This window comes from Hypoxylon trugodes, assembly GCF_022578975.1.
Source record: "Hypoxylon trugodes strain CBS 135444 unplaced genomic scaffold F4822scaffold_4, whole genome shotgun sequence".
NCBI classification, from domain to species: Eukaryota; Fungi; Ascomycota; class Sordariomycetes; order Xylariales; family Hypoxylaceae; genus Hypoxylon; species Hypoxylon trugodes.
Window position 1 is genome coordinate 2,035,935 of NW_026250019.1, and position 243,793 is coordinate 2,279,727.

Genomic DNA, 243,793 nt, shown 5'->3' on the forward strand with positions numbered 1-243,793 from the left:
AGGAAGGTAAGAGAAATTCTGATCATGTTTTAATTGCTTTTTTTCTCCGCGTTAAGCTGAAGGGTCCCTAACAATACGTCTTTCGTAGGCCACATGGTTGCTGAGTGCACTAGCGCTCGTAAGATTGACCGTTCCAATGTCCGTGATGTGGATGCCGAAGTCGCGTGGTCGAAGATCATGGCCGGCGCTCAGGCGAAGAGCTTGGAAACGGTCAAGGAAGGTATCCAAGAGTATGCCAAAGCTGAGCAGGGCATCAACTTTGACAACCTCGAAGAGGCATTCCGCGTCCAGCGTGTTGGTGTGTACTTAATTGCGCTGGAGAATCCGTCAATTCTCCCGACGCACACCAACATGGACCTCCAGGGAAATCTGGATAAAAAATACCGTGTCCAGTATCGTTGGTCCGACAAGCCCCTTCGTCCTCGAGAGGCACAGGGTTGGCCCCAATCGCCCGAGGAGAATATGGAGCGCCTCAAGGACGCTGGTGACACTGTTGATCGTGGTTTGCCCAGATGCAGCAACTGCGGTGAACTGGGTCATATTTCGAAGAAGTGCCACCAGGATAAGGTAGAGAGAGAGCGTCTCGTGATCATGTGTTTCAACTGTGATCAACCCGGCCACCGTATCCGCGATTGTAAGTTAGATAAAACCACCTAAGTAGTATTCATTGCTGACAAAGCTTAGGTCCCGAGCCACGCAAGAACAGGTATGCTTGCAAGAACTGCGGGTAAGCTCATACACCACCGAACTTTTTAAGAACCATATATGACTAACTGTATTATCAACTATAGCCAAGGCGGCCACATTGCTGCTGATTGTAAGGACATTGGATCACCGCGTTTGAGAATAACTATTAATGATTTTATAGGCACCGAGCCTCGTCGTGCCCCAGATGACCTAGAGTGTCGTAAGTGCGGTGGTAGTAAGTGATATCCTTTACTTGGAAGCGTCTGTCAGTGTGACTGACTATTCTTTAGCTGGCCATTTTGCCAAAGATTGCCCTGAGGGAGGCAACCGCAGCCGCGCATGCTTCAACTGCGGTGAGGAGGGTCACAGCTCCAAGGACTGCACGAACCCGAAGAAGCTCCAGTGTCGTAACTGCGATGAATTCGGACACGTTTCCAAGGAGTGCCCGAAACCTCGTGACTGTAAGTATTACTGAGATGTCTACCTCCTTATGCGTCGTTATCGTGTGACTGACATCATAAAAGACAGCCGTGTGAAGTGCTCCAACTGCGGAGAGATGGGCCACACTAAGGTCAGATGCAAGATGGAGCCGGCCCCTCTTGACGAGGCTACTTTCAACGAACCCCCTCCTGTTACGACCAGTGGTGCTAACGAGGGAAACGAGGGTAAGGAAGGTCCGTTCTCGTCCAGCTGGAGTGGAAATGCTACCGCATCCACTGGAGCGGCTGGCAATGGTGGCTGGGGCGAGCAAGCTACTGGCGCTTGGGGAGCACCTTCTGGCGCTAGTGCTGGTGATGGTAACACTGAGTGGTAAATTTCTGGTCTACCTATCTTAGGTATGACAGTCTGGCCCCCATGAACGTTAAGATCGCGATTTCGGATGGTTTAGTTCTTTCTTTACTGCTTTTCGCCGCCTGGTTTTCTGAGGATATTTGTTGATGTTGAGGATATGGAGAGGGCTATCTCACATCATGGTTAATAAGGGGAAATTATTCGCTGTTGCGAAGGCTAGTTCAGGGAGATAGAACATGCAGATACTGCCCTAATGATGATTTGTGTTCGCGATTTTGTGTGGCCTTCTGTGATAGCTACCTAGGTATGGATTGCATCATGGTTTCGTGGCGCAAGAATTGTCCTATACTTAATAAGCTTCGTTTCCCGGCGGCTTCTTGTCATACTAATATTTCTTTACTCCTATTCCCTCCCTTCGTTGTCTTCTTCGTCTTAGCTATGCTGTAGCGTATTCGGAATCCTCTGCCCAGCTCCTCCAAACTACCTGGGTACATGCACCTACCTAGGCAGCCAACAATCAGGTTGTTTTCAAATATCAGTTGATAGAATTTAACGTTCCTGTATGCCAACAGAGGCTGGTCCCCTTTTTGGGTCCTGGGCTTACTAGTGTTCTAAGTACAGGTAGCTGTAAAATTGAGTGGCTAGTAATATTCGGCTTTCGCTTGACGGACAATTTTCTTCATAGAGGTAGAAGAAGAAGATGGTGGCCGACGAGTTTTTCTTTTTCTAAGACACTCAGCCTAGGTAGCGTCATATAGCTGCGGGGGAGATGGACTTTGTAATACTCCGAGCAGAGCGAACCAGACCAGGTCTATCCAATCCAAGTAAATCATCTCAATAGAGTATCTACTTACGAGGTTACTTGGATAAGACAAGCTGCGAGTGTCAAAAGCTTCTACCTAATTATGATAAGGAAAAGTTGAGAGTTGAGTTGAAGTTTACGAATCGGAGCGAAGTGACGTAAAGTGAAAGGGGCTTGGGTTCCGGAGTTTATCTACCAGTGTATTAGGTAGGTGCGACAGTGGGGGTTTAGCGACAAGGGGGTCACTGCCTAACATAATATAAGGGGCCTGACGAAATCTTGGCAGGTGATCCAGGGATGTCTCAGGCTGCCCCGCAACAAGTTCCATCCAACGCTAACTAGTCAACTACCCCTCCAAAAACAAAGCGCATTCACAAGCTCCTAGGCACCAAACATAATAATAATAATACCCCAAACGGCTAACACTTGGACATTTCCAAACCATACGAACTTTGGGCGAATACCATACTCTGTATGTCTTTGTCTTAAAAAAGGAACGAGGTAGTGATACCACAAAACGCCGAAATGTCGATCACAATCGAGAAGATACTTGCTGCAGCGCCGGTCACAGCTCGAGGGCAACCGACCCAGCTGTCAACTGATGCTAAGGGGGAAAGAATAACTTATGCTGTATGTTGCCTGAAGCTATGTTGGCCAAAAAAAGGAGTAAACGCAACCTCTAATACTATACCATTAGTCCGGAAAATCAATTTTCGTTCGATCCATCGATGACCCTTCTTCCAGTAAACAATACACAGGCCACACAGCCCAAACGACAGTAGCCAAGTTTTCCCCCAGCGGTTTCTACATTGCCAGTGGTGATGTATCGGGCTCAGTTCGCGTATGGGATTCTATAGAAGCCGAGAACACTAAAGGTATTGGCGGGTAAATCAGAAATTCAATAAAGATTCGGTGAAACCAACTAATATGGCGCTCTATTCTAGGCGAATATCATATCATCTCGGGCCGCATAAACGATATAGCATGGGATGGCGACTCCCAACGTATTATCGCCGTCGGTGATGGCCGTGAACGATTCGGACACTGCATCACTGCGGATAGTGGAAATAGCGTGGGAGAGGTATCCGGACACTCCAAAGCCATCAATTCAGTCGCCGTAAGACCGCTTAGGCCCCTACGAGCCGCAACCGTTAGCGATGATCTAGCCATGTGCTTTCTGCACGGTGCACCGTTCAAGTTCAACTCGAAGTCTACTGGCCTTCATAAGGGATTCGTGCTGGGTACCGCTTTTTCGCCAGATGGAAATACCCTTGTTACCGTGGGCGCAGACAAGCGAATCCAACTATACGATGGCAAGACTGGAGAACCTACGAAGTCCATCGGCGAGGGTGAGCATACCGGTAGTATCTTCGCCGTTAGTTGGGCCAAAGACTCGAAGAGATTCGTCACCGCTAGCGCCGACCAGACCGTCAAATTATGGGACGTGGAAGCAGGGACAGTAGTACAAACGTGGAGGTTCGGGGAAGAAGGTGGTGTTAGCATCCCAGACCAGCAGGTCGGTGTCGTATGGCCGCACGGCCGCAGCGACGGTTTGATTATTAGTCTTAGTCTCGGTGGTGATCTAAATTACCTAGTAGAAGGCAATCCGAAATCTACTAAAGTCGTCCAGGGACATAACAAGAGTATCACAGCTTTAGGGGAGGGATCAGACGGTAAAGGCAACACTTTATGGACCGGAAGCTTTGATGGTCGGGTGTGCAGCTGGGACGTCTCCTCTGGAGTAGGCACTGTTGTAGACGGCCAGAGCCACACGAACCAGGTGACAGAATTTACTTCAAGCGCTGGACGGGCATATAGCGTTGGATGGGACGACACCCTACGCATAGTGGACGAGTCTGCCAATACATTCGCCGGTGAGAGTTTGAAGCTATCAGCACAGCCCAAAGGCGTCGCTTCTGCAGACGGAAAGGTGTACGTCGCAACAGTCACTGGCGTTGAGATTTACGTCAAGGATCAGCTAGCAGGAACATTTGATATCGCCGATTCCCAACCCACCGCCATTGCCGCCCAAGGTTCCCTAGTAGCTGTCGGCCTAAGCAATAATGCAGTCCGCCTGTACAAAGCGGACTCGAGCAACAAGCTGACGCAATCACACGAAGCTAAGAACTCTACCGCGCAGATATCGGCTCTAGCCTTCTCGAAGGACGGTTCCTTGCTAGCGGCGGGTAACACTGCCGGCAAAATCTACGCGTATAAGACGGGTGCCCTTGAGGTGGCGACGGATCGGTGGTCGGCGCATACGGGCCGTGTGACGAGCATCGCGTGGAACGAGGCGGGCACGCACGCCGTTAGTGGCGCACTTGATACTAATGTGTTTGTATGGAGCTTGGCGAAGCCCGGAAGCCGCGTCAAGACCCTTAATGCGCATAAAGATGGTGTCAACGGTGTCGCTTGGGTGGATGGGGGCAAGAAGGTGGCTACTACGGGTGGAGATGCTGCGGTCAAGATTTGGAACGTGTCGGGTTTGCAATGAGCGAGGGTGCGATTCGGTGTGATCGGATAGGTGAATGCGGTCGAGGTATCGTGTTATAAGCCTTGCGATGGATTGGCGATGATAGGAATGAATATTTACGAGAAAAATAGAGCTGTTCGGGCAATCCTAAAATGGCTTGCGTGATGCTTGTAGAATCTCACATCAAATTAGTTTATGGATCTATATGCGCTTTTGAAATGCTCACCTCGTAGATGTTCATACGATACCATCGCATAATATTCGCACCATAACAGATCAGAATGTCTAGTTGCTCTTATGCATCCCCTCGTTGTACCTGACTCGTACGAAGCCAATTGAGGGTGACTAGTTCGAGTCCAATCAATCAGCTTCGAAATAGCAAAAAGAGGCCAACACGACAAAGAGACAGCCAATTGTGTGCAAAAATAAAAGCAATATTTATTCGGATGCCCCTGTCTATCTAGCAGAGATGGATATTTTCGCAACTGGGGTATCTACCTTGCTTATCCGTGAACGCCGAAATTCATGAAACCTAATGACCCGGACGACGCCGTAGTTTCGCTCGCCTCTCGATGTAGGCAACGACTCGGCAGGACATACGAATTAAAACCACCAAGAGTCGCGGAGTTCACGCGTAGGCATCAAGCTGTCGATGACCTCCCAGAGGCCACCTGGGTAAGTCGAGCGTGGATCGGGCTCGGGAGGCCACTGCTTCCGAGGGGCGTTGAGGATATCTTCGGTGACAAGATCGGCTAGAGAGCTATGGTGCTATAGTATTAGTATGCGAGTGTTGCTGCGGAAGCATGGGCTATTTCATATAAATGAGGTCAGACGTACCCGATCTTGCCCTGGATTAAGAAGCCTTGCGCCTCCATCTCCTCGGCGATCTCTACTTGATGGTTGTCCATGAGCGAAGTGTTAGGCACTGCAATTATGTTCGTGTTGAAGTCGAGTGCATCGAGGATGCTTCCAGAGCCTATCATAAGATTATCAGCACAATATCTAAAAACGAGTTGTCTCAATTGAGAATAAAGTCCGAAGTATAATCGCACCGACAACATACCAGCATGAGTAATAATGAGGCCTTTCTCGCACTCATTATCTCCATCCGGACCACACTCGGCAGCAAAGCTCATCCAACGCTGCAGATCCTTGTCATACGCGAAGCCCTCAATTTTCAGACCGTCGGAGTCGCGGGGCTTGGCGGACTCAAAGTAATCGTAATCAGGCCCGCATTGTACCACGAGGTGAGAGAAGTGGAGTGACTTGAGCTTGGCGATAAAAGGTTCTGAAATAATCTCCTCGATAAGCGGCTTGAAGCTGGCGCTGGCGCCGACCGTGACGAAGGCAAACTTCTTCTTGCGAGGCTTCTCCTCGCGGACGCTTCCCGCGGCCATCGTGTACGGTAAAGTACCTAGGTAGGTAGCAGCTGGCTCTCTTCTTGATAGATCTTCTGCGGGGAACGTTAGTGAAAGTTGGGGGTTGGGGATTGACGGGACTAACGCAGATTTCAATAGGTACTCGGATTAAGAAAATGTCGGGGATAGGTGTGGTTGTAAAACGTAAATAACGAACAAAATAAGACAGGCGTATTGAGTTTGAGAGTTAAATACAGTGGCGGCGCTAAATAATAATTAAGTCCGAATTTAGATTAGGTTGGGTGTGTATCTAGCTGATCTGGGGGAGGGGTGTTTGTAGAGATGGAGAAGCACGGGAAGACCCGAGATTAATGAGCTGCATAAAGCTCAGACGTGATTTGATTAGCTCGAAAAGAGAGCCGAGACTATATCAACTTAGCGTGATCTAGATCTACTTGTATATTCTTACGATCACTTTAATTAGAGCAAAACAGCAATTGTGGTGTAAAGACAGCTACGGAAATCAAGTCATGTATTCCTTCTGGGTATGCAACCCAACCAGCAGCGCAGCATGCAGCCGCGGATTCTCTCCGTACATCATCGCCGCCGTGTATAGCGCGTACAGGAAACGCCCAATCTACTCAACAGCATCGAACTCCCCCTACGATTCCTTATAGAGACTCTCCAAGACATCAACCTCCTCCTGTAGGGTATCAATTAGCCTCGACCGGGCTTTACAGTTCTTCCAAAGTCGATCCTGGTCCTTCTTTGCCTCCTCCTTGGTGTTGGCAAGCTCCTTCTCCATGTCGTGAATCTGTTGCTTCAACTGTTTATTCTCGTCCTCTATCTGAGCGTTATTCCTCTTGTGTGCTGCAACATCGCCCTCGAGTGACTTGATTCGCTTTAGAAAGCTTCTGGCCTCTGCGGCCTTCTCAGATCTGAGGTGCTTAGATCTTTTGTCGCGTTTAGGGGCGCGGGGGTGATCGGAATTGCCATTAGTATCGGCCATGGCGACAGATAATAGACGGTAGATGGAGTACAACTATTCGTATCTGTCAAATTGGGTTGCAAACGGTTAGCAAAAAAAAAAAAAAAAAAAAGCAACTTACTTGATGAATTCAGGGGAGTGAATTGGGTATGAGGCCTGCACCAAGGCAATTGGAGATGCCGTGGAGCTCAGACTGTGGGTTGGTTGGAGATAAAGTTCGAAAGGCGGAAGAATAAATTATTTAGAAGGGTGTGGGAGGAGGAATCTGTGTCAGAGTAAAGAGGGGTGGTAAAACTGAGAGTTGGGTAGGCGCGAAGGGAGCACCGATGCAGTAAGGAAGGTGGGTGAAAAAAAAAATATTCATGAATATATTTAAGGCAGTTGCGCTCATAAGGTGAGAAACTGGCCCTTTGCACCTGAACTCTATAATTGTAAACCATATATATCGGTTTATGATGTAGTTCTGTCAACAAGCTTCATGGTGCAGCGGTCTGAATGTAAGTCGTGTGGGTTCAGGGGATAGACTTCATTCGAGGTTTCCGGTTCGATTCCTCAACCGAGAATTAAACAGACCGATCCCTTTGGGCAGCTAAGACTGTTACTCGGACGCGGGTTCCACCTTGGTAGTAAGGACGCCAAAGGGTATTCCATCAGCAGCTGGTTCGGTCGTTCCCTAACGGTTGCGATTTCATGTACCAGAGAGTATCTAGAGCCTTGAGGATGCGCAGTCACCATGGCTCATTCATTGGGTATTCGGCTCGGCCTTCGGGTCGCAGTTTCATGGCCTTTGGGTACTAGAGTACAGGTGAATGAGGAGACTTACATACTTGCTCGTTTTTCTCTCTCTTTTTCTTTTTTTTTCCTCCTTTCCTTTCACCTTTATCTCTTTTAATCCCCCGCTTCCTCCTTCTCTATACATGACAATAATTGTATCTTAGCATCACTTGTTGTATATGTATCACAAATGGTTGCACTTGACCCCCGAAAACGCGGCGACGTTGCTGTGTTAGGCGCTGTAGATGCTATAGTGTTCTATGGGACGCGTTACGAAATGTGGAGGAAAAAAAGTATTGGGAATAGCAAGAGAAGGACGGGTTTATCCAAGGTTGATGGGAGAAAAACTGATAGTTGGTAGGTGTGTAAACAAACACATATTTCGGGCAGTTGCACTCATTGGCACAGTGTCAAAGTGATCGATTGGAAGAAATAGGTAGTTGCAATCAAACCGGCTCTCCACACCTGACATCTGTAATGTAGACCATATATATTAGTTTAAAGTGTGGTCCTTCCAACAAGCCTCATGGTGCAGTGGTCTGAATGTAAGTCATGTGGGTTCAGGGGAACAGGCTTCATTAGAGAGTCGAGCCGGTGGGGGGGTTCGATTGCTCGACTGAGCATTAAACGGACTTATCCCTTTAGGTACCCAACGCCCTAAAGGTTTCTATTCCTTGTTTGAATTCTACCTCCCGTTGGGGGATGTAGTGCAACTAAGGATAGCAGACATCATGACCTCCCTATTCACCCGGGTATTCGGCTTCGGTTTCAAGGCCTTCGGGCACTAGAGTATAGCGTGATTAGGTTGGACTTGATCGCTGGGTATTCGGCTACAGCATCACGGCCTTTAGACAGGTACTAGAGTATAAGTGGTTGAGTAGACTTACATACTTGCTCAGAGTTAAAATTATTATTTTTTCTTCACCCACCAACTTCTTCCCCTTTTATTTTATTTTTCTACCTCTCTTTACCGTTGCGAATTCCGCGAGCAAATCAAACCAAATGAGAATAAAGATACGCCCATGGGCGCGATAAATTTACTTACTAGCTATTCCAAGTAAGCGACTAATCAACTGAGCCATATTCATATCTAAAGCGAGTGTAAGCTTCGATAGAGAGGAAAACACCTTATTAAGCAATTTGATATTTCAGTATTCGTGGAATATATGACTAGGTATTCTAGGTATGGAGTATCTATAGACATGTTTTTGGGCTTTGTATTATTGAGTGTCGCCATGTAGTGTTTTAATAATTTATGAGGGAAGTGATGGATGAAGAGACGTTGTTTAGGAGGTCACATGGGATTTTGGTACAGTTTAAATCCATTCTACGTACCCTGAAGTTCTGCCAAGCCCCACTACCTAATACGGCTAGCGTCTTGAAACTTCTTGGCATATTTTTTCTTCTTTTTTTAACGAGTGCATTCCTGTTGCTTGGCCTGTGCATGGTATATCTATATATGTAGTGTGGGGTACGTGCTTACGTTAGAGGATATATCCACCAATAAATCCACATCCTTTCTCCGGAGTTTCTCCGACTTGGTTTAGCAGAATGTATAGATCTAGAATCAGTGGGGCATCAGAGTGGAGACATTCGGGTTAACTCAATATCCGCTAAATTTATCTTTTTTTATCTTTGTTACCCATTACATACAGCTCAGCGACTTTTGCAATTCGAACAGATGCTGGGTCGTAACTCATAATCGCCATGGCCTCTGGTGTCCAAGCAATGCGGTTATGCCTGCGGGCTTTTCGGCATCACCCGGCCCCCCGAAAAGTCGGCGCGCGGATATGCGTCCCAAACCGAACATTCTCCTCGACACCCATACAATGGCGCCCTGCAGCCAAGAAAGGCGAATTAGATAAACTAGAGGAAGATGGCGAAGACGACGGCGATTTCGATATAGTTGCAATAGAGAAATCCCTTCGCGAAGCCCTCGACGATCCGACAGTTGACCTAGAGAATACGACCCAAACCCAAGAGAAAATTTTAGGAAGCATTTCTAACACAATAGCGGAAGTGCAGAGGACGCCCATATTAAACCGCAAAAAATCATTTTGGCATGAGGAAGAGGAAGATCCCGACTTGATTACAGATGAGCAGAACGAAGACGCGTTCGACGAGGATGATATCATGAGCATGGCACATGGCAAGCTGGAGGAATTCCGCGAGTATAGAGAGTACGCTCGCATAGCTGCTTGGGAGATGCCCTTATTATCCAGTCAGTAGCCTCGCAAATTGTCTCATTTCGAAATAGCCAGCTGACTGTTTAAGCTAGAGCTAGCTAGACCTTTTGAGCCCCCTACCGCCCAGGAACCGTTACGATTTCGATATACAAGTTACATGGGCGAGTTCCATCCGGCGGAATCTAAAGTCGTTGTTGAATTCTCACCGGGAGATCTACCATTGAACGATGCGCAACAACTCAAAATGAAGAAGTTGTTGGGTCCTCGATACAATCCAGAAACAGACATTGCCAAGATAAGCTGCGAACAATTCGAGCATCAGGTACAAAATAAACGGTATCTCGGCGATTTAGTCGAGAGCTTAGTCGCGCAAGCAAAGGTACGTTCCAATCATATTGAGCTCAATTTACACGAATCAGTTTTTGCTGACCACGGCGGTCAAGGATCCCTCCGACATGTTCGAAGATATCCCGCTCGATACGAGGCACCACACGTTCAAGGTCAAACCTAAGTTCCCACGGGAATGGCGAATGAGTGAGGAGCGACGGAAGTTCATCGACGATACAAGACAGAAGTCACTCCTACTTGATCACGCGAAAGAAGAAGCTGGCGCCTTAATTAATGGCAAGGAGAAGATTGATCTGTTTTTCAGCGCACCTCCTCCCGAATCCAAAGTCCCCGAGTTTATTAAAGCACGATCTAATCGGCCGTTACCGAGAGGCAAGCAACACCAATTACATAAACGGGCCTGATTTGTATACTACCATGTAGATAACCAGAATAGGGGAGAAGGTCCCCCAAGAAGCCTGTATAACTATGAATATACAAGTACAAAGTACCAAACGTCCCCATGAGGGTATCCCTCCTACGAAGACGGCACTCGTGAATGAGGCTGTTCGAAGAAGTGTTGATGATGGGAATTTCAAATTTGAAAATGCAGTGTCTCGCTGCTTGATTCCCGAAAACTGATATTCTATTTTCTATGAAAGAGATTGGATAGGAGTCTGACACGGTTCTTGCCTCTTTTTTTTTTTTTTCAACGACGGACGGCATTTCCGTTGCAGAATGGAATTCGACTACCTCCTGCGTAGGAATCATTTGTGCAACCATCTAGATACGCGAAGTAGCATGTCTTTCAGTATGATTTTGATCAATGCCGTGGTGTGCACTTGTTCTATTGGTTTTAGGCTGTCTAGATGGGTAGTAAATGAGGATCTTACATCTCAAGATCCTGTTACCAAAGGAACTAGACGGCTACACTGCACCCATTCTATCGGTCAGTTCTGAAAATGGTGAAAAGGTCTAAGGATGTTCCTAACAGGTCGTTGCAACTCCTCTATATCAACCTAGGGAACATTGAAAGCTAATCTTTCAGCCAGGGATAAAATTATTATTACGCGACTTTGTATTAATGTTGCGGGTTCATACGTCGGGCAGTTGCATGTGCGAGACCTCTAATTTTGGTTATACGAGGGCATTAGATATAGCTAACACTGGTTATAGAAGCTGATAATTTGACAGCTGCCCCTTTATAATTATAATAGGCGAATTCATAACGTTGTAGCGAAATCCCTTGGATGACATGTTGCTCATGCCAACTGCGAGGTCGTTCGAGGCCGCATCTCGACCTCGATTTGTGGTCACTAAGGCTAGTCGGTAACCCCACAGAGTGCATGAGAAAGCTTTGCCAAGGCGGCATTCGGCAACAATACGACAGGCATTAATGTATTTGAATTCTATGGTTGTGAATCCGGCGCGGAAGATCGGCTTCGAATATACTACTTATATCCTATCATAATGCCCAGCTATGCGACAAGTATGGAGTTGCCTCGAATAATTCCACCATTGGCCATTGTCGGACACAAAGATGAGTATTTAAAGATTTGATTCGTCAAGCTCGGGATTTGACCTTACTAACTTCGTATCGGAGGCTGGCGGATATTGCAGGTTCAGCAGGACCATGACGGCTATGCCAAAGAATCTACATAGTCATCAATTGAATCTTGATCATGCGCCACAATACTATGAAGTCGGGGAAGAGTTGAAGAAGAATTGAATCAAAGACTGCGTTCTAAGACTCTGCAAGTTGGCAAAATAGGTTCCAAATCGGGAAATAAAAAAACACTAGCGCATCAAGCCACAGTTATGGGCGGGACCTCCGAGACATCAATGCATGTGCGCCACATAGCCTGACGTCACGTTGCCCCAAGCTTTTTATCCCGGCTCATGACGGCGGGTAGATCATGGACGAAAGCAAATACATGATTCGGTATTCTATTTATCGTGTTCTATGAGTTCCTGTTTAGTGGCTTCGGGCGATATTTACATACATAATATATGTACATCATTTTTAGAATACGTATACGTTAAGTAATATTTACCACTCTCTACCTAGTCAATGGGCATTGAGAAAAGCCGAAAGCTTCAATCGTTAGGTACCTACGTACATATACCCAGGGGTGGAAGCAAGGAAAGAGGCATCCAAGTACCTACGTACTCACATATACAGGAGCATACCATGTATGTAAATAAGTACTTGCTTGTCATACTAGTGCATGTTTGGCGGGTCTAGAATGTATGACGCAGCCGTCTAAAGCGAAATTAGATCCTTGTTTCGTTGCAAATGCATCATAGTTCCAAAGACCCGCTGCCAAAGAATTCAAGGAACGGCACCGTTTTCCGTGCACAAAGGCAATCCAAACTTATACATTACCTACAGATGGTACATTCGTCCCAAATACCCTTGTGACAACGACTCGATTCTTCATTCGTGACTTCTTACCAAAATTTTAGGTGGATATTTAAACTACATCCCCCCCCTCTACCATCTCGAGACAACACTTTTTGTTTCACCTCACACAATACTACTGCCATTACAACCATATTTCTAATCCAAACCGAAAAAAAAAGATCGATTGACAAAGCCAGTCCAAACCTAAAAAGTTATCGACTTCTCGACACCACCAAACATTTTACAACACCCAACTGCTTGAACCCATCGAGGAAATTCTTCTACAACATTCACAATGCCTTTCACCGCGAGGTAAGGACAATTTCTCACCCGGCTTGTCCGTGATGTCAGACCACTTGCTGACCCAATATGACATCTAGCGATATCTGCAAGATTATTCTTGCCATCATCCTACCTCCTCTAGGTGTCTTCTTAGAACGTGGATGCGGTGCCGACTTTTGCATCAACGTCCTGCTCACCATTCTGGGTTACATTCCGGGTATCATTCACGCGCTGTATGTGTTTAATTACTTATCTTCCATAACCTTCCTCGATTTCTACATAAGGAGATGGTGGTGGTTGGTAGTACAAGTACATAATGGAGGTAGACTGACATCGGCCCTGCAGGTACATTATTCTCAAATACTAAAGGCGCCCCGAATCACCCGCGATTCCCTTCCGCATTTTTCGGCATGCAGCGACAGCATAGCAGGATTCAACCATAGACGATCGGGGAAAGGTTGGACCAATCGTGTGGCGGTACAAGGGTACGTGGTGCTTGGAGGGGCAATCTATACATGGGTCCAGCTATGACCCGTGGACCTTTTTCTCTTCGGTGCTAAAGTGGAAATGGAATTTATTGCTGTTCGTCGGGTCTGACCGACGTCACCCAATCTTCCTTTCTACGCCTTAGTCCACTTTACTCTTTAATTCTCGACGATGCGACGCGATGCGATGTTTCTCTTTCAATTAATCGACTATCACGACGATATAATGTTGTGGCGGTTCGTCTGGGGGGGCTGGAATTAGTTGAGGAATGATTGCTACGTGTAATTCGCGACGCTTTTAGATTTGCTGTTGACATTAATGATTACGAACTCCGATACCCCTTGCAAGACGTCTCCATCGCATAGTGCTATCATTTGACTGAACATATATATATTAATGCAATCGAATTTGAGTTTGCATGTGACATCACAACGTTTGCGAAACTATAACTAGCTACCAACATTCGTTATACGCTTCCCAATTCGAAATAGGACAAATTTTAGTTGTCGATCGTTATATATGGCTCTGCGGTGAGGATTGGAATAGATTTATAGCGAGCGGTCAAGAAACCGGAATTGATCGAAGTTAGTATTTTGGAATGGAACAACCACCATGTGAGATCCCACCTAAGTTGTTGCACGATCTTGGTTTATGCGGTATCATGCATCAGAAGCACTACATCATTGATCAAGTCTTATATTTGCTATGCTCGACCGATTTTAAATGATAAAACCTATTCAATGGTAAGCAACATCTTCAAGAAACATATCTATGTAGATACTCACATCATTCTTGCCTACCGATACAACGGCGTCCTCCGATACTCGTACGCTCCCGACGCCTTCCACATAGGCGATTGGCGCATCGCCCATCACTTTCCTTGCGACATCACCAACAGTTGTATTCTTTTTCACAAGAACACAATCTCTGAATGCGACCTTCGTGTCTGAGCCGGAACTGAAGGTCGATATGTTTCGTACGGGGAAAACTGGTACGAGCCCTAATATCTCAGCCGCCTTTGAGAGGACCTGGACTACACCGGTAGATCCATAACGGAATAGGATCATATCCCTGTACTCCTCAATGGTATTCTTGTTCTTCTCGTCTAGTTCCTTTAACCCCCCTCCTTCTGGGTCACCGTCTGCGATTAAGTCCTCACGCGTATCCACGAACTCCGTCCCCTCTGTATATCGTATGTAACCTTGTTTGGCCATCTTCCGTAGGAACAATTCAGCTTTTGCTGAACACGCCACAACCATATTGGGATCCCGCATCTTGGTAATCTTCATGAGGTTCGTATAAGCGTCGGAATCGTCAATCTTATTCAGCGCAATCACAGTAGGGAATTTTTCGTCTGTAAACGCGCTGACTACACGATCTACAGTTTCCTCGCTCCAGCTCTCGAGCGGCTCCTTCAGGCCAAGGCGATCCAATGTCCGGGCTACCACAGAAGCTGTACTTCCGTAACCAGAGAATTGTCCCTGTAGGGTTTCGACAGCGGTGGCTTTGGTAGCGACGTGGCGCCGCTTTATGGAACCCCATTTCTCCCATAGGTTCCCCTTGATCCAAGCAACAATCTCGCTGCGCAACCAAGCTATATCTTGGGAAGGATCATAGCCTCGTGTATTTTCGCCCTCAGCATTTGTCCTTCCACTCGCATCCACGACATGTATCAATGCATCGGCGTGGCGAAGATCGTCTAAAAACTTGTTGCCGAGTCCTTTGCCTTCGTGCGCACCGGGAACGAGTCCAGCTACGTCGAGAAGCTCGATGGGTACAGAACGGCGGCCGTCGACACATGATCCATAGTTAGGCTTGCATTTATCTTGGACGCCAAATCGCTCGCAGGCGCATGTTATTTGGAGATACCCGATGGCTCGTTGGGGATCGATCGTGGTGAAACTTGGGAAATGCGTGTCGTTAGTTAAAGACCAAATATAGCATACCATCTGTCTCTTTGTCGGGGGTTAGGCATACGGATAGTTTCCTATGTCGCAATTTATATAATCAGCGGCGCAGTTCGGGTCGATGATGCTGGACTCGACCCACCAACTTTGGATGTTGCATCGGTCAAACTGTTCAGCGTTGTGCTTTTCCCGGCGGAGGGCTTGCCCACAAGGCCGATTAAGGGATCCCGAGGCATTTCCCCTTAAATGAAGAACTCGGGCGCATGAATTGCAACTGGTCGCAATGTGAAATTGTGTCAAGTTTCTAGGAAATCTTGAGGTCCGAAGGTGGGGTGATAGATGATAAGCGATTTGCGATTTGCGACCGTCCCCCGAGTTCGCTACCCACCTAGGTAGGAAAATTCAGACAAGGTTTTTGGAGGCTGAAACCCGCTGCACTGGCACTGTAACTTCCAAGGTTCTCACTGGAAGTCGCCGTGATTGCTACCCACCTAGGTACCCACCTGCCTTGCTTAGCAGCCCTGGAGCCCTCTAGTGAAGCTACAGAGCGATCCTTGTACTGTACCTACCACTAAATTACAGGGGACTAATTTCTATCATCACATCGCCGATTCTCATTCTTCGTTCATCAATCCGCACGATATACGTACAATTGATATTATTCACAATAAATCTTTGAACGGTACGCTTACATCCCACAATGCGGAGAGGTCATTTTTCACCCGATGACCTACCCGCTTGGTCGGTCCTGAATGACGTTGCATTCGTCAATGTTAAAGTCGCCGACATCAAAGGTCGAGGTTATGGCTTAGTAGCAGAGAGGGATCTAGTTGCCAAAGACGACGACACCGAGTCACCAACTCTTCTAACTATCCCCAAAGATATCATCCTCTCTGTTAAGCATGTAGAACAATACGCCAAGGAAAATAAGAGTTTCCGACAGCTTTTGGATGCGGTCGGTCACCAAGTAGGTATATGTCTAGTCTGCTGCAGACATTGTGCTTGATACTAAACATGGGTTCGTTCTAGTCAACAAGAGGCAGCATTCTACTCTTTCTTTTAACACAGCAGGTGTTAGCTTCCCCTGATTATGAGGGTGGCCTGGGCCCATCCACGCCTTGGACTCAATATTTTAGCATTTTACCAACACAGGTCCCAATCCCTACAATGTGGACGGAGCTGGAACTCTCCCGCTTAAAGAATACTTCATTGGAGGTGAGATGTTTTTTGATTTGATTATTGACGTATGGGTCTCTATCTGGAACAAACTGACGTGTTCGAATAGTCGGCGGTATCTGCTAAATTGACTGTTCTGACGAGAGAATTCGATGACCTTCGTGCAAGTCTGAGTGAATTGGCATACTGGAACGATCTCCTTACAATTGACGAGGCCATAACTATTCGGGACTGGATCCTCCTTGACGCTCTATTCAGATCGCGCTCATTAGAGTTACCTAAGTCTGGAGAGTCGATGGTCCCTGGTCTCGACTTAGTCAATCATTCTAGTAAGGCCACGGCTTATTACGACGAAAATGACAAAGGAAAAGCAGTGCTTCACCTACGAGAAGGTTGTTCGGTGGCCCGCGGCGATGAAATCACCATCGATTACGGACGGGACAAGTCGCCGGCAGAAATGCTGTTCAGTTATGGTTTTATCGATATAGATTCGACTACCAGAAGTCTTACCCTACCTCTAGAACCTTTGGACGACGACCCTCTTGCGAAACCGAAACTTGCTGTTTTCGGAAAGCCACCAAAATTGCAGATAACAGAAGGCGAAAGTGGCGTTGCACGCTGGAATGGCGATTTTGTGTATCTTATGTGCCTTAATGAGGAAGGTAAGCACCTCAAGAGCCCCCATCTCTAAGATATACTTGTATAGGCCCTCTGACCTATTTATTTCCAATATCCTACTCGACAGGGAAGTACTAACGCTCTGAAAACCCAGACGGTTTGGATTTCAAGGTAGTTCAGGAAACCAACGGATCCAATCATCTCAAGATGTTCTGGCAGGATTCCGATATCACCAATCCGTCAGATACATTCAAAAGCATTATCCAAGGGCATGAATTATACCCCATATTTGAACTACGGGCCCTAACAGTTGTTCTAATTATTACTTCACATCAACTTGAAGAGCTTGTCGCCGGCCAGGAGAATAACGTAACACCTGGATCAGTCAGACCAGAGATATGGCAAGCCGCTACACAACTGAGGTTAATCGAGACTAGCATCCTTGAAAGAAGCATAAAAGCTTTCGAAGATCAGGTGAGTCCGAATCCTGGAGTTTTGGGGGTATTGGGTATCCACAATACCATCAATCCAGTATTACAACAATCCACTATCACCCTTTACGAATTTTTTTCGTCAATGGAGTGTTACTAATACATAGATCCCAGAGAGACGGGCTGCTACAAAATGATACCGTATTGAAATACCTGACTTCGAGGTCGTCTGACCAGAACGACGTTCCCGCGGAAGACGCTAACGACGACGAGGATTTCAGCTAAAAAGAAATTATCTCAATAGACCGTTCCTGTCTCAGCCACCGCAAGGATTTTATGCCAATCAACGGAGTATCCTCGCGCTCAGGATTTGGCCTGCATCCCCGCAGTGCATTTAATGTATTTCTACTATTGAATCAGCATACGGTTATTGCTATGGGCATAGGCACATCCCTATGAGTGTGCCATGACATCACTGTCAGGTTCGTACTCTCGGCGAGCTAATTCGTTTATTAGTGAATCAGGCGTGAGAGAATTGACGCGATTACCTAGGGCGATATTGAAGAGCCGTTGGGCATTACGAGAAATTCAGAGTTGAACTTACATACCGTTGGTCGATAAGAAGTAATCTATGAAGATGTGACTAGCGGTCGTAGAGGGTCCTTTGGGCTTATAATTCGGACCGAGAACCCTGAACCAATCCTGGATTGCACATGTTCGGCACTGGTTTTATACAAGCAATTCAACCCACGTATGGGGCTCGTTCCTTACATGACATGGCCCGGCGTTCTGTGCCATGATCTCCCTCGCCGATTTATCCACGACGTGGGCTTTTTTAACCGGTAGCAACTCTCCCAAAGCCACACGAGAGGTACCCCCATGTGGCATCCCGATGTGGAAAGAAGTGATCGCTCCAAGGTGAACCCTTAAAACGGGCCGCGAATTTTGATAATTGTTCTGAGCGAAAATTTACCGCCTGACCCTCCCACGCTTTCTCACTGCATTCAAGCCAGGCATGTGCCCGAAGCCAAAAAGCCCCCATGGTACCTAGAACAGCAAGGTTCGGGTTCTATACACCATCGGAGTAACCACAGATCGGCAGCGTACATGGTGGCTTGCAGAGGGAGCAGATGGCTTTTTGATTGTTTTCGCTACCCTGTTAAATGAATTTGAAGAAGGATCAAGGTTGAGGGGCCCGCTTCCGCTGACTGTCCCTAGGAAGTTCATTATAGGCTCAGTAGTATACAGCTTAGAGAGGTGGATTTAATATAACAAATCTGCATTGGCTTTGCTACGGTAGTACCAAGGGATCGTAGCTAACAGGCAGCAAGCTGTCTTCTCGATTGATTAATACCTGCGTACTTCTACTTTGTAGGTCGAGCCCTGTCATAGTGTTGATCGACTACTCTAGTTGGAATACTAGGTTAAACAGGCATCAGTCTGAGGCTTGGGATACGGCATCGCGGAACTGCCGTAGACATTATTTTATGTACTTGATGTCTCAACGAGTAATATTTTGTACCCATTTTTGCGTTACAGCCAAGCTAGTTTGTTGTTGAGGAGTATTACTCAGGTATAGCTAACTAACCAGGTTCTTCGGATTGGTAGCATAGCTAGAGTACCTTTTTTTTCTGCTTCAAGTGTTGCACTGCATATGGTTACCTATAGGAATTCGCCGGCCGACATTCAGAAGGTGGCTTGGCGGCGGTCACGACGATTCCGAGTGCTGCAGCAATCGAGTAGTGCGACGAGGATGGCGTGGTGGACTTTGGAGATGTCGGTGCACACCTACAATGCTAACCTCTCTTAGATTATGTACCTAGATAGTAGTATGTAGTCTGGATAGTCCGGATAGGTATATGTACATGTACTTGCGGAAATATGCGGGTTTTCTAGACGCCGCAGCATCCTTTTTTCTCACGGCCCGTACGGGAATCCATTGCTTATATCCTTGAAATCCCTAGATCCCTTGGCTTTGGACGGCTAGGATAGGGAGTACCTAATGATTATATACTTGGGTATCTTTGGTCCATCTTTTGGATTATGGATTCGCTCTCTTACCGCGCATGCGATCATACGATATGCGACGAACTCTTGACGCTCGGAAATAAGATAAGCTAGGGATAACCATGTGTGAGAACGGCTTTTACTCGCGTATCTAAAGAAACCTGGGGTAAATCCCTTGCTAAGAGGATTCGAGATCTCTTGATTTTTTAAAAACGTGACCAACTGTTCTTGTAGAAGGCTCAGTAAGCTAAACCGCAATTGTGGGATGAGTGGTGCCATTCTTTTTTGGTAATGCCGGTGATGACATGCCAAGTCCTAGGTTCGAGAAGAAATATCGGACATTGCCTGGGGCATTAACTATATAGGGCTACTTTTGAGATCGAAAGTTCGTGTGTTAAACATCCAACCGTTTCAACCATTGATAACCTGCATCCTTACATATGTATGCAGGTAGACACGATTGCTTTCTCTTAACCAACCAACCGCCACCTTATTATTTTATGTTTTCACCTTATGTGCGTGATAACTCCCTCATGCATAACTAGTGTACCACGCTTGAATAGGTAAGGCGTGTGGAGTATAGTATGATGCAGGTTTATGAGTTAGCAAGTTAAGGTCTACCACACTTTTGAATTTATCAATACTCGAGTATCTTCATTATTGATGTATATATGTGTATCGTATTGTTTGAACATCTATTGGTATCTGAGTCGATTATTGGAATAGACTACTTAGAGTTGACTTATACAAATGGTGTTGTTAGTATTCTTATTTCGATTTCTTAATTGATACTCTAGCTTTCTAATCTTTGTAACTTCAAGTAAGTAATACGCTGTAAATAATTGAGTCTTAATGGAAAGCTGATGTAATAACTTCCGGCTATTCGATGCGAGATGCATATACTTAGTTATACTTTACCTCCTTGTACTTCTCTGGCTCTTTCCCTTCCACTGAAGGTTGTGTGTTCGCCCCCCCCTACCTAGCCCACCCCGGATTCGTTAGTGCACTCCATTAGTATAATACCCCGCTGATCTCAGAAGTCCATCTGGAGTAGCGGGCATTGGTGCTTCCGTTTCTCGCCATTTCTCTCCACTAATCTTTTTGTCTCCACGCATCCTCAATCTCTCTTAACTTCTTGTTTTTTCCTTCTTCCTTAATGTCCCTCAGCCTACTCCCGCCACGTTGAACTTAGTAGCCCTGCGCGCGCCACCATTTCCTACTGACGAATCCTAGCCTTAAATAACATATTGCTTGATTGATCCCTTCGCAGTACGAACCTCCAATTCTTTCGACCACGCGTGCGACTCCCGAGCGAGACATGAGTAATTTTCATAACCCTTAGTGACGTGCTGATACCCGCAACCGCAACCGACGCTTACCCGAAACTTGCGGATACCAACCCCTATGGAATGGGGGACTCGGTATTGGGTTTGACATAAATTCGATCACTCAACCGGATAGTTCTTGGTTTTGGATTAGATACAAATACCGCCGATATGCCTGGAATTCTGCCTATGAAAGTCATCAAGGTGGGCACCAGCTCGCAGAGCCGCATCGCCCAGGCTTGTGATAGGTATGTGTCATGCGATACGGAGACAAATTACCTCCCTACAGTTTTACTAAGAGTCTTTGGTCAGATGTCGAAGCAAGAAAATTCGTTGCGATGGCATCCGCCCCTGTTGCTCGCAGTGCGCCAATGTCGGATTCGAGTGTCGCACTAGCGACAAACTAAGCCGGCGCGCATTTCCTCGAGGCTACACCGAATCGCTGGAAGAGAGGGTGAGGCAATTAGAATCTGAAGTTAGGGAATTGAAGGATTTGTTAGACGAAAAGGACGAGAAGATCGATATGCTGTCGAGGATGCATGACCACCGCCAACCATCTATCGGATCTGTCGGGAGCCCAAGATCGGTAGAACCGAGGAGAGATGCCACTTCACCGGCCAAGGAAGACGTTTTTCGTGTGCAGGCCTCACCGTTGTTACTCGGCGTGGAAAATTCGGACTCTTATTTCATGGGACCTTCAAGTGGACGCTCTTTCATTGGTAAGTTCACTATGCTTTTGATGATAATATCTAAAATTTATATCTAATCCTCTCTTCAGAGTCCTTTAAACGGAAACTCCAGGAAAACGGGAAGCCGTGTTCCGACTTCAATCCAGAGGCTTTTCTTCATATTCAAGGGTGCTACCCCCTAGTCACCAAACCACCTTCTCAATCAATGAGAATACCACCACGCCTGTTCTCGGACAGATGCGTAAACGTTTATTTCCAGGAATGGGCACCGCTATTTCCCGTCCTTCACAAACCGACATTTCTCCGCCTATACGAGGAGTTCGTTGCCGATTCGGAGAAGGTGAAAAATAACCATAAGCTCGCACAACTTTATCTAGTTTTCAGCATTGCCGCTCTCTCGAGTGATTTGCCCGATATGGAGCAGATTGCCGCCTGCGAGGCCCAGTGGCAAATGGCCCTCGATGCAATTCTTATGGACAACACAATGATCACACTGCAGTGCTTAGTCCTTGCATTGATGTATTGCACGATTAGAGCTGATTACAAGCGATTGCAACATTATAAAGGCGTCGCAGTCGGGTTATCCCACAGATTGGGGTTACATCAAAGCCAGAAAAGATTCTCATTCGGTGCCCTGACAATCGAGACCCGAAAGAAAGTGTTCTGGACTCTCTACACCCTTGACTGGTAAGTTGCTACGTACTTGATATGCATCGCTTTACAATATGCTAATCAAAACAGTTTCTCTGCTGCTATGCTTGGACTTCCCAAGTTATTAAAGGAGGACGACATCCACGCCGAATATCCGTCAGATACCGACGATGAATATGTTACAGAGAAGGGTTTCCAGCCCACCCTACCAGGGGAGTATACTAGGCTGTCAAGCGCGTTAGCATTATTCAGAGTATCTCGCATTCTTGCCAATGTGCTTGAGAAAATTTATCCAGCCGCCACATCTTACGAATTATCGCTTCAACAGATTGCAACGTTAGATGCGGAGCTCTCCGATTGGTACGAAAATTTGCCTACTCACCTTCGGCTGAACTTTGCGCAAGACAAGCCATCAACGGATATCACTGGAAGTAGATCCCCGATTCTGGTAAGATTCTATTTAATATGAGGCTTATTAATGGATTTGATGCTAACTTTGATAGGCCTTGGCATACTACTATGTCCGGGGACTCATCCACCGCCCTGCCGTAGGCTCAACTTTAGGAGTCAAAGCTGCGCCGGCTCTTATTGCTGTTGGAGAGTCCAGTAAGCATATTGTGCAGATTATCCAGCTCCTAGAAGAGAGAAGCATGTCTTTCTCGTTCTGCCTCAACAAGACAGATGTACTTGTTCTTTGTGGAACGAGTCTACTCTATCAAAGTTTGGATCTCAAGCACGAGAGTAAACTTATGAAGGATATTGAACGGCTCGTCAATGCTGTAGTGAAGATATTACTTAGGACGAAAGCCCCTGGTACGTACGACCTTAAGCGGGTTGCGTCATTGCTCATCACTATCGACGTGCCATCTCAAATCACGTCGATGCGAACTAGCCCGGATACCGCCATGGCTGCTCCCCCAGCAAGGACGTCACCACTATTGAGTCTCTCAAGAAAGAAGTCACCTTACAACGCTGGTCGAAATACCGGCGCAAGTATGAGTGAAACAGATTTGCTGTCCCAACAAGAGAAATTACGTCGTATGACCCTGCCGAATGGTCAGGGCGCCCGGCCAGAAATGCATCGCACACAGTCCCGCGCTTCACTTGATGTGAACGGGGAACAAGTGATGCCACGGCGAGACCATCGTTTCTCGATATCCCAAATCCAGCAAACTATGATGCGTATGTCGCCTACACATAAATCCAAACAACGAAATCTCGATTATCTTTCGCTTAATGAAGCGCAAAACAATTCCCAGGCTTCACAGTCACAGAATCGAAACCCGTCGCAACCGATGGCTCATGATCAGCAACAACCACAAACGCAGGTATATCCTTCGAACCAGGTAGTGAATAAAGGTGGTTCCAGCGGAGGTGTATCGATATCTGAATGGGAGGCGTTACTTGGTGCGATGGATGGGGGCCAAATCAACGTGTACGACGCAATATACGGAGGGCCATCCCTATCTCTTGCGGAGACTCCCACCAGTACGGCTACAGCTCTTGGTGAATGGTCTCCGGATTCGTGGGACCTTTCCAGTTTTAATATCGGCGAATTAACAACCAATCCGGGCGCACCACAGAGTGTGCTTAGTATCAGTGACGATAGCCTTAGCTCCGGGGACGATCTCACCTCGAGTGATATGTATCTAAGGATGGGAAGCGAGGATTATCAAAACGGAATGATGCCACCACCACGAACGAGTCACGATGGTAACTTGGTATTAGAAGGTCTCGAACTAAACCTAGGGGGGATCTGAGCTTTTTATTTGCTATTTTTGGATATTCGAATGCGGGTTCGCAACGATCATTTTATCATTTACAACTACAATCTACAATAACCTTTCCTTGGGTACGCGGCGTCGATATATAGAGAAGGACTGTACTTGTGCGGCAATATTCGGATACGAATTGCGTGATCTCTAGGAACTGTGTATGGGTGGGACACTGGCTCTAGGTGTTACGGGGGCTGATTACGAAGCCTTTGGTGTGGCATTCTGTGCGGATTTTCTTGGGCAATTTGCGTTCAGGCCTATATCTATATGGTCTGCTTCTCGTCGACTCGGCTATCTTTTTACATATGTTAATTTTCTATGTATCTTTCAGTGCTTTTTATAAAAAGCTATTATATAGAAGTATGAGTCGTGTCTATACGAGAGTTGGGTTGAATAGGAGAAGAGGGAGAAAAAAATACTTTTGAAATATTCTGATATATTTGTCGGTACATGCGAAGGTACATAGCTAAGAGGTATATGTAGTATGCAGCATAACATCCCGGGTATGCTCAATGACGACGCCTACGAAGATAATCGTGCAAGCCACGTGTTGAGCAATATGTGATATTCGTGGGATTAGTTCAGGCTGAATTACGAAGAAGGTGCCTCGAATAGATTGAAGCCTTAGCCTTATTTACCACGGAGTTGGAGACTAAGAGTTAGACTGCTTGAGATACATGTGGTTTATGATATACATACCTGGGTACATGATGTAGGGATACTTACACGTAATGTAGTAGTACCATTGAATGTCCGTAGTTGTAACACTGCATAATACTACGGTATGTATCGCGGCTTTCTACGGATGGTAAAACGATATCCCTGATCTAACCGTAATAATAAGTACCTCGGTAGTATTTAATCATTAACAGTGAATTAACAGTGAATCAGTAATACGATAACGGTGAAAAGCGGGGTGGAGTCACACGGGTGGGTCTCAAACAGGTAAAACATTTAAATCTCCTAATTCTGCATAGCACGAGCGGCCTGTGAGAAGATAATCACCGACTAACTCCGGGTGCGGCATGTACTGCACAGTAACAGTAGCAGTAACAATAGCAGATCCCCGAGTTCGACAAAGGGGAGAAGAATTATGATGTTGTCCGTACGTTCCGGCCTCGATAGGTCGGATTTACGATGATACCTACTTTTTAAGTCTTTACCTCTCCCGTACTCCCAATTAGTCTTCTATACTAGAGTAGAGAAGAACCGATCATGCCCTTAGACTCAGAACCCGCCATCTCGAGCCATTCTGCTCCGGAGCAGCCGCTGGCGGACAGACTCCCTCCCGACATCATTGTCTCCGACGAACAGACCCCGCTGCTGAAACGCGATAGCGCGGTCATGGCGAATAGGACGTCAGGTGAGTTCTTGTTTTGTTTTCGAAAGTACCTGTTTGCCTACTTTGGCCATATCTTGAGCGAGGGAGTCTTTGTTCGACAATGCAATTGCTAATACATCTCCGACTCGACACGTAGCTGGTATTCCGACGCCTATCAACCCCTCCTCGTCTTCGTTACACAATGCCGTTCCCGCACCCAATGCTTCCGAATCGCGACGCCGTCGTGTACCACAGGCTATCGCCCATCGCGGCTTCAAGGCCGTGGCCCCCGAGAACACGATGTTGGCATTTCGCACGGCTGTTGAGGCTGGTGCTCATGCTATAGAAACGGATTTACACCTTTCGCGGGACGGAGTGGTTGTACTCTCGCATGATCCTATGCTGAAGCGGTGCTTTGGCCAGGACTCGAGGGTTCGCGATCATGATTGGAGTTATTTGAGTACGCTGCGGACGGTGAGAGAGCCCCCGCAGCCGATGCCTAGGTTGTTGGATCTCCTGGAGTATTTGAATGAGCCTGGGTTGGAAGATATTTGGGTTATGTTGGATATTAAGGTAAGGGATATGTATAAGTGTTGTGTTGGGGGCGAAGGGCGTGAATGTTGGCTGACAGATGCATAGACGGACGATGATGCTACGGAGCTCATGCGGCGGATAGCGGATACAATCGTTTTGGTACCAGCGAGACGAGCGTGGCACGAAAGGTTGATGATATGTTGTTGGACTGTAAGAATACCCCCTCGATTCACTCGAAATCATCGCAATTTCTAACGGCAAAGCAGACTAAATACGTCAAACTGAGCATGGAATACTTACCCGAATTTCCAATCACAAACATCGGTATCTCAACAACATACACGCGGGCGCTGGCACGCCATGTACCCAACCTATCCCTAAGCATGCTGAGCTTCACACTAGCCATGCCTATCCTAGGCCGGCTCTTCATACGGGATATGAGGCGCATGGGGCGCTCAATTTACACGTGGACAGTCTTCGAAGATGAGCGATGGATGGAGTGGTTCGTGAGGCAGGAACTCGACGGCGTCATCACGGACGATCCTAAATTGTTCCTAGAGATCTGCGACCGCGTTTCCGCTAGCGATGCAGGGCAAAAAGAGGTAGCGGGAGCAGGAGGGAAGAGGAAGTCGAAAGCCCCGTTGTCTCTTGCTGGAATCGTGCGTGATCTGATGTTGTGGATTAGATACCTAGGCTTTGTGCTCACTGCTATGGTTATATACTTCCTCAGATTCGGATTCCCGGAGACGCAGGTCAGGAAGATGTTGGGGAAATAAAACCTGACAGTATCCGAAAACATATATCGGTGTAAATAGCCGTGGACAGCAATAATGAAATAAAAAGAAATCTCCGTGAAGTTATCGAATGTTATACTAAAGTTTGATGATCAATCAGGTGAAGTCCTAAGGGCTAATTAGTCCTTGCTTTTCTTGTTAACAGTTATTAAATAACAGGCTCTGGTAAGGGATGTTTATATTTCAAAGTACGTAAGCTTCAGTCCTACTTCTATGCCCATCTTCTTCCTTTTCCGGCGTTATCAGCCTTCTCTACGGTTCCTTCCGCTACCAACCAACAAATAGGGAGATTCATGATCGTCCAAGTAGGTACCAACAAAGCTAGGTAACATTTGATTCGCCGATTCGTTATGTGAGTTATAAGAACTGGAATGGCCCCAACTTGGTCGCTAGATGTGATGGCGTCAGCTAGGATGACCCCGGCGTAAAATGGGTAGCTTCTATGCTAAGTCCTACGAGCAACGAGCTAATTCTAGCGACAAGCAAGTCTTCCTATATCGCCATAGGATAGTTAGTCTAGCTAAAATTGAGGAAGGATCTAGGAAGGATCTATTGTGTTAATTCTCTTGATAGACCTACTTCGTGAACCGTAAATGGTTACACGATGAGTTAGGTGAAGGCCGATAATGTATCGCGTATCGTTTCACGATCATTAGACACTTCAACTTCTATGAAAGTAAAGGCAACGAACTTCCGATCGTATTAAGTAAAGGCTAGCAGCCTAAACTACATTATGTTCGTGTAAGTAAAGCAAACGCATATCCACCATCCCATCACCGCGAACGATACCCATTCCTCTATAAACACTTGAGACTTCCCTGTTGAAAACCCGATATTGCCCGCGGAGTTCGTAAACCATCGCTCGAGAGAATCCGGGCGAAGAGAATCGAAACTACCTTGCCAAGGAAAGACTACGAGATGTCTATGCCTTTAGGCATCATCATCGTCCTCGTCCTCGTCCTCCAGGTCCTCGACGGAAAGGGAGTGTCGGAGAAGAGATTGTCTTCCTCTGCTCTGGCGGGGCTTCGGCTTTCTCTTCTCGATTCTTCCCGAGGTGGTTCTGCCCGAGGCGGTTCTGCTCGAGGTGGTTCTGGCCGGAGCGTTGATCGGCGTGAACGAGGAAATGGTGTAAGATGCACCAGCCTGAGTGTCGACCTCGGCACTGGTACCAACGCCGGCACTACCACCCTGATCACCGCCCTGGTCGCTGTCCTGATCGCGGCGCTGATCACGGAGCTGATCAACATCCTCATCCTCGGGCTCCTCGGGGTCGGTATCCTCGACCTGCGGGTCGGCATCCGGAAGGAGCACCTTGTAGTAATGACGGCTATTAAGAGAAAACAAAAATTAGTATTAGCAATTTTCCATCGCGCGGAATCAAAAATCGGAAGATAAGGCTAAGCGAAGGGAATTAATAAGGGGCAAGTGACCTACCTGAGGCCTTCTTTGGTAGCGCCTCTGTGACCGAGGGCCTGGAAGGCCCTGACAACGTCGGACCAGACGAGCTGTACCTTTCCCTCCGTGTCTCTCTGGCCGTTTGCGACGCTCATTCGGACCATCACAAGGAGGAGGTCCTTCTCCTCCTTCGGACCCCACAGAACCGGCATAGTGGCGTTGGAAAGGTGAGTAGACTGTTGTGTAGTAATTAGCTCATGTTTTACTATTTAAGTACCTAGGTACTTAGATGCGAAGCACGAAACAATAAAAACGAGACGGGCAGCTTCAAAGCTTCGGTAGGAACAGTGACAGCTATAGAGCATTTGTTTCTAGGAGGGAATTATATACCCTGGGTAATAGGACTCCCAAGCCTGTTGTGATGCTTACAGAAACCAGGCAATAGTGGATTCAGGGATTGGAGAAAGGGACGAAAACTGTGCTTCGATAGAAACGAAAGTGATCGAGTGATCAAATAATGTGTTGTAAAAAAACGTGACGGCGGAGTGCAGTTGTTGGGGATGGAAGATGGAGGACAATGGCCAAGGATGTACGTTAGGAATTGTGAGAATAGTATCTCAAGAACATACCTTGTGCGAGTACTTGAGGTAGATGATGCAGAAATTACCTCCGTGATTCGGCAGGTAACTTAAAAGAAGAATAACGTGCGTGAAATGGGTGCAGGGTGAAGGCACACGATCAAGTATGAATGATCAAAACAAGTAGTTCATCTATTTGGTATTCGTGATTGATAGAGGAACAGGTGGGTAAGGAAACAGCACGTGGGGACCAACGTGTTGCGTGAAGAAGCAAGACACAGGCCAGGAGTAAGGTTCAAAGAATTAGATTAGTATTGCTGTTTTAGTTATGATAGCTCCGTAATATTGTGCCGAGCCACAGGTGTAGGTGTCGCGAAAAGCGGGATGGTTGTTGCCCGTTAAGACCCTGAGACCGGGTACCATCGCCGGGCTGAGCCACACATTAGAACCAAAGTATCCTTCTCGCCAGTCGGCCGTCAACCGAATCTCCTTCCAAAAGCCACAGTCCCCCCTATCAATTTCCCAACCAAGTAGCCCGCATAAATTCCACATAGGATAGTAACAGGCCACTTCTGCCATTCACGATCCCAATCTAAGGGGATAGGAACCGCGCCGAGCCAAGCACCCACACAAGCACCCACCAAGCCTCCAAAAGCTTCGTCGAACGGCGCACGAGCACTCAAAATCTCGAGCCAATCCGTATTCGACACACCACGTGAATAGAACAAGGGGAAGAATCCCAGGATAGCGAGATGCGTCGAGCAGAGAAGGGTATGAGCCACGTGAGTCAAGAAAGGGGCTCCAAAGAGAACAAGGATGACATGTAATCCTAGAGAAGCACTACCCGACAGTACAAGTGCAATGAATATTGTCTAAGAATATCGTTAGCAAGAAACGCATACATTGGGATAGACAGGACAGACAACAGCAATGTTTGGCCCTACCCCCTCTACCCCGGGCTTCTTCTTCTCTCCGGGTCGGGATTTCTTGGCCGGCTTTGAAGTCTGGGAGCCAGCCGCTGGCAGACATGTGATTGCGTATGCAATTTGTATGGCCGCAATTATAGGGATGGCGCTTGACATGGCCGTTACGGGATCTACTACCAGAACATTGAATCGTAAATAGAATAAGGAGAGGAGCAAGACACCATGGACGTGCCTGACGACCTGGGCTTGTGGAGTTGCTATTATCCGAACAGCTTGCGTCCTCATCTCTCCATCCTTGGGTTTAGAGACTTCACCAGCTTTGGGCTTATTTGCTGGTGATGACATTGATACTGGGTCTAGCAGGGCCATTCTAGACACAGAAGCAACAGATATCTGATGGAGAAAGGAGGCCGACTGCAGCTGTTCAAGGATCGTGAATCCGTCGTCAGAATAGTTGTTGATGGAGGATTAGAGGATTAGACGCTAAAATTAATTAAACGCTTCAATCGAGACGCAATACTACAGCTTTGAACGCACGGACCCATGAACATCACGTGCGATCACGATACGTACGATAAGAAGAGCTCTTATCGATACGGGTTGGGATTTCTTCAAGGCACAATCTTTTCAACTCTATAGCTTCTAGGAAAGATGGCACAGGTATTTGAAAATGGGTTTTATTAGTGCTAGGAACTCAGCGAGCAACTGTGTGACTGTCCCAAGCGCAAACAGTGGTTTCAACCATTCCCTAGGCTAGATAAGCGAAGAATACCTATGTACCTATCTATGTGTAGCTACCTAGGCAAGCCCATTGAGGGGCTCATAAGATCCTTGGTAGATAGCTCAAATCAAGAGCTTGCTTCTTGCTTGGGGATTAGATTGCGAAGTGATAGATCGTAGATGACATCCTCAACCTTCTTGACATGGTATTTGACTGCATCGACTCTCTTGCGAACGATATCGTTCTTCAGGTTCAGGAGCTGGAAGCCGGCAAATAGGTCCTTGATGAAGCCGCTGATTCGGACAGTCAAGTCGATGTCGCCCATGGTCACTGAGTTCATAGCAAGACGGCTGAGCTCCTCAGTAATATCTGTCAAGGCTAGGATGTATTCCTCAATGGTGATATGGAATGCATCTTTGTCCTTGAGATTGACGGGCACTTGATACGAAAAATTAGTAGGAAATACAAGATAGTGATTAGAAGACAAATACCTACCCTTTAGGATTTGTCCGACCTCCTCAATAGTAAGTAGACGACCAATCTCGCCTGGGCGAGACTCGGTTTCCAAGCCACCCAACCATCCAGTTATCAAGATAGTGCCGACAACGTTCTGGATACTTCTGGTCCATCGGCCATTATACCTTTTTCATCGGTTAGCTACTTAGTTTATCTCTCAGAAAGCGAATGGGCAAGGTCGCCTAAGTACTTGTAGTAGGGGTAGTTGGAGGTGAACTGGGCTAGCTCGCTAACGCTCTCAATCTCGGGCTTGATACCATCATCATCGACGTGCTTCAGAAGTGGAGTTACTGCGATAGATATCAGTTATGTGTATCGCTTCCCAACATTCTATACGCACGCTTAGAACTGGGTGTCGAGTGAATGCGACTAAGAAGGCCTTGGCAGGTTGAGATGTGACGGTTTAGAGTAGCCGTGATCTGATGAAGCTTGTCGCCAACCACGAGTTCCTCTTCGCCATGGGCCTTGAGGTACTCAAAGATAGAGGGGTCAATCAAATTTGAGGATTCGTCATTAGTCATCTTGAAGATTATTGATGCAGATGGGAAAAAAAGGAAAATGATTAAATTTTTAGACTGAACTATTATTTTACTGAGGGGCAGAACGCCGACAGGAAGGTTCCAACGACGTTATGCTTAGGTATGTACCTGTAATCTACGATAATTGAATTAAAAAAAAAAAAAAAAAGTACGCAGCCATCCGCGCAAAGCGTCACTATTCAGTATGATTCCAGGTCAGTCAAGCATCTACAGACTCGACCGACCTACGTATGTATTGCTTGCTGCGCAATTTTATTAGTGGATAAAACAAAGGATTCTTCTTCGCATCACTAGACAAGCTAGGGATGGCAATGAAAAATGAGGTTCGCGTCACCTGGAGGCAGTGTAATACCAGGGACACGGTGGTAGCGATCATGGGCAAGCCCAGAGGATGCGCTTCCGAGGAACAAAAATTAGAATAATCACGATTGAGTTCAAGTAGAACTCTTTCAGAGATTAAACTGAAAAGAACAGATACTACACTTGATCTAAGCCAAAAGGCAAAGAGAGCTGAAGAAAAAAGAAAAAAATTTGAAACGGAGGGAGGCAGGCCAGATATTTATAGGCATTCAGAAAATTGCCAAAGCGGTGGGGACTGGCAGAATTATTTGCGCCTAAGGCAGGCACGTTGCTCACATGCACTGTGGAAACAGCAAGTGCCCACCTAATTCAACTAGGCATCTACAGACTGTGTTTGCTGGTGGAAAGTACCACCGTCATGCTGCATAACATCAACAAATCTTCTGTACAATCAAGAAAGTTCATTGTTATTTCTTCAACTCCCCATTACATATTTTTATTATAGTAGTTTGCATGTGATAAGCCCCATCCCTCGATCCAGCAACACCATGTGCAAACATCCGATTGAAATACGGTTTGCGTGTCGATACTGATTATTTATACACATCTTCCTAAGCAGCAAGCTCTTCAGGCGTATATCCTGGTCCCAACTCATGGGGATCCGCCCTACTAGACATCTCTTGAGCACCAGATGTATGTGGAGTATTGCTGTAAAGATACCACGGATAGGGTGTAGGGTTCTGATGTTTGTCTATCTCCACTCCCGATTGCTTTCTTCCGGACCGCCAGATTATGAACCACACCCCCCCCGATAATAGCGGCAGCAACGGGCAAGCCCACCCCGAGGCCCGCGCCCAGGGCAATTGAATTGGATGAGTTGGTAGACGGATTCCCGTTTTCCGGTGCGCTTTGCGTTGGAATTGAGCTTATACTCGTGGACGAGGTTGATGTCGATTGCGTAGTTATCGATGAAGTAGTAGTCGTCGATTCAACTTTCGAGGACGACGCCGTCGTCGCGACCTCATTAGGTGGTATTGTGGCGATGATCGATGGTAAAGAGCTAATATTATTATAGCTAAACACCGACGTTTCATTACTACAACAAGCGAACGACCCTGGACCGCTTAACCCATCGTCGCAACAATATTGATTGCTTTTATCGATACCGCCACAAGGTCTAACCCCTAACGATACAGGTTCGACATCTAAAATTTATGTCAATCGGAAGAATTTGGATGAGGAAGGGGCCTAGCTTACACCATGGACAAACGTCGAAACATGCTGGGTCCTTCCATGTATGATCCGTACAGCCCTCCCGTAACCAATCCTGAGAGCCCGAGGTATGACCATAACAGACTCCATTAGAGTAACAGACTTCTCCCGGGCTGCAGCATGCCGAATGCCCTGTTGTTGTATTATCACACCTGCGAACACTCGCCATGGCTGCCCCGTCGATTCTGTAACATGTTTGATATTCGCTAGTCACTGCTAATCCAGCCGCGATGAGATTCGCTATTGAGAAGGCGGCGCTCGTACCTATGAGCGATCTCATATTGCCGAGGAAACCTCTATTAAGGCGAATTGGATGTGGCCTAGCTATGTCGTTATCAGAGATCGACGTATACGATGAATGAAGGAATGAACGATAGAGAATACGGCCGAAAAAAATCCAAAGAGCGCCGCAAACTGTGATATCAACGGGCTTTAGGCGAGTGTCGAACTAGCCCTACGGCTCCGGGACCCGGCCCGTAGGAGTATCTGCCTCCTAATAAGGGTTCCTCCTTTCCACCCCTATGGGCCAACATGCCTTTCCCGCTCGACTCAGCCCATTCCGACCTTACCATCCAATGCAACCATAATCTACTTCGCCAATATCATATCGCAAATGGTAGGCTCGAACTTCGGAGGCTGAAATTACAGGACTGCGAATCCTACCAAGAATTCATTACCCTAAGGAAGCCAATGACAATTATGGATGCAACGTGCGGGCAAATCATTTCTTGCTTTAGGACCAATACCAATCCACATAGGTCATTGATGTGGTTACACAACGCCGAGTCCTATGAAGGCGATGAATGTATAACCTATAAATGAGAAAATATATAAGCCGCCGAATACCAAATAACCATCCACCATTCTAAACCAAGCAGAATAGCTCTTATGCTTAATGAAAATAACTAGAAAGGAGCGTTGCGATGTAGAAACGAACTGTAGCCCCTTATTCCATAGGGAAATGATTTGGAGGGAACGTGTTACCGATGCGAGGCTAGAGTGGTGACTAGGAGCACTGCCACCTGCACATTATGTAGCAATCGCATTCCTAACCAAGGTATTAAGAAAGCTAGGTTTCTCCTCTGATTAAAGGATGTTGAAACGTATTCTAGTTCGTATAATAAGATAAAATCGCTTTAGTACTCCGGTCGGATTCAGGAGGGTATGTGAAGTGAAAACAGACGGTGATGAAGTACAAAAATTGACGGAAGAAGAATAGAATAGGAGAGTACGGGTTGGTACCTGTAGAATTTACACCCCCGGAATCCAAGGCTTGCCAGGTGATAAGAGATATGACAGCTGTCGGTACTCTACGTTCGGCGATCAATTGAGAACCCTCATCTTACAACTCCCTCATGCTTTGCTCCCACCCACCTGCGTCATTTCATATTCCCATAAAAAGCAATGGCGCCCTCACCCCTGCCCGAATATATTTACAAAATTGTACCTTCGGCACCTCCAACTCCAATACCGGCTCAGTATCCTCTGTCGGAACTAGATCAGAAAGATGGGTTTGTTCATTTGAGTATTGGCACCCAGGTAAGCTACCTAGTTCACCAAGGTTATGGATTGGCTCCCATTTTTGTTTCAACGAGATGGCCCGCCGTGATTCTTCCGCCCATATTTACGAATTGAGTGACGATTTGCAGCCTTATGCTTACGTGAAGCCAAGATTCCCATCACCGCGGACCTATTCTTCAAGGATGCCACCACCATCTGGGTGCTCAAGATCCGGTTTGCCTCTAAGTTCCATTCCACTACGACGTGGGAGATCCAGGGATGTCCACATCTGTACGGGAACTTCGGATCTGAGGATGTTGTGGGCGTTAAGGAGTTGTCGCGATTGGACGGACAGACCTGGAAGGAGGCGTTGAAGACCGAAAGTGGCTGGCTGGTTTAGAGCCCCTCTTTGCGATGGTTGGTTCTGTATGGCTCTTCAACATATATACGTTTATGTTGATCTTGTCGTTTACGGTATGATATTCGAGGTTTTCAGCTCCTAGCATATTTCCTCTATTTAGCTGCATTTAACATGCTTCGCGGACTAGATTTTTTTTCTAGACAAAAAAATGAAATCAAAGTAAAAGAAAATCCCGTCCCGGAGCCTTTGCAGTGACTAACCGGAGCGAAAATAAATTCCTGAATCGCACGGTGTCGATCGTCAGATACTACCAGGAGTGAATGAGCAACGAGATTGTTAACCGGAATCTTAAACCCCGTGGAGCGAACTGATTCTCACGGAAACCACTCTAGACCTCCTTGTATGATATCGTCAACCAAAATGCCCTTAATCTTCGGATCTTCATTGAAGTTGACCGACACTCGAAGTCTTAGGGGTGGCGGTTGTGATACCGTACGGTTAGCGAGGCCTAGACGACATTATAGGCGATGCAGGTGACCATGTTGTATAAACCGCGCTAATTACAACAAGACTAACACAACGTCATTCTCCGCCATCTCGTATAGATGTTAGGTATCATGGTGGGATGCCATTAAGACGGCATCGAGCGTGCTGATATGGAGTATTAGTTAGGTAGGAAAGGAAACCTGCTCCGGGCTCGTTTCTGCCAGTAAACATCGCTGTTATACTGAGTTAAAGCTTCTTGTATTTAGTCGGGACGACGATATATGTACTAGTGATGTAGATGTGGTTGCGATTGGTAGGTTCTGACGCTAGTACTCGCAGGTGTTCATGGTCTTTCGGAGTATCCTATGCGAAAATGGTGAGAATTATTACAATACATTAGTTAAATAGAGGGCATGAAGTCCCCCCGACGAGTCAATGAGGGGGCAGGGCAAGAAGGAGCATTAAGAAAATTAAAAATCCAAAGAATTAAATATGTATTATGATAATTCTCGATAAACCTTTCCAATGTAGCGAGTAGAGCTCAACTGATCTCGTTGCAGTATTCCCTTCTCACCACAACCTCTCTGGCGACGGCGACGTCAAGACCATAGTTCCCTAAACCCAATTTTTTTTTTCTACATAACCTTCTCTTAGACCATGCTGCCGTAATTCCATGATGACCATACTCCACGCTGTACAAAAGAAACCATTCTGTAAATCAGGCACCGGATAATGAATTTCCGGATTTAGTAAAGCACAAGACACCATCACCCCAATGCCCAGCCATGTTTCTTCTATGTGGATAGGCAAGAGAATACCTTCATCCACGGCTTAGTAATTGTCGCAATCTATCGTCGACGGTTCTTCCCAACTCTCTCAGTCCTTCTGACTGCGCCACTTGCGGAAGAGGTTGATTCTTTGCCGGCCATTGTCAGTGAGATCATCCTCGTTTTGTGCGCTGGGAGAATCCCCATTGATAGAAGATACCTCGATACTCTCGGTTCCATCTTTAGAAGATCGTCCAACGCTACCGTTCGAATCTGTAGGTTTTAGGTCGCCCACGTCGACGGCACTATCAACCGTGGGCAAAGCCAATGCGGAGTTATTCGAATGGTGTTGACTGGCATCTTGGGCAATCATTCCGTGGCTTATTGTGTGCTTGTGCTTCGCCAAGAATGATCTTCGAGTTCTTTGTAACGTTTTCGAGGGGTCGATATCTTCCGCTGAAATACAAGCTCCCGGACTAACATTTGCCTCAGGGTGGCGTAGAGAAGTGGTATAATCGGCAAATGCATCCGGAAAGCCGGTGTCGTAGGTACGGCTCGTGCGCCGACTGCTGCTTGGAGATGACATGGCAGCAAAATATTCTGCGGTTTCTTAGCTGTTGTCGTAAACGAGAAGATGTTGCGTTGATAGACGGCGAGTGAGTCTGGGTTTGGTGCTACTTAGCTACCCTGCTGAGCTTTATTCTGCGGTATTGGTGCGGGGGAAAGCAAAATGTTACACGGATGTGAGACAAGGAGAATTGAGGCGCAATAAATAGTATGATATGATATGTCAAAGCAATAGGAAGGAATATGGTGTGGAGTTATAGGTTTGCTAGACTGTAAACTGTGTAGATTGCGAAGCAGAAATAGAAATCAATTAGGTTTGAGTTTGTCAATTAGAGGAAGGAAACGAATACTATCATCGTGTCGTCTTCGTCCTTTCTCCTTTATGGCCCCTGCCTTGCTTTCCAACTCGGAAAACGGAAGGAATTGGGGAGGAAGCTATTGGTGAACAATGTCCGTGACAAGACAAAGTTTAGTAGAGTTAACCTTGATAAGTGAATTACCTCCCATTGACAAAATCTAATTTAATTGGGCATTGTCACTCGACAAGGTAGAGAAAAATATGGACAGGCTTTGTTTCCCATATTTGGCAGCCTACAGAATGTCGTCTCTTTTATTTTTCAACCTAGCTGCGCCCACAGCTGACGACTGTTGAAGAATTAAAGTGAAAGTGAAAGTGATGAATAAAAAATGCTTGCTCACCTGAAAGCAATGCTAAAAGCCTTGGAAAATCCCAGTTGAGGCTAGTCGCACTGCCAAGAAAAAACGACTAGGTTCGGCTTTTGAGTTTAAATTTGCTTGGCGAATAACCAACCGCGCGCTTGAGCAAATTCCAGAATATGGAGAAAGTCGGGTCTCTTTGTCTTTTGTCTTATTAATCTGTCAACCAGGTGCCGGGTTCCGATAAATGTCGTAGTATGTCCGTTTCGACAAGGATGAATGGGAAATGTTGTTATTATTATTATTATGGTCAATTCTCAAGTCTTCGGTTTCGGTACGGATCGGCGGAGGCAAAAAAAGGAGGGTTGGAAAGTTGGCGAGAAAATCTAGGAAAAATCTAGGAAAACGAGAAAAGGCAGAAAGGCGGAAGATGGGCGGAGTTTTAAGAATATGTAAGAATATGCAGGCGGCACTCAAAAGAAGTTTATTCCTGAATCTAGATAAGTCGTAAATAATTCTTCGCTTGATGACACAGCGTGTACATGCAAAAAAATCATGGGTGTGCTTTAGTCTCGGAAGCTGACTGGTCTCAAGGATTTGTGCGCCCAGGCAGGTGACTGATGCAGGTTTCGCTTGGTGATCGTTGAAATGTCTCAGACTCCGGTACCTTTAAGGGTTCTATTGGAAGAGTGCTGTTGATTTTGCCATCTCTCGACTGGAGGCTGAGGTTGGAACTGAATGCCTAGAACATGAAATATATACATATATACACATGGATGCCTTATATATAGGACCATGATAAATTACGTTGACCATGTGACGATCATGGTGGAATGTACGTGTAATTCCAATGTTGTGGTACGGATAATCGGAACAGATAGTATGTTGTAATGTACAGTACAGTACAGAACAGTATGCAACAGCATCGCCAAAGTCCGAGGCCGTGGACGGAATGGATATGCCGACCGAGTGTAAAAGAGGCTGTGGCTAACGATTCTGCGCATACATACTACCTAGTCCTAGCACAGCTTCAGCTACCACGGGAAACACGGCAACTTTTTGTTAACTTAGCTATTATGTAGCGGTGGCCATGCTGATGACACTGCGTTAGACTAGGCGGTAACTCAACCGTGGAACCCATCCTGTCAGAACTATCCACGACTTTCTATGTGTCTCGGGGGAAACGTAAGTCAGTCGACGCAAAGCCTTCGTTATGTATAACTAGGTAGATTGATGGTGTAGTTTGCAATTGGCCAATGTGGTTTTATGTAGTTAGTTCGTAGGACTTCCTCTCACTGGTTGGCGTCTTCTGGACCCCTACGCATCTTCAACGTTTGGTCGCCTCATGGGCGCTTTGTCAAACGGTCTGGGGCGGAATGTGATCAATGAAGAGGCGACAGGATTAGGAATTAATTTGAGTGGGCAGCGGGGATCCAATTCAACGGATGGGGTTACATCATTTCGCTTATCTAATTTACTAGTTCGCTCCATCAAGGGCGGAATGAACTAATCGGACTAGATTTGTTCCATACCGATTCAAGTTAGACTCAATTTTGGGACTAGTGGGTATTTACAAGCCGGCAGATCGGCACCTAAATACATTAAATACATCCACTGCACTTTGAGTACATTCACTTACATGACAAGTTTCAACATCATTATTGATTGCATTCCATCCTGATTCCACTCAAATCACAAATCCCAAGAGTTGGAATCAATGCATTAGAATGGGTACAATGATCCAAGTCAATTCGGAAGCTAGCGTACACGTGTTATTCCTAAACGTACATATACATACATGTGTCTCAACGCCAAAAGCCTCCGGATTGAGCTGATCGTCCTGATCGTCGGCATTGGATCCTTGGAAGAAAAAATAGTAACCACGTATAAAAGCAAGAAAAGGGAATTAAGTCGCCTCGAGTATCAATGCGGTCATCCTATATGAGTATCCTACAGCAAGAAGGTAAGGAGAGAGAATCGACCTATGTCATTGATATGCCATCCATATATAAGGCCCGGCTTTAGAGATCTCGGAATTAGCACGTACTGTAAGTACGTCTTTCAATTGCCTGCAAAGCACTCCAACCCCGTCAATTCTTCCAGCTCCAACCCCTCAACCAAGCTCTGCGCAGAAAAAACACAGTCGTGCACCCCAATTCCGCGGTACGAAGCACCCGCTACACGCAGCCGGCCTGCAAACCGCCCTAGTAACGATTTGTGCAACCGCACCATCCTCTCACAATGACCAACTTCATATTGAGGGATTGCTTCTTTTCGCAGAGTCACTATCGATGCTATGGGATCCTCGGTAATGCCTAGGTGTCGCTGGAGTAGTCGTCGCGCCATCCATACACCTGCAGTTTCATTTGGGAATGTATCCGCATTGAGCCCCTCCCACCAATGGCCACCGAGGACCACCGTGATCTTAGTATTGTGTATATGCTGACGTTGGTGGATACCTAAGTTAGGGAGGGAAAAAGGCTGCTGTTCCGGCATGGCGTCAGTATCAAAGACGACTCCGAGTGCATGTTCCGGATTCTGACGTGCTGGCACGGAGTTTGGAATCAAATAGCCGAAGCCTTGATGTGGGTGATTTAGAAAAGGGGTAGCGAAACAGAGAGTAACCAACATGACCGTCGCTGTGGCCATGGTTGAACTTCCTAGGTCGGCGGCAGATATGATGTGATTGTACGCTGTCGCCGCTATTGCGTGCGTAAAGTGTTGAACGGTGGTTCCATTTTGGGTTGAAATCTATTCTCTCGTGAGAAACAGGAAGAGAAAGGGGTTATCGGCCAAAGAAGTATGGACTTACGGAGAGCGCCAAACCATCGTCACAACTGCTAATTCTTTCCACGGAAGTTCCAGTATGCAAGTGCACATTTTCCATTCTTGCTAGAGCGGCTTCGAGAGCTGACGGCAACTCCTGTAGTCCTTTCTTAAAGCTAAACACGCTTGTGTCCTTCAAACTAGTTTCAATTTCCCCTGCAGGTCCCCTTCGCAGTTTGGCTAACAAGTCGTTTTCCCGTTGCTGGTACCCGACAACCAAAGGTAAACCATCCCCCCTTTGATTGTTAGTTTGGCAATCTTGTGCCATCACGGATTTCGATGCAAACCTGAGCAAACCACCACGGCCCCTCTTCTTCTCTTCCTCGAATTTTTCCTCAAGCTCCCATAAACCGGGTAGTAAAGCTTTGGCGCTCAGGCGATATACGTCGCCAGCACATAAGCCATTCATGATGGCTGAGGCTATATTGTCCACCAAATGATGTCCGAAATATCGAGCGAGAAAGCCCCCCATGGATTCATCCTGAATACCTGTAGGGCGCCCTTCTGAAAAGAAGGCGCTCCGAAGCAGGTGTTTCAAAAGACCAGCAAAGAGGGGCTCTGTTGTAAGTACATACAGGACCCTCAGAAGCTGTTGTGCTCGTGGTATGGAAGGCGCCGGGATAGAAGCTATATGGCGACAAATCGGTGCGGGGTTAAAAGCCGGTATGGAGACGAGGTGATCTGGATACAAGATATAACGCCTACCGGCTGTTGGACAATGCTTTGGTACAGAGATGAGAGTATCCCTAAGACCTAGGGCATCGATCTAGACCTCATCTACTCAGACATTTGCTAATGACACCAAAGGGGGCAAACACGAAACAGCGAAGAAGAGGGGTAAGGAAAATATCGTGCACTACCAAGACTCACGAGATCGTACGTAGCGGGAGCACGAGGAGCGTTGGCTCGAAGAGTTCGCGGTCCCCTTTCACAAACTATGGCAGTATCTTTGCCAATGGGCACATACGTCGATTCGATGCACCCCCCAAGTCTAAGGGAACTTTCAAAAAGGGTAATCGAGGCCGAAGGATATCGCTTGCCAGCATAGTATGCCGCAGTCAGGCCCGTGATTCCACCGCCCACCACAGCAATCTTTTGAGCGTGCTGCTCGGATCGCGGCGCCATTGAAGACAAGCTACGTCCTCTGCCGAGGACTCGGGATTTGGATTTAGTGACGAGCCGCCCGGGTAACCGCCATGGTTGCATAGAATTCATCGTTGTTCGCCTATGTCGGCCTGGTAGTGGCAAAAATCTGAACAGAATGAGAAGGAGAAACCAATGCCGATCGTTTTGTCCAATCTTAGGCATCTGGCCCATCTCACGTACCTATATGATTTATGTATATCGTGCGATACAAATTACTGGCCCCTACTCTGCGTATTCAATCCGCGGAGATATAATGAAACGGCAGGCAGCTTACAGCAGGTGAAGGCATTCGAAAGTTCTTAGCATAGCTTAAAGGAGCGTTGCTTTCGAGGTAACATAAATCCCCCCTTTGGGAAATTCTTGTACCAAGTCTATGAGCTAAGGAAATCCACAATTCCGCATGCCGTAGGGGTCCGGATGGTGCTAGATCGTAGTACGACGTTGGACCGCGGCGACCGATGAGTGCAATTTCCCGGCCATCTTGTTTCATGCTAGACGCTATGTGGATATCAAAGCTGCATCGTCATACCCGACAGGCAGCGAGATCTAGAAAGATAGCTTCGGCTAGGCACTGCTTCGATGTTATAGATCTACGGGTAACGACGTATGTCGTCCTTCGATTTCAACCTCGTCAATCTCATTCGGGCAGCATCGAAGCTTCGAGGTAACCGTGCAATCTCTCTGTCGAAAGGCGGCCTCATAATCAGATCAGATCTCGAACGACACAATGACGAGATACTCATGGGCGTGGGATTTCTTACATATAAGTCATAAGAATCGCGCACTACAATAACACATCTCCATCCTTCATTCCACTCCTCAAGCCAATATACGGGTCAAATACCAAGTCTTTTTCACTACTAGAGCCGCCCTTATTATATTATGAAGATGAAGATCGCAGCTGCACTTGTCGTAGGCGCCGCCGCCGCAACTGGCCTATGTGCTGCCCAATTACCATTGTCGACAGTTTTTATCACTGTACCCAGCCAGGGAGTCCCCTTCACTTCCACTGTGTCTGCCTGCGAGACAGTTTCCGCCTTTGCTGTTGTTGCTGTTCCTAACGGAACCTTCTTCCCAGGCACCACGACTGTTTATCTTCCTCCTCAAGCTTCTGGAACCACAAGTACCTACATCGACTACGAGAGTAACCTGACCGAAGTCATCGTCGCTTCGCCTTTGCCTGGGACATGCGCCGACCTTGCACTGCCGTCGGAGGCAACGGCCACTGTCAATCCCAGCCCAGCTAGCCCTAGCTCCTCTAGCAGTGCCAAGGTTTGTCCCTTGGAGGGCTGCTCGGCCGGGGTCGATAAAGCAGCGCAACAGGTTATCGACTTGATTAATGAAGTTGCTATTGCATCTCAGAAATTGCAGTCTGCCGCCAAACTGATTGGCGGCAAGAGGACTCGAGGAGTTGAGGCACGCTTCGACCCTCTAACTGACGTGATCCCGCCGTTAGAGGACATTGCCTCTACTCTAACCTTCGGCTTACCCACAATTAAGGCACTTCCGGCCTTCCCCGCGGGATGCAACAGTGACACCATTGTCGTGGCTCTGATCGACTTTGTGCGTATCCACCAGGCACTACTTGAGATATTCATCGGGCGCTCGGGGTTACTCTCCTTCAGTTTTGTGGAGAACAATCCCGAACATGCCGTACGTACGGATGCGGCTCAGAAATTTCCAAATCCCATCGGTGTGGCGATTGCTGGTGCCCTGCGTGCTATTGAAACTGGCGTCGACGCCCTTGCATTTTCACTTATCGGTCTTATTCCTACTCGTCAATCTTGCCTTAAACAACAGCAGGCTAGCATCGACAAGACTCTAAAGGATGCTATCAATGCATATCAATCTTAATATCTAGACATACTCCGTCTTATGCCCCACACCCTCACCCCCCCCAACGCCACGCCACAATGCGCGACATCAAGCCATTAAGCAGGCATCGACTGTTTTTCTTCTTCTTCTTCTTCGCTACCATTATTGGAGGCCTCATTTGTATTCATTTTCATGTGGAACAAGGGCTTTTGTAATCTATCTAGTTTAAGAGGTAGCTTCAATTTACTTTCTCGTTCCGCCATATCAATATCTTAACCATGTCATGTTAATTGTTAGCATACTCGGGTAGCGGTTAATTCCTGATCACGTCCGAACGGCCAGGTCATCATCCGAAACAGCTCACCTGTGGGTAACCTGGAATGAGATAATATGTTTAGCTCGAGTTCATTTATGCGTATTATCGCTGCGTGTGGTGATACGACATATCATCAGGTATAGTTACGATTGGACCAGTCCCGAATAAAAGAGGAGAATTTGATCTACGGTGAGACCGCACGCAGGTGCCACTCGGAATAAAAGGTCTCGCAATTGCAAACCAAACGCCGAGCCCAGTGCCGTCGGAAGGCTCCCGGCCGCGGAAACACCAACTCACCTAAGCCGTTAGGATTTACCTAATTCTCGTGGAACTGTGTGAGGGCTACAAAGAGCGATCTATGGAGACTATGCAACACCACGGAACAAGGAAGACCATAAGCAGGCCAAGCCTACCAACAAATGATACTCGTTTATCTGTAAGTAAGACTGAACCAAAAAAGAAATATACATATCCTAAGCGTATTAACAAACAACCAAACTAATAACTCAAAATCGGCCGAAATCAGACCACAACTTGCTATCTAGGCCAATATCACAGAGTTGTGGGTTTTGTTAATACAAAAGTGTCGAAAGTTCCAACGTTGGCTTACGAATAGATCGGCATTCGCTTTCCAATACCACATTAACGAATTATTAAACCAAAAAAATCCCTACAAAAATGATATATCGGGAATCTCAACTTTGGGTCAATGTTGCAATGTTGTCTATTGCCAACAGACTATCACGTCTCTTCTCGTCTACACATGCCCCGGTAACCCAAAAAATCAAGTTTCTGGCTACGTTATCAAAGCGAAGTTTTCAATTTAACCAAGAGATCATACATACATTCTACATGGTTATACTGCATAAAAGTTGACTACAGCCTGCTTGAAAACATATTCAAATCAAGCTATTTCGTCATTGAAAAATAAGTTGGAGATAGTTGTAATAGAGCCGCATAATGTTCTAACAACGCCATCATGACGACCAATTAAATTAGTAAAGTGACAAACGAATTAATTGGCTAAGCCAGATGATTATAAATTCGCATCTCAGCTATGGTTACGCTTAACGAGCGGGATATTGCTATGTATAGTTGCATTACATGAAGTTACATTCGTTGGAATTTCTAATACGTTTCCACTTGTAATACAATATCTTGCATGGTGAAAGCGTAACTAAGTATCATACTAAGCTGACTTCTTCGGAAGTCTTTTGAGCCTCTACGAAATAGTTCCGGGATTAAATCAAGAAATTTAAATTCCGAAATCACTCGATAGTTAGTCGCTGAAGCCAGTGGATACCATGGTAGATTGTGTTACAATTGACTCACGATCATATCTCGGATTTACCACCATATGGTATCTAAAGCTTGTGATAGTTCTACAAGGCTATCATATCTGATTAAGTCCTAGTCTCAGTCGAGATCTTGCCCTTCCCCCCCTTTTCTTTCCCTCGAAACCATGTAGAAGTTGCGATAGCTAGGGAAGTGACCTGAACGAATACGAAAGTAAAGACTGGAATACCAAAACTACGAATTCGAAGCTTACATCTTTCGGTATGTTGGACGTTCCTACACACCATTATGAACAATAAGTATGCTATGTCAAGTGGTGGCTTGTGATAACGGGTGGTCCGTAGTACCACACCCTTATTTGCCCTATTATATGAGATATAGAAACATAAATAGCGACTAAAACCCACGGAATAGTGCTAGCTGTTGATAATAGCTCCATACTACATGATTTTATGATTATTGTTATATGACAGAAAATTGCTTAGTCAGGATGGCTACAATTACAGAATCTGTGGGCAGAGAGGCCCACCCCCAAAAAGTCATTGCCAACCCACGAGAGCAACTCTTGAAGCGTATACGGGGCTCTCATGTTACCATTCCCGACCTACAATCTATGATAAGCCACTGGCCTCAAGGTGTCTATCCAGAAGTTGAAAGACTGGATGATTATGTCCAAGAGACACTCACAAAGTAATTCCAACCCCCCTTTACATCACTACTTAGATACTTATAGACTTTAGTACCCTATCTCTTTCGAATGACAATACCCGACTCCGCAAGCTAAAGGCATCTAATATTGCGTTGTTCGGAGCTTCTTGGTGGCCATTTGCGTCATCATATGAGGCGTTGGAAATCGTTACTTGCTTGGCATTATGGGTAAGAAACAAATAATCTTCCAAAATTTCAAGTCTCACAAGCTAACTTTGTTGCAATAGTTGTTTGCTTGGGACGATGGTATGAACTATCATCCTGGAATCTCATAGGCAACAGCTCACCAGTTCTTAGAAACGGACTCTGCCGAGTTTTCCTCTATAATCAGAGACTGGGATAAAGCTTCCACATTTCGACAAAGGACTATCGACTACTTACGAGCGAGTCTCTCCGGAAGCCCGGAATCAAAACTCGCGGAAATATCGACAGAGCCCATCATAGCGGTCTTTAAGCCCGTAGGCGGGGCAATTTACAAGTCTTGCAATGATCGTAGGTCAAATAACGATATTTTATTAACGAATTGTGTGGTCTCACCAAATTCTAGGCCAGATCAACACACTCCTCGATGAGCTGATTTTCTACCTTAACATGTGCGGAGAGGAGCAGAAACTTCAAGTAGCACATCGTCTCCCTACTATTGAGGAATATGTAAGATTCCGTATGGGGTCTGGTGCTGTTAGAGTCTGTTTCGCTACTATCGAGTATGCCTACCTCCAAACCCTCCTTATATCCAATATTTCCTAGGAAATTGCTGAAAATATATTTTCTAGGTATGCATACGGGCTCACATTACCTGACGAAGTGATGGCAGACGAGGATATGCAACAGATCTGGCATGAAGCGAATGTTATCATCTACACGTAAGTTTCTTATAGAGGATTCATCCCATTGGGCGAGATATACTAATAGAATTACAAGAACTAACGACATTTTGTCCATGAAAAAGGAAATAGTTAGTGAACCAACAATTATTATAGTCTTCTGAGTATAGTTTTGTATTGATAAGTTACAGGCACAATCGCAGGTCGACTCCCTAGTTCCCCTCCTAACTCTACAGCTTGGTTCCGTACAAGGAGCTATGGACCACGCTGTAGATATGGTGAGGACATCAGTCCGACGGCTCGACGCTGCGGAAGCGCAGATCCTTCGGCGATACGCATCCACACCTAAGGTCCAAGAAGATATCCTTAAATTCATTGATGGATGCAAATATGCTTGCACATCTAATTTGAACTGGAGGTATGTAACATATTATCCCTAGCACATATTTCACACTAATAAGTCGCCTCCTTTGTAGTCTCACATCGGGAAGATACAAAATTCATTGTAAATCCATGGATGGTGGACTACATATCACATTTTGATAACTTCGCTATAGCTAGAGGTGTGATTGGTATTATTGGGGATAGACTAGACTATAGATTGCATAGCAACTGAATAGAACACCCTCTACTATTTTCTCGTATTCGGTATATAGGCCTATCAAGTACCTAGGTAATATTGAATATTGACTTGTAATTCCCGGTCTTTATGTTTTATAACTTGATGTGGAGCCTAGTTGAGCTGTCATACGGTTAGAGTAAAAGCCCCCTATCTTTACAAAGGGACGTTCTGCTCCACAACGACGGCTTCGTTTATCAGATAATTTGTGATGTTTTGGCATCCACTTGACCACAGACACATTGGAATTTCGATTTATCATTCTTCACGGGATTTGCTTTGGGTTTTATTTTTAAAACTTGTCTTTTGCCGCTCTAGGTCGTCCTAGAATACACAGTGCCAATACACAGTATCAACTCTTCTTCGTACTTAGGCTAGGAGGCACATCATCTTCCCCTGTTCCCCAACTTGTGCTCTCCTTGTCGCCTAACGTGAGTTCTAACGTGTCGCCCTCGAGGAAGAAGCTATGAGTAAGATAGTTCTTCGTATAGTCCTCGCCATTTAATTTCGCGCTTTGGATATAGATATTCTGGTAAGCAGTGTCGAAATTAACGGTCTTGATCGTAGCTGTCTTTCCTGTCGCGCGGTTGGTAATTGAGACGGTGGGGAAGAATGGTGCCGTGATGAAGTAGATGTCTTGGCCCGGATTTGGAAAAATGCCTAGCATACATAGAGCGACGAAAGAACCCATCGCGCCTGAATCGTCGTTACCAGGAATACCCGCTGTTGTGGTATTGAATTGACTAGGTATGTAATAGTGGATGCGTGCGGTAGATTTTCCAGGGCGGCCTGCGTAATGGTACTGGAAAACGGTCAAGAATGCTTGTTCATCTCCTACGTAGAGGATACCACTTTCATGAAGGTAGTCCAGACGACTGACAAAAGTATCCGGGCCACCAAGAGTAGTGATAAGGCTTGCCATGTCTTGAGGAGCGAAGAAAGTATAAAGCCAAGGGCTGCCCTCGTATGTTTCGGTCCCGCCCGAGTTGAGGTAGCAAGAGTCAAAGGACATGACAGAAGAGCAAAGGGTTGGGTCCTGATATCCCCAGGTACCATTCAAGAATTTTGGTTGTAGAAATCCAGTGAATCCGGTGCCCGTACCATTAATATCCGATGGTTGATCGGGATTATATAAATTGATCCAATTTCCTGATCGTTCGATATACTTCTCGTAGTCTTCTTGCTTGCCTAATGCCTGTGCTACCTCAGCAATGCAAAAATCATTGTATGCGTATTCGACGGTCCGAGAAATACTGCGCGTGAATAAGCCGTTGCCATATGGATCGAAATCGTCAGCCGGGATGAAACCATATTTTCTCCAGCTATTCAGGCCACCCCGGCCTTCATAGTCCCAGACTGGCGGTTCATACTCCGCATCCTTTATAAGAGCTTCGTATCCAGTTTCCCAGTCGACGTCTTCTGTGATATTCTTCAGATAAGCATCAGCTAATACAACATCAGCATTAGAGCCTCCCTGCGTCCAACCCTTGCAAAGGGACATCCGACAATCAGGCAGCCATCCTTCATGGCGATATATGTCGATTAAAGAGCGGATCATAAGCGTTTGAGAATGCGGGTCTACTAGCGTGATAAAAGCATGGATCGAACGAAATGAATCCCATATGCAATACCACGAATCGTAATATGGTTCGTCGCTTTCCCATAGGTAATTTTCACCAGTATAGTCTTGCGGACTAAGCATTGACCTATATACACCACTCCAGAAAATAGTTTGCATTTCGGTATCCTCGAAGCCAGTAGTATCGAGGCTTATGACTGATAGCTTATCCTTCCAGGTATTCTCTGCCGTAGCGAGGGTTTTCGAGAAGTCAAAATCGGGAACCTCAGCCTCAGCGGAGCTGCAAGCTTGATCGACGCTCTTGAATGAAACCCCGACCCGAATAGTAATAGAAGTACCTTCTTCGACTTCATTAAACCGTGTGTAAACACCGGCGGGCAAAGGCGGGGAATTATTGTCTACCCCCATGACGATACTTTTTGGTTCGCTACCAGCCCTAGTGTTCACAAATACTCCGGTATCGCGTATAGAGCTCTCTTGGGGGAAGTCGGCGCAAAAATGTAGGGTGTATGTACCGGTTCCGAAACTAGGCGAAAAGGTACCGTTTCCTGTCATTCGCCCGGTGTTGGGATCCACAGATGCGCTGCCGTTATGGCGCGAATCTGGCAGGTCTGTTAAATCTATTATGAATAAAGGGCTCAAGGGCGCATCCATAGTAAAATTTCCGGTAGCATTTTTGAAGAATGTAAAACTATATAATGCCGTATGGTTTGAAGCGGTGATTTCCGCCTTTATGCCGGACTTGAGATCAATAGAGAAATAGCCAGGGCGAGCCGAAACGCCCCCATCAACAGCCAAAACACCTCGTTTGGTCTTGGGAAAAACGCAGCCATCGACGTCGTCTTGAGCACAACCTGGATAAACGAAGATGGGGAAGTTTCCGAGCGACGAAGCACCACCTGTACCAGAATCGTGCATATGGGAAAATCCTGTAATGGGGCTGCTTGCATTTGACGCATATCCTCCTTGGTTGTCGTGTGTTACGTCTGGAACTGCTTTTGCCATGCCTAAAAAGCCGTTAGATACTTCATATATATATGTACCTACCTAGGCAGGGGAGTGTGAGTTCTAGTTAAATTTACCAAATGGCAAGGTTGCACCGGCGAAGACATGACCTGTTGTGAGGGTAAGTCACTGTTCGAAGATGAAGTGAGCTTGAGTCACAAACCGCCATTAATAGTACCGATGAGGGGATCAACGAAATCATAGCCACCAGGAGTACTGTTAGTATCCCGACGATATAGATGGTCCGGAAATGCTTGACATGTCCAAGCCAGAATATAATATAATAAAAGGGATCGGACAGTCATCTTGCATATTTGCGTTGTAATCGAGATCAATTGAATCTCATGGAAGATCAAAGGTGCTAGCCCTAGTTATCTACTTGATAACAGGCAAGGCAATATAAACCACAGGCAGGGCAGGGCGAAAGAGAGAAGTCCGTGGAACGTAAAAGGCAAGTCGCAAGCCATAGTGGCATTGCATATCCGTCAAGGCGGGGGTGAAAATGGGCTCTCGTATACTCGGCTGATTGTGATCATATGCCTTTGTTTGGCCATAAGAAAGTAGTACGTCGGATCGCCATTTCTTCAAGAGAGCTAGCATTCTTCTGCTGAGGCTAGCAAATGCACCTAAGATATTGTAGGAAACTGTATAGACTTGGTAATGACTAGGTACCAGGGGTGATCATGGATATTGGCAAACGCCATTGGATACTGCTCCCTGGCCTTACGTATGGTATATATGGCATTCCGAGAAGGAATATTCCAAGACATACAAAGGCACGCGGCCAAAACTGGGATACGGCATTGCCATGGTTGAGTCCTTGATTGTATTACCTTAAGTGGTACCTAAGGCCCTAGGATCTCGGGGAGCATATACGTCGATACGTGCGGAGTAACGAGTAGCGGTAGATCGATACTCCGAGCATTATTGGCAGTGCTTACGAGCTTTTTCGGGGCTCGTGGGAAAGACTATAAGTATATGTATGTTTAAATATATAGAGAATAGAGAGTCTAGGTATATGTCTAAGTGGATAATAAAATTATGTGTCAGGTCATATTAAGGTTAGTCCCTGCGTACGTTCATTTGAATGTTGGACAGTTTAAGAGGTAAGCTCCAGCTTCTTTTAGTCGACTAATACGGTAGATGAAGGCGAGATGAAGGTTGCACGGACCCCTGTCGCTGGCTGCAGGATACAGTGGACATGGTCCCATACTAATATTCCTTCTGATTGGTTTAAATTCTCCCCGCGAAAAACCTTAGCTTGTTATCGACCAGCAGAAAAATTTCGTTTTTTTTTATCGGTCAATTGATACGAATTAGAAGCTCAACCAAAGTGAGCTCTCAAAACAACCGGCGACAACAATAAATCAATCATCTTCAATCCTCGACATATAAATATCCCGTCGAATTGACGCCGAAGATATCCGATCACAAAGGTTCTCCAAGGCCTTAATTTTTAAGGCAGGAAATAATCAAAATGGGAGCGACAAAACCAGAGAAGGAGAAGAAGGATAAGAAGGACAAGAAGCGCAGCGAAGCCGATGGCGTAGGCAAGCCGAAGAAGGACAAGAAAGAGAAGAAGGAAAAGAAGGAGAAGCTTAAGAATGTCGTAAACGCCGCTATCGAAGACCAATTACAAACCGATAATGCCGCGTCCGTCACAGTCGTAAAGGATGGTGAAGAGAAGGTTGCGAAGATCCTAGTTCCCGTCGTGGGCGCTTTAGTACCCTTCGCGAAACCATTGGCCGATGAAAAGGGCACCAAGAAGGTCATGAAGACTGTCCGAAAAGGTATGTTCGCATTAAAGTTCTGGTATTCTGTTATAATACTGGATTTTCCTACTGCTTTTCCTTCACCGTTAAGATCAAGGGATTGGGAACTAAGTGCTAACGCAAAATTTTTTTATACAGCTGCGAAACACAAGACCCTCAAGCGCGGTGTCAAAGAAGTCGTCAAGTCCCTACGCAAGTCTCCTACAGCCGGACCAGGCAACACGTCGTTCCCTGGTGTCGTAGTGTTGGCCGGTGATATCAGCCCGATGGATGTTATCAGCCATATTCCCGTATTGTGCGAAGACGTCAACGTACCCTACATCTTCGTCGCGTCGCGTGCTGAACTCGGCGCTGCCGGCAGCACCAAGCGACCTACAAGTGTCGTTATGGTCACTGAGAAGCGCACAGGTGGCAAGAAGGACGAGAAGATAGATGAAGAGGAAGGCGAGGAGTTCGCGGAAGCATACAAGGACTTAGTCAAGCTTGTAGAGAAGGAGAGCAAGCAACTCAAGTTTACATAAGCTAGACATTGAGTCCGTGGTATCGGTATCAGAAAACACTTGCTTAGGCTATGGCCTTAATCGGTTTAAGAGCGATGGTTCCGGCTCTCCTCCCTCGTCGTCCTTCTAAATGTCTAAGGACATCTAAGGACCACTATACATGTATCTACTGATTTGGTTAGCCACATAGGCGTGGCCCCTGGCGTTGGGGGAAAATACTCATTTTGCGTCGTGGGATCAATGAAAACTGGTTCATAATGAATTTACTGCCGCCAAGACTAACCCATGCAAATCACCAATTATGACTACTTCGAACTACATTATTCCACCACTGCAAAGCCTAGAGTTACGAACTTTTGAATTTGACCAAATTGATATTCATAAACATTTATTTATTACACAGCTGGAATAGCTAATTTCATAACGAGCTCCCTGCGACCATCCTGACGACCTAACAGGTAGGGAAACTAACAAACACAGGTCCTTCAAATCTCTTCAATTTCTAATCGAACGGGTTGGTTCGAGTTCCCCACCAAGTTAGGAATAGAGATAGGCCGACGGTCTCCAGAACCTTTGAGGTGGCGCCAACTGCAACTGTGTCGACAGGTCGCTTCTCGGTGAATAGCTGCGCGAGGTACTGCAGATATGTTAGAAAACCCCTATTGTAATATTAATTGCAATATTTAGGGCGATCGGTTCTTACATTGGGTGCGGATGTCGCCGCGAAGATTAGGGCACCTAGGTAAGCGGCGCCCTTGTAGCTAAGTGTACCGGTAGCATTGATGAGAGCTCCAACACCGTATGCTTGTAAGCCTGAGCCGACTAGGGATGTACCCCATGCGATGGCAGCCGAAGAGGCTTCCTTCGACCTTAGGAATTCCTCCTTGGTGTTTGCTTGCTTAGCTCGCTGGTAGGTCTGGCCGAATAATGGAGTGAGAACTGCGAGTTCAATACCCTGGTTGAAGGCGGTACCGAGGGCGATGGCCGAAGGCTTAACGGGAGGGAGGTCTAAGATATGTTTGTTAGTTTATGGGCATCAAGTTTATAATTCTAAGCTTGAAACTCGTAACTATTTCAACTTGACTTAGTTGATGGGATGAACTTACAGTGTAGAGACATAATAGCTAACGTATAATATTTGCTGGTTGATTAAGTACCTAGGTATGTAAAAATGATATCTTTTTGGAAATCGTGTAGGTATCACTGTTTAGTTGTGTAATTGAAGAGAAAAGAAGGACATTGAGAAAAAGGTTGTTCTTATAACGTCAAGTTACGACGCCGATGACGAAACTTACAGCATTGTCATCAAAGTCTAGGAACATGATATAATCCGAAGTTTCTAGTGTACAAATTACCTTATACTACGAGACATATCCTGGTTTCATCTGTAATTTTAAGCTCTATCTACTGATTCTAGCTTGTTAAGCACCGAAGTACCGGTTCGGCATTCTACGTGACGTAATAGATGTCTTAAGGTGTCACAAGCTTCTTCATTGGTTGAGGAACTTAGAAGGACCATGAATCGTTGATCTACTATGTAAGATGACCAATTTACCTAATTGTGACTAGAAGCTACCAACTTCGCGCTGAAGAGTTTTTCTAGTGGAATTACTCCATAATGTTTTTATGTTGGACCTTGAGAACTCTTATTCGGGTTGCTATTGTATAATGAGGAGCTTGCTCCCATGGGTATCACCAATAAAATATTAAAACAATAATACGTACATATACAATGCATGTAAATGCATGAAGCTAAACTCTTCCTAGTATAAACTCTACCGGATGTGGTCGTATTCCATAGCTCGGGGTAAGCCAGGTGCTAAATATACGTCATCTAATTGGAAGCCGCTGAAATCTGGGGTCCCACGAGGTTACACCCTCCCATAGCCGGAGCACCGTCTCCTAGGCCATATCCACTTTTCCAGCTGTGGCTTGAACGTAATCGGAAAACCACTTTATTCGTAGAGGTGACCCCATTCAAGCCATCATAGCTTCTAAAGCTCACGAATTGATGACGCCGTGAATTGGTCAGGTACCACCAAAACCGGAAATGCCTACATTCCCACTAGATAGCCTCAGAATTATTACAACCGGGTCGGTCCGGACCAGAATAGACCAAACCAGGATATACAGAGACGCCTCTCATGTTGTTGCTTTGTTTGCTCTGGAAAATGTACACTTATTATATTAACGCCTTAGACCTTGTATAACGCATGCACGTATTGGTGGGATTTGGAGTTCCTTGAATGCTAGACCTCGGTGTATCAATTCCCTTCCCCACTGCCAATACCAATTAACACCCGCTATGTGTTTTGTCTTCAAAAAAAGGCTTGATTCATCTTTTTTATTGTATTCACGTCATCATATGCTGTCCATCCTCTCCGCCCCTTAATGCAAGTAATGCTCTGACATCTGAAACATACTGCAGCCCTTCTAGTAGAGGTACTAGATGTAGCAGGTCGTTATCTGTAGGGTCATTGATCCATCCCTGAATGGGAATCGCATTGTCTGTATCGGATTCTTTAGTTAGCACTAGTAGCAAACCTAATCTGGAGTGGCTTGATATTCAGGGGATACCCTACCTTGATGGAACATATAGCTTAGGGGGCTGTTGTCTAGAATCATAACCTTGCTCAGGTCAGGTTCTATGGAGCTAAGATCCTTGATAAATGCGCCGTGCCTGAACGTGCAGTGCTGTCGGTAGAATCTGCCCGAGAAGAATTTCCTCTCAGACTCGAGCCAGTCGATGACGGGATCGGCATATTCTTGTACAGATGCAGTGAAGACAACAAGATTAAACCATTTACAGACCTTTGGAGCCCAAGTTAGCGTGCCGGTCTGGAGTCACTTAAGACTAAATCAGTCTTCTCACCTTTCGAAGAAATTCGTCGCAGTACGGTCGCTTGTGGACATAGTATAGAATGGGGTGTTGGGGCCCTAAGGCTTGTTGACCACCACTTCCGACGTATGTCGTATTTAACCGTACTTCGACCATGTGTCCAGAGCCCATTCGACCTCCCTTTGACATACTGTGTATCAAGGTTTCATCCAAGTCCAGTATCAAAGTCTTCAGCTGTTTCGGGTCGAGAGGTTCGTAGGGGAGGTAAGAGGGTTGTCGCCTCGGTATTAATGGCCTAGGGGGAGCAGGGGTTTTGGGGTATTTGGTCAGGGCTCCAACAGGTGAGGTAGGAGATTTAAGCTGCGCTGATAGATCCGCTGAGGCCTCACTGCCTTTCGCGCCGCTGCTAGTACTCACGGACTGGGCCTTCTTGTGTTTGCGCTGGCGCATTGCCTCATCGTTATTCAGCTTAATTCTTATCGACCTTCTTGTCGGAGCAACATCATCTGTGGGATCAACTGACTTAGATCGTGCATGACGACCGGAAGAACCGGAACCGCGACGAGAACTCTGGGGTTTAATACTTGCTTCCGATTCTGACTCCGACGATAGACCGGAAGACGAAGTACCAGACGAGAGTATCGGACGGGAAGACGAGAAAGCGTGCTTCCCTCTCGCATTTTGAGCGGAGCGATTTGAAGATTTCTCGTCGGTAACCGCGATATTCTCCTGGTAATCGGCCGCGAGTTTGCGCGTGTCGCCTCCATATCTTCCAAATAAGCTTCTAAATTGTCGCAGCGGAGCGAAATTGCCTTGTTCATCATAAAAACAAGCAACCAAATACACTCCAGGAGCGGCAATAGTAGATAGAACCCATCGGAGAGAGTTTACCAAACTGTTCGCTATGCGCCCGGGAATAATATGCCATGAATAAGAACGAATGCTCGTCTCCTTAAAATCATGTTTTTCTAATAAGGGTGTCTTTTCATCCACGCTTTGAAAATTGGTTGCGTCGCCATCTGTAGCAAATGGGCTCTCGTTTGGTTCGGAGGTTATTGTGTCTTTCTCATTGGACGGTGATGTCTCGCCCGAAGGCGTTGGGTTGTCATCGGACTGAGCGACAGCCAAACCGATATGGCTTAGGGAGTTGGATCGCGAAGGGGCAGGACTTGAGGTCGGGGAGACGCGCGCGGATATTATATTGAGGGAGTTCATCTTCCGGTCGACCTGCAAGCCATGAAGGATCGATGTTTGCCCGCCGAAGAATAAATGAAGGATATTGTTATTATGTATTCAGTCGAGAGGATTTGGGATAGTTAATGGGGACCGGCGGGCAATAAGGGTGGATAATACGATTGAGATCGATCGGCCGGGCTGGATTGCCCGAGTCGTGTTTGGTCCCCGTCCTTATGTCCCTATTTTTAAAAAGTTGAAAGGCGAAAATGTTCTAGAGAGTTGACAGCGTATACGAGGTTTTAGGTATGTATATACGATAGATAAATCGGGGCCTCTCTTTTTTTTTTTCAATCCTCGGTAAAGAGAAAGATGGGTGTGATTACGCGCGACAGTGACGACAGATTTTACTTGTTTCTCCTATACAAGTCATTCCTAGTTGATCGTCAAGCTTTGTTGTTTTTTCGTGAGACAAAATCAGTAAAATAAAAACACGCTGTCGCGAAAAAGTTACTCGTATTCGTAGGGGTCGATTGATCTTTGTTCTAGCAAAGAAGCTCCAGAAAGGTTCCAAAAGTTACTTGGAGTTCAGGTTGATAGAGACAGTAGAGTAGGTATAGGTACAGTAATTGTATGTAGATTCAGTAGGTTGGCCCGGGGAGTTTATTGCGGTAGACGGTTGCTGAACGTACAGCGCTGGAGGTGCACCGGGCTCAACAGAAAAAGAAAACTATTGGTGCTATTGGTGCCAAGAATAACCACCGTACCACTGGAAATTAGCGGCATAAGTCCCATAAGGTCCCGCTTCTAATATTCTTAATCCTTTCTGCTTAGCCCGCTAATAATTTGGTTCGTATGAGCTATGTACCTACTGTACCTAGCAAGGTACTTCGGCCATTCAATTGTAGGGAGTAAATTAGTCATCACGTGCTGAATACCTGTGCCCCAAAATGCAACCAACCCCGCCAATGTATTGCAGATACGTGCGATAGGTACAAATGTACCTATGTATGTACATATCAATACGTACATGCAGCTCGAAGGTGTGTTTAATCATTTTTGGGCGTTCCGCGGTAGATCGTATTGACTCATAATTCACAAAAAAAAGTTTAGTAGCAACAACATTTCATGAGAAACACTTTCCACTAGTACTCTTAACAATAAATGTGGAATTGAATTGTTACTGAGTATTATCTATTATTTACTCGCATTTTTTCTTACCAAGATTTCATACCTCACTAAATTTTTCGTCCCTCCAGGATTCTAAGTACCCGGTAGGAGGGGCTATTAATCGCCGAGTGCGTTCTATTTTGCGCCATCAAACACCCTACTCAATTCGTCGTATTCGAAGCTATCGGAGCTATTCGCACAACAGGACACCTCCCTTGAGGAGTTCCTGAACGATCGAAAATGGCACCTCCTAAAGGAGGCTATGCGCCTGACCTAGACAAATTTCTTGACACCTTGAAAAGCCGACCGGTGGATGCTTCCGTCGAATCCCTTATATCGTAAGCGCACGAAGCCATATACGTTGTTGCTGAGGGTTATGTCTAACATACAGGGTATAGCCTTCTGAAGCGACGACAAATCCGAGGCTCCGAATCTTGCGCGATTGCTACAACACATATCCTCCGCCAAGTTGTTGTGAAAGATAAATGGACTGATGTCGATCAGCTCATCGGGCGCATCCAGTTAGTCGGCAGAAAACTCGTAGCAGCGCAGCCTCATGAAATAGTTATTGGGAATATTGTGAAAAGAGTCCTGGGTTTGATACGTGACGAGGCATCGGAAGATCGCAATGACACCGGCAGCGAGTCACCAACCGACGCGACCCCTTCCCTACCTCCACCGATCGAGCCTCCTCCTCCCGACAGACCGGTCCGGCTCCCCTCGCTCGTCGCGTTAGGATCATTTGCCCGTACACAATCTATGTTCAACCTACTCTCCGACCCAGACTTCGTTCCCTCTCCCGGCTCTACACCCCAGCTGGCTTCGGGATCTTCGACACCCCTACGAAATTTACAGTCAACAAATGTACAAGCACTCAGATCTGAAGTAATTGATGGTATCGAGGAAATAATGGACGAGATTAAACAAGTCGACGAACAAGTCCAGAGCTATGCCGATATTGTTATTCACCCGGGAGATTATGTATTGGCTCACCAACCTTCGAGGACGGTTCAAAAGTTCCTTTTGCGAGCTGCTTCTAGGAGAAAGTTTACCTTATTCCTCGTTGTTGACCCATCGGCAATCTCCACTTCCGACGATCCATACGCTTCTTTACACAAATCTCTATCGTCTGCGGGATCGACCGTTGTAAACATCATGAATATTGGCCTGATGGCTTACATGACCAAAGTCAACAAGGTCATTCTCGGGGCTCGAGCGATTACTAGAAAAGGTGGGGTTATCGTTGATGCTGGCGCCGCGGCTATCGCCCGTGCCGCCCACGAACAAGGTAGGACGGTTATTGTCCTAGGCGGCGTCTACAAACTCAGCCCTAACAGCCGATTCCACAACGAAAGCGTCGTGGAATGGGGTGACCCATCCAAATATGTCAATTTTGCAGATGGCGCAATGGTTGACCAAGTGAGAGTAAGAAACGCCATTGCCGAATTCATTCCTGCAGAGCTTGTTAATACGTACATTACGAACTTGTAAGTGATCCTTCAGATTATCTTATCAGATGAGTAGGAATCGCTAATCTCTCCAAACAGGGGAGCACATTCCAAGGATCACTTGCATGGCATCATCGCAGACCATTACAAGGACGAAGACGTCAACTTCGACCTATTTGGGAAGATCCAAAGGTGAAGATAAACCCCGCAGCATCACAACTTGTGCAATTGCGACAGCTTGAGGCGGTCAGAGACAAATCTGACGGGTGGAAATACCAAAGTTGGTTTGGGCTACCTCAATTCGTTTAACAATTATGCTGTAGGCTACCAGCTTATTCGCATGTTCTGGCGGGTTTGAGTCATCTTTAATCGCAGTGTTGCGTAGTGGTTTATAGTGGCCGCGTCACCCGGCAGTGAGCTTGGCATGCAAGTGCAGGGGATTTTCACGAGTCCAAGACAAAATCGGAATCAGGGAAGTGACTAGAACGTGGGGTGAGATGACTGACAAAGATTGGTGCCTCTTCAGGCCCCGGGGAATCGAGCGAATCTTGTTCAGGGGTGGCCTGTGTGGTGGCCCTGTATGGCCTGGCTGGGGTTATCAGAAGCTGAAAAAAAGGCTATCGGCCAATGGAACATTCATGTTCCCCTCCCCAACACTTCGGGTGCTGGTAGGACTGGAATTGAATAAGTAAGCCAGTCTATAGAGAAAGACCTAAGTAAATAAAATGCATCTAAATTCCACATAGGACATCCGGGTTTTTTCACGATGTATTTGTTGTCTCTACAAGAAACTTCCTCATAATTAATTGATTAATATCTGCTGTTATCTCTAAGATTTAGAGCTCATTAGAGTTCAACCGTTAAGCAACACTACTGTCTGTCTACCTAGCTAAGGCAACTAGTCCCTTCTATAAATAGCAAGCTGTAAAGCTATATCTACTACCTAACCTACATCTTTATTTCAATGCTACCTGCATAGTAATATTTCTCTCCCTGACATAATATTTCGATATTCACAACACCTTCAAAATGGATGACGTTCCACCTCCACCATATAGCGAAACAGATGTCTATTCTCGCTCCGGGCGGCCACAAGCTACTCGAACGGGATCAAATGATGATAATGTTTCGGTTACCGCATCCTCTTCTCGCAGCAATACTATCTATACCCCACCAGACACACCCCGAGAATCACATTATAACTTCGCGGGCGCTGATGATGCTCGTACAACCACCTCTGCTCATTCCTACTTCGAATCCCGTCCTGCCTCTAAGCAGGCAACAGGCCAAAACTTGGTGATATCATTGGCAATCACAGAAGATGCTTCTCCGGATGACTTCCCATACCCAAACTGGGCAAACGAGCATGACACCACCGAACAAGATTGGCATACTTTCCTAAATTACCTCATTCCCGATCATTCCTCCCGATCAAACTCGCACATAGTCGATCGTAAACTCCAAGCTGAACATGATGCACCATCGTCCCCGACTGGAAGAACCATTGCCGAGGCCCAGTTAGGACAGATCAAATCTAATTCCGATTCACATTCACAAGCTCCACGCGATATTGATGCCACCATTCGCGAGTGGAACGATGGCTTCTTTGGACCTAGGGGTGTAACTATACGCCGTGCCCCAGCCTCGTACCCTGGGACACCTCAAATGCCTAGTGCCGAACGTGTCCCCAGTGCTGACTCGCAATCTCAGCCTCAGCCTGAGGCCGCTAGGTCAAGATGGAATCCATTCAGACCATTCGAGGCAAACAGCCGTGGCCTTCGCATTGGGCGTCTCGCTATTGATGGCGACCGTGTATCGATCGGCGACTCGTTCGAAGTAGACAGGAATGGCGTACGTTGGAACGGCCAATCCATAGATGGCAGCCCCAACCTCCCTGGTTCCCGACCTCGAGGCGATTTCCCTCCCGAGTCCAGCTCTTTCAATGATGTCCCACAAGGAAGAGGTTTTGGTCGTGGTCGAGGTCGCGGTCGTTGGTGGAAATCCGGCCAATCCGGCCGTCATTGGGGTGGATCATGCGATCGCTCTAGCTCTAGCTCTTCGTCGTCGTCATCGGACTCGGACTCGGACTCTAGCATAGGCAGTCTCCCCGATTGGGACGATCTAAAAGATACCCAACTCCCCGTTACCAAGATATCCGTCTCGGCCTGGCTTTCCCACCCGGAACAGCCTGTAACTAGGGAAATGCTCAAAGCTACCCGCTCCGAAATCAAAGCAGCCAAGAACGCTGCGCCACCAACTAACGATCCAACATGGGAAGTCAGTCGACAGGCCATGCGGCAAGAAGTCCGATCGCTATTGACACGATTCAAGGATCTCAAACGTGAGCAGAAGAAAGCCGCAAAAGCCATGCGCAAGGAGCGACGGGAGCAAAAGAAAGCACTTAAGCGCGAACGTAGAGACCGCCGCCGAGCCGAAAGACGTGAACAGAAGAACCACGAGCGCGAATTCAACCGTGCACAACGTGAAGCCGGGCGCAACACCCGCCATAGTCCAGGTGGTGGTGTATTCGAGCATCCGATCTCACACATGCCACCCACAGGCTCCCCTATAATTCCCGGTCCTAGCCCACCAGGTTTATTCGGCGGCGGTGGCCCATTCAGTGGGGGCGGTCCCTTTGGCGGCGGACCAGGTTTTGGTCGTGGTCGCGGCCGTGGAGTTGGTCCTTTCGGTCACCCTCATCCGCCCTGGGAAAACCCGGTTCAACATGCGCAGTGGGAAAGCGAACAAGCACGTGCAAACGCACAACTCCAAAGCGACCTCGCTCGTACCCAAGCCGATACCGCAAGGGCGGCAGCACACGCACAAGCAGACGCCGCGCGTGCACAAGCTCAGGCCCAAGCTGATCGTGCATTAAGAGCCGCAGATGCAGCACGAGCGGAAGCCGCGGCTGCGGTGGCAGCGTGGACGAATTCGAGAAGACACCCGTTCCTCTCGCCGTCGATGTCGTCGCTGCGCCCGCGCACGAGGGGGCATTCGCAGACTAGGTCTACGACTGATGCTAGTGATAATGGTGCGAAGAAATTCGATAATAAATACGAGGAAGCGGATGCCTTAGAGGCGCAGATGGTGGTTAAAGCAAATGAACTACTAGCTCTACGCGAGCGGATTGAAAGGGAAGAAGCTGAGGCCGAAGCCGCGAGGATTGCTAGTGAGGGGGGTGAAAGAGGGGTTATGGAAGAGAAGAATAGAACGCAGGCTCAGCGTGATGCTGAGGCGTTGGAGAGGGAGATTGACGGATTGACGAAGGATGTGGATAGGTTAAGGATGGAAGGTGATGAGGAGATGGCTAGGAGGATGGAGAAGGAGAGTTAGGAATGAGAATGAGTTAAACGGCTATATAAGCCCCCAGGGGCTAGGAATGATTGAGATACCTATGATTTAGAGAGGAAAACAACAAAAAAGGATCTGGGAGTTTGTTGATCATGGCTATATGAAAGGAAGGGAATATGGTCATGGGATCTATGATGAGTAATGAAAGGACATACGAATGGGGGCGTTGTTATAGCAGGCGAGAATGAATTCATGATCTCTTTTTTTTCTGCATTGCGAATCTATCTCAGCAGGTGAAGTGTCTAATGTAAAATACGGACTCGTAACATAATCCCTAGAGAACATACGCCGGCTGGCTTTTTCCGATCCCCAAGTCCAAATGCTACCTCCCAAATAGTGCTATACACTGACGACTCTTGCCAGTATAAGAAGCCCGGATATAATCCCCGTACACATCCCTTTATCGATCCCCTTTTTATTGTAATATGATGTCGTCCAGTTCATATTCTTCACAGTAACACGTCTATGCATGTTTACTCTCATCCTTCTCAACCAACGCCTGCACACCCAACGCACGACCAACCTTAACCTTCCTCTTCGTCTCCTTAGGCGCCTTTTTATCCGCACCATCCTCCGCCTTCCCCGCATCGCCGACTGGTTCGCCCTCATCCTGGGCCTCTTCATCGTCATCGGCTTCTAGCTGGGCATCGCGAATCTGCTCGCGGATCGTGGAGAGGTCGAGACGCATACAGTGCGCGTCCTCGCCGTCGGCGTAGTACTTGGACTCGGTCTTTTCTTGGTCGAAGCCGAGGGTCTTGGTGTAGAGGTGGATGGCGGCTTTGTTGGATACGCGGACGTGGAGACTGACGTATTGCGCGCCGAAGGTTTCGACCATTGCTAGTTCTGTGGGTGGGTGTGTTAGCATATGCTCATACGTTTGAAGTGTTGTAGGGATTGGAAAGACATACGACTTTGTCTCATAAGTTTCTCGGCAATACCTAGTCGCCGGTGGGTTCGCATAACGGAGAGAGAGGTGATGTGACCGTGTTGAACGCCGTCGGTGGGTTCTTCTTCCATCTTAGCTAGGACGTAGCCTACGATCTTGGGGTAGTCGTAGGGTGTCTTTTTCGGTCGTGATACGTCGACGGCGACATAACTGAGTTGCGGCCAGGATAAGGCATGGTATAGATAGTACTTCATGAAGTAATTCTCGGGGAGGTTCTCTAAGTTGGCATGCTGGATTAGCGGGATGTCCCGCGGTTCGAGGCGTCGGATATCCATTATTTGTGTGGTGTATTTCTCTGCGTCGCTCTATTTGGTGGGGAAGTTTGCAATTCTCGGCGATTTACTTGGGATTTTTCCTCAAGCTGTATGAATTATGGTTTATGGCTTCTGTTATGTAGCTGAAGTATGCAGCTTCAAAGCTTATCTTCAGAAATCGTTCTAAGATTCGGCGTCGAGTTGCGCTGTAAATAGGCCTTATTATCGATAACGGACTCGGCGGACTCGTTTGTATATAAGAGCTCTGAAATTTAGTGCGTAACCGCTAATTTTCTGCCCCACGGCGGCATTTGCGCCCCTCCATCCCGATTCGGAGTTCTTTACCTCCGGTATATTCATTATCAATCATCTACACACTCTCTTTTACTACTTTGAACTCAGTTTCATCAATCGCAATTCCGTATCTCAAAGAATTACAATTGGTTAAGAAAATTCAACTACGGGGAACAAAAAGGCTCTATAGCGCCAACGGTGATATTCATATACCATTCTCAACCATGGACGACGATCTGTTTGATGACGTACTGAACCTTGAAGAACAATACTACAAAGAAGGTTACGATGAAGGCTACAAGGATGGCGCTGAGGCAGGTCGCATTGAAGGCCGCTCCGTTGGTATGAAAAAGGGATTTGAGAAATTCTTAGAAGCGGGCCGGTTACAAGGCAGAGCTATAGTTTGGGCCAATCGAATACCCAACTTATCGAAACAATCGACACCTGACAGCAGTTCTCAATCACAGTCGCAACCAGAACCAAAGGAGAAATCAAAAGAACCACAACAAGAATTGGAAGAGCCTGCATCTAGCTCTCAAGATGAGAAGAATGATCTCGAACCACAGACTCTCCCTCCTTTGAACAGCAACCCGAGATTGGAAAAGAATGTCAATATGCTTTACGGCCTTGTGGAACCTGGAACCTTCTCGACCAAAAATGACGATGAATCAGTCAATGATTTCGATAGCCGGATGAAGGGTGCTCAGAGTAGGCTGAAGATGATCGAGAGAGCAGTTGGAGAAGGATCTCATAAGGGATCATCAGAAAGGTTCCGGCCTACTCAATCAAGTCAAAAGAACGAGAATATCGAGGATATCGGAATGATAGCGCCGCGGTCGAAAAAGACGGAGCAGGCAGACGATCAAGGCGGGCCGCCTTAAGCGTCTACCTTAAAATATGAAATTAGCGAAAAACATCTTCATATAGATGGGTTAGTTGACGTTATCTTGATGGTCTCCGGATACAAGGCATGACTCGACTGCACAGGTCGAATTGGATACCCAAATTAACAATACCAATAATTAAGAACATGCAATATTTAATCCTCGTGAACTTTTAACAGTAAGAAAATCTAGTATTAGGGCCGATCTGATTTCTCATCTCTGATATGTACACTTAGCCACTCGTACCCGTAATGCATCTAGGTCTATTTGAAAGTTCGGCAGGGATATCTGTATTTATGTTAGCATTTCACACATCACCTCTAACCCCATCCTCATCCCCTCATAGTATACTTGGGGGAAACTCACATATCGGTATCCGGGTACGTATTCTCCTCCGTAAGCTCATACTTATAAACCTCCCAATTGCCATCCGCCTTCTTGCTCTGCCCACTCGGCAAAGGCGGTAGCCCGTTTACCAACAAGCTCTCCTTTGCAACATCCTTGCTCTTTTCAAAAAACGCCGCTAGACCACCGGTCTTACCCTCTTCCTTAACTGCAACGAGTTGTTTCTGCCCAGCTTCACCGATGAGTTCGGTTTTAGGAGCGGCCGCGCTGCCGACGCTTAGGAGTGCGACTGCGTCGCCTTGGTTCACGAAACTCAGTTGTGGGTACGCCCGGCGCGCGTCGCGTTTCCAGTATGGGTTGTCTGCGATGTCGCCGGCGGGGATCGTGACGGGGTCATCGTAGGCGAGCGGGTCTTGGCCGCCGGGTGTTGGGTTACGGAAATACGGGTTTAGAGGGACACCGTTGGAGCGGTTGGGGTCGACGGCGAAGGCGCGTCGGATGAGATCCCATATACCGGTCGATTGGAGGGTTTGTTTCTGGATTGCGTAGATTAATTAGTTATTTCCCGTTCAGCTCGTCGCGGGTTAGGTGGTTGATTGAGTGCTTATTTAGGTCGGAATACGGGAGTTAGTACCTGGCTGAGGCTCACTACGCCTCCGGCTGCTTTCGCAACTGCTTTGGAGGCCATGGTGGCTAGTTTAGGAGAGGAGAGTTGGATTGATGAATTGTTGAAATGAGCTTCTTTCCAGGTTTCGAGATGTCGGGTCGCCTCGGTTGGTTTGTTCCGAAGAATTACCGGTCCGATTACCTTTACGTCAACTCTGGTTGGAATAAAATATGGAGACCATGATAAGTACCTAAGTACCTATTTATTCATGGAGGTTCACAGCATCAATGAAGAAAATATCAGAATAAGTCCTAGAGTTTGAATCTTCTATGCTGGGCTTACTCTATTGCAAGCTATGCTAGGACTAGTTTCAGTTGAATTGGTACGCCCATAGCTAACTATTACAATCCAATATCTCGTGATGTGTGCAAACTTAGAGACTTTGTAACAGCAATGAATTCTTCAACAGAGGGAATGATAATGCTAGGCTTCTTGCGCACCAGTCTATCGATGTAGGTATACAAGGTTTTGTCTACACGACGTTCGACCCCTTAACCCCGGTCTATGGTCCATTCATTTCCATTAGATCCCTTATTCGCTGTCGGCGAATTCCTTGCGGCCGGCCTTGGAGTTGAGATAGTGGTTTCTGCTTGCCGTTAGTCCAAGCTCAATAATGACCATAATATTATTAAGACGTATTGGGAAGTAATCGTACCGGTCGGTAGCCCAAGACATGGCGTAGTAGAAGAATAGTAGTGGGGGAGCGAAGTAGAGGACCTGAGCGCTGAATCGTCGCCAGGTGTTGAAGATAGCAGCATGTGCGGCACCGGCGAAGGGGTTCTGTCTGTTTGCGCTGAGGGTATAGCTGATGATGCCCTTTTGCGGTTGCCCACCTGTGAATCCGTTGTATTAGTGTACCATCCAAATGTCCGTCGTTATCCAGGTATCGGTCAATCGCCAGTCCATCGCTTGAATGGTATTTCCAACTCCCCGTATCTTTCATAAGTTCCCGCCTCTTCTGATCGCCCATCGATTCGCTGATCATTCTCTCCATCATGCTTCCAAACCTATTACGTCTCTTCATCGCTCGTGCATCGCAATTCGAACTCGAAAAAGGTGTACTCACCGAAGGCACCCCAGCCACCGAGATACCTAGATTTAAAATATCAGCAGATATTCAGATAATGATTTCTCATGTATTGGCTTGCGTGGGTTGTGATATGATGTAGTCTAGGAAATAAAAAGACGCAGCTTCGTCCTAGAAATACTCACTTTCCGTGCTTACCGACGGGGGCTTCGCCGCCGCCGAATAGGATTTGAGTAGGTCGCATCGTGGTAGTCAAATTCAATTGAAGAGTGGGTGGTTCAATTGGTGTATATGTTAAAGTGAGGAATTGAAATTCGGTGGAAACTCGCGACGTCAAAATCGAAGATGTTGCTGAACCAAGATTGGCTTAGGTACATTTCCCAAGTACCTCGTCCTAACCATGCCACTAATTAGGTAATCAACTAGCACAATTAAGTTTGCTTGGTGCACAGACCACGTAGCTCCCGCCCAATCCGACTTGACGAATTCTAAATCCCGACAGCTCCACCACCAACTTATCAAGCAGACCTTGGGAGGAGCTTCAAAAATAAGTCAAAAGGGCTATTCGCAAAACGGAAACCCGGGTTTGACACCAGAAAACGAAATGGACTTTGCGTTAAGACAAGTCTACCGGTGGGCGGTACCCGCCGTCATCGCCGGGTCCTTCGTCCAAGCCTCCATCTACGACGTCCGTGGTGGTTCCCGAGCCGTCATCTTCGATCGATTGCAAGGAGTCAAGGAAAATGTTATCAACGAGGGCACACATTTCCTCGTTCCCTGGTTACAGCGCAGCATCGTCTTCGATGTCCGAACCAAGCCTCGAAATATCGCTACGACTACCGGTAGCAAGGATTTACAGATGGTCAGCTTAACGCTGAGAGTTCTACACAGGCCTGAGGTCAAGTCCTTGCCTAAAATCTACCAGGTACGTTTTATGCGCCTCACCTTTCCTCGGCTGCTACAGAACATATAGCAAGAAGAGGTATTGGACATTAGAGAAAGAAGCAAGTAGCTAACCCACCCCACCACAGAACCTCGGCACCGACTACGACGAGCGAGTCCTCCCCTCCATCGGCAACGAAGTCCTAAAATCCATCGTCGCACAATTCGACGCCGCGGAACTAATCACACAACGAGAAGCCGTCTCCCAGCGCATCCGCGCCGACCTAATGAAGCGAGCTTCCGAATTCAACATCGCCCTCGAAGATGTATCGATCACGCACATGACCTTCGGCAAAGAATTCACAAAAGCCGTAGAACAGAAACAGATCGCACAGCAAGATGCCGAGCGCGCGCGCTTCATCGTCGAGAAGGCCGAGCAGGAACGTCAGGCCAATGTTATCCGCGCCGAGGGTGAAGCCGAGTCCGCGGATACTATTTCTAAGGCTATTGCTAAGTCCGGCGATGGTCTAATTCAAATTCGAAAGATCGAGGCTAGTCGTGAGATCGCGCAGACTTTGGCTTCGAATCCGAATGTTTCGTACCTGCCAAACGGAAACAAGCAAGGGGGTAGTGGGAGTCAGTTCTTACTCTCGGTTGGCAGGACGTGATGAGGAAGGGAGGCTGTTAGTGATGTAAAAGGACAAGAGGAATGAAAAAAAAAAAAAGGTCACGAATGGTTGGTGTCCAGAAAAGAAGGGCATGTGTATACTACATAAGCGACCAACTGCCCGGTTCTCCACTTCGGGATATGAATAATATGTGTCAATATCAGTAAAAGTCAAGTGTTGTTCTCCAATATGTGTGTTATTCATTTGCATTGATCTCATCGTGTCTACCTAGATGCGTGTGAATACGCTACACCTTATAATGCAATTCATCGTATCATGACCCTAGGTAGTTCATCGGAGCTAGGCTAGTTTGCTCTGCTTTCGCCGTGCAGTAGCTTAGAGGTCTTTCCAAACGGAACACAACACAACAGACCGTTAGACCTCTGTCTTAGCCCCTTTTCTCTCATGGAGCAATTCCATGGGACCAAAAATCTAATGTGATCTGGCCTTAAGCCACCCAAATTTCCAACCATGCTTCATGGAGAATATTAATCACCTCAATATGGGAGGTCATATTTCTCTCCCTCACCCGGTGCTGTGACCTTGCCGTCTTTGATTACCCAGCCCTTTGTCTGCAGGTTCTTCCACTCGTCTCGGACCTTCAACCTAGCCAGCTCACCCGCAGCCTTTGCGTCCTCCGCACTGTCGTGTCCCTCAGGCGTGGTCTCATCTGTTTCTTGTTGAATCTTCTGGTTTAGTAGTGTCTCCATCAACATCCTGAGACTGTTTCTGTGTGGTAGTCCGCGCCTATGGGGGAAGAGAAGAACAGTATCGATGCAAGTGGGGTGTATAATACGCATGGCGTTCATGTCGTTCTCAAGACCATGGCCTACAAGGGGTGTATCGGGAGATATTAACGAGAAAAGAAGGTCGCGTGCTTCCTTAGGAGAAGCGACAATCTTGAGCTTGGGCTTCTGTTGATTCTCAATAATAGTTGGTTTATGGTCACCACCAAGAACCCATCGCTCAGCTGAAACCATGTCCTCAGGTGTCACGCCGGAGTAGCGAGTGTTGAGATCAAGTACTTCTCCATACGGTTGAACAAGGACGTCCGCCAACGTCTCGTAGTTAGGCCAAGATATTACGGTCATGCGAATAAGTTCAAGCCCATAAGCTGTGAATCCCATCTCACAATCAAAGCAGATGGCCCTGTCGGCAGGGATGTTCGGATTCGGCGGCGTTTCGGCAAAGTTGAGTAGATTGGCTAGTCGATTCTTGTCCGTTGTCTTGAAGACATGAGTAGGTGCTGTGGCGCATCCACCTACATCATCATCGACATTCTGGTGACAGCAGCGATACTTCTTTTGGGCTTTAGACAACTTGCCTGGCCCCCTCTCTGTAAAGTAAGTCTTGCCCGGGTGAAACGTGCAGGAACCATTGGTAGTCAACGCGCCATCTTCTTCTCTTCGGCCCGGGAAAACCTGGAATCGTCTCGTGCATCTGTCGCAAACTTCGACATTACCGGAAGCTTGGACGCTTGCACGAGCTTGCTCAATATCATCGTCCGCGGGAACAGAGTGGACATACCCATATGATTCAAGCCCATTAAAGGGCCATACCAACCGATGTAGAAAATCAACTTCCTGGGGTGGGGTCAAACCAGTAACGAGAGGTTGAGGTGCTGCCGGTACATTCGCCGTATTCTGCGCGCTAGAAACTCCGGTAGCGAGCATTCGTTCTTCCTTCCACTCCGAAACGGTTTTGCGTTTGTAGCTCATAATTTTGTTACGAATGACGTTTCCATAGATTTGGGGTCGTTTTATGGCCATTTCCTGTTCATCATCAAGGGTTTTTACAATGAGCTCTTGGTCGGAAAGCACCAGTTTTTTCGACACTTCATCTTTAGCTTCTTTCTTTAATTCAGAGTTGAGGCGGGTGTACTGTTCGTGTAGGGCCTTGACAAGTTTTAGGCGGGTGTCATGCTTAGCTGGGGCAGACTTGAGAAGGCGAGGGTTCAGTGCCTCCGGTTTCTTGGGTGGTGTCTTTGTTGCTAGTTTGGATGAATTGTGTACCCCCATCGTAGCGGAAGTTGATGCTGAGGTGGCGGGGCCTTGTTGCTTGGAGAGAGAAGTCGACGCACCGCGGACTTGACTAAGCGGAGGTGTTGAAAGGCTTTTGTAACCCAGCCCACTTACGGAGTCACGGCTTTGACTCTGTCCATTTCGAACACCATCGTGTGGTTTGCTGTCGATTTGAGTACTCTCACTTTGATCACTATCACTCTGCATACTCCCGCCGTGATTGTTGCCCGCTCGTTCCACTTCTCCTGTAGATGAAAGCTTTCGTTTCACAGGGTTTGTGGATTTAAATGTCTTACTACCTTGAGGCCCGCTTTGACTCCCCGTAGCTCGGACCCGCTCTACAGTAGGTTTTTGTACTCCTGTTGAAATTGCGGATTGATGAGGTGAAGATGATGTCGTCGAGTCCAATTTGATTCGCTTCCTTGGTAATACCTGATCCGAAGAGGAGGCGGTCGTCACTTGGTCGATTGGTTGATCAGTGCTTTTAACACCAGTAGCTCTCGCGTCAGTATTCCTGTCGTGTTTGAACAAGCACTGAAAAGCGTCACACTTGTCACCAGCCGGACAAGGCAGGTTTTTAAGTACCGCAAGAGAGCTGGCCATCGTGATAGTTTGCTATGGCTTAATGGCTTAGTGCCACAAGGAAAGGACGAATGCGCCCGCCAAGACAAAGTTTTCGAATTATTGGGATGTTTTATGTGTTAATGTGACTCAGATGTGTTTGCTATCACTTAAGTTGCTCTAAGGGAATATGGTGATATGAGTGGATGGGGCGTGTAAATGTTTAGAACACGACTTGGTATGCTTGTAACAGGGTAAAAACGAAGGAGGATGTTCGTTTAGTGAGCTGTCAAGGCTGACGCGCTGTCTTAAATTGCTTAGGAGTGGTTCGTTGAATGATTATGTACTAGGTATGAGGGGGAATAATTTCTCAAAGAACACCGAAAACCCTAAATAAAACAAACAGGTGTAGATAGAAATGCAGTGGAACGTCGCTGCCTCAGAAGAAAAGCTTCATGATCATGAGAAAGTACAACTAATGCTCCTGCCTGTCCTGACCGCGTGCTGCCCAGGTGAGACGTCACTCGGAAAGCTCCGACGATCATCCGAATATAAAAGTGACCAATAAAATTATGCTATCATAACTTTTGTGAATATCTCCACTAGCATTGGTATAAATAATTTATGTATTATGTACTTGTCTACAACATGCATAACATTGATTAATTCAACAATTATGATAGACGTCATCCATCCAATCAAGGCGGCTAGGTAAATTGTTTTATTTTCATTGAGCGCATTTTATATAGGGGCACAAGCATTGTAGATCTTCGACCTAAGTATACCAGTGTTATATTCAGGGGAAGTTTGTGATTTACGTAAGGGTCTGGACAGGACAAATAAGTGCCAACAATAACTTCATGAACGATTTCGATATTGATATTTAAACTTTTATAAATCTCCCCGAATCTCACTTGCAAGGCCCCATCTATGTCTGTTCTTGCATTCAATCGTCATCAATCTGGGTACCTAGAAAAAGGTCTACGTCAGCTCTAGAAGCTACATATGTAGCTCAGCTTCCTGCAGCGTTCCCGCTCTAGCCCTGAACCCTGCCTATTTTAGGTACAGTAGTAGGACCCAGCGCATAGGTAATCCACTGTAGTTAATTTCTCTTTTGGGTAGATTCGGCCTGTCTCATCTTACCGACGGGCGGCTTTAACGGATTGATAGTCGGGTTTTAAATGGTGAAAAATCTCGAGCATGGCACATCGATTTAACTTTCAATAAATCTAGTACATAAATGCTTGGACAATAGATAAACTTCTTCAATATGGAGTACAATGGTGGTAGTTTAACGGCAGATCACCTTTGTGTACTCGTTCATGGGGTATGATTTCAATGTTGTATTCCCTTGCGCTGCGCTGCGCCTCTCGCGTATTATTTACATGCACGTCATGAATTGCTAACGATTCTTTCCCTTGCCTTAGCTTTGGGGCAACCCGAATCATATGAAAAATGTCGCGAAACAACTTCGAGAAACCCATTCCGAGGATAAACTATACATCTTAGTCGCAAAACGAAATAGTGGCAGTTTTACATACGATGGTATCGAACGAGGCGGCGAGCGCGTATGCCTCGAGATCGAGGAAGAACTCGAAAGCATCCGAAACAGAGGCGGCAACATAACAAAGATCAGTATTGTTGGATACTCTTTAGGAGGTCTAGTAGCCCGTTATGCCGTAGGATTATTAGAGATGAGAGGCATATTCCGAGAAGTCGAACCTATAGTACGCAATACCCCTGAATCCGACAAAGCTGTAATTACTTGACTTACACGCGATTTCCAGAATTTCACCACATTCGCAACTCCTCACCTCGGTGTTCGTACCCCTCTACACGGTTTCCATAATCATATATGGAACGTCCTAGGCGCGCGCACGTTATCGATGTCTGGGAGGCAATTGTTCCTAATTGACGAATTTCGCGATACCGGACGACCATTACTCGCAGCACTCGCCGACCCCGAATCGATCTTCATATCAGGTCTAAAAAGATTCAAACGCCGAATATTATACGCGAATATAGTCAATGACCGAAGCGTGGTATACTACACGGCCTGTATGTCAAGAATAGACCCGTATGCCAACCTAAATCGGATCGAGCCAAACTACCTCAAAGGCTATGAAGATGTTGTGCTGAACCCCATAAAACCAATTTCGCTCGTCAATAAGAAATCCGAGCCCATGACAGTTTCGAGAAAGCTGAACTATCTACGGAATAGATGGATGTTTGCGCTAGCCGTTTTTCTACCGATCGGTGTCGTTGCATTCTTACTCAACGCGGTGGTTCAGACGTTTCGTAGCTCGAAGCGCATCCGACTACACGAATCCGGTCTTGCAGGTATCCAAATAGAAAACTACCGATCGCCTATATGGCTTAAGGAGCTACGAGGCACGGTCGAAGATGCATACGAAAGCCTGAATAACCAGCAAGAGGAGGCGTATATTCGACCATGGGACAATGACAACCGTTATGGCCGGTTGGAATCATCTGAGGCGCGAATATTGCAGAGAGAACGAAGAAATTCGAGCTCCCAATTTCCGACCTTATCTCTAGCCCTTTCGCAATTCACCATGATCGATGAATTGGATAAACTTGGCTGGAGGAAATATTCGGTCTGGATTCATAATGTCCGAACGAGTCACGCCGCTATAATTGTTCGTACTGATAGCGAAAGATTGAAAGAGGGTTACGTTGTGCTCAGGCACTGGCTTAAGGAAGAGTTCCTCATTTAAGCATCATATCTCGGCGTTTAGTGGGGAGCATATATAGACGAGGCATTACCAGGATAGGGACGGGTGTATTAGATGTTCCCGATTTAGGAAATGCTGTATATTACGATGCGTCTCGATAGACTCGTAGACAAGCCTCAACTTAATACTACTACTACTACTACTACTATGACAAAACGCGTAGTTTGTCTACACAATACTCAACCTAGGGTTTAGCGTTTACCCTAGGCTTAAGTCTTCGATATAATTACGATATTTATGATACGAACCAGATTCCAGTATGTCAACCTCCCTAGCCTCCTAGCGCAGCCAAAGTATCGCATCCCTTAGGCTAGTGACGTTCTACTCAGATCCTAGTGTACCTCAGGTACGGCTTAACCTCCCTAACACTCCCTAACTTCTTCTTAGCATCCTCCGTGCTCACAGTCGGCGGCACAATAACATCATCCCCAATATGCCAATCCACGGGCGTAGTAATGCCCTTCTTATCCACCGTCTGCAACGAATCAATCACGCGCAATACCTCGGCGGTATTACGTCCCGTGCTAGCGGGATACATCATCGTCAAACGAATCTTCTTCGCCGGATCAATAATAAACACCGAGCGGATGGTAAACGCAATACCCTTCTGATCGATATTGGTCAAGTCCTGTGCATCGACCATGTCGTACAGAAACGCCACTCGTCGGTCCGCATCCGCGATAATAGGGAATTGTAGGTCTGCGGAACATATTTCGTTGATGTCAGCGATCCACTTCTCGTGAGAGGAGAGGTCGTTCGCGCTGAGCCCGATCATTTTCACATTACGACGGGCGAATTCGGGTGCTAAGCGTGCAAAAGCGCCGAGTTCAGTTGTGCAGACGGGTGTGAAGTCCGCTGGGTGCGAAAAGAGGATTGCCCATGATCCGCCGAGCCATTGGTGGAAATCGATGTCGCCTTGGGTTGTCTTGGCTTGAAAGTTTGGTGCTTCGCTGCCGAGACGTAGGCGTGGTTGCTCTGAGGGGGTTGAGGAAGAGGCTAGGAATCGTCGTGAGATCGAGGCCTGTCCTCTCGCCAATGATCTCGGGAATATCGGCGAGGAAGAGACAGCTTTTGGGAAAGCTAGGCGTGGAGCCTGCGAAGCTCCACAGAGAACGCTTCGGGCAAGGAAAGATGCCATAATACTGAGTGTTATAACTGTGGATTAGTGTTGAAATTGTATGGAGTAGAATTCGCAATATAGATTTAGATATTATTTGGTATTATATACAAGGCTTTGAAATCATAAAGAGCTTCCTGTGACTTCATATTGAGAGAGCGAAGACGTGCGTTGCTATTGCGCAATGGAGGGGTGGTGGGGCCCATAGACGAAAGGGGAATTAAGCTACTGTGGATCGACGCTAGCCCGATATGGAATGAGATGAATCCAAATGCAGGGACCAGCCCGCGAGCCGGTAGCCTAGAACTGCTTATGAACTCTCCTAAGTTTCTAGCCTTTACAATAACACGATAATTTACGGGTCTTCCACGAGTTGTCGGATGAAAGTCAAACCCAATTCAGAACAAAGACGTTATTTATAGTAAACGGTATGGGAACGTGTAACGTACCCGAATCTATATTAAGGATATCTTCGACCGAATGCCTCCTCGACCGGTAGCGTCGCCACCGCGACGTATCACTAGGTCCTCACTCGCGCGATTCAGATTCGGCGATGACGGCTCGAGTTCTAAGGAGAATTCAACACCTCCTCCAGCTACTGATATCGAAGATGTAATACCGAGCGCGACGACAACCGCGCGCAAGCGAAAACGCACTACGACCCTCGTCGCAGCCTCACCGCGTCGTACCGTCAAGACCGAAGAAGTCGAGAAGAAGACAGTAATCATAGCCCCGAAACGCCAACGCAAGCCCGCCCGCAAGACCGTCGACGATAATACAGGCGAAACGAAAATCAGCGCACCCTCTGACTGGGAAGCAATGTACGATGCCGTCAAAGTGATGCGCAGCGCGGGTGGTGCGGCATCGAACGCAGCCGTAGACACGATGGGTTGCGAGCGATTAGCCGAAACCAGCGCCAGTCCGCGGGTCCGTCGTTTCCAGACGTTGATCGCCTTGATGCTCTCCTCCCAGACGAAAGACACCACCAACGCAGTCGCCATGAAACGCTTACAAACCGAATTACCACCTCATACGCCTGGCGCACCGATTGGTCTAATTTTAGAGAATATACTTGCAGTTGACCCGGAGACGTTGAATCAATTGATATGGGCAGTTGGGTTCCATAATAATAAGACAAGGTATATCAAACAGGCAGCTGAGATATTAAGAGATCAGTGGGATGGCGATATACCCGATTCAATTGAAGGCTTGGTCGCGCTGCCGGGAGTTGGACCTAAGATGGCGCATTTGTGCCTCTCGGCTGCTTGGGATAGGACGGAGGGTATTGGTGTCGATGTACATGTTCACCGTATCACGAATATGTGGGGATGGCATACTACGAAGAATCCCGAGGAAACAAGACTTGCACTACAGAGTTGGCTTCCACGAGATCGGTGGCGCGAGATCAATTGGTTACTTGTTGGGTTCGGGCAGACGGTATGTTTACCCGTCGGCCGAAGGTGTGGTGAGTGCGACTTGGGGTTAAGGGGCTTGTGTAAGGCTGCTGAGAGGAAAAAAGTTCTTGAGGGGAGGAAGATGCGGGAAAATGTTAAAGTGGAGAAGAGTGAGAATGATGGGGCGGTGGTGAAGGTTGAAGAGAAAGAGGATGAAGAGATTGTTGAAAAGGACGTTATCGTGAATAACGAGGACGTTCCAGAAGACGCCAAGAAGGAATCAGAGACCTCCGATGGAATTGTCTCAGTGCCGGAGCGCACTCCGCAACAAAGAGATAATGTTCCAAAACGGCAAGCAAGGTCAAAGGGAAAAAAAGTAGGCAATAATTAGGTTCACGATGTAAACAAATGTATAGGCTGTAAAATATCACAAGGCACAGGAGATTGTAAAGTCATTGTGTGTAAAAATCAACGTATTCATGGAGGTCTTCGGTCCTATTTGGAGAGAAGCCTCATAATTGCTAAATCAACAAGATGTATGTACAATGCAGGCGAATTCTGCAAATGTCGGTCCTATTCGTAAAGGACCTCGAAGATTTCGTAGAAGCCAACTCCATTGCTGTCGTAATGTCAATCAAGCAATTAAAATAAAAAAATCAAACTGAGGGCTCGTATCCGCCTGCGCCGTTGCGGGTTCGAAAAGCGAAATACAAACGTTGCCCTAAGCCGATGCCCGGACGCCAATGCTCATAGAAGAGTGAAGTAAAAGTAGGTAGAATCAATGCGCAGACCAAACCAAATTGCAGGTCCACCTCTTTATCGCATGCAGCGCACGGGCGTCATCGTCGAGAAATCATGTTGTGTATTTAGTAGAGCGGAGAACTCGGTCGTGATGTCGCGGATGGCACCATCCCAGTCGGCGCGGGCAAGTGGCTGTCGGGCGGTGTGTTCGGGTGTTTCTCTTCTTATACACCCCGGATGACTTGCGTTCGTTCCGCCTCGAGCTGTGCTGCGTTGCGTTCGTGCGATTCTTTCTTGCACTACGATTGGGATTCTGGGTTAGCATATGCGAACCACAACTCTCCTCAAGAATACCAGACTCGTCGAGATACTCGCCAAGACCGACTAACCACCACTCTGCGGCATCGTCGATACTACTGTCACTGGTCACTGTTGAAGGGGTTGGGCACATGCTTACATCTTCTAATCCGCTGCACTTATGATCTTCCAATAACCGGTGCTTTGCGCAGAAGTGTCCGTCGCAGAAACCGCAGTCGCCAACGATTCGCTGGGCGGCAGACTTGCACTCCTTGAAAGTGCAGCGAGGCTTCTGGGGCGCCATAATGATGCTTGTGATGATCGTTGCTGTTTAGGAAAGTGTAGATTTGTCGACTACGCTAGAAATAGCAATTATATTTGCACACGAGACGTTAAAAGTATCTCGTTGTCGTCTTTGTGGAAGATAGTGTGATGTTCAGGAAGCAGCTGAATTCGGAATGGGGGAAGAATTAGGAATCAAGGGGGAAAGTCGAGGACGACTGCGGCGAATGTTAGAAGTAGATCCTTTTTAAATGAAAGGAAATCTCGGGAGATGGTAATGCACAGTGGAGAAGACAAGACGCCTTGACCAGGCACCAGAAAAAAAGGAGGAATTTAATGTTGTAGAGGCTGAATTTGGATGGGTCGGTTTGTATATACGAGTAACAGCAAATGAGCCTCGGGCCGTGATGGATGACTTACATCGAAAAGTACGGTTCGGATCACGGCGCTTGGCACCTATCAAGGGGTCTGTGACCAATTGTTGTAAATGGGATGATTAGGTGATTGGACGGTTGGTACTTGCGCCGTTGCTAGAACTTATGAGGAAAAGGAAGAAGAAAAATAAAAGTCGTACGAAGATTCTCTTCTTCTGTCTTTCGTATTAGTGAGTGAGATAGAGAGAGTGAATGACTCTGACGTTGGCGGCAAGAGAATGGTCAGAATGGAACCGTTTAGAAGGGATTAGTGACTTTGGTATGGAGTAGTAGAGAGACAGAAAGGATGAGGCGAACGAGTTATCCCCCCTTAGCCTTGGTTGGGATTCGTGACCATTAGGTGACCATTAGTTTTTACATACTCCGTAAAGTACCCTGATTAGTACTTGTCAGTAACCTGGTCATAAGCCAACAAAAACAAGGGCCTTTTTCCAAGTCACTTACTCTACTCTACTCCGGTACCAAGTCACTACCACTCGCTGCCACTACATAACCACTAGCGTGCAAGTTGCAGGTATCAGTTCTGATGACGACGATTCCGCGCAAGGCTCCAAGAAGGCTCCGAAAGCGGGAGGCGAGCCGATTAGGTATAAACGGGGGACTCTAGTGCGATATGCCGTAGGGATGCACGTATCAGTGAAAACTGGGGGCAGGGGTGCGAACAGGGATATGGGAGTTAAGAAGAGTGGACAAGGGGGGTTTGGGTTCGAAGACAAGGAACAGGGGGGTTCCTATTTGGAGATGGGAGAAGAGCCCATTCGGTAATTCGGCGTAAATGGGATGTACCTGCCACATCTTACGCACCTAATCACTTACACCTACACTTACATAAAGGACACTACGGCCGAGGGAATAAACAAGATAGCCGCTACCATCACCATTAATCATTACCACATGCGCCTACCTAGACCTTAAGAAGGCAGGTATATACATGTAAGGATAGAACATTGGAATACTAACTACTTAGATACCTAACCTTGTTATTACTATTAATATACTCTTATGATCGACATACTTTTTTCAACTTTTGTTCTCATCTCAATTTCAATTCATCTGAAGCCAAGGGAAACTAATAGACAAACCTAAACTACGGATAATGTATGAAGCGAATTGATGAATGGCTCCAAATTACGACGTATAGTCATCATACTATCACTACTACTAACACTACATACTACATACTAAGGAGATAAGAAAGACCATCGTCCCGCTCCAACCAAGTTCTCTTTTGACTATATGAATACCGGGCGAGACCAGCCGAGCCACTCCGCTAGTCTTCGGGCAACTTCGCGCGCGCAGGGCGGCTGGTGATACCGATATCTATACTACATTATCTATGGTATCCTTGGTATCCATGTAGGTACCCAGGTAGTCGATCCACTGCATGAAAGGGAGATTACCACTAGACGGTGTCGCTATCTAAGACCTCGTCTACGTGATCAGATGAGCAACACAGGCAGATAAATAAGCATCGCATCCCTTCCGCCGCTCGCAATACTTACTAGGAGGGAGGTACATACCGTACATACCGTACTTTAAAAAAAGACTCTCCAGTTCCATTCGCCGAATTGCTTTTCAAACCCTCGTCTCTTGGACTGCCACATGTTCGATTCCTCTCATCTGGGTACTACAAAATTTAATTATACCTCACATCACCCAATTTCGTCAAATATGATCGGCTTTTGTCGTGTCAGAGCGTAATATGCAAATGTGGTTTAATTCCAACTTGGCAACTGAAACTTGGCGAGACGTTTACCAGCGGAATCATCCCCGAACGTTTGCATACATACATGAAGTAATTATTTTAATGTATACTGAGTGTCTAAGTAGGTAGGTATACATTACAGCATCACAACGTTGAAACTACAACTACATACATAGGTTAGTGGGGTTCCCAAGGCGTTGGCGACATCGTTAGTTCGTAGCTTTATCATTCTCTTTTCCTCTTTTTTATTCTTTGTACCTTATCAGGTGAGGCTGGAAATACAAGACTATCGATTTTCGCCTCCGATCAACCCCCTTACTTAATACGAACGACATACGAGACTCAACATTTCTATCACCGATTTATTACCATTATCCTTGATACTAGTAACCATGGGAAAGCAGGGTATCCCTCACCGTCATAGACGTTTGAATCGAATGTCATTCGGACTGACTCGGCTTCCTATCTCGTGTCTATACCTAATGTATGTGGGAGTTATACTGCTGATCTTAGACAAAGTGCCCCAAAGCCGGTCTACTGAAGCGGCAAGACCAATTCGTATTGGGTGGTAAGGCGTTTCTCTATCGACCCAATGGTTGAGCAATTCGGCTTTCTATTTGGCTTGTTGCATGGCTGCATGTCTCCTCCATCCCCACGTAAGAAATCTGCAAGTTAGGCGCTTTCTGCGGGAACCCATCGATCATGTGGTGGATTATTATTTTGCGGAGAACCGGAACCACTCTACGATGCAAGCAGGGTCTCGAATGAGGATGGCCGGGGGTCTCTCTTTTTACATACCATATGTATGTATGTGCGTACATGCGTGCGTGCACGTACGGTATATTACACAGAAATACCATACCATACAAAATGCCTGTCGGGAAGTTCGAGCCATATGCACAATACCCTGTTACACATGTCCCAGGATTCTAGACCGCCTCATTTCAACCTATCCGAGACATCTATATACTGGCGATACCTCTAATATTCGCCTCCCCTACTCTCCATTTATGAGAAATCGATCATCCATCGATGGTCTTTTTTGATGATACATGCACACGACATGCCATTGATCCCGTTTTATGGTCTTCTGAGGGTAATAAGAAGCGCGATGCGCGCTCGCGGATTTCGTTCTAGTGACCGTTGTGGACTCTTATTCACCGTTCCATGGAGGTAACCGTCGGTCAGCCACCTAAACTACGGCCACGCTAGAGAGGCCCGCTACAACGCCGGTGATACAATTGAATCTGCATGCTATGGGATTATTGGACTCCAAAGATGCATCACCAAGGCAATTATCGCTAATCACACCGCCGCAGTTTTCGTAGTAAAACCTGAGACCGATTATGACAGGATATACAACGTCAACAGGCAAATGCTTAGTTGGAGATTGAAATTACAATTTGCGGTTTGCTTCCATGACTCGTGAAGCCCAATTCATATGAATTCCATTTCTGCTTTACAGATTAAAAAACACTTGACTCGATAACTTTTTTTCCTTTTTGACTTTTTAGTTTGTCATGGTCACAACGCAGCGAATGCAATCTCCCGCCTTCATCGTCTCAAAAGCGGTATTAATGCGGTCCAAGTCTTCGCGGTGGGTGATGAATTCGTCAACCTTTAGCTTACCCTGGAGATAATCGCTAACGAGGCCGGGTAGTTGAGTTCGACCCTTGACACCACCGAAAGCGCAGCCCTTCCAGACACGACCAGTAACCAATTGGAATGCTATTTGAAAGGTTAGTTTGTGGATCGATAGGTGAATAATGGCGAGAAACTCACGTCGAGTTGAGATTTCTTGACCCGCAGCAGCTACACCAATGATAATGCTCTGACCCCAACCCTTATGACAAGCTTCTAGGGCCGCTCGCATGACACCAACGTTACCTGTGCAGTCAAAAGTGTAGTCGCAACCGCCATCGGTCATTTCGATAAGCTTTTCTTGAATTGTCTGTCCATCCAGCTTAGTAGGGTTAACAAAGTCGGTAGCACCGAATTTCTTAGCCCATTCTTCCTTAGTTGGGTTTACATCGACGACGATGATCTTGCCAGCCTTCTGTGTAACTGCACCTTGTACGACTGAAAGACCGACGCAACCAGCACCGAAGACGGCAATGTTGGAACCTTCCTCAACGTTGGCGGTAATTCGCGCAGCACCGTAACCGGTGGTGATACCGCAGCCTAGCAAGCAGGTTCGATCCATAGGAGCGTCTGGTTGAACTGCGACAACGGAGATATCGGCTACGACGGTGTACTGGGAGAAGGTCGATGTTCCCATGAAGTGGAGGAGGCTCTGTCCCTTGCAGGTGAATCGGGAGGTGCCATCTGGCAGGACACCTCGACCTTGGGTCGAACGAATCTTTCCGCAAAGATTGGTCTTGCCAGATATGCAGAATTTGCATTCCTTACACTCGGGAGTGCTTTGGAACCGATATTAGCCTAAGAGAGGGGCGAATATGGGGATTAGTGCTATGCGTACTAAAGCGCAACAACATGGTCACCAGGCTTCACGTTGGTGACTCCCTCGCCGACAGACTCAACAAGACCAGCTCCCTCGTGTCCTAGGACGACGGGGAATGCGCCTTCTGGGTCCTTTCCCGATAACGTATAGGCATCTGCTCCACTGTTTAATAGGATGTTCGGACTTTGCTCGGAATTGAGGCTTGGCAAGTTATACCTGTGTGGCAGACACCAGTGTAGTAGATCTGGATTCGGACTTCGTGGGCTTTCGGGGGAGCGACCTCGACCTCCTCAATGCTTAGGGGCTTTCCAGCTTCCCAGGCAACAGCAGCCTTGCACTTGATGGTCTATCAAGCAATGGTAAAGAGATGATTAGCTTCAATTTTGCGCGTCTTTTCGCATTGGCTGGCAATTGATGAGATATAGGTAGGTAGGCAGGTGGGCATTATAGTATATTGCGCAGTTATAGGGGAGCATAGTATACTACGCGCATACGTACGCGCGGGGTAAAAAGAGCTCGGAACGGATATAGGGGATGTGTAAGAGGCGAGATAGGACGAGACGAGATAGAGTACCAACCTTGCCAACGGTATCAGCCATGATGTTAAGAAATACGATAGAGGTGGTAGAAATAATTAAAGGCTTTGGAGAATCTGGGACATGAAAAAAAAGAGAAGCCTTGAGTTATCAACTTTATAAATGAATTGATCCAGGCCTTACTTTCCTTGGTTGCTCGGTTTGCGGAGTTTTAGCACCAAACTCTTTGACCCCACCACGCACCAAGGCTATTTTCAGGTGGGGGGAAGTCGGCACGGCAGTGTAGAGAGGTGACTAACCCGGTCAATCATCAAATAGGCGAGCGAGATAACAAAAAGTATACAAAGTATAGGGCAATTTGTAGCTTGTTACCTCGCATACTGATGTCACTTCTGCGGTATGATGACCGGCAACATGAAATCATAATCCCCAAGCAACACCGAGCAACATCTTGGTAATCCTAGATTCCTAGATCCGGAGACTATTTTCTCGATAACGACCCGTAATGTTGCACACGTGTATTACCGGTGCCTTTCAGCCTTGATGCTCGTTGATACGTTGATGCGATGATAGGGGGGTCATGTCCCAACTACCCCAACTCATTCCGTGTTGGAATTGTGCGATATCGTCAACCGGCATTTTGAGACGCGGGCGAAGTTTGGACAAATCTCGGGATGTACATCATAGCCTCGAAGAAAGGCGTTAGTCTGTTTCAATCGTTGCCTGCCTGTAAGCGATTGATTTGATCCGTTCGATCCTCTGGTATGCTGTGCCTTTTTTTTTCCTCTTCTGTCGAAGTTGGCAGCAGTCTATTATTCTTCCATCATGTAATGAATGCATGTAGGTAAATTAAGTATTAACATTAAAGTAGATGAAATATTGAGATCTGTTCGCCTCAACGTAAGACAAGCAAGAATTCAATATCAGCAAGGCTGGAAGCAATGCATATAAACATAGATAGATAGAGGAAAAATATTAATGGCATGGAGAAGTTACCATTTATATGAATTTGGACTTAGGAATGAGAACCCGGAGGACTCTACCTAGGTACCTGCGTACCAGACTTAACGTCACGGTCGTTGTTCACAATCCTGGATCTGTATGTTTATGTACAGACACAAGTACATAGTCAGCCCCACTAAAACAAGTAATGTGATTGGATCAATTCCTAGATTCAATGAAGCCACATGGACCGTGCACGCAACTGCTCTGCAAAGTAAAGTTTGAATGCACTAAACTCATCCCGTCGCGTCCTAGAAGCTTCAGCATCGCGCCTTAAATTTTTGTTCGGTTGCCTTTCAACAGCAACCAGAACGTCTAGCACGCTAAAATTGAAAGACGGTTTTGCGATTTTATTTTCAACCTTCTTTTTAGTACCCAATTTAGAAATTCGTCAACCTAATTCATTTACGCTCATGGTTTTCCTGTAAAGTCTTATTCTACAAGCAGGGCCATTTAAGGGAGCTATTGAGCCAACAACCGCCAACATGTCATTTCGATTCTCGGACTTCGGCTCGTCGCCATCCACTCCGGACAGAAGCTCTCGAAAAGCTTCATCCGGCTTTAATTACAGTGTCGACCATCCCTCAACGACTCCCGCCGGCCCCCCACCGCCCTCTTCTACAGCGTCGTTTACCCCAGCTGGTGACCCGTCGCCTTCTTATTTGCAGAGTTCCATTGGTGCTATGTCAGGAAAAATCAAAGCGCCAAACTTCGGAAGACCAAATCTTGCACAGAATAAATCGAGTCCTGCGAGACGCAGCAACGCACCGCTGGGAAGATCTATCCGAGGCTTGAATGCGAGGCAACCGTCGAGCCTAAGTAGGGAATACCGCGGAGAAGATGAGGAGGACGATGAAGAGGATGATGGAGGCGCGAATATACAGCAGAACCGCGCGGGCACTTATGGAATATCATACGACGACACAACCGAAGGCGAGGATACCGAACCCGACACTACGAATCCTCTCGACGATGAAGAGGATGAAGAACGAGATGCGGAAGTCGATGCGATGATGGAGGATGAGGCCGACTATGATGTGGAAGAAGATTTGCTACGAGAAATAGCCGGAGCCGATCCTTATAACGATCACTTAGCCGATCGTGGAGATTTAATGGTACTCTCGACTGCTGCTGCTGATGAGCGAGTTTCCAGAGAAGCCGAAGATATCTTCCGTGCTTCTTCTATGCGCTCTACCATGGCTCGAAGGCGGGAAGTGAAATATGGGGCCGTTGCGAAGGACCTGTACAGTCAATCACAGTTTGCCGAGGTGTCCGAGTCGGACAACGTTCTTATCCAGACCGAGGAGCTTGTCAACCGGCTTTATGATGAGGGCGTGGGCCCAGAAGATGACGAGGAAAGGTTGGATGATACTCTGGGACAGGCCTGCCTCCGGCTGGTGAACGAAATATGGGGTGGCCATATGGATGAACTCCCTCGGACTCGTCGAGAACACGCAGCGAAAGTAGGGCCGAGCTCTCATGCGTCGCCCTTTGAAAAGGCATTTTACCTAGCTACACTAATCCTCAGAATTCACCATACACCGGTGGCTAGAAACGAATTTGGCGGTATTACTAGCTTAGCTTTGCCCGCTGTGCTATTCGATTGGCAAAATGACGAACACAATCTCCAACGAGATCAGATTGATGCTGTCCTGCAGAATCGCCCTTCCCCGGCTACCCATGGGCTTTTCTGGCCGGTTGTTTTCAATTCTCTTGTGCGCGGTAACATACAGGATGCTATACAAGTGCTCCGGAAAGCCGGCTGGGAATTCGTCAAAAAGTCCCCTGGTAGCGAATCTATCTATAGTGGTCAAGCATTGGCAAATATTAAACGCGTGGTCGAAGATCTTTGCGCTGTCATGGAGCTGTGCCCTGCAATCAGCAATAGGAGCTGGGACGTTCATAACAGTGATTGGACCTTGTTCCGTCTGAAGGTTAGAGGAGCTAAGGAAGCTCTCATTAATTTTACTGAAGGAAAAGATCGACACCACCTTTCGTCTGGTAGATTTGGTGATTCTGACTTTGGAGACTCCGCAAATGGACGACAATCCATAACAGGACTCGCCCGAAAAGCAGAGAGCAGAATTCCATGGGACGTCTACGAAAATCTCCAGTCGCTTTACGCAATCCTAATCGGAGAATCAGATGCTATTCTTGCGGCAGCAGGCGACTGGTGTGAAGCAACTCTTGGCTTGTTCGGCTGGTGGGACAATGGCCACAGCAAGCGAAACATAAGTTTGTCCCATTCAGGATCGCTACGGCCGGCAGGAGGTGATGAGGATTTCTTTGACCGCCTCGCTCTTTGTCTTCAAATTGCTACAGTGGCTGATTTTGACGTCAACTCGGCCGACCCCGTTGAAGTAGCTATTGCGTCTGCGTTCGAGAGTAATGTGGAGGGAGTTGTCGGATTCTTGCGATTATGGTCGCTTCCAATTGCCGCGACGGTCGCAGAAATCGCATCTCTAGGCCGATGGCTACCCCCTCCAGAACCACAAAATCTTATTAACATGAATGATTTCGACATGGAAGAATTGGAGGTATTAGGAATGAATCAGAGCACGCAGACCGACGAGAAAGACGGGATTAAAGATACAACCTTGATTTACTACGCCCGCGGACTAAAAAATCGCAAACATATCACGGATGACAAGGTAACTCGATACGGCTGGGAGATGGCTGTTCAAGTTGTTGGCCGACTGGATGCTCCTGACCGTTCTGAGCAGTTAGTCCAGGAATTGTTGCATGGTGTTCTCGACACCATGGACGAGGATTCCCATGAGACGGTAGAAAAGATATGGAAGCTGCTGAATGAACTTGGTATGATAAATTTTGCCGAGGACACAGCTGAGGTACGTAAACGTTACTGCTTTCGCTAATATTCCAGTGATAACCCTTTACTGACATATTTCAGACCTTCGGAGATATCTTAGCTAAGGACACATTCCGTTTTGGGGAGGCTCTCTGGTACTACGCTCTAGCGCATCGCCCTGGCAAAATTCGTGATGTGTTGAATACTCTTATGTCCATCTCGCTCGTAGAATCTACGACATATCCACCCGAGAGCGAGTTAGACAACACTCTGAAGCAACTTCTAAAGGAACGCACAGCAAAGTTAGAACAGTTTGCGAAGCAAGATCTCGAGGCGGCAGAACTTCTTGGTAAGATGCTTAGTGGGTATGCTACGCTTCGGAAGTTTTACGAACTCCGCGACGGGGACGGTAAATCTACCAATAAATCAACAGTACGCCGCCAGCAAGCCGCAGCGGCTCTAACAGTTGTTATTGCAAGTGCCGACGACAATATTCGAGGTGGTCTATATGACGACACACGCGACGCCGTAGTCAGCGAGGATTTTTTACTAGCATTACTTGGGGAAGCCTCTATCTTTGTGGGTCAGTCACCACCGGTGATTACCCTTGATCAAATTGATACGCTTCTCAAAGCTATTGAGGATATCCAGACCGTCGGGTCTCGGGTTTATGATGCTTCAGACGAGTTTTTCAAATTGGTGCTTGCATCAGGACACGGAAAGGGATCTACACCCGCGGATCTTCTCAAACAGTCTACTTCTTCCCTGGGTGGGAGCTTTATGATGACGGGAAGCTCGATGATTGCGTCCCAGCTTCACCAATCCGTAATCCGAAGTGGCGTTATTAAGGGGCCTGTTAAAAGAGCGTGGGATTGGAGAACTGGTGTATTCTCGGCTAGTAGCTCTAGGGATCTATTGAAGCAGGTCAGGTTAGGATTGACCAGGGACCTAGCCAACCTATGGCTAGAGCAGGCAGATAGTGTCATTCTATAGCTGTCCACGGTATTTGATGGCGACCATTACGCTTGATGGGGCGTTAGGCTGGCGTTTACGGGCGTAGATAAATATCATTGGCTAATGTACCGAGTAATACCATCGCGGAAGCAGAAGGAGGATGAATCAGAGTTGTTTAATCACAGATGAAGGCGGCTTGGATCGTGTATCCCGTCTCTTTGATAGTAGGATCTCTACTGCAATAGCATGCCGTCAAAGATGCTACTTAATTATGATGTTGAACCAACTGCTTCCTAAACCTCCAGAGGCATATATAAACGCCGCAGATCTTTATTGAAAATCCCAGGGAAGTTTATATTTCGAACTCGATCTCGAATTTCCCCACATTCGAGGTCCGAGACAAGTTGTACCCCCTCGAAAGGAACCCGCCGCATGCTGAGCAACGCGAACCCCGCGACGGACCGGTCCGACAAGACGGATCATTGGAGCGGCCTCTATAGGGGTCCCTGAAAAGGGGCTCGTGGAATGCCTCGAAGTGCTAGCTGAACTCATGAATTAGCATAACGAGATAAAACCTAAAGAATAGGTTTAAAACACTGTTTCCCTGTTAACTCGATTTATGTTAAACAAACCCAACATAATGTTGTGGAAGTACCGAGATTCAGTGTTGGACACCCTTCCGTTGAGGTAAGTAAATACTCAATGCAAGTCGGTAATCACCAATATATGTCATATAGATATTGTGTGTTAAATTGATTAGAGTATATCACATTGAGATAAATGTAAAGGAGGTATGTCAATGTGGATAGGAAGGTTTGTTGATTTCCAATTTGGTGGTAATATGAGATTGAGGTCCTAAACGAAGGTCTGGCCCCCCCCTATTTCGACTTTTTGGCTAGTATCAAATGTTATGTTTGAATTTTTTTTCATTGTGTCAATTGATGATGCCTCCACAAAGTAAATAAAATCTGGCCCAAACTGAATTATCCCATATTCTAAGATGCGGTTCACACCGCATCTCCCTTTGGCCCGATTAAGTTTCTCGAAATATGTCGTTTAACTCCCTCTATAGGTTGAATAGCTGTAGGGAGATAGCAACAGAGGCACATGGTAATGTTGGCCTTTGAGGACGTTAAACGTGACCACAACCTCGGGGAAGAAAGTCTTGCCCTCGCCGAAATAGCCTTCGGTATCGAAACGTAGTGTCCAAGTTGATTTAGTTTCCACTTCGCTCAGCACATCGTCTAGGGTGTACATTGGTACATCTCCTGAAGAGTGGACACTGGAATATGGCAGCCAGGCTTTGACGCGGCCATCATCGTCGGTTAAGGATTCGAAGGTCTTGAGCGGGGCATGGCCGCCTTGAAGCTTCACGCGGATGCCTTTGGCTGGTTTTCCCACGGAAGTATCCAAGACGTGGCAGGTGATGGGATCTTTGTCGCTTGCCATTGAATCGATGATAGTGCTGGTTTAATCTGGTGGCGTCTTGGGCTGAGAAAGTGCAGATGCTGCTTCCACGAGCGGTTGAACACTCTACTTGTACTTGAGAGGCTGTCGTCTTTGTCGTCCTATAAGGTGGTGAGTCCAAAACGGTTGGGATGTATGACAAGCGAGGCGAAGCTGTTGACGAGGCAGTGTGAACGCGTGTGGTTTCTTTCTTTTTTTCCGAAACTGAAGAAATAGAGGGATGCACGAGACCAAGAAAGGTAGGTAAGCTACTTGTTCTGAGTGTCTAGCCTGTTACAGTTTACTGCGACTATGTAAGTTCTCAGGGGCAAGAAACCTTAAAGATTAAGAAGGTGGAAGCTTGAAAAAAGACAGGGAAATCGAGAACTCTGTTGAAGCTAAGAACCAGGATTGTGAGGGGTGGTGTAACAGCTGAATTCCTAATGCAGTTGTGTTTTTGGAGCTGATTGATCAGACAAACCCCGCTAGTCAAAGTGCCCCACCGTGGGGCAGGATACGTACCGTTTGGTCTAAGGCAAATCGTTTCTTTTTATAGAAACAAACGTAATACAGTATTTTCTATAGTGTAAACACTTTAGATACTTAGGTACTTATTTAGGTACACATTACACATGTCATCATATCCTCTTATTCATCGTTCCGCGCCAACGACCTACATCTCGTCTTCAAGAGCCGATTTCCGTATTACAACTCGATGTAGCTAATGATACATCTAGAGGGCTGAAGCCTCGAGTACGACCTCACAGCCTTTACTAATTTCCAAGAAATTTCTGATGGTATGATACTCATTAGACTAGAGAACATCTCCGCTCGATGTGATTTGACATCTAATTATAGCTCAGCAAGACATTAAAGCAGTGTAACAACCCAACATGCACGAAAGAATATGTAAGTAAGACATAGCGGCCTTCTCCTCTTTTAAACTGAGTTGGCTTTTGCCGGAGTTTGCCTAACTTCCTACACTTAAGTAGTATTGACATAGGAGGCAGTGCACTGATCAAGACATCAAGCGGTGAATAAGTATAGCATCATCCAGAACGTCGTTGACTGGGAAGATGAGGGACCTAGATCGCCACAAATCACATACTTCGCCTCGCCTCCTTTTCACCACAATGCTCTAAGTCAACTCGATTCAACTCAACCTAAGCGACATTCGATTATACCCAATGTACTACGACATTCCCACACCTTAACCATCTTCAATCCCGCACGCTCAAATAACCTCCGGAATTCCGAAGGGGTACGCTCTTTACCGTTCATCAGAGACATCATGGCGATATCCAGAGAAAATCCATGGTGACCATGAATACCGTAATTGGCTAGAAGTGGTTTCGGCGCGGATTTGATATACGCATCTCCTATTGTTTCGGTCAATGTGATATCGGCAACGAGCAATCGCGAGTTTGGGCCCATAGCCTCTGCCGTTCTCAACAGGATTCTAACACAGTCCTCATCTTTCCAATCATGCCTGTACAGGTTTAGTCAAGTCTTCGACATAAGAATATAGAGGGTGTGTTACATACAGGACGTGTCGCATCCAATAAATGTCAGCCCCTTTCACCGGGTTTGGCTGGAAAAAGTCATGCGTTAGAAATTTCGTCCGTCCCGACTCCAGAGCTTCGGGAAACTCCTTTTGCCACATCAAGACGCCCTGTTCCGTTGCAACCGCTTGGTCCTGCACGATGAAGCGGAGTTCTGAGTATAAGCGAGCCAGTTGAAGATCGAAGCTACCTGGATATACTGTGTTAGCCTTGCCCGGAGCTCGAGGTCCTTTTCGGCAACTTACCGACACCGCCCCCAACGTCGACAACCAACCCATTCCCCAATTCGGCCCATGGGAAATCGTATAGGTGGGTGCTTCCCAAACTCTTGCTATTACCTGCCAAATACATGTTATAGGTTTGGGCGTCGTTCCTTGGAACCAACTCCTCGTCAGGAGATGCCTCTACTTCCTTGTATGGTCCTCTTGCGGCTCCAGGACTCGCTTTCTCAGCCGCCTGTGAACGTGGCACTCGCTGATTCATCCAGTCGAAGAATGGAATTTCTGAACCCAAAGCTAGTGTCCAAGCAGCTTGTTGAGGGTCATGGCTTGGTCCTCGAACGGGGTCGTTTAAAGCTTCTGGTAATGCCGACGCAGCAGCAAATCCCATGGAGCTACATATCACCAGTTAATCAGTTGTCGAAATGGCCCGTCGTTATTTAGAGAATACTCACCTGCATTTCACTTGAGCTTGTAACCTCTCGTCACCTACTAGGGCTTGGGAGATCCTATTGTTCGCAAACCTGTCTGGCCCAACTTCGCGGAAGATGTGTTGGGTTGTTAACGCTCGCAAGATGCGGACTTATTATTGTCAGCTAGGCTCACTAAAAATACATCTTCCGACGTAAAGAGGTTGAAGTTCTTGAAACACTCACCTAACTTGCTCTTTTCTAGTCCGGTTGCATTTGCCAGATCCTCGACAATAACTCCGTCCTCGCCGCCCTTTGCCAGCAGAATAGCAATATCGTGCTCCATCGCTATATGCAACGCTCGAACCTCGAAGTATAATTCGGCAAAATCTACAAGTCGCAGGTGTGGTTCGGCTACAAGCTCCTCGATTGAGCCAAGCGACGCAATGATGGTCCGTTGCGCATCGTAGGCCTTGCGGCCGGGTATCGCGAAGCTGGTCTCGGATGCTGGTACTGCATCCGGAGCCGGATTCTCCCATTCTGCGATCAACGTTTCTACCGAATCTTGTATGAGTTTAATCACTTGCCGAAGGGCTGTGGCCCGTGATGATACGTCTTCGTACGACATTCCGGAAGCTATTTCGTTGCGTGAATACGACTACCTGATATTTCGATCAAGCCTCTATTTCAAAGCATCAACTACAGAAACTTAGACTCCCCATAATATACCCAGGTGGGTTATTTACATTCTCCAAGGCTCGTAAGCTGACACCCCTCGATTTGATTTGCCGGCCGAGCTGTGAGATAACCGCATATAACATGCAGAATATATACAATGCCGGCATCGATATCGTGGCCAGAGCGAGGAGCGCAGTGGAATGTTACCCTGTCGCGCCCGCTTTAACTAGGCTGCCTCCCCTTGCGATAACAAGATGCGGAGAAACCCTGTCAGCGGGAGGGAGTTAAGGGGTCACAGGGGTGACCTTTTTGCCTATTAGATGCGGTTGTGCTTACCTAGGTACGATCGCGGGTGTAACATAATGTCTACTGCCGCCTATGTAAATGGTGGGAGGAAACTTCTGCCTGGATCTGAGACAGCGGGATATCATATTTCCCTACATATCGCAGGATTCCAATGAAGAAAAAGAATATATGAAGGAAATATTTAGGTAAGGAATCCTTCGTATGAGTAGTCCACCGAAATATAATCATTAGGCTGCGAATACCCGATTTACTAGTACTCGGTAGATTTAACTTATAAAACAATGAAAGTTATTGCTTATAAGAGCCCCCTAAACATCTAGACATATCTATAGTGCTTATAGGTCTAGGTATGTCCCCGGATATGATACAGAAGAAAATAGACTGCTTACGCTTGTCGGCTAGGTACCTAATAATTGAGAATAGGGGCATCATACAGCTACCATAGCCCCCGCGTTAGGTACCAAACCAATCTACAGTGGCGCCGGCCATTATGTTCATCATCTTTCATTATTTCCCCAAGCAAATCTCGGGCCACTTGGCGGCCTCTTTTCAGCTCAAGATTTTATATCAATATAATTAATCTTCAATTTAACTCTTATCAACTGCATTCTGATAAATCCAGGTCCACATGCCTTCATATCAATCGCGGGTGGTTGAATCTGTTCTGATGAGCCGTAAATCTCCCGCTGCGTTGTTGCCGAGCTTTACTTGCATCCTGTCAGCTAAATTCTCCAGTTCTGGGCCTGACATAGGTCTCGCAGAGCTAAATTCGGATTCCTTCCAGCCATCTAGCCCGTATATCAAGAGAGCTATTAGAGATGTTTTGAAAAGTGGCTGCTCACGAGTTTGGACAATTGTCAAGGTGAGAAGCGCAGCAGTTAAAATCGTCTCTGCAATGGGGAGACTTAGCCAAACCCATCGCACGTCGTAAAATGTTTCAATGCACGATGCTTTGCCCACGACCATAGTGGTGTTCATATTATCGGCCGGGTTTCGAATTCCGAGCGATAGGGTATCTGCGACGTTCTTTGCGAATACAGAGAGATCCGTGTTGTACAAGAACCGACCTAGATCGACTCCTCCAGAACCACTGAAATGTGACATTAGGTCCGTCAGGTTGGTTGTAAATGTCGATGCTACGAAGTTGAATAGTTGGTTTTCTACATCGCCGGATATGTTGAACACCATGCCCGTGCTGTTCATCCGATATACGCCGTTGCCTGTTGGGTCTCCATCCGGGCTCATGTTGAATAACTTCTCTTCCGTCTTTTTAGCACTTATGATACCTATAGGCGTAGCAGTAACATTCTTATATGTCTGAGCGCACCAATACCATTGGATGGTATATGCTTCAGCGTCGCGCGTGAGGGGATTGGTAACATAATCCGTTACGTCGATGGAGAGCGTATCGTCATTCGGTGGGCGATACTTAATGATGTCTAACCCCGCCCAGCTACTCAAATATAGCGGGAGTGAGAGGGAGCCCGTCGCCATCATATAGTACAACTTGTTCTCATTCGTTTCTAGGTCTGGGAGACTCCAAGTCAAGTTCAGCACATTGTTTTCCGAAGGCGGCATACCACTCTCCAGAGTGAGGTAAGTGGCGTCGTGTACTGCGGAGAAGTTGTAGGAACAGGTAGTAGTGTAACTAGGTTTGTCGGATGTCTCGTTTACGAAGCACTGTTTTGGAATGTCGTTCGTGACGTTTTTGAACTCGCTACAGACTCCAAGAGTCGTGTATTCGTCCCAGGTGCATCCTGTGGCTGGTCCACCGCAGGAATAATTCATCTGTGGGAGAATACCCACAGCGCCGTTCATTCTTAATGGCAAACATCAGCAATTGGGCTCTTCAATTTCAGAGGGCCAAAAATGTGAGTTATGGCATACATCGCATTTTGTGCTTTGATCAAAGCGATATTGTTAAGCTAAACCAACAGAACGCATATTAATGAGTGTTATGAGTATGGTACATGATCCAACAACTTACATCGGCAGTTGATCGTGTCCACGCATGCGAGTAGTAGTTTTGCGCTGATGGTATCGTTGCTGTCACATTGCTTAGAGCTGCTGGTCTGGTGGATACCTGTAAGATCTGCTGCGCGCTTGGCTCAATACCAAGAGCTACAAGAGTAACTATTGACAACGCCCAGAGAGTAATCGCACGAGGCCTCACCATAAGTAATGCCGTTAATGATCCCCATGGACCCCTACTCGCATCGTCGAATAGTTGGAGGTTATTGAGAGTATTTGGTCGGTAAGAGAAATGTTGCCACTTTAATTGACTAATGCTGGATGCGATAGGGACCATCATAGATGCCTTCGAAACTGTCGTAAGGACGGAAATAAGTGAGTTTGGTTGGATAGAGTACAGCCAGTTTTGGAGTGTATTGCTGTCTATTCGGTACAGTACCAAACCCACGAGTAGAATACCGACAATGCTTAGTACAGATGCGCCGATCTCCCACCACCACCATTGAGCCAGAATTACATTTATATGATCAATAGGCTTACCAAGGGGCGACCTATCTAACGTCGACGGTATTTTTTCAACCACTTGATTCAGCCGATGATTCTGGTGTTGTGATTGTGCGCTAGGGGTTTTGGGGGTTTTGGGCGATTGGGGGCGTTCTAATGGAATATCTGTGGTAGTTGTGCTGAAATTGTGCGAAACATTGAGAAGCTTGGCCTGTGATAATGTAGGGTTCTCCATCTATAGACTTCGGGTGTAGTGTAGGACTTGAAGGGAGGTGGATGCGCACTTCGAGCTTGACTTAATTACCCATATAAGAAATTCGCAGATGAGAGTTGATAGGGTATGTAAATTACGGCAAGTGAATCTATATGAGAATTGCCATCACTGCTCTCGATCTCTAGGACACCCATAGTGATCAGGCAGTTGACTTCGGGCGTATGGCTGTGGGCTCAGCTGAAACCGTCTAGAATCGAATCGCGACCGAGTCTCTTATATAATGCATGTCAATGGCTTCCAAAAGTGACAGGTTATATGGACGGTATAGGATTTGGAATCCCACCCGGGCATCTAAAACAAGGGGTGCCTCATCTAATTGGTGGCTGAGGGATCTGACTGGTCCGTTGAAGAGGATTGCCAATCCGTCGCTTATATCATGTTGATTCCGTTGTTAATTAAAGGAATTGATATTTAGTTATATCATTCTAAACTTGATTAAAGCTATGACTTGACAGACTATTGCTACTCATCATGTTTGCACTACTTCCCCAGTACTCGCTCCCCAGGTTCATATGATGGTGTGTCATATGAGCTGGGACGACTTGATTAATAACGCTAATATTCGTTTCTTTGACGATGCGATTGCCTCCTATCGGCATAGTAGACTCATGGCTGCCCGTATTTGCTGTACAATCGGTATGACTGGTTTCCGTATCGTATAAATGGTCTTCGGAAGTAATGCGATGTCCGACGACCCAACTCGGGGCGTTGCTATTTGCCCACGAAGACTGGGGCGTGCTTTTGGTAGACCGGCGGTTGCTTCTGAATAAAGGGGAGAGAACGGGCACACAAACCACTATTATACCTAGATTTAATTCGACCGCCGACCACAACTGCACAGATCCGGAGTTTAGGGGGTTTGAGGTGCCATTTATGAACTGGATGCGAATGATTTGAATGGCCGTGATGAAAAAGCCGAGAGCGAAGAGACCGAGTAACACGATCTTCTTTTTGGTCGGAAGTTTGGATTTCACGAGAACTGGAAATGGAAGAAACATTCTTAAAGGGGTAAGCATAGCACGACAACATCTAGACACGAGTTACTTACACAGCGAAATCAAAGACAACCGTTAGTGCCGACGAAGTCACGTAGTACAGCATCAAGTTGATACATTTTCCGTCTATACTATCATCCCACTGCTTTGCGATCTGCATGGGGTTAGTAGTGGAGGGGCACCGAGTAGATTATCTCGGACTTACTGGTCGACAGCTGTTGAGTTGGACTATTAGGCAAGATAGGTGAAAGACCGTGCATGTAATCAGCACACAGGTGACCCCATACTTGCACATTCCCTGAGGAACAAATCGGAAGTATGAAACCAATAGGCTTAATTTAAACCCAAGGTGGCTTAAAATGTACCTAATTAGATGTGAGAAGATATAGGTGGTAATATAGTTGCTGGTAGGCACACTTACAAGGGGGCACCGGCATGTTCCAACTGCTCTAGGTTAGATGGAGCCGAGATCAGATTAAACAAGGTATTTAAGACTTACAGCACCGAATCTACCCATGTTCTCATTCGGCATGTCTTCAATATGTATCATCCCAAGCCCCCATGTAGTCTCTGTTAACTTCATCTTAGCAACTCATAGCGTGCAGTTCATGAGGCAGCAGTACACACCTATCGAGATGTCCACGGTAAAGCTCAGTGAAAGAGCCTATAGCCGCTATTAGGAATTGAAAACCAGGCCCTTTTTATAGCTAATTACCCAAGTCACAAGTATGATCCAGTCATCTATCCATTCGAGTTAGCATGCTGGACGTGCTAGGTACTCAGGTTTTATAAGATGGTAATACCTATCCAAAAAGCTCTTAGAAGGTGACCCCGAACATAAACTCGGATCAATATAAATAAAAACGCTATCCCTGTCAATACACTCGCGACGGCCGTTACCCTTGGTCCCTCGGTAGGTGTATCATCTGGGGAGTTATGTATCCACCCCATCTTTCTGGCCAGGCTCGGAGTTCTCGTCGTGTGGCGTCCCGTCCCGTCCACTAGTGTCCTTTTGACGCCAATCAGTTGGTCGTGAGGAAGTATTGAAGATTTTCTCGTTCGACTTTGGCTGGGTAATTTACTATGAAGACTCCGAGAGAGAAAGCAAATCTGAGAGGACGAGATGAAGACAGCCTGATATACTTCCGCTGTCTTTCATCAGGGTCATGTTATATATTAACTGGACCTCAACAAAGTCAATTCCTTGGTTCATTTCAGCTTCGAATATACCTGCTGCGAGTGGGGGCGGCGACGCTCATTTATGTAAGATAGGGCCATAGCCGGTGAATGGATTTCTCATCCTATAGCCCTACATCCTCAAGCAGCCAATGGGACCCATCCTTCCTATATAATCGTTCATGATTTAGGTAAGATTTGGGTAACACTTTGGCATGCAACAGCATCTCATGGACAATTTGTTACCGAGTTTTTCGCCTTCTTGGGAACGAATGTATTGTCCTATTATGCACAGTAAGCAAAATCTGCTGTGCAACGATTTCATATGGCTTTCGTGGCTACCCAGAAAGGCCTATAATTGGAAGTATGAATGGCTACTTACATGGTCTGCGATCCTCTCGGTCCCGTGTGAAACCGTCTTTCTTTTTATTCTGTGCCAAGGTTGCATCGAGACTACTCACATCATCCCCTACAGGGTTTCTTTCTAAGAACAAAGCATGCCAAATTCATCGATCACCCTTTCGACTGTTATTTATATACTTATTCTTTTCCAGCCCTACTACGTCGTTAAACTCAGCGCGTCGTTTATTGGGGTTTTCTAAGTCGCAACCGAAGCATCTTAGAATCAATTGATTCGATACAGAGGGCCTTAAGTAGCCTTCGTATAGGCTGGATAAGCATGAAATATGTGAAATAATACTCTACGATGAGGTGGCTGAATAAAACATGGCAATACATTCATTAGAAAGTCCGATACTCCGACTAAAAAAAATAAAAATAAGAATGAATAAAGGAGGGCTGGGGGTTGGGATCATCGAATTACCTACAGCTACTTGTCCTAGAAGACCTGCGATATCCCGAATACCTGTTTTCTAACTCGCTTTCCCCCGAGAATTATGTTGTATGCCTACTCAGATATCCGGCTACTTTCTATTGAGGCCATATTAAATTGAAACAATTTGAGAATATGTGAGTTTGGGAATGCCAACGATGACTCCCTTCCGACTTATCGAAATGCAATTTCATGAGTGTAGCTTCATCCAGAGGCCGGCATAGTGCACTAGAATGGGTTAGTTTACGGATAGCAATGCGACCGCACGGGTCAAAATCCGGACCGGAGATCCATGCGATCGGAGTCTATAGATCACGGTGGCCGTCGGTAAAACAGTGAGCTTTGTGTTCTATAACACAGATCAAACCACATCATTCTCGGTTCTTGGAAGCTCTACCTGATCTTCAACAGCCAACTCGGTGCCAAATGCCCCTTGTCTGCCAAGTTATCTCCAGCCGTATTCAATTGCGGCGCAGAGCTCTTGTCGGATCTTAGCATGTCTTGGTAGCTTTGGCATCCAATCCTTTTACTGCCCCGGATTATAAGCAGTATACTGCTCGGTGACATGGGTTGTGTTTGATGACTTATGACGTAGCGACTTTACTGTCGCGAGCTGAACATAAAATGGTCGTGGGTTTTCGATCTTCAAGATCATTACGAGCCACTGCTTTTTTTCCGCAGCAATATTATAACGTGCTGTAGCTACAATGAAAGCCCCTCTGCTATCGATCTTGGTGGCACACCTTGCCTCCACCACCGTCGCTTGGGACCCTTCTCAACGAGACTGTTCTAAGCTTCTGCTATGCCTTACTTCATTCAAATGGTGTGATCCCAATGGAGCAGGTTGCTATTTCCCGGATGGTGTTTACCCTCTTAGGGCTGATTCACAGAGCTCCGCATATGCTCTTGTGATGGAGGACAGGAATTATACTATCTCCTGGAAGGTTGACGCCACCAGTAAGGAGTACCCCGTGAGTGTTCAATGGAGTCTAGATGGAAATAATACTTGGGAAATGAGTAAGTGTTGCCGCCATATAGTTAATACTGGTTAACTCACTGATGTCACGAAAGACACCACGGACTCGCAGGTTACCTTTAACCCCTACGAGATTCTTACTTCTTTCCCCTTGTCCTCAGCGCCCAACTTGAGCGTAGCGGAAGCCGAATATTTCGCCAAAAGGGATATGGGAAATGTTATCACGATCAGCCAGCCCGACGTAAAGATTGACGAACGATCCCCAGCTTCCGCCGCCAATATACCATTTGATGCGACAAGTCAATTCATTATCGCGACAGACCAGGTTGAGCGCTTTCTCAAGGCACAGAATGAAATTGGACACCGTGATGAATACAATAAATGGAAGCTCGGTGTTGGTGTCGGTGTCGGGCTAGGGGTTCCTGTACTTATAATCGTGACGGCTCTGAGCACCTGGGTAGTATCGAGGAAGAGGACCGCGAAATCTTCCGAACCCTCCAATAAGCCAATTAAGATGAGCTCTCCTCCTTAATTCTAGAACTATTATTTGTCGTTAGTTGACGAAGTACGAAATTCCGCTAGGCGTATGGAGAGGTTCTATGGGGGTCATACGGGGGTTCAACTTATACCATGTTCATGTACCTGATCGCCGTATGCGCGTTTTCTTAGCATCTCAGTGTTCCGATGAATCTATACAAAATCAGCATTAAAACATGCTTGATCCCATTTTTTATGTCGCTCAATATGAATGAGACCTCCACATAGAGCCGGGCATATAGTCGGTACTACTTCTGTTACGGTGGGTAATCCGGACCAAGACTAAAGCAACACTTAATAATTCCACTCTATTCCCATGGACCCGAACCCGAAATATTCAGGTAGTTTATTTGGCCCGGTGTACCTTGGTAATCCCTTTGTTCTGAGTGATGCACTCAACCGAATGGCGAATAGTGGTGGTCGTACGTTCCTCTCAAGGTGTAACTCTCGCGCCTGTATACCTCTCACCTTACGATCCTTCTTTACCAGACCAATAAAGCCTCAATCATAAGCAATGGGTCCGAATGAGAGTGGAGTTTTCCTGGATCTTTTGGGAATAGGTCAATGCGGCGAATGTGATCGGGCATATTAATATTTACATGCGCTGACAAGATTCATCTACAAACCCGATTCCAGGGAGCTGGAAATGCCAGGATAACGGAGGTGTTACTACAGCAGAACATTTAATATGGCCTATGAAGAAGCTCTGTTGGTGATCCCGCCATTGATGCCACCCACTACGCGCGAAAATTGTGGTGGCAGCGATAGGCTTAAGCCAAGATTCGCGATCGGGGCCCAGGAATGACGTGCTCACTGTTTCCAAATATTCCCTTGGAGACTTGCCTCATCTGTCTCCCAAAGCTCCCTTGCGACGTCGTAATCTTTGGGCCAGTTAGCCACTGAAACGGCCAATGATACCTAAACGGGTTGATCTTTCAATGGCGAGATCACGCAAAGGTTCCACCTGTGTGCCAACCTCAAGCCACGAGAGTTATTATAAAGATAACCGTTATCCGTGATGTATTGTAGCACTAATCTTTGCGGAACCTCAGGGTTGTATTACCTCCGAGGAAATTCAATTACCTGGATAATCGGGTATCATGGCAGATCTAAAAGATACGGTCGTGATCCGGCCCGGATCCGTGTCGGGATCTGAGAAGAAGCATGGAGAAGAGGATGCTGCTGCGGCGAAGAAGCGCATCCTTCAACAGCAAGAACTCCAGCATACTGAACCGCCGACTCTTCCCATATTAACTCTCTTTCGTCGAAAGCAGCAATACAACTTGAACGAGATCGCGACCCAGCCGTCCGTTTTTGATGATCCGGAAAAAGCCAAGTACTTCCAGCCTACCGAGAAGTATGAGAACTTACACCGGTTCGATCCGACAGCAAGATGGACCTGGGCTGAAGAGTTACCACTTATTAATAAGCTCGATTGGAAGATCACGGTGTGGGCGTGCATCGCATTTTTCGCTTTGGACTTGGATCGTGGGAACCTAACTCAGGCGAACACAGACAATTTCCTCGACGACTTGAGATTAACTACAAACGGTGAGCGCTGCTGAACTTCGTTATAAATTTACCATAATAAAACTGATTTTATGTAGATTATAATCTGGGAAATATTGTTTTCAAATTGGCTTTCTTATGCGCTGAGCTCCCTTCACAGTTGGTCAGTAAGAAAGTTGGTATGTGCCGGATTCATACTCTGCTACCCCGATCCTTTGCTAACATATCTTATAGGTCCTGATCGATGGATACCTACTATCATGTGTCTTTGGAGCTTTGTGGCGGCCTCGCAGTTTTGGCTGAATAGCAGAGCGACGTTTCTCACTACTCGTGTTCTGCTTGGCATGTTGCAAGGCGGCTTCATTCCGGATATCGTCCTGTACCTCGTGAGTTAGCTCACCGTCTATTGTCTGAATTATCCATAAGATTGAATGTCAGAAAGCTGACTTAGTATTTTAGTCTTATTTCTTCAAGGGAACCGAATTGCCTTTCCGTTTGGCCCTTTTCTGGGCAACGCTCAATCTGGTCGACATCATTGCGCCAATCCTCGCCTTTGGTATCCTACATCTCCGAGGCGATCATGGCCGAGAGGGATGGAGATGGCTTTTCTTGATTGAAGGAGTTTTCACCTTAAGTGTTGGGATTTGGTCTTGGTTCATGATGGCACCGTCGCCTACTCAAACCAAATCGTGGTATCGACCGAAGGGGTGGTTTACCGAACGCGAAGAGGTCATTATGGTCAATCGGATATTGAGAGACGATCCCTCGAAAGGCGATATGCATAACCGTCAGGCTGTCGACCTCAAGCGATTGTGGAAGTCGTTATGCGACGTCGACCTGTGGCCCATCTACATTTCCGGACTCGTCTTTGGCTTGCCGATAGGACCGCCCTCTCAGTACTTGACATTAACGCTCAGGAATCTTGGATTTGATACGTTCAATTCCAACCTCTTAACGATTCCATCTCAAGTCCTAGCTGTCATCACTGTAAGTCACCACTTACACTATCTCAAATCAGTTATTTTAATGGGAACTAACCATGACCAAGTTACTCATTCTAACGTTCCTATCCGAGGCGTGGAACGAAAGATCCCTGATGGGCTTGTTTTCGCAAGTTTGGATGTTACCTAACCTCATCGCCTTGGCTGTACTACCGAGTGATATTTCACCATGGGCAAAATATGCCGTATTGACCGTTTTGCTTGGATATCCATATCGTATGTAAAAACCCGTGCCCTTACCTGCGATTGCTAATAGGTTGAATAGCCCATGCGATACAAGTTGGTTGGTGTAGCCGAAATTCGAACACTGTTAGAACGCGAACCGTTTCGGCCGCGGCATATAAGTGAGTGCTGTCCTCATATTAGTTGAAGACAAAGTTAACCTCCCCGACAGTATGTTCGTCCAATTGTCTGGCATCATATACTCGAACATTTATCGCGACGACGATAAACCTGAATGTAGGGTGACCCCCACTTCCCTCATATGATCCAATCTTTACCTCTAGCTAACACGATGGTTCGTAGATCGCCGTGGAAATAGACAACTTGTTGCAATTTGTGCGGGCAATATAGTGATATATGCACTTATTAAACTATACTACATATGGCGTAACAAGAGTAGAGATAAGGAATGGAACGCGATGACAAGAGAGGTAAGAATCCCGAGTACAAACACTTCGGTATGTACTGTATAAACTACTAACGTACTTACAGCAACAAGTACATTATCTAGAGACGACCACGGACCAAGGAAGTAGAAGGAAGGACTTTAGGTTTGCTCATTAAACCGAGACTCCGAAATCGTCGTCCCAATACAGCCAAAAGGATGGAGGTTTTGGAAAAGATTAGGATACAATGTAGAAAGGAATTACTTACTAAAGACATCATTATAGACCGAATCTTTACTCATTCACTTAGTCCTCACTTAATGACAAGTGACTCTTTACTTGCTAATTCGTTTTCCGCCGGACTTGGATAGCAAAGTTTGTCTCGTTTTCAACCGTACACATGCCCGTCAATCCGAAGACTATTTAGTAGGACGGTGGACGGCGGCTATGCTCGGCAGGCCTTATGACGGGTTCTCGAGGAATATGATGGGATTCAATGACGCGCTGAAGCTAATCAACTCAGTGCGCCACTGGTCTTTGCTCCGGAGCAAATGAACTCAATATAAGTGGTATTCGCGTCACATAAACATATTTGCCGTTGAAATAGCTTTCGGTCTTTCTCGTTCACCGAGCTCTAGGTATTGTAGACCTCTGACATATCCATGATATTTTGTCCATGACCGTAAGACAACATGGAAACTCGTCATCAGTACTCTTATGTCATGAAATCGGCTGTTATACGATTCTTGTGCTTCGACACTGGTGATTCATGATGCGAAAGTTATAAGGGATGTGTGATCCGCTCGGCAGTTTGGTTGGTTGAAATATAAGTACGGCGAATGTTTCTCACATTGGAAGTGAATTCTTCGTCGAGTAGGATCATGTACTCGCAAACTGTTCGAATACTAAAAATTACGGGGTCAAGTCAAGTTCCATTCGCAACCCGATCTTTTTCTACCATTTTCGCCAGAATGTCGACTACCGATAAGTCTCACGCCACAGGCGAATCCAAAGTGCCCGGAAAGGTTCAGGAGAAGGCACCTAAGGGATTGGAGGATACCCTTCCAGATTCGGTGAGTCCTCCTCTTCCATGGTCGAACGAAGTATATTGAATCTATTGGTCGTTTTTACTAATAGTGATCCTAGATCCACCCCACCGGTAAAAACCCAGGCCAGTCTACCGACAAGACACACGCGAAGGGTGGTGGTGATGCGTCGGTCCTACCTAAGAAGGTTCAGGAGAAGGTCCCTGAGAGTATTGAGAGAGCCGTGCCAAACGCCATTCATGATACTGGCGACAAGTAAAGATTCGGACAGGACACTACATGTAGTTAGAGTTAATGATTACGTATTGACTTAATCCTATTTGCTGCTCTGTCGATAAAAGGTATTGTCACTTTGTCGCGTAATTTGTTGATTGTTGAAAGAAGAAATTGAATTATGGCGAGATTTACTGTGGAAGGAGAATTATAGAGTTTATTAGTGAGTCCAGACAGCCACGGAGCGAATAAAGTGGCTTCAATGTTGCGATGGAGGGGTAGATTTAGGTACTTTTGTACCTACGATTGCGCTGTAAATGCCCACAACGGTGTACCTAAGTACCGCGGGGCATTGTGATTTGTTCTACAAGCTCCAAAGGCTCGACTTGATTCCATCAACCTTCCAGAATTTACTCCAGATTCATGCCACGACACTCCGTCACAATTACATCTGAACCTACCTAATAAAAAGGTACCGCATATCTTGTTCGTATCACTACATAGTACTTTGTTCCTTCGACATATTTACGCCCTTACATAACCGTTCGCCATGTCCACCGCTGTGGTCTCCGCCGACGACGGCCTCGAACCGACGTTGCAGTCTATCCTCGATCAGAAGACGCTGCGATGGATTTTCGTCGGTGGTAAGGGTGGCGTGGGAAAGACGACAACATCGTGCTCCCTCGCCATACAGCTCGCCAAAGTTCGTCGTTCGGTCCTACTCATCTCTACCGATCCCGCCCACAATCTGTCCGATGCCTTCGCGCAAAAGTTCGGCAAGGAGGCGCGATTAATAGAAGGTTTCTCGAACCTGAGTGCTATGGAAATAGATCCGAATGGAAGTATCCAAGATTTACTAGCCGGACAGGGTGAAGACAACAGCGATCCTATGGGTGGCATGGGTGGCATGATGCAAGATTTGGCATTCGCGGTAAGTACAGGTATATCGGCCTCGACATTACGCACCTATCTAATCAAGACATTCTTCTAGATTCCGGGTATAGATGAAGCCATGTCTTTCGCCGAAGTTCTCAAACAAGTCAAATCCCTCTCCTACGAAGTCATCATTTTCGACACCGCGCCCACGGGCCACACCCTCCGTTTCTTACAGTTCCCCTCTGTCCTCGAGAAGGCTCTTGCTAAGATCTCCCAACTTTCTTCCCAATATGGCCCTTTATTGAATGGCTTCCTCGGAAACCAAGGCACACTCCCGAACGGACAGAACCTGAACGAGATGATGGAGAAGCTGGAGACCCTTCGCCAGACTATCTCCGAAGTCAACACACAGTTCAAGGATGAGAACCTCACAACGTTCGTATGTGTCTGTATAGCAGAATTCTTGAGTCTTTACGAGACGGAGCGTATGATTCAAGAATTAGCAAGCTACAGCATCGATACGCACTGCATCGTGGTGAACCAGCTACTATTCCCGAAACAAGGCAGTAACTGCGAACAATGCAACGCGCGACGAAAGATGCAGAAAAAATATCTAGACCAGATCGAAGAATTGTACGATGAGTTCAATGTAGTCAGAATGCCGCTACTGGTGGAGGAGGTACGAGGAAAAGAGAAGTTGGAGCGGTTCAGTGAAATGCTGGTCCACCCCTATGTACCTCCCGAGTAAATCGGCATATGTGGAGCCCATCGGGTTGTTTCGGGTTGGGGAAGCGTGGCGTTTCGATGCCTTCATACTATGTTAAGTGTATAATCCAGAGAGAGGAATAAAGGATATATCAAGCAGCATCTGTGCTTCTGGGATGTCCGTTTAAGAGATAGAGTCTTGCAAGATTTCATCTACCTAGGTCCGGTCTACATCTTAGTACGTAGGTAGGCACATAAAGGAAGAATAAATGATCAAATCAAGAAACTCACGACTGCAGTCTGCATATAAAATAGGATGTGTGTCAGCAAGACGTTAAATATTTAGTAACTATTGCAGGATTTCCAAGTATTATATCAATAGAACATACAGAATACATTTTTAATGTTGAATGGTGAGTATGCCTCCCTAAGACGGTGATCATCGCAGACATTACCGCTAAACGTCAAGTGTGATTGTAGGATCCCATATCCGGACTAAGAGACTACTACATGCATACGAACATGGACATAAGCATTCACGAGACGTCAAATGCCTCTTCGTCCCAGTCTTAACAGCAGGTCACCGCCGCCGGGCGTTGTCGGAAGCTCCCTCCTTGGGCTGTGATGCTCGACTGGGATGTAGGGTTCGTATGTGGCTCGACTGCAAGTATACGGGCTTTGCGGATTTATTTAGGTCTAAGGCCGTAGCTGGCTTCAGTTCATCAGCGATTAGCACCGCGATTCTATCTCCGAAAAACCATTAAAAATCCTATAGCGTAGGCAGAGACAGGAGTGCTGAGGCTCTGGTATAAGCCCCAAAGCTACCGAGTCCTCATCTCTTTTCACTATGCAACCTATCAAGATTTACAATGGACCACACGGTCAGGGACCAAACCCCTGGAAGCCCATTATCTTACTTGAGGAACTTGGGCTACCGTACGAAATAGTCTGGATCCCGTATGCCGAGATCAAGTCGGAACCGTATACATCTCTAAACCCGAATGGGCGGTTGCCCGCCATGATTGATCCAAATAGGAACGTCACCTTATTTGAATCTGGAGCTATCATAAACTATATCATCGATACGTATGATAAGAAGCTCAAGCTCACGTATGGTGATGATAGGTTTGAGGAGAAATGGCTGCTTCAGAGTTGGCTTATGTTCCAGATGAGTGCCCAGGGTCCGATGTTTGGCCAAAAGAGTGCGTTTCCAAGCTTCCCTTCAAATTGACTTCCATTTCCCTTTTGGGCAAGCATTTTCCAGGACATAACCGGCTGACTGTCTCTGCTTGCCGAATAGCATGGTTCACTCATATCCATATAGAGCAGAACCTCCAAACGGCGATAGACCGGTACGGAAACGAGGCAAAACGCATCATTAGCGTGGTAGATAGTTCACTGCGCAAGCAGAGACAAAAGCTAGGGCTTGCCGCCGATGAACCAGTCTGGCTCGTCGGTGATAAGTGTACTTATGCTGACCTCGCATTCGTCTCGTGGAATACGTTTCTGGGCACAATGTTTCCTTCAGGAGGTCTGGATCTAGAGAAGGAATTCCCTGAGTACTATCGATGGTTTATGAACACAGCCAACCGACCGGCTACAAAGAAGGTCCTCGAGTTCAGGGAGGAATGTATTAGGACGATGAAAGATACCGCAATGCAGGTGGTTGAACGACAGGCTGATGCGCATAAATTGCCAGTGTATGAAAAAACGCTTGGTTCCAGCGATTCCTGAAAGGGGCTGATCCTACCTGAGACATCTTATAATTGTTAAGATTCAAATTGAAGGTCTTGTTGGTTTCGGATATGTCGTATTTTTTGTTACGAAAGGTCTGAGGTATCTTGCTCTTTTATAAAGAGATTGAAGATGTCATATAACCACTCTGTTTAGGCTTAATCCCGATGAGTCGTACAAGAATACATGTCCAGTCCATGGTATGTTGCCTATTCGAGTAATAATTTGAATTTAATTGATGTTTTAAGGTTTATAGGGATGCACCTAGGTAGAATGCGTCAGTATAGCGCTGGTGGTCACACAAGGACGGGATGGTGCTTACCGCTATTTGACCTGTACCTTGTCGGTCACATGTATTAAGTACACTTGACTCTTCGCGTACCTAGAATTATAATCATAATTAATATGGACTTATCTTTCTGTGATCAAACACCTAACAAATGGACCTTTAACAAGATACTATCGATTCTCGAGCGAATGATGTTGAAAGCATTGAAGTGGCAGGTGGGGCACTATACGTAGCAGACCAGACCGTCTCAGGGGAAATAGTGGAAATGAGGTAGGGGTCATGGCGGGGTAAGGTTGGTAGCTCTTGCAAGAAGGTAGGGAAGAAAGTAAGGTAGTCGTGTGAAGCTTCAATTGACAAGCTTGTTTAGTCACAACTTTCACCGTTTCAAACTCTTTTTCTACTTCTTTTCCATTTTTTTACTATTATTCAATTGAATGATAACTTGGGCGAAAATATAACGAAGGGAATTGGTATACTAAGAACCTACTCGAATTTTCACTATGGCCGACGATATTCCCATTATCGACGCCCACATCCATCTTTTCCCCGAATCAGAGCTTGACACTTTAGCGTGGAGTAAACCGGACAACCCACTGTACAAGCAGCACTCAATAGAAGAGTATAGGGCCGCAACCGAGGGTTCAACACCTAAAGGCTTCATCTTCATAGAGACAGACCGGAAGAACGACCTAGCAGCCGGGGACAAAGATGGAAGCGGGTGGAAAGACCCATTAGCGGAAGTGTCCTGGGTGAAACGCATTATTACCGGGCAACCGAAACCGGGTGAGGGCCATACCAAAGACGACGCCTCGTTATGCGTGGCGTACATCCCATGGGCGCCCCTACCGAGCGGGGTTGCCGCTATGGAGAAGTACATCGAATTGGTGAAGCAAGAGGCCGGTGAGAGCTGGTCCAAGGTCAGGGGCTTTAGGTACCTGCTACAGGACAAGCCAAACGGGACCATGTTACAGGATAACTTCATCGAGAGCTTGAAGCTCCTGGGCCGCTTGGGCCTCGTATTCGACTTAGGTGTCGACCAGCACAACCGCGGTCGGGCCCAACTCGAAGAAGTCGTCGAGATGATCGACCGAGCGCACGAAGGCGTGCCTGAGGACCAGCGTGTTACATTCATAATTAGTATGTACCTACTTCGTACCTCTTTATCTCTCCACCACATTCACTGGACTCACTACATCTAAATTACCATACCAAGCTAACATTTGACTAGACCACATGTGCAAGCCCGACCTAGCCATCTACAACGTTCAAACCAGCCCATCCTTCATCGCGTGGCGTACGGCTATCTTCACGCTGAGCAAATGCAGCCGCACGTACATGAAGCTATCGGGCGGGTTCTCGGAGATGCCCGAGGCCCTGCGTCAGCGCTCCGCCGAGGATATTTTTGATGCCGTGAGTCCCTGGCTCAGCGTTGTGCTCGCCGCCTTCGGCGCCAACCGCATCATGTTTGCTAGCGACTGGCCTGTATGCACCGTCGGAGTTGGCGACGACGCCTGGAGGAAGTGGAAGAAGATCGTCGATAGATTGTGCTGGATGGCTTCGTTTGAGGATGAGGAGAAGCGCGCTATTTTGGGTGGTACGGCGTTGAAGGCTTATGGCATTGAGGCGTGATGTGATGACGAATGAGATGGAATGATTAAAACACCGGGTATGAAAGGAAAGCAAGGACAAAATTAGTCAAAAGGTAGAATGTTTATACTATATCTTCGCGCTATGGTCGCGTACGGTATACATATATCCCCAAATCTAATTAAAAATTGTTCAAGACTTAAATATCTATTTCCATGACTCGTCGTGCAACGTCTCAATTAACTCGCTGTTATTTGACACCAAAGATCTCTGTATCAAATTAATGTTTACTCAACATCCTAAGGATGGAATGTGCCGATTTCCAAGATATTACCAACTCAAAAAAGGCATATTTAACATGCGTGGTATAACGCTCCGTCTATGTAGAAAACGCCATCAACGCAATGAACCACATCCCCAACAATGCCACCGAAATCTATTTATAGGAACGCCCAGAATAATGCCATCATAACTAGTGAGTATATAAATCCGTTGCTGAACAGCTTTTCTGCTCCGTTTGTGGCCATACCACAGCATTGGCGGTTGTAAGTGACGTTGTTCATCTGAGCCGCTACTTCGAAGACAGAACCAGGGTATCCACCCATGTTGTAGTAGTCGACGTTAAGGAAGTTTGGTGCCCGCCCCCAGTCGCTACGGCAGTTGTTAGCTGAAATACCGAGACTGCCAGACCCAGTAACGTTGTTCGTCACGTTTAACTCGGTCCGAGCAGGTACCAACATATCAGTGCCAAGAAGCGAAATCTCAATGTTCAGGTTGTGGTTGATCATGTATAGTCGGTTCTTAGCGTCTGGGGCGGCTAGATTCGGGGGTCGCTGTACGGTGCATGGGAAGTTCTTGTCAGTCGGGTCGAAGGGGGTTTCCCACAACTGCGAGAACTCGTCCAACAACCATGGATAGGCTGTCTGGTTCGCCATATAGTCCATGAACATCACAACTCTTTGTCCCTTCAAGACCATTTCACTGAGAGTCGGCCAGTCATCTAACGCCATAGGAACCACCGGCGGAGTGTAGATGTAACGTAATATACCGGTCTGTTCGATAAACGGTACGTATAGGTTAGGAGTAGAACTATGATATGGTTAGTATATCACATTTAGAAAGGTAAGAATGTATTAATTACTAATTTCCGTTCCCTAGGAGAATGGTGACGACGTCATATGGGTGACTCGCAACCCAATTCTTAACCTGTCCAAGCCAGTCGGTGATCGGCCCAGCATCTAAAATATCGCAACTTGTATGGCAGAAATGCGGCTCGTTCCCTCCAGACGGCCATTGTATTTGTCCCTGAAGAAATCGTACGCCATCATTCAGCTGTGAAGTGACGTCGTATTGTTGATTCGCCGCAAGGTTGTTGGGCGTGGTAAAGGGGGAATTGTGGCATGCAATATGGGTGATATTGCTATATTTTCTGCTGCAAAATTCTGGGTAATTGTTGCATGGTTGCGTGTTTGTCACTTGCGGTATGGCAGACGAGGTGGAAGAGAAATTCCCCGATATTGTCGTCGTTGTCGCGGCAGAGCCAGTCAAGAACGTGACGGTGTCGGACGTCGAAGAGCTAATCGTAGACCTCGTGATATTGTCTGTGCCCAAACTACTCATTACATTGCCGGTGGTTCCCAAGTCTGTGCTTAATGTTATCTGAGAAGCGAACGACTCATACAAATTGGTCGGAGTTGTGATATCAGTGGTACTGATGGTTGAGTCGGTAGCGGTGGTCCTATCATCACTGACTGTCTGCCCAGACACACCGGCGACCGCGGCAAGCAACAACAGGCTGCCGAATCGCGGCGCCATTTTCCTAGGGTTGTAAAAGGAGAAGAGAGAAGACAGAACAATTAGGCGAAGCTGCACATGAAACAATTTGCTATAAAGTATCAACAACAGGAAGTATTACTGTAACGAGCGAAGAGGAAGAGGAGGAAAATAGAGTTGATGGTTGCAGCGTATCTATGATCGTCTGAGAAGATTCACTTCCCATTCATTTAGAAAATAAGTTAAGGTAACTAACTTGTGCTGCTTCGACAACGGTCAACCCACCTTCCATCCCCCTGGCCGTATGAGGGTGGGTTCTATGTACATCAAGATACATAAGTATACTTTTATGTGGGTCATTGAGTTACAAATAACACGCTGAGCTAAAGATTATCTGAGTTTGAATGGTAAGTGACGATTGACCCTAAAGCAGCCTGCAGGGAAAATCATGGATTTACGCGTGTCTGAGGGCGCAGTGTGTCTTGAGTTGGCGCCAGGGGATGATGTCAGCGGCACTTTGTAATGTGGGTCAAAGCCTTCCAACAAGCTGAATGTTGCCAGCCCCGATTTTCATTACTATTGAAGCTGATCCGTATCAAACCATACTTTAGTTACTGTTTCTTTAGGCAATGTTCATGGAATATCAGGTTTATACTTGCATTGAAAGCAAAAACTTATGTTTATAGATCAAAAAAATCGATAATATTAGGAAGCACGACATATTGAGGTAATCAAAATGAATCTGTATACCTTCCTATTCCCTGAATACAGCTGAGCCATTGTTTCAAAACATTCTGAACACGAGAACATGGTAGGCAGGTACCCAGCCCTTGGTGCACTGCTACGGTGCCCACAAACAGTCTTGGCGTGGTGGCAGTGAGATCAATCGCCCAAGTTGCCAAGTTGCCCGGCAATCGGCATAAGTTATCTAGGGTACCCTTAGTGGGGTGCTTAACCTTAAGCTTGGAAACTCCCTAGCTTCATGTGAAACAGCGAGTACAGTACATCCAGTACATCTTGGGTACGCTTCTGACATCAATCAGAAGATCCAATCAGCAAGAAACGATGGGATGATCACTCCTTCTGACCAAGCTTTATAGTAGGTCCAACCCACAAATGATATTCCCATCCTTGCCGACTGCCCGTACATCCTGCTATCTCAAAGACAAGAAAGTCAAATGTTTTTTTGGTATTTCTTTCTTGTGTTGACTTAACGGTGCCTCCCCTCTATGCTTTCACGTGCATGGGTTTCCGTAGAGCTAACCGGTCGCTCGTTACCTACCCATCTGTCAACCATAACAGTCATTCTTCGTAATTCAATCTGAATTGCGTGTTTGACTTGTTTACGAAATCTACAAGGCTGTACCTGAGTTACTACAGAAAATCACATACAGCTTCTTCGAACTCTGAAACCTATTAAGTATGCCTTTTGGCTCTCGATTTCGAAAACGACCGGCGACATCGTCGACTTCTGCCGATGCCCATAAAGAAAGCCCCCGGCCTAGCATCGACGATGCGGCTACCCTGAAAAGGGGTACAAGGACACGACGCAATGCTATTATAGTGTCAAGTTTCTGCTATTTGGTTGCTGTGGTCTTTTTAATTCTGGTAAGCCCTGAATATTCGTCTACCTGAATGCATTTAGATAGACATCTAACCAATTTGTCGCCCTATAGGTCGAGGTAGGCAATACCAAAAGTACTCGGGTCTTGGGTGATATCTACTTCTTCAAACTCGACCTTTCCGATATTCTTCCCCAGTCAGCGCCGACCAGCTTGACCCTACAAAACTCGATCGCACGAACTCTAGGTCTGCACGATTTCTATCAGGTCGGCCTCTGGAATTTCTGCGAAGGATATGATACTGAGTATGCAAATAAAACCTTCGTCCCTGCTGAAAACTTTAGCTAATAGAATATCAAGTGGCATTACGCACTGCTCAACCCCAACCAATCTTTATTGGTTCAACCCGGTCGAGATTCTACTCGGTGAGCTCTTTGCTGGAGCTTCGATCGCCTTGCCCTCCGACGTCAACGACATCTTAAATATCTTGCGTATTGCCTCGAATATTATGTTCGGATTTTTCATAACTGGCCTGGTTTTGGATTTCGTCCTGATATTTATCACCCCTGTCGTTTTATATTCGAGGTGGTGGAGTCTTCCTTTCAGTTTCGTCGCCTTACTTGCTACGCTATTAGTTCTGATAGCTACAGCCCTCGGGACAGCTATGTCTTTGATCTTTAAGTACGCATTGACATCACAAACCGATCTTAATGTTAATGCCGATGTTGGTGTGAAGATGTTCGCATTTATGTGGATTGCAACAGGGTTCACACTACTTGCATTCATTATCCATGCCGGTTTGGGTTGTTGCTGTACATCGCGTCGGGATATGCGTACTGGACGGAAGGGTGGAAGACATATCAACCAGACTTCCGAGGCTTCTGCCCCTTCCAACGCCCCTCCCAACGAAAAGAAGGGTCTTAAATTGCCCAAATTTGGCAGGAAGACAGCAACATCAGCTTGATAGATATGGATCGGAAATGCAGGTACTTAGGTAATGCAGGATATACCAGACGACAACCACCATACTGGAGAACCTTTTGGATACATTCTTAAATAGTTCGTAATTATAGATTATAGATAGGCGGGGAAAACAAAATACACAATAATTACAACACTCTTTTGCTTTTAAACAATGACCGTTGTTGAATGTCCAGGTGGTTGTGGGAAATTTGTATAAATTCGTGGCTGTCGGACATTCTCTGTTCTAGCGTGTAGGTACTTAGATATTGACACTCAGATACCTTTTCGGTGAATTTTCGGCAATTACTTCGTAACGTGATAGATACGTGTGGGGCAAAATTGAACCTTTTGATTCACGTTTAATCCGATCTTAGCTTTGAGTCACGTGTAGCCTTAAAACACCGTGGTTGCGCAAGTACCTGAGTACATGTAACCAGTGAAACTTTCTTTCTGACTAATTCAGTTGCCCGCCCGCACCTACCTAACTAAAAGGCTACCTCCTCTTCTACCACATTATTTCTTCACTTAATAAACCTACCTACTTACAACAACAATTCCTTCCATATTTCACTCACCAACCACCCATCCAACCTTTTCTTCCCGGATCTCCTCACAAGTTCCTAAACCCATCCTTTCATTATCGTATCTCTATTCTCTACACCACTTCGTTCACATCGTCTCGTGATTTCGGATTTCCAGGTTTGCGACCGGCAATCAATCGCGATACCGCTCGTTCCGCCTCCGACCACTCAGGCTCTAACGAAGACTAATCCCATCCCTTCCCCTTTGCGATCGTATCTCAATAAACTCTCGTCGCGCCAAGTTGATACCAGAAATGGTCATCCGTGCCGACGTGAACTAACCTTTGCGTTTAGTGAACTTCTGGTAGGATTGGCAGGAGGTTTCGGGCTGAACCGACGAGAATTTTATAGGTGATCTGGGTCGTCGGTGTGAATTTCGGGTTGGATTTCTGCCTTTTTTTCATCACTTTCAGCTAATTTGGTGGATTATTCCGCCTCTGGCTTTGTACATCACTCTCCATTTTCCTTTTGATTGGAGAAGGAACTTTTGTTGTTCTTTCAAGTGCACACTAAATTGATAACTCATCTATCTTGTTGCCAGTTGGTCCTTGAGAAAAAAAGAGAGCAGAAGCAAAAGCCACACTAGCCGCGATTCTCCGCAAAAAAAGCAACAGAAATACAAACCCCTCACTGAAATTTGCGAAGAACCTATTACTTCAATACTACATCACATTTCATTTTCCATTTCCTAGTATTACTCATTGTTAAAGACCCCTACGGGTCTCCCTGGTTGTGGTTCATTTCTTCTCTTCAACCTATTTTGTGTGACAGACCGATCCATATTCTTGATCACGATGACTTCATCTGTGTTCTTCAAGTTCAAGTCCCAGAAGGAGCCGTCGCGCGTCGAATTTGACGGTACTGGTATCTCCGTCTTCGAATTGAAGCGTGACATAATCGTAAAGAGTGGCCTGGGTGACGGCACCGACTTCGATTTAGCTATATACTCCGAAGATGGTAGCGAAGGTAAGCTTTCTCGCCTCATAGATTAATAACATACAATGCTAATTAGTTCTTAGAATATGATGATGACACTACCATCATCCCCCGATCGACCACGGTTGTTGCCCGTCGACTTCCGCCTTCGAAGCCGGGTGCCGGCCGAGCTGCTCGATATGTCTCCGGAAAGATGCCAGCGAGCGCCAAGAATTCATCGCGTCGAGAGAACGCTACCAAGGCCGCGAAGCCAGCATCTACCGCCCTTACGCAGATGAGCGCAGCCATGACAGAAGAGGAAAAGCTTAACGCCATGTTTCAGGCCCAATCTGAACAGTGGACTGCGCAGCAGGAAGAGATGTCACAGTAAGTCAAACTAAGCAATATAATCTACATTTTGCATGCTAACATGACAATAGCCAAACCGCAGTGTACAAGCCAGGTGCGAAGAAACCTGCCAACGTTCCCGATCACGACCCCCCGAATGGTTACATTTGTTATCGATGTGGACAGAAAGGGCACTGGATCCAAGTGTGCCCCACCAACGACAATCCCGAATTCGACAATCGTCCTAGGGTAAAGCGTACAACTGGAATTCCTCGTTCCTTCTTGAAGACCGTAGATAAGTCAGCACTCCAGCAGACTGGCACAGACGGCGAGGATGTCAAGCCTCCGGCTGGAGTTATGGTCAACGCAGATGGAGAATTCGTAATCGCAGAGCCGGATAAGGCCTCATGGGAACAATACCAGGCAAAGACAAAGTCATCGGCAGCTGCTCAGAAAGCAGTGTCTGCTGGGGATAAGGAACTTGAAGAGAAGGGCCTCTTATGCACCATCGACAAAAGGATGTTCATAGACCCAATGAAGACTCCGTGTTGTGAGAAGACATATTGCAATGACTGCATTACTAACGCCCTAATTGAGAGCGACTTCGTTTGTCCAGGTTGCCAGACGGAGGGGGTGCTTATTGATGACCTCAAATCAGACGATGAGATGTCTACTAAGATTGAAGACTTCCTTAAAGAAAAGGAGTCTACTAAGGCAAAAGAGCGATCAAAGAGTCCCCCCGCAGTGAAACAATCTCCCCAGGCATCCTCCGATAAGGAGACACCACAAGCAGACTCACCCAAAGATCAATCAGGTGCTCCTACAAAGGCCAAGTCAAAGTCACCTACCCCACCCTCCACGACAACGAAGTCCCCCCCTACAGAGGTAACAAAGAAGTCAACCACCCCTGTCTTAACACCGGCTTCTAGTGAGATTCCTAAGCCTCAGGAGACAGCTTCCAAGAAGCGACCAGCGGAGGACGTATTAGAGAACCCTAAGATTCCTAAGGGACCTAAGGCCATGCAACGGACACAAGAAGTCAAGGACGTGCAGAACAACATGATGCAGCCAGGTATGAACGGTATGCCTGGTATGATGCCTAACATGATGCAATTCCCAATGAACACGATGAATGGTTTTGGTCAGCCTAACATGAACATGGCAATGATGATGGGGATGAATCCTATGATGAACCCAATGATGGGAATGAATGGTATGTTCAACCCAGCAGCCATGCAGGGTATGAACAATAACTTTGGTGGGAACTTTGCGGGCATGAATGGTGCCGGAATGGGAAATATGAACGGCATGAACATGAACGGCGGCGGGTTCAACAACCAGAACCAACATCCGCATAGACCAAACTTCACTACCCCCAATAGCGATAACGACGCATATTTCCGAAAGCCCGTCAACCCTGGAAGACACCAAAACCGGCAACGAAGAGTCCGACCCAGTGATTACAGGGAACTATAGACCCTCTTCACCTAACCAAGTTGAGTGCGAATTCACACATCAATGAGTCACTACCACATATCCGCCTGATCTCTCCATTCTACCGCCGTTCTATTTCTTCTCACGATTCACGATTGTAAATTATACTTATCATTGCATCCCGATTCACGAAGCAATCATCAAGAGGCGTTAGGGGTTCGGGACTACTAAGGTCGTTCGGGGTCCATCATTGGACAGAGCGATAATAGGGTATAAGAAGGCGTTCTAAGGCGATCATCCTTATTTTCTATTTGTTTTGCTTTTAAAAGGGGAGTGGCAGCGCTGAGACATACCAGCGGCTTATACAACAGGACCAGGGATAGGCGAGGAGGGATGGTCCCAGGATGTAGGGCCCCAAAGAAGGGCCTTTGGTTCTAGGTCGTGGCCTTTCGGATAGGCAGACCTACATAGTGTTGCGGTCTGATTGATACACGACCAGAACGGATACACTACACTACATACATACAAACCATTCAGGTTTTTGACTCCCCTTAGAGTGGTGGAGGTCACGCAGGATTCGTAGATAGAGAGATAACGAATCGACGATGGTTTGACTGATATTATTGTTTATTTCATGTGTTATACGTGATATTGTTGATGCTAAGAGCACCTGTGATTTGTTGTTTATACTTAGGTCTGATGTGTCGCAATTTGTGAAAGTCCAATCCCGTTATTTTGAGCTTACGTATCAGGTATGTCGAGTAGATAGATATACGTGGATCCAAATAGCGTGTTCGTGTTGATTATTCCCATTTTGGCTGTTCTCGTTTTGGAACCCCCATATCCAGCCAAGGGTCGACGCCCTTCCAACGCCTCTCCGACACCCGATCATAGTATCAACACTTTTGAGAGGACTCTACCTACCAAGTACCTGCATCCAGGAATATCTAGGATATGGAATTCGTAGCTTACGTAAATTACCGTTCTCTAGGGATCCCATTCATCATAGGGAGCGGAGTGATTTACGGCCTACTCGCGGATACCGGTATGTGCAGAATAATTCAATGTACACAATTTAGCTACAGTCGGGTGTTTATCACTTGGCCGCCTACCAATAATTAAATAGAAGCAATCACAATCACGTAGTCACAATTCATGTAAAGAAGGTAATTCAGAGTTCGATGAATAGATTCAATAGTCCTCTATCCACCTTGCGGTGGCAGCAAGTAATAATTAACATGATACTGCCTCCAATATCCATCCATCCTTTTTATTCGTTCTTTTTTTCTTGCTTTTGAGGTGGACAAATAATTATTCATAGCGGCTAGCTCAAATCCTTCAATAGGCCGGACTTCGAGGCCACTTCATTGGCGCTTTTCAACATCCCCAGGAGCCGTCGCCGGTCGTTTCCCCCGGCGAACGGTCTCGCTGTGTTTCGTGAGAGCAGGTTTAATCTCGGAACCCCCATGCTCCTATCTATATAGGTAGCACAGGGGGAGAAAAACATTAGTATGCCCCGGATGTATTGTCGTAAACATACGAAACAATTCGCACGGTCAGATCATCGTTCGATCCAACCGTGGGGGTCGCAGCATCGACCCAATGGGTGGGCGCATCGGGGCGCGGCAGGGCTTGACGACAAGAACCAGCTTGTAGTCTGGCCCGCCGCAAATATTAACCCCGTGCTGATGCAATGGAATAACAAGACGAGCAGAGCGAAAAGAAAATTCGACACTCTATGCCCGTTAATGAGCGAACGGCTTTGATATCTATTATCTTCGGCCTTCTGACGTATTATGCGCTGCTTGGTGGGACCCCCCAAGAAATGCAGGTCTTTACGCTCGCACAACAATGCCGTTTCGGCGGGAGTTTCGTGGGACGTAGTTTTCCTCGTCGCCACTGGAGCAGGAGCTCTCATCCTCGCTGTATCCGCAGCGCGCACCACCGCAGTCGATCTTGACGCGGTCGCCCTTGCGTGTAATACCGTAGCGTTCGCAAGTGCAGTTGCTGCAGTCTGAGGCGGGTGTGCTGTAGCCGGATAGCGAAGAGCTGGGTGATGAGCTGTCCGAGCGGTAGGATAAGCTGGAGCCGGATGAGGAGACGGGAGAGCTGGAGAAATCCGTGATGACATCGTCCTCCTCGAAGCCGGTGCTGCCGAAGCGTGCAGTGAGTTCATCGATGGTCTCGTCGTCGCAGTAGTCAGCATCTAGGATGTGACGAGTAGCGTGTGGGGACATTGGCTTGGGAGCTACGATTTGCGAGACGGAGAGAGGTCGGCCCTTAGGAATGTCAAGAGCGGAGGGCTTGGATCGGTGCTTGTCCTTTGACGAGGAAGTTGTGTTCCTTGACGAGCTCTTGCTGGAGCTGTGAGACTTGGATGAAGACTTGCTTGACTTGTCCTTGGGGACATCAAGAATGTTCAATTCTCGGCCGGTTGTGGGCTCAACGGTAGAGACCTCACTGGGGTTGTGCGAAACGTGGTATCCGTCGATGATGTAGTAGTACCAGTATCGCTGGCCGGCTTCGAGGTTGCCCTGAAATCGGAAAGTGCCCTTCCACGAGCCGGATTTGCTGGAAGTCTTGTCCTTGGAAAGGGGGATTTGGCCATTGTAGTTATCCCAAGAACCGAGCAGGTGGACGGACTTAACGCCGGAAGAAACGCGAAGAGAGAAAGACAGTTGGATGGTCGCCATTTTGATACGTTATTATTGCAAAAATTGTCGTTTCTTGAGGAAAAAAAATTTCAAGGGACTTTTCGAGCAAGGAAAGCTAGTTTCTAGTTCTATTAGGGGGTATAGCGGTTGTGAATTAGGGGTTTAGTTGACCGGCAACTATGGTATAGTAAGAGTATGATTTTTTGGTTATGGTGAATATTAGATGTGTATTAGGGGTGTAAGAGCACAGCTCTACAATAAACAAAATCAAAAACAAAGAAGGGATAAGAGAAGAAACAAGAAACTAGCTTGTGGTGTTTGAATGCTTGCTGAGGAGAGAAGAGAAAAATCAGAAGAGGACAGAGGAAGGCTGAGTGGTATTATATGAATCGAGGCCGTCTATGAAGGCCGGGGTGCGGCCCAACATCCAGACCAATACCAACTTGACTTACACATCTGCGGTGCCGACAACCTCCCGCTACGGGCAACTAGGACGTGCGGGGCCGCACATCTTGGATTGAGTCGTGGCCTCTGTATGGATGGTAACACATACCCATTCTCGATGTAATGTCGCTTGGGGCAGCTCATTCCCTAACCTAGCCATTCCAGTCTTCGGTACAGCGATCTTTTTGGTGTGTGTGCCGTACTGCAGGTAGACGGCGGCTAAGCAAGAAGGGGGGGTAGAGAAGAGATGTAAAAACATGGATACAAAGGTACAAATTATGAGGAATAAATAGAAACCGGGCGGGAAACATGGCCGAGCTAGTCGGGAAAAGGCGATTGGGCGTCTAAAGCACAGGGGTGATTGGCTGGGAGCCACATGCCGGCAGCCAATACTAGTTTTCGCCCATCACATTATCACATATCGCAGTGTGCAGCAGACGAATCAGAGGAGACAGATAGCTTCCTCTCCCATCGAGATGGTCTTCGTCTGTATACGGATAACAGCACTACTGTAGCCTTCGTGCAGCGAACCAGCATGGTAAGTCCATGTGGACAAGTGTTTATGTTTTTCCGCGTTCGCATCTGCAGGCCATCATGAAGACCTCATTGGAGGGTGATACAATCCACTCACTCAGGTTGGGCTTAGTTTGATGAAGAGATCGCGCCACTTAGCAAGGAAATCTGGAGTTGTGAATCGAACAAGGCAAGCAGGCTGGAATGTGTTGGGCTGAGGTCATTTCAATGCAAACTGGTTTTCTGCAGGGACTGTCACCATAATCACAATCGTATATGAGATACAATTGTGATGTGGATTTATCGAAATAACTGATTCCACTTCCTGGTAAGTCCGCCAGGGTGATGACCACAGCACTGGATAAACCACCTAAGGAGGATCAGTAAACTTTCTCACTGCCGTCCCCTGTCCGGAAGGATTCCAAACTTCCAAGTCCAGAACATCATGCAGATAAGCCAGCTACCTAGGTAGGCTCTCGACTATCGCGACGATGCTTCTTAGCCGGAGCGACGAGGGATCGGAGTCCAGGTCGAGAGGAAGCCTTATGCAGGTCACATCACTAGCTCCGGCGGGTAGGCGGGAAAAGTGGTGTAGAATACTATTAGTATTCCGTGCCGTGAAAGTCCGAGAGTAGCGAAAAGTCTATCTCGGTGTCATTTTATCAAGATCGTCTGTTTCTTTTCGAAGGGTGGCAGCCCTACTGCAAAAAGAATAACAAGGGGAAGAGAGGATCGATTGCAAGCGATTGCAAGCGATTGATGGGGGAAGATGACCAAAGTGCAGAAAAGAGTGGAGAATAAAAGTTGGGACCCGGGAAAATCCCGTCTAATACTAATTAACGCTAATGCAAAATCCATGATCCATGGGTGCATTATGCACTAGTCGACATGGGGCACTTCCGTTCTCTGAATGGTTGGGAGAGACGGACCAAGTCACATGACTCCCCTTGGCCTGGCGCCTACATGCAATCTCCAATGCAGAAAAAATGCAAGTTCGGTGATCACATATTACGTTGCCTGCCAGGAACCTGGATAACCTGGATGGAAAGTTAGTTCCCTTTTGGGCTGGTGGTGAGGACGGGAAACGCCTCTAGATCCACCGACCCTTTCACCAAGATCCATCATACATTGGGACTCTCCAGAGCTCCAAGGCTCTATACGCGTTTCCACCTACCCACCCACACACCCACTCTTGAGAAAGAGGGGTGATGGTAATCCTCTTTCTTTACTAGGAAGTTCGCTAACAGGGTAATAAGTCTTGTGCGGGTCTTCTTGCAGTTGTTAGCGTATTTCTGGCGCTTATTAGTCTCTATATCCTCTCTCAATATCATGACGAATCTCTAATCGCGGCTGCGGAAGACTTGTCTCGTGGATAAACAATATGTACGTAGGGTACCAACAAGCGCGTACCAACATGGGCTAACAAGGTCGAAGCGCATTAACCGAGCGTCCCGGTGGAAGATCATGGCTGCAACTAGGAATTCTGTAGAAGGCGGCCTCGTCAGCTCGGTCACGGAATATGTCAAGTCCTATATGGCAAATTACGACGGCTCTCATGATTTCAATCACATACAACGTGTCGTCGGACTTGCCAAATACATTCATGACCATTTGCCGGAGACGCCTCCGCGGGATCGGCAAATTGTGGTCCTGAGCGCGCTTCTACATGATGTAGGAGACAAGAAGTATCTGAAGCCAGGCGAGGATGCATCAACCTTGGTGTACCAGCTACTCCTCTCTCTTGGTGCCGCCGAGCAGCTTGCAAGTCGCGTCCAGACGATCTGTCTAGGCGTCAGTTATTCCAGCGAGATCAAGAATCCAACTCGAGTCCAGGATCTCATCAAGTCTCACCCGGAGTTGGCTGTCGTGCAGGATGCTGATCGCCTCGATGCTATTGGAAGCATTGGGATTGGTAGAGTGTTCACCTTTACAGGCGCTCGAACAACAAGATCCATGGCCGACTCTATTCAACACTTCCATGACAAGCTATTGAAACTCGAGAGCATGATGAAGACGGACGTTGGACGGGAGCTTGCCAGGAAAAGGACCGAAAGGATGGAAGAGTTCCTTAAGTGGTGGGATGAGGAAGCTGCCTTTTCCGGTGAGTCGCCAGTTGTGACTTGAAAGCCGATCCACAAGTCGGTAATGGTTCCGTCTGTACCAGTTTGTCTCGAACGCAGATAGAATGCTCATGTTAGGTTAACCTCGATCATGTCAACGAGTTGTTAGACTTACTTTGCACCAAACAATTGAATAGTTCACACTTCAACGTATCTGGTGTTATCTGCCGACAATTTAGCTCTCCACTCTTTTCTCTAGAGGCTACGGAGACATCCACCTACGAATCCATACTCGGAGCCGACAGCTGGCGGATCCGAATGAGGGACTTGAGTGTTATCAGGGCAACACATCAACGTATAATAGTAGGTACTAGGATGAAGTCCGCTCTAGCAACGTCAAGATGATTGATACGCGACGCCACAATGTCATCGTATCGCGACGTTCCTCACGGCCGATATAAGACCTAGGGGTCCTCCATGAGACAGCTCGGCCGTAATATCACTGCAGCGAGTCTTCGATCGTGCCTAATACGATCAATTATAACAATGGAAGAATAGACAGGTTATTCTCCCGTGGCAAGATGTGTCTTACACCATTCTTGGGGTCAGGCTAAGACAATAGCTGTCATTGCGAAAATGACAGACACGGGCGGATCTGGAATCCGCATTGAACCATCAAAATAACGGGTATCCGACAGATAGGGAGTTAATCAACCACTCTATATAGCAGGTAAATCACCATGTCATATCGATATCACGCGGCTGTTCCGTGGGGGTTCCATCTCAGCGTTGACGACCCAAAGACACGGTTATTCTCAATTTGTAATTGAGGTATAACGCAAGGGATGTCTAGCCAAAGAATCTCCCTAGTATGGGATAAGCAAAGTATATCTGCATTACGTATCGCTAGACTAACTAGGTAATCTTCATCTTCCTTAGCGGAAGTTTAGATCAGATCTAAGCGGGAAGCATATCGTGACTGATAGTCCTTCACCTATCGCAGCCATCGTCACACTGGGAGTTTATAAAGGCGATGGTTCCATAGGTCCGATGTCGAGGCAACGGATCCGACACATTGGTTTATTGAATCGACTAGTTGAAGTGACATACATGTGCATGAATAGCGCATCAGGTGGATCAATCGTTTCGGGCTGTTCTGTAGTTGAGCATAGACCGGGCCCGAGGCAGTTTGATTCGATCATGTCTAAATTGCCATGGCAAGGAACAAATTAGTTCTTTTCAATCAGAAGATCGCAGTAGCTCAGGGGCACTAGTACCTATTCACCATGCCAATTTGACCCAAGAACAATTTTCCTAGATCTTCCTACCAATCGGTAGGAGCTTCGGCAACCTCATCTACTACGTAAAGTCGTATCTTGACCTCTTCATCGGTCAGCCTCATCGGAGACTAGGGATGTCTTGGTACTAAATCGAAGGCCTAAGCTTCGGATTTTCGGAATCCGAGAGACAGATGCGCCACCCGTCTACCGTTAGGACTTGAGCGTCCGCTACAACGACGTGAACTAGCCATTCCAAGTTAAGTCCCTTAAGGAAAAAGAAACGAATTCCTCAGAGAGGCCATGATCCGCATCTCATCCACGAAGGAAACATAGTAGTTTGAGACTAGAATCAAGTTTGAATTCCCTACGTATTGCCCATTTCGCGGATCGCGTCCCGACACATTGGACTCATTCTATTACACAGCCGCGGGGAGCATCCGCACTCTCAATATTGCCAACAAGGTGGTAAATGGAATGAAGCGTAGAGGCGCAAAAGCAAGGAAGCCGCGGGCACTTCCGGGAAGTTTCTTTTCGAGGTTATCGCGATGGCGAATTTATTTCATATAATACCTTGCCATTCCCTACGCTGCGATGCCGATTCAAAGATTGCAGGCACTCCCAGGTGGCTCAGTCACCGCAATTAGCTCCAAGTATACGAAATGGACTTTAGCGACACTCCGGATTATCGTGGGGACGCCGAAATCGGTCTTAACGCGTGGTTAATCGGATTCTCGACGGTAATTTACGGACTTCGCCTTTTCGTTCGGATACGCATGACAAAATCTCCAGGGCTCGACGATGCCCTCGCAGGTGTTGGCTACGTAAGCACCGACTTTCGACGACGGATACCTACATATTGTAGATCTGGTCGTTTTGAGGAAGATCCGCTGACTGATGAAATAGCTGCTACTAGTGGCGCTTTCTGCGATAGACATCTTTAGTTGGTTCCCTACGCCTAAAATTTGTGACGGTATTGAGATGTTGATAACAATTTCCAGCCGTGCGCTATGGCAGCGGAACTCATGTGGCCCTGGTCCCACGAGACCTCTTTTTTGTGTTCTATGAGGTGAGCTTTCGCATTAATATGAATTACATAACGAAGAGCTCGGAAACTTACTTATTGCTAGTCGTTGACGATCCAAATACTCCTCTATTTTTGGGCTATGGCCATGGTGAGATTCGCGATTCTCGCTTTTCTACCTCGACTTGCCCAAGATAGTACGTAATTGAATCGAAACTAAACTGCACGTCGCTAATTAAGCGCCTCAGGGAACATCAAGATAATATCTTGGACGGTCGCTGCAATAATCTTTGCTCAGACTGTAGCTGCCTTTACATACAGACTCGCCTCGTGTACACCAGTTGCGTAAGTCAATTGCCCCCACAATCTTCACATTTTGCCTAGAGTTGGCACTGAGACATACGTATAGAGATAGCTTCAAACTCCCAGATGAACCAGGACTTAAATGCGTTGGACTAGATGATCATATCAAGATGATGGCTGGTCACGGTTTGGTTGGCATCGTTATTGACGTAATTCTTCTTTTACTCCCGATCTGGGTTATATGCACCAAGATGATGTGGTCTAAGAAGACTCTTCAGATCATACTTGTCCTGAGTGTCGGGATGTTCGCGGTAGCAACGGGTATACTACGCGTCGCTTTGACGAGAACCCGAGACATCTCTTCTGATCTGTGTGTTATATCCCCCAAGACTTCATTTTCAATAACTAATGGTTATGCGCTTATAGGACCTGGGAAATGCCAACGCTAGGCATTTGGACGAATATCGAAGGCCATGTCGGTCTGTGGTGTAGTTGTTTTCCTACTTTGCAGCCTATTTTACGTTCTGTACCGGCCAAATTGAAATTACTCAGCTCGACGAATGGAAATGGCGGCCGACACGACAGGACAACTGGCCATACTGGAGTGACGAAAGCAACCCGCGGGAGGAGAATGAGTTTAAGTGAGTTGGATAGTGAAAGTCAGCGCGGAATCACGTTGCAAGAAACGAAAGGGGTTGAGATAACAGGCACACAGGATTCAAGTGTACATTCTGATTGAAATTCCATATGTTGGTTCAATGATTTCTACCTAGAGATGTTATAATAATTGTTAATAAAATAATTGGTACTGAAATAACTTTCATTTGGACAACCGTATCGGAAGCATGCATTCGGGACTGTGCGTTGCGACAAGATGCATTGCATAAGGTGCTGGCTTTTGAAGCGAACGCCGAGGGACTGTACCAAAGAAACGAGGAGACATAAGCGAGACGGGCCGTACCTATGTACATACATGTAGGTATACATTGAAAGATAAATGTACATATTTTGAAAGCTTCCAGGGTGCAGGACGGCGGCCGGATAGATGAACCTAAATATGTAGGTATTTTCGGTGACCCCCAAATCTGCAGCTTCCCGAAGTCTAAGTCCGGGAGGGGACGTCCGTAACAGCGGGCTAATTTGCCTGTATCTCAATTAGATAAGTCACATAATCTTTCCCCCTCTCTCCATCCAATATATTTCAGCTGAATTTCTTCTGTCTAGCACCAACAACCAAAAAGCATAGGGCTTACTTGTGTCTTTTGCGACCAAGAATCAGCCCTAAAGTTGTCGGCTCGCCATTCGCCAAGGTCTCTTATTCTCGCAGCTGTCATCATCGATTTATTGACTGGCCTAGCCTGATCCGATTGATGTAACCATGATATGCAAGCCGTCTTACACCATACGAGCGCTTTCCAGCTGTTGGTACCACCAGACTCCAAATCTCACTGCTGATTTAGTCCAATGGGCTTCTTCGTAGGACGGAAAAGGTATGCAGAGCCCAGGTGGGCAGGCCACCGATAGGTAGGTTAGCTTCAATATTTGCCCTTCTGCGACCCGGTTGGATTGAGACATGTTGGCGACCGCTGCTGACCCTCTGTCTCTCACTTTTTTTTTGCGATAATCGTTTTCGTGAAGGTAGCGAAACATATCTCCTCTCACTCCTATAACATTGATTTCTCAATTCTCCTGGCTGTTGTTAGCTGTTCATACATATATATCGAGTAGATATAGTCATTCTGCATGTGAATTTCCATCATTGGTTCGCGAGGCTGTCCGGCTGTCTCACAGCGGTCGACCTCACAAAATGGCATCTAAATGCACCATCGCCACCCTCACTGTCACGCTACTCATCGCATCGCTCGTTAATGTTTCTATAGCTGCTGCTCACGCAAACTTAGGCATACTCGACGGTGTTGCACTGTTTGATCAACCCAATCATGCCTTCAATCCCGGATTTGGGCCGCGCTTTTACGCCACAGCCTCACCACCGATCCCCGCGATACCGCTTTATAGAAGACAAGAGAGCGAAGTGGGTCATTGTACGGTTGGCAATTCCTGTTTAGAACTTGGGCCAGCAGGAGCAGATGCTTGCTGCTCTGACGACAGATACTGTTATCTAAACACCACTTGGGGGGCACAATGCTGCTCTATAGGGAATGATTGTAAGGATCAAGACTCGCCGTGCGACGAGGACCATATTTATTGCAACGCTACAATCACTTCTACTACGACGATCGCCACATCGCCTTCCATAACAGCACTTGTACAGACCAGCTTGTTGCCTGGATGCTGCCCGCGATCTTGCAGTACCTCTTCTTTCCTCTGTCAAAAGGGGTTCGGTGGGCAGTGCTGTGGATATGGAGAGGAGTGCCGTTCTGGCGGCTCTTGCTTCATGCCCGCTACAACCCCGCAGCCCACCGTTGCGACTATTGTCCCATCGGGGTGTACTACATCGCAAATTTCCTGCGAGACGGGTGGCGGGTGTTGCAATTTTGGGAGTATCTGTACCTCATCCTCTTTAGCTGCGACAGTTACCCAGCTTTGCGTAGCCAACCTAACCGTTGTCGATAACGGCGGTAGCGGCCTCTCTGATGGCGCTAGAGTTGGCATTGGTGTGGGTATCGCTGTAGGTGCTGCTATCATTATCGGTGGAGTGACATGGTTCTGGATCCATCGCCGTCGAGTTGCAAAGTCGCGTGAAGGCGGGCCGCATGAGCAAAGGCCATTCGTACCTCAAGGCGGTGCTAACACAGATATCACGAGTCCGTCCAATGGAATGAGCACAAGGCCACGCATCCACGAAACCGGACTCGCTCATACTTATTATGGCCCCGATGCCGTGCCCGGTCCATTCACGGATCGCACGGATAGCACCACGATTCAGGGGACTGAGCCTAGATCGAGTCCAGGGTTCTCCGAACGAGCCATGAACGCCCATCAGTACCCCGAAAACCCGGGTGACGTTAGACCACCGGTCGAGATGGGGACAGAGGAGCGTTCGCCCGCAGAACTTGGAGGAGTCGGATTTGCTGTTGAGAAGAAAAATCTCCTTTCAAGTGACACACCAGCTAGGGAGGAGTTTAATGGGCCATTTGAATTGTACGGTAGTCCCGGAACGTCACCACAACCAATGAACCCGGAGGAAGCGGAGGAGCACAGGACTAATGGGATTTCACCTTCGCCTCCACCTGCGCCAAAATCGGATCAACAAGGGAATGATGGGCACAAATGAGCGGGTTAAGGAAAATAGGATGAAATTTCTGGCGTATTATCCTAATCCTGATTTTAACGAATACATATGAACTTGAATGAATGCGACTGAATACCCCTTTTAATTTATAGACGAACGCCGCGCCTTTCCTTTCCGAAAAACTCCTTCGTAACGCCTTTCATAAGCATTATGCAATGTAACAGACATTATTAATATGGGCGGCTTTCTCATTTAGTGTTTTCCAGTAAGAGCCGTTTTTATATGGGAAAAGGGGGATTCAAGTGATATCCTTCCAACTTGGCAAAATTGGACCCCAATGTCCTCAAAAGTCAAGCGTTTTGCAACGCAATAGTAATCTAGGTAATCAATCTGAAACCGGGCCAGTAACTTGGGATTTTGTGTGCTAGCCCACTACGCCGCCAAAAGGCATGTTCTGCCGTAAATCCTCCACGAGTTCTTGTACGCTGCTTAAATGGCGACCGAGTAGAGCCTGCTTCTCCTCTTGCGTTCTCGTTTCACTGTCGCCTGCGGAGCGGGGTCGTCCGGTGTCACCGTTCTTTGCGCCGCCGTTGGTGTTTCCATTCCCATTCCCGTTACCGAAAGCGAATGCTTTGGCGAGCTTACTAGGGCTGCGCTGGAGTAGGGGTGGTAATGCGGGGGCGGCGCTTGCGCTTGGGATCGAGGGGACTTCGGGCATTAGGTAGAAGTATAGAAACTCGACGAGCTTGAGCTTGACGTCTCGGCTTGTGCCTCGGCTGCGGAAGAGCGAGGTTACGGTTAGGAGACCGTCGAGGGCTTCGAAGGTTCGCGTGTTGCGGGGTGCGTCGATTAGGGCGGTGACGAGGGTTACGACGGTCGCGGATTGGATTGCGGGGCAGAAGTCCGGTTCTAGGAGGTCGAGGAGGAGCTGTATGTGAAGTAGTGTTAGCGAGAGAAGCGTAGTGGAAAGTGGGAAGTAGTATAGTAGAGGGACTTACGTTCATGTGCATCTCTCGAGAGAACAAGGCCTTGCTGGGCGGGTGTAGGAGCATGACACCTTGAACCAGATCCAGAGCGCTTAGGATCAGCAAGTCGTTAGAGCCGTCGGCACCTCTAGCTAGCAAACGATCCAGAGTGCTAACTAGGCGCATAGTGACGTTCCACTCGAAACCCTCTTGCAGTTTAAAGAACTCGTAGAAAGCCGGGTCGTCGGTAATTTCGGCGAGAGTCTTCGGAGGAAGCGGTTCCGAATCATCGTCATGTTGGTCAAGATCTCGACTTACGGTCGAGGCTCGTCGGTCCCTGTTACTGCTTTGCGATCGCGACAAGCAGATGTTGGCTAGTAGACCCTCAACTTGGCGCAGACCCTTTCGGATCTTGGGGCCGTCGTAGGAGGAGAGGTTGTCGAAGGCGAGAGATAGAAGGTTCTCCATTTTTGCTTTTTATCTTTATCTTTTAGGTATGTGGTGGAGTCTTGGGTGTAATCGATATGGCCTGTGTCGAACTTTTTATGCAATGCGATACGATGCTGCAAAACTAGAGAGAACAGAAGAGGGAAATCAAAAAAATAAAACGCCAATAGAGTTGCTTGGAGGAGCGACGCCGGTAAAATGTTAATACAAGAGAACGAAAGGAAGGTTGGGGTATCACGAGAGAACAATCTCCTGGTCTCAAAAAAGAAGAAATCAAGAAGAGGAGAAAAAACGAACGGTGTGCGCATAAACCACAGACCAGTTTTGGGGTCTGCGATTCTTCATGCGACAAATCGTTGGTTACAAGGATCGTGATGTTTGAGTGGAGAATTATCGTTAACACGGCAACGGCGGATACGATTCCATTACCTTAGCAGGTTCCTTAGTGTCGGGTAGGTACCGTTTAATAGCATGCTGTAGGGCTAATACCGTACCTATAACACTATAACAGCTTATTAAGGATGCCCTAGATATAACAACCTTCCAGGTAAATAATATTAATAAATCTCTTATAATATCATTCAAAAAATACTTTATATACGATACTTAGAGCAACATCCAATCTTATTCAAAATCACATCTCACGTACATTGATTATGAGACACTCATTTCCCCAATGTTGAAGAAAATGTAACTCCAGACAAAACAATATTCTGGGTAGCCTTAGCTACATTGGTACGATACGAAAAAGATACTTGGCAGAGAGTGTTAAGATCACCGCCAATGCGGGGAAGACAGATAAAATTATGCATAAGCAACTGTACCTGATTTGTACCTGTTACATCTCAGAGTTCATGACGTTCGTGGCTGCCCTTGTATGTCTCAGACATGTGAATAATTAATCCTTGAAGGCTCTACTGCTACTTCCTTCCTACCGTCAAACAACCATCGTACCTTTTGCAAATCCTCTTCTCTCTATAATAGGATAGCTTTATCCATATGATTTCATCTTGATTACTACTATCAAGCCACGGGTCACACAGCCCCTCCATTCTATTAAATATTCAGGCGTACCTTTACATAGCCCCGGAGGCCGAGCCAATCACAGCTGAATGTCTGTATAAGACATCTACACAGCACGACAATTTACTTTTTACCTGCATCCGAGTATTTAATAGGCATCAACATATGCAAGAGCGACAACGAATATAGTGCTCCCGCTGCGTCTCCACCAATCCCGAATACTATACTACCTAGGTACCTTAGGTAGGCTAAGGTAGAGCTACCTGGATAGAGTTTGCGCCAGCACAGAATTAGGCAACCTTTTAACTTTGAATCCAACGCTCTTCTCTCCCCGTTACGTTGAATTACTAAGGTCTTAGAGTTGATTCTTCCTTTTATTGGGAAGGAATATCATAGCAGTCATGGTTCCTACTACTAATACCAACCCTAATTCCAATTCTGGTATATCTTTACAATCACCCAACGCTATCCCGCCTAGGACTTCCTCCACAGGTTACACTACACCGCTCCCTCCCGCCAAATCAGTCCTACGGCCCGTCCCGGAATCAGATTGGCTCGGTCAGAATAACAGCAAGCATCGAAGGGACTCATCTACAACTGCTATCCCCCTTACAGGAATGCACGCTACAGGCACTCAGGACCCCGCGCGATATGAGACCGAGGATCTTAATTATACGTCTAGAAAGACATGGACCGAGGCTAAGGAAAGGGTCTTGATGGGTCCCTTCGAGTACTTATTCGCTCATCCTGGAAAAGATTTCCGTACGCTTATGGTCAATTCTTTCAATGCTTGGTTGGAAGTGCCACAAGAAAGTTTGGACATTATCACCAAAGTTGTTGGTATGCTACATACTGCATCATTATTGGTCGATGATGTTGAGGATAACTCGCTACTCCGGAGAGGCTTGCCGGTTGCCCATAGCATCTTCGGTACGGCGCAAACCATAAATTCGGCTAATTACGTTTACTTCTGCGCCTTACAGGAACTGCAAAAACTCAAGAATCCAAAGACAATCAATATTTACACCGAAGAACTGAACAACCTTCATCGTGGCCAAGGTATGGATCTTTTCTGGCGAGACACTTTGACGTGTCCCACTGAAGAGGAGTATCTTGAAATGGTCGGAAACAAGACCGGGGGTCTCTTCCGTTTAGCTATCAAGCTCATGCAGGCCGAGTCAGGCTCTCTCATGGACTGCGTGCCCCTCGTCAACCTACTGGGAATCATCTTCCAAATCCAGGATGACTACAAAAACCTATCAAACCCGGAGTACGGCCAGAATAAAGGCTTCTGTGAAGATTTGACGGAGGGCAAGTTTTCATTCCTCATCATCCATAGTATACGTTCAAACCCATCGAATCTCCAACTTCTCAATATCTTAAAGCAGAAGACGAAGGACGAGGAGGTCAAGCGGTACGCTGTAAAGTACATGCAAAGCACCGGCACCTTTGAGTATACCCAGAAGGTAATCGCTATTTTGGTTGACAGGGCGCGGAAGTTGGTGGATGAGCTGGACAATGGAAGGGGGAAAAGCGCTGGTATTCATAAGATCCTAGAAAAGGTATCTGTATAGGATGCGAACGAAGTAATGACATAAAGAATAAAACTTAGGGGGCTGGCTTCTTTCGGGTCTTTGGCGACGAGGATGGTGGTTTAGGAGGGTACTATTCATCTTGATGGGTTGGGTGGGATAGGGGTTATGTGAGAGCGGGCAGGTGCGAAACTTAGGATACCCTCAGTCCCTTTTGTTTGAGACTTGAGAATTTTACAAGGTTTACTAGTGCGTGTTTGGAGCCTGCAATTTGGCTAATAGTAGTGGTGCAATAATGTTATAGGGGTCGCTTCTCATGAATACCTAGAGGCACATCAAATAAAATAAGGGATAGCGTAATAAGAACGGACTCCTTTTTATGCTATGTAATACTAGGGATGAATAGGGGTTAATCTTAGCTGCTATGAAAACGGATTTTCTCGTGATACCTAACCTACCTACCTAGGGGTATACGGTAGAAGTGCCTGATAGACTGATTTAAGGAGCGAAAGGCCCTTCTCATGTACATTAAATAAAAGCCAACAAAGTACCTTCAGTTGCCTTGAGCCTTCGATGAGGCCACCAAAGAGGTTTTCGGTTACCAAGTAGTGTTAATAGGCTTGTTGTCCTTTGTCTTCTTCAAGCCTACCTCTCGGTGGTCTCTGGGTGATTTATATAATTAGGGGTTGTTGCTGCTAGCATACAAATATATTATATCTTAATGTATACACTTCTACCCACCTCTACATCTTCATGATGGCCAAAGTCTGGCCTCCCACCGCCGAACTCATCCGTACATACTTATTTACCGCTATAGAACTAAGTGAACTGTGGCCGCTGGAAGTTATGTGTATATGAACTCGTGCGCTTGTAAGCACCTTATCAGTTGACAAGCCTTCCTTAAGAATTGTACGCCAACGTACGTTTAGATAACTTGACTTCATGTCGTCTTCCTCCTGATTTTGTCGATAATGATATTGTATGCAGGTGGTGACGATGGTGTTCAAGAATAGCAATCTATACTATACAAGCTCTAAGATACAAATCAATATATTGTGTACGAACGCCATCAAATGTGTGGAAATGATAAGGTGAATGATAAGAAGCTGTAATTAAACAGAAGAGCTGTTAACGAACAGTCGTGGCCCGCTATGACTATATAAGTGCATCTTCATCGTGCTCCTTAGTCGAACATTTTATGGCATTCGTGCAAGATATCTATACATAGTAGAAACACCATAGAACGAAAAACCTGTTACAAGCAAAACTCACGTTAAAAGGAACCCACACACCTACACAACAGTACGCAAAGACGTAAACCTACCCTTACCTAAGTGACAATGAGCGTCTCTAGTTCCCCTAGTACTCATAACTCTCCCGTTCCGTACTCTCCTGTTATAGAGCCCCCTCCCGGGCATGTTCCTCAAATGCCTCGTACCAGTCGGGTCTTCGGCGACTTCGATCTGCCTGAGAATCTTATGCATTTGCTTGCCGAAGCTGATGATTGGGTTCCTCAAGAATGGGTTAGCTTCGAGGCTTTTCCCGCCGACATGTGGGATACCGCGAACCATGATCCTGCCGTCATCGAGCTGGACTGCGAACGTTGGTACGATTACATCCGGGAACTGAGAGACAGATACGGACTTCACATTCTCAGACAACGTCCGTACAGGCCCCTCATCGCCGATTCCATGCGTCGCGCCCGACCTGGCCGACAAATGCAGAATATGATTCAGTCATACCTTTATTTCTTCCCCAATGCCGTTTACGGGGATATTAAACTCGGAGTGAGACCCCTTGTCTACACCGCTATTGAGGAGGGCCACCTCCATGCGTTCCGCATCTTCACCGATCCGACTGGGGAGGCTTACACTTCTAATATCCAGGAGCAGGGGGATTCCCTTATGAGGTGGTCCGTCGAACGCTCCCCGGACTCCCGTATTATTGTATGGCTTATTACACAGGGTGTTCCTTTTAGTATGTCTCTTCGGGATACTCTTGAGCGAAGGGGAATGGCCCCAAGGGGCTCCACCTTCTCCAACTGGCTTACGGAGGTCATCGCTCATGGCTACCATGCCATTTAAACTCCTACATTTGCCTTTAAGAGAGAATTGTCATCCTTACCCATGCCTACGTAAATACCTAAGTATATATGAGTCTACAGAGCAACGAAGTAGATTTGTAGTGTGATGTTTTTGGCTCTGTTTTCTGTTTAGGAGTTATGTATGATTTTTTTCATTTAATACACGCTGTTCATAGAAAATAAAATAATAAAACCCATACAATGACCTAACAGGCGAAAGTGAGTTCTTTAGAAAATTTGTGCCATTAATTCTTCATTTGTTTGACGTGTATGGGGTTATATGGATGAGTGATATCACGAGTGATAACAATAACAATAATGAATCATATCGCTATGACTTAGTAGTACTTTCACATCTGTAATATAAACTTCCGACTTACACAGCAGCCTCGGGGATATTCTTCCTCTTCACGAGCCTGACCCACCTCCTCCGTCTCCACTCGCCTCTCCTCCCATCACCATCTTCACCTTCCTCCCAACTAGGCTTAAGGGGCGGGGCCTTTGCCTTCTCTTTCCCTTTGCTAGACGGAGTAGTAGGTGGTTCGACGACCCCCACCTTTTCCGTCGCTTGTTCGTCGTATATATCGTAAACCCACCTCTCGCCCTCCGTCTCTACCTCAACACCCGTGATAATACGTTCTTCCACCCACTCACGACTCCAGAGATCCAAAGCCCATTTCTTCTCACTCCACTCCCACCCCTTCGGCGGCAACACATCCTCAAAGAATCTTGTCCCAACCGGCCTGTCCCCCGCAATGCGCTGGGCCGATAAGGGATCATACGGCGACGCGCTGAATATCCAAGGTTCCCATTCCCCCGCATTCGACAAACGCTGTAGCTCAAAGATTTCCACCTCCCTAACCTCCGGCGCGCTATCGAGTATGACGTCCTTCTCGACCCAATTCTCAACCCAGCCCCTCGCTTTCTCCTCCTGCGGATGGATATGCTTCTCATGCGCGGTCTGCAGCTGTCGCTGGATCGCCGGGTGGCCCATACACGTAACCACCCAACCTAGGGCTAGGAATATCAAGCGCCAGGGTAGGACATTCGACGCGATGCACATGACGAGGCAAGCAACGAACAGTACGACGAAGAGGGCACTGCTTAACGCCTCGTCGCTGAAATTCGTTCGTGGCACCATTAAGCGTATGATGCCGTCGTGGAGCTGACTGAAGTCCTCCATACTATTTTGAAGATCCCTCATATTCCGGAAAAAATCCCGACTCAGCTCTTTGACGGGCTTGACTGTAATCGCGGGAGCGAGTGGTGGCCCGTGGGGCGAGTAGCCTATGGCTTGCTCGCTGGATAGACTGAATTCGGCCGCGGGGTGGCGTGCTACGAAGTTTGGCACTAGGATGCCGATGAGGAGGATTGTTAATGGTAGGACGGGGAGTAGATAGGGATCGAGGCAGATGAATGTGTATATAGCTAGGAAGGAGAGGGTATGAGTAGGTCGTTTCCAAGATAGTACGCGGATTACACGGGCTTGGAATACAAAAACAACGCCTATTCGAGCGTTGAAGCGGCGGAAGTTATTGGACATGGTGGTTAGGTTGAAGTTTGGACGCTCCACGCCGGGGCTGCCGCCCTTCTGAGAGGGCTCATCCTGTGGTATCTGAGCATCGTCTAGAGGCACCACTTGAGCTAATAATTTCTCAACTAATTGATCCTGAATCTTGGCTTTCTCTTTGAAGGCCGAGAGACGGCCTCGGAGTCCTTTGCGACGTATCGGAGTTTCTGAGTCGGAGTGCTCTGCCGATGTGGAAGGAGTCCGCGGTCTAGGCGGCGTAGATCCATCGAGAACAACCGTCGGGATGGGATCATCGCGGTTGACGAAGGCTTCTGCGTTATAGTCATCCATGTCAACAATGCAATTGTGCTGGTAAAATATCTCTTAGACGTGGATCGGTCATTTGTGTCGTGTCGGACTTCACGATGACGTAACGTGATCGCCTTGGGAGCTTTCAACGGAAGAGCTTCAACCTCAGCCGACTCGGCCTCAATAGTTCAATGAAATTGTAACATTATTAGAATTTATTAATACAGAATCCCTATAACATTGTCTTTGACTGTAATTTTTCGAGATTTTGATGAGTATGAGATGGTTATGTAGATGGAATGAACGGATCACATGTTAAGCTGCCTAATAAATAACGTAACTCGGCGTCCTTGCCGGCTTGTCGCGGTAACCTGTGACGTTAGCGGGTAGCATTAGCATATCGATAGCGAGGTCTGTGGGGCTAAATGCACTAGCGAACGACGGGGCTCTAGCAGCTACAGGGCTGGATTTACAGGGGTTTCAGAGCTTCAGACAAAAATAATTCGGTTACAAAATATTTCCAACAATACAAACCAATCACCACACCCTCGATTAACCTACCTACACCTACCGCCGAAATGCCAATTACAATAATACAACCAGCGCAAGTACCGGTTCGCGGTCTAGGAGATGTAGACCGCTACTCAGACTCAGACTCAGAAGGCGGGGTGGATTTAGAAGGTGACATCTCTATGGTGCGTCCGACGAAGCGTGCACGACGAACAGGCGACGACTCTATCGTAACGCCTGGTGAAGTGATCACAGAAGATCCTCAATGGATGCGGTAAGAACCACCCCCCCTACCCCTCTCCCCTAACAACACCCACTATGAACACCCACTGACGCTCTTCTCTGTATAGCGGCCACGGCACATACACAACCACCGAACCCCCCGCCATAATATCCTCCGTCGCCGGCACCCTCTCCAAAACCAACAAACTCCTCTCCGTCCGCCCCCTGCGCGCGCGATACACCCCCGAGATCGGCGACCTGGTAGTCGGTCGCATAGTCGAAGTCCAAGCCCGTCGGTGGCGCGTAGACGTCGGCGCTTCACTTTTAGCCCAGTTACCCCTCAGCGCCGTGAACTTACCCGGCGGTATCCAACGCCGACGCACTGAGACAGATGAGCTACAGATTCGGTCTTTTTTTAGTGAGGGTGATTTATTGGTTGCCGAGGTCCAGCAGTTATACTCTGATGGCGCGGCTGTGTTACACACGCGCTCGTTACGGTTTGGTAAGTTGAGGAATGGGGTGTTTGTTGCGGTTAGTGGGACGGGAGGTGGTGGTGGTGTGGTGAGAGCGAGGAGACAGACTTTCGTCTTGGATGTTGGACGAGCGGCTGGTGGTGGTTTAGGTGCGGCGGCTGATGATGCGGAGAAGGTTGATGTGGTCCTCGGTGTCAATGGGTATGTGTGGATAAGCCGACATATCGAAGGGGAGGGCGCGGCGGCTGATAATGGACCTGCCTCTTCGGGACCGGGTATTACGCGAATTGAAGAGAGTGTGGGATTGAACGTATACTCGAGCCAGAACGATATAATTCCCCCGGGTACGGTACGCGAGATCGCGCGAGTACGAGGAGTGATCGGAGCCTTGGTCGAGCATGGTATGCGTGTCGATGAAGAAATGGTGGTTGCGGGTTACCATGAAGCAGTCGAGATGGCACGAGCTGATGGTGACGGCGAGGATACGTTGTATCTTGGTGGTGAGAGAGGTCGGCGGTTGGTTGATACCCTCGTGGGACGATAGGGCGGAGCCAAGAGTCGAACAAAAAATGACAATACTTCTATCCCCATTCAACTCCTTTGAGCTCTTTACCCTAGTATGTTGATACTAGGAAAGTTGATGTATCATCTGTGATATCATTTGACTACGAGACCCTTAATGTTGCACATGGAAAGCAATTGAATGAGTAGGTTTGTGCGATGTTCTCAATTAAATGGCCTTATTCAGCTCTCATTATGTTGACTACCTAAACACCCCTATCCCCTATCATTCATGCATTTTTGATGATCCTAATAGGAAGAATGCACCGATTCTCCTTATTACTCAATACATTCGGCTCGAACCCATAGGTAGCCAATATACTGCGATAGAACGCAGAAGATTCGTCTCGCGAAAGACATAGTTTACACAGACCGAGAATATCGATTGCGCTCGGAGAATGCCAAATCGGAGCTTTGCTTATGAGCGGTTATCTGTTCCCATCAGTCAGCTAAATATATAACCAAGAATAGTGGAAGATTACAATAGGAGAGCTTGTTCATCTTATCTTACATTCACCATTTCCCTTCCCAAGTCACATTTCGTCATATTGAACGACGATAATTATATCACCAGGACTTTCGGTACTGATAAAATGCGGCATAGGCCGAGGCAAAAAGAACGATCCACCGTAATAACGCACCTTTAACAGAGGGTCCACCAAGTCCAAAGATAAGCCAGAACCAGTAGCGGGGCCCGGAGATGAGCTTGCCGTTGCGATCGAAGTTGGGCTTGGAGCTGGTCATCCAAATGTGGCGCTTGAAGTCGGTCGGTGAGAAGGGCGAGTAGCGCACGCGTAGAAGCTGGTCCATCCAACCAGGTACCTCAACGACGGTACGTAGATGTGTGAATGTGTCAAAAGACGATTTGCCGTGGTATGCGCCGGTACCGGATTGACCAACACCACCGAAAGGTAGTGTAGCAATGGCACCGTGCATCCAGGCGTCGTTGATGGTAGCACCACCCGAGGTTACTTGGCTAAGGACTTCGGATATTGTTAGCAAAGTTTGGTCTTTGGGGATAAAAGTAGTAATCTAGGCTCTTACTTTTCTCGTTCTCGGCTTTCGATCCAAAGGTTGTAAGTGCGAGAGGGGTGGGGTCGACCTGGTTCATAATCTTGATGGCGTCATCCAAAGTATCATACGGCAGAATAGACCAGACAGGTCCGAAGGATTCCTCCTTTATTGCAGGGTCGTCGACGGAGTCTACGAGGATGACAGACGGCGCAATGTAAAGATCGGATTTATCTGTCTCTCCGCCCAATACGATCTTGCCGTTAGTAGTGTCGAGAATATTCTTTATGCGATTGAATTGGCGCTCGTTGACTATGCGCGCATAATCCGTAGTCGTCTTGGCTCCATTAGGGTAGAATTCCTTGTAGCTCGCCTGAAGTTGCTTAACGAAGTCGTCGACTATGTCCCTCTGCACAAGCACATAATTCTGAGACAAGCACACTTGGCCAGCATTGATCGTCTTACCCCATAGCAGACGTCTAGCAGATAGTGCCAAATTGGTAGACTTGGAAACAAATGAGGGGTTCAGCCCGCCGAGTTCGTGAACAACCGGTGTCAGGGTTTCAGCCGCTTTCTTTGCAATGATTTTCGCAACAGTTGCACCTCCGGTGTAAAAGATCTTGTCCCACTTTTGATCCAGTAGTGCCGTAGTCTCGGGTACCGCACCGTTAACGACGAAGAAGCATGACGGATCGAGGTAATTCTCGACTAACTCCTTCACAACCATCGCGGTAGCAGGAGAATTCTCAGACGGTTTCACGATAGCAGTGCAGCCTGCCGCAATAGCACCAATGAGGGGTGCAATATTGATCATGAGAGGGAAGTTGTAAGGACCGATGATGAGGACCGTGCCCAGCGGTTCCTTTCTGAGACGTGGCTTCAGAGGCGTAAATGTGAAAGGATAATCAACGCTCTTATCATCCTTCGCCCACTCCTTCAGTTTCTTGAGTGTAAGATCAAGATCTTGGAAAAGATGGTGGATTTCGGATAAAATCGAATCATGAGGTGGCTTTCGAAGGTCCTTGTTCATAGCAGCTTGGATCTTCTCAGTATAGTCACGAAGGCCCCAGTAGAGCTTTCGTAGCTGTACAAGTCGCCATTCGACATCTTTTGTCTTCTGAGACTGAAATGAAGCGCGGGCTGTTGCGACGATCTCGGGAATAGTATCAATCGGAGTTGCCTCGAAGGCGGGAACCTTGATATCGGTCGTCATGATAACGAATGGCTGGTGAAATATGATTTGGAGAAAATTATGTAACAGCGAAGAAGCATAAATTATTAGAAGGGGTCTAAGAATTAAACACAAGTTTAATCCTTTGAAGTTGCAATGACGAGGTGGTTGTTCTTTCTGGTTTATCAATAGTCTACCAAGGTATGGAGCTCCTACCGCGGTGTGTTACGTGAAGCTACAGGGGCTGGTAACATTTCCGAGGTACTTGCCTTTCCCGTCTTAGCTAGCTCCTGCATCCACCGCTGTCAATTAGTAGCACATGCATTGCACCTTACCGAATTGGCACTTTGGCGTCTGGCACGGCATTCGCGGGGTCCGATCTATGTATGTACGCACCGATCTATATACGCACCGTTAAGATCAATCTATAGACTGTACAAAAATACTGTACTAAGTACCAATGTATCTATTTGTGCACAGATCATTTTGGTTTGCCCTATCGCCGTGCCGAGCCCCACTTCATTTTTGATACACCAAAAAGTTCTGTCAAAATTTATTGAACTTTTTTCTTTTCTTCCTTCCATCAACGAACGCTCTTGTCGCAAGCAATATTCCACTACAACCACCTCAATCTCCAGGCGCAGGATTCGACCTCTTTGCGTCCTCAATTAAAATCAGAAGCAATGGCTCCCTCCACAGTATGTATCACTTGACATCGCTTTGCTGTTGGCCCAGTCTCCCTGGTACTCAGCGAGATCATGGCGTGAAGCAGTAGGCTAAGGTCAATTTTTCAATCGTGTAGAAGAAGTCCGGCAAGCAGGCTAAGACGACCAAGAAGGTAAGATATCCCCATTTAATTAAATTGAAACAAATATTTACATGCTCTAGTTCGTCATCAACGCCCAGCAGCCCGCTAGCGACAAGATCTTCGACACTGCCGCCTTCGAGAAGTTCCTTCAGGACAAGATCAAGGTTGAAGGCCGCACCGGTAACCTCGGCGACAACATCGTCATCCAACAAGCTGGCGAGGGAAAAATCGAGATCATTGCGCATAACGAGCTCTCTGGCCGATACCTCAAGTACCTGTAAGTACTCAATTGTGTCGCTTAGATTGGACTTGAGGAATACTAATTGTATATGCATCTAGTACCAAGAAGTTCCTCAAGAAGATGCAGCTCCGTGACTGGCTCCGTGTCGTCTCTACTTCCAAGGGTGTTTACGAACTCAAGTTCTTCAACGTCGTTAACGACGAGGCTGATGAAGATGAGGATTAAACGAGCATGCGATCATGACAAATGGGTAAAACTGGTGGCGGTGCATGGGTTCGGCGTGGAAAAGGTACTTCTACGCTATCAAGGATAGACTTGAGTTCTCAGGAATGAAATTCACCCATGCAAATGATTTTTCTGTCTTTCTCTAAATGTGATTCGTCGTATCCATGCGAATCGTACGATCGTAATCGCACAACTCTGTTCAATGGCAATATATGTTTTTTATGGCAATACCCTCATAACGCCTTCGAATGCCACCAAAGCCATGGCATTGGCCGGAAATGCTCTCAAGAAACATGGCAAAAATCCTCTCCAATACCCCTTAGCACCACCCTCCGCGTATACAGCCCGCGCTGCCTGCCACCAATTCTTGAACCTTGGCGTCCCATCATTAATCTTTCCACCCAGCGGATCCGTCATAATACGTTGTTTCACAACGTCGCTTGGATAGGACGTTATCCAGAAGACCTGCGCGCTAAGTCCACCAGCCCAGAAATTAATAACCGGAGCACTGAGATTCGTCTTATCCCTCAAGATGCGTGAGAAAATATCGTAAGATCCCCACCAGAAGAAGAAAAACGAGCGGAAGAGCAGCGTAGCGGGAAGGCCTCGATAGATACCGGGTATACCGTGAGATTTGTAGATCTTGTGAACGCAATCTAAAGGTCCTGAATACAGTCGCTCGGATTTGCGTGCTGAGTACTGGATCTGTAGACGCGCTTTGACATGTTCAACGGGCGCTGCGATGAAGCTCACCGTACAGCCGGCCATGATACCTGCGATTCCGTGTCCGTATGACGGTAAGTGCGCCGCGGCATGCGAAGTCGCAGCAATAGGTCCCTCGGTCTCAGGTTTTATCTTACCCCCTGTTGTCGGGGCGTTATGAGGTGTCAATCGGTCGTAAAAGACATGCTCTGCGAGTAATCGACGGTATACAGTCAGCGAACCCAGCATGACCGAGTCCATAAACATCCAGCCGACCAAAGGCGGAGTGGCGCCTTTATACAACCCCCGCACACCCTCGTTGCGAACCGTCTGTAAGACACATTGCAGTGGTCCGCTGAAACGCGTCGCGTCTGTGGTCTGCAGACGTACTTTGATGGTGTCGAAGGGGTGGCCGACCGTCAGCTTAGTGACACCGGAAAAGACGCCAGCGACGAAGCCCTTGTAGTCCCTGCTGCGTGCGGGCGTCTGCTTCTGGTCGGCCGCCATTATTAATTGGTGTTTGATGACTATGTGGCGTGCTACATTGGGGGTAAGGGAGGGAGGGTGACTGTATTGCTTTTGTGACACGGGAAAGGGCGGTGATGTTGGAGGATGTAAAAGTATTGGACGAATTATTTTTTGCGGATAGCTAAGCTTTCGGGTTCGTTCCGGGGGGGTGGGTGCCGAGATCGGCGACCGGGTTCTAGGTTTTGAGTTTAAACTCCGGCGAGTCTTCACGGTCCGTGCCGTGTCTACGAAATCTTAACTCCGACTTCGATTTTAATATTATATTCTTGGTTCCTTAAAGATTATTATTTCTCTTCTCATACACATCCCCTTACCCCCTTCCCCCCCATTCCTGCCACAACGTGAATACCCTCGTATCAACCATGCCATGTCAAGTCACAACCTGGTAGTCCAGCATATCCCAATGGATAATCTCAACACCAAAATAGGATGCGTTATTATTTCTCAAAAACACCACAACATCCTTACATACCTGCACCCATAAATCCTCATCCTCGGTACTATAGTCACGACCGTTCTCATTCCAAGCTACTGCCATAATAGTCGGCACGGCAGCTGTGTCACGCCCCTTGATACGTCTATAAGCTCCCTCAAATTTGATAGACCATTTCTCCTGCAACTCTGGTTTTGATCCTAAAAGGCCATCCTTCCCCTTGAGCTCTTTGAGAGTAGCCTCGGGTTCGCCTGTCAAGTTCCGCGTTCCGTCTTGTGGACACCACAGCTCGAGTTCCGGATAGCACACTCTCTTCTGTTCCATATTGGGACATGGCTTGATCTCCGTTGTCATCCAGGCCTCCTTCCTACCCAAGGTAGCTAGCCTGTTGACATTGAGGGGGAAAGTTTGCGCTTTTTCGAGCATTGTAGTGAGTAGTTTTTTCCGTACATACCTAAGTAGGTAATAGACGGTGGTGGAGTTAGGATCGTGCAAATACGGCAGCCTTGAGGTACTGAGTAATCGCCTGGGCTATTAAAGGACCTACATAATAAAAAGCGAAATTGCTCAAGTTATAAAATGGAAATATTTATGAGTAAGCCTTAAGGAGAGGTTGGGGACCAGTCACGCTGACGCAGATGGCCGGAAATAACCACCAATATTTCTCACCGCCAATAATATAATAGCCTTTTCAGCCAGCCCCTATTCATTGAAGGTCACCCCATACGTGTATACCCTTACATAAATTACTTCGTCAGCTAACACCGTCATCTTGACACCTTCTCCTTTTGCATTTACCTCCTCCCTCATTGGCTAAATCATACTAAAATTCTATCGATCATACGGATAGGTACAGATTACCTATAGCAAACCGACCAGTCCCATAAAAAATAGCAAATTAGGTATGCAAACCATACTATGTAGTTCGTAGTGACAGTCAGCTAACATACCTAAGACTTCCCGATGTGGGTTCGTTCCCAATGCCACCGAAGTGTGGGGCTATTTTTTTTCCTAGCGTATAAACGGTCCAGAAGATATTAGTTTGAGGGACATGTAAAAGTTAAGACGCATGTTTACTCCCTATAATAATTCCCGTGATATACTGTATGAGGCCGATCCTATTTTGATTCAAGCGCGCCTCCAGGCTTGGATGAAGCTGTGAACCTCCTCTACTCATTTCAAGAAGAGGAAGAGAGGTCTAAACTAATAGCCAAAAAAGTAAACTAGGGCGTATTTCGGTGACTCTATACCTTAGGCCCTAAATGGATACCGCATAATGCCTTATAGAGGATCCGTTGACGAGAGAAAAATTTCTAGCAGACTCCACCATCAAAATTGACCACCCTGGGGCTCGAACCCAGAATCTCCTGATAACTAACCGATCATGTTATACATACTCGATCGTAGTCAGACGCCTTTCCAATTGGGCCAAGCAGCCTTTATGTTGTGCGTGGAGGTTCATTATAGCTAGATTGGTAGATAACTGATTGGCGGGTCCTTCTAAAATATCCAGTATACGACCTCATCAGTCGGTAGTCCTGTTTGTGTTTGTAGGTGGATCGGTTATAAACCATCAACCAACTTTCCTCTATTCATAGCCAAAACCTTTGCTTCCGAACTTGTAAGTCATTCGACATTCCAATATAGACGAACTACAGGATCTCCAAACTTGGTTCCGTAGCACCACCATTCGTAACGTATGAAGGCCAGTCGTCTGTGTTAGTAGTGTAGCATAAACCCGGAATACTGATTTGAACGGAGATTTTTTCTTGAAGCTTAACAAATCGTTCCCTGAAATCTCCAGAGTTCCAATTCACATAAAATGGAGGCGGCGGCGTCAAGCAATTGACTGTCAGAGGTATGAATGGATTGTCTCTTGCGTAGGCCTTCTTCAATTCCATGTAATAGTGCCAGAATTCCCGTCGCCCATGTACAAACCGCTCGGCCACAGATTCCGAAGAGACATTTACGAACTTAATTTTGGGGATTTTCCAACGAGCGCCGGCCCTTTTTCTCTGCCATTTAAACTCTAACTTGATGCTTCTTGCGCAATCTTCGAAATAGGCCCCGGTAGGTACTATCTTATCCTGGTGCTTGATAATATTGTCGATTCCATCTAATGACACACTCCGCTCATAATCGTATGGCCCCTCGTTGAAGAAAGCTGCAGCTACTTCGTCGATTTCTTCGGCAGGGAAGCAACTCCAGAATCGTCCAGGGTCATACTTGTTGTGGTTATCCCTAGCCGTAGAGTGATACCACGAATTAAAGTCGTTCGTATCCCAGCGCTCGACGAACATTTCCTCGAGGTTCGGCATTATTCGCAAGAGAGTCTCGGTTGTATCCAGTACGCGAAAGTGGACCCATCTACCCCCAGGTAAAACGAGACGTTTAACCCGTTGCAAATCTGTAGATAGGAATTGTCCAAGAATATTCCAGTAGGAATGCCACAGTGTACCATCATAGTCTATATATCCTGGTCCCGTGTCGTTGAAGGGTTGATGACGCTCGCGAAGATATAATCTGTCGCGATCGAAGTGAAACCATGTACGTGGTCCCTGTGTGCGCGTAGCAAACGAGAGCCGATATCCAAAATCCATCAGAAATTGGCGAGACTCAACGCACATATGCAATAGCGCCGGGATTGGGGCTTCGCTATAGAGATAGCTGTCTCGAATGAGATTAAAGGCCACATCTAGGTGATTCTCGAGCCAGTGGAGTGGAATTTCCGGTATCTCATCCGTAGGTGTCCATGGCTGGCGCAGGGCATTTTTAGAGGTAAATCCGTACGGCTCTAGGAGTGCTTGGCTATTTTCTCTTCCTCGTACTGGTATGCGATGTCTCCAACTGTGAGCAAAATACGCGAGGTCGGGATGCAACTTAGTCTGAAGCATTTCGGTTCCATATCGTTCCAAAAACTTGTCACGAGCATATACGAGCTTAAATTCTTCATATTCCCCAACGTCAAGGCCGCTCTCCTGCCATTCTTCCATAAACTCGTCTTGGTCCTCGAAATTCCAAGATTCCCGCACGTCAACAATTCGAGGCGGTGTAGCTAAGATGTATATTTCTCGTCGCAGTTCGAACGGCAAATGAGGGAAAAGATGGAAGATTGGCGCTTCGGAAGACATATTATTTATTTCATAGATAAAAAAAAAACTAGTACAACAACTTTATAGAAAGGGCTTAATCGCAAATGAGTTAATACATGGTTAGGTTGCTTGAGGGAGGTTGTGTTGCATCCTTGGTGGCCTAATATGGAGTATGGGGTATGGATACGTACGTGGCAGCTTCTGGTCCTTGCTCACAAATTCAGGAGTCAGGGGTATGAAGTTATCTCCAAAACTTCAATTCAAACAATAGCTGTGTGAAACGATTGCTCTGAATAATGTCTCGCCCTTTTTAGTATGACGATATTAGGCCCTTGTGTAGTGGTGAGAGTTGATGAAGTCCAGACGCAGGCCTGAGGAGAATTATCGCGTAGAGTCGTAGGCTACCTAGCTGCCTACTCAGGTGCAGGCGTCGAAAAGGCGAACCGACGTAGTTACCTATCTACCATAGTGCGAAAGAGCATGGACCACAACTATTTGATGTCTGCCTTTGAAAATTTCCACTGTCTTATAGGAAAGTGCTTCTCGCGACCCCATCCAGTTGGGTGGCTGTGTGTGCAACGAGTCCAGTAGATTCCCTTCTCTCGCAAACATATTATCTAGTGAATTGACCAAGATGCTTCCTTGCGAGCACCTGCCGTAGACACTTCGTGTTTCCGCCGAGTTTTGCGCGGAAACAAATGTATGTCGAGTCACTCAGGTGACTAGATGGTGCGGACGCAGAATATACATGACCAAGAGCTGGACAATGCATCATTCGTGAACAATAAACACCGTGGGTTATCAATAAAGCAGCTATAAATTATTAACCAAGACATTGTATTTAGTTGCACAGCCAATATTTTCCGCCTGCGTATATAGGACTTGTCGCAGACTTACCCTAGGTATTTAACGGACACCCCCTATCGGTTAAACACTTGCTCGAAACTCGGTACTACTAATAGCAACATAGTTGACGGCCTCACCATAATCAGAAAAATGAATCCTCTCCACGACCTTAAACGCGATATTGCGGAAGCCATCCGCATTTTCTGGGGACCATGTCAGGGTCTTAAAGTAACCAGCGGAATCAAATCAGCCGGCGAACTTCCACACAAGTTCTACTGGGAAAAAGTCGATCCGAATGAAGTTATTCCCCGAGGAACACCTGAATGGGACGAAGCTCAGTGGAAGATGTCCTCACCTATTATTTACATTGACCTCTCTAAGGTCAACAATCGTCCGGCTCTTGGCTACGATGTCAATGACATGATGAAAGGAGTAGAGGGTGTTATCGACGAATACATTAAGATATTCGACAACGGTAACGAGTCCTACCCGGCGGGGATGGGTTGCGACCCCCGGATGTATCTCGTCATCTTCAAGCCGTACAATGTCCACTTTGGGCCAAAGGTTGCTAGCATGTGCTTGCCTCCAACACACTCCAACGGCTATGACCCAAACCGACCTATAAGTGACCAGAAGTTGGAATCAAAGATGGTGTTCCTGCCTGTGAAAGACGGAAACGATCGAACGGAATGGGAGGCGAAATGGAACGAGTGGAGAACAATCCGAGATACTCAACATTTCACACCGGCGTCAATTGGGACTCTGTCGAAAGTGAAGAATTACCTTAAGAGGTACATTCATTAGAGAATCGTATAGGATGGATCCGACTTGTAGACCTAACCCCGGGGAGAACATGGATGGACTCTAAGGAGCCAATACAAGTTACTTCCAACCACAAGGATATAGTCATACCCAATATATTTTATTGATAAATCATTCCCTGGTGCGAGTATTATGTTGCTGAGAACTCTTCTGAAACGTAGAGCCTAAGAAATAAGAATCATCAAGAGAGGGGACCCCCCCACCAATACCACCTATCGCAATTGTGGCTGTCGATTCGGGGAGGTAGATAGGCGATTACATGATATCCGAGACCGAAATCGCAATTGCGGAAAACCACCGGAAGCCAAGTCAATATTCCCAGACGCCACTTACTACAATATCATGGTGGATCGACATTAGGTACCTAGATACCTGTACGTATTTCAGGGGATATTGCTAACGAACACCACCATGACGGCAGCAAACCTGCATACAACGTAAGAACCCGAAAACGTAAAAATCTAAATCAAGATTATGATCACTTACGCCGACGTAGCGGCAAAAATATCATGCCGTCTTGCTTGGGTGATAAGTGCTACTATGGACCCAAATAGGACAGTAAAGATGGAAATAACGCCAAGCCTCGCCCCACGGTTAGGGACAATGAATAACACCGCCGTCGGAATTAATAAAGTGCTACACGCCACCGTCGTTAAGATTATTCGAGCAACCACTCGGCGTCGCCGGATGGAGTAGAAATGGAGATCCGGGTCAGACGACTGTCGGCGTTCTCTCTGAATAAACGTCAACGAATACAACCACGCGGCACAATATATACCTAGGTACCTACCTCAGTTTTAAGAAGCTGTGTACCACTTAGTTAACGGGTTGCGGGGGAGGCTGAGCACCATACCCCATCATCGATGCCAGACTTGCGAGCCAATATCTCCACCAGCTCCTCGAGGTACCCTTCTTCAACTTTATGAGGGGGGGAAACAAAATCCGTTGACTGGATAAATTTCGCTTCGGGTTCTATCAACGGTTTCGTGAAATTCATCCAACCTCGGAAGCTTTGCAAGCTCCGTGGAGTGGGTTCATGGTAGGCATATTGTTTGAAAAAGCGGTCGAGATCATCATCTAGGAACTATTAGCCTCAATAAATCCATCCAAATGCCTGGGGAAAAGGCCACAAAGTGCTCATTTCAACCATATTCTCTTAATTTTGTTTTTATCTCTCGAATCACTGTCTGCCTCTCGCTATTTTCATCGTATACGCGAGAACTTAAATACAGCTGTGTTCTCTCCTTTTCATCGATATCGTGCAGCTGTTCTTCCAAATAGCAGATCTCGTCCTGTGCAAGAAGGAGAGTCCTGACATGAAGAAGTGCGAAACGTCGAAACATGGTGAATGTCGGGTCGCTGCTTTGTAGGGCGGCCATTCTAGGATAACCTCTAGGGTAGTCTTCAACTAAGCCCAGGGACCTATATAAGTCGAATCCAACCATATATCGTAAAACGTGTTATGACTCACTCTGCTTTGGAACATGGCTACCTACTTGGGATTCCTCGTCTCTGGGAAGGCCGGTGTTACTAGTAGCAGGCAGCCTCGATCTCAGTATCGGGTAGGCCAGGAAAGAGGCAGTAGCACGCAGAATGGAAAACGAAGACATATCTTATGAGGATAGGTAAGCGACAATTGGGAACATCAATATATCGACGTTATCTCTCGAGAGAAGGGTTCAAGTTTACAGGTATAGCCCATTCACTGCCAAATCATTCAATTGCTTACATCTGAACCCAGTCTCTTAAAAGTCGACTTGAGCATTGCCTTATTGCGCAGCAATAGGCGTAAGGCTGCTCTGTGCTCCCTCAACCCCGCCTAAAATCTCTGCAATTTTGCTTTGGGAATTTCCGTGCAGGTTTGGCCAGTAGAATCGAGTTTAATGGTGTAGGTCTCATTCCCGTCATGGCTGATCACTGTGTAAGGACCTTCCAAATTTGTCGCGCCGGGCGGCGAGTACCAGACTTTATCGTTCTTCTGGAAAAATGATATAGAAACGTACTATGAATTGAATTAGAGATGTAGAGCCCACTATTATAGACGTATTCAATTGCCTCTATATTAGAATCTCCATGTGATCCAAAGGCTCTCCACTCATCTTCCGGCGGCAAGTCGTGCCCTGTCTCGCTCTGTACAGTTTATTAGTAAATCGTACAATTCAGTTATACTTTCGACGCTACATACCTGCTGCCGATCGCTCATTTCGAAACGTTAGAGTCTATGAACTTTTTCTCTTTGTATTTTTATTTAATTCTATCTCCGATAAAAGAAATAGATGAATGGAAATCTACCCCTCCGTAACATCCAGAGTGATATTTTGGTCTTTTTTTCATAAACCAAGACTTATCCATCAAGTCATCCCACTTATGAAATTTATGCATTCTAACCACCTAAGTAACTCCGAAAGTCCGACGGAGCACAATAGTCTTTGTGAAATACAACTGTACCTAGGTACATACATAATGTAGTTTTCAACTTTAGCGTAAGTCGCGATTCTTTCTCAACCTATCCATGACAAGTCTTTGAAAAGACTCTGCTAAACGTGACTGAGCCTTGTCATCAATCTCCGGCTCGCATTCAGACTTCAAGCAAGCCAAAACTGCTTCTTGGTAGTCTTCGCCCATGTAGTGCGGCAGGCGTTTCTCGGCAGCGTATTGTAGGTTACGGACCATTTTATCCACCATAATATCATTGTCCTTCTTCATACCAGTGATACGCACGTCTTCCCACAGGCCAATTTCTAGAAGGACCACGCCAAGGGAGTATATGTCATGAATTTTAGTATGACCTTGGCGACACGGTCCCTGTCTATCAGGATGCCTGTATACGTTGTACTGAATATCATCCACGTGTCTTCCAATTGAAGGTTCTTGCTTCGGGCGCGCATAGTCAAATCGTTGAAGAAAACAATTTCCGAAGTCAATCTTGGACTGTAGATCCTCGAAGAAAATAATATTGTGCGATGTGATGCTTTGATGCACCCATTGCACAGAATGCCAGTGAAGGACGGCCTCTGCTATTGTATAGGCCAGACGGAATCTCTGTCCGAGCGTCGGCCGTTTCTTCGTGCCTTCCGCTAAGATACCTTTGAGTGACCAGTACCGTGTTGGATTATGGGTGGGTGGCACCTGGAATTCAAGGATAAATCTATGCTCTTTATCATCGTGAGACCATCTGATACATTCTAGCGCATGGAATTTCTCGCTTTTGGTTGCTTCCATGAGGTTCGCTATACGACGGACACGCTGCTCGATTTGCATCAACTCTTCTTGGTCCAACGACTGCTTATAACCTTTCTCTTCCTTCCAAATATGTCTCTCATCATGCAGCGATTTTGTCGAGTGCTCTGGTTCATCAACGTTATCCTCTTCCGGACGGAGTGTAAGTTGCAGAAGGCGCAGTTGGTTCGCAATTGGAAGGGCTCCTATTTCCGGAGTTTCGAGCAAGTGATCTACACCCTTTTGGCTTTCCGCGTAAGGTGAATGCAATATACCTTGTTCGACAGATTCTAAGAGGTCTGTTTCTTCTTCTTCTAGTCGGGACAGGAACCTTCGGGCTTGGCTCTCCAATACACGTAATAGGCTTTGCGTTCTGGGGAACTGCTGGCGACCGTGCCCGTACAGCACGACAAGCTCACAGATATTATTCCATGCAGTGACAATACGCGAGAGTGAATCTTCACTTAAAGCTCTCCCAACAGGTTTGTCGGTATCAGGAAAGCTCGTTATGAGAGACTGAAGGGAACCCATGATGCCGGTGATGCTCTCAACCTCTAACGACACGTCCGATGGTATATCTGAACGCAACCATATAGCAAGCTCATCGATCTTGTTATGATCCAGACTAGAGGTTTTGATTAAGAGCTTTATGAGAGGTCCTTTTGTATCTAGTTGTTGTGCGATGTTCTGCTGAAGGTGCAGTGGGTATAGCCTAATACTTCTATTTGGGATACCGGCGCGAAGAACCACGTGGCTAGCGGTAGCCGGTAGGTTTGCCTCCTTTCGTAGCAGCCGCCGATGCAAGGTCTCAGCGGTAATATCTTCGCGATCCGTTTGGGAAATGTTATCCAAAGACTGCTTAAGTACGTTGATCACAGCATTAGTGAAAGAGTAGAGACCAGGTGGTGGTGTCTTCTCAAATTTTGCTGTAGCCGAGATAAGTTCAATGCGGCCTAATCTGGACCCCGCCCGTCCAGCTGAAGCACCAAAGCAGCAATCAAGAATAAGCAGAATGTCTGCTTCCGACTTCTCAAGGTGGTTTTGTATGATATGCCACTCTACAAGCGGTTGTTCTCCGTCTCCTATCGGCTCCCTAGAACACGTGAGTCAGGTAAACGGCCCGTGGATACAGAACTTACGCAGCCCAGACTGCTCTGCAATCCTTGGTTTCAAAACCGTGACCTCCATAATGCAATATTAAGAGGGATTTCCCGGTTCCTTCGGACCTCCTTGCGCTTGCTGCCGCCACCTTACTCAGGATATGACTCTCTAATAACAACTGCGACCCCTTTAGCGGAATCCTGAATTCATCTATCTCGTACCCAAACTTTGCGAAAACATTGCCCAGGCTGAGACCTTCTTCATGGTACTTCCGACTATTCACGCTATCTCCATCCCAGGAAAGAAGCGATGCTTGGACATGCTTATAGTATGAGGTGGGGCTAGCACCTTTCAGGTCACTGTTGAGCTTCTTGAGAAGATCCGCGCCAACAATCTCCTGTGCCATGTCAATGAGAGCCGATTGGGGCTATCATATTCCCGCGTGGATGTTTATTGATAATAATGTAAGAATGTTGAGGTTTGTGTATCACATCTCAAAGGTTCCGTGCCCAACCACCTAAGTGGTAGGATGTCGTGTAACACACCTATTTCGGCCCATTCATACTCCGTTCCGCGAAATCAATAGGCGAGCGAGCGCCCGGGCGGATGCCGAACTCCAACAGTCTCAAGCTTGCTTTCCCACGCACTTTTACAACCATTGTGTTGTTTACCTCAACCTCGAATACACATCATTGATGGGACCTTGGGGACATTTCTTAGAAACACCCTCTTTGGGCTTCTGTACTAAACAATGCCGGGAAGATCCGATACCTCTTCAGATTCGAGCTCTTTGACCCGCCCTTCTCGTCTCGATACGCTGACGGCGTCTCGATCGAGCCTCGCTGGAGGCGATTTTACACTAGATAAATTAATGAACTATCTCAGGGCGGCCGACATATATGGACCGATCCAAACTCAGGATTGTGATATTGGGTCAAGATCTCTTGGCAAGGGTGCGCAGTTTGAAGTCTTTGGGCGGAGAGCGATGGTCGTAGGAATGAACCTCGAATTCGATGGCCCTTTTGTCGCAGATAGGAGGCCCTCTTGGCTCTCCAATGAAGTTGTCTTTAGATCTAAGAAAACACAAATTCCTATGGAGGGGACACGCGTCGAGTTAGTCGCCATCAAGCGAGCGCTGCTAGCAACGACGGGGTTTCAGTCCCCTCTTCAATCATCGTCCCATGATACCGGGGCAAGCAGAAGACAGATCCGTGATTCTATATTCGAAGTCTTGGCATTATCACATAGTACTCTCCGGAGTCATCCTAATATCGTAACAATTATCGCATGGGGATACGATAGTCGTAAAAGCAACGAGATGCTCTTCTCCCCCACCCTATTCATGGAGCATGCGAATATGTCTCTCGCGGAATGCTGTAAAGGATTCGGTGTCCCTTTTAATGTCAAAATCCACTTGAGTCGAGGACTTGTCGCTGGCCTAGCCGCACTGCACCAATGTGGTGTTATACATGGCGATATCAAGCCTTCCAACGTCCTCGTATTCGCTTCAAAGCAAACTGAACACGGCTGCATGGCGAAGTTAGCAGATTTCGGGTGCTCTGTTTCTGAGTTGGAAGTTGATGGTGAACCGATTCTGCCTTTGGGGACACAGGGTTGGCGGGCGCCCGAACAGGGGTGCAGAGCGGTGCAACCGGGCATGGCAGAGCGGTGCGATATTTGGGCTTGTGCAAGAACTATATGGAGTGCAATAGCCTTCGAAGGCGACGTACCACCCGATGCCACTCCGAATTTCAATGTTATTTGCACAAAGTTCCCACAAGCATTAATTCCCACCGCATTCATCGAGGATCTCTGCGTTGAACTCGGACATATGTTGACGATTGACTTTCGAAATCGCACCCAAGATCTCAGCGAGATCAAATCTATCTTAGCTAAGGAATTTTGCACAGAACCAGGGGATAGTCTCGAGAGGTAAGTCAGTTGGCAGCACCCTCCATCACACATAACTAATCAGTGCCGTAGATTTCTTACGTTCTTCTGTGGCGGCTTGGCTTCGGACGATATTGTCAAGCTTGAGGATAAGTCGCTCACAGCCCTTCCTATGATTCGTTCGGAATTTGACACGAATGCGTCATTCTTAGAGAAGTCTCGTCGCAACCGGAAGAGTTGGGCATACGAATCCCGAAGGGCCTTCGATTTTGCATCCAGAGACTCAGCCTTACTAAGACAGCTTAGTTCGGAGTCAATCGCGACATCCGAATTGTTTACCATCGCCATAGCATATGCACTCCAAGGGAAGCCGGGACAAGAAATTGATACCTTATACAAGTGTGCCGAGGGGGGATATCTCCCGGCCCTTGCTCTTTACGCCCAGATCTCTTCAGGGCGTCGTCGTCTTTCCGGAAGTCTTGGGGTTCAATCGCCTCGGCAAGGCAAGACAGAATGGATTACTACAGGAGTAGAATCTGGATACCTATTTCCGCCTCAAGACTGGTTGGATGCCGACGCTGGTCGTTTGAATGCGGCTTGGGAGGTCTTTCGCTACCGAGGTGGCTACAACGTTCACTACAGCGCCCAGATTGATACGCCCATGAAAAATGAGGTGCCATTGGGGTCCGGTTTGCTAGGTGACTTAGAGGAAGACCTTAAAGATTTCGCTATACATGCAGCAGCAGCCAAGAATGAGTTGAAACCAACAGGATTAACCTGCTTGCTTGATATCAAGAGTAATTTGGACAAGCGGGACAGGGGCAACGATACGCCAATTATCAAATGCTGTATGGCGGGTCATATTGAATCTCTCAGAGCTTTAATCAATGCCGGTGCTGATGCAAGTGTGACTAATAGTGTCTCGGGGGTCTCTGCGCTGCATTGGCTTTTTGTTTTCCCTGATGAATATGTAGAAGAAGCTTGTCTGTTGCTACAAAGGGGAGGTCTTTCGCTTCAGAACCCCAGCCAAGTTTCAGCATTGGAAAGCTTCCATTTCCCGTTCGCATGGCCAAGCGGCGCTCCATTGCACTGGGCCGCTTTCACTGGAAACTTAAAGGCTGTTGAGATCCTAGTGGAAAAGGGTGTAGACTTAGAGATTCAGGACGCCGCCCATCAAACAAGTTTACATATCGCGATGAAGATGGGGAACTGCAAAGTGACTAATCTATTGCTACGCCTTGGAGCGAAGCTTTCCGGGCCCCCCAATCGAAATCGCAGCTCGTTTGTGCACGACTTTTTATGGTCGGGGCTTGAGTTAGGGGCAGATTCGGAAATGGAGGACTGGGATGCAGGAACAGTTTACATTCCACCAGAATACGACATCATGGTCTTTAAAGGCGATTTCTCAGCAACTAACGCAGAAAATATGATTCATACGCTTTTGGAACACCAGCCTCGGTGCTTAGAGTGGAGAGACTCGCGGGGCTGGACATGTTTGAACTATCTGGTTGGATTTGGCCATGCAAGCTTGGAGACTCTGAAGTTAATTATTGAGAGATCACCTCACGTCGATGACATAGGACCCGATGATGTATCGGTCTGGATACATGCGTTCCTGCCAACATTCAGTCCTCGCGATGGGTCATTCACGCGTGACGATATCTGCCTCTGCGAACGGATCAGGATGCTGCTTGATCCTTTGACTGCTGATGAAAAGAGGAAGTTCATCAATAGAGTCGAACCAACATTGCCTATGAATCACGAAGCATTTTCTGGAAACGAATTGGAGGATCTTCGAGGAAGTAGGTGGCTATACTAAGTCGGAGAGAATTGTTACTAATGAATACAGGAGCCAAAAGGACACCACTTCACTGCGCTGCTGCCTTTGGCTTTGCATCATGCGCCGAACTACTGCTTGATTTCGGTGCCGATACCTCTTCTAGGGATGGTGGCGGAATGACTCCACTAGATATAGTCAAACAAAAATTAGGAACTCCTGGGCAAGGACACCGAGGATTTTTAGATCCCGCTATACCAGGAAATGTGGCATCTGGTGAGTACGTTTAATAACAAATCACGGACGTAGCTAACGGCGGAGCAAATTACTAGAACTAGCAATGGAAGAATTGACCAAGAAGCAGGTGGAAGTCTATGACCACCGCTTGCCTGGGTGGGAGAAGATTTTAAATCTGATACAGCCTCATGATGAAGCAGCATATTGATAATAAGCATTTGTATAGAGGAGGCAGAACAAGCAGAAAGGTACTTAGGTACCACGCACCGCTCTCAGGGGTTGGTAGGCGCACTATGCTAAACGTGTGGGTTTGCATTATATAGGTATGTAGAGAGTGGGTAATAGCCATAAATTTGAGTAGTTATCATAACTGATTAGGTGCCTAGGTTCCTTCCCGGATAGTGCGAAAGATCGTGGGTGTTCGCGTCGTAGGCCTAGGTAGGGAAGGTACCTGGTCAAAGCTAGCTGCAAAACCCAGTGCACATGTGTTACGGGCGTTTGCTCTTGGTTGCCCTGATCAGTTTGCAGTAAAAGGTTTTTTTCTCGGCGTTCAACGTGAAGAATACTTTTCTATTTAGACCAGCTGGTATCTGCCATTTCACCCTTCCTCTCCCACTTCATCCTTCCAACTAAATTCTTCATCAATACCACGACACGATCGTACTTTAAGCAAGACACACGCAAAGGATACGAGGAGTATTAATCATTCAACATCGCGTACCACTATGTCGGACGACGACGTCGAGATGTGACAAAGGCATTGGGATATTTACATGGAAAGGGTATTTGCCATAATGGTACGTCTTGGAATTATACTCAAGTATTTTATTTCATAGTGCAGACTTACTAATCTGTACTCGATTGATTGTCGATAGACCTCACCCCTGGAAACGTCCTATTCAACTTACAAGACCTACGTCGGTACAACAAAGATGACATGTATAGTTTTTTCGGCCAACCCAAGACTGAACCGGTTAGGACGGTATCCGGAGAGCCTACGGGCCCTGAGACCCGGAGATATATCGTCAAGCCAATCGACTTCCTAGCTTCGAAGGTGAATTTTATCTTGCCCAGCGTTAGTCTAATCGATTTCGACCTATCATTCTTACTCTCCAAGCCGCATAATGAGGCCCCAGGATGCCCTACGATGTACGTTGCACCAGAAGTTGCATTGGGTCGGCCAGCTGGCTTTGCGAGCGACGTTTGGGCGCTAGGTTGCACAATTTACGAGTTATGCCATGCCGTGGAGACCTTTCCCTTGGGGCGAATTCATACTTTTAAGGGCCTTTTCAAAGAAATAACTAAGATGATTGGGTACCCTCCCCAATCTTGGGGGCCTATTCTATTTAACGATTTCGGGTACCCGACGAAGGACCCAGACGAAGGCGAGCCCCTAGATGAAGTCGATGATATGATGTCCATTCGAGAGCTCGTGGAGATGCTCCAAGACCCCTGGCCTGAGGCTAGCCTCAACAATCTCGACGAGTTCCCAGAAGGTTTTCTGGGCATATTCTATAAACCCGCCGCGGCACACGCTATGTCTAAGAAAATGGGCCTCGGGACGGAACATATTACTAGACGAGAAGCGGATCAGCTCACGGACCTCCTTGGACGAATGTTCGTCTACGAGCCAGCGAAACGAGCAAGGGTTGACGAAATTATGGACCATCCTTGGTTTGACTTCGAGAAATTACCGGAAGGCCAGTCCATCATAGGATTACCGGAAGACGAGAACGCGGGTATCTAAGTACAAAGGCGGGATGTGGAAAGGTTAACGACCTCTTACGGGTGCGTCGCCGGTATGCTTTGAGGGGAGGGATTGGAGTTTGAGCATTGAGAAAGGGGTGGCTGACTACGGCGGGCATGAAGAACGAGAATGATCACCATGGACTGCGTTATCTTAGAGGTACCTAGGTAGATCACTTGTTACATAAGCAAGCACGGACCATATGCGGGAAGCTTAGTGTGATACTTAGATATCGTATCGTCCACCAATTAGGTAAGACCTGACAAGCTAATAAAAGGCCATCAATCACGCTGTAAAGTATACCAAGCACAATTGACTGGCGGGTGCCTTCCTTCCCAGCTTATTCCATGTATTACCTATGGGACAAGTATAAGGCTTATTGCGATCTTTCCATAGGTACTTTCGCATCTAGTCTATCAAAAGTACAAGCCTGGCCAAGAAATATTCAGCCCTATGGCGTTTTAGCCGATCACGAAACTTGGTTGGTTCCACTACTAAATGCCGAGTTTACGATCAATTTAGGATTCAACTCTTCTATATTCTAGCATACTTGGTAGGTACTTGAACGATCGTTCACTCCTTATGACATTCATTTTTTAGGTAAAGACTTTATAGATTATTAACCACAGGGCTACCGATCTTAGTCAGAGGAACGAATCTTTTCTTGAAGCTGAACAAGGGGAATCTGCAGCTTGTCGACCCGCCTAGGCGGCGCAGACCAACAATAACCCTGCTGAACTGATAGGTACCCTCCCTTTATTATTATAGAGTGGATAAACAACAGAAGAACAATTCATAATAAACTAAGTCTTAGCTCACGGTTAAAAAGGCAGAAATATCACGCCCTATATTCACTTAAAAGCCTCAAAAGCCTCAAAAGCCGAATTCTTGCGATGCACTATATGATTACGACAATATCAAGTCAAAGTCCGCATGGCATCCCTGAAAGACCGCAAGCTATACTGCATCTGGGCAGATGGAGCCGTCGAATCCTTCGTGCCGCAGAGCACTATCATCCGCAGATCCACTGCATGATGTCAATCCATTGCAAGCAAGGGTTTATCGAACATGGTTAAGAGATTCGACAGAAATAGAACTGACCAATTGCCATTCAACGACCTCCTGTTTGGAAAAAGTCCAGCCCCCAAGGAATCCTGATAAAATACTAATAGCCCACGCGCACCGGCAGCTCTGGAGAGCTGAACACCTACCTCTTCTCCAGCATACCTCGCGATTTTGCTTTGCTCGTCGCGACTGACAATGAATCGGCTACCAGAGACGAATAGCGGTACTGTCACTTCCTGGATCCCGATCCCGACGACACATCCCCATCAACCTGGATGCGAAAGTTCGCTTTGGAAATTCGTCCCAAATACAATCGCCGCTTGGGACCCTGGCTATGGAATCAGTGTTTCGACATCGCCGACATGCCTCCCTAAGCCGGTGACAACATGGTGGTTACAGGACCGGTTCGGCCCCATCGCGGAGACAGTACTTAGCATAGGACCCGTCACATGTCCGCAAGATTACTATACCGCGACGGCGTCGGCTAAAGACTCTTCTAGTACTTTAATAGCATGCTGTCCCATGTGCGTTTTACGATATTCAATCTAGGAGCAGCATATTGACCTCTTGTTCGTAGGGAGTATGACTTCGTGGCCTTTTCCGATCCGGGAAGCACTGGTGAATGCACATCAAAGCTTAAGAAGGGGGACATAGTTACTTTTGCGACGAAAGATTCCGGTTGGCATGTTACCACTTCGACCGTCACAGCAGCTTCAAATGTCGCAGCCATTCCCGTAAATGGTTGGGTGTTTGCTTCCTCGACAAATAGCGCAAATAACTGCGAGGCATCGGTAACCTCAGCATTAGCGAACCAGATGGCGACGGGGAATGCAAGCTGCGAAGCGACCAGTGGTGGAATTTCATCAGGGGCCGCAGCTGGGATTGGAGTCGGTGTATCGATGGGAGTTACTGGACTGGCTGCTCTAGGCGCCGGTCTCTTCATGATGTACAGAACGCGGAAGGTAGCTCGAAGGAAACCCGCCGAGACCCATATCGCCCACTTTGTAAACAGTGGTGGAAAGGGCATGAATACCAGCGCCCAGGCCCTACCGACGTACACATCCGAACTTCGAGACACGCCCAGCCCGCCTGAGAGACCTCAATACCAGCCGATAGAAAGAGACATGTGGGACGCGACGGCACCCTGCTTGCCATCATCGCATTCGCGTACGCCCTCAAATGCGCTATCAAATGCCATAACAGTTCCGCACGGGGAGATGGATGCTACATCCTACCAAGGCATAAGCGAAAGAAGCAGGATGGGAACGCCATACCAAGATATTGACGGTAGAACTTTAGGCGCGAGGACAGTGACACCGTCTCATCAAGATTCCGAGGAAGAAATGAGGAGAAGGATGGAGTTAGAAGGGGAATTCGACCGGAATGTCAAGGTTAACCTAACGTCGCCTTGGGTTACCACAGCTAGACCACCATTCCCGTCATCGACATCGTCATCACAACATTATCATCCCCCGTATTAACCCGAGATGAAATTATTGGTAATACATCAACTTCTCGCCATGCGCGACTAATAAACGATCCATGACGTCTGGTTCATACTCCGTTCCGTCCTAGTGGGTTAGGCACCCAGGTACCCAAACCGAGGATCGGGATTATGCTACGCCGAACTGATGCCACGAAGGACCTCGCATATTCGACAGCGACTTAACTAGTTTACATGGTACTAAAGGATATAGAAAAGGATACACATTTGGACACATAGAGATTTATTCTGTTCAAAATTCGCTGTACATTATTTACACACCAATCCAATCCCCCCCCATAATGAAACCTTACGACGCCCGAACACAAATCTCACGTCGAGAAACTACGAATCGCCCTAACCGCCGAAGTCAACGCCAAAACCAACTGAGATATATCGCAGGGGAGTCTACCTCATGGTGATGTGAAAGATATGACTCTGCGGTTTGACATTGGTGCACCGATACACCTAGCGAGACGTTTCACGACCCATCAAAGAGGCTACACTTTAAGATCAGGAGAACCGCATAGCACGGTGTGACTTAGCTCGACGTGTATTACCCAGATAATCATAGACATAGAACAAGCCACATAAATTGTACCTGCATGGACGATCCATACACGATCTGATAAAAGTTGTCGCCTGCTCGTTTCCGTTACCAATGGCCCGTGTAATAACAAATAGACCCGACCCAGATATTTATAGCACAATCTGGTGCAGCCATGCCATATTCTCGCCACTTGAATCCATCTACTGTGGCAGCGGAGTAGGTACAAATCTCAGGAGGTCAATTCGTCCATCTAGATGCGTATACAATCTCAAGAACAAGGAGGCATTACCTCTGCAGGCATACTTGTCCGTGTGAGAAACCCCAATTTTCTCACATCGCCCTGAAACGTATAATACGGTAAGCAAATGTTACTTGACAGTGGCGCTCTATATCGATACACGACGTCCGTAAATATCACAAGCTTGAGTATCGCTCGTAGCTGATGAGATTCTCGTGGTTATTAACAAGATCCTGCGGCTGATAGCATGTGTAGCAAACTCCCAGGATCCCAATTGACCAAGAAGATACGTAGGACAACACGGGCCGCAGTATCAAGTTATGCTTCTTTTCGAATTCGTACGACTCTTAAATACAACATCCTAAGGTGTCGTTGGGTTTTTTTTCGTAGTACTATTGATGTCAGGAACTCATTGGGTAACATTGCGTTGGACTGGACTTCGAACGACCCGAGAAGCTTCAACGCTGAATTGACCGCAGAGTCTCGAAGTCGCGATGGAATAACATAAATAGCCACTCCGACTCCCTTTCTAATGAGAAATAAACCAGCAGCCCTCATCGCAATCCAATCCAATTCAATCTCAAAAACTACTTTTCAACTCCCACCCAAAACCAAAGCCAAAACCAAACCGCCAAAATGCGAGCATCAACCATCCTAGCCCTCCTCACCAGCAGCGCCTCCGCACTAGTCATCATAACCCCCAGCACCAGCACCACCACAACCAGCGCAACCCAAACCTCCACCCCTGGGGGTAACGAAGACTGGATCACCGTAACGCCCGTAACCCTCACCCCCACCAACCAAGCCGCCGAAAAATGGATCACCGTCACTCCCGTGACGCTCTCCACCACCTACGACAAGCGTGCCAAGGATTGGATCACAGTAGCCCCGGTAACACTCTCCACTACCTATGAGAAGCGCGATGAGGATTGGATTACCGTAACCCCCGTTACTCTAAGCACTAGCACGAGCTACGCGGATGAGGGGGAGAAGTATATCACCGTCACGCCTGTGACTTTGACTACTAGCTATGAAAAACGTGGCGAGGATTGGATTACTGTGACTCCGGTTACGTTGAGTGCTACTTACAACAATGGATGGTAGAGGGAAATGATGGATAGACGTCAGCTTGGTGGCGTGGGGACTGCGGTTGTGTATTTGGTGTTGTCTCTTTTATCATTCTTCGGTCGTGGTTTTGGGGAGAAGTTTCTTATTAAAAAGGTGTCGGAAATGTTCGTCAACTAGAATGGTAGATGGCCTTGGCAGGACCTGGTAATTCAATGGAAAAGTCTTTAGTCACTTTACTTCGGAGTTACCATGTGCGATAAATAGAGTGGTGAATGTAGGTTCTTGGTAATTCGTACCCAAGGACCAAAAGCGAAAGTCCATTAATCGTGTCGTAAAACGCCCTTATTCTGAAAGTAGCGTTGAAAGTATGTAGGAGAATGATTTCCATCCGATACCATCTGAAATATCATCCCCCATAGTATGTTGAGCGCATATATCCAGCATTCGCACATAAATATTTGACATATGAACTTCCTCATTTTACTCCTGCCAGTCCGATAATTGACCGGCTTCTAAAACACCAATAACTTCGCCATTTTCCACTACCGCTAAGATCGAATCCTCGCTGCACGCTGATTCACCATAGCTCGGTGACGTTAGGAGCTCCCTGAACCATTCAACGGCTTGTGATATCCTCGTATCGGAGCGAATGCTAATCCATTCGCCCCTTTCAACTAGGAAGTCGGGAATAGTGGTTACGGGCCATGTCATATGAGCTGTGTTTAACCGCTTAATACGACCAGGGGAAGCGATCGCATCGCCGACACGAACCCATCCTGACTGTGAGTCGTAACCCAGTTTAAGCATATCCACGCCACAAGCTTCATCGCTGGTATCGGGCCATGCGGGGATGGAGGAGAGCGAAATGGCGAGGTCTCGGAGTTGGCGGGGCTTGCTGAATGCTTGACCGATAGCTCCACCGGGATGATTCTTTGCAAAAACTGAAGTTACAGTAGAATGTAACTCCTGAGATGCCACAACCGCGAGAGCATCTCCTAACGCCAGTGCTACAGTTGTAGATGTCGTAGGCGCGGATACGCCGAAAGATACGGTCTCAGGCTCATGTATTGGCGCTGGGAGCAGTATCGTGTCCGGCCGCTGGCGGATGAGTTCGCAATCCTCCGGTCGCGTGTGTGAGGTGAGTGCGATAACTGGTAACGTAACATCTAGATGTGGTAATAGAGTGAGAAGCTCTGATGTCTTCCCAGAAAACGTAATAAAGAGGACGGTATCATGCTTCCCGATCTTTCCGAGATCGCCATGTAGGGCCTCGGTGGGATGAAGAAAAGTGCTCTGAACTCCGAGACTATTGAAAGTTGCGACCAGCTTCTTCCCAATATGACCCGACTTGCCAACTCCGATAATGACCAATTTCCCTCTTTCGCATTTATATCTGGTGATAGCTTCTACCGCAGCATTGAAGCCTTGCGCAGCTACCGCGTCAGACTTGTATAAACGAGTGAGATTCCGAAGAGCTGTAGCTTCGGTGTTCAGGACATGGATGGCACCCGATATCCTTTGCTTAGTAAGCGAATCTGTTTCCAATGGTTCCTCCTCATAGTCTTCGACATCGTCCAAGCATAGTTCCTCGATAGCACTGGTTGGCTCGGCTTCCCTTGGTGTTTGAGGGGATGGCGGAGATGGAGGAGGAATAGTAGGCCGCGGCGTCAATCCTAATAGATAGACTTCGCTGTTATGAACGGGGTGATGCTCAACCATTGTCACATGCTAATATCCTGCGCGGATAATCTGCTGAACTAATACGGCCAGGGGTCGCTGAAGATCTCAGCTGCAACCCCTGCACCTGTATACAACGAAATCGTCCGAATTGGTGACTTCACGGTGCTCATAGCACAGGATAGCAAAAGATATACTCAGCCGTCCATGGCGATGGCCGTTATTAAGATAAGTGAGAAGGGAGATTGGTGTACCCTTTGATCCCCTTCGAAATTTTGTCTAATCCTGTGCTTAGCGCGGTTAAAGCTCAAGTGGCGTCGGCAAAGAAAAGCGACCGCCTAATTTAGATGAATGTCTAGAACAGAGCTCCGTGACCTCCAGGGTCAAGGCTTTTCTCAAACTGACCAAGACTTCTTGTTGAAAGGAAGTGAAAATGAGAAAAAGGCTGATAGGGGGCCTGAAGAGTAAAAATATATGAGAAGTATTTACAAATCCATAGATACAATAGTCCGACGGGCTCGCGCTAAAGCCGAAGCTAAGCAAAGATCGAGGTACAGTTGTTTGTAAGGGAGGGTCAATTTATCTGATTATCCGATGAATTTGATGAATCATGACCGAATCCGGATTGGTACGGGGTAAAAAGCAATGTAAAAGCAATGCACCTAGGGATGTTGCTGGGTAAGCTGAATGGACTAAGAGTTGACGTGTAACCGATCGAATCTTGCGTGCTTATTTTTCCCTTACATGTCTTTGCATGCCTAGATGTATCAGGCTGTGTATAAGGCTTGCGGAATATCCATATCATCCATATCAAGATACCTAGATACCTGGGTCGATGTCTCAAATGCACGCGTTCGTTGTTTTCGTGCCGATTGCGGCGTGGGTGCGGGCATTAGAGGATTCGATGAACCAAAGAGAGTCCAGTGATGCTCTCTTCATGTGGGATGACCCGCATGAGATTCCCTCATCTCAACCTTGGCGATACAGGGTAGACCCTTAACTATACCGTGAGAAATTAGAGAGTTAGATGGATAGCGTACCCGAGAATCTATGATAGGGAGGTGGTATCAAAAAGGAGATGTTAGTTGATCGATGCTTTAGCGCGAACGTTGAAGTTTCCCAATTATCGCTTCTGAGTGGTTCCCCCTTTTTTTATAGCCAGGAAAGCCTTTTTTCACGAACTAGGGAGAATGATGAATATGAAGTTCCAATTCGGGTAGAAAATGTAACCCCACACTACTAAAGAAAATGAAGCTTGCGACTTTCAAGCTACATAAGTACTTATAGCCACGCCTTTTATTTAAAGACTGCTATTGGTGTATTTAATATCAGAATTCAATTAGAAAAAGAATATGTATCACCTAGGGTTTTTATAGCCGAGTGATACCCAAGCTAGATAAAATCAGAAACATGCTCCCACGAGTTCTTGGGCTTGAGTATTGCGCAGATTGTGCAGATATTCCTGCATCTAGACGTAATAGGTTATGCTGACTCGCAGATAAAAGGTAGGATCCGCGGCTAACACGGAAGAGTACTTAGTATTCGCATTGAAAAGCAACTTGCGGGATGCTTGGTAGTATGTATAACTATCCATACTAAGGTATGAATAGAAGTTGGTGGGATGCAGCAGCAACTCCATCTCCACCCAATTAGCACCACGAGACAAGATAGAGTTGTGTAGGTAATGTAGATCCTACAAAAACGCGGTGTGCCGTACTTGTTGAAGGCATCCCAAAAGCTTGTTCTCTCGATACGGATGACAACCACGAATATGTTCACTTTCCCGCTTGGGTAGCACAACGTATTGTAGTGTTAATTCTTTCGTAGTCGTAAGATGACTACCTCATGACTCAAAGTGTTCATCGAGTCTTATAGTTTTAGGTATGATTGAGTGATGGCTTGATTGATCCAATAGGTGTCATTTTTCATTGCTGGGGAAAAGAGAATAGAAAATGGGAGGACGAATTGAAGAAAAGAGTCTAAGAAATTGTGGAATGCAACGAAGGTTCCCACTCTACTCCAACTTGGGAAAACCGAAATAGTTTAGATAAGATAAAGTTTGTGGAGACCCTTCAAGAAGCACGGACCACTTTAACCAGCTACAGAACTAATATGGAGAACTCGGTGGATTCAAATTATGGGGCCTCGAAGTGACGCCAGCCACACATGATCTACTCCCGTACATCGAACGTGCCACTCCAGCTGTCCAGCACTAGAATTCCTACATAGTACATGAATTTGCTGTCCCTCCCACAGCAGAAGCAGCAGCCCACACAAGCCCAACACATCCATCTTGCAGCGCTGCCGTTTCAAAAAACGACCTGAACTGATATGAAAAAACGAATCTTCAATCCTACTTCATACTAAAAGGGATACACAGTTGAAGGATAGGATATAACTTACTTTATTCCCTCTCTTTTCTTTTCCTTTTTCCCGAATTTACAGACGCCATGACGCGACCGATTGTCTACAGTGTCGCCCTGGGCGTCTTTGTCTTCAGTACGTCATTGTTTTGTCTCCTTACCGTGCTACCATAAACCACAGGCAGAAATTTAACAAACCTAATGCATTTTCAACGTTCAAACCCCGTATTCGCTTTATATGAAGAGTCTGTGCGATGAATTTGCATAAGGGATAAATTATGTTTGATGGAATTTATTCCAAAATGCGAATAATCGCTGTTCAATTTGTTATGTTGTTCTGTTCCAAGGTGTCATAGCTCCAAGACTCCAAAAGAGGAGTTGTTGCAACATCACCACATCCACGATGCTAACGTTTAGCTTTCCACCACAACAGCAACGATCCTCACAATAGTATCCATCCTAACACCACACTGGGTGACATATTCCGTTACCGCCGATACGGGCTCGACTTTTACGAAATACATCGGACTCCATAAGAGTTGTTCATCGGTCGACGATCCATCGTGTCGACCATTCCCTAACGACGATGACTGCCGCGATGACCAGTTCTTCTGCTCCATGTGGCGCAGCAGCGGTTTCCTCATCTCCTTCGCGACCATCGTCGAGCTTGCGACTCTCATCACCTTCCTCGTCGTAATGGCTGGCGGCAAGTACAAGCGCGAGACTGGCTGGAAGCTCATCGGCTTCTTCCTACTTGGTGACGCCGCCGTCGAGTTTGCGAGTATGGGCATTGTGGTAAGTTCCTCGCTCATCGAAAGCATCACCTTAATGCGATTTAGAGTTCATTGTTTCTAACTCCGTATGTTTGTAACTAGGCCTATCTCTTCGACAACGACCCTCAATTCGTCATTCCCGGCTGGTCTCTAGATTGGTCCTGGGTCCTCTGCACCATCAGCGCAAGCGTTTCCGTCCTCCTAGCAGGTGGTCTAGCAGCCTCAGCCTGGCTCCTCCCGCCGGAAGACGACTACGAATACCTCGAAGACCCAATCGATTCCTAAGCGAAAAAAGGATGGTTCAGGATAGCCTCTAGGCAAATCAGGTAAAAAGGCAAACTAAAGGAAGGTGGTAGGGCAGATGGAGGGCAGAGCCTCATCGCAAGGGGTTGGATATCAAGTTAACACCTTATATCGGTCACAACGGTTACGGTGGTGGTCGGCCAGAAAGGCTAAACATTTCATTGGGCGAAGGATAAGTCTCGGCTAGTAGACGATGCTGTGACCATTCTTCCTTTTTTTCTTCTTCTCGGGCGTGCAGTATATAAGGCATGTGGCGTTTTCAACCGGTTTGATTTATCATCTTTGGCTGCATAAGAAGCATGGCCATCGCCCAAATTGCATTTGGACGCGGACGGGGTTTTCCTTCGCGATCAGACAGAAAGTGAAATGAAGATAATTAGGTTAATTACAGGAATAACGTCTCAATCCATATCGAACTTTTTGGCAATTAGGTCTATTGATGTTTTTGGTAGTCTATCGTTGGGTATCCTTTGCGCAGTAGACCAAGAGGCGTATCGAAGGTATTAGGTGGGAATATATAGGCAGTCAACTTTCAACTACTCATCATCAGAATCAGATTCAGATTCCGACTCGGACGAGGAAGAGCTGCTAGAAGAACTATCGGCTCCGTTTTCTTGCAACGCCGCTTGCGCCTCGTCTTCTGATTCCTCGGAGCTACTATCACTTCCACTCGAGCTGGTGTCCGAATCCGAGTCGCTATCAGATTCTGATTCTGATGAGCTAGAGTCTTCTTCGACGGCCGCAGTCCGTAACTTTCGTCTTCGCTTGACTCTTTGCTGCGATCCATCGTTTAACTGGAGGCGATGTACACCCTCAGCTTCGTCCGCAGCGTCCACACTCGTAGCACGCCCAGAGCTACCGTTCTGTGTTGATGTCGTAATTGTGGTAGTCATCGACGCCGTTTCCGTCTCACTATCAGATAATTCATCCAGCACATTCTCGCAACGCATTCGCTTGACAACCCGACGTTGCATTTCCATATCGGAAGTCCGAAGAACATAATCCACTTCCTCAAAACGTCGCTTCCCAGGTGTCCTGGTCTGGCTTAGAAAGGCAGCGATAAGCTCATGGTACTCCTTCTGTTTCCTCTCGGCCATCTCCTTGCTGGAAGCAGGGAAGCCTTCTATCGGTCCCTGTTCCGCGTCCTGTGCCTTAATACCAGATGCAAGCTCCTTTAGTCGTGTCCTGACGGCACCCTTCAAACCCCGGATGTATTCGTAAAAGATATGAATATCAGCAGCGGGTATGGTCTTCTCATCCGCGAAGACCTGTTCCAGTAATCGGGTCTGGTGATTTTTGTTAAATTTCCAGGTGTCCTTGGATGTGTGCCACTGTCGCAAATACGCAAGAGCAGGTTCCAAGTTGACAGGTGCTTGCTTCTTAGCCGGTTTGGTAGAGGCAGCGGTAGAATTAGAGGTAGTAGCGACGGCCTTCTTGGTGGGTTGTTTGTTTTGCTTGTTTTTGATTTGTGTGCCGTTCACCGATGCTGGAGACTCGACGGTTTGGTTGGCCTCGGTGGCGAACGAAACAGATTTGGCCTTTTTGGGGGTAGGAGTTTGAGTGGAAGGAATGTGATTTTGATTGTGAGAAGAGTCTCTCTTTGCTCTTTTCGCCGAGTGGTCTAATGCAGGAACACCAGAAGATTTTCTCTTCGGGTTGGCATTGGCAGGGCTAGTAGGGTTTTCCCGACGATGGTTGGGCAGCGGCGGAGCAACGGTATTTGTATTATGTGTATTATTATGAGGTAGGGTAGCGTTCTGGCCTTGTTCCTCAGATGCAGGTTTAAGCTTGAGACCCAATCGTTTCCATGCCGGCACTCGCTGCGCTGGCGCGTCCCCTGTAGAGAGAATGGAAGACATTGATATTGAAAAGAAGGGAAGGGAAGGGGATCAAGACAAATTGGAGAATTCAACAAGGGCGGGAATACGTATGTATATGGCAATAATACACACACAATGTCCCTCGAATGTGTGACCAATTACCGCCACCAGCAAGCAACACCACTAGGTTGTAGTAGATAGGTAAATCAAGTAAATCAATACCTAATACCTACGTGACCTATGTAATATTCCACGTGCCTTCGCCTTGCTGTCTGTCTTGAATGTTGTCTCACGGTCCTATGAGAATGCTTGAGGTAGTATAAGGTGTGGCTGAATTGAAGAATTTGCCTTCAAAATAGACAACGCGTGTGGGCCAAATCATGCGGGGATGGTAGATTTTCCTTCGATCGTAATATAAAAGTTATCATTGAGTGCAACTTTACAGATTTAAGAAAATTAAAAATGGAGTGAGTACAGTAAATCATAAAGTGGGTATATATGTTTATCGATAAGCAGACCGTACCAATAACCCCACCATAAAATACCCCAATAATGCAAGACACCTTGCTATTCTTTTTCTTTTTCTTTACACAGACGTAGACCTCTAGGACTTCAGCATTCACGTCTATGGTAGCTAACTAGTATAGTCGCAAGAGACGCCTATCTCTATATTGTGTTGGTATGCTTGCGCGATGCTTCGAGGGCGTAGTCGGTTTTATCCTCTATAGCCGTACGAGCCCTGGATGAATTGTGCTTTAACTTGCTATTGCTACCGTCCGACAAAGGGTAGGACGACTTTCTACTCCGTCTGTCCTTCCCCATCCGCACAAAATGTCGCAGTAAGCTAGCAAATGAAGGAGCACATGCTACGATGATTACCGTGGTGAATTCGCCTAGACTTGGAAGAGGATATAATGTTAGCCTTATCCAAAAGAACAGAGCATCGGATACCCTTACGCCCAACTGCTGACCGGCTCCATCGCGAAGGTGAAATCTTTGGTAAATGTCCATTCAACACTGTAATAAAGTCGGACGATGCTAGCAATGCATGCGCTGTTCCGTGACGTTAGAGGTTCGCTTGTTCAAGCTTCTTCAATGGAAGTCGATACGACAACGTACAATATACCGACAGCAAAGACTCCTGCCACTCCAATCTTCGTTTTCAAAGGCATCTGCAGCCGGTAGACGGAGATTAATGGTATTATAAGTATCGTAATGTCGGAAACTACGTTAATTGCACCCGTGGCAATGATGCTGCTGTTTGAGTCGATACAGCGACCTGGCAACTCCGGGTTCTTAATTTTCTCTCGCAGCATGCAAGCAAATATGAACGAAATCATAATAGCGACGTAAAACATGAGATTTGCCCATATAAGTGTCCAAACGAACTTGAAAGCAAAGCTATCTCGACGATGCGTGAAGAAAATTGCTTCGATTTGTCGCAGAACGGCGTACTTCGCAAAGAACATAGTCGGACCGTATACGATTTCGAGGATGTTGGCATACTATAATTATACGTTCATGTTAGCTACTGATTTGATTTAGTAATACGTATATACTTACATATAACATATTGGACAAACTAGAGACTGTCACGTTCCATTGATGTTGTCATTGGCCGTAGTAATCGCAAACTAGTTGTAATGCCATGAAGACCGCAAACAATATCTGATGATTTGGCTGATGTCAGGGTAAGACTGTCCGCAATTTAGAGGGGGCTCTACATACCCCTGAAAGTAGAAGAGCAGCTAGAGGCGTATTAGCATTGACGGCTCATTCGTTACCGCCGGATCACCTACCATCACTTGAGTCTAGCTGCCTTACGATGACCAGTCGCACATACCATCGTACTGCAATAGAAACGGCGCAAAGAAATAAGCAGACCACTCTGATTCCAATTTGCGCAGGTGGTACCTTGTACAGCCCGTCAAAATCAGGCGTCGTGCCGGCGGGCGGTTCGAGAGCGGACTCCATGTCTCCGTTCACTTATAGCGTGGAACGTTGGGAATAAGGTAGAGACGAATGCCGAATAGAAGGAGGTGAAATTTGGCCAACTACCTCATGTACCTAAGCTCATCATAGCACTAAAATATGTTGGGATATCCATGAATGTGGTATAAGGGGCGGGCACAGCCATGGAGTGAAAAGCTCCAATGAGGAATAATATTCGAAGTGAGAACATGCTGTCTTACAAAATGTTCAATTTCTGTTTCGACCGTCATGGTACGTTGGATTGTCCTAGGTGCGTATTAGTTTACTCTCATAAGCTACATCCAATATGATCTGTACGAGCATACACTGGGGGGGTACGGCGTTTTTCACAAGTACCTAGGTACAGTAACACGGCACGCGGTACACGGAGCTCAAATCTAATAAACGATCACGTACATAGGCCGAAATTACTGGCATGCATAAGTGGCTTCGAAGTGCTAAGCCTATTGGTGAACATAGAGCACTGTGTACGGGTTTTGGCTTGAAGGCAGAGATGGCTGACGCCTAAGCTAGTTTTTCCCCCATGTTATTCCATAGTTTTATTACACACCTAAATCCTCTCAGCGCCATTATAGCAAGAGTGGCTTGGGCGATCTTACCGTCGGATACAAATTAATATCCATATAAAGCTATAAGATAAAGAAAAGATGGGGAACATACGCTATTAGAGTGACACACTCCACACCGGTTTCAGAGACACTGACGTTAAGACGTAATATGATCAATAAAAGCGGGATATGAACTCCGTTGAAGAGTTCACGAATAATGGCTACAGAAATCTACGTACAAATGCGCCCCTTGCCTCTTCCAGTGCGAACTCCTTAGACTACCTCAGCCTTACGTCCGATCAGAGGTAAGAAATACAGGCTCGCCATCCAAATATTCCAGATTTGATATGTAATCTTGTCGGATTGGGCAGTGCGATACTTATAACTCCTATACGACACAAGAGTTGCTAGGGGCGTACTGATCGTGTACCCAAACCAGCCACATCTCCAAAAATAAGGACAGAAGACGCTCCATAAACTCATGAATCCTATGATACTCCAACGGGCGGGACCATCTCCGATTTGGAGTGGAAGTGATTTGCGATTTATGAGTGCGTCGCCTACTTGGTCGGACATGTCTTGTACATGGACTGTAGTGAGCACAACAGTAGCCACCACAAAGATCCACATCATTAAATCGTCGAATCCTTTAAGATCGAAACTTATCTCTTGATTCAAAGTAAGCTCGAGTGAGCCGATCCCGAAGCAAGTAAATCCGAGAGCGTTGATTAAGTTTCGTACGAATCCATTACTATCAGCACCTCCAAGTCGATTGTACCAGAATCCTATGTTGCACCAAGTCAGATACGGCTTTTCTCTCTTAGTTGTGTAACTTTACCTAGTATGATGAGAGCTAGGCTTGGCCGAAGTCCCCCAATCATCCAACTAGTAAGAATGGCAACGTGGTAGAAGAGAATCATCGAATATTTGGCCTGTCTCGCAGACAGTCGTCCAGAAGGCATCGTTCGCCATGGTTTGTTTATTCTATCTTCCACGATTGCCAGGGGTCGGCATTGGTTGTTAATGTTAAATGGGAGGAGGTTGATCCATACCCAAAAAAGAGTAATTGGCGCTCTATATAAGACATGTGGATATAGTGCCATAGCTTTGATACAGAAGCTAGGAATGGTCCTTCAAAGTGTCTTAATGGGTGTTGAAATATCCTATAAACGAATATGCTTCCAAACATAGCGCCTAAAAAAGCACAATTCAGGATAAAAGCCACATTGAAGGCGTCGAAGTTACCCTAGCCAAACCCATTGTGTGTTTCGTGGCCACCCCCGAGGGAGAGAATAACGGTGATGGATGCTGTGACAAGAAACCAAAGCCGTAAAATAAAATCCCGCCTTAACATGATGCTCGCCATAGATGAAGTATAGCCTGTGACAGAGAACACCCAAAATTCCCAGGGCTGGTAACCCCCTCGTACATGTCAAGAGAAATAAAAGGCGGGGAATGGCTTTTAAAGTGCCGCGTATCATGATCGCTAGATGTAAGGGAGGCAAGATAAAATACTAATGATTAGAGAACAGATTGGGCCGAGGAAGTGAAAGCATATTTTAACAACAAGGACAAGACAATATATACCACCTTTCTATCCATTCCAACGACTATTCCCTCGCCTTTTATTTGAGGCATGCCTACGCAAGCACTTGGGTACCCAGGTAGTTTATTGAAGAGGAGCACTATAGCTCAACCAAAGCTCCGCTGTCTGTGATGCCGACCCGTGCCCTCAAATAGAAGCAGATGTGCGTGACCCGTACGCCCTACGCCAAGACGGGTGGTATCAATGGTGTGTAACAAGTAGTCTCTACATGTAGGTGACGATCCTTTGGCGCAGGGACTACCGAATTTCCGAGATGGGGCGGAGTTACGTGTCCAGTGTGTTTCACAGCATATACAGTGCCAAATAAATTTGGGTAACCGTCTACCCGCGAGGGGCGACAAAGGGCGAACGACGATGCGAACCGACAATAGGTATTTCTTCTTTGCCCCACTACATATGATTTCCTAGACATAGGATTCTTTATCGATTCTTCTTTTACCAACCATTAGTCGCCTTTCTCACTATTATTTCTGGATAGTAACATGGCGGTCTTAGGAAAACCTGCCTTTGGGTCTAGGCTGTTACCTTCGGTTCTTGACGAGCTCAACGAATCTCAGCCAGGCAGACTTTACGGTGTTATTCCAAAGTCAACAGACATCGCCGATGGATTCCGCGATATTACTGTAGCGGACTTCTCTTGATCTGTGAATTTCATGGCTAGATGGATTGAAGGTAGGTTCGGCCGAAGCGACCCGGGTGTATTCGAGACCATTAGCTATATAGGAATACAAGACCTTCGGGGTCCTATCCTATTCTATGCTGTTGTAAGATGCGGATACAAGGTGGGCGACGTCCGGTTCTCGACTGTGTGCATTAAAAAGTTAATATTGACCTATCATCGAAGCTTTTCCTTCCATCGCCGCGCAACCCACCCGGGACAAATGTATCTATGATGAATGATGCGAAAAGCACGAAGCTCCTATACGCTGCCGAAGTCGGTCCGTTGGTCAAAATCTTCCCCCATCGTCTGTTCTCATAGAAGTAGTTCCGTCCTTTGATGTGATGACGAAAAGTAACCCAGATCCTTATGTGTTCTCGAAGAGCTTCGAAGAGGCCCACGACGAACCGGTGGTGATGTTGCAATCCTCTGGCTCCACAGGTAAGACACACTGTCAAGCACGCGGGAAGGGGGCGTTCTGATGAGATATAGGGCCTCCAAAATTGATTACAATAACTCACGGATCCCTCTCTACTCTTGATTATCATCATAGCCTCCCAGAGGTCCCTGAGCGTAAGAAGAGAGACTGGGCCATATGGACGTTCGAAGGGGAAGCCCGTGTTTATACCGTGTTCCCATTCTTCCATGTGAGATACAATTACACCTAATCCAAGGCATTCTTTAAGTGGGAACTAACGAGCAATGTAGCTGGCTGGTTTCCTACTAAGTGTCCGTAAGTCATACATTTGCCTAACATATCCCGAGACTTAACTGACTGGTAAAAAGATGCCACTGTATTCAACAACACCTCAATAGTGCTGGGGCCTCCAAACGTAATTCCCGATGGAATTCTTCTCAAGAATATAATGCTGCAGCAGAAATTACGAGCTATGTTTCTTCCCCCATCGGTAGTCGAAGAAATGCTTGTTGATCCCGGCGCAATCCAATTTTTCAAGGACCTAGATTTCCTTGCTTACAGCGGGGCACCTTTCAATCCCAAGACAGGAGACGAGCTCAGCAAAGTTGTCGAACTAGTTTCACCTTACGGTGCTACCGAGACTTTCGTCATTCCTAAGTTGGCCGTAGAACGCGAGGACTGGGTATGGCACGAGTTTAGCCCCTTTTCAAAACATGAAATGCGACCTTTTGATCCTACTGAAGGCACATACGAAATGGTCGTGTACGGCGACGAAAGCGCCAAGCACATTTCTGCCATTTACCATAATCTACCTGGTGTGACAGAGTATCCCACCAAGGACCTTTTCACTCAGCATCCAACGAAGCCCAGATTATTCAAATATTATGGGCGAAGAGATGATATCATCGTCCTCGCAAACGGCGAGAAGTTCAATCCAATTCCATTAGAACTTAGCGTTCAGAAACACCCCTCTCTGAAGGGTGTTCTAGTGGTTGGAGATGGCAGGATACAAACAGCCATCATCGTCGAGCCAAAGGAACCACTTGATGAGAAAGCGCGAGCCAAGCTATTGCATGATATCTGGCTAGACATCGAGGCTTCCAATACGCTCGCTGCGGGTCCGGGACGTATCCATAAGGGAATGGTTATTTGCGCCTCGCCGGATAAACCCTTTACTAGGACGATCAAGGGCACCATAGTAAGAAAGCAAACATCGGAGACCTATCTCAGTGACATCGAACGTCTGTATTTGGATTGCCCGACCGATGGTGGGGTCACGGGGCCAGAGCCAATACTAAAGCCCGTATTTAGACGCCAAGCTATTGTGGATTTCGTAAGAAGTATACTTGCAATATCGTTTGCCGACGGCGCGACTATAGGTGCAGCGGAAGACTTCTACGCTCACGGACTAGATTCAATACAGACTTTGTCGATTGCTTCGAACCTCCGACGTCTTGTGGGGGCTCAGTCCTCGGCACCTGTCAATTGGATTTCGGCGCGTACTATTTCCAGAATTCAACCATCATTGAACTCTCAAACGTGCTTGAAAAGTTCCTAAACGAAGAGCAAGCTGACTATGGCAAACCTGACGACATTTCAATGGCATCGATGCTGGATGGTGTTGTGGAGGAGTACCTGAAATCATTACCAGTGAGACAGGAGCTACCGCGCGTTTCCTACCCTTCGAAGAGTTCCACGGTTGCTTTGGTCGGCTCGACAGGATACGTGGGCACGTCTATAATGATACGGCTTTTAAGGAACCCCGATGTTTCGCGGATCTATTGCCTCAACAGAGGGGTCGACTCAGAAGAAAGGCAGACAGTATCCATGATAGTGTAGCCCAATTCCTGCATAAGGCCACATACTTGAAGGCTGAGCTTGGGCAACAATTCTTCGGTCTCACCAAAGACAAGTACGATCTACTTGCCAATGAAGTTGATGCCATCGTTTACAATTCATGGAGGCTCGACTTCGGCCTTGCTATCCGATCTTTTAGCCCATTCTTGCGCGCAACTCGTGACCTAGTCAATCTTTCAGTAAACAGCAAAAAGGGAATGCGTATTACTTTTGTTAGCTCCGTATCTTCGGTGTCAGCCATGGCTCAGAGAACTACGGTACCAGAGGCTCCAGTCCAGGATCCACTGGCCTCTATGAACACTGCTTATGCCCAATCGAAGCTTGCTGCCGAGAGGATCCTGTCAACTGCAACCGAACGCTTGGGCATTCCTGTGAATATTGTGCGTGTTCCCCAAGTAGGAGGTCCAACTGACGGTTGTCAGTGGCCAGAACAACCATGGATATCGGCTCTATTGCGGACATCGAAAACCCTAGGATATATACCAGAGCAAGTCGCGGCAGTTGACTGGACACCTGTGGATATTCTTTCCTTTATGATGCATGATATCATCCTTCAGCCAGCTCAGGCTGAGGATCAGAACCAGATACGCTTTTATAATATCAGCCACCCAAAGCCGGCGCCGTGGGGACTCTTGATCAAGGTAGCGGGTGATCTACTTGACGTCCACAGCACAATTCCTCTTGGGAAATGGACGAAGAAGCTTAAAGACATCGCGAACCCAACAGCTGAGGATATTGAGAAGATGCCAGCGTTGAGATTATTGGGTTATTATGAAATGATGGGTGATGGAATGGAAAATATGTCCCTCCAGACAGACAATGCGATGAGAAATTTCGAAGGGGAGGTGCCCGCGGTAGACGAGGCGATGCTTGGAAATTGGCTACGTAGTTGGAAGTTGTGAAATTTTTCTGTTAGTCTTAGTGTTCGATAATTAATTGAACAGAAGTTGAACAGGAAAGAATTATTGCGTCAGTAGGAATTGAAGAGTAAAGAACCCCGCTCATACAACTAGCTATCCAATCAAATAGCTTCGGTGGGGGCCGAGTCTAAGTCTGGGGTTACACAAAGTGATCGGTCTTAAGAATTTCCGGAAATATCCGTAGAAATAAGGCCCGAGCTTGAAAAAGCTACAACGGGGGGGTAGGCAGACTGGCAGATAGCTAGGTGGTTGCTTGCATCTCAAGGCTCCAATCTGGCGCGTCAGAGCTTCCCGGACTAATAATAAGGCAATAAGGCTACACCACTCTAAACTCTCAACCTTGGAACCTTCATCACTTTTCACCACCTTATCTTTTTTTTTTCACCACGATACCGAAAACAATATTTCACTTTTCCCAAACAAATATTTCCCAGCTGTCAAAACGTGCATCTAGACCCATACCGCCCAAATCCTACTTTCACTCAGCCTTTACCGCTAGCAATCCTTCACCATGTCTGGAGGTGCGTTCGCATATTCCCTTGCTCTTCTGTAGCTGAATATCTGACTTGAGCTAACTTCGTGTGCGTCGTGACAGGCAGTGCCGGTTTCGATAGACACATCACCATTTTCTCCGAGCAAGGTCGACTTTACCAAGTCGGTACGTTATCCTCACCTTCACCCCGCGCGTCGTCGTCATCTTGAACGGTCACAAGCACGATATATGTCTTAGGACTTTGGGGCGAAAGCAAAGTACGACATGGGGGATGTTTTAGTCTAGCTAACCACTATCGCTTTAGAATATGCCTTCAAGGCGATCACTGCTGCGAATATAATGTCAATTGGGGTCCGAGGCAAGGATTGTGCAGTAGTCCTCTCCCAGAAGAAGGTTCCTGTAAGTGCCCTTCAGCTTTTCTCTAATTGCGGTGAAAGTCGCCTTTCAGCAACCAAAAAGGCTAACTAAATGCAATCAATAGGACAAGTTAATCGATCCTTCGTCCGTCTCCCACATCTTCCAGATTTCTCCTTCAGTTGGTTGCGTTATGACCGGCTCAATTGCGGATGCTCGGGCGTTTGCGCAGCGCGCCCAGGGGGAAGCCGCCGAATTCAGGTACAACTACGGATATGAAATGCCATGTGACGCTCTGGCCAAGAGGCTGGCCAACATTAGTCAGGTTTACACACAGAAGGTAAGGCTACATTATGTTTAATATCCGTAAGGCTCGGTCCTGGCGAAGCTGACCCTTTTCCCCGATAGGCATACATGCGTCCTTATGGCGTTGCGACGACCCTGATATCATTGGATTCTGAATTCGGCCCGCAGCTCTTCAAGTGCGATCCAGCAGGATACTACGTGGGGTACAAAGGGACTGCCGCCGGCCCCAAGCAGCAGGAGGCGCTCAATCATCTGGAGAAGAAGCTCAAGAACAAGGATCATGCAGAAGGCACATGGGAAGATGTTGTGGAGTTAGCTATTACTACGTTGAGCACGGTCCTCAGCATGGATTTTAAGAAGGGTGAAATTGAGATCGGAATCGTGGGAGGCCCCCGACCGGACGGTAAGGAGGGGTCAGATCCCTTCTTTAGAACCCTGACGGAGGACGAGATTGATGAACGATTACAGGCCATTGCTGAGAAAGATTAGCGGGTGAGGCGCTCGTGGCGTAAGGCTGGGTACCGATTAACATAGCTGATTTGCTTGATGCTGACCACAGCAACATATTGTGGAGGCGTGGGTTCGTCCCAATGGATGCACCCTGTATTCCGTGTTCACTAGTTTAGATCCTCCGCCGACGGGATTTCTTTTAAACCGTCATTCTGGTCTATACACTGGCCCAAGGAAAAAAAACGCAATTCAAGCAATTGACATTCCGAGTATAGCATAGTCTAGCCTAGAAGTGGCTTAAGCTGAAGATGTGAGAAGTGCATCATGGGATTTGGACGTTCAGGTGGTGGCGATATGGAGATCTGGGACTTATATAACCCAGGCGGTGAATACATGTCATCAAGAACCACATCTTCAAGTGTGGATGTGACGTATCAGCATGCTGCAAGCATTTTGCAAGCACCATAAGCAAGTCATTAACCAACATTACGCGTATCTCGGGCATATGGACATCCCATCTATCTCTACCAACAGGTTGGGTCTTCTAACGTCGTAGATGTCAGCCCATTATCTAGACTGACAAGCCTCGAAATGCCCGATCCTGGATCTTTGAGGGTGTCACCTCGTGGGGAGTTTGGGGGTAGCCAACCAGGGGTGGTACACGCCGTATGCCGTGGGATGACCGCGGTGATCGCTCGAAGAGCCGAAACAACCAATTTTCTTTTTTTTCTTTTTTAATACCCTTTTTTCTTTCCTTATAATTTTCTGTTTCAAGGAAGAGGACATGTGGGACTGTAGATCAATGCCCGCGCAGCCGGGTTAAGAAATTCTTTTTCGGCCAGCAAAAAGACAAAATTTGGGTAAACATCCGTTCAGCTGCGCCCGAAGAGGTGGCTGAGGTCCCACGACGGCTCACCATTGGTCAGCCCAGCACATCTTAGTCGGAATAGTAGTACGGATTTGTCTCTTATTAGACCTGAAGCGCTAGACTGTTTTCGGTTCTTGGTGATCCGTGGCGTCGCTGAATACTCTTCCGTAACACTCCCGCCATGAGCTCCCAGCCAACCCATGAGCCCTATGAAGGCGGCTCTTCTTCGCTTAACCCTACGATCTTCTCCCCTGACATTAGCACGCCCCATTCTTCCCTACCCCTACAGCTAGGTTCGCACTAATGGCTCTCTCCTATGCCCTATATGACGACAGGACGTTGAAATGGGTCCCTGCATTGGTAATGCGGACGTGGCGTTGGTTACCCAGAGGGCTTCTGCAAGTAACACTACCAGGCGCTCCAGGGGTCTCTTACCCAGATTATGGAGCAGATCTAATCTACAAACTTCCAGGGCTCCAGCTCTGTTAGGATGCCAGGTTTGAGCTGTCAACCATCGTCCCGCCCTAGTTGGTCGATAATAGTTCCGATTCGGCAACCGGCAGCGTGAGCAGACGGTATGAAAGCTGACTGGTGTTGTATATGTGACTTAGGCTCTAAGGATGGGAGGGAGCATGAACGCAAATCCTCCTTCTCCAGTATTATATTCTTGTGTCGTGAGAACTTCGAGCTATTTTCTACTTAGCCGTAGCAAGACGATTGATTCTACAAAAGCCGAGTGAATTCGCCTCTACGGATGCTCGATATGATGCCTCTTCTTCATCAAAGTCCAAGAGTTTCTAGACTCCTCTGCAGCCTTATCAATTACCATTTCCGCTTGCGACCCGAATTTCCCCTTTTTTTCTCCCCTGTGTTATTGCGAAGACCACAACATCATAAAACCCCTTTATCGTAATCCAGCATCCTGCTGTGAGGTTGAACCTCTGATTCGAAGTCTAACTACTTGCGAACTACTTCCAAAAAGGGTGCGAAATGGATAGACGTAAGTGCAAATCATTAATTCTGCGCCATATGCGCCATATTGAACTATAGGGAACGTCTCCCGGAAAATGCCCTCCTAACAACCAAGACAGTCAACGACTACCGAACGGCGCGGGTCGCTGAGGTCCTCGACGAGTTTCGAACTACACAATATTACATATCCGCAGTACCTTCAGACCCTCCTAACTCCGAAGATTATTACACTGAAGGCTGGGCCGCATTGCGTCAATGTTCCCTAGATGGTCAACACATCCTCAACTGCGCAGCAGACACCTCAGTGCCTCAAGCCACGGGCGGCGACGAAGAACAAGCTAAAGCAGAGTTAAAACAGTATGATACACCCCTTTCCTACAGATCCAATATCGACCCCCATCGCCACCGAGAAAATACTGATGAAGCAACTGGTAGGATCCTCCTAGACGCTTACGCCCGTAGACACGAGGCCCAAAAGATCTACCGCCGCCAGGAAGCGGCACAAAGATGGATCGAAAACAGAGAGATGATTCTCCAGGGCCAGCGGCCGGACAACTCGCACAGACGAGCCCTTAGAGCCTGTGATGTCCAACTACGAACCGTACGGTGACTCCCTTTTCCACAACGAATACCCCTGAACACAAGTATCCTACGGACTTTACTCCATCCTCCAACTAACAAAACAACACAGGATCTTTCCCAAATTACGGATAATGCTATCTATCAAGAACTACAGGCCTCCGACATGGCCATGGGCCGCTGGACGGCCGAAGACCCGTCTCTTCGAACGGTGCAGCACTGGGTGCGGGGACGCCCGCAATTATCTTAACGACTATGTCGAATCGAAGTCTGCACACTATACGGCGAATGATACCATTTGGAGGTTAGCGAGTTATAGTTAGTTTTCTGGCCTTGATTTTTTTTTTTACATGGGATTATGACACGTGGGATACGACGGAATAACGGTGGGAGGAAGGTGGTTGGTTATCACGAACATCAACATCAACAACTTAGAGGAGGTTTCCAGATACATCATGTCGAGACATGACAGTAACGATTAGACATACCATAGAGACACATTCGTTATGGGGATTACACAAGTCCATAGATTGGCGGTCGTTTCCGAAAATTCTTAGATATCACAGAAAATTTATCAAAGGCATTCATTCCCTCAAAGCGAGGTTTACTTTAGTTTAGAAAAAGCCAACTGCCAGGTGCAATATCGGCAAATGCAACATAGCCCACTAGATACTCCAGATAGTTTATAGAACTATGTCATTGGCTTCGGTCGACGATAGTATTAGTGGCAGACAAGAAGAGAAATTACTTCGCCATGCTATACTGTGTTGATATGTATGGCGTCTTAGCAAACTTGGTCCACACAAGCTATCAAGGCGCGTGGACTAAAGCTGCCCCAGCTGCTTTATTAGTTCTTCGGAGATATATACAGATATAGTCCAATGGTGTTGAGCGAAATACTAGTCTTAATTACTATGCTGAGTGCTATTATGGTGCGGGTTTGGATACGCGGGCACTAAACGGCCACCGGACAGCCTTAGCCTAGAGACCATTAAAAAGGTGACGACGCCCACTATCTATCAAGAGTTTAGGGCAAGGCCGTTAAACATCGGGTCAACCCATAACCACATGGCAATTCCAGGATTAACAAAGGCAACTAGTTATGTAGTCTATTCTATGGTAGAACTGAAAGGTTCTGGCCTCGCTGGCGTTCTCCGGGACCCGCCGAACATCGAGTTCGTGAATTAATCTAAATAACGGCCACTTCCTTCACATTAGGGTTCAGCAAGGTTTCGTCTGCTTGCTAAGCGACTACCGTATGAATCGCTGCTAAAGAGCACACAAAAGTCAAGCGGGGTTTTCAGCTCGGTATGGGGTGTAACACGGTGTTCACCTTACTATCTAGTTAGTCTGTCCCCATCGAAACCGAAAATGACGGCAGTGAGGGAACAACTAAACTAAGAAACACGAAGTTTCTATGACACAAAACGTGGGTAAGTGGTATGACCATGAGGAATACGATTTGTATGTAGATCTTTCTGTTGAACAAGAATGAACCATGTTCTATCTCTTAAAAAAAGACACATTCTATCACAACGGCTTTGTATATAATAGGTTACCCCCCCTTGCCCAGCTGAACGGACTTGGAACTATTGAATATGGAGTTTACCAATGACCTTCCCAGGTTGGCTTCGGAGTTGTTGAAGATGGATCAGGGGGTAAGAAAAGATGTGGACACTTGCCGTATTATATGTACGTGTATGTACCTAAGTACCTCCTTGACCTTAACTCCTAACTCCTAAACCCTGATCCAACCGTCGGATCGGGTCCATATAAGTCCAGTACCTTAGCCGAAAACTACCCCACTTTAACTTTTTATGTGTAGAACAGTGCAAAGATAGTGCACCTTATTAATTTCATCACATCAACAACTCTACCTACCTAGCCTAGGCACCTAGATATCCGGATATTTTATCTAGCAGCCTTACCCTTATGATAAGGGTCTTTCCATGTCATATGCTGAATTATTGATATCGATTTACCTATGATACAGGTGCATATCAATTTTAGTCAATTCATTCCGACCGAAGAGATCAGATCGGATCATCACTGTTGGTAAGTTTCTGTGTTAAAAATCTTCAGCCTCTCAATACTGCCATCTTCTTTGTATCCGGCGACTCGTTTTCAACATAGTGCATGGATACACTCGGATGGCGGAGATCGATGAATTTTTGTCCTCCGGCTCATTTCTTTCTTCTGGACCATCTCTCACGCACGATGGATGCAGACACTTGGGTTCGGACCACATTTATAAAGGATACCCCTTTTCTTTAGCCCTTCCACTTGGCTTGAGTCAATCCTCCCGACCATAACTTAGAGCCCTCAGAGATGGCGGCTTGTAAAATTTGTGAGCAGCCTCTCACCCTCGAAGTGGATGATGAGGACGGTACCGATGAAAAACAATTCATCCCTGATGACCTGAAACTTTCCTGCGGCTGTCATTTCCATTGGCAATGCCTTTTCGACCGAGCTGCGGAACTGGCCATATCGTTAAAGTGCCCTTCTTGTGATTCAGGGCTTGCTGCAAATGTAGCAGGGCCATCGGTTACAAATCCCTTCCTGCAGTCAGCCCCGGGTGCGGCTATCTTAACAAGATACACGAACGAAGGAGGCGTTCAGGAGAATTATGACATCCTTCCTGAAATTACCGAAGAAGCTTATCTGGAAGCCAACCCGGAAGCCCGACCGGCCCGTGCTTACCATGTCATGTGTGGCGAAGGCGATGTCGGTGGAATCGTTGAGCTCCTGCGTGATGCTGAACAAGCAGAAGGAGATGAACCTACCATGAATGCATCGCAACTCATTCGTTATCAAGATCCGCTAGGAGATTCGAAAACTGGCTTGCACTTGGCAGTGGAAAAGGGACAAGAAGAAACCATATGGTTACTCTTATGGATAGCATCCACCCTACCCACGGCGGCATTTCCCGCTCCAGCCGTACAAGCGGCACAGGCAATGGGAATTTCGCGACCGAGCACGTTGGCATCGGAGGATATCCGGGCACTCACAGATAACCAAGGTCGTACCGCTGAGGCAGTCGCGGCACAAATAGGAGGCATTTGGACGAGTATCCTGGAGTCTGGAGCTTTGCACCCTGGAGCGTAACATCCATCATGGATCCTCGACAAGACCAGTTTATATCCGGCCACCTCGCTTATTGCATGGCTTGAGTATTGCGCTTACCCGCCTAGGTATATACACGCAAAATGAATTCCTAAATTGTCAATCAAATTTGGGCAAAATGGAGACGTTGGTGGTTAATGCAGGTGTCTTGTCTGCAACGCTGACCTTGCGAAACATACTTATTTCTTACTTGCTTTCCCGTTCCCTCTGCATACATGACTACTGACCCGCATGCAACTATACTACGTATGTACGTGATTGTCCAACAACGTGGTTGAAGGAATTTCTGGTAATCTTAATGTGACTCCCTCACGTTGCGGCAGCTTGCGATCTTGCGCGAGTTGTTACCCGGAACGGCCAATGCTTGTTACAGTAAGTAACCCCAGGGCTGACGACAGCCCACGTTTTCGTAAAACGAGAATGAATCCTATAATGTTACCCATCCGATCGATGTGTACATCCATGAATATTCTTTACCTAACATATAATGGATTAATTAGACTATAGCAGTTTTATTCTATACTCGTTTTCAGATTATGATTATTATCAATCAACAAGGACATACGCCACACCGTCTTAACCCCTCATCTTGAATGCAATGCATTGACGGCGATTGTCAGATCATTACATGTAGGTATAGATTTTCGGCACATCGAACATATTCCCTGCATGCAGGCATCCGATACCGACAGGTGCCAGCTTGGACTAGAAAGTGTGGCTTCGGTAAACTATCTCTTTTCACTGTAGTTATATATACTGTACGCATGTCGGCGCATCCCTGCTCACCTATTATTATAGAATATTATAGGTATTACGGGTATTAAGAGCATTACAAGTAGGTAGGAAAATTGTACTTAAACTAACCCTGGAATGCCGACCGCCACACGAAACGAAACGATGCTTGTAGAACCCGCACCCGCCATTCCAAGGATGTGAGACACTTACATACAGTAAAACGTTCGGTGTCCAGTAACACACCCGCAGCTATGGTTTTTTCCTTTTTCTGGCTTGACTCTGCCTCCTGCATCAGGGGTTCTAGTTCGAGCTATACCGAACTCCACCGCCACCACCATATTCCCATCACCATGCTTTTTTTTTTTTCCTTGTCTACCTACCTAATCTTGCATCCGTTGCTGTCTTGGCTCGGGTAGGTACCTATCTGCACTATCTTTTTTTCAACGATCCCTCCCCCTCCAAAAAGGAAAATGCTATTGGGTGGGTGGTAACTAAATTTATCTTTTGTTCTGCGTCTAGAGCTTCCCTAGAACGTGTTACTGTCGCCTTCGAGCTCTCTAGAGGAAACATCGGATCTTTTTAGGATGTTGCAGCGCAGGAGAGCATTCTACCTACCAACCAACCACACGATTACTTCCGGATTTCTATCATGTCGATGTCTATCCTCATATCGAGGAACAAGTAGGTAAGCCAACACGTGTGTTCCCTACAACAAGATGACCGGTTTCCCCATCTGGGGTATGACAGTATAGCATTAAAATGACGGAACCAGAAGTAGAGATTGAGGGTATCACGACCGCTGTATGTAAGCTTAGGTAAGTCGAATCATAGCCGTTGGTTCTTCAGGTACGGATTACACTGCAGGACATGTCATCTTGTCCACGGAAGATACTAGGATGTTGCTTTCTTCAGATTGATTGCCTTCATGCATTGAGACCGAAATGCGGTAGTTAACTCGCCACGTTTCTAACCCCTTCTCTTTCCCCCTCAACCCACTCACACTCGCCATAGATGGTGAGCGAGTGGATGACGCTATCGAGGGGTATGGTGTGGTAAGAAAAGACGTGGGCGACTTGCCTCCCACCCTCCGTCATAGTCCTGCACGTAATGGGGGGTGTCGATGATCGATGCTAGGATAAGGTAACGCGTGGTGGTGTAGTGTATGGCATTGTAAGTGTGGTAGATTCAATCAATTACAGACCCCTTGATTGGCTCCTCAAAACTCGAAATATCCTGGTCTCTCATCTCTAGCCTATCCTGTTTCTGAGTTGCGAGTGGGTGTCCCTATTCGTAGGCTGAGCTGAGCCATACTGGTAATTTTGAAACAATAACCACCAAGACGCTATATACATATATTTTCTACTGGGATAGGGTCAATGCCCTATCAGAACAGACGGGAGGGCCCGTATTCCCTCTCAGTAGCTTATTTCGACCGTTGCCTTAGCTAGGTATAGTCTTAGTCGCACACATGCCGGGCCAGGCCAGCCTGAGGATTTCCTGACGTGAGGTAATGAATCCCCCTATGTAACGACGTAGAAGGAAGATTTACATACAATGAGGATCTGGAAAATTCATAATTTGAGACGGAAACTTCGAAGATAGGAATCGGAGATATGAAGTGTAAGTTTTGTTTCGAAGAAGTGGCTTACTATGTGTTTCTTTCTCTACAGTGCTCAGAGGGGTCACGGGGTGTGTTCCGCTTTGCCTTTAAATTAATCAAGATCGTATCAAGAAAGTGGCTTGCCTTGGCTTGCTTCCTACTTGCATAGATCATCCCGTATTTGCCGAAAGGATTTCCATTGGAAGAGATGGATTGATAGGCGGGTAGTCACGGGAGGAGGGAGGGAGATATGTAAGTGGCGCCGGAGACGCAGAAAAGATCGAGATGGATGGATGTTTGATGTACCTATCTTTGTTTTGTGGATGTCGAAGGATTCGCGATGTACCGAAGCGTTTCTGCAGGTAATAAAAGCATAATAAGTGGGTGCGCGAACTCCCTCCCTCTACCTAAGGAACATTAAGTATGGATTTACTCTATCGTGGAGTGCTGCTACTGATGCAGGACGAATCCTGCTGTACCGGATAGAGAAGGCGTGAAGAAGCCAGGATCGCAGGGCTCCCAGCGGAGTTTTGAAGGATTCTAACTTCTGTCAGGCACCCTACTAAGCTTCCGCCCGGGTCGTGGGCGGGAAGGATCAGGATTTACGACTTCAGCTTGAAAGATCGAGGAAAATCAAGAATCGAGCACTAGAAAGCATCTGAGTCGTGTTAGAGTAGTTCGTCAAGATGATTGTATCGTGAATCGAACCGTGATTGGAGGAATGAAACAAGCTTGCCTCGAGTTTTTCGGCGAATTGCCATGAGTGACATCTCTTACCCAATAGATTACGAGGGATGACATGCTTTGGCATAAAACACTGTGCACTTGTGAGAGGTGGTCTTGTATCGATATTGTAGATGTAGGTTTTTATTGTTACAAACTTCAACCGCATATATGCGAGGATACATCTTAGCTACCGGCCTAGGCCGTGTTGCTATTTCAGTCATTGGGACTATGTTGCACTCTTCTCTAGCTCCTGAATACACCCCTTCCCTCACAGCGAAAACCCCCGCGCTCAACCCATGCAATCTCAAGCCCACTGACTCCTAAATGTCCGAAAGACGGGAAAAAATACAGACTATTTTATATAGTATAGTAATCCTTGCTTTTCAAAAACCCTAATGACATGCTGAACGGTACCTGGCGCACTGGGTATCGAGGTGGCCGTTGCATCATAGGCATGTAATGAGAAATCGGAAGACGATCCTGACGCCTTGTTATAAAAAAAAAAAAAAAAAAAGATATGAAACATCTAGATAATAAGCTTATATGAAATAACGAAGACAAATGTGAGAAAAAAAAGCGCTAGGGTATAGCATGTGATAGAGGCAAAATGGTATGGGAATGAATGAACGCCGGAGGTCCGAATTCGTAAATGCTAATGGTCCTAAAGGAATGACGAGAAGTGTATCAAGAATGCTGTTGATCGTTGTGTGGCCGGCCGTTAATCATCGATCATAATGGAGTCGTAAAATAAAAGGAACGTAGTAAAGCGTTAAATAAAACAAGAAACACCGGGTAAACCCAACTCATATCAATGAGTATGCGATGGCGTCAAGGAAAAGGATATAACTGCAATTAAATGAAATCGCTCATTCTGGGTGGAAGACCGCCGCAGTCAAGAAGAAATCACCGTCTCTGGGAGAATTCTTCATTGGTGGCTCAGGAGCAGGAGGCGAAATGGGTGGGGTCTTGTTAAGACATTTGGAGTAGCCGTTGCTAATAATATCATGGCTGCGGGCGCGGTGTAGGACTCGGCGTTGCTCTTCCGTATTTGGTTGCTGAGTGGTAGTACCATCAGGACTGGTAGCGCCACCATTCAGCTTGGTGAATTCGTTCTCAACATCTGCTAAGAGTGCGTAAACATCACTATCGGCGTAGATACGGATGCTTTCCATTCGCTGCAAAGTAGACTCAGTGGAAGGACTCTTTGGGCTACGAGTTGCTGTGTTGTCTTCTGTCTCTTCAGATGGTAGCTCTGGTATCATTGAAGGTACCCTAGCGACGACGCGTTGAGGCGAAGGCGACGGGGATGGCGAGTGGGACTGAGGAATAGGAGAAGTAACATTCTTGGTCGGGCTTCGTGGTGGCGTTGAGATATCGGATGTGCCGTTAGGGAGTCTAACGCCCATAGCCTGCTGAAGAATATCGCTAGCGCCGGCAATGTCTTTAACAATCGAAAGTGTGGAGGCGGCGGCTACGTGCTCAAGGAGCTTTTGTCTCACTCGTGTTCGTCGATTCTCGGCATGTTCAAGCTTACTAACCCAATCATCAATCGAGGCATCCAACTCAGCTAGGGTCTCTTCCTGTTTCAACATCGACTCGTAGCTAAATTTAGCAACACGGGGCGACCGTAGATATTGGCAAATGCGGGTGTGTAGATTTCGGCGCCCAGCACGGAGTGAAGTGTAGGTGCGACGAAGATACTCGGTGCGTTCGTCTAGGTGGCGGAGTTCCTATGAATGGTTAATAGGCTGAAGAGTGATCCCTAAAGGATTAGCTTACCTTTGACAGGCTTTCAACGTCGTCCTTCTTGAGCACCTCAAACCTCAGGGCCTGGCCGAGAGCTTGCTTCTGCAAGTAACTGACTTCAGTTGAATCCAAAACCTTTACGGCCTTAGTAGACTTCCATCCCTGAGGTAGGGTCTCGAAGGCTCGGCGTTCAGCACTAATGCTCCTCTTAGAATCACTTCGTTTGTGGCCGCCACCGATCGGCGTGCCATCGATTCGCTTTCGTGGGCGTCCACGGTCCATTATGCTACTCGACTCGGATTGACCACGCTTATGAGATGAGACCGGGCCGGCTCGTGACTGAACATCGGATTCGGCCTTTGGGGTTGCCATAGAATCACTGCTTTGCTGGGTCCCTACAGGAGTAACCGCGCCCAACCTATCCCAGGGTTTCGGGGATGCTCGGGTTTCCGCGGGAGCTGATGTGGGCGCTGCTGATATAGGCGTCGGGAGCGTTGAAGTAGTCATATTAGTCGTCGCTGACATTGGCGTCGTGGATGAGATTGAAGCAGGAGTAAATGGGGTTCGAATTCTCGGTGACTCCTCAATCCGGCCTGACTTAATTGCCGAATCTGGTTGTGCCTCTTTAGATCTAAGTCGGTTCAATGAAAGCTGTCGAGCTAGCCGTGGGATCGGGCCGCTTTGCGTAGGTATCGTCAACGGGGTCAGATCTTTAGGGGAGAGCGGCTGTTTAGGAATTAAAGTAGACTTCTGGGCATTGTCAGAAGAGGTAGATAATTCTAGGCTCTCATCTAAGCTTTCTTTCAAGCTAGAGCCAACATCTACAGCATGGCGTAAACGCCATGAATTAACGGGAGAGCTAATGGATCGTTCATGCAACGCAGGCCGGCCTGGGATTGTTGCTGTAGATAGTTAGTATTGAATGAAGAACTAGATAGTTGAACTGCTCACGAGAATCCATTGCAACCTCCTGAACCGTCGTCATTGGGCCCAACTCGGGGACACTAATCTTCCTCCTCCTAGTCATATTATGCTCCTTGATTCGCATCCGAAGACCGTTTGCCACGGAAGACTTGTCCGTAGGTTGTCCCATAGCCATCGCAAAGGCTTTCTCCGGGTCTAATTGCTTTCCACTGGAAGATGGAAGCTGTTGCTCCCTAGGGAATAGCTGGTACTTTCGAGTCTCCGGGTTCTGCATCCTCCAAGCGTATGGCTTCTTCTCCTCAGTCGAGCTTATAGACGAAAGCTAAATGTTGATAAAGGTTAGTAAGGACATCCGCCAGCGTCACCCTAAATCAGAAAAGGAAAGAAAGAATCGTACTGAATCAGTAGAAGCTTGAGCGGAGAAAGCATTTGCTATATAACTTCTGAGGCTTCCACTGTCAAAATCGCTGTCAACCATACAAGAAGCTATATGGGCCATTGGACCTGCGACGGGGGTCCCCAGGTGAATCACAAACCACACTAATAAATTATTATAAGCAAGGAAAAGGAATAAAAGCTCTCTCAGAAGTGGAGGGAGGACAAGTAAAAATAACGGGTGCAAGTCATATATGCGTACAGTAAAAAAAACCGGTCGAATCGAGAGCAACGAAATTCTGCATGGCCAAAAATATGCAAACACTTAAGTTAAGAGACAGCCCTGCCCTTTCATAGTGATAGACATATGTAATAGACTTATGGGGAGGGAAACGGGGGAGGCAGGGGAAGCAGGACATGCATGTCCTTAATACTCGAATTATAGTCCGTACCAAAAAGCAGTCTGATATTTTTTTATCCTACCCTTTTCCCTACCCGTTGGTCTATAGGCGAAGCGAATAAGGGGATTTGTTAGACCAAATATGCGGCAGGGGAGTTGAGATGCAACCTCCACTTAGGGACCAGACATGATACCGCATGCATGTATCGACGACATGGTCTACATACGGCTAGCTGTAATGTGTGGATGTAGATGGATGTATGAAAATATGTACGTAGCTACCCCCAAATTCCCATACAATACCCGGATAGGTAGTAGTGTAGGTTGTGGTAGACAGCCCAGGCAGCGTTTCAACACTGGTTGATGAAGGTATCCGCCTTCAGGATCGGGTAAGATACGAAAAAGGGTTTAGACGGTATCGAGAAACAGTTTGGTGGTGGCCCAAAATGCTGCTCTGGACAAGGCTCCGGACAAGGAGTTGAAACCGCTTAAGCCCTTGACAGGGTCGCTGTAGCTTAGCACTTCTTAGCACTGCTTAGGTGGGTAGAGCTTTGACCCTGGCGCTGCAGGGGTATCCCATGGCTATCTTACATCCACTGTACGCCCACGGTGGTCGAGAACAGGGGTTGCGGATTTTTTATTATAACCATGCTGGTTAATAGCCGAAGCTTCTCGACACTGCTTAATTGAAACGAAGCGAACCTTTCTGTGACGCAGCTGCAGATAGAAAACGACGTCGTAGAAGCTCCCATTACTTCATCGCTCCCATCGTCAGCAAGGATTCTCAAAGAGATGTGAGCTAACCATGAATAGATACTGCTTGATATGTATGTAAGCATGGGATATACCGATACAGATCTTGGCAGGAGAGAGACAACCTTGATGTCTTTCATCACTCGCGCCCATCCCGATGGTTCTTCTAGGTAGCCTAGCCAGTTAGTATCTAGGGTGTAGGAGAACCCGAGCCACTTAACTCAGAAATCCTTCTCCAGAGATTTTTAAAACATTGATTCAGAGTAAGGCTCTCTGAAGATTGTCAGTAGGAAGGAATTGTAATGTTTGTAGAATGGATCCCATTTGTATGGTGTGGTGGGGGATAAATATACAATCTCAAGCTGTTGAAGTTTGAGGAGATTGAAACGAATCCAGAAGAGCAGTTTGAATGAGAAAAGTGTGGTACCTTGATACTTCCGAAGGATCTAAGATTGTGGAGAACCTACATACTTTTTAACACATGTACTTGTAACAGTTTCTACATATGTACATAGGTAGATACATGCGTATAGATAATCTTGTATAACTTGTACATATCCATATCCATGGGTATAAATGTAGTATAAGTGGAGGCAAAGAAAACGTGCATACACCGTGGATATTGATCTGCGGAGATGGTAACATCGCAACTGCAGAAGTCGGGGAAGATACTATAATATCTTCTGATTAACTTGCCTATCACTGGTTACGCTTGCGTTGGCGCATACGAATATGCAGCTTTAATTGTCGCTATGACAGTTTTCTATACTCTTTACCTTGAATTATTATACGCTATAGTCGGGTATGCAGCCGGGACCCGTCGTGGGTATGTGCTGAAGATCCAAGCACAGTCCAGTATGAGAAGTTGATATTCGAATAGGTATCAACTTGAATCTTGGACCTCTAGACCTCAATCACACCTTAAGATGCCTCATCTAGATGAGCCTATATGAATCATGTATGTGAACGTCCATGCGAGATGCATGACAATCATGGTGCATGTACCCCATAGCCAGTACCAAGGTTAGGTAATTGATTCCATCTTGATTGCCGTTGTATATGCCGTCTTTACCGGCAGAATGTAGGATCTTACATAGTAGGATCTTGCGTTGCATGTTAGCCACAGCGTCATCGATAAAACGACTTGAAAAGTTAAGAGTTACGAACGGCAAGGCTACGTACAGCAAGGTGAAGATCGCCGTATGGGTGTAGTAATGAAACATGTATTGACCGTGAAACTAAACTTCCAAGGCCTCGCGATTATCGATCTACAACTGTCAAAACTCTCTTGAACTTATCCAGCTCTTGAGTTATTCCTCCTCACTTGGGGCAGAGACATGCCGGAGTTCCTGCAAATTGAACAGCCCGAAGTCTACAAAAGTCTACAATATAGATAACACAGTTATATTTGGTGTGAGTTAGAAACAATAGCAGTGAGTTGAAACTAGATATTATTGTGCTTGAATACATAGCATTAAAGCACAATGGTATTAATAAAAACAGGGCCGATAAGTCTTCAATAATTCAGGTCCATAAGAGTTACCAAATATCATTTATGCCTTGACTTAGTAGGCCCATTTATGATAAAATCCTCTTATTATGAACAATTATTGGGGTATAAATCTATTTCAATATGGGAATATCAGAAATGATAGATATTAACAAATGAGTATATTCTTTAAGCAGAATTCGTCCGTGCTTTAGGTGTCAGGGCGTAACAGCGCCGCTTGTTAGTTGTAACTGGCTATGACCTAGTGCGTATTGTTGTAACCGAACCTCAAAAAGGAATAGTGCCAGTAACAATGCGGCGCTATCAAATTTAACCTTAACTTCGTAATCGGGAAACTTTCCTTTCCTTTCCCATGCTCTTTTTGTAGATGACTAAATATTTCCTATTTTTGAATATCAACCTGAACTTAAACCATGATAATACTAAAGTAGAGACCCTTTTCTACCATCATCACGAGACTTCGTTTCCACCATTCATTTATACTTACGTATGATTAAATCAATCCAAAACGAAACGCCTGTCTGTCGAAATTCGATGTAGCTTTTGCCCCTGTAACACAGAAACTTGGCGTACCTAATCAGACGGAATAAGCCAGGGTTCCTCGTCTTGGAAGCGAGTGGGGGGACGAGGGACGCCTCCAGGCCTCTCACCCCTAGCCCCCTTTTCAAATACAATGCCGCTGCCATCAAAAAAGCATGGCCTTCGTTACCTGACCGGACACGCCGTCCATAGCCTTCACTCGAAGCAATTAGCATACGGTTGCTCGGCATGCAGTGATTTACATGACCAACATCAATATGATCGACGTATTCTTTAACGGTTTCCTCTCATCTGTGATGAAGGCCAAGGCTTCGCGAGTGTACAATACTGGGTTACTTTTGAAAAGTAAGGAGCTGGCAACATTTACGTACTGAATACTTGCAAAACTTGACCAACTTGTCGGCGTCTACGGAACAGAAAGAGTTGAGACATTCTATGCTCCGAATCAAACCGGTTCGCAACGTCATCCGAACTCGCCTAGCCCTAAGATTCGGAAAAATCAATCGTCGCTCCCCGTTTCAACCTTAGAAGCCCAAAAGATGGATCAGCCCGAAACAATCAAGTGCCGGGGAAGAAAACGTGCCGGACAAATGGATATCTCGGTCCGGTCTGAAAGATCTCTTTATCAATCGACTTGAATTCCGAACAAATCGCGCTAAGTTTAATTTGATTCATGGTTGAAGATACACTAGTTCTACCTGAAGCAAGGCGGACCTGTTCCATTATCTCTTATTCCTAGATGTACAGCATTTTAGCGTTCTCTATCCGCACTTAGACCGGTAGCGAACGGTGCAGAATGTGGTCAAATGAAGATCGTTTATGGGATACTGCTAGGTGCACGCTAACTCAAGACACTACGGTATCAGTCCTACATCAACACCTCCAGACACCGAGACAATAATGAGTTCAGTCGAGATATGAGGCTGAAGGCCAAGTAAGACATTAAATATGTTTAACGACCTGGCATTGATATTATGGGAGCTTAAGTCGAATTTTATGATCAGCATTCCCGCCTGCCATGGAACTGGTGCAGGACAAGGATCCAAACGATCAGTTGTCAGGGGATCTAACCGATAAAATATTACGATATAGACATGGATTCCCTAGCTTAGTCTCTTTCCGCTCCTGGCAACAGTCAGGGTCTCGCGGGGTTTTCAGGAACAGAGCCTATCGGCATAGGACCGTAGCTCTGTTGTGGAACACGAAGGAAGTCTACTAGGAGGTCTTCTACGTTGTTCCCCGCCGTCGCCGTTGCCGCTGTCACCACCACTACAATCATCATACAGTGTTACAAGAACCGCCTTGATTCTGACATACCTAGCAATAATTGTGAATCGATTCCAAGATTTTTTACAGCCCAAAAATCGCTCAACTACCGAGGAGATGTTGGATACTACGGTATTACAAGAATATGCATATTTTCATTTCCGGCTATGATTAGGATTATCTTCATACGATGTTACCAAGTAGTGAGTGCAATGGTAGTGGCTCTCTGACCCTGCAGCTTACGCATACGTGCGTATGGCATCGTTTCGCGGCCAACATGTCTTACGTAAATGTGTAGATATATGCATCTTACTAGTCTGCTAGTATGATTTCCGACGTTGTGCTCTTACTTCGTAATCGTGGCTGCAGATGCGCAAGGTTGAGGCCAAATAATAACATATCAAGTAGCATACAAGATGATCTTGATTTATCTAGGTAAGTCTACGCGCTCGGACGGGAAGTGTCTAGGATCAATTTACACTTGCAGCTCTAAGGTTACTCAAGATCTTCTCAGGGAGCTCTTTTTGGAATGAAGTGCAATACGCCAGGTCCCTCTTCGTGAGATACGACGCCATCAATAAGGTCGAGCGCTGGACCAAGACACCTTATGAGGAATCGAGACCGCGCTTGAGTTGGAGTAAGGCAGATCGAGTCTATAGACGGCAGAAAGGAGGCTATGACAATTTGGTCAAACGGGGATGCATGGGCTCAATCTGAGCACTAACAAGGACTGCCCTCGACATTAGATCTGTCAAGAAACTCGACTCTAGTTTAACGTCATCTTATGTCTCAATTACTACTCCGATGACTCTTATAATTCATAGCCTCAAACATGGCGCAGTTCTTCTCTACGAAATAAATATCTTCTCCTCGGAGATAGAATATGAGAGAGCCTTGGCCTAAACTAGCTATGTACAAAACCCGAGACATGCAGTTCCAGACAGGAAGGGCATGTTTTTTAGACATACCAAAAAAAAGATCAAATCTTTAAGCTTACTTTTTAGCTCAATACCAATCCAACTCCAACATACATACGATATGTCAACCTGCATCGTTGGAAATACACAACTTTAATCCGAGCGTCCCAGCTTTTAACGGACCTACTCCTAAGCCACATCGGGGATCAAGTCCGTAGCCCTGAACAACGGATCGTCATAAATTTGGCTTAGGATGCGGTCTAAGATGGCCTTATTCCCCACGTATGAAGCCTCGAGATCCACCCTTCGCCCTACCTAGTCAGCACATGGCAATATGGCAGGGCTGTTAGTGAGACCTCATTTCCGATTTCAGGACCATTCTCGCCGGTTGTCTCTTCTTCCCGCATTAGAAACTCTTTCGTAGTGTAATTGACTAGAACACACCAATTGAATCGCCGTCGAGCTAGAAGATTTTAACACCACCTTTTCAGCAAGAAATCGCCAAGTTCAGATGGGGAAGTCATTGCTTTGGCAGCACCGATTTAACAGTAGCGTTAGTCTGTCGCCCGACACCCTAGCTAGAAAAAGATAGCTCCTATGTAAGTTGGTGGTTGTGAATGCTTATTCTCTTTACCCGCGCCGTTGTTGGTAGGTACGGTATGCCGGGAAGATCCCTACGTTCCCCCCCGCGCACTCACGAACTAGACTTGCCGGCGGCCCCTTGAGTTCTCTACCAGTTCTTACCAGAAGTTATTCGAAATAGGTACGGTTCTCACATGACTTCGTGAAGTACGGAGATTTCCTCAATGCTGGGTCGGATGAAGAGGTATTTTCTTACCCGTGTTGGCGTACCATACATGTAATGTCCTATCCTATACACTAGTCGCGCATGATGCATGATGCATGAGATGTACTTCCAATATTACTGGTTCTCTATAGGATTTTTCCCTCATTTCGGGTGATTAAGAGTACCACACGTTGAACCCGCCGATGATAGCGTAGAGCTGGGAGGAACAGAAACAATAGGAGGCCGATGCGGGAAAGCTTGATTCGTCGACTTCGAAACTTAGCACATGGCATTAAGCATGAATCATTAGGTACCCGTCCAATTTGATCAACCAAGAACGCAGTCATGTTTCTTGGGTTAGTTTATGCCCCTATTTCCGGCAAGTTCCCCTCGTTTTTTAGAAACAAACCTACATGTGGGAAATGTTCAACGCAAAGCGTATAGATTGAGAATAAAATATCACTACGAGGTCTGAGGGCATTAGCGATTTATTCCTCTTTGCACTATAAAGACTGGCCTATTGTCAGTGCAGCGCGCAGTGTGCTCTTTGCCAAGGAGCTGTCACCAAGAATTGTGCCCTAAACTGCATGCTGTGCCGTTCCAATACCAGAGCACGGGGCTCCTCCACAAGGTCCCCTAAGGGCCCTAGGACCTTAAAATAACATATCTTTACCCAACACGGCGGCAACGCGCATGTCACAGTGCGTGCTGGCCAACTTAGAGATTAGCAGTCACAATCACCGAGACAGCGCCGTGACCGCTGTAGCCGCTAACTATCTTTTTTCCTTCTCTTTTTTCGTTGTAATCCTTCGATGGGGGAGGGGCAGCCACACGTGGTGAGGGTATCTTGAATACTACCTAGACATAATATACTATCATCCCACTCTTACGTTTGTATACCCCTAGAATCTCGACATTGCGGTGTCGGAACCAACTTCCAACAAGTTTTAGTTGCTCGTTTCTTGGTAGTATACCTGCATTTACTATGCACGATGTTGCCTTCTTCATGGTCTCTCGAATGCCGAGTTGGCGAACCATGGATATCTACCTACCTACTTAGGTATCCTCAAGGCTGCAGACCTTCTAGGAATATTTCATCCCATCTCTTGCCAAGTGAATAGTTCATGGATCTAGTTGAACGGGTATGCCTTGGCTTGCTTCCGGAAGCAGGACATAGTACAGGAAGAGAGGGGGGAAGAAGAAAAAAAGAGGGAAAAATACTTAGTAGATTATTCAGCGGGCAGGTTTGTTTCAGGGCAAAGAAGAAATACTTGATTTGCATGGATCTGATGCAGGTCGTAACAGTACTAGTCACAACCCAAGCCCTGGAGAAGCATCGTTTCAGGCTGTCTACCTACTTAAGTAAGGTAAGTTGGCACGCATTGCTAGCTCTTTTTGACGTTTTCGTATCCCCTTATGATGAATTTATCTCTCATACTCCTAGTTTTTTCCCCTTGTCTCGGTTGCTGCACCTGCTGCGATGCGGACGGGCCGTGGCTTGCGTTGGTGGATCAACTTTTCCAATTTTGAGAATTATTGAAAAGGATTACTAACCCAAGCCCCCCTTAACCAGGGTATATCAATTTACCCGTAAAGAGCATAGATTGATCTCCGATATGTAGATAACATGTATATGTATATATAAAGTAACGGCTTTTGCCGGCCCGCCTCGGAATTCACCTGCCCCGCATGTCGATGTACCTAGGTAGTAACACAAATGACGAATTAACTTAATTCAGTAGACAGTAGACAATAGACAGCTGGCAACTGCTACTCGCCGTTGCGAAAACCGAATAACTTCATGAGGGGTAACATCCTATTTAGAAGTATCCAACTCACTCTCCCTAAGTTAAAGTCACCGTCGTCGTCTTTACTGGTGCACATTCATTTACGACGCTTTAGCTTTATCCCCGCGAAATCCATGGCCCCTCGTGACCCAAACACCCTAGCCAACTATGGCGAATGGCGCATCAAACACACGACTGTCAATTTCAAGGTTAATTTCGAGAAACAACGTCTACAAGGTTCTGTCCTCTTAGAATTCAATTCCTTGACGGATAAGAAAAGCCGTGAGATTATCCTTGACACGAACCATCTAGCGATTTCGTCGGTCAAGGTCGACGGTGCTAATACGCAGTGGGTCATCGAGGACCGGGTTGAGCCATACGGCGCACCGCTTCATGTTTCCGTACCGGATGGGGTACCGCAGGGAGAGGCCGTCAAGCTGGACATTGCTCTAGAAACTACCGAGCACTGTGTTGGTTTGCAATGGATGACCCCGGCTCAGACTGGAAACAAGAAACATCCATATGTCTACTCACAATGCCAAGCTATTCTAGCCCGGTCTATCTTCCCGTCTCAAGACACCCCGGATGTTAAATCCACATTCACCTTCAACATCACATCGCCGCTGCCGGTAGTGGCGAGTGGAGTACCGGTACCCTCAGACACTAAGGGAGAGGAACAGGGCGATAAGCTGTTCCGCTTCGAGCAGAAGGTTCCTATCCCCTCATACTTGTTCGCATTAGCTTCGGGAGACCTTGCAACCGCGCGCATCGGGAAGAGGTCTGTGGTTGCAACGGGACCAGAGGCCCTTGAAGACGCGAAATGGGAATTTGAAGCAGATATGGATAAATTCCTCGAAGTGGCGGAAAACTTGATTTTCGACTATCAATGGGGAGAGTACAACGTCTTGGTCCTACCCCCGAGTTTCGCCTATGGAGGTATGGCGTTAAGAAGCCCCTGAACGTAATGGTGTTTATTGACTCGTGATGATAGGAATGGAAAACCCCATCTTCACTTTTGCTACACCGACTGTTATCAGTGGGGATCGTCAAAATGTTGACGTGATCGCACACGAATTGAGCCATAGTTGGAGCGGCAACCTTGTGGGGTGCGCATCTTGGGAACATTTGTGAGTGCGATCGGTTATTTGCACTTTATCACGAAACGGAGCTAATGTATTTGAAGCTGGTTGAATGAAGGTTGGACCACCTATCTCGAACGCCGTATTGGCGCCGCCGTCCACGGTGAACCCCAATTTGACTTCTCGGCCATCATTGGCTGGAAAGCGCTTGGTATGTAAATCGACAACCACCATGTTTCATTCGGCGCTAATGAGCTGCAGAGGACTCCGTTTCAGTATTGGGAGCAGACCACGAGTTTACCAAACTCATTATCAATCATAAGGGGGTAGATCCTGAAGACGCCTTTAGTACGGTACCCTATGAGAAAGGTTTCCATTTTCTCTATTACCTTGACCGCTTGGTCGGTAGAGAACATTTCGACAAGTTTATCCCACACTATTTCCATACGTGGGCGAACAAGTCTCTAGACTCATTTGAATTCAAGCAGACTTTCTTGAACTTCTTCGAGGCTTATGGCAATGCGGAGATCAAGGAGAAGATCGCTCAAATTCCTTGGGAAGACAGATTCTACAAGCCAGGCTTGCCACCAAAGCCCGAATTTAATACGGCTTACGTCGATACTTGTCTCGCATTAGCTGAGAAATGGAAGAACGAGGTAAGTGATCGAATTGTAATTTAATTTCAGTTTTGCGACATTGTATGGATGACTCACACTGTTGATAGGATTACCAACCAAGCCCTAAAGATATTGAGTCGTTCTCAGCCAATCAAACACTCGTCTTTTTACAAGCCATACAAAACTTCCCAAAGCCCCTAAGTGCAGAGAGATCGCATCTCCTTGGAACTACCTACAATGTTACTTCCTCGAAGAACGTCGAGTTGAAGTCAGCGTACTATGTCATTGCCCTGCAGGCTCAAGATAAACAGGAATTTCCTGGTATCGTCGAGCTCTTGGGTTCTGTTGGCCGTATGAAGTTCGTCAAACCTCTATATAGGAAGCTAAACGAACTCGATAGGGACTTGGCAATTAAGACATTCCAAGATAGCAAGGACTTTTATCCGTCCACAACGAGGGGACAGATAGAGAAGCTCTTAGGTTTGAAGTAGGTGCTTTCTCGGCCTGCTTGAATTGAAAATATTGAAATGGTACTTACTAAGGTCATTTGGTATGACTACTTGCTCGTCAGGCCCCTAAATGACAATTCACATGTTGAAGTCTGATGACCACGTAACTCTAATAAGTCAGACCCCTATAATAAGGGGCGATATTAGTTAGTATAATTGATAAAATACAGCTGGCTAAATTGAGTTTGTCAGCTGGCAGCATAGAAGCAGTACAGCAGCTTAATTGCACTAATCTTAGGTACCTATTTTAGGTAGGTTTAATCATGCTAATATGCTAACACGTGAAGTTCTTGGCAATTTGCCCCATAGTTCTAGCCTGATGTGACGAATGACAAGGTCAGGAAGTCGTCGGTCGCGAATCGCGTCCCCATTTTCTGTTCATTAACGAACAAGTTGTTGACTGATCCCACCAACCAAATTTCATATAATCATCTCCGCGACAACGCCTGACTCGTTACGATCGATCATCTACCCGCGACGGAGACTGAAATATTGACTGCGCAGCGCAAGCTTACTGGATTTTATCGGTTTGATTTGTATCACAACGGAACGTTTTAACGGCAACTTGCGGCCGGTTGGCTGCTTTTTTCCTTTTTCTGTCCACCGCTCCTTAACTTTTTAACGTTGTTACGATCTCTTTTTTTATTCTCTGCCACGAGGTGTTAAGGTTCCGCGGGGGGCCACGGACTCGGTTTCGCAGCCGTCCCCGCGTAACAAAGGGGAGGATGAAAGGTATCCAAGACTATTATTGGAACTAAGATTTTATTTGGAAAAGAAAATACATACAAGAATAAAGCAGGCCATCCGACTACTGCGATTTGGTGTGTGTGAACTTTCGAACGATCGGTCCGACACGCGAAGTCTATTCCTCCGTTATACGCCGTCGTCGTGCGCTTCGTCTGTCGAATGCCTCGGCTCGATTTAATACTCGCTGTATAGCTGTAGTGGAAGAGAAGGTATCGCCTTCATCTATCAACCATGGCTGGAGGAGGAAATATTAAGGTGGTGGTGAGGGTGCGGCCCTTTAACGGTAGAGGTACGACTCCTTATTTTTCAACCTTGTCGGAACTGGGGATAGCCTAATAGAAACCGTTGCGCTCTAAGTTTGGACGGACGCTGACATCGTTCAGAAATCGACCGTGGGTCAAAATGTATCGTTGAGATGAAAAACAACCAAACGGTCCTAACCCCACCACCCGAAGCCGGTCATAATGCGAAAGGAAATAAGGATACATCCGTAAAGACGTTCGCATTCGATAAGTCTTATTGGTCTTTCAATAAAAACGACCCGAACTACGCTGGTCAGGAAAATCTACACGATGATCTTGGCAAACCCCTTTTGGACAATGCCTTCCAAGGTTATAACAACTGTATCTTCGCCTACGGTCAGACGGGTTCGGGTAAATCATACTCTATGATGGGATATGGAAAAGATGCTGGTATTATACCCAACATTTGCCAGGATATGTTTACGAGGATCGAGGATTTGCAAAAGGATAAGACAACAAGGTGTACCGTGGAAGTATCATACCTCGAAATCTACAACGAAAGGGTACGAGATCTGTTGAACCCGTCTACGAAGGGTAACCTCAAAGTCCGAGAACATCCCTCCACTGGTCCTTATGTCGAAGATCTTGCCAAGTTGGTAGTCAGTAGTTTCCAAGAGATCGAAAACCTTATGGACGAAGGAAACAAGGCTAGAACGGTCGCCGCGACGAACATGAACGAAACATCCAGTCGAAGTCACGCTGTATTCACACTGATGCTTACCCAAAAGAAGTATGATGCAGAGACGAAGATGGAGATGGAGAAGCAAGCGAAGATCAGTTTAGTCGATTTGGCTGGTTCAGAAAGAGCAACGTCGACAGGTGCTACAGGTGCCCGATTAAAGGAGGGTGCTGAAATCAACAGATCCCTATCGACACTTGGTCGTGTGATAGCAGCCTTGGCCGATCTCTCAACTGGGAAAAAGAAAAAGGGACCAGGAGGAACGGTTCCATACCGAGATAGTGTTCTAACATGGCTTTTAAAAGACTCGTTAGGTGGTAACAGTATGACTGCTATGATAGCAGCAATCAGTCCCGCCGATATCAACTACGACGAAACATTAAGTACACTGCGATATGCCGATTCTGCTAAACGAATTAAGAACCATGCTGTCGTCAACGAAGATGCGAATGCCCGTATGATTCGGGAGTTGAAAGAGGAGTTATCACTACTGCGAAGCAAACTTGGAGGTGGTGCTACTGGTGGCACGGGCGGTTCTGCTGTTCCGCCAGAGGAAGTCTATGCTGAAGGTACACCTCTAGAGAAACAAATCGTCAGCATAACGCAATCGGACGGCTCTGTCAAGAAGGTATCGAAGGCAGAAATCGCCGAGCAATTGAGCCAGAGCGAGAAACTGTTGACCGATCTCAACCAAACCTGGGAGCAGAAACTCCAAAAGACGGAAGAAATCCACAAGGAGCGTGAAGCTGCCCTTGAAGAACTCGGTATTAGTATCGAGAAGGGCTTCGTAGGATTGCATACTCCAAAGAAAATGCCCCATTTGGTCAACCTGTCTGATGATCCTCTTCTCGCGGAATGTTTGGTCTACAACCTTAAACCAGGAAAAACTACAGTGGGAAACGTAGACTCGAATTCTGAACATCAGGCAAACATTCGTCTAAATGGTACTCGAATTCTACATGAGCATTGTTCCTTTGACAATGCGGCGGACGGCACTGTTACAATCACTCCACATGACGGCGCATCTATCATGGTTAATGGAAAGCGCGTCGCTGAAACTACAAGGCTACACTCTGGTTATCGAGTCATTTTGGGCGACTTCCACATATTTCGATTTAACCACCCCATGGAGGCCCGTGCCGAGCGAGATGAGAATCGCCAGAGTTTACTCCGCCAATCGGTAACAGCAAATCAATTACAGAGTCTGGATCGCTCGTCACCTTCACCCCGATTAGGACACGAACGATCAATAAGCAAAGCGGGTTCTGAGTTTGGTGAGAGTCGTCCGGAATCGCCTGCGCCGTCCCGAAATGGCCGAGATTCGGATTGGTCTTTTGCGCGACGAGAAGCCGCCGGCGCTATTCTTGGAACAGATAAAAACCTCCAAAGCTTGACCGACGAGGAACTCAATGCGCTGTTTGAAGATGTTCAGCGCGCCCGAGCGGAGCGTGTCAATGATCGCGAAAATGACGATGACCTGGAATCGAATACATCTTATCCTATTAGGGAGAAGTATATGTCAACAGGTACCATCGACAATCTTTCGCTCGACACAGCACTTACTATGCCATCGACTCCGAGAGCTGGTGAAGCTGACGACCGCCTCAAAGAGATTAGAGAGAACATGCAAAACCAGTTGGAGAAGCAGAAAGAAGAATATCAAGGACAACTTAAGAGCGCTGGTGCAGCTAATGTCGAGGTGGAAGAGATCAAAAAGGAGAAGGCTAGAATGGAAGAGACGCTCACACAGTTGAAAGCTGATATGCAGAAACAATTAGAAGTCCAAAAGCAAGAATTCCAAGCGAAGATTGAGAAGCTCGATCCGCTCAAGCGACCGAAAGCTAAGCCGAAGTTATCCGAAGAGGAGCTTGAGAGGGCTAAGAAGGTCGTACAACATTGGAGGAGCCGGCACTATGTTCAAATGGCCGAAGCCGTCCTGCAACATGCAGCTACTCTCAAGGAGGCGCAAATTATGAGCGAGGAATTGGGCGAGAATGTCGTTTTCCAATTCACCGTTGTGGATATCGGACATGGCCGTTGTTCTTCCTATGATATGGTGCTGAATGATGTGCCTGGTGAAGGTGAAGATTTGGCGCTCGATGAGGCGCAGAAACCATGCGTGGGGGTCCGCGTCGTCGATTACAAGAATACTGTCGTCCATCTCTGGAGTTTAGAGAAACTTCACGATCGCGTACGGCAAATGCGACAGATGCATCAATATCTCGACCAGCCGGAGTATTCTCAACACTTCAAACTAGATAATCCTTTCGTCGAGAATTGCATGCCTGAATATTCCCTTGTTGGTGAGGTCGATGTGCCACTTCGAGCTGTTTTCGATAGCCGAGTCCAAGATTTTACTCTTGACATTTTATCGCCTCATACTTCTCATGCAATTGGGATCATTAAAGTTTCTCTAGAACCTTCTAGCGCTCGAGCTCCGTCAAACACGTTGAAGTACAATGTTGTTATGCACGATATGGTTGGCTTCGCTGAGCGGGAGGGGACTGATGTCCATGCGCAACTTTTCATCCCGGGTGTATCCGAAAGTGTTACGACCACCCAAATGATCAAAGATTTTGACGAAGGTCCAATAAGATTCGACAGCGTTCACAGTATGAGTGTTCCATTATTCGGTCCTCGCGATGTTAATTTGAGGATCGCGATATTCGCGAAAGTTTCCACGATGCACCTCGACAAGTTACTAAGCTGGGATGAGATGCGTGACTCCACGCCAAATACCGATCATAAGTCTCAAGGTGCTCGGATAAATGAGGCCCAATTCTACACCGAGGAAAAGCACGACTTGTTAGCTCGCGTGCAGATCCTCGAACTTAGCGAGAACGGAGAATACGTTCCGGTAGAGGTAACACAGACAAGCGAGCTAGATACTGGCACTTTCCAGCTTCATCAAGGTCTCCAAAGGCGCGTCGCAATCAATCTTACGCATAGCTCGGGCGATGCATTGCCATGGGAAGATATCAGTTCTATAAAAGTTGGCAAGATTCAACTTGTCGACCATGCCGGCAATATTCCTGATATGGCGTCTCCTGTACCTGACATTCCACTACGACTCAGCGCGAAACCATCTTTCCGACAAAATGCAAATGGTACTCGAAGCATGACTATCACAGGACAATGGGATTCGAGTTTGCACAATTCACTGCTATTAGATCGAACGACGGCAGATAAATACAAAGTGCAGATGACCCTATCTTGGGATATAGCTGCCGATAACCTTGCCGAACCGATGAAGTTCTCTACGAACGTTTACTGTCAAATATTAGGAAGAACGTTCGTGCGCCAAACATCAATGCTTTCCTCGCTTTTCCAACACGTTAGGATCGTGCATTCTTCCTCCGCTATCTATACTGTTAGTATGCGACCAGCACCAATTAAGCGAGTTGGCGATCTTTGGAGAATGAATAGTCAACACAACTACGTGAAAGGCGAAGAAAACTTAAGTAATTGGGGCCCTAGGGGAGTTTCACTAATAGGCGATTACATTGCGGCACGAAAAAAGAAGAGACGTATTACTGAAATCGCCGCGGCTCAACTATTTTTGAAGAAAATTGGTTTACCTGAGCTAAAGGTGAAGCCCGTAGAAGATGAAGATCATTCCGATGATGATGTTTCTCCAGCACTAAAGGCCCGCGATGATGACCAAGATTCAATTAACGCGCTTCTCAACGATACTCCTGAGACATCACGACCGTCGACACCGAAGCAACCAGAATCCCAAGCGGAATCCACCGATGGCGAACAAAATGAACAGCCTTCGGAGCAAAACGGGGAGTCCGAACAAATCGTCGAGCAGCCCCCCACACAATCCCCCATATCGGAGTATAATGAACATGAGGCGCTCATCCTAAACAAATGTCTGAAATATTGGTCGAGTCATCCTGACCCTGCAGCTCGCATCCTTGGCCCAGCGCATACGGCGCCTCCTACAGATGGGGTCGCTCCCGAGTCAATTACCCCGCCGAGATTAATATCCACAATCATTCGGGTACCTAAAAATCCGAACGTACTAAAAGGAGGCTATCTTCTGGTACCCAATAATGATTACAGCAAATGGGTCAAGAGATTTGTTGAACTCCGACGACCTTATCTCCACATTCACAATGTTACCGATGGGGATGAAGTGGCTATTGTTAGTCTTCGCAATTCTAGAGTCGACAGTCAGCCGGAAATTCTAGCATTGTTTAACGATCACGATGAAGAACCGGACCTACTAAGCCCACCGAATGGCCATGGAAATTTCACACCAGGTCATCGCCGAACGCCATCCGGTCGCACAGTTTCAACCATTTGGTCCGGAACCTCTACTAGGTCTTCAGGTCCCAGCCTTGGCGGCTTAAGCGAGCGTCTGCAGGCAGGCGTATTTGCCGTTTACGGAACAGACAATACGTGGCTGTTTGCAGCTCGCAACGAGCGCGAGAAAATGGATTGGATTTTCCGTATTGATCAGAGTTATTTTTCTGGTACTGGAAGCGCTAATGGGAGCATCAGCGGTAGTGGCGCTGTCAGCCCGCAACCTAGGCATTATCTAGATGGCGATTAAAATATTCCGCCCATTCCACAAATTAAATCAAAGCACCAGCCAGCCAGTCTGGCGCCTCTCTTGGATGCTACGAAATCACGACTGTCTTCGGTTATCATAATGGAAGCATTTACTGGTTGGGATAGTTGCGAGAAACACACAGACGGCGTTGCTATTCCTTTTTTTTTAGTCTCCCTTTTTTGTGTTTTAGAATACCCTCTGTTGTATCACCATCTTCAGATCACCCCCCAGAGAGAGAAAGAAAGAGTTCTTTCTGTATTACTTTTTAGATTATACCCCGAAAGTCTTCAAGTCGTGGGAAAGGGGAGTTCGTAAAAAAGTGCAGGTAGATGTGTGCGCGAGGGAAGAGGGGACAGAGTTCTAGGTACAATTTTTTCTTTCTTTTGTCGTATAAACAAACCCCGTCTTTGACGCGAGTGAAATCATAAGTTGAAGGCAAAGGCCTTGGTAGACGAGCGGTATTGATACCAGATAGGTTGGCGGGTCGTTCGTAATCGGTTCGCAGGGGACGCGAGTGTCGCGCGGCTTAATAGAAAGAGTTTGAAGTTTGAGGTATTTTACTATGCTTGTGGTGATAATTGATGCGAGGGGACTGCTCCTTAGCTGGTCTTATTACACTACTGAGATTTTCACATACGACGAAGTAGGTAAGGCATTAAGTCAAGGCAAGGCAAATCAAGGCGACGTAGTTGATTAATTTCTAATATGATCTAAATAACATATAAAGTATCACAAATAAGGTACGTTCTAGTTTCGTTTCTCTCCTTCACCCCTTCAAAATGTCTAGGCTAGGTAGGTACCTAGATAGGTATTTTCACGGTAGGTCCTAATGTCTCTCTACTCTTCGAGGAACTCATGCAATTTATGCCACTCGTCGAAGTCTCGCGGGCGTCTTCCTAGCTCTTCGACACCCGGAACATTGAATACTTTCATCACTTCCTTCTCCACGGTGAGATCTTCATGGAACGCCACACTAGGCCAAGCTGAGGCTACTAGCTTCCCTCGGTAGTAAACCTCGCAGCAGAAGTACTCGCGCCACGAACCGAGTACCTCGCCGGCGGCGATAAGCGAGCGCCAGAGGTCGTTACCGAGGGGGTTGTGCTGGTGGATGCGGATTACGGGCACACGCACTTCGGTGGGACGAGGACAGGTGAAGATCGAGGGCTCTTTGTCGGATTTCTCGATTAGTTCGACATGGAGGACCCTTCGAAGCAGCGGGAGAAGTTAAAATGGCGGTCCTCTGCCCACCAGTAGTCGTAGAAGTCGCCGAACTTGGCGGGTTGGGAAGTTGGGCTGGTAGACATGGTTGCTGTTGTTCGTTGATGTGGTGTCTGAAATGTATGGGTTTTGTGTGGGTTTTTTGGTGTTGGTGTCTGAGGAAGGATGGGAGGAATGAGAGCCAAATGGAGAGAAACTGGGTGTGTTTATATCTATTGGGCAGTGCACGTTCTTGCAAGGAGACGGTCTCGATTTCTTGTTTGTCACTCATAATGTGTCAATTGCTCGATGAGGATTTAGGATGGAAGGGACTCGACGAATATTTAGTTGGGTGCCCACGTCGACTAATATCTGGCATTTTAAGAATGTGTCGCACACCCAAGTCATACAGAGCTTCATGGAGGTGAATATCATAATGAACATCGAATTGTGGTAGTGCACCACCGAATCTGCAAGACATACCAAGAAAAATAGTCGAGGAAGAATAGTAGATTCATCAATTCTCATCACGATGTTCTGTAGTCCTAGTCTGTATCAAATGTTGTCGCGAAATACAGTCCCTCAAGATCGGAGCCACACCCCAGAGAAGAGTAAGGACAAAGTATATCTGGAACACACTGTGATTTGGCTTGCTCTTTCGTTATTGAGCGTGCCGTAGACTTAGGCACTAAGACAAGATAGCACGGCGGGTGAATTGTCTACACACTAATATCATCTAGACGGTGTACAAAACATTGTTATTTAGATTCTTAACATCACTTTTCTATCCTTAACGCTGGTGAAGCTTGACCAAAAGTTCAAGATCTAACTCTAAATGACGAAAACCTGATCCGTATCGCCTATTACAGGGTTACTAGGAGAGGAATGCATACACTTCACTCCAGGGAATGTAGCTCTCCTCACTTCCTTCATACTCCTCTGTTACCTCATTATTTCCATTTCCATCCTTCTGACCCTGTTTATCCTCCGCGAGAAAACTTATATCCGGCCACACAGTCATCAATAACTCCCCAGGCCCGCTATATAGCACGCAACCATAGTACTCTAGATACGGACGTAGCTCTGCACCAGCGGCGACGATGGCATCTCGTAACGCGTGCCGATCACCGTTGATAGATGCGTCGGGACCCTGGAGGTAGATCATGATGGTGGGAGCGAGCACGGTGATAGGTCCGGTATCGGTCGAGTTCGCCGCGTGCGTGGCTTTTTTGGTATCGCAAAAGTGTATGATTACACCTTCGGGCAGATGCATACAGAAGCCGTCAGCACGCTGCTCCCAGAAAGTGCGTAGTGAGGCGAAGTCCTCAGGCTCTGGCGTGATTGACGGGGTGTTTGGGTTGGCCGACATTTTTCTTATTCTGGGTTGGATAGTTTGTTGAATGTAGGTATGTTTTTAATATTGTGTGTAGGTAGGTGACCGTTGGTGTATGCAGAGGAAAGGGGGGATGGGAGCTCGGCGGAACGAGGAAGCGGCTTATATAAATTGGGAAAAGAGGTCGTACTCGACTCCCTAACCATTGCTAGCATTGCATTCTCGGTTGAAGATACACTAGATACTCATTAATCCTCGGAGTGTACGGCGGATAATCCGTAGCTGGCGTTCTACACACGATAGTCACATATGATAGGCCATCTGAGTAGGTTGAGATGAATAATATCACCATGAGTGGTCGTAGAGTAGAACCAAAGTATCACACCAAGTCAGGAAGCATGTGTAAAAATGAATATGAGCCATAACCATAATAATATCTCATTGCAACTTTTCCCATGCCGTATCTATGAGAGCCATCGCAACCCCCATCCTACCGAGTCAAGACCCAACCGATCTATAAACCCTAAGTGGTGAAACGATTGACAAGGAACCGTGCACCAAGCCTGACATCCCCAGAATCCTCCTTTTCAACCCCTAATCCCATAGAGATAGGACCATCTAGCACTGGCTAACATCACCAATATCCAGAAAAACACCCGCACCCGCAATCTCCGAGAACTTAACCTCGCCCTGTCCCTGCGCAATAGCAAACTCAAATCCCATAACAGCCTCGCACGCGAAGCTGTTAATCACAGTCTTGGTACCGGCGCGGAAGCGCACCGACCCGATCAGGCTACCGGCTACGGGGCCCGTGGTCGCGGTTACGTTGACGAGGTCGTCGCCGGTGCTGGTGATGGGATAGTTGTCGGGGAACTTGACGATGAGCTCGCAGGGGCCAGCAGGCGCGTTAGAGGGGATGAGGAAGGAGATTGTGGCTGGTGTGGCGGGCGTGATATCGAAGTTGATAGGGAAACCTAGGGCGGAGGGGGCTTGCTCGAGGCACGCGGCGGACGCGGAGGTCGCGGCAGCGAGGATAGAGGTGGTGAGGGTGTTGAAGCGCATTTTGGCTGGTTGTTTGGTTTAAAGTAGAAAGTTTTGTTTGGTAAAGTGTTAACGTTTGTAGTAGCTAGTAAGCTGGAAAGGAGGTTTGAAGTTTTAGAGCTGGCGATGAGAAATCGTGATGGAAGACAGATGGAACATCGTTGACTTATATAGGGGAAGCCTCACCCCTATATCACCCTACGTCACCTTATAATATCCCCAATACGAGATTCCTCCCACTAGGGCATTTTCCCTCTTGTTTATCGGCGAACAAGACGTTGGTGATACGAACTCAATCATCGTAGACCGGCTATTCGAGTATCCAACCAAGGAGGCGGATATGCCACGGGATACTCGGTATCGCTCAGAGCTGGAGTGATGAAAAGCCACCAAGGCGAGCGCTATGCTCAGCTTACTGACCGCTCTAACTGAGCTGGGTTGGAACGTTGCATGAGGCTGTAGGGCTGAGCAGCGTGATGATGATGGAGAGTCGTTCGGTCTCTCGTATAGACCTCCAGAGCTAGATCCTCCGGTACTTGGCGCTAACCTAGAAAACCCCGCGAATGCGCATTGGGGTTGACGTAATAATAAAATCCCGACCTCATTCCATCGTGATATTTTTGTGGCTTAGCTTTAAAAGGGTGTGAAGACTGCCAAGAGGAGGCTCACTTATGTTAGCTTGAAACTTGTGTTATATTCCGGTTATTGTAATATTATCAATGCGAGCTGCGGATAATAACCATCGCATGGTCAGTCCTAGAGAAGCCGGTAAGATAGTTAGTTAAAGCGACATCGGATAGTGCTGATGTGAGAGCCAACGTCGCGATTTATAAGATGGCTTGACTATAAGTCACGAGGTAGCACAAGTTGAAGTAGGCTACTGATTTGAATATTAGAAGCTAGGAAATAAACCAAAATGCAATTTCAACGGGAGTTTATTATTAGCTTTTGAAGTATCACCACCTCCCCTACCTTATGCCTTACGCCCAGCCACTATCATGGCTTATTAGGTAATTCGAATCCCCATGGGGACATTAAGTTCTAGGTGCTCGTAAAGTCGTCCCTTTCATAACAGTCATTAGGGGCATATACGTCCCGCGTAATATGTCCGGAAAGCGAATCCTGTCGCGAGTATCAGAATGATATAGCCTAGAAGACCCTTGGTTGCGGACCCTTCAAGCTTCCTTCTCTATGTCACTGCCATTCTTCACGGGCTTAACGTGAGCATGGTTCTTTTCATTGACATAGACATCCTCATCCTTGCCCTCAAACAAGACTTCCTTATTGATAACAGCCCTGACGTGGTGAACGAATACGTATATCCACATGAGGACGAGTAATATGGTCATGGCGCTACCAACCGCCATTACGGCTCGGCTTTGTAGGATCTTGCCAATAGAAATGATCGTGATCGTAAAGCCAACGTTCGGAAAGACGTAAGCATACCAATTCAGATGGAACGTTAACTGCTTCCTAACGGCGAGGTTGGCTACTACGGAGATGCAGAAGAACCACAGGCTCATTGACCATATGAAGATGCTTGTAGAGGTAGCGAGGACGCGGAGGATTTGGATAGTGATAGAGTCGGCACCAAAAGTATTATAATGGTCGGGAAAGTCGTTCGCAAGCCCAATTATGGCAAGACTAGTGAACGAAGGCGGCCCGACAGCAATAAACATACCAGGTCGCGAATTAGGAGATGGAAAACCCCATTGTATCATGCGACGTACGTAGCTCGCCTGCTTTATATTAGTCATTCCGCCAACGAACCCTGTACCACTTTATCTGTTTTCTTCTACACGGAGGGGGGGATGAATGGTTACTACTTACTACAGAAATGTTAGCATCTATAAAAGCATTGGGGAATAAGAAGGTAGGATCCTAGCAAAATATCATACGCACCATACATCATGATCGATACGCTCATCCCGAGACCTTGTGCCGTCAAGCCACCAACTATCATGGGAAGCGCGTCGCTTGGTGGTTGAAAGGCGGCACCCGCAGATGCTACGGTACCGGACAGCATGAAGGGGAATATAGGGAGATCCCAAGCTGGCGTCATATCTTGTATCCTCAAAAGTGGAGAAGTGAAGAGGAGAGAGTACTGGCCAACAGCAATCGCAAAGGTGATTACAAAATATATCCAGAATAATACTCGGTAAGCAGTGACCAACCAAGGCCCGCAAGAAGGGATTCCATAGCGAGCTATGCCGGAGATGATGGATGCCAAGCTCAGTGTCGAAGTTCCTAGGAAGAGAGCTTCGGTGGGGTGGGTAACTGAGGCTTTCAGGGTACCAGGATACTTGTTGAAGCGGTAGAAAATCGCAGCAGTTACTAGGGTGAATATAACAAGGTCGAAGATGTAGACTATCTTCCCAATTGTTTGAAGGCCTGGAAATATGAAGCCTTGCGTGTCTTCTGCAAGAAGTAAAGAGAGCCCACCAGTGGACATAGGGAATGTGTAGTTGGCCCAAGTAAAATGTTCGAGTCTGGCCAAAAAATCGCTCATGAAATTTTGCTTTTGGCCTTCCCGTGGACTTGCATTTTCCTGGGATCCTTCATAGTTGCTAGATGACGAGCTTTCCTGTTCTTGTCCCATTTTCGTCTAAGATTTCCCTCCGTATCAGAATTGTGGTATTAGCGACAAAAAGAAATTAAATTGTACAGCAGCAATGTTACAAGTTAATGCGATCAATTTTCTGGAAGAGAAGTTCGGGTTGATGAATTTATTTAGGTGTTGCGGATTGGGTGCCAAAAACTACGTGTACCTACGTGTATGACACGCCTATCACAACATAGAACATAGAATAAGTAGTACAGGGCGATTAGTCATCGTTCGATTTCACGTTAGTAGCTGTATGAGCTGGATTTAAGCTTTTCGTCGCTTCCAGTTCATTCGTTGACGAAAATATCTTGATCTGTGTCATCGGTGCAATACAACCTTATCATTAAGGGGAAGAAACTCTATTGTGGCTAGTTTTATTACGCATCATACGATATTTGTTCATTCACGTTAGAATAGCGAGCAGTAGCGACCTACGCACTACGCAGTAAGTTGCGGGAGCTAGTGGTGATAATTCCCTGACGCTAGCGTCCTGAGCCGTCGCTGCCGCCCCTAGAAGCGGGGCCTTCAGAGCTGTCATGTCCCTAATACGGGTGCAACCGCGCCATAACTAGGCCCACTAAACCCTGAATAGAAGCTGCTAAAGTCGGACCATTCAATTCTATTCTTCTACATCATCAGATTTCCATCACAAATTAACACACATAATATCGAAACAAGCGGTCAGTGGAGAGAGAAAAAAAATTCTTGCGTATGTACTGCACAAAGCTATATACAATTGAATCTTCAGTACAAGGTTTTTGATTGAAGGAAAAAAAAGAGCGTCTGCGGTCCGAACAGCTAGGTCATTCTGATTTTCCCACACAATCCGCGTCACTTAGCCTAAAAAAGCCTCGATTCACGCCATGCGCCAGTTACACCTCACCAAATCGGACTCACAAACGCCATCATTGTCCTTGCCAGTTGTCGCCGCTTAGAACTGGGGCTTGGCGTTCTTGAGAAGCATCTCGAAGTAGGCCTGGTTCCAGTCACCGGCCTCGGGAGAGGGCTTGTAGGCATCGGGCTTACCGCAGAACGAGTCGTAGCGGGTGGCGCTCTCGTCGCTGGTACCGTCAGACTCACCACCGGGCTTACCCCAGACGAAGGCATCGGCCAGTTCAGAACCCGTCTCAGAGGTGGGGCGGACACCGAATCCGGCGCCGTTGACGTTGCACCAGTCACCCCACTCCTCACGGAGGCCAGTGACGGCGTTGCGGCCAGTGTCGACGATGGCGTGCTCGGGGAAGCCAGCAGTCTTAAGGGCGGCAGAGAACTTGGTGACGTAGATCTTCTCGTTCTGGCACGAGTTGTACTTGGCGTCGGACGCGTCAGAGAACTCACCTGGGTCCTGGTCCCTGTTCATTTTATTAGTCGCAATTAATCATTGGCTTTGTGGTGTTAGGGATCATACCAGGCGTTCCATCCGGCGATGTTGGTGGCGTAACCACGAACCTGCTTGGGGCTGCCAGCGCTCTTGTAAACCTTGGCAAGCTCCTCAGCACCGGGCTTAAGGTTGTCATCCCAACCGAGCCAGCCACCGTGACCAGCGTCGACGTACATGACGACGTTGGGAAGGTTGAGGCTCTTGAGGGCATAAGCGACACCCTCTTCGTAGGAGGTCTTGCTCTCGGAGCAGGTAGTCTTGTCGGCGTTGGTGACCAAGTTGGGCAGAGAGTCGGGTTCGATCAACAGAACGAAAGCCGAGTTGGCGTTGGCCTTGATCTTGGCAACGATGGCTACATTACGTGTTAATTCCTAGCACTCACTTCAAGCTGTGTGGCTTTAACGTACGGTCGATGTACTCGGTCTTGTACTTGTCAAGCTCGTTGTACTTGAGTTCACCGTTGGAGGCCTTGGCGGCGCAGTCACGACCGGGCAGATCGTAGATTACGAGACCAAGGATTTCCTCGCAAGGGAGGTCAGCGACAGCAGGGTCGAACTTGGCAATGTTGGCGATGTTGTCGCTGGGCTTTATATTAGCTGACTATCCTTGCTCAAGCTGGCGTATCTCTTGACTCACAGCCACAAGAAGCTACCGACGTCAGCGACCTTCTCAGCCTGGCTCTTCAAGGACGCATCGGTGATGGCAGCAACAGCCTTCTCAACCTCCTGGCGGTAGAAGGTGTTGGCGTGTAGCTTGTACTTCGAGAACACGTTGGTGCTGGCGTCGAGCGTAACTGCAGACGAGCAAGCAGCAGCAGCCTTGTTGGCCGATCGGGGCGTAGTGCTCGAGGGCGCAGCCATAGCACCGGCGGCCAATGCCGCGACACTGGTAGTAGTGACCTTCATTTTGATTCGACCCGGATACAACCCTAGGATAGTAATGAGCGAGTACGGTGAGAAGGAATTCAAGGGACTCGTCGGGACGGAGGTCTTCGTCTTCTTATACTACTTGCTGTGGCGGAGGTGGCCAACGTGGGACCTTACGATCCATGCGCGCGTGTGCTGCTCTACTCGCATGGAGTAGCAATCAGGAATTAGGCCCGTCAATCGCGAAAGATCTCGGTATGTACACTCCGAATAGGAATACTGCCGGTAAGTTCCTTTCTCGCGGGGAAAAGACTGCGGGGTCCTGTTAGCCACCGCGATTACCACATGGCCGGACTAGACGCCCTTCTGGTATTTTTGCCTTACGGTGATCTTAATTTGCCATCTGTATAACCACCCGTTCGGGCCTATTGAGGCTGTGTGGAGAAAGGGACCTAGAAGCATTAATATATGCTAGATTTCTTACTCATGCGGTCTTGATCAAATCCTGGCTAGCAAACACGAGTTCTTCCAGCTTTCGCACGCACATAATGACCAAGGAAATCGTGGGGGTTCTCTGTGTTAAGCCATTGTACACTCGGCTGGTGAAGCGACAAGCATTAGAAAGGAGCTCGCCGGGGTACCAGGGCAAAACAAAGCAACCTAGCGGTTTGTAGTAACTTCGTTCACGGTAACATGTACAAACGGAGTCCGCCAAGACTTCTCCATCTGGAGCGATCTGCAGCATGATAGATTACTTCCCCATGGGCGATAATATGCAACGGGCAATGCCTGGAGGGTGTTAAGCCAAGAGAAGTAAGGTACCGTTCTGCTAGTAACAGAGAGGAAATCCTCTGTTTGGCTAAACTCCCTTCTTAGGTGAAACATGCGATATAATAGGTCTGCCCTGCGAAACACAATAGGGTCCTCTCTATTTAGCCGCAAAGGGGGTTACGGTTTTCCGCCCAGCGAATCAAGGGCTTCGGCTAAACATCCCAACTCTGCTCCAACTCCGGGAGCCAGACGTCACATCTCGGCATCCAATTGGCGACCGCCTTGGCAGCATTGACGGAATTAGAAATGGTAGAGAGCGTTTTTATGGTGTTGGCCTTGCCGCGTGAAAGGACATCTCTAAGCTGGTAGGTTGGCCCGGAACGCGACTCCGATGAGATTCTACATCTAGTAATGTAACGGGGCTCGTCTTCGAATGCATTTCGTAGTAAATCCTCCGAGCTCGCCACTTGGCTTGGTTCTACCCGATGGGAGAGCGCTTGATCTCGGTCCTGATGATCTATTCAATTACGGATGAGGCTTTGCCATGGCCTACAGCCACATGGTTGAGGTTCATACCACCAATCAATCGCTACGCCTTTTCACGAGAACAATCCATTAACTTGCTTCGATATTATGCCTCAGTCTTCCACGAGTTCCCTCCCTCCGGAGCATGACGCGATTCGAGGTGTTTTGAGCTCATTGATCGTCTAGGAAAGCTTGCACATTCGGCAGAGGGTCTCATATCTATAATTCAAATATCATTTATACATACATAATACACCGCTAATAATAGACAGAGGCCGGATACACGAGTCAGGTTCCGATTACATGCCGGTGGAGTCTACACATTCCGGAATCTCCCCTAAGCGACGAAGGTGCAAACGGCGCCTAACTGGCCATTTGTCTTCTTTGGTCTTTTGTAACGTTGTGGTCAGCATTTATTATGTCTAGGATTGTATACTGAGCCGAGCTTGTCATGCGCGGTGGCTATATTGCCCAGAAATTGAGCCGCCGCCTTATTCCAACCCGAACTCGAAATACGTAGTCTTTTATAGGGGACTCATATAGGGTATGCACCGACCCCTTCGCTGCGGATTGGCACTCGTACCCTCTTCATATACCAAGCCACTATATGAGAGGGCCTAGTCGAGTCTGAGGAGGCGATCGGAATTTATTAAATGTACAGCAATCTTAGGGATCTATAGGTTGGGGTACTGGGAACAAATCACATATATAAGCAATTTAATATATCAATGGATATAACGCTATTGGCCACATTTAAAGGGGAAACGGAGGATAAGTAATATGGCATAAAGCTTAGAGTCAGACGGACACACGTAACAACCTAGATGTCGCACAGGACAAGAGATGGGATCTTGAAGGATTGCTCTAGATTAACTTAACTTTAGCGACGATCAATATTCAATTATGATTATCAATCGCTATTACTATAGCTAGGTAGCTACCTAGGTAGGTAGTCAAGCTCTCGTGCTCCGTATCAATTAACGGCGCTGCAAGTGAAACTCAAGACTAAGACGCGCCACTAACGTCGCCACTTCATCAAATCGTGATCTCATCGCTGCAATTAACATCAGAAAAGATTTCATCAAGATCCTCTTGACAAGAAATATGAATGGAAAGCCAGCGGAGATCCCAAAGAGATCGGATGATCGCTAGTATCACTGATGACATAGTAACCATGGATTTCATGAAGCATCCTAACAAGTCACAGGCGTATCTGAAGCATATGATATCAAATATAAGCGTTATGACACTGATGCAACCTACAGCTACGTGTATTAAGTATACCTAGTCAACAGTATTGTGAGATGAAAACAAAAAGATTAACGACATCGTCATAGGCGCCACCTGGTGCAACCAGAGTGAATTGTATTTACCAATTTGTATGAAGAGTAGACTCATCGCTATCATCCCACATCCCGGCTTCAAAATCGGGAATCAATTCATACGACGAATTCAGTAAATTAAAGTGAATATTTATTAAATATGTCATATTAGTTCTCTGAGTAGTGTTAATGAATGCTCTTAGCTAGATAACTAGGATTAATGACGCATTTGCGCATCAACCGACCATGATCTAATAGATAATCCGGACGCGTACAAAATCATCCTCCAAGGATATTAGCGGTATAACTCACACCTAATGATGGAACTGTGTGATCCCTCGTTAGATGTGTCGCCAGTATAGAACTCACTTATGGCCTAATTTAGAACCATGATGCCACCTTCTTCTCTAGAGTAAGCCTGTGCAATCCTCTTGCCGACCGATTCGCCGCTCCAGTAAGCACCTGTGGCTGTTCCAAGAGCCACAAAGGGAGCCGTGTGCTCACCGGCTAACCAGAGACCGTGATGGGGTAGGCCCTCCCGCATGACCTTGATGTCCTCATCGCCCTCCTCAAGCCCTACTTGGAAGTTACTATAGCTACCGTTGCCCGCAAGGTCGTCGTTGAGCCATTCAGTGGCGTAACAGCCCGTTGGTTGGCAATTCGGGGAGCTCTCATCATAGTGGGGAAGACGCGAATAATACGGTCTGAACCAACTCAAGAGGAATGCATCCTGCTTCTCCTTCGAGGAGAGTTTCGCCAGTTCGCTAGTGATGAATTTCGACTGATCTCCGTAGAAGTAGTATAGCAAGGTTGGATGGGAAGCCGAGGATTCAAGAGAAGTCAACTCGACGAATTCTTGGTTCCATTTGTGTGGATTTAAGTCGGTGGCATATTGAGGCGCTAGCATCTGACATAACCCCTGCATTTTGTGTTCCCCAGGGCTAGTTGGGCCCCAAAATGCTTTTGGGAAGCTAATGTAGACCTGCAAATACGTTAGATTGAATCGATATACGAAATGAGAAATCATATATTACCTTCTCAAGACAGCCATAACCTATGCTCTTAATGGCTTTGGTGAGTCTTGACGGTAGTGGGGGTTCGAAGGCGTCGGAGTGTTGTTTTAGCCATCCAAGCGGTGCGGTTAGAACAACTTCATCAAACTCTAGGCTTTCCCCGCCTTCAGTATGGACTTTCAGCGCTTCGCCGTCATTATCGGTACTCCGAATTTTATTGACGATTGTCTTGTATTTTATTTCCGCACCCTCGACAGCTGGCTTTGCGACAAGTTGAAGAATCTTTTCGTATGTATCTGCAACAAACAGGTTCTCTGCGACGCCTTAGCGCTTTAGAGCTACTATTAAAATGGGACTATCAACTCACCTCCCTCTATACACTCTTCTAGCCAGAAGAACTTGAGACTTTGTGTGAAAATGTGGCTTCCGACAAATGCGCCCCACTGATCGGCAATCTGGTAGACTAAATTTCTCTTCTTCTCGAAGTCTTCGTCGCTCTCCGGTATTCGTTTAGGAACCTCCCTTTCGAAGAAATTCCAAAGACTTTCATCGGGGCTGATTGTTGCGGAGTACTTATTACTGTACTCAAACGCATCTGACACAATACGCCACATGATATCCGAGTAGATTGCGGCCTCGGCGGCGCTTATCAACTTACCCGCTTCATCAAAGAGAGAGCCCGCCTCTTCCCACTTACCCACAGCGGTTTTTGTTTCTTTAGCGAGATCCAAGATGGGATTGTCGCTAGTGCCATGAATCCAATTTGGTCCGGCATCCACGTTATGTCCTGATGGCAATTTTGACTGATGTACCCGACCACCGAGTCGATTCCTTCCCTCAATCAAAGTCACTTCAAACCCATAACGAAGTAGAATATCTGCGCAACGCAACCCAGCAAGACCGGCCCCAATTACTCCGACATGGGGTTTACGACTGAAATTCCTCGCTCGGCGCTATAAAAAGTGTGAGTCTCGTGTCATGTACTGGGGATCACTCATCTGAGTAGTAGCACCATGAGGAGACTGGGCCGCATCTAGCCGATTCACTACATATAAGGTGGTTATCACCGATGGGTGCCTCGCTCACATGATAAACCCAAGAGCTTCGCTAAGGTCGGAATGTACCTCTCCTATCCTCTGCTCTAGGGTTGGTTGCTCTGACAGGTCTTCGACTGGCATTTCCATGATGCTGTACTGGCGACAGGATTTGAGGTCTTTCCAGATACGCGAGATACTCCTTTGAGAAGGACTAGTGAAGGAGATTGAGTAAGCATCCATACTTGTCAAGTGTTTGTTTGTTCTTTTGACTAGGTTTCGCCGGTATATGTGATGTATAGGTATTTTGATAGTGTAGTAGTAAAATGTAGTGAGGTTTAAAAAGTTTGAGGAGTGAGTTACCGAAAACGAATTGGAAGTGTATAAGAATAAGTTTTAGTGGAGTTTGTTTGAGACGATGCAGAAGTGGGTAAAGTTGCACAAGACTGGGTGTGAGTCCAAACTTAAAAAGGGATGATCAAGTGAAAATACATGAACAAATACATATAGTAAGGAATGTGTGAGAAATCGACTCAGATTGCAGTTGCCACTAAGCATTTTTAAAGTATATGTTGCTGTAAGTTTAGGTAACTCAGTAAGGAGGGCATCTAATGCTGGAAGGCGCTTCGCATAGTGATTCGGCACTTGCTCAACCTTTGACGGCTTTGTATGAGGTAAGATAGGTGGCACAAAGACAGACCTAGACTTGCTTGGCAAGAGATAGGGTAAAGTCTACCTAGGTAGAGAAGGAAACAACATTCTCTAGTCATCTATCTCCTACCCACTCAGTCTTTGAGTTGGTGCACAATAGTTGCAATAGATGCAACAACTTGCAGTAGCATCAAGTCGATCCTCAGGGGCAGACAAGCGCCGCATCCGTTGATAGGTACACACGGCGGGCTGTATCTGATAGTCATCAACCAAGCATGCCCATCTAATAAATTCAGCGCGGATCCCTTCGATTGGCAGGCCACTAGCTTAAGGTAGCAAGATGCTAAGAGTGCCACGAGTGCCACGCTGATAGATAATGGTATCTGATTGGATAAACCAAATTCATTTCTAAGGGGCTACATTCAGGCTCGAAATGTCTTAGCCACTGACGATATCGGGATCCTCGGAAGATGGGAGAGAAAAGACGCGCATACTAGATATATCATATATGTAGACAGAAGGGTGTGTAGGTTGAGTGGGGACCATGTAGATAAACTTGGGATAGTAATATAAAAACGACATACCGAAGCAACGTTGTAAAGGAAGTTCGAATGGCTAACATACAGCCGATGAGCGTGGGTTAGGTATATTGAAAGAAAAAGTTGTAAATGGAGGCTCCGATTTTAAGAATGAGACTTGAAAAAGAACATGAATTGTACTCTGATCCCGCGGGGCAAGGTGGGATAGGTGTTATCGGGACAGGATTAGCTTCACTATTGATTACCTAGGTAGATATCTTGCCTTCCAAACGTCACGAGTTGGGTATACTCTACCAATCAATTGTCTGCTCTAGACGGACTAGAGTGCAATCACCTAGGTACCTACCGACCTATAGCATTCTCACTTCTCCAGGGGCGGCATGATCCGACACACGCTTCTGCGCCGCACACATATGTGAGTATCGTTCGACTCAACATGCGCTTTTACATCAAGATCGCCTAGTACATGTATACCTACCTTATAATTAAAGATCATGGTCTGGATCGTCGGATTGGAATGTCTGATGCATTCTTGCAGCCGGGACCAATACAACCGGCATGATCAAATCCCTTGCGGGATTTATGCCCCGCAAAGCGGCGGTGGAGTTGTAAACGGAACCTCAAACGAGTTTACAAGTAGACACGCAACCCGCACCCGTAGTGATTCCCGGCCCGAGAAGAGTTCCGGTGAGGTCTTCATCCCAATACAGGATATCGTCCATAGTATCTGCTCTAAAGAAACGCACAATTCATGGGGAGAAATCGCGTGCCCCCGCATCTCTGATGGAAACGCGTCAATGTAAAAGGCAGAAGGCAGAAGACAGAAAGGTAGGATTTTGATGCATATGCCATGCGATTTCTGCATCGTAGTATTCCCATCATGAAATTGTAGTGGCAATTCGCCCTTCAAGGTTCTGGAATACGTGCATGTAGGAGTTGTATTTCCAAATCCTCCTTTTCAATCTGGTTGCGTTCTAGCGACGGGTTTAGCTGCAGCTGCTTTCTTAATCCCGATTTGAGTGGGGATTAGCGTCGGCTACGACAGGTTTTCGGGTACGATTAGAGACCGCCAACAATGGCCGAGGAACACGATTCATAGACTAAAGATTATGAGCTAAGGGTATGTGTAAGATCAAGTTACTATTGAGAGTGGTACTGACTAATGAATACTTATACCTTATCTTGGGGAAAGAACGAAGAAAGGTCGAACCCGCATGTGATATGTTCGTCGAGTCGCAATGGCCTATTTACTAATCTGCGGATGCCCCGAGGTTCGTTCCCCAAACCTACCTACCTAGGTAGGTAGGACCTTCCCTGAAAAGGTTAATGCTTATTAGGGGAGAGCTTCACCGGGCTACCCACAGTAAGATAGTGCCCCAAATCGTAGGGGTAATGGTCAAGGTGACCAATCAAAATCATTTAAATTCGATTACCTTTTAGCACCCCGACTCAACTTGAACTTGAACCGAGGCTCGTCCCCAGGTCCACCTACTTCTTGAGCTGACGTCAAAAAGGAGCTGGGAATCTTCTCTAGATTGCCAGCTCCTTTTTGCTGGATTTTATTCTCTCTTTATATTGGAGTTTGTGAATTATTCCGGTCCCGTGGGTTGAAGCACGGCCCTCTTACTCTGTATGAATAGTGTCATTTATTCAAGAAATATAATACCTTCGATCGCTCCCAACGCGAATTCTGGACACCTTACTTCATAGCGACAGCGACGACGATTCCTTCCTGCAACTATCACAATGTCTAAGACATTTACCCGCGCCGAAGTGGCGAAACACAACACCGAAGACTCGGTGTGGTTCGTAATCGACAGCAAAGTTTACGATGTAACCGACTTCGTCGATGCCCACCCCGGCGGCGAGTCCGTCCTCCGCCAAGTCGCTGGTGAGGATGCCACCGTCGCCTTCTACAACCTCCACCGACATGAAGTCCTATCCAAGTACGAAGACCTCTGCATCGGCACTCTCGAGGGCGAGAAGCCGCAGGTCATCACACCAAAGCCCGGCGACCTTAGCACGGTCCCCTACGCTGAGCCTTTATGGCTGAACCCCGTTTACAAGAGCCCCTACTACAACGAAAGCCACCGGCGATTACAGAAGGCGATGCGCGAGTTCACCGAGGTCTACCTATACCCCGAAGCCCAAGCCCGCGAAGCCGATGGCAAGTATATCAGCCAGGAGGTCGTTGATCGCATGGCGTCGAAGGGAATATTACATATGGCGCTGGGACCAGGCAAACATCTCCATGGTGTTGAGTTGCTTGACGGTGCTGTCAAGGGCGAGGAGTACGATTACTTCCACGATCTGATTGTGTCCCAAGAGCGTGTTCGCACCAATGCGCGAGGCTTCCAGGACGGTCAACTGGCTGGCATGGTGATCGGCTTGCCCTGTATTATGAACTATATGAAGGACCAAAAGCGCAAGAAGGCTATCTTCGACGAGGTTCTTGGCGGCAAGAAGTTCCTATGCTTAGCTATTACCGAGGCCTTTGCTGGATCCGATGTAGCTGGTCTGCGAACTACTGCTACTAAGACACCCGATGGCAAGCACTACATTGTCAACGGTACCAAGAAGTGGATTACCAACGGCTCCTTCTGCGATTACTTCGTCACCGGTGTTAAGACCGATAAAGGCCTGAGCGTTCTACTCATCGAGCGTGGCGAGGGTGTCGAAACGCGCACCATTAAGACGTCCTACTCAACCGCCGCCGGTACCGCATATATCACCTTCGACAACGTCAAGGTCCCCGCCGAGAATCTCCTCGGCGAAGAGAACAAGGGTATCTACGTGATCCTCAGCAACTTCAACCACGAGCGATGGACCATGGCCTGTAAGCACCCCCACCCCCCACTGCATCCTTTCTTCACCTAGTTCAGTCCATACTAATTGTCTTATCTCTTAGGTGCCACCATCCGCGGCTGTCGCACAGTCGTCGAAGAATGTCTCAAATGGGCACACCAACGCATCGTCTTCAACAAGCGTCTAATCGAACAACCCGTCATACGACAAAAACTCGCCAAAATGATCGCGCTTTGCGAGTCGCACCAAGCATGGCTCGAAACTTTAACATACCAGATGTGCAACATGCCATATAAGCAACAAGCGCAACATCTAGGTGGACCGATCGGGTTACTGAAGATGAGCGCTACGCGAGCGGCACATGATATCGCTGATGATGCAGTGCAGATCTTTGGTGGCCGCGCGTTGACGCAGTCGGGCATGGGACGTGTGGTGGAAATGTTCAGTCGTACGTATAAGTTTGATGCGATACTGGGTGGTGCGGAGGAGGTTTTGGGCGATTTGGGAGTTAGGCAGGCTATGCGGCAGATGCCGAATGCGAAGTTATAAGGTAACTTTGCTTGAATAACCTGGGTTAACTTGGGGGTATGCAAGAGTGGGCAGGTTATGTCTATGTCTTCATATACGGACTTGGGATTCTACTGTGTATACTCGTGTATATATACGGCTGGGCGCACATACTGTGTTACTATGGAGACTTGTGGTGTAAGAGCTATAGCATAAGCCACGGAGTCAAGGAAAACTTCGAATTTACATCAAGAAACACGAAATATTCATACATCTATATTACACAGTGGCCTCAGAATGTTGATATATTATGGCAGTATAAAGAGGCACTGAGCTATCTTGAGAATCAAGGTATATATATACAATCTGACTTTTCACCAATTACTTTAAGCAAAGAAGTCCCACCAAAAGCTTCCAAAGAGGTTTCGGACCCAACCAAAATTCGCTATGAATGTTGCCATAGAGTGGCTTCGGATTGAACCAGGGCAATTAATATCTCCCATTAGAATAACCCTCGGTATTTCCGTCAATTAGAAAGTCAAGGTTGGAAACCCTGCGTCAGCATTTGATGCGTCATAATCTGTCGATTCACAAGCGGTAGGCGTCGACGCCCACCATATGGCCTCGGGGGCTGGGGGTGATGTGCCTGATTAATACCATTCCTATTATCATTATGAGGGCTTACATGACGGATGCGAGTTTCAGCCATATTACTAAAAGCGGGATCATTAAAGTAACGAGCTGGATCGCCGATGATACTATGTGGTTGGACATGGCGTTTGCTGGTACCGCATTCTTCACAGACGATCCAGACAACTCTCTCGGATGGACTACGTCCTCGTCTAATAGTTGTTTTTGTTGTACTGTTGGTCCTTCTGGTATCTGCGCTCCTGCGCGATGATTGTGATGATACTGAAGGAGCTGCAGCGTGTTGTCTTTCACCCACGACTGAAGTAGCTATTGTATCAACGGGTGACCATCGTTTGCTTGGACGGTTTCCACTCTCACTTCGGGGATTACGAGGTGGAGTAGGTGGAAGTTGAGGAAGAAGAGGAGTATCTGGTTTAGCTTCATCGTGTTTGTGCCCTGGTAATTCATGTCTTGGGCGGCCTTGTCTTCCAATTCGTATGAACGGTACTAGTAACAGAGGGATCCCGGCAAAAGCCGAGGTTGCTATGAAGGTGTTGGTATATGCCAGTTCTGGGTGTGCACCTAAGCGATCTCCATCGTACGATGACCAGATTGCGGTAGTAATACCCATACCAAGAGGAACAGCAAGACGACTAGTTGTTTGAAGCAATGAAGCTCCAATGGAATGTTGCTTCAACGGAAGAGATGATAAAATGTAGAGCTGTGATGCTGTTAATTATTCGTCCCATCTGGTTTAATGGTCACACCGGGGTTACTTACCGAACCAACGTTCATAGTCCAATCCATTCCAATAGTACTCAACATGATTGACGGGAATATCCAGGCCAAATAGTTACTTCCCTGACGCAAGAATACGAGAAGCACATTGCTAGTAACAAGAGCAGCGGCAGCCACAGCTAATAGCACAGTTCCTGAAATTTTATGCATGATCAAGCCCACGAGAGGGCTAAGTAACAATCCCACAAGAGCCTGAGGTAATAACCTCAAGGCAATACCAAAAGGTTGGAGGTCTTCAAGATCTTGCATGAATAAAGAAACCCAAAAGAGTTGAGAGTAGAATGACATAGCAGCACCCAATGTGCAAATAATCACCTGCATTTCGAGTTAGAAATATATCAAGGCCATCCACACGGGTAGGCATTTAGTAGGACTTACCAAAGTTACCGTCCAATTCGCCTAAATAGAGGGGGGTATCATCGGTGTCTGTGTGACATTTTCCCAAAGCAAGAAGCAACCAAGAGATAATACGCCCAGAGTTAGAAGAAGTATAACTGTCGGCGTCTTCCACGGTTCTGGACCCTGCGGGCCAATTGTGAGAGCGACAGTGAACAGCAAAAGACCTGACACGAGCAGAAGTAGCCCAAGCCAATCAAACTCTAGGAACGGCGATTTCCTCTTGGGCGTCTCAATTGATAATATCGGGAATGATTCTGGCTCGGCGAAAATACGCATTTCTGTCTTTTCTTGAATTGGCTCAGGGTTCGGAATATTGGGGACAAATACACAGGCTAGTCCGGAGATAACGGCGTATAGAGCAGCCAAGGCTATGAAGGGGGCTTTCCAATTAACCTCGAAAGCTAAGGCGCCCGAACCAAGACCACCGATGATGGTTGCTGCTGGAGTGCCCATTAAGAAAGAAGAGAAGACCATATTCTTGCGACGCGATGGTGTGGGGTACACAAGACTCAGTATACCCACGGCGATAGGAACATTCGCCGCACAAGCAATTCCAGTTAGCCCAGATATGACGTCTAGGACGACTCCGTTCTTTGAGAAAGATGTACAGGACACAAGCAGACAGAATGCTACTAGGCTAACGATCAACAGAGTTTTTCGAGGTAGAACCGGACAGTTATCAGCGATGTAGCCAAACGGGAGTAAAAAGGCCCCGGTCGTTAATCTACGAAATAGGTTAGACTAGTCCTCGCTATCTAGATATGATCTAGCATACCCAGAGCTTGCGGTAGCCCATGCTATCTGAGCTGGTGTCATTTCGAGAGCACCGGAAATAGACCCGGCAACGACGACGACGGAACGCTGGAGAAAAACGGGAGTAGCCGCAGCAAAGGCGATAAGGGCAACGAATACGCATTCGTAAAAGGCATTTTTCAGGCATTCGGGTCGACTCCCGGCCGGTAGAGGAACCCTGATGTCTTCAACGTCATCATCTAGACAGACTTCGTGGAGCTCGTCGGGGGATGCTGTATGATGTTCGGGGCCTAACAACCACATGTCGTTTTCAATGGGCATCTTCAATGATTCGGGGGAATAACGAACGAGAAGACCAAAAACAGCAAGATATTAACCAAGGAGTACAGTAACGAAAGGACTTGTTTGAAGGAGAGAACCGAGGTGGGCTGATTTAGAAAAATGATGAATAGTGAGTGGTATGATAGTATGGGGTAGAGAATAAGTTCTCCCCGGATCTAGATAGTGGCGAGATCTTGCGATGGCATTGAGAACTGAGACATTGCTCCCGCCACGGAATTTCCCATGCGTCTAGATAACTGTTCCTTATGCTTCCTTCCAGAACGAGATAGATCAAATCTGTAAAGCAGGAGATACCTCGGTATCCAAGTAGCGATAGTAGCTGCTTGTTATATAGCCTTGGAAACCGGGACCGAAGAAAGCTTAACTAGGGGAGTTCTATCCAAGATAGGTAATATATCCTCTACTTCGACCTGAAGGAGGAATGCTATTTTGGGGGAACAAAGATTAGCCAACTTCTGGAAAAACCGGCGTGCCTAGCTATCGGTTTACCCCTTGGACAGCTATTTCATCAAGGAGTACGACGAGAAACACTCGCTTCAAATACACCCACCTAACCGAAGAGAAATACACACTTACCTCTAAACTGCGAGAAGTCAACATGGTTTCATTCACTTTTTGGAGTCTCCTCGCTCTTTCAACTATCAGTGCTGCGCTCTTGAGACCTCCTCCACCTCTACCTAAGCCACACCCTAAATTTCCATTTCCACCATTTCCCAACATTTCAGCGATCGCGCCTGGCGCCCAATGTGCTCCATTCGAAGATCCGCACTGCTGCATCGTTACGCCGGTCTGCGAGTGTACCAATGGTAAGCACCCCCCTTTTCCTAATAATTATGGGTGAGTATTCGGTTGTTAATCGGCCGGCCTCTATAGGGACTTTCTTCAGCATAAATGGTGGAACTCCTTCAATCTGTGGACCTCCCGGTAGTGACAACTACGGACAGGATGTGAGTGGCATCCCTGGATGGTGCTGTTAGATAAGGGGTAGCAAGCATTATGACCTTTCGGGGCTACCTAGTTGCTTGGGACACGGAAATATGGCTCTTGCTATAATATGAGCTGTCAAGAGAAACATCGGTTTTAAGGCGTTAGTTGATATGATTCATCCGTTCGGAAAAGGCTTGCTGTCTATGATACACGATTACTGTACAGTAACCCTACATTCGTTATTCTAGGGGGTTGTGATGTCGGAGAGTGTAACGTCGCCTCTTCTCCGCAAGGCTACGAAATACGATTCTCTTGATTCCTAAGTAGTGACGAGTTAGGGATTAGGGTAACGGAACTTTCGCTTAGATAAACTTACGCTTCTTGACGAATATGGCTTTTCACGATGGACTTTGGTGAACATCTTCTTGAGCTTTAATTCTAGATCATTATCTTCGGCGCCCTGATAGAATTTGCAGACAAAGTGACCTCCAGCTTTTAAGGCGTCGCTTGCGAATTGTAACGCGGCGAGGCAAAGGTCCTTAGATTTTCTGTGAGCTGATACTTGCGATTTCCATGGAGACTTCGTAAAATTTACCATGCTACCCGCGTGATCTCGGAAGCTCATACCGCTTGTGTTCATCATCCTATTATACGGGTTACTCAATATGTTGCTAGAGAATCCAGTGGTTTGTATCCAGGGGGCTGACATGTCGCTTAGAACTACCTATTTCAAGGTCAGTATCTCCGCTCCCGAGTCTGCGATAACACTAATGCATACATCCACAAGTTTCCCATCATCCTCTGAGGGTTCCCCTTGATCCGGCTCAAAAGATTCGGCACGTTCCGCATCGATATAACTTGGTCGTTCGGTAATTAAGTTGCCAATTTCCCCTGACGACTCTACCGAGGGGAGGGGTGGGGTGTTTCTTTGTGCGAATTCCACGAGGTAGTCTTTCACGAGCTGCTGGACGCTAGGAGATAGGAAATTCCCCTGAATGGTAGATACACCTTTGGGCGGTTGCGCAGGGATAATGTCGATCCCTACCACGCGTCCGTTTGGCTTTGTGCGCTCTACAGCGACCTAGACCGAATCAGTGACTAGCGATATAGAGGAGAGATTCTTCATACCTGGGACCAACTACCTGGCGCATATCCCTACATAGTTTAGTTCTGTAGGATAATGAAAGGTGCATTTACGTACGAGGTCAACTATTGTTTGTCCCCTCTTGAATAGCTTGTATTTCGAGTCCATCTAGTTGGAATGCCGTGAGCTTGAATCTGCATAAGCTGGTAGCAGGCGATCAACTCACTTCTAGTAGTTTAAAAGCAGCACGGCTTTTAAGGCCCTGAACTTTGGCCTCGCGGGCATAATAGTCGTTTCCCTGCCGTTGCTTCCATCTCGAGTTTGACGATGTATAGCGTATACCTCCATACACGATACTGGTAACAGGCTTCGGTATGGTGGAAGAATTAAGAACCGCCGCTGCGGTGGCCCTCAAGAGTCTTCCATTGAGGGGCACCGCTATCCTTATCAACGGCCGCATTAACACCTCAAAAAACTAGGGATTGCGATAATACGCTATCCCATCCATGGATGTGTAGATGATTATGTAACGACAAATATTAAGAAGACCTTGAAAGAGAAAAAGTTACTTAACCAGAAATCTTATTTGGAGAAGCGAGACCCCCATAACATAATTAACCACAAGATAACGCTAGATATTAGGTTATCCATCATAGTAGATAAAGATATACATGATAGTAAATTAACATAGATAGACTAGGTCCCCGAGTTTTGCATATTATAACTACAAATTCTTCTTAATCTTCTATACTTCTCAAAAAATCATCATCTTGAAAGTTACAAGTATGATGCATCCTACGAGTTTATACGCCGTTTCTACTCCGCACCTAAAACCCAACGGTTCACAATATCACACGTTGTATATCGGCCCCATAACATCGCCGGGTACTCCGGTTCGTAGCCAAGGACCACTAGTTATAGCGGCTCGCGCCAACATTATACTACACGATACCAGGGGAAGGATCCTACAAGTCCCAACCGTTTGCGTATTCGCGAACCCCTTGCTGGTATAGCTAAGTAGGTAAGTCCGTGTGTAGTTTTAAAGCGGAAGGTTAGTATTATTTACTACTATAAATGAACTATCGTCGTAGTTTAATTGAGCTATCCCTCTTCACATTTATGCCTCGAATGTATTGGTAGTGAAGACACGATCTTGGAAGCAAATATGGCGAAATCAAAGGCTGCTAAGCCATCCATCCCGACGTCTCGGCGTCCTTACAATGCCCTCTTTATCTCAGCCTTCATCGCCCTCGCGACTATCTTCGGCGTGCTCATGCGCGTCGACACCGCCATCAATGGCGTTCCTATTGATCTGCCTGAGATCGTGGAAGCGGGGCACTTCCCCAACGGAGTTCCGATCGTGAAGCGTTACACAGGTATTGAGGCCATCGATACCGTAGCCCAATTCTTTGTCGCTGTCTTTCTCGCTGGGCCTCTGGGTTGGGATCCTGGCGCACAGGCCCAGCAGCGACATTTCCTCCTTAATTGGTTCGCTGTTGTGTGTGTTTGGAGCGCGGAGGCGTATCGGGGACGGAACAAGGGGAGGATTATCACTTTGTGAGTACCTATCCTCGAATCTGTGCTTGTTCAAGTCACCTAATGAAAGTAGCCTCACACCCCTCGCCATTCTCTACCAGACTGTAGGGGCATGCGTCATAGCGCCTCTGTACTATGCGTTTTACCTCTACTCTTCTTCACAAGATGCCTACCACTTCCAAGGCCGCGAAGTATCCCCCGCCTACGCAAAAGTGCTTCTTCCAGCCGCCGTGCTAGGCTATCTCGTGCCGAGTATCGCGCTATGGTATACACCATGGAGCAACAACAACGCAGCGCAGTACCTAGCCGCATTCTGGCAGATTTCTCCCCTCATTGCTGGCGCGCTTATCCCAATCTTCTCTTTTTTCGTGCCATCTTCTAGCACCAAAGCCAAGAATAGCGATGTCAAGCACCTAAGAGTCTTGTACATAGTCACAGCCCTCATATGCGCCGCTGAACACATCCACACGCTCTACTCATGCTTCACATCAGACGATCCACGAGTTTCGTTCAGTTACGTATTCCTGCCGGATCGGGCTACTATGAAGGATAGCATGACGCTGGGGTTGCATTATATCATGCAGCTGGATTTCTGGGGTGTATTCATTTCGGCGCTGTTCTGGTGTTGGATTGTGCTTTACGATTCTATGCGCATACTTGGCGGATACACCACCTCGCATCTCATTCAGAACTTTCTGGGCCTTGTATTCCACGCGCTCGTGATTGGCCCTGGAGCCACCCTCGCTTTGGTTTATCACTGGAGGGAAGAAAGGCTCGTGATGATTGAGAGTGGTGTTAAGGGGAGCTGGAAAAAGCCGAAGGCTGCGTAGGTGATACTCCTCGGGACTTATAGAGCTTGCGGTCTTATATTTCGTTAATAAGATGTACATCGCCACTTACAATAAAAGTTCACATATTCGCTATAATCATTCTCATGATTCTACTGCTGGTCGCAACAAATTACGAAGCGAATTGTGAAAAATAAGCGTGTTCATATCCGCCATAATAATGCAACCAAACCCTATTCCTACAGTCCGTTCCTATCCCTGATCTGTAAGAAAGCAATTAATAAACGCCAATGCATGCATAAAACCCCATCCCGATCCCATTCCGTGACTCATGTGAAAAATCTGTTGCCCTGAATTATCTCCCAATCTGTAGGTCATGCTAGGAAACTAGCACCAACACCTCTACGCTCTCGTTTCAGGGGCGAGAAGGTAGCCGAACCAGCAAATGCATTCCTCTTCACGCCGAGAGGCGCCTTTCCTATTGTCCTCTTCGCACCTAATTGGATCTTCGCTGGCTTCCTAGCCGGTGGCGCCTCGCCTTCCTCGTCGTCGAACAATGTCTTGGTCGAGCCTAGGACCTTGCGCTTCTTCTTCTTGGGCAGCTCGCCGTTGGCGCTAGACAGGCTCTCGTCTTGCGGGAGATTAAAGTTGAACTTAACAGTTGTAGTCTTCTCCGCAGGCTCGGCAGGTTCACGTTGGTTCTCTTGATTATCATCCTTGGTTTCTTCTACGACCTTCTCGAGACTCGTTTTGGTCTTTAGTGATTTCTTCGGGACGGGCTGTGCGTTCTTTTTGGCCGATGGAGCCTCGCCAAGGACCTTCTTAGGTCGACCACGAGACTTGGGACCAGGTTTGGACTTCTCCTTCTCCTCAGGAGCGGGAGGGGTAGGTTCCTTCTCGGGAACCTCCCCTGCTGGGGCTAGAGGAACTGTCGTTGTTGTAGGCTCGACAGGCTCGGTAGCATCTGGTGCGGCGGGGTCTGAAGTATTTGATGCTTCTTCGTTTGTTTTGGGAGTATCCTCCATGATACTCTTGGTGCGGTTCAAGAAGGGAGTGATAGAGAATGCGGACTTCTCACCCACCAACGTAGGCTCTTGCTTCTTGAACACATTGCGGGTTTTTGTATGGTTATCTGCTCCCGGGGTTTGTATCTCAATTTGCGTAAAATCGCCCGGAGCCGTATCATGGCCCTTTCTCTTACGAAAGACCTGTGATCGGCCGTTGATTTTGGTGGTATCATCTGAGGAGGTCGAATGTCGTGATTGCTGAGCTTTTCGGAGGTCTATTTGGCATTGCTTAAGCTCTTCCTGAGTTTCGCGTAGCTTCGTCTTTAACTTCTCGACTTTTTTCTCGAGCTGATCATTGCGAGTACTGGCTTCTATCACAGCCGCTTGGCCCTCTTTGCGGATCTTCGCGTTCTCTTTCTTTTGAGAGCCTAGATTGCACTTCAGCTCATCAATTTGCGACCGTAGTTCATCATCTGAATTATTATTCGTTTGACTCTTTTGCGTCTTCTTTGCGGCAAGCTTGGAAATTTGGAGTTCCTCTTCTAGCCTTTCTCTGTCATCCTTTTCTTGTCGTAGTTGCTTTTGGGCTTCCTGCAACTTCTTCCGAAGGTCGGCTTCTACTTCGCGGGTGCTGTCTTGTTCTTGCAAGGCAAACTGGTTTGTTCGTTTCTCTTGTTCTAGCTGGTCTTCGAGTCTTTGGCGCTCGGTCTTCTCGGCCGTTAGTTTCTTCTCAGTCTCGCGTAGCTTTTGTCGGAGATCGTCTTCGACTCGATCGTTGCTTTCGCGTTTTTGCATTGCTCGCTTGGTAGCCTTCTTCTCGTTTGCAAGTTCAACTTCGAGTGTAGTCACTTGGCGTTCTAAAGCTAACTTTTCTGTAAGTGTAGCTTGTTGATGATTTACTTGTGATAGTAAATGTTCGATTTCGGGCTTCAAAACGGCTAATTCACGGCTTAAAGATAGCTTTTCGGCGAGTAGGTTGGTGGAATCTTGCGTTGCGCTGTTCATTGCTTGGAGTTCCGCCTTATATCCACGTTTAGTATGCGTAAAAAAATCAATTTGTAAAGGACGTAAGTGTATACCTTTAGGTTTGAATATTCTCGCTCCTGTTTTCGTAATTGCTGTTCCTGCGAGCGAATTACGTCCATCTTGGCTTCAATCTGGGCACTCAAGCCATCGCATTGGGCTGCAAGCTTCGTATTTATCTCATCGTTGTTCGCGATTTGATCCCGCAAAGATGTGTTCTCATCTCGCAACATTAGGATTCGAAGTCTCAACCGGCGGACATCTTCATCTTTGACGAGGAGTTCGGTGCCGCTAACATTTATCTGATGCTTCAACTCGAGTTTATGCAACATCTCCTTTCTCTATACAAGATAACATTAATTAGCAATGATTCTAGGCTTATCGTGTGGCAATTGGTGCGTATTGTTCAAGCTATTGCTGGGGTATAGTTGAGGTAGTACCTTGTCACTGTCCATGTTTACATGCACCTCGCGACCCATGGTGGCTCTTTTGCAAGCCTACCAATCTAGGTAGACGCGTCTAAATCTGAATTGTATTCGGATTGATAGAAGTGAAGGGTATAGCGAAGTTTTGGTAAGATGAAAAATTCAAATTCTTCAAGAATTTCTAGGGTTGGGTTTTGGTGCAGATTGTATTGAAGGAGCTGGAAAGAGGTAGTGTAGTAGCATTCTGCGTGATGGAGGAATAAAGCAATGTGTTTGGTGGGTCGGTTTCCATGTCAACAAAGTGCTGGAATAGGGTTAGTGTAGAAGGCCTAAATCCGAAACGCGGTCATTGCCCCGTACCTATTACATAATGAGCATAATTACATAATGTTATGAAAAGAGCATGCGCGGCCCCTGCATTACTTTATCCATTTACGCTGATTTTAGTGGGGAGCTTACCAAAGCTTCCAATTCCAATTGAGGACACCTTTTTGAACTCCAAACGCTGGACTGACGACACATTTCGCTGCGTTACTGTTCTTCGTTTTTTTCGTCAATTGTGCGTGAGCACAGTGATACCAGCCTCTCGACAACTACGTAACACTTATAAGGTCTCCCCCGAAATACCTTCATCATGCGCTGGTTGCCTCTTCTACTTTCGTTCGCCCTCCCCTTCGGGTCCCTCGCCGCCAAGAAATCATCCGACTCGGTCGATCGATTTAGTGAATTCCACACGAAGGCACAGGCTTCCTCTCCTTTGAAGCTCGCTGATGCTTCCTATAAGAAGCTCACGTCTGCTCCTCGAGATTACTCTGTCGCCGTACTATTGACAGCTCTGGAAGCGCGCTTTGGTTGTCAACTCTGCAGCGAATTCCAGCCAGAATGGGATCTGTTGGGTAAGAGCTGGACTAAGAGCGATAAGAATGGCGAATCCCGTTTGATTTTTGGAACGCTTGACTTTTCCAACGGAAGGGAGACATTCATATCTGTATGAGAATATACATTAAACAATCCTAGTGGTAGAGTGAAGCTAATTCTCGGCACTTCGTAGCTCGGTCTTCAATCAGCTCCTGTACTCCTCTTGTTCCAGCCAACGTCTGGTCCGTATGCCGCCGCGACTAATGATCCCATACGCTTTGACTTTACTGGGTAAGTCGCTATACTAATCGTTAAGCACATTTAATGCTAAGACGTACACAGACCTCAAAGTGCTGAGAAAATCCACGAATGGCTTGCTCGTCACCTACCCGACCGACCCCACCCGCCGGTGAGCCGCCCAGTCAACTACATTGGATGGATTGTATCAATTGTTAGTGCTCTGGGTATCGCCGGTGTTGTTTCCAAGGCTTGGCCATACGTATTACCCGTCATCCAGAACCGAAATGTCTGGGCAGGCTTGAGCTTGATCGGTATCCTCATGTTCACCAGTGGCCACATGTTCAACCAAATCCGAAAAGTACCCTACGTAGCTGGGGATGGACGTGGTGGTATTAGCTACTTCGCTGGTGGATTTCAAAGCCAATTTGGGCTTGAAACGCAAATTGTTGCTTTCATCTGTAAGCACTGTAAACTATCTGATCGCTGTTTTGACACTGATAAAATTAGATGGCATCCTATCTTTTGCCACCATCTCTCTAGCCGTCAAAGCTCCCAGGACCCGGGACCCTAAGATCCAACAACTGATGGTCATTGTTTGGGGCGCTGTCTTGGTCTTGATGTACAGCTTCCTGCTCTCTGTTTTCCGGGTAAAGAACGGCGGCTATCCCTTTAAACTTCCCCCTTTTATGTAAATATCCGTGGCCTCAACTAGAAGAGACTAGGTCCGAGTAGCTTAACAAAAAGGGGTGAACCGTTACTGCGCAAATATTCGTTTCGCGCGTTGCGCAACCGATATGAATCAATAGAGTTCCGAATATAAAGAGATGGCTGGATTTCCACGAAAAGAAACTTTGCGCAATGTCTGACGAGCATTCGACACCTCGAATGTATGAAATTGTATATTATCTTCCGGCCGTAACAACACCCTATAAACCTACAAAATTCCTGCTTTTGGGGCGTATCTGCAATTGCCGGTAAAAAGGTAATTGGCGTGAGGAGTTCAGTCCTATGGGTCGAATGATGTCTTAGATACTGGGCTATCTACATATGAAAATAATGACCTCTGCAGTGTCTGAATTACAGTCTTCTAGTATTGTCGCATTCAATCTCCAAGCTTACTATGCCTATAGAGTCCTTCGGCGCTTGGTTCTCCCTATACTCTAAATTAGGCTAGGTACGTAAGGTAGTTGAAGTTCTGTCCCCGACACTAAAAATAGCTCGGCTCCTAAGACAAATAACGCGATCACAGTCTAGACTTACGTACTTAGAACTTAGAAAATCTTATCAACGTCATAACAGCTTCTTCAAGTTAAATGAGTAATTCGGCATATTAATATTTGTTTAAAAAACAACTAAATCGAATATTATCTCCATTGTTGCCTAGGTGTTTCCCTTGAAATTACTACTTAAACGTGGAATCAATCCAAATGAGGCGATACAGGCACAGTATATACGCATGCAGACATGTGAGTCTTACGCTATAAAGTGAAAGTGTCAGCTGCCTAATGCACCCCCACCTATAGTGGACAGCCACCCAGCAAGTCACATTGCAGTGAGGGATCCATCAAGGGGTCGTTGATACGCTGCGATTTAGTGGATTGGTAGGTCCCTGATAGCGCCATTGGTGCTGTTATCGCGGTATCGATAGCACCAATTGATAGGCATTCTACGGGATTTCCTGAGTAAAAGCGGATCAAATGACACACTCTGCTGCAGCTCATGTTTAAAGGACCCAAGGTTTAAGCTAGCACACCCTCTCCCCGTCATCCACCAGTCGATAGGTACCACCTGCACCTGCACATGGACCTAGACAACCTAGACCAGCCTTAACTTACCTACAGTGCCAGTACTGCTGCCACGCCTCAGCATTTTCCTTCTTGCTGTGTTATCGTTGGGACTTGCTTCCTTCTCTTCTTTTCCTATCGAGATTTATCATTAATTCTATCAGACGCAAACTTTCCATCCCGATATTCAAAACCTGCCTGCCCGATCTCATGCTATTATCCCAACTACGCCATCAGTACAGACAACGATGACCTACCACCCCGCATCCCAAGCCGTGGGATATCGTGATAATCTATCGCCTCTCCCCCACACGCGACCTGCGCGTCCGTGAAGCTATTATTTTGTAGTATCATCTCTAATTCCAAGTCGATTGTGAAAATTGTGACATCGTCACTTTTGTCACCATGGCGACCTTTTTGCAGTCCTTTCGGAATTCCAGTATGCCCAAGCGGCTACTGCGATATACACTATCCAAACTGGATTACTTCGATACCGATGCCTTGGACATAGATAAACTGGACTTCTCCGTGGGCATGAATAATGTCTTCACATTACAAGATGTTGGGGTTAAGTTAGAGGCATGTTCACAGCTTTCCCCCCTATAGAACATCTTCAATAGCTTTAAATATGTAGGCTAACATATTACCCTGGAATAGAAACTAGAACAGCTCTTACAGCTTCCCCCGTCATTCGAAGTTCAAAAAGCCAAAGTTTTTCGTCTTCGTATTACCGTGCCCTCTGCCATCTATACAAGCCCCATTACTGTCGAAGTCGACGGCGTCCAGATAAAGCTCAAGCTTACTTCTAAGGATAGTAGCTCAGAGTCCACATCAAAAGGTAGCTCACATCGGAAAACGAACACTAAACCATCCGACGAAGGCGATACTGTTCCACATGCTATCGATTTAGCCCAGTCGTTCCTAGAGACGCAAGCCCCGAAAGACAAGGCAGAGCTTCAAGCTGCCCTCGAGGCGGAAACCCAAGACCTTGGTGCTTCAATAACGAGTAGCGAAGATGGAAGCGATGAGGATTACCCTCTAGGGACTGGTCAGCCTCTTTCACTACCAACCTTCCTAGCAGATTTCCTACAAGGCATAGTCGATCGTCTACAAATATCCGTCAAAGGAGTTACCTTTCAGCTCGACGTCGAGGTTCCTGTCGAACACAACCCGACAATTTCCGAGCCCGTAACCTTCCAACTCGCTGTCGATGACGTAAACGTAGAGGGTGTCACAACGGAGGTAGATGAGAGTAATACAGAGGGCACACCCAAAATAATTCACAAAGAAGGGAAGCGTTATGTTGGATTAAATAAAATTCGAGCGAGCTTGATCTCAGAGGCGAATGTTTTCTCAAATTTAGCGCGTTCTCCATCGATACCATCGTCGCATGCGACCAATTCGCCAACTATTACGAGGCAGCCGACCGCAACCGATGAATCGATTTCACCGACGATATCTGCATCTGAATGGCGATCTAACGTTGGCGATCTGACTGAAAGTCAAACGCACCACCACTTAATGGACAGTGAAGACGCCTTCAACATACCCTATGATTTAGGTAGTTCGAATGAAGACGATGAAGAACTAAGATCTACTCCATCAACTCCACGAGCGCTTGCACCCCACCCTTCACGAGATGAACCCGAACCGGCCCCTCTAATACGAGCGGCTCAATCGTCTATAAATCCGCCCCCAGATCAATGGTCATCTTCGATGCGTATTGCTCAATCCGAACCAACTCTAGAATACCGACAAAGATGGGGAGAGGGCTCTGTCGAATCGTCACAAAGTGCCGACGAACAATCGGATTCAATTGGAAGTGAAAGGAGACCTTCTCTAAACGAAGATCTTGCACGCTCCCACTTGTTTAGTCACGAAGATGCTGAAAGCATGTACATGAGTGCTTTTTCTTACGCTTCATCTTCCCAGGTAGACCAAGCAAATCATGCCATGCCTGGTGCTTGGGGTTCGGAGCCTCCAAGTGTGGAAAACTCCCCGAAGTCGAAACGTGAGGTTCAGCCTTTAACTTCCAATTCTCCAGAACCAACGACCAGTTCATCACAAAATATACCGGTAGATGAACTTTCTCCAGAAAATGAAACGTCGTCACCAAATTTACATCCAGAACATAATCCCGTCGTTGACAATCTTGAGGAGGCGAAACAGCCGCACGATGATTTACCCCATCCTTCAGAGGAAGCCCCAGCGGAAGAGTCTACGACACCTAGGGGACCAACGCGTCTTATTAAAGAACTCGTTTCATTAGATGTCGTTTCGCTGTATATTCCTTCAAATCACCAACGCATCCAGGTAGCGTATTCAGGAGAAGATTCAACCTCCGAAGTACCCCGAAGTCGTTTGGATCGTTCTATTTCTCCCAACCTTCCGGGCGCGTTCTCCGTTTACGCGGGCGATCAGTCCACTGCATCATTAGCCCCAATTCCTAACACACAAATTCCTCCAGCTCCTCTTGATAAAACCCTAGAGGTTATATTATCGTCACTAGAAATACGTTCCGACCTGTCGACCGGGTTTTTGCTAAGTATCGTGGTATCACGAATACTTTCAGCTTTGAAAGAGCAACCTCAAACCCCGCCCGCAAAACAGAAAATGAAGGTTGAAGATAAAAGTGACGCAGCGCCTTTGCCCGACATCAAAATCGCCGCAGAACAGATTACTATACATTTCCTCGAAAATCTAGTCGGAATTGCCGACACACCTGAGCGAATATTTAATCCCAGTCCTGCTTCCTTGGGTGTGGACGCCCTCTTAACTACGTCGATTCAAGATTTAAACGTCGGTATAATAGGTTTGTCATCTTCGACCGAGACCTCAGTCAATGTGGGTAAGTTTAAGCTTGGATATGGAAATGATGATATTGTTTCCTTCGATCAACGTATACAAATGCGAGCCTCGGTAAGGGACGCATTTCCCTCCGCCGGGGCCGATATATCTCTCAAGTTCACACAAACCCCTAAGACTACGAGATGCGAAGTCACAACCTTACCACTTCACATCAAAATGGACCTTCAAAGGCTAGATGAGACATTTAGTTGGTTTGGCGGTCTGAGCGGTTTCCTAAATATGAGCTCATCAATGACATCCAATACTTCACCGCCTCCCCAGAGTCCTCCGAGGACTCCAAAGGCGCCGTCCAAATCACGTGGCGTGAGATTCGATGCACCTATACGGCCAGATGACACATCGGCAAACTCAGAGAACAAAATGAACATGAGACTGGGCGGTCTCCGTTTAGATTTGATTGGAAAAGAGTGCAGTGTATCTCTGGATACTACCGCTGTAAAATTGGTTAGTCGAGATGAAGGATTGGGCGTTGGTATCTCCAAGATACAACTCGCAGGTCCATATACGAAGCGTTCCATGGGTGATCCCCCTATTAACGCCGTAATCACAAACACCCGCCTCGAATATCTCACAGCACCGAAGGATAACGATCTTGAAAGACTTCTAGAGCTTATCATACCATCCAAGTACAAGTTCGACGATCGTGATGACGAGATCATGGTGGACACTCTACTCTGGCAAAGAAGGAAAGGTGCTGTCTTACGCGTTAATGTCGATGACCTAGAAATTAGCGTTGGTAAGATACAGCATCTCGAAGTATTACCGACATTAGGCGAAGATCTAGCACGATTATCAACCGTCGCCAAATACTTGCCTGAAGACGACCGGCCGGGAATCCTTACACTAGGTCTGGTCCGCAATCTAGACGTCTCAGTAGATACCGGTGGGAAGTTGGGTACTGTTCGAACATCGTTGAAGGACACCGAAGTTGGCCATATTACCATGCCTTCCTTACTTGCGCTTGGAGTAGGCTCCATCTCAGTACGACGAAACCATACGGAGGAGTTAATTGGCACAACCCTTTCATCTCTTGAAAAGATCAAACCTGGTCCTGTTTTGACCATGAGGGTGATCGGAGATGAGATGGAGCCGGTTATTAAAGTCCGAATGCGGAATCTGAATATCGAGTATCGCGTACCAACAATTATGGACATTCTTGGCCTCGCTGAGGACACAACCCCACAGGATTACGAAGCCATGCTAGCAGCTTCTGTGGCTAATCTTGGCGAACATGCTCATGCAGCCATTACAGGGAAGCCACAAAGCCGCCCAGCGGATCCCGAAGGTAAATCCAAGGATGGAAAACCAACAAAAGTCGATTTCGTTATCCGAGACTGTCTGCTGGGCTTGAATCCACTTGGACTGACGTCGAAATTGACAATCGTGTTAACCGATACTCACTTTGAAGTTATCCTATCCGATGGCGACGACGTCAAGGCAACTGGTTATTTAAATAGAGCATCGATTCTCCTCATCGATGATGTTTCGATCCTGGAATCAAAAGATTCTCAGTCGGCTACTCGAAGGCGTAGCTCAAACACTCCTACCCCACAGGTGGTAGAGTTGTGCCAGAAAGGTTACGTAGACATATGCTTCGTTTCTTCAGCGAAGGTTGCAGTCCAAGTCGGTACCAATAAAAAGGACGGGAACAAATGGATTGATGTCGAATTGCGAGATGATCTTTTAGTCCTCGAGACTTGTGCAGACTCGACTCAGACTCTGATTGCCCTAGCCAATGCGCTCGCCCCTCCGACGCCACCAAGCAAAGAGATTAAGTATAGGACAAAGGTTGTCCCCGTCCAGGATCTACTGGCTTCCATATCTGCCGATGCATTCGGAAAAGCAGAAGGCGACTACGATTTTGATAACGATTTTGGTCTCGCACAAGAACTTGGTGGTGATGATGACGGGGACTTCGAACTTGGAGATTCTGGCCAATCAAGTCCTTTAGCCGTCGACTCGCGCTATTATGATGAACCTTCAGTCGCGGCCCAGCTCTTTGATGCGACAGATTCTATGGTCTCGGAGAGGACAACAACTCAAGACACAACCGATGGCGTCCTATTAACAAGCTTCAACAGCCAACCAGACATGCTAGACGCCGACGATGACGACCTGGTAATACATGAAAATTACTTTGGTTCAGGTTCTGTGATCGAAGGTACCGCTCACCGGTGGAACTCGGCGAATAATGCGTACGACGAAATAAACGACGAGAAAATCCAGCGCAGCCCTCTTGCGGTTCGTGTACGCGACGTCCATTTCATTTGGAACCTTTTTGACGGCTATGATTGGAACCGAACACGTGAAGTCATTTCAAAAGCCGTTCAGGACATTGAGACTACAGCTATCGAGCGTCAAACACGCCATGATCGTGCCCGCGCCAATACTGATATGGAAATAGTAGAAGAGGAAACCGTAATCGGGGACTTCCTTTTCAATTCGATTTATATCGGTATCCCGGCAAACCGGGATCCTCGAGAGCTTGCCCAAGCCATCAATCAAGAGTTGAATGACGCCGCTACTGAAACTGAATCGATAGCAACGACGGCAATGACCGCGACAACAAGCCGACAGGGTCACGCGTATCGAGCCAAAAAGAAGCTCAAGTTGAACCGTAGCAAGCGCCACAAGATTACATTCGAGCTAAAGGGCATCAATGTAGATTTGGTCACATTCCCCCCAGATTCCGGCGAGACACAAAGCTCAGTTGACGTTCGAATCAAAGACTTAGATATTTTCGACCACGTACCAACATCGACGTGGAAGAAATTTGCAACGTATGACCAGGATGCTGGCGAACGAGAGATGGGCACCAGTATGGTTCACCTCGAAATATTAAACGTGAAACCGGTGGCGGAATTGGCGGCATCGGAAATAGTTCTAAAGGCTACGCTTTTGCCACTTCGTCTCCATGTCGACCAGGATGCCCTTGACTTCATTACACGGTTCTTCGAATTCAAAGATGACTCCGCGCCGATACATTCCTCTCCTAGCGATGTACCCTTCGTACAAAGAGCTGAGGTAAATTCTATACCTCTGCAACTCGATTTCAAACCAAAGCGCGTCGATTACGGAGGTCTGCGGTCTGGCCATACGACCGAATTCATGAACTTTTTAGTCCTAGATCAGGCGCGGATGGTTCTGAGACACACTATCATTTACGGTGTCTCTGGGTTCGATAGACTAGGGCAGACACTGAACGATATCTGGATGCCTGACGTGAAGAAGACTCAGCTCCCTGGCGTTCTCGCTGGTCTTGCTCCTGTTCGCTCCATAGTCAACGTCGGAAGTGGCTTCAAAAATCTCATCGAAATCCCAATTAAGGAATACAAGAAAGATGGCAGAATAGTTCGCAGTATAAGCAAGGGTGCCGTAGCTTTTGCAAAGACTACAGGTACTGAAATTGTGAAGCTTGGGGCTAAGCTAGCCGTGGGTACACAATATGCTTTACAAGGTGCTGAAGGCGTCCTTGGCAAGCAGCCAGAATCCCGTGAAATCACAGGATGGGATGATGATGAATTGGACGACGAAGAACCTAAGCAGATTAGTCTATACGCCGATCAACCTACAGGCGTCATCCAGGGACTTAGGGGTGCATACTCAAGCCTTGCTCGCGATTTGAACGTTGCAAAGGATGCTGTTATAGCAGTACCTGGCGAGGTCATGGAGAGTCAGAGTGCTCAAGGAGCCGCCAAGGCTGTTCTCAAGCGGGCACCAACAATTATCTTTAGACCCCTCATCGGTTCAAGCAAGGCGATTGGGCAGACTTTGATGGGAGCTACAAACGCATTAGACCCGCAAAATCGGAGAAGGGTCGAAGAGGTAAGTTTACACTCATTCCATCGTGAATTATTTCTAATACTGACCGGTCCTTAGAAATACAAGCGTTACTAATCATTATCTTACTGAAACCTACCTATCTACATAGCATATCTTTTCTCGGCACGGAGTATGGATATGTCACGGGCCTGATGCTTCTTTTTTTATATTTGAAATTCTTGCATGACGCATGACGACAAATGCATCATAGACGGCGAATAAATTGATGTTATAAGTTCTATGAGATTGACAAGGACTTCTGTAATTTTTATTTAGGTTACGATAAGTTCTTGTATCGGGAACAACAGCATAGCATATTACCTAGTTTACATTTGACATATACCTGCTCTAAATCACATCACGACGGATCTGTTTATCTCGTGGGCAGAGATACATGTCTCGGAGCATTCGCTGGAGGTTATTTGAACTTTTACCGTAGGTTGATAGGTAGTTAGATACCTATTCCAGATACATTTGCATTATTTGTATGGCAAGTGTTTGGTCTTATTTACAGAAACTGATATATTTTATTACTGCGGCATTGTGAGAGGTATCTGTTTCCTCTTTACCTAGCGCTGTTTTTATAAACTGCCATTACGCTATAATATAGTGCCTATTAATAAATTTATAAGGCTATAGGAGTTGTAATTATAGTGAAATTTAGTGGGATACTAAAGTCTAGTGTGCTGTTACTTACTTAGGTAGGGCCTTAAGGTAGTTATAATGCATTATAATGCTTAATCGAAATTCATTATAAATGTATTATGATTATAAGGCTTAAAACACTATAATTATAGCAAATTATAACACCGGACTAAGATGTGTTATAAGCGTGCTATAATGCACTGTATTTATAAGTGAATAAGTGTTATAAGTATAATAGGATTTAAGAAGTATTTAAATAGTTAAAAATGAACATAATAAAACTTAAATAACTTTAAAAATTTATATTTTTATCATTTCTTAATTAATTTATATGAAATTTTATATATAAGGAATAAGAATATAATTTTCTTTTAATAAATTATATAATATTTAAATTTAAATATAAAATTATATATATTTTTAATTATAATTTAATTATAATAAATTTATATTTT

The 243,793-nt window shown here is 46.8% G+C and overlaps 94 protein-coding genes and 1 non-coding gene across 95 annotated transcripts; 49 read left to right on the top strand and 46 right to left on the bottom strand.

Moving 5' to 3' along the window:
• The first annotated feature begins 2,114 nt into the window (after positions 1-2,114).
• On the top strand, positions 2,115-5,027 carry F4822DRAFT_215887 (WD40 repeat-like protein). The gene is made up of 4 exons (XM_051453924.1): positions 2,115-2,488; positions 2,568-2,911; positions 2,979-3,156; positions 3,226-5,027. The coding sequence occupies exons 2-4, from the start codon at positions 2,807-2,809 to the stop codon at positions 4,773-4,775; spliced, it is 1,833 nt and encodes a 610-aa protein (XP_051315613.1). The 5' UTR covers positions 2,115-2,488; positions 2,568-2,806; the 3' UTR covers positions 4,776-5,027.
• A 330-nt stretch (positions 5,028-5,357) lies between these two features.
• On the bottom strand, positions 5,358-6,151 carry F4822DRAFT_437059 (glycosyltransferase family 1 protein; the record flags this gene model as incomplete). Its single annotated transcript, XM_051462378.1, has 3 exons — positions 5,358-5,514; positions 5,592-5,730; positions 5,818-6,151. 3 exons carry the CDS (start codon positions 6,149-6,151, stop codon positions 5,358-5,360), a joined length of 630 nt encoding a protein of 209 aa, XP_051315614.1.
• Positions 6,152-9,486: 3,335 nt separating this feature from the next.
• On the top strand, positions 9,487-10,969 carry F4822DRAFT_216191 (mitochondrial ribosomal protein). The gene is made up of 3 exons (XM_051453925.1): positions 9,487-10,095; positions 10,153-10,439; positions 10,504-10,969. Exons 1-3 carry the CDS (start codon positions 9,582-9,584, stop codon positions 10,810-10,812), a joined length of 1,110 nt encoding a protein of 369 aa, XP_051315615.1. The 5' UTR covers positions 9,487-9,581; the 3' UTR covers positions 10,813-10,969.
• Positions 10,970-13,080: 2,111 nt separating this feature from the next.
• F4822DRAFT_399994 (putative plasma membrane proteolipid 3) lies at positions 13,081-13,930 on the top strand. Its single transcript, XM_051457809.1, has 2 exons — positions 13,081-13,306; positions 13,419-13,930. The coding sequence occupies exons 1-2, from the start codon at positions 13,161-13,163 to the stop codon at positions 13,438-13,440; spliced, it is 168 nt and encodes a 55-aa protein (XP_051315616.1). The 5' UTR covers positions 13,081-13,160; the 3' UTR covers positions 13,441-13,930.
• F4822DRAFT_399996 (P-loop containing nucleoside triphosphate hydrolase protein) lies at positions 13,931-15,861 on the bottom strand. The gene is made up of 4 exons (XM_051457810.1): positions 15,609-15,861; positions 15,537-15,546; positions 14,345-15,461; positions 13,931-14,292 (listed from the first exon to the last, which is right to left on the bottom strand). The coding sequence occupies exons 1-4, from the start codon at positions 15,700-15,702 to the stop codon at positions 14,263-14,265; spliced, it is 1,251 nt and encodes a 416-aa protein (XP_051315617.1). The 5' UTR covers positions 15,703-15,861; the 3' UTR covers positions 13,931-14,262.
• Positions 15,862-15,898: 37 nt separating this feature from the next.
• On the top strand, positions 15,899-17,885 carry F4822DRAFT_400000 (SET domain-containing protein). The gene is made up of 4 exons (XM_051457811.1): positions 15,899-16,433; positions 16,496-16,681; positions 16,752-17,304; positions 17,415-17,885. Exons 1-4 carry the CDS (start codon positions 16,167-16,169, stop codon positions 17,849-17,851), a joined length of 1,443 nt encoding a protein of 480 aa, XP_051315618.1. The 5' UTR covers positions 15,899-16,166; the 3' UTR covers positions 17,852-17,885.
• A 2,874-nt stretch (positions 17,886-20,759) lies between these two features.
• On the top strand, positions 20,760-24,850 carry F4822DRAFT_400004 (fungal-specific transcription factor domain-containing protein). The gene is made up of 5 exons (XM_051457812.1): positions 20,760-21,271; positions 21,336-21,742; positions 21,802-22,399; positions 22,454-22,811; positions 22,867-24,850. Exons 1-5 carry the CDS (start codon positions 21,195-21,197, stop codon positions 24,121-24,123), a joined length of 2,697 nt encoding a protein of 898 aa, XP_051315619.1. The 5' UTR covers positions 20,760-21,194; the 3' UTR covers positions 24,124-24,850.
• Positions 24,851-25,353: 503 nt separating this feature from the next.
• Positions 25,354-26,769, top strand: F4822DRAFT_428187 (PLC-like phosphodiesterase; the record flags this gene model as incomplete). Its single annotated transcript, XM_051460863.1, has 4 exons — positions 25,354-25,501; positions 25,617-26,032; positions 26,099-26,203; positions 26,260-26,769. The coding sequence occupies 4 exons, from the start codon at positions 25,354-25,356 to the stop codon at positions 26,767-26,769; spliced, it is 1,179 nt and encodes a 392-aa protein (XP_051315620.1).
• A 2,467-nt stretch (positions 26,770-29,236) lies between these two features.
• Positions 29,237-30,055, bottom strand: F4822DRAFT_428189 (GPI biosynthesis protein family Pig-F-domain-containing protein; the record flags this gene model as incomplete). Its single annotated transcript, XM_051460864.1, has 2 exons — positions 29,237-29,632; positions 29,684-30,055. The coding sequence occupies 2 exons, from the start codon at positions 30,053-30,055 to the stop codon at positions 29,237-29,239; spliced, it is 768 nt and encodes a 255-aa protein (XP_051315621.1).
• A 255-nt stretch (positions 30,056-30,310) lies between these two features.
• Positions 30,311-31,610, bottom strand: F4822DRAFT_400014 (Translin). The gene is made up of 4 exons (XM_051457813.1): positions 31,264-31,610; positions 31,114-31,213; positions 30,903-31,048; positions 30,311-30,845 (listed from the first exon to the last, which is right to left on the bottom strand). Exons 1-4 carry the CDS (start codon positions 31,442-31,444, stop codon positions 30,535-30,537), a joined length of 738 nt encoding a protein of 245 aa, XP_051315622.1. The 5' UTR covers positions 31,445-31,610; the 3' UTR covers positions 30,311-30,534.
• Positions 31,611-32,349: 739 nt separating this feature from the next.
• On the bottom strand, positions 32,350-33,439 carry F4822DRAFT_216501 (uncharacterized protein). Its single transcript, XM_051453926.1, has 2 exons — positions 33,020-33,439; positions 32,350-32,967 (listed from the first exon to the last, which is right to left on the bottom strand). The coding sequence occupies exons 1-2, from the start codon at positions 33,312-33,314 to the stop codon at positions 32,432-32,434; spliced, it is 831 nt and encodes a 276-aa protein (XP_051315623.1). The 5' UTR covers positions 33,315-33,439; the 3' UTR covers positions 32,350-32,431.
• An 807-nt stretch (positions 33,440-34,246) lies between these two features.
• Positions 34,247-35,178, top strand: F4822DRAFT_400019 (uncharacterized protein). Its single transcript, XM_051457814.1, has 2 exons — positions 34,247-34,573; positions 34,707-35,178. The coding sequence occupies exons 1-2, from the start codon at positions 34,439-34,441 to the stop codon at positions 34,932-34,934; spliced, it is 363 nt and encodes a 120-aa protein (XP_051315624.1). The 5' UTR covers positions 34,247-34,438; the 3' UTR covers positions 34,935-35,178.
• Positions 35,179-35,756: 578 nt separating this feature from the next.
• On the bottom strand, positions 35,757-37,196 carry F4822DRAFT_216535 (uncharacterized protein). Its single transcript, XM_051453927.1, has one exon. The coding sequence runs from the start codon at positions 36,732-36,734 to the stop codon at positions 36,258-36,260; it is 477 nt and encodes a 158-aa protein (XP_051315625.1). The 5' UTR covers positions 36,735-37,196; the 3' UTR covers positions 35,757-36,257.
• A 2,237-nt stretch (positions 37,197-39,433) lies between these two features.
• F4822DRAFT_428193 (Protoporphyrinogen oxidase) lies at positions 39,434-41,413 on the bottom strand (the record flags this gene model as incomplete). Its single annotated transcript, XM_051460865.1, has 4 exons — positions 39,434-40,123; positions 40,185-40,434; positions 40,486-40,964; positions 41,069-41,413. 4 exons carry the CDS (start codon positions 41,411-41,413, stop codon positions 39,434-39,436), a joined length of 1,764 nt encoding a protein of 587 aa, XP_051315626.1.
• An 819-nt stretch (positions 41,414-42,232) lies between these two features.
• Positions 42,233-43,198, top strand: F4822DRAFT_428194 (uncharacterized protein; the record flags this gene model as incomplete). Its single annotated transcript, XM_051460866.1, has 1 exon — positions 42,233-43,198. The coding sequence occupies one exon, from the start codon at positions 42,233-42,235 to the stop codon at positions 43,196-43,198; it is 966 nt and encodes a 321-aa protein (XP_051315627.1).
• Positions 43,199-45,261: 2,063 nt separating this feature from the next.
• Positions 45,262-46,743, top strand: F4822DRAFT_428195 (terpenoid synthase; the record flags this gene model as incomplete). Its single annotated transcript, XM_051460867.1, has 8 exons — positions 45,262-45,461; positions 45,512-45,647; positions 45,707-45,725; positions 45,777-45,971; positions 46,027-46,183; positions 46,253-46,342; positions 46,401-46,434; positions 46,495-46,743. The coding sequence occupies 8 exons, from the start codon at positions 45,262-45,264 to the stop codon at positions 46,741-46,743; spliced, it is 1,080 nt and encodes a 359-aa protein (XP_051315628.1).
• Positions 46,744-46,976: 233 nt separating this feature from the next.
• F4822DRAFT_216627 (glycoside hydrolase family 92 protein) lies at positions 46,977-50,235 on the bottom strand. The gene is made up of 3 exons (XM_051453928.1): positions 49,670-50,235; positions 49,584-49,616; positions 46,977-49,508 (listed from the first exon to the last, which is right to left on the bottom strand). Exons 1-3 carry the CDS (start codon positions 49,809-49,811, stop codon positions 47,275-47,277), a joined length of 2,409 nt encoding a protein of 802 aa, XP_051315629.1. The 5' UTR covers positions 49,812-50,235; the 3' UTR covers positions 46,977-47,274.
• Positions 50,236-50,900: 665 nt separating this feature from the next.
• F4822DRAFT_216634 (L30e-like protein) lies at positions 50,901-52,124 on the top strand. Its single transcript, XM_051453929.1, has 2 exons — positions 50,901-51,296; positions 51,417-52,124. The coding sequence occupies exons 1-2, from the start codon at positions 50,984-50,986 to the stop codon at positions 51,797-51,799; spliced, it is 696 nt and encodes a 231-aa protein (XP_051315630.1). The 5' UTR covers positions 50,901-50,983; the 3' UTR covers positions 51,800-52,124.
• On the bottom strand, positions 52,040-53,143 carry F4822DRAFT_216637 (DUF1761-domain-containing protein). Its single transcript, XM_051453930.1, has 3 exons — positions 52,885-53,143; positions 52,482-52,786; positions 52,040-52,415 (listed from the first exon to the last, which is right to left on the bottom strand). Exons 1-3 carry the CDS (start codon positions 52,895-52,897, stop codon positions 52,281-52,283), a joined length of 453 nt encoding a protein of 150 aa, XP_051315631.1. The 5' UTR covers positions 52,898-53,143; the 3' UTR covers positions 52,040-52,280.
• Positions 53,144-53,498: 355 nt separating this feature from the next.
• On the bottom strand, positions 53,499-56,533 carry F4822DRAFT_216655 (NLI interacting factor-like phosphatase-domain-containing protein). Its single transcript, XM_051453931.1, has 3 exons — positions 54,651-56,533; positions 54,361-54,589; positions 53,499-54,286 (listed from the first exon to the last, which is right to left on the bottom strand). The coding sequence occupies exons 1-3, from the start codon at positions 55,830-55,832 to the stop codon at positions 54,132-54,134; spliced, it is 1,566 nt and encodes a 521-aa protein (XP_051315632.1). The 5' UTR covers positions 55,833-56,533; the 3' UTR covers positions 53,499-54,131.
• A 329-nt stretch (positions 56,534-56,862) lies between these two features.
• On the top strand, positions 56,863-59,141 carry F4822DRAFT_400046 (nagb/rpia/CoA transferase-like protein). The gene is made up of 3 exons (XM_051457815.1): positions 56,863-57,298; positions 57,359-58,447; positions 58,508-59,141. The coding sequence occupies exons 1-3, from the start codon at positions 57,201-57,203 to the stop codon at positions 58,602-58,604; spliced, it is 1,284 nt and encodes a 427-aa protein (XP_051315633.1). The 5' UTR covers positions 56,863-57,200; the 3' UTR covers positions 58,605-59,141.
• On the top strand, positions 59,142-61,973 carry F4822DRAFT_400047 (uncharacterized protein). The gene has a single exon (XM_051457816.1). The coding sequence runs from the start codon at positions 59,438-59,440 to the stop codon at positions 61,739-61,741; it is 2,304 nt and encodes a 767-aa protein (XP_051315634.1). The 5' UTR covers positions 59,142-59,437; the 3' UTR covers positions 61,742-61,973.
• On the bottom strand, positions 61,974-63,173 carry F4822DRAFT_400049 (acyl-CoA N-acyltransferase). Its single transcript, XM_051457817.1, has 2 exons — positions 62,668-63,173; positions 61,974-62,602 (listed from the first exon to the last, which is right to left on the bottom strand). The coding sequence occupies exons 1-2, from the start codon at positions 62,978-62,980 to the stop codon at positions 62,223-62,225; spliced, it is 693 nt and encodes a 230-aa protein (XP_051315635.1). The 5' UTR covers positions 62,981-63,173; the 3' UTR covers positions 61,974-62,222.
• Positions 63,174-63,267: 94 nt separating this feature from the next.
• F4822DRAFT_216796 (DUF1715-domain-containing protein) lies at positions 63,268-64,389 on the top strand. The gene has a single exon (XM_051453934.1). The coding sequence runs from the start codon at positions 63,478-63,480 to the stop codon at positions 64,132-64,134; it is 657 nt and encodes a 218-aa protein (XP_051315636.1). The 5' UTR covers positions 63,268-63,477; the 3' UTR covers positions 64,135-64,389.
• Positions 64,268-65,378, bottom strand: F4822DRAFT_216773 (21 kDa subunit of NADH dehydrogenase). The gene is made up of 3 exons (XM_051453932.1): positions 65,117-65,378; positions 64,504-65,018; positions 64,268-64,425 (listed from the first exon to the last, which is right to left on the bottom strand). Exons 1-3 carry the CDS (start codon positions 65,168-65,170, stop codon positions 64,401-64,403), a joined length of 594 nt encoding a protein of 197 aa, XP_051315637.1. The 5' UTR covers positions 65,171-65,378; the 3' UTR covers positions 64,268-64,400.
• Position 65,379: 1 nt separating this feature from the next.
• F4822DRAFT_216776 (ubiquinol-cytochrome c reductase complex ubiquinone-binding protein) lies at positions 65,380-66,548 on the bottom strand. The gene is made up of 3 exons (XM_051453933.1): positions 66,362-66,548; positions 66,216-66,241; positions 65,380-65,982 (listed from the first exon to the last, which is right to left on the bottom strand). The coding sequence occupies exons 1-3, from the start codon at positions 66,418-66,420 to the stop codon at positions 65,681-65,683; spliced, it is 387 nt and encodes a 128-aa protein (XP_051315638.1). The 5' UTR covers positions 66,421-66,548; the 3' UTR covers positions 65,380-65,680.
• Positions 66,549-66,656: 108 nt separating this feature from the next.
• F4822DRAFT_400057 (band 7 family-domain-containing protein) lies at positions 66,657-67,915 on the top strand. Its single transcript, XM_051457818.1, has 2 exons — positions 66,657-67,101; positions 67,208-67,915. The coding sequence occupies exons 1-2, from the start codon at positions 66,781-66,783 to the stop codon at positions 67,724-67,726; spliced, it is 840 nt and encodes a 279-aa protein (XP_051315639.1). The 5' UTR covers positions 66,657-66,780; the 3' UTR covers positions 67,727-67,915.
• Positions 67,916-68,223: 308 nt separating this feature from the next.
• Positions 68,224-70,350, bottom strand: F4822DRAFT_437065 (ribonuclease H-like domain-containing protein; the record flags this gene model as incomplete). The annotated part of the gene is made up of 7 exons (XM_051462379.1): positions 68,224-68,952; positions 68,992-69,147; positions 69,178-69,708; positions 69,739-69,776; positions 69,807-69,812; positions 69,849-69,879; positions 70,105-70,350. 7 exons carry the CDS (start codon positions 70,348-70,350, stop codon positions 68,224-68,226), a joined length of 1,737 nt encoding a protein of 578 aa, XP_051315640.1.
• A 1,027-nt stretch (positions 70,351-71,377) lies between these two features.
• F4822DRAFT_400059 (DUF676-domain-containing protein) lies at positions 71,378-73,110 on the top strand. The gene is made up of 3 exons (XM_051457819.1): positions 71,378-71,635; positions 71,736-72,035; positions 72,096-73,110. Exons 1-3 carry the CDS (start codon positions 71,579-71,581, stop codon positions 73,041-73,043), a joined length of 1,305 nt encoding a protein of 434 aa, XP_051315641.1. The 5' UTR covers positions 71,378-71,578; the 3' UTR covers positions 73,044-73,110.
• Positions 73,111-74,349, bottom strand: F4822DRAFT_400061 (mitochondrial peroxiredoxin PRX1). The gene has a single exon (XM_051457820.1). The coding sequence runs from the start codon at positions 74,197-74,199 to the stop codon at positions 73,387-73,389; it is 813 nt and encodes a 270-aa protein (XP_051315642.1). The 5' UTR covers positions 74,200-74,349; the 3' UTR covers positions 73,111-73,386.
• Positions 74,350-74,495: 146 nt separating this feature from the next.
• F4822DRAFT_400062 (DNA glycosylase) lies at positions 74,496-76,068 on the top strand. Its single transcript, XM_051457821.1, has one exon. It carries the CDS (start codon positions 74,659-74,661, stop codon positions 75,961-75,963), a length of 1,305 nt encoding a protein of 434 aa, XP_051315643.1. The 5' UTR covers positions 74,496-74,658; the 3' UTR covers positions 75,964-76,068.
• F4822DRAFT_400063 (uncharacterized protein) lies at positions 76,033-77,110 on the bottom strand. Its single transcript, XM_051457822.1, has one exon. The coding sequence runs from the start codon at positions 76,912-76,914 to the stop codon at positions 76,426-76,428; it is 489 nt and encodes a 162-aa protein (XP_051315644.1). The 5' UTR covers positions 76,915-77,110; the 3' UTR covers positions 76,033-76,425.
• A 3,199-nt stretch (positions 77,111-80,309) lies between these two features.
• Positions 80,310-82,594, bottom strand: F4822DRAFT_216907 (alcohol dehydrogenase). The gene is made up of 5 exons (XM_051453935.1): positions 82,071-82,594; positions 81,709-81,838; positions 81,511-81,646; positions 80,814-81,451; positions 80,310-80,759 (listed from the first exon to the last, which is right to left on the bottom strand). The coding sequence occupies exons 1-5, from the start codon at positions 82,089-82,091 to the stop codon at positions 80,542-80,544; spliced, it is 1,143 nt and encodes a 380-aa protein (XP_051315645.1). The 5' UTR covers positions 82,092-82,594; the 3' UTR covers positions 80,310-80,541.
• A 689-nt stretch (positions 82,595-83,283) lies between these two features.
• Positions 83,284-87,090, top strand: F4822DRAFT_216972 (uncharacterized protein). The gene is made up of 2 exons (XM_051453936.1): positions 83,284-85,879; positions 85,942-87,090. The coding sequence occupies exons 1-2, from the start codon at positions 83,516-83,518 to the stop codon at positions 86,830-86,832; spliced, it is 3,255 nt and encodes a 1,084-aa protein (XP_051315646.1). The 5' UTR covers positions 83,284-83,515; the 3' UTR covers positions 86,833-87,090.
• A 507-nt stretch (positions 87,091-87,597) lies between these two features.
• F4822DRAFT_216979 (Hydroxyisourate hydrolase) lies at positions 87,598-88,402 on the bottom strand. The gene has a single exon (XM_051453937.1). The coding sequence runs from the start codon at positions 88,240-88,242 to the stop codon at positions 87,850-87,852; it is 393 nt and encodes a 130-aa protein (XP_051315647.1). The 5' UTR covers positions 88,243-88,402; the 3' UTR covers positions 87,598-87,849.
• An 804-nt stretch (positions 88,403-89,206) lies between these two features.
• F4822DRAFT_217231 (putative O-methyltransferase) lies at positions 89,207-91,297 on the bottom strand. The gene is made up of 6 exons (XM_051453939.1): positions 91,176-91,297; positions 90,676-91,111; positions 90,475-90,601; positions 90,047-90,414; positions 89,784-89,991; positions 89,207-89,728 (listed from the first exon to the last, which is right to left on the bottom strand). The coding sequence occupies exons 2-6, from the start codon at positions 91,055-91,057 to the stop codon at positions 89,398-89,400; spliced, it is 1,416 nt and encodes a 471-aa protein (XP_051315648.1). The 5' UTR covers positions 91,058-91,111; positions 91,176-91,297; the 3' UTR covers positions 89,207-89,397.
• Positions 91,298-92,052: 755 nt separating this feature from the next.
• Positions 92,053-94,123, bottom strand: F4822DRAFT_428216 (uncharacterized protein; the record flags this gene model as incomplete). Its single annotated transcript, XM_051460868.1, has 3 exons — positions 92,053-93,232; positions 93,301-93,338; positions 93,401-94,123. 3 exons carry the CDS (start codon positions 94,121-94,123, stop codon positions 92,053-92,055), a joined length of 1,941 nt encoding a protein of 646 aa, XP_051315649.1.
• Positions 94,124-94,526: 403 nt separating this feature from the next.
• F4822DRAFT_400101 (uncharacterized protein) lies at positions 94,527-96,615 on the bottom strand. The gene is made up of 8 exons (XM_051457823.1): positions 95,961-96,615; positions 95,873-95,898; positions 95,785-95,821; positions 95,657-95,727; positions 95,579-95,601; positions 95,363-95,522; positions 95,211-95,311; positions 94,527-95,161 (listed from the first exon to the last, which is right to left on the bottom strand). The coding sequence occupies exons 1-8, from the start codon at positions 96,106-96,108 to the stop codon at positions 94,588-94,590; spliced, it is 1,140 nt and encodes a 379-aa protein (XP_051315650.1). The 5' UTR covers positions 96,109-96,615; the 3' UTR covers positions 94,527-94,587.
• A 1,257-nt stretch (positions 96,616-97,872) lies between these two features.
• Positions 97,873-98,673, top strand: F4822DRAFT_428218 (uncharacterized protein; the record flags this gene model as incomplete). Its single annotated transcript, XM_051460869.1, has 2 exons — positions 97,873-98,182; positions 98,237-98,673. 2 exons carry the CDS (start codon positions 97,873-97,875, stop codon positions 98,671-98,673), a joined length of 747 nt encoding a protein of 248 aa, XP_051315651.1.
• A 1,105-nt stretch (positions 98,674-99,778) lies between these two features.
• F4822DRAFT_428219 (MFS general substrate transporter) lies at positions 99,779-101,974 on the top strand (the record flags this gene model as incomplete). The annotated part of the gene is made up of 9 exons (XM_051460870.1): positions 99,779-100,229; positions 100,286-100,366; positions 100,422-100,573; positions 100,647-101,174; positions 101,236-101,404; positions 101,454-101,532; positions 101,583-101,647; positions 101,714-101,841; positions 101,903-101,974. 9 exons carry the CDS (start codon positions 99,779-99,781, stop codon positions 101,972-101,974), a joined length of 1,725 nt encoding a protein of 574 aa, XP_051315652.1.
• Positions 101,975-102,767: 793 nt separating this feature from the next.
• Positions 102,768-103,101, top strand: F4822DRAFT_428220 (uncharacterized protein; the record flags this gene model as incomplete). Its single annotated transcript, XM_051460871.1, has 2 exons — positions 102,768-102,869; positions 102,943-103,101. 2 exons carry the CDS (start codon positions 102,768-102,770, stop codon positions 103,099-103,101), a joined length of 261 nt encoding a protein of 86 aa, XP_051315653.1.
• A 504-nt stretch (positions 103,102-103,605) lies between these two features.
• Positions 103,606-104,679, top strand: F4822DRAFT_437069 (anion-transporting ATPase; the record flags this gene model as incomplete). The annotated part of the gene is made up of 2 exons (XM_051462380.1): positions 103,606-103,986; positions 104,047-104,679. 2 exons carry the CDS (start codon positions 103,606-103,608, stop codon positions 104,677-104,679), a joined length of 1,014 nt encoding a protein of 337 aa, XP_051315654.1.
• A 468-nt stretch (positions 104,680-105,147) lies between these two features.
• Positions 105,148-106,428, top strand: F4822DRAFT_217345 (glutathione transferase). The gene is made up of 2 exons (XM_051453940.1): positions 105,148-105,838; positions 105,937-106,428. Exons 1-2 carry the CDS (start codon positions 105,484-105,486, stop codon positions 106,368-106,370), a joined length of 789 nt encoding a protein of 262 aa, XP_051315655.1. The 5' UTR covers positions 105,148-105,483; the 3' UTR covers positions 106,371-106,428.
• A 317-nt stretch (positions 106,429-106,745) lies between these two features.
• Positions 106,746-108,458, top strand: F4822DRAFT_400112 (amidohydrolase 2). Its single transcript, XM_051457824.1, has 2 exons — positions 106,746-107,796; positions 107,888-108,458. The coding sequence occupies exons 1-2, from the start codon at positions 107,160-107,162 to the stop codon at positions 108,286-108,288; spliced, it is 1,038 nt and encodes a 345-aa protein (XP_051315656.1). The 5' UTR covers positions 106,746-107,159; the 3' UTR covers positions 108,289-108,458.
• On the bottom strand, positions 108,459-110,478 carry F4822DRAFT_400114 (PLC-like phosphodiesterase). The gene is made up of 2 exons (XM_051457825.1): positions 109,388-110,478; positions 108,459-109,335 (listed from the first exon to the last, which is right to left on the bottom strand). The coding sequence occupies exons 1-2, from the start codon at positions 110,059-110,061 to the stop codon at positions 108,687-108,689; spliced, it is 1,323 nt and encodes a 440-aa protein (XP_051315657.1). The 5' UTR covers positions 110,062-110,478; the 3' UTR covers positions 108,459-108,686.
• A 472-nt stretch (positions 110,479-110,950) lies between these two features.
• F4822DRAFT_400116 (SUR7/PalI family-domain-containing protein) lies at positions 110,951-112,764 on the top strand. Its single transcript, XM_051457826.1, has 4 exons — positions 110,951-111,118; positions 111,294-111,627; positions 111,696-111,886; positions 111,942-112,764. Exons 2-4 carry the CDS (start codon positions 111,442-111,444, stop codon positions 112,543-112,545), a joined length of 981 nt encoding a protein of 326 aa, XP_051315658.1. The 5' UTR covers positions 110,951-111,118; positions 111,294-111,441; the 3' UTR covers positions 112,546-112,764.
• A 1,155-nt stretch (positions 112,765-113,919) lies between these two features.
• On the top strand, positions 113,920-115,864 carry F4822DRAFT_428226 (DWNN-domain-containing protein; the record flags this gene model as incomplete). The annotated part of the gene is made up of 3 exons (XM_051460872.1): positions 113,920-114,091; positions 114,145-114,427; positions 114,481-115,864. The coding sequence occupies 3 exons, from the start codon at positions 113,920-113,922 to the stop codon at positions 115,862-115,864; spliced, it is 1,839 nt and encodes a 612-aa protein (XP_051315659.1).
• Positions 115,865-117,657: 1,793 nt separating this feature from the next.
• F4822DRAFT_428227 (uncharacterized protein) lies at positions 117,658-118,515 on the bottom strand (the record flags this gene model as incomplete). The annotated part of the gene is made up of 1 exon (XM_051460873.1): positions 117,658-118,515. One exon carries the CDS (start codon positions 118,513-118,515, stop codon positions 117,658-117,660), a length of 858 nt encoding a protein of 285 aa, XP_051315660.1.
• A 1,889-nt stretch (positions 118,516-120,404) lies between these two features.
• F4822DRAFT_217439 (uncharacterized protein) lies at positions 120,405-122,050 on the top strand. The gene is made up of 2 exons (XM_051453942.1): positions 120,405-120,816; positions 120,868-122,050. Exon 2 carries the CDS (start codon positions 120,898-120,900, stop codon positions 121,555-121,557), a length of 660 nt encoding a protein of 219 aa, XP_051315661.1. The 5' UTR covers positions 120,405-120,816; positions 120,868-120,897; the 3' UTR covers positions 121,558-122,050.
• A 1,840-nt stretch (positions 122,051-123,890) lies between these two features.
• Positions 123,891-124,873, top strand: F4822DRAFT_400125 (uncharacterized protein). The gene is made up of 4 exons (XM_051457827.1): positions 123,891-123,991; positions 124,043-124,139; positions 124,204-124,467; positions 124,524-124,873. Exons 1-4 carry the CDS (start codon positions 123,937-123,939, stop codon positions 124,834-124,836), a joined length of 729 nt encoding a protein of 242 aa, XP_051315662.1. The 5' UTR covers positions 123,891-123,936; the 3' UTR covers positions 124,837-124,873.
• Positions 124,874-125,193: 320 nt separating this feature from the next.
• F4822DRAFT_217523 (uncharacterized protein) lies at positions 125,194-127,523 on the top strand. The gene has a single exon (XM_051453943.1). It carries the CDS (start codon positions 125,905-125,907, stop codon positions 127,330-127,332), a length of 1,428 nt encoding a protein of 475 aa, XP_051315663.1. The 5' UTR covers positions 125,194-125,904; the 3' UTR covers positions 127,333-127,523.
• F4822DRAFT_400128 (cell division control 14, SIN component) lies at positions 127,437-129,260 on the bottom strand. Its single transcript, XM_051457828.1, has 2 exons — positions 128,289-129,260; positions 127,437-128,218 (listed from the first exon to the last, which is right to left on the bottom strand). Exons 1-2 carry the CDS (start codon positions 128,721-128,723, stop codon positions 127,715-127,717), a joined length of 939 nt encoding a protein of 312 aa, XP_051315664.1. The 5' UTR covers positions 128,724-129,260; the 3' UTR covers positions 127,437-127,714.
• A 378-nt stretch (positions 129,261-129,638) lies between these two features.
• On the top strand, positions 129,639-131,817 carry F4822DRAFT_400129 (isoprenoid synthase domain-containing protein). The gene has a single exon (XM_051457829.1). It carries the CDS (start codon positions 130,127-130,129, stop codon positions 131,297-131,299), a length of 1,173 nt encoding a protein of 390 aa, XP_051315665.1. The 5' UTR covers positions 129,639-130,126; the 3' UTR covers positions 131,300-131,817.
• Positions 131,818-132,597: 780 nt separating this feature from the next.
• Positions 132,598-133,341, top strand: F4822DRAFT_428233 (uncharacterized protein; the record flags this gene model as incomplete). Its single annotated transcript, XM_051460874.1, has 1 exon — positions 132,598-133,341. The coding sequence occupies one exon, from the start codon at positions 132,598-132,600 to the stop codon at positions 133,339-133,341; it is 744 nt and encodes a 247-aa protein (XP_051315666.1).
• A 113-nt stretch (positions 133,342-133,454) lies between these two features.
• Positions 133,455-135,584, bottom strand: F4822DRAFT_400131 (Pex24p-domain-containing protein). The gene has a single exon (XM_051457830.1). It carries the CDS (start codon positions 135,199-135,201, stop codon positions 133,717-133,719), a length of 1,485 nt encoding a protein of 494 aa, XP_051315667.1. The 5' UTR covers positions 135,202-135,584; the 3' UTR covers positions 133,455-133,716.
• A 25-nt stretch (positions 135,585-135,609) lies between these two features.
• Positions 135,610-137,074, top strand: F4822DRAFT_400132 (uncharacterized protein). The gene is made up of 2 exons (XM_051457831.1): positions 135,610-135,943; positions 136,020-137,074. Exons 1-2 carry the CDS (start codon positions 135,738-135,740, stop codon positions 136,906-136,908), a joined length of 1,095 nt encoding a protein of 364 aa, XP_051315668.1. The 5' UTR covers positions 135,610-135,737; the 3' UTR covers positions 136,909-137,074.
• F4822DRAFT_400135 (aldehyde dehydrogenase) lies at positions 137,075-139,321 on the bottom strand. The gene is made up of 3 exons (XM_051457832.1): positions 137,970-139,321; positions 137,437-137,908; positions 137,075-137,357 (listed from the first exon to the last, which is right to left on the bottom strand). Exons 1-2 carry the CDS (start codon positions 139,147-139,149, stop codon positions 137,493-137,495), a joined length of 1,596 nt encoding a protein of 531 aa, XP_051315669.1. The 5' UTR covers positions 139,150-139,321; the 3' UTR covers positions 137,075-137,357; positions 137,437-137,492.
• A 336-nt stretch (positions 139,322-139,657) lies between these two features.
• F4822DRAFT_400138 (ribosomal protein L22e) lies at positions 139,658-140,509 on the top strand. The gene is made up of 4 exons (XM_051457833.1): positions 139,658-139,805; positions 139,910-139,945; positions 139,996-140,192; positions 140,255-140,509. The coding sequence occupies exons 1-4, from the start codon at positions 139,791-139,793 to the stop codon at positions 140,379-140,381; spliced, it is 375 nt and encodes a 124-aa protein (XP_051315670.1). The 5' UTR covers positions 139,658-139,790; the 3' UTR covers positions 140,382-140,509.
• F4822DRAFT_400139 (mitochondrial carrier) lies at positions 140,510-141,690 on the bottom strand. Its single transcript, XM_051457834.1, has one exon. It carries the CDS (start codon positions 141,588-141,590, stop codon positions 140,601-140,603), a length of 990 nt encoding a protein of 329 aa, XP_051315671.1. The 5' UTR covers positions 141,591-141,690; the 3' UTR covers positions 140,510-140,600.
• Positions 141,691-141,933: 243 nt separating this feature from the next.
• F4822DRAFT_400141 (uncharacterized protein) lies at positions 141,934-142,638 on the bottom strand. The gene has a single exon (XM_051457835.1). It carries the CDS (start codon positions 142,468-142,470, stop codon positions 141,982-141,984), a length of 489 nt encoding a protein of 162 aa, XP_051315672.1. The 5' UTR covers positions 142,471-142,638; the 3' UTR covers positions 141,934-141,981.
• A 474-nt stretch (positions 142,639-143,112) lies between these two features.
• Positions 143,113-145,410, bottom strand: F4822DRAFT_400142 (uncharacterized protein). The gene is made up of 2 exons (XM_051457836.1): positions 145,328-145,410; positions 143,113-145,229 (listed from the first exon to the last, which is right to left on the bottom strand). The coding sequence occupies exon 2, from the start codon at positions 145,173-145,175 to the stop codon at positions 143,697-143,699; it is 1,479 nt and encodes a 492-aa protein (XP_051315673.1). The 5' UTR covers positions 145,176-145,229; positions 145,328-145,410; the 3' UTR covers positions 143,113-143,696.
• F4822DRAFT_t57 lies at positions 143,381-143,482 on the bottom strand. The gene has a single exon. It is a non-coding gene; the product is annotated as a tRNA-Arg (tRNA).
• Positions 145,411-146,132: 722 nt separating the features above from the next.
• F4822DRAFT_428241 (uncharacterized protein) lies at positions 146,133-146,786 on the top strand (the record flags this gene model as incomplete). Its single annotated transcript, XM_051460875.1, has 1 exon — positions 146,133-146,786. One exon carries the CDS (start codon positions 146,133-146,135, stop codon positions 146,784-146,786), a length of 654 nt encoding a protein of 217 aa, XP_051315674.1.
• Positions 146,787-146,986: 200 nt separating this feature from the next.
• Positions 146,987-148,906, bottom strand: F4822DRAFT_217778 (uncharacterized protein). Its single transcript, XM_051453944.1, has 8 exons — positions 148,838-148,906; positions 148,534-148,782; positions 148,276-148,416; positions 147,952-148,212; positions 147,658-147,881; positions 147,595-147,609; positions 147,291-147,538; positions 146,987-147,230 (listed from the first exon to the last, which is right to left on the bottom strand). Exons 3-8 carry the CDS (start codon positions 148,412-148,414, stop codon positions 147,188-147,190), a joined length of 930 nt encoding a protein of 309 aa, XP_051315675.1. The 5' UTR covers positions 148,415-148,416; positions 148,534-148,782; positions 148,838-148,906; the 3' UTR covers positions 146,987-147,187.
• F4822DRAFT_428243 (uncharacterized protein) lies at positions 148,624-149,007 on the bottom strand (the record flags this gene model as incomplete). Its single annotated transcript, XM_051460876.1, has 3 exons — positions 148,624-148,806; positions 148,848-148,934; positions 148,990-149,007. 3 exons carry the CDS (start codon positions 149,005-149,007, stop codon positions 148,624-148,626), a joined length of 288 nt encoding a protein of 95 aa, XP_051315676.1.
• On the bottom strand, positions 148,711-151,600 carry F4822DRAFT_217836 (uncharacterized protein). The gene is made up of 4 exons (XM_051453945.1): positions 151,163-151,600; positions 148,990-151,116; positions 148,838-148,934; positions 148,711-148,782 (listed from the first exon to the last, which is right to left on the bottom strand). The coding sequence occupies exons 1-2, from the start codon at positions 151,528-151,530 to the stop codon at positions 149,283-149,285; spliced, it is 2,202 nt and encodes a 733-aa protein (XP_051315677.1). The 5' UTR covers positions 151,531-151,600; the 3' UTR covers positions 148,711-148,782; positions 148,838-148,934; positions 148,990-149,282.
• A 275-nt stretch (positions 151,601-151,875) lies between these two features.
• Positions 151,876-155,236, top strand: F4822DRAFT_428245 (uncharacterized protein; the record flags this gene model as incomplete). Its single annotated transcript, XM_051460877.1, has 4 exons — positions 151,876-153,056; positions 153,108-154,816; positions 154,864-155,067; positions 155,124-155,236. 4 exons carry the CDS (start codon positions 151,876-151,878, stop codon positions 155,234-155,236), a joined length of 3,207 nt encoding a protein of 1,068 aa, XP_051315678.1.
• Positions 155,237-155,822: 586 nt separating this feature from the next.
• Positions 155,823-156,775, top strand: F4822DRAFT_428246 (kinase-like protein; the record flags this gene model as incomplete). The annotated part of the gene is made up of 2 exons (XM_051460878.1): positions 155,823-155,829; positions 155,904-156,775. The coding sequence occupies 2 exons, from the start codon at positions 155,823-155,825 to the stop codon at positions 156,773-156,775; spliced, it is 879 nt and encodes a 292-aa protein (XP_051315679.1).
• Positions 156,776-157,943: 1,168 nt separating this feature from the next.
• F4822DRAFT_217909 (uncharacterized protein) lies at positions 157,944-159,653 on the top strand. Its single transcript, XM_051453946.1, has 2 exons — positions 157,944-158,364; positions 158,418-159,653. The coding sequence occupies exons 1-2, from the start codon at positions 158,036-158,038 to the stop codon at positions 159,319-159,321; spliced, it is 1,233 nt and encodes a 410-aa protein (XP_051315680.1). The 5' UTR covers positions 157,944-158,035; the 3' UTR covers positions 159,322-159,653.
• Positions 159,654-160,747: 1,094 nt separating this feature from the next.
• On the top strand, positions 160,748-161,215 carry F4822DRAFT_428248 (uncharacterized protein; the record flags this gene model as incomplete). The annotated part of the gene is made up of 1 exon (XM_051460879.1): positions 160,748-161,215. The coding sequence occupies one exon, from the start codon at positions 160,748-160,750 to the stop codon at positions 161,213-161,215; it is 468 nt and encodes a 155-aa protein (XP_051315681.1).
• Positions 161,216-161,437: 222 nt separating this feature from the next.
• F4822DRAFT_217912 (SIS domain-containing protein) lies at positions 161,438-163,164 on the bottom strand. Its single transcript, XM_051453947.1, has one exon. The coding sequence runs from the start codon at positions 162,896-162,898 to the stop codon at positions 161,660-161,662; it is 1,239 nt and encodes a 412-aa protein (XP_051315682.1). The 5' UTR covers positions 162,899-163,164; the 3' UTR covers positions 161,438-161,659.
• A 1,737-nt stretch (positions 163,165-164,901) lies between these two features.
• On the top strand, positions 164,902-166,554 carry F4822DRAFT_218030 (uncharacterized protein). The gene is made up of 3 exons (XM_051453948.1): positions 164,902-165,355; positions 165,653-166,014; positions 166,095-166,554. Exons 1-3 carry the CDS (start codon positions 165,307-165,309, stop codon positions 166,275-166,277), a joined length of 594 nt encoding a protein of 197 aa, XP_051315683.1. The 5' UTR covers positions 164,902-165,306; the 3' UTR covers positions 166,278-166,554.
• F4822DRAFT_218064 (uncharacterized protein) lies at positions 166,437-168,310 on the bottom strand. Its single transcript, XM_051453949.1, has one exon. It carries the CDS (start codon positions 168,152-168,154, stop codon positions 166,832-166,834), a length of 1,323 nt encoding a protein of 440 aa, XP_051315684.1. The 5' UTR covers positions 168,155-168,310; the 3' UTR covers positions 166,437-166,831.
• Positions 168,311-168,781: 471 nt separating this feature from the next.
• On the bottom strand, positions 168,782-170,089 carry F4822DRAFT_428252 (uncharacterized protein; the record flags this gene model as incomplete). Its single annotated transcript, XM_051460880.1, has 5 exons — positions 168,782-169,013; positions 169,073-169,168; positions 169,235-169,620; positions 169,844-169,863; positions 169,915-170,089. 5 exons carry the CDS (start codon positions 170,087-170,089, stop codon positions 168,782-168,784), a joined length of 909 nt encoding a protein of 302 aa, XP_051315685.1.
• Positions 170,090-170,811: 722 nt separating this feature from the next.
• On the bottom strand, positions 170,812-172,089 carry F4822DRAFT_218098 (UbiA prenyltransferase family). The gene is made up of 2 exons (XM_051453950.1): positions 171,494-172,089; positions 170,812-171,440 (listed from the first exon to the last, which is right to left on the bottom strand). The coding sequence occupies exons 1-2, from the start codon at positions 171,756-171,758 to the stop codon at positions 170,929-170,931; spliced, it is 777 nt and encodes a 258-aa protein (XP_051315686.1). The 5' UTR covers positions 171,759-172,089; the 3' UTR covers positions 170,812-170,928.
• Positions 172,090-173,263: 1,174 nt separating this feature from the next.
• F4822DRAFT_442956 (acetyl-CoA synthetase-like protein) lies at positions 173,264-176,151 on the top strand (the record flags this gene model as incomplete). The annotated part of the gene is made up of 5 exons (XM_051463053.1): positions 173,264-173,360; positions 173,412-173,566; positions 173,628-173,652; positions 173,706-174,876; positions 174,989-176,151. 5 exons carry the CDS (start codon positions 173,264-173,266, stop codon positions 176,094-176,096), a joined length of 2,556 nt encoding a protein of 851 aa, XP_051315687.1. The 3' UTR covers positions 176,097-176,151.
• Positions 176,152-176,339: 188 nt separating this feature from the next.
• Positions 176,340-178,356, top strand: F4822DRAFT_400214 (N-terminal nucleophile aminohydrolase). The gene is made up of 5 exons (XM_051457837.1): positions 176,340-176,635; positions 176,710-176,772; positions 176,912-177,006; positions 177,089-177,301; positions 177,370-178,356. The coding sequence occupies exons 1-5, from the start codon at positions 176,626-176,628 to the stop codon at positions 177,754-177,756; spliced, it is 768 nt and encodes a 255-aa protein (XP_051315688.1). The 5' UTR covers positions 176,340-176,625; the 3' UTR covers positions 177,757-178,356.
• Positions 178,357-179,575: 1,219 nt separating this feature from the next.
• Positions 179,576-180,386, top strand: F4822DRAFT_428256 (uncharacterized protein; the record flags this gene model as incomplete). The annotated part of the gene is made up of 3 exons (XM_051460881.1): positions 179,576-179,585; positions 179,677-180,158; positions 180,249-180,386. The coding sequence occupies 3 exons, from the start codon at positions 179,576-179,578 to the stop codon at positions 180,384-180,386; spliced, it is 630 nt and encodes a 209-aa protein (XP_051315689.1).
• A 1,587-nt stretch (positions 180,387-181,973) lies between these two features.
• Positions 181,974-183,835, top strand: F4822DRAFT_218168 (uncharacterized protein). The gene is made up of 2 exons (XM_051453951.1): positions 181,974-182,191; positions 182,364-183,835. The coding sequence occupies exon 2, from the start codon at positions 182,465-182,467 to the stop codon at positions 183,239-183,241; it is 777 nt and encodes a 258-aa protein (XP_051315690.1). The 5' UTR covers positions 181,974-182,191; positions 182,364-182,464; the 3' UTR covers positions 183,242-183,835.
• A 3,181-nt stretch (positions 183,836-187,016) lies between these two features.
• On the bottom strand, positions 187,017-189,720 carry F4822DRAFT_218184 (uncharacterized protein). Its single transcript, XM_051453952.1, has 4 exons — positions 189,388-189,720; positions 189,018-189,312; positions 188,100-188,968; positions 187,017-188,050 (listed from the first exon to the last, which is right to left on the bottom strand). The coding sequence occupies exons 1-4, from the start codon at positions 189,487-189,489 to the stop codon at positions 187,187-187,189; spliced, it is 2,130 nt and encodes a 709-aa protein (XP_051315691.1). The 5' UTR covers positions 189,490-189,720; the 3' UTR covers positions 187,017-187,186.
• Positions 189,721-197,225: 7,505 nt separating this feature from the next.
• On the top strand, positions 197,226-199,768 carry F4822DRAFT_400228 (peptidase family M1-domain-containing protein). Its single transcript, XM_051457838.1, has 5 exons — positions 197,226-198,261; positions 198,317-198,452; positions 198,509-198,615; positions 198,666-199,060; positions 199,129-199,768. The coding sequence occupies exons 1-5, from the start codon at positions 197,340-197,342 to the stop codon at positions 199,510-199,512; spliced, it is 1,944 nt and encodes a 647-aa protein (XP_051315692.1). The 5' UTR covers positions 197,226-197,339; the 3' UTR covers positions 199,513-199,768.
• Positions 199,769-200,508: 740 nt separating this feature from the next.
• Positions 200,509-205,819, top strand: F4822DRAFT_442958 (kinesin heavy chain; the record flags this gene model as incomplete). Its single annotated transcript, XM_051463054.1, has 2 exons — positions 200,509-200,566; positions 200,661-205,819. 2 exons carry the CDS (start codon positions 200,509-200,511, stop codon positions 205,817-205,819), a joined length of 5,217 nt encoding a protein of 1,738 aa, XP_051315693.1.
• Positions 205,820-206,549: 730 nt separating this feature from the next.
• On the bottom strand, positions 206,550-208,385 carry F4822DRAFT_442968 (uncharacterized protein; the record flags this gene model as incomplete). The annotated part of the gene is made up of 2 exons (XM_051463055.1): positions 206,550-207,023; positions 207,910-208,385. The coding sequence occupies 2 exons, from the start codon at positions 208,383-208,385 to the stop codon at positions 206,657-206,659; spliced, it is 843 nt and encodes a 280-aa protein (XP_051315694.1). The 3' UTR covers positions 206,550-206,656.
• Positions 208,386-208,967: 582 nt separating this feature from the next.
• F4822DRAFT_428262 (uncharacterized protein) lies at positions 208,968-209,411 on the bottom strand (the record flags this gene model as incomplete). Its single annotated transcript, XM_051460882.1, has 1 exon — positions 208,968-209,411. The coding sequence occupies one exon, from the start codon at positions 209,409-209,411 to the stop codon at positions 208,968-208,970; it is 444 nt and encodes a 147-aa protein (XP_051315695.1).
• Positions 209,412-210,565: 1,154 nt separating this feature from the next.
• On the bottom strand, positions 210,566-211,989 carry F4822DRAFT_428263 (voltage-dependent anion channel; the record flags this gene model as incomplete). Its single annotated transcript, XM_051460883.1, has 3 exons — positions 210,566-211,129; positions 211,190-211,212; positions 211,293-211,989. The coding sequence occupies 3 exons, from the start codon at positions 211,987-211,989 to the stop codon at positions 210,566-210,568; spliced, it is 1,284 nt and encodes a 427-aa protein (XP_051315696.1).
• A 468-nt stretch (positions 211,990-212,457) lies between these two features.
• F4822DRAFT_218334 (glycoside hydrolase family 6 protein) lies at positions 212,458-214,503 on the bottom strand. Its single transcript, XM_051453953.1, has 4 exons — positions 214,013-214,503; positions 213,784-213,956; positions 213,404-213,728; positions 212,458-213,347 (listed from the first exon to the last, which is right to left on the bottom strand). Exons 1-4 carry the CDS (start codon positions 214,279-214,281, stop codon positions 212,927-212,929), a joined length of 1,188 nt encoding a protein of 395 aa, XP_051315697.1. The 5' UTR covers positions 214,282-214,503; the 3' UTR covers positions 212,458-212,926.
• Positions 214,504-217,236: 2,733 nt separating this feature from the next.
• F4822DRAFT_428265 (FAD/NAD(P)-binding domain-containing protein) lies at positions 217,237-219,150 on the bottom strand (the record flags this gene model as incomplete). Its single annotated transcript, XM_051460884.1, has 4 exons — positions 217,237-217,842; positions 217,895-218,187; positions 218,241-218,826; positions 218,998-219,150. 4 exons carry the CDS (start codon positions 219,148-219,150, stop codon positions 217,237-217,239), a joined length of 1,638 nt encoding a protein of 545 aa, XP_051315698.1.
• A 2,222-nt stretch (positions 219,151-221,372) lies between these two features.
• F4822DRAFT_218618 (acyl-CoA dehydrogenase NM domain-like protein) lies at positions 221,373-223,699 on the top strand. Its single transcript, XM_051453954.1, has 2 exons — positions 221,373-222,933; positions 223,006-223,699. The coding sequence occupies exons 1-2, from the start codon at positions 221,844-221,846 to the stop codon at positions 223,449-223,451; spliced, it is 1,536 nt and encodes a 511-aa protein (XP_051315699.1). The 5' UTR covers positions 221,373-221,843; the 3' UTR covers positions 223,452-223,699.
• F4822DRAFT_442976 (MFS general substrate transporter) lies at positions 223,700-226,393 on the bottom strand. The gene is made up of 4 exons (XM_051463056.1): positions 226,012-226,393; positions 225,309-225,960; positions 224,820-225,152; positions 223,700-224,760 (listed from the first exon to the last, which is right to left on the bottom strand). The coding sequence occupies exons 1-4, from the start codon at positions 226,308-226,310 to the stop codon at positions 223,948-223,950; spliced, it is 2,097 nt and encodes a 698-aa protein (XP_051315700.1). The 5' UTR covers positions 226,311-226,393; the 3' UTR covers positions 223,700-223,947.
• A 166-nt stretch (positions 226,394-226,559) lies between these two features.
• F4822DRAFT_218710 (uncharacterized protein) lies at positions 226,560-227,406 on the top strand. The gene is made up of 2 exons (XM_051453956.1): positions 226,560-227,137; positions 227,205-227,406. The coding sequence occupies exons 1-2, from the start codon at positions 226,930-226,932 to the stop codon at positions 227,306-227,308; spliced, it is 312 nt and encodes a 103-aa protein (XP_051315701.1). The 5' UTR covers positions 226,560-226,929; the 3' UTR covers positions 227,309-227,406.
• A 96-nt stretch (positions 227,407-227,502) lies between these two features.
• F4822DRAFT_437080 (23S ribosomal RNA methyltransferase) lies at positions 227,503-228,802 on the bottom strand (the record flags this gene model as incomplete). Its single annotated transcript, XM_051462381.1, has 7 exons — positions 227,503-227,577; positions 227,635-227,796; positions 227,854-227,982; positions 228,037-228,339; positions 228,387-228,413; positions 228,460-228,510; positions 228,569-228,802. The coding sequence occupies 7 exons, from the start codon at positions 228,800-228,802 to the stop codon at positions 227,503-227,505; spliced, it is 981 nt and encodes a 326-aa protein (XP_051315702.1).
• Positions 228,803-229,066: 264 nt separating this feature from the next.
• On the top strand, positions 229,067-230,805 carry F4822DRAFT_400267 (uncharacterized protein). The gene is made up of 2 exons (XM_051457839.1): positions 229,067-229,899; positions 229,952-230,805. The coding sequence occupies exons 1-2, from the start codon at positions 229,508-229,510 to the stop codon at positions 230,706-230,708; spliced, it is 1,149 nt and encodes a 382-aa protein (XP_051315703.1). The 5' UTR covers positions 229,067-229,507; the 3' UTR covers positions 230,709-230,805.
• Positions 230,806-230,904: 99 nt separating this feature from the next.
• Positions 230,905-233,370, bottom strand: F4822DRAFT_218825 (uncharacterized protein). Its single transcript, XM_051453957.1, has 3 exons — positions 233,137-233,370; positions 232,753-233,037; positions 230,905-232,693 (listed from the first exon to the last, which is right to left on the bottom strand). The coding sequence occupies exons 1-3, from the start codon at positions 233,173-233,175 to the stop codon at positions 231,041-231,043; spliced, it is 1,977 nt and encodes a 658-aa protein (XP_051315704.1). The 5' UTR covers positions 233,176-233,370; the 3' UTR covers positions 230,905-231,040.
• A 385-nt stretch (positions 233,371-233,755) lies between these two features.
• F4822DRAFT_428272 (uncharacterized protein) lies at positions 233,756-234,911 on the top strand (the record flags this gene model as incomplete). Its single annotated transcript, XM_051460885.1, has 4 exons — positions 233,756-234,109; positions 234,173-234,270; positions 234,322-234,677; positions 234,727-234,911. 4 exons carry the CDS (start codon positions 233,756-233,758, stop codon positions 234,909-234,911), a joined length of 993 nt encoding a protein of 330 aa, XP_051315705.1.
• Positions 234,912-235,855: 944 nt separating this feature from the next.
• F4822DRAFT_400277 (uncharacterized protein) lies at positions 235,856-243,328 on the top strand. The gene is made up of 3 exons (XM_051457840.1): positions 235,856-236,582; positions 236,661-242,696; positions 242,751-243,328. The coding sequence occupies exons 1-3, from the start codon at positions 236,409-236,411 to the stop codon at positions 242,766-242,768; spliced, it is 6,228 nt and encodes a 2,075-aa protein (XP_051315706.1). The 5' UTR covers positions 235,856-236,408; the 3' UTR covers positions 242,769-243,328.
• The last annotated feature ends 465 nt before the right edge of the window (positions 243,329-243,793 follow it).

Excerpts from the sequence above, each read along its gene's own strand:
- F4822DRAFT_218168 (XM_051453951.1), top strand. The coding sequence starts at position 182,465 with ATGGCGGCTTGTAAAATTTGTGAGCAGCCTCTCACCCTCGAAGTGGAT.
- F4822DRAFT_400059 (XM_051457819.1), top strand. The coding sequence starts at position 71,579 with ATGGAGTACAATGGTGGTAGTTTAACGGCAGATCACCTTTGTGTACTC. Across the intron at positions 71,636-71,735 it reads TTTGTGTACTCGTTCATGGG|CTTTGGGGCAACCCGAATCA; the intron begins GTATGATTTCAA and ends CCCTTGCCTTAG. Across the intron at positions 72,036-72,095 it reads TCCGAGAAGTCGAACCTATA|AATTTCACCACATTCGCAAC; the intron begins GTACGCAATACC and ends CGCGATTTCCAG.
- F4822DRAFT_400129 (XM_051457829.1), top strand. The coding sequence starts at position 130,127 with ATGGTTCCTACTACTAATACCAACCCTAATTCCAATTCTGGTATATCT.
- F4822DRAFT_400277 (XM_051457840.1), top strand. The coding sequence starts at position 236,409 with ATGGCGACCTTTTTGCAGTCCTTTCGGAATTCCAGTATGCCCAAGCGG. Across the intron at positions 236,583-236,660 it reads ATGTTGGGGTTAAGTTAGAG|AAACTAGAACAGCTCTTACA; the intron begins GCATGTTCACAG and ends ACCCTGGAATAG.
- F4822DRAFT_400135 (XM_051457832.1), bottom strand. The coding sequence starts at position 139,149 with ATGACGACCGATATCAAGGTTCCCGCCTTCGAGGCAACTCCGATTGAT. Across the intron at positions 137,909-137,969 it reads GAAAGCCGAGAACGAGAAAA|TCCTTAGCCAAGTAACCTCG; the intron begins GTAAGAGCCTAG and ends CAATATCCGAAG.
- F4822DRAFT_217231 (XM_051453939.1), bottom strand. The coding sequence starts at position 91,057 with ATGTCGTACGAAGACGTATCATCACGGGCCACAGCCCTTCGGCAAGTG. Across the intron at positions 90,415-90,474 it reads CAAGCTCAAGTGAAATGCAG|CTCCATGGGATTTGCTGCTG; the intron begins GTGAGTATTCTC and ends GGTGATATGTAG. Across the intron at positions 89,729-89,783 it reads TATTGGATGCGACACGTCCT|GCATGATTGGAAAGATGAGG; the intron begins GTATGTAACACA and ends AAACCTGTACAG.
- F4822DRAFT_216655 (XM_051453931.1), bottom strand. The coding sequence starts at position 55,832 with ATGAACTCCCTCAATATAATATCCGCGCGCGTCTCCCCGACCTCAAGT. Across the intron at positions 54,590-54,650 it reads GCGACGAATTTCTTCGAAAG|GTCTGTAAATGGTTTAATCT; the intron begins GTGAGAAGACTG and ends TGGGCTCCAAAG. Across the intron at positions 54,287-54,360 it reads AAGCTATATGTTCCATCAAG|ACAATGCGATTCCCATTCAG; the intron begins GTAGGGTATCCC and ends AATCCGATACAG.
- F4822DRAFT_216972 (XM_051453936.1), top strand. The coding sequence starts at position 83,516 with ATGTCATTTCGATTCTCGGACTTCGGCTCGTCGCCATCCACTCCGGAC. Across the intron at positions 85,880-85,941 it reads TTGCCGAGGACACAGCTGAG|ACCTTCGGAGATATCTTAGC; the intron begins GTACGTAAACGT and ends GACATATTTCAG.
- F4822DRAFT_217912 (XM_051453947.1), bottom strand. The coding sequence starts at position 162,898 with ATGGTTGAGCATCACCCCGTTCATAACAGCGAAGTCTATCTATTAGGA.
- F4822DRAFT_400125 (XM_051457827.1), top strand. The coding sequence starts at position 123,937 with ATGGCCATGGTGAGATTCGCGATTCTCGCTTTTCTACCTCGACTTGCC. Across the intron at positions 124,140-124,203 it reads GCCTCGTGTACACCAGTTGC|AGATAGCTTCAAACTCCCAG; the intron begins GTAAGTCAATTG and ends ACATACGTATAG. Across the intron at positions 124,468-124,523 it reads CGAGACATCTCTTCTGATCT|GACCTGGGAAATGCCAACGC; the intron begins GTGTGTTATATC and ends ATGCGCTTATAG.
- F4822DRAFT_217439 (XM_051453942.1), top strand. The coding sequence starts at position 120,898 with ATGGCTGCAACTAGGAATTCTGTAGAAGGCGGCCTCGTCAGCTCGGTC.
- F4822DRAFT_218710 (XM_051453956.1), top strand. The coding sequence starts at position 226,930 with ATGGTTTCATTCACTTTTTGGAGTCTCCTCGCTCTTTCAACTATCAGT. Across the intron at positions 227,138-227,204 it reads GGTCTGCGAGTGTACCAATG|GGACTTTCTTCAGCATAAAT; the intron begins GTAAGCACCCCC and ends CGGCCTCTATAG.
- F4822DRAFT_400131 (XM_051457830.1), bottom strand. The coding sequence starts at position 135,201 with ATGGATGACTATAACGCAGAAGCCTTCGTCAACCGCGATGATCCCATC.
- F4822DRAFT_218098 (XM_051453950.1), bottom strand. The coding sequence starts at position 171,758 with ATGGCACTATATCCACATGTCTTATATAGAGCGCCAATTACTCTTTTT. Across the intron at positions 171,441-171,493 it reads CCTAGCTCTCATCATACTAG|GATTCTGGTACAATCGACTT; the intron begins GTAAAGTTACAC and ends GGTGCAACATAG.
- F4822DRAFT_400267 (XM_051457839.1), top strand. The coding sequence starts at position 229,508 with ATGGCGAAATCAAAGGCTGCTAAGCCATCCATCCCGACGTCTCGGCGT. Across the intron at positions 229,900-229,951 it reads AAGGGGAGGATTATCACTTT|CCTCACACCCCTCGCCATTC; the intron begins GTGAGTACCTAT and ends TAATGAAAGTAG.
- F4822DRAFT_217523 (XM_051453943.1), top strand. The coding sequence starts at position 125,905 with ATGGCATCTAAATGCACCATCGCCACCCTCACTGTCACGCTACTCATC.
- F4822DRAFT_400049 (XM_051457817.1), bottom strand. The coding sequence starts at position 62,980 with ATGGATATCCGACGCCTCGAACCGCGGGACATCCCGCTAATCCAGCAT. Across the intron at positions 62,603-62,667 it reads GAAACTTATGAGACAAAGTC|AACTAGCAATGGTCGAAACC; the intron begins GTATGTCTTTCC and ends ACCCACCCACAG.
- F4822DRAFT_215887 (XM_051453924.1), top strand. The coding sequence starts at position 2,807 with ATGTCGATCACAATCGAGAAGATACTTGCTGCAGCGCCGGTCACAGCT. Across the intron at positions 2,912-2,978 it reads GGGAAAGAATAACTTATGCT|TCCGGAAAATCAATTTTCGT; the intron begins GTATGTTGCCTG and ends CTATACCATTAG. Across the intron at positions 3,157-3,225 it reads AGAAGCCGAGAACACTAAAG|GCGAATATCATATCATCTCG; the intron begins GTATTGGCGGGT and ends GCTCTATTCTAG.
- F4822DRAFT_218030 (XM_051453948.1), top strand. The coding sequence starts at position 165,307 with ATGACGCGACCGATTGTCTACAGTGTCGCCCTGGGCGTCTTTGTCTTC. Across the intron at positions 165,356-165,652 it reads CCTGGGCGTCTTTGTCTTCA|CAACGATCCTCACAATAGTA; the intron begins GTACGTCATTGT and ends CCACCACAACAG. Across the intron at positions 166,015-166,094 it reads TTGCGAGTATGGGCATTGTG|GCCTATCTCTTCGACAACGA; the intron begins GTAAGTTCCTCG and ends GTTTGTAACTAG.
- F4822DRAFT_216979 (XM_051453937.1), bottom strand. The coding sequence starts at position 88,242 with ATGGCAAGCGACAAAGATCCCATCACCTGCCACGTCTTGGATACTTCC.
- F4822DRAFT_216907 (XM_051453935.1), bottom strand. The coding sequence starts at position 82,091 with ATGGCTGATACCGTTGGCAAG. Across the intron at positions 81,647-81,708 it reads CACTGGTGTCTGCCACACAG|ATGCCTATACGTTATCGGGA; the intron begins GTATAACTTGCC and ends ACAGTGGAGCAG. Across the intron at positions 81,452-81,510 it reads GACCATGTTGTTGCGCTTTA|CACTCCCGAGTGTAAGGAAT; the intron begins GTACGCATAGCA and ends TCGGTTCCAAAG.
- F4822DRAFT_400138 (XM_051457833.1), top strand. Across the intron at positions 139,946-139,995 it reads AGGCTAAGACGACCAAGAAG|TTCGTCATCAACGCCCAGCA; the intron begins GTAAGATATCCC and ends TACATGCTCTAG. Across the intron at positions 140,193-140,254 it reads GGCCGATACCTCAAGTACCT|TACCAAGAAGTTCCTCAAGA; the intron begins GTAAGTACTCAA and ends ATATGCATCTAG.
- F4822DRAFT_400062 (XM_051457821.1), top strand. The coding sequence starts at position 74,659 with ATGCCTCCTCGACCGGTAGCGTCGCCACCGCGACGTATCACTAGGTCC.
- F4822DRAFT_400139 (XM_051457834.1), bottom strand. The coding sequence starts at position 141,590 with ATGGCGGCCGACCAGAAGCAGACGCCCGCACGCAGCAGGGACTACAAG.
- F4822DRAFT_217345 (XM_051453940.1), top strand. The coding sequence starts at position 105,484 with ATGCAACCTATCAAGATTTACAATGGACCACACGGTCAGGGACCAAAC. Across the intron at positions 105,839-105,936 it reads TCCGATGTTTGGCCAAAAGA|CATGGTTCACTCATATCCAT; the intron begins GTGCGTTTCCAA and ends CTTGCCGAATAG.
- F4822DRAFT_216535 (XM_051453927.1), bottom strand. The coding sequence starts at position 36,734 with ATGTCATCTCCAAGCAGCAGTCGGCGCACGAGCCGTACCTACGACACC.
- F4822DRAFT_216627 (XM_051453928.1), bottom strand. The coding sequence starts at position 49,811 with ATGACTGTCCGATCCCTTTTATTATATTATATTCTGGCTTGGACATGT. Across the intron at positions 49,617-49,669 it reads CATCGGTACTATTAATGGCG|GTCATGTCTTCGCCGGTGCA; the intron begins GTTTGTGACTCA and ends CCCTCACAACAG. Across the intron at positions 49,509-49,583 it reads CGGTGCAACCTTGCCATTTG|GCATGGCAAAAGCAGTTCCA; the intron begins GTAAATTTAACT and ends ACGGCTTTTTAG.
- F4822DRAFT_218334 (XM_051453953.1), bottom strand. The coding sequence starts at position 214,281 with ATGAAGGTCACTACTACCAGTGTCGCGGCATTGGCCGCCGGTGCTATG. Across the intron at positions 213,957-214,012 it reads GTCGGTAGCTTCTTGTGGCT|CGACAACATCGCCAACATTG; the intron begins GTGAGTCAAGAG and ends TATAAAGCCCAG. Across the intron at positions 213,729-213,783 it reads CAAGACCGAGTACATCGACC|CCATCGTTGCCAAGATCAAG; the intron begins GTACGTTAAAGC and ends CACGTAATGTAG.
- F4822DRAFT_400128 (XM_051457828.1), bottom strand. The coding sequence starts at position 128,723 with ATGGAGAACCTTCTATCTCTCGCCTTCGACAACCTCTCCTCCTACGAC. Across the intron at positions 128,219-128,288 it reads CTCGAGAGATGCACATGAAC|CTCCTCCTCGACCTCCTAGA; the intron begins GTAAGTCCCTCT and ends CTTCACATACAG.
- F4822DRAFT_399996 (XM_051457810.1), bottom strand. The coding sequence starts at position 15,702 with ATGCCTCGGGATCCCTTAATCGGCCTTGTGGGCAAGCCCTCCGCCGGG. Across the intron at positions 14,293-14,344 it reads TATCGGTAGGCAAGAATGAT|GTTTTATCATTTAAAATCGG; the intron begins GTGAGTATCTAC and ends ACCATTGAATAG.
- F4822DRAFT_400132 (XM_051457831.1), top strand. The coding sequence starts at position 135,738 with ATGCCAATTACAATAATACAACCAGCGCAAGTACCGGTTCGCGGTCTA. Across the intron at positions 135,944-136,019 it reads GAAGATCCTCAATGGATGCG|CGGCCACGGCACATACACAA; the intron begins GTAAGAACCACC and ends TTCTCTGTATAG.
- F4822DRAFT_218184 (XM_051453952.1), bottom strand. The coding sequence starts at position 189,489 with ATGGCCCATATAGCTTCTTGTATGGTTGACAGCGATTTTGACAGTGGA. Across the intron at positions 189,313-189,387 it reads CTCAAGCTTCTACTGATTCA|CTTTCGTCTATAAGCTCGAC; the intron begins GTACGATTCTTT and ends ATCAACATTTAG. Across the intron at positions 188,051-188,099 it reads ACGTTGAAAGCCTGTCAAAG|GAACTCCGCCACCTAGACGA; the intron begins GTAAGCTAATCC and ends AACCATTCATAG.
- F4822DRAFT_217909 (XM_051453946.1), top strand. The coding sequence starts at position 158,036 with ATGAATCGGCTACCAGAGACGAATAGCGGTACTGTCACTTCCTGGATC. Across the intron at positions 158,365-158,417 it reads TTAATAGCATGCTGTCCCAT|GGAGTATGACTTCGTGGCCT; the intron begins GTGCGTTTTACG and ends TCTTGTTCGTAG.
- F4822DRAFT_400004 (XM_051457812.1), top strand. The coding sequence starts at position 21,195 with ATGCCTGGAATTCTGCCTATGAAAGTCATCAAGGTGGGCACCAGCTCG. Across the intron at positions 21,272-21,335 it reads ATCGCCCAGGCTTGTGATAG|ATGTCGAAGCAAGAAAATTC; the intron begins GTATGTGTCATG and ends GTCTTTGGTCAG. Across the intron at positions 22,400-22,453 it reads ACTCTCTACACCCTTGACTG|TTTCTCTGCTGCTATGCTTG; the intron begins GTAAGTTGCTAC and ends TAATCAAAACAG.
- F4822DRAFT_400114 (XM_051457825.1), bottom strand. The coding sequence starts at position 110,061 with ATGGCGCCGCGATTCGGCAGCCTGTTGTTGCTTGCCGCGGTCGCCGGT. Across the intron at positions 109,336-109,387 it reads CTCCTAGGGAACGGAAATTA|TTCTACTCCTAACCTATACG; the intron begins GTAATTAATACA and ends ACCATATCATAG.
- F4822DRAFT_217778 (XM_051453944.1), bottom strand. The coding sequence starts at position 148,414 with ATGTCTTCGTTTTCCATTCTGCGTGCTACTGCCTCTTTCCTGGCCTAC. Across the intron at positions 148,213-148,275 it reads TAGCCATGTTCCAAAGCAGA|TTGAAGACTACCCTAGAGGT; the intron begins GTGAGTCATAAC and ends CCCTGGGCTTAG. Across the intron at positions 147,882-147,951 it reads AACAAAATTAAGAGAATATG|ATGATGATCTCGACCGCTTT; the intron begins GTTGAAATGAGC and ends AATAGTTCCTAG.
- F4822DRAFT_400112 (XM_051457824.1), top strand. The coding sequence starts at position 107,160 with ATGGCCGACGATATTCCCATTATCGACGCCCACATCCATCTTTTCCCC. Across the intron at positions 107,797-107,887 it reads GCGTGTTACATTCATAATTA|ACCACATGTGCAAGCCCGAC; the intron begins GTATGTACCTAC and ends ACATTTGACTAG.
- F4822DRAFT_217836 (XM_051453945.1), bottom strand. The coding sequence starts at position 151,530 with ATGGCACAGGAGATTGTTGGCGCGGATCTTCTCAAGAAGCTCAACAGT. Across the intron at positions 151,117-151,162 it reads TGCAGAGCAGTCTGGGCTGC|GGAGCCGATAGGAGACGGAG; the intron begins GTAAGTTCTGTA and ends CACGTGTTCTAG.
- F4822DRAFT_400142 (XM_051457836.1), bottom strand. The coding sequence starts at position 145,175 with ATGTCTTCCGAAGCGCCAATCTTCCATCTTTTCCCTCATTTGCCGTTC.
- F4822DRAFT_216773 (XM_051453932.1), bottom strand. The coding sequence starts at position 65,170 with ATGGCCTCCAAAGCAGTTGCGAAAGCAGCCGGAGGCGTAGTGAGCCTC. Across the intron at positions 65,019-65,116 it reads GCGTAGTGAGCCTCAGCCAG|AAACAAACCCTCCAATCGAC; the intron begins GTACTAACTCCC and ends TACGCAATCCAG. Across the intron at positions 64,426-64,503 it reads ACGTACCCGGATACCGATAT|ATATCCCTGCCGAACTTTCA; the intron begins GTGAGTTTCCCC and ends ACATAAATACAG.
- F4822DRAFT_400228 (XM_051457838.1), top strand. The coding sequence starts at position 197,340 with ATGAGGGGTAACATCCTATTTAGAAGTATCCAACTCACTCTCCCTAAG. Across the intron at positions 198,262-198,316 it reads CCCGAGTTTCGCCTATGGAG|GAATGGAAAACCCCATCTTC; the intron begins GTATGGCGTTAA and ends TCGTGATGATAG. Across the intron at positions 199,061-199,128 it reads CTGAGAAATGGAAGAACGAG|GATTACCAACCAAGCCCTAA; the intron begins GTAAGTGATCGA and ends CACTGTTGATAG.
- F4822DRAFT_218618 (XM_051453954.1), top strand. The coding sequence starts at position 221,844 with ATGTCTAAGACATTTACCCGCGCCGAAGTGGCGAAACACAACACCGAA. Across the intron at positions 222,934-223,005 it reads CGAGCGATGGACCATGGCCT|GTGCCACCATCCGCGGCTGT; the intron begins GTAAGCACCCCC and ends CTTATCTCTTAG.
- F4822DRAFT_400116 (XM_051457826.1), top strand. The coding sequence starts at position 111,442 with ATGCCTTTTGGCTCTCGATTTCGAAAACGACCGGCGACATCGTCGACT. Across the intron at positions 111,628-111,695 it reads CTGTGGTCTTTTTAATTCTG|GTCGAGGTAGGCAATACCAA; the intron begins GTAAGCCCTGAA and ends GTCGCCCTATAG. Across the intron at positions 111,887-111,941 it reads TGCGAAGGATATGATACTGA|TGGCATTACGCACTGCTCAA; the intron begins GTATGCAAATAA and ends TAGAATATCAAG.
- F4822DRAFT_218064 (XM_051453949.1), bottom strand. The coding sequence starts at position 168,154 with ATGTCTTCCATTCTCTCTACAGGGGACGCGCCAGCGCAGCGAGTGCCG.
- F4822DRAFT_400063 (XM_051457822.1), bottom strand. The coding sequence starts at position 76,914 with ATGGCGCCCCAGAAGCCTCGCTGCACTTTCAAGGAGTGCAAGTCTGCC.
- F4822DRAFT_216501 (XM_051453926.1), bottom strand. The coding sequence starts at position 33,314 with ATGAGATCGCTCATAGGTACGAGCGCCGCCTTCTCAATAGCGAATCTC. Across the intron at positions 32,968-33,019 it reads TTTCGACGTTTGTCCATGGT|ATGTCGAACCTGTATCGTTA; the intron begins GTAAGCTAGGCC and ends CATAAATTTTAG.
- F4822DRAFT_400019 (XM_051457814.1), top strand. The coding sequence starts at position 34,439 with ATGGCGCCCTCACCCCTGCCCGAATATATTTACAAAATTGTACCTTCG. Across the intron at positions 34,574-34,706 it reads ATTTGAGTATTGGCACCCAG|ATTCCCATCACCGCGGACCT; the intron begins GTAAGCTACCTA and ends CGTGAAGCCAAG.
- F4822DRAFT_216191 (XM_051453925.1), top strand. The coding sequence starts at position 9,582 with ATGGCCTCTGGTGTCCAAGCAATGCGGTTATGCCTGCGGGCTTTTCGG. Across the intron at positions 10,096-10,152 it reads GGAGATGCCCTTATTATCCA|AGCTAGCTAGACCTTTTGAG; the intron begins GTCAGTAGCCTC and ends TGTTTAAGCTAG. Across the intron at positions 10,440-10,503 it reads GCTTAGTCGCGCAAGCAAAG|GATCCCTCCGACATGTTCGA; the intron begins GTACGTTCCAAT and ends ACGGCGGTCAAG.
- F4822DRAFT_400014 (XM_051457813.1), bottom strand. The coding sequence starts at position 31,444 with ATGACTAATGACGAATCCTCAAATTTGATTGACCCCTCTATCTTTGAG. Across the intron at positions 31,049-31,113 it reads TCCAACTACCCCTACTACAA|GTATAATGGCCGATGGACCA; the intron begins GTACTTAGGCGA and ends CCGATGAAAAAG. Across the intron at positions 30,846-30,902 it reads GGTCGGACAAATCCTAAAGG|TGCCCGTCAATCTCAAGGAC; the intron begins GTAGGTATTTGT and ends TTTCGTATCAAG.
- F4822DRAFT_400000 (XM_051457811.1), top strand. The coding sequence starts at position 16,167 with ATGCGGAGAGGTCATTTTTCACCCGATGACCTACCCGCTTGGTCGGTC. Across the intron at positions 16,434-16,495 it reads TGGATGCGGTCGGTCACCAA|TCAACAAGAGGCAGCATTCT; the intron begins GTAGGTATATGT and ends GGTTCGTTCTAG. Across the intron at positions 17,305-17,414 it reads TATGTGCCTTAATGAGGAAG|ACGGTTTGGATTTCAAGGTA; the intron begins GTAAGCACCTCA and ends CTGAAAACCCAG.
- F4822DRAFT_400101 (XM_051457823.1), bottom strand. The coding sequence starts at position 96,108 with ATGGGGTGGATACATAACTCCCCAGATGATACACCTACCGAGGGACCA. Across the intron at positions 95,728-95,784 it reads TACCGTGGACATCTCGATAG|AGACTACATGGGGGCTTGGG; the intron begins GTGTGTACTGCT and ends TGAAGTTAACAG. Across the intron at positions 95,162-95,210 it reads GTTGTCTTTGATTTCGCTGT|AATGTTTCTTCCATTTCCAG; the intron begins GTAAGTAACTCG and ends TACCCCTTTAAG.
- F4822DRAFT_399994 (XM_051457809.1), top strand. The coding sequence starts at position 13,161 with ATGACATCTAGCGATATCTGCAAGATTATTCTTGCCATCATCCTACCT. Across the intron at positions 13,307-13,418 it reads CCGGGTATCATTCACGCGCT|GTACATTATTCTCAAATACT; the intron begins GTATGTGTTTAA and ends TCGGCCCTGCAG.
- F4822DRAFT_400061 (XM_051457820.1), bottom strand. The coding sequence starts at position 74,199 with ATGGCATCTTTCCTTGCCCGAAGCGTTCTCTGTGGAGCTTCGCAGGCT.
- F4822DRAFT_400046 (XM_051457815.1), top strand. The coding sequence starts at position 57,201 with ATGGCACCTCCTAAAGGAGGCTATGCGCCTGACCTAGACAAATTTCTT. Across the intron at positions 57,299-57,358 it reads TCCGTCGAATCCCTTATATC|CCTTCTGAAGCGACGACAAA; the intron begins GTAAGCGCACGA and ends TACAGGGTATAG. Across the intron at positions 58,448-58,507 it reads AATACGTACATTACGAACTT|GGGAGCACATTCCAAGGATC; the intron begins GTAAGTGATCCT and ends CTCTCCAAACAG.
- F4822DRAFT_216796 (XM_051453934.1), top strand. The coding sequence starts at position 63,478 with ATGGACGACGATCTGTTTGATGACGTACTGAACCTTGAAGAACAATAC.
- F4822DRAFT_400214 (XM_051457837.1), top strand. Across the intron at positions 177,007-177,088 it reads TCTCCCAGAAGAAGGTTCCT|GACAAGTTAATCGATCCTTC; the intron begins GTAAGTGCCCTT and ends TGCAATCAATAG. Across the intron at positions 177,302-177,369 it reads GTCAGGTTTACACACAGAAG|GCATACATGCGTCCTTATGG; the intron begins GTAAGGCTACAT and ends TTTCCCCGATAG.
- F4822DRAFT_400047 (XM_051457816.1), top strand. The coding sequence starts at position 59,438 with ATGGATGACGTTCCACCTCCACCATATAGCGAAACAGATGTCTATTCT.
- F4822DRAFT_216634 (XM_051453929.1), top strand. The coding sequence starts at position 50,984 with ATGGGAGCGACAAAACCAGAGAAGGAGAAGAAGGATAAGAAGGACAAG. Across the intron at positions 51,297-51,416 it reads CATGAAGACTGTCCGAAAAG|CTGCGAAACACAAGACCCTC; the intron begins GTATGTTCGCAT and ends TTTTTTATACAG.
- F4822DRAFT_218825 (XM_051453957.1), bottom strand. The coding sequence starts at position 233,175 with ATGGGTCGCGAGGTGCATGTAAACATGGACAGTGACAAG. Across the intron at positions 233,038-233,136 it reads TAAACATGGACAGTGACAAG|AGAAAGGAGATGTTGCATAA; the intron begins GTACTACCTCAA and ends TATCTTGTATAG. Across the intron at positions 232,694-232,752 it reads GAGAATATTCAAACCTAAAG|GCGGAACTCCAAGCAATGAA; the intron begins GTATACACTTAC and ends CGTGGATATAAG.
- F4822DRAFT_400141 (XM_051457835.1), bottom strand. The coding sequence starts at position 142,470 with ATGCTCGAAAAAGCGCAAACTTTCCCCCTCAATGTCAACAGGCTAGCT.
- F4822DRAFT_216637 (XM_051453930.1), bottom strand. Across the intron at positions 52,416-52,481 it reads CGGCGACATCCGCACCCAAT|TACCTCGCGCAGCTATTCAC; the intron begins GTAAGAACCGAT and ends ACATATCTGCAG.
- F4822DRAFT_400057 (XM_051457818.1), top strand. The coding sequence starts at position 66,781 with ATGGACTTTGCGTTAAGACAAGTCTACCGGTGGGCGGTACCCGCCGTC. Across the intron at positions 67,102-67,207 it reads CCTTGCCTAAAATCTACCAG|AACCTCGGCACCGACTACGA; the intron begins GTACGTTTTATG and ends ACCCCACCACAG.
- F4822DRAFT_442976 (XM_051463056.1), bottom strand. The coding sequence starts at position 226,310 with ATGCCCATTGAAAACGACATGTGGTTGTTAGGCCCCGAACATCATACA. Across the intron at positions 225,961-226,011 it reads TGGGCTACCGCAAGCTCTGG|ATTAACGACCGGGGCCTTTT; the intron begins GTATGCTAGATC and ends CCTATTTCGTAG. Across the intron at positions 225,153-225,308 it reads TACTTCTTCTAACTCTGGGC|GTGATTATTTGCACATTGGG; the intron begins GTATTATCTCTT and ends CTCGAAATGCAG.
- F4822DRAFT_216776 (XM_051453933.1), bottom strand. The coding sequence starts at position 66,420 with ATGCGACCTACTCAAATCCTATTCGGCGGCGGCGAAGCCCCCGTCGGT. Across the intron at positions 66,242-66,361 it reads CCCGTCGGTAAGCACGGAAA|GTATCTCGGTGGCTGGGGTG; the intron begins GTGAGTATTTCT and ends TTTTAAATCTAG. Across the intron at positions 65,983-66,215 it reads CGGTGGCTGGGGTGCCTTCG|GTGGGCAACCGCAAAAGGGC; the intron begins GTGAGTACACCT and ends ACGGATTCACAG.